The sequence below is a fragment of the Coccinella septempunctata genome, chromosome 4, assembly GCF_907165205.1.
Source record: "Coccinella septempunctata chromosome 4, icCocSept1.1, whole genome shotgun sequence".
Taxonomy (NCBI): domain Eukaryota; kingdom Metazoa; phylum Arthropoda; class Insecta; order Coleoptera; family Coccinellidae; genus Coccinella; species Coccinella septempunctata.
The window spans coordinates 28,166,375-28,454,732 of record NC_058192.1 but is presented as its reverse complement, the minus strand read 5'-3'; the positions used below and the strand labels follow the sequence as shown (position 1 = coordinate 28,454,732).

General features: G+C 36.2%; 4 protein-coding genes across 7 annotated transcripts; 2 read left to right on the top strand and 2 right to left on the bottom strand.

Annotated features, from left to right (window-relative positions):
* The first annotated feature begins 59,408 nt into the window (after nt 1-59,408).
* LOC123311185 (protein vein) lies at nt 59,409-173,112 on the top strand. 3 transcript variants are annotated; one of them, XM_044894998.1, is made up of 7 exons: nt 59,409-60,588; nt 136,700-136,877; nt 142,947-143,107; nt 146,294-146,384; nt 171,072-171,127; nt 172,561-172,616; nt 172,917-173,112. In XM_044894998.1, the coding sequence occupies exons 1-6, from the start codon at nt 59,895-59,897 to the stop codon at nt 172,593-172,595; spliced, it is 1,215 nt and encodes a 404-aa protein (XP_044750933.1). In that variant the 5' UTR covers nt 59,409-59,894; the 3' UTR covers nt 172,596-172,616; nt 172,917-173,112. The 3 variants fall into 3 exon arrangements, with proteins under 3 accessions (XP_044750933.1, XP_044750931.1, XP_044750932.1); XM_044894996.1 differs by lacking the exons at nt 172,561-172,616; nt 172,917-173,112 and having other exon boundaries at nt 171,072-171,916; XM_044894997.1 differs by lacking the exons at nt 172,561-172,616; nt 172,917-173,112 and having other exon boundaries at nt 59,410-60,588; nt 142,947-143,077; nt 171,072-171,916.
* A 36,048-nt stretch (nt 173,113-209,160) lies between these two features.
* LOC123311556 lies at nt 209,161-213,462 on the bottom strand. Of its 2 annotated transcripts, XR_006537497.1 has the most exons (5): nt 213,383-213,462; nt 213,233-213,298; nt 212,528-212,602; nt 211,873-212,413; nt 209,161-211,784 (listed from the first exon to the last, which is right to left on the bottom strand). XR_006537497.1 is itself a non-coding variant. In XM_044895594.1 (4 exons), the coding sequence occupies exons 1-4, from the start codon at nt 213,420-213,422 to the stop codon at nt 212,145-212,147; spliced, it is 450 nt and encodes a 149-aa protein (XP_044751529.1). In that variant the 5' UTR covers nt 213,423-213,462; the 3' UTR covers nt 209,161-212,144. The 2 variants fall into 2 exon arrangements, 1 of the variants encoding a protein (XP_044751529.1); XM_044895594.1 differs by having other exon boundaries at nt 209,161-212,413.
* A 21,382-nt stretch (nt 213,463-234,844) lies between these two features.
* On the bottom strand, nt 234,845-236,005 carry LOC123311631 (piggyBac transposable element-derived protein 3-like). The gene has a single exon (XM_044895695.1). It carries the CDS (start codon nt 236,003-236,005, stop codon nt 234,845-234,847), a length of 1,161 nt encoding a protein of 386 aa, XP_044751630.1.
* A 4,185-nt stretch (nt 236,006-240,190) lies between these two features.
* LOC123311630 (craniofacial development protein 2-like) lies at nt 240,191-241,024 on the top strand. Its single transcript, XM_044895694.1, has one exon. It carries the CDS (start codon nt 240,191-240,193, stop codon nt 241,022-241,024), a length of 834 nt encoding a protein of 277 aa, XP_044751629.1.
* Nucleotides 241,025-288,358: the final 47,334 nt, after the last annotated feature.

Here is a 288,358-nt window from a genome sequence, read left to right as displayed (position 1 = left end):
TCGACTAATTCTAGTTTGAAACTCTTTATTATTTACATAAACCGTATCACTCATATCGGTGAGATAACCGATTGAATGGATTGGGGAAATTTGAGGCAACTATTTGAATACATCAATGCGTGAAAGAAACAGAGTCTTTTAAAAATTCGGAATACAGGGTGATTAGTAACTATTAGGATATATGGGTTCCTAATAGCTTTTCAAGGCACCTTTGTTCCTATCAATAGTTATGAATCCCCCTGCATATAATCATTGAATGCTAACTAAAAATGTTTGGTCCAAAATAATGAGAATTACAAACTGTACCTAGGAAATTGTCAACAAGTAAAGAATGCCGACAAAGGGTTTTGCTGCAAAACAAGCACCAGCTGCATCACTTCACAATCTATTCAGTTTTTCAGAGTGAAAGTAGAGATGAACGGAATATTTATGAAATATATCAAAGACCACCGGTTCGTGTTTTACGTACCCTGAAAGTTTTAACCAATAAGAGTGCGTTCGTCTTGGGAAGTTTATTGCAATGAAATGAACATTACACTGCGCAATTTTTTTCTCAAAAAAAAAATTATTTTGATATGTATCTTCTTGAGTAGAATGGAAAAAAAATCATAAGAAAATTCAGAACAGTAAATTGATTGAAATATATCAAAAAAATCAAATGTATCATTTCTGCTACATCGTGTCATAATGCATAAACTTACAAAATGTTTCTAATTTGTATGAAATTTTACAAAACATTTATTGTTTTTGCTTAGACAAAAATGTAATTCACATTTCGAACATTTTATGAAGGAGAATGATGAACATCGTGGTAATTTGCATCTTTGTCTTTTTTGTCATGAAGTGGCCAGTGATTATAGGCATCTTGGCGAACGTCCTTTGAATGTAGGTATATATGTTTCAGATTGCAGAATGCTTTAGTCAAATTATTGGTATGGTGTGAGAATAATCGTCTAAAGTTGAATATTTCTAAGTGTAATATCATTTCATTTACAAGAAAGGTGGAACCCCTTTTGTTTGATTATTCTTTGGGAAATGTTAAGTTGTTGAGATTGAACGTTGTTCGGGACCTGAGAGTTCTGTTTGATGGTCAGATGTCATTTGCTTCTCACATAAATGATTTGCTGAGTGCTGCTTCTAGGTTGTATGGCTTCATAATTCGCAACGCAAATCATTTTCAGAATTCCAGAACACTTATTCTCCTATTTAACACCATGTTGAGAACTAAACTCGAGTATGCTTCGTTCATTTGGCAGCCCATTTACTCCTGTCATACTCAGCGGTTGGAGGCAATTCAACGCAGATTTTATAAATTCCTAGCATATAGGGAGGATGGCGTCTATCCACCTAGGGGTACTGACCATGATGCTCTCTTGCAGAGATTCGGTGCTGTCTCTCTGGCTGATCGACGGGGTCTTGCAGGTTGTACAAACTTATTCACGGTAGTGTTGATTGTCCCTACTTACTGGAGAGGCTCAACTTCTATGTTCCAAGGCCCAACATGCGATCTAGGCCTGTGTTTTACTTGGTCCCTCGTAGGAATAATTGTATGGTTCGAACGCCCATTCAGCATATGTGTAGCCTTATGAACAACCTTTGTGAAATGTGTGACATTTTCTTTGACAATTTGACCATTGTCAGGCAGGGATATCTCAATTTTATAAAGTAATGATAATTTTTTAATTAGCATTTGTTAATTTTTCTGTAATTGGGTTTTTTCACCTGTAGAAAAATAAAGCTGTTTATTTACTTATTTATTATTATCAGGAATGATGAGACAGAAAAGACCAAGGGTGTGAGAATACCAATATCTATCATTTATATAAATTACAAAAACATGTAAATATGTTCCCATCATCTGAAATTTGAACGTAATATTCGTATTTTCAGATGTGAAATGTTTCAATAAATTCTACTACAGTCGGTTGATGGTTTTGAATTTCAATCAACCAGTCTCGATTTCGATTTGCTTGTTAATAAAGCTTCTGCACCCGAAATGATTCCAAAGTTTTCAAATTCGGAAGCAATACTCCTCTGAGTCTTCTATCGTCCGAATTATTCACGAGACTACGAGGCTACTGCGAGACTCTCGTGCGAGACTCGAGACGAGACCGAAAAAAGTCTCGTCTCGTCTCGTACATGGAATATCAGGTCTCGTCTCGAGTCTCGTGGGCATCACTACTTGCCTTATACATGGGCCTGCCTTACAAACTGAGGACCACAATTCAAACTTTGTTGTAGGTTTTTTCAAAATAACGCCCTTCAAAATAACGCCCTAAATATTTTTTTGGGTCTTTCAATAGAAGGAAATTTTTTGTCATTCTTCATATTGTTATGTTATATGTTTTCGTGAAGCCAGTATTTCTTCAGTTGTTTCATTTTATTGTTATAGAGTCATTCGGGGTAACTGGGCGCAAAGGGTTAGTGTGCGCAGTGCGTATATCTCGTCTATGCAATGTATGAAAGAGGGGTTCATTTGGGTGAAGCAAGGGCACAGAATCGCCAAATTAGTTTTTCATAGGAGTGCGCCGTGCGACGTTTCATTAACTTTTTATTTGCAATTAATCAAATTCACTAGTTTTATTGTTAATTTTTAGCATCTCTGCAAATTCTGCCAGGTCCAAGTTCCCAGTCCGACAGTGATAAGCAATATTTTATTCGATAGGTGTGAAATGATGTATTCCAAGTATTTAGTCAATTATTTAATATTAGGTAGAGCGCTTTCGGCTTATGACAGCCATCTTCAGTACCTCTACAAAAATTAACAAGTCGATAAAATATCATGATGTGTTGATAGAACTTTGTACTCACTTGTCAAATCAAAATAAAAAGGAAATGGACAGTCATTCGACCAAATCGACAAATAACAAATGCCACGGCAAATTTCACTTTCAAACAACAATAAAATATCAATAATATCATTAATATAAAAGTACTAAGGTGTTAATAAATACGTGACTGAAACTGATCAAAAATATCAGGTTAGATCATAGAACACAACAAACAGAATAATAAATCATGACATAGAGAACAATCAATAAAAGAATAACATAAACATCAAAAGCAGATACAACCATATGCATCCTTATACATCTGTTCATCGAATAAAAACAAGGTTAAAGATCAGCTCACAAGGAAACTTGCTTATAACAAACAAACAAATAAATACGTAAATAACCAAATTAAATTACAAATAAAATGTGAGCAACCATTCACGTCTCATAGTCTCTTAAACAAAGGTGTATATGATTTATTCAAACATAGGTTTGTCTGAATGTTCAAACAATTACAGTTCTTAGTAATTTCATCCTCGATATGAACACTCTCAAGAAAATCTAACCTAGTATAATTTCTACTGTTGGTCTGTAGTATAATCTTTGAATTATCCTGAGGGCTGAATGAATAATTGTTAAAACTAATGTGATGACCAAAGACTGACTTATATGGGTACCTCAAATGCTCGAAAATTCTCACTTTCAATTGTCTGCACGTTCTTCCTATGTATGTGGCGTCACAATCGATACAATTCAACTTATATACGCCACTTTTGTCCAAGTGATTAATTTTGTCCTTTGAATTAATGAAAAACATTCAGACAAACCTATGTTTGAATAAATCATACACACCTTTGTTTAAGAGACTATGAGACGTGAATGGTTGCTCACATTTTATTTGTAATTTAATTTGGTTATTTACGTATTTATTTGTTTGTTTGTTATAAGCAAGTTTCCTTGTGAGCTGATCTTTAACCTTGTTTTTATTCGATGAACAGATGTATAAGGATGCATATGGTTGTATCTGCTTTTGATGTTTATGTTATTCTTTTATTGATTGTTCTCTATGTCATGATTTATTATTCTGTTTGTTGTGTTCTATGATCTAACCTGATATTTTTGATCAGTTTCAGTCACGTACTTATTACCACCTTAGTACTTTTATATTAATGATATCATTGATATTTTATTGTTGTTTGAGAGTGAAATTTTCCTTGGCATTTGCTATTTGTCGATTTGGTCGAATGACTGTCCATTTCCTTTTTATTTTGATTTGACAAGTGAGTACAAAGTTCTATCAACACATCATGATATTTTATCGACTTGTTAATTTTTGTAGTGGTACTGAAGATGGCTGTCATAAGCCGAAAGCGCTCTACCTAATATTGAATAATTGACTAAATACTTGGAATAGGTACATCATTTCACACCTATCGATATCTTTACCAAGTACAAGCTAACGATTCAACGAATATTTTATTCGATCATGCGCATATTAATCTAAATATATAATAAAAAAATTTAGGTACTCTTAGCTGCTCAACTCTATAAGAACATCAATTCAAATTTTGGCTTACTGGAGAAAGTGTGCGCGGGTAAGTGTGCGCATAGATTCATTATATGGGCATTAGTTCAGTGAGGAATAAAGTAGAACATTGTTGATTTTCTTGGTTAAGACTCGATCAATATTGTCCTATTTATTCAGAAAATATGAAGTATCACCAACAGGGGAATGTATAAAGTGTTGTGTTGTGGCACGAACAATAAAGCACTGCTTGTAAAAAGGCGCTTCTGTATTGACAATAAACAGCATTTCTCTAATACTGTAACATTTTGGTGACATTATTTTGTAATTTTTTTTTATTGTGTGGTTCATTAAGCACTGCGTTCACTTAACCCCGCAATACGGGGCATATGAACGTACTTCGATTTCCACTATTGAATTTTTTTTTGCGGAAAAAAACGTTTTTGTTTGTTTGCTTTTTGATGTTTATTTATAGATTAGAAAATTCTCTATCTTATGAATATGTTTTTATTTTTCTAGTTTCAACATTTGAAACAGGGTATGGCTTGAAACGCAAAAGTGCGCACAGTTGCCCCGAATGACTCTCTATGATTAATTAACAAAAATACAGAACGATAATCAGAATACTGCATCAGATATCTTTTCTTCAGAATTTTGCAATTCAAACATCATCGACCCGTTGCTGAAGCATATTTTGTACAACAGTCAAGGTCCTAACACATAAATTGTAATATACAGGGTGTTCCAAATTCGATGCACTCTGAAAGCATCCTGAAAACTAGAGACCTAGAGAAAATATCTTCAAAGATTCCCGATCTCTTTTTCGAAATAATAAGATTTCAGAAAGCAGTTTATTATTGATTCGTCCTTGATTAACAGGACATTTCTGAAAATGACAGTTTCGCATATGTATTTCGCTATATCTTGTTTTATATTAGAGATACTTGAAAAATTCCAAAATAATTTTATGTGATACTCATATTGGATCATAAAAATTGATAACCATTTCGGAAATTTAGAGGAGGGTTGGTATTTTTTAAATTGGACACCTTATACCTTATATTTTTAAACGTAGTTTTTTAGTCTCAGATTGGTCAAAGAGCATTCTGTGACCGGTTATTCTGAAATGTCATCCGTTTCAAAAATATTTGATTTTTAACTTCATTCTGGAAATGGACAGCTTACATACTATACGAATATTTTTCATTTTGTGGCTTATTATATAATTGTAACCGACTAATCTTCTTCAAATGGGATAATATCATATTGGAAGGAAACATTATCTCAAAGTTTTAATTTTATATTGAAAATACACATGAATTGAAACTAAACTTCGATAGATGCGCAACATAGGACAAACTCGAGATATTACTAAAGTGAATAAAATATCTCTAAGAGAAACCAAGATATAGCGACATTTGAAACATTTTGCAAGAACGCCCTGTAACAGAACATTTCTCAAAAATAAAAATTCACAATCCAAGTGATTTTTAACTGCTTTGTATTTTCTATTGCTCAATTCATGCTAATGTCAATATTCCCACGATTTCGAACTGCTTGGTACTTCTTTCAAGGGGCACACAAGATGACAGGATGAAAATATAAACGTTTTGAGCTATGCCGAAGAAGTAGCGGAACTCTATAACTCTCGGCCCTTCTAATACCACAAACAAATATTATCTCTGTCGTTGAAACGTGACAATCTGCCAATAGGTCTACTATTTGCCCTTACAGGTATTACCAGGGTTAATTGCTGTGGGAATTTCAGGTGAATTTTTTTGAATCGTTGAAAGTTGTCACGTACTTACCGAAGATAATCCAACGGGTGACAACAAAGAAAGTTGAACAGCTTGAAAGAGAACTGATGTTGCAATTTTTGAATTCGATGCGACCGAGTTGATGGAAATATCTATATGGAATATCTATTCGGTGTTTGATACTCACGATAATTGAAAATCCATAACTGGACTTACAAGACATGATATAAGTCTGAAAAACCGCTGCATGTGTTCCGCTACAACCATCTTAAGGTGGGTAAAGATTAAAAAATTTTACTATCTATACTTCATTCAGAATTATTGACATCTCGAGTGGATGTGCAAAATAACATGATATTTTGAGTTGCTGAATTCAAGTTGGTATTGAGAATAAACAGTGACCCAATTACATATAAATCATGAGTTTGACCGATGATAATTTGAATTCTGTACTGACTTATGTTATGTTCTTAATTTAATCGAACAAATTGGAAACATAATTGTACCAATTTTGAATGCTGATGTATAGTGGGGAACATCTATGACAAAAATTGATTTCTGCGGCAAATTAATTTTTGTACTTTTTTTGACAAAGTTTGCCCAAAAATAATTGTTGCTTAGTATTATTCATTGAAGTCGAAATAACCCAAAGAAGTAGTTAGGGAGATTGAATTTGAGCAAAAATGTATTGAAAAGTTATTTTATGAAAGCAATAGGTACATAGTTTTCGAGTTATTTGCGATTGAAACTTAAGATTTTTTCAGACAAAAACTATCATCACACTTAAGATTTTTCACCTAAACAAGTAACGTTTCTGAACGGGTTTTCTGGTTTCCACGAATAACTAAAAACTATAGGCTTTATTGAGAAACTTGTTATGATTAAAGTTATAGCTTATTAAAAATCAAAACAAAATAACTTTTCACGAACTATCTGAATGCAATTTGAATCGAGATATGACCCATTTCTCTTGAGTAGGAATTCGCAAACTAAGGTACTGAGTTTTAAACGTTTACATCAAACAGAAGAAAAACAAAGAAAAATTGGCGAAAAAAATAAAGGACCTTTTTGAAGTACTTGAAATGAGCTTCCGAATTAGCTTTATCAAAAATGAATTGACGGAGCTATGACATTCAAAACTTCAATATCGTTATTTTTCAGCGTAACCACCATTACCACCAGAATGAAAAATGAACGTAACTCTCTTTGACTTCTTAGCATTTGAGTAGTGTTGAAGTTATCCAGGAGTTTGGACCGTTTGTGGTGAATGAAATCAAGTGGAAAGAAATTTTTATAATTTCACGAAAAATGAAATTATTTTCCAAATTACTCAAAAAATAAAGCATATTCTATTATAGAACAAAGCAAGAATTCAAAAATTAAGTATTTTACATTTACTAGAAATGGTTTTTTTCTGTTCAATGTGGCATCAAAAATTATTGAGTTATGAACCTTTGAAGTTTGCATGTTACTGTGAAAGTTCGCTCTCCTCATCCATTTGAACATAATGATTTTGAAAGTAAAAGGCTTTTAAAAACTTTTCATTCACGGTAGCTTATAGCAATAAAAATTCTCTACAAAATAGTCCACAAACCGATTGCAAAATAGCGATTATTGGCAAAAAAGCAAAAAGAATTCCGGAGTAATTTCTGAAATATAATTTTTTTATACTAATAAAGGAAATTCCACCCACTTCTTCAATTGCTGTCAATTCTGCCGAGAAAACACCTTTTTTTCATCTTATATATACTATTATTATTGAAATTGAGATCGTGAGTTCTTTCTCTTTCAAGGACGAAGAAAAATCCCTGCACAGTAAATATTAATTCGTGTTAGTATCTTCTGATTCATCATAGATGTCCTACGAAAAGTGTTTTTCAATAGAACAACCATGCTTTATTTCTTCTTCTTCTTTTAACTTCTAGATTGGGCCTTAGGCCTGTTCTTCCATCGAATGAATGTCATCACTCCATCTCTTTCTAGGATGGCCAACACTTCGCCTCCCACTTGGTGACTTATCTCTTGCAATTCTCACCAATGTATCCTCCGTCATTCGTCCAATGTGCCGGTTCCATTCCATTTTCCTTCCTTTCACCCACTCGTTAATATTTTACGTCTCACATTATCTTCTGATGTTTTCCCTCCGTTCTTTATCTCTCAATGTTTTGCCTGTTATCCGTCTTAGAACTCGCATTTCTGTAGTCTCCAAGAGTTGTCTAGTTTTGGATGCGTCTGGTCTCGTCTCCGCGGTGTATGTCATGATTAGCCTGATGGTCGTCTTGTAAATATGGGTCTTTGTTTCCATTCGGAGATTTCTGTTCTTCCAGATCGTGTTGTTCAAACATCCTGCCACTTTATTGGCCCTAGCGACTTGCTGCCTTACTTCCTCTTCCAAGTTCCCTTAGTTCGTTAAACTCACACCCAGGCATCTAAATGATGATTCCTGCTTGATAACCTTACCATCTACCTCCAGTTTGCATCGTAAAGGTTCCCTTGACGTAGTCATATACTTTTTTTCTCGACTGAGATCAGCATGTTGAATTTTTTTGACGTGGTATTGAAAACATGCAGGAGTCTCTGAAGGTCATCTTCCCTTTCGGTTATTATCACTGCATCATCTGCGTAGCAGAGTATTTGTATTCTCTGCGCACTCTTCTGGAAAATTCATCCATTATGATGTTAAATAGTAGGGGAGACTGTGGAGGGTTGATACGTTTTTTGGAATTTTTATTTTGGAAACTGAATTATATGAAGAAACAGGACTTTTCTTATATTATATAATTCTTCAATTAATCGTTCAACAAAATAAATATAGAACTCTCAAAACATAAACATCTTATTCTGTACAGAACGTTGAACACAAAAACATGCAAACTGTCTCAAGCCTCCCCACATATGGGAGGATTGATACGATGTACTGGGAGGTATGAGACACAAATTGAAAATATAAGTTCCATTGGCATCACTTGCAAATGTCACATATACACATTTTTGTGCCTTTTCTAACACCGGCAAATTCTTCGGCACGCCATTGCGAGCACACCTGACACCTGATCCAGAATTCGTTTGATCTAGAGGATGAAAATGAACCATTGCAATATATAGGCTACATCTTCGCCCTCTCCGTCATATTCCTCAACTGTGTCATTCTCATTGTCCGAAATACCCCGGTCTACATACTCTTTCTTTCGTATACCTCTTTTGTTTGATTTTCTTGGTTCTTGTTCTGCCTCGGCTATGTATGCTGCTGGATGTACTAGAATTATTTAGCTCAGTAGGTAGATCAGCAATGATACTGGCTTGCTTTGGACCCATAGGTTTAGAAAAATCAGGAAATTGTTGGTTAGTCACTTCCGCACAAGAAAAGTCGGCCGCGTTAAGTACATGGGGATTGTCCTGATGAATTCCAGTTGTTAAAAATCCCCTTGTTATGTTGGATGGTGGAAAAGCCTTCATGTAGGCCTATCCAACTAGCTACGAAATATTTTTTGAAGATGTCTCAAACCTCCCTGAAAGCAATTTTTAAAGTGATTTATATTTTCATCTTATACTCATATATTTTGAAAACCGAATAAAACTGTAAATTGAGTAGTTTTATGCATATTTCCTAGTGAAATGTTTGTTTATGCCGAAGAATTAATGCATGATCATAAAACCCTTAGGTACCTTGAGTAAAAACTTACAATTTCTCACCTCGAAACACTCTTTGTTGAATATTTCACAAACAAACTACTGTTAGCCTCACAGATTAACGTCACGCAATGCCCTCTGCCAAAGAATAGTGTTCACTAGTATAATACTTTTGAAAACGGCTACAGATCGCGGATATAAGCCTGTATCAAGCCTCCCCATGTATCAATGCTCCCTAGTCTCCCCTAATGGGCTCAAAGAGTCTCCTTGTCTGATGCCACTACTTATTGGGATTTCTTTTATTAATTGGCAGTTGATTCGCTCTTTCCCTATATTGTTTCGATATATTCCCTCTATTGTTTCGATGATATTTGGATGTATGTTTCTGTTATATAATAGGTGTATTATATCCTCCAGTTTTATGCGATCAAAAGCTTTTGTTAAGTCTATGAAACACATATAAGCTGGCTTGTTATATTCTATAGATTTTTCCATCACTTGTCGTAACACAAATACACCGTCAACGCAGGACCTTCCAGATCTACACCCCTGTTGCTCGTCTGACAGAGAAGTGCTCGAACTAATCCTGTTCGTTATTATTTTTGTGACGTGTTTCAGGGTAGTAGCGAGCAGGTATATACTCCTGTAATTATTTGATTCGCGCTTGTCTCTCTTCTTGAACATCGGTACAATTATGCTGGTTTTCCATTGTTGTGGTATTCTGCATTGACTGGATAAGATTTTTTAGTTCCATTGTGAGTGTTTCCCTACCACATTTCAACAGATCATTCTGTATTCCGTCCGGTCCAGGGGTCTTTCTGTTTTTTAAAGATTTGATGGCCTTGTTCACCTCTTCCGTGGTCACCTCGATGTTTTGTCTAATATATGTTGTGTTAGTGCTGTTCCTTTCGCTCTCCCTTCCGTCGCACTGGTATAGTTCAGTCGGATATTTCTCCCATGACTCTAATGTTATTTTATTTATTTCAGAGAGTTCATTTATTTCTCTGCGTTGTTGCCTTATGAATCGCCACATCTGCTTCTGTACACCGTAAAAGTAATCTTCCAGTCTTCTAGAAAACCTTTCCCAATGCTCGCTTTTCAATCTCCTCATAAGTATACTTGTTTCATTGCGAATTCTTTTATAATGTTGATAGGATTCTCGGGTCTTCTTGTCTATGTACCTACTGTAAGTATGCGTTCTGCTTTTCTCTGCATTTTCTTTCACTTCTTGGCGAAACCAAGGCGTTTTTGAATAGGGTGTTTTATTGACTGTGACCATACGAACTCCCAAGACTTGCTCTTGCTTTCTTTCAAGAAGATTGATTAAAGAATAAAATTTTAAAGCATCATAAGGTCCCTAAATATTGAGACGAGACCTATTGAAACTCGTATTTGTAAATTGTATCTGTAATTGAAAACTACCTACAGGAAGGTTTAAATACAAGGACCATTGAAGTTAAGAAGTTGGAAACGAAGGGAAATAATTCCTCATTTACAGTAGGTGTTGAAAATGAAGAACAATATAGGGCAGTCATGGAAAAGAGTTTTTGGCCCGATGGAGTCTTAATCAGAGACTTCAACTTTCGAAACTTTTTTCGGAAAAGAATCAATGGAACAAACACTATTTAATCCGACAACGAATAAAGTCTTTTCATCAAAAGGTATTAAAATATTTCATATTAATATACAATGTTTGAATACAGCTTATAATGGACTTCTTAACTTCGTCAATGAAAATGAACCGGACTTCTTCGCAATAACGGAACACTGGCAGAGCAGAGAACAACTTGAGAACTTCTGTATCGCAGGCTATAAGATTGCGGCCAGTCACTGCAGAGAGGAAGGAAAACATGGTGGAATTGCGATTTATTCTAGAATAGGATATAAGTGTAAGGATAAGTTAGACATTGCAAGGTTCACTGTTCTGGGTATTATTGAATGTTGTGCGATTGAATGCTACATAAAAGATAACCTTAAACTGGTTCTTATATGTGTCTATAGACCAAACACAGCACCTCTTGCTGATCCTGACATCTTTTTTGAAAAACTCCATGAACTTTTGATATTGATTAATGCCGCTAAGAGTGATATACTTGTTCTCACTGGTGATTCTAACTTTGATTTTCTCCAGCTACATAATAAGAACACCAACATCATGTTGACAATAACTGAAAGTTTTAATTTGAAAATGTTAGTTAAGGAACCGACTAGAGGAACTGCCTGTCTTGATAATGTTTTTGCTGATGTTGATGGCTGTAATGTTGAGGCTGTCCAGCCACATCTATCTGATCATTCTGCACAGATAGTGTCTTTTGATATAAAAGGCAGTTACCATAGAAATGCAAGTAAGAGGGTTATCAGGAAGTTTAATGATGTAAATTTGAATGATTTTGTTGATGAGTTGTCAGCCTTTGACTGGTCAGATCTGTATAAGTTCAAACAGTCTGAGGTAAATGAAATGTGGAATTTCTTTTTTAGTAATTTCATTCTAATGTTTCAATCTTCATTTCCTCTAGTGAAGGTGAAATCATCTAGTAGTAATCCGATTAATAATGACTACAGGATTATGTGTAGATCTGATCCTCATATAGTTGCCCTAAGGCAAAGGCTTGATGTTTTATATGTGATCTCACAGCATAGACCTGAGTTGAAGAAAGAATATAAAGTATGTAAAAAGCAATACGATTTTGAAATCACAAAATTGAAGCAGAAGATAATCAGAGACAGAATCCTAACCTCCGGAAATAAAACCAAGACAACTTGGGGAATAATAAAGTCACTAACAGGTAGAAATCAGCCTAGGCAAAGCATATTTCCAACTGGTTGCCCGCAAATGGTAGTACGAGACTTTAATGAACATTTTGTAAACGCCTCTAGATGTACGGCTTCTTTTTCACATCGTGATGTTGGAGGCGGGTTGAGACGTCTAGACAAGACATTCTTTGTTTTTGATATTGAAGCTAATGAAATTCTTAGCATAGTGCAACAATTGAAAAACTCATTTTCATCAGGCTATGATCAAATTCCTAGCATTGTAATAAAGAAGGCTATTCACTTTATTGTTCAGCCAATCAGGTATATTATGAATTGTGCATTTGTATCTGGTATTTCTCCATCTGCTTTGAAGCTATCAATAAAAACACCACTATATAAATCTGGCTGTAAAGATGATTTTAACAACTACCGACCTATTAATATTATTTATATATGTGCTATGTGCATAACAACTTTTGCAAAAATCTTTGAGAAAGTTCTTTCTGATCGCCTTATTAAATTTTTCAAGAAATATGGCATCTTTTGCTCATCTCAACACGGTTTTATGAACAACAAGAATACAATGACAGCAATTTTTGAATTGACTCAAACTGTTATTACAGCAATTGAAAAGGGTGAGGTTCCAGTTGGCCTATTTCTGGATATTTCCAAAGCTTTCGATACAGTAGACCATAGTAGACTATTAAGTAAACTTGAAGCATATGGTATAAGGGATAACCAACTAAAACTTATACAAAGCTACCTACAAGGGCGAAAACAAAAAGTATCTATTACTATCGATGATAAAAGCTTTATTTCTGAAGATGAGGATATCATTAATGGAGTAATTCAGGGTAGCATTTTAGGCCCTTTATTGTTCATTATATATATAAACGACTTACCTCGCAATATTGACCAATTGTTGAATGCAATCATCTATGTTGATGACACAAATATTATCAAGATCTTATGTAACGCCTCTCAATTGAATGAAGAACTGAATAATGCCTTTTTAAGTGTTGAAAATTGGTGCACATCAAACAAGCTTAAATTAAATGCACAAAAAACAGAATGTGTAGTTTTTCACTCTTCAAGGTCAAAATTTCAATTCCCAAATGAAATTTTTCTGGATGGAAGTCAAGTGAAGATCTCGGAATCTACCAGGTTCCTTGGTGTTCATGTAGATTGTGAGTTGAGATGGGATGTACATATACATCACTTAAATAAAAAATTGAACTCGGCTTTATATGCCATTAATGTTCTCAAGAAGTCTGTTGATCTGCCTACCTTGAAGATTTTTTACTATGCTGCTTTTCAATCTAATTTGTCATATGGTATCGTTTGCTGGGGAAACAGTTTCTTCACTGACAGCCTTTTTGTAAAACAAAAGTATGCTTTAAGATCTTTTATGAACATGAAATACAGGCAGTCGTGTAGGGGTGTTTTTCGGGCTGGCAATATTCATACTTTAACAGGATTGTACGTGTACAGTTCCCTCAAGTTTTTAATTCAGCATCGGGAGATTTTTGAGCCATACCGAAATAAAAATGTAAAGACAAGGCGAATAGACTGTTATCTCTATCCAGCTCATAAGTTCACTTTGACACAGCATAATGCTATGTACATGTGCATGAAAATGTTTAATGCATTGCCAAGGCGATTTCGTGATATAAATACAGAGAAACTACTGCTGTGTAAACTGAATTCTTTTATTTTGAGGTGTGAACCCTATAATATTAAGGAATACTTTGATTTTTGTAAGGCTGAAAAGTCGATTTCTCTTTAATGTATCTTTGTTTGACGTTTTTTCTTGTACATTTTGTTGTGTACTTCGAACAAAATAAATATATATATATCTATCTATCTATATCTATCTATCTATCTATCTATATCTATCTATCTAAATCACGTTATTATATATTATTGCCTCAATTAACATGTAGACCAGGCGACAGGTATTCGAAGTTGCGAAAAAATTGGTTTTGGTAAGTTGTTGGGATTTGTTTGAGTAGTATTTTACCAATTTTGTAAGTTCAAAATCTCTTGAGAAAATTTTTTTTGCCAAAAAATCTCGGAAATTTTCGGCTTGTACCTACCAGTTTTCAGCATATAACTTATGAAAAGTTGTTTTCTCAGAACAGGTCATGCCACAATTGAGAACTAATTGGAGTTCTGTATATCTGGTAGATCCGGAAAAATTGAACTTCGCAAATTTTTCAAAAAGAAGGAAATTCTCGTTGTGGCTACAATATTGGTACTAATACTCATCCCACGAAGGAAGTTATAGGAAAAAAAGTTGTATTTAGCTTGAATTTGACTATAACCGTGATATACAGTTATTTCAAACAGAAAAAAAGTGGGAAAAATCAGATTTTTCAATAAATTGGCCCGGACGTTTCGCAGTCCTCTATTTACTCATGAAAGAGAGGAATACTCATTGAAGCTGATATTATACTGCAGATTGTATTTATTGCATGTTCGTTCAAGTGAATGACAATAGTAGGTAAATGTGATATAGGAGATTAGTGTATATTTTAAAAGTAAGGAAACGTCCCATAAAATTAATGAAGGATTAAAGTTTCAATGGACCATTGAATTATAATTTGCAACTTGCAACTTGCAACTGGGCTTGAGCCTCTTCGTTCTTATACATCCTAATATTCCTAGTATTCAGATTACAAAAATTTAAAGGCGAATATAGGCAATGCCATGAAAAAGAAGAGAACTGTGAAAATGCAATCGCCCAGTGCTAGAATAATTTCATTACAGGTAATGAATTATTTAACATGCAATTGGATCGCTCCGTATTTGATTTGCCCGACTTATTTTCAAGTGAGCTGCTCCTATCTCTCCGGCTTCGAGCATCGAGTTGCATTTGTACAGTTCTCTTCTTCCTCGTGGGCAATCCCTATGTTCGAAGTAGAATTTCAGCAATCTGTATACTTAGACGAACAAAGTATGCATAACTGTTTTCAGCTTTGGCCATTGTAAAAATAAGATCTATATTTGAATAGTAGGTAGGTATGTCAATTTTGCCACCAATTTTGAATAGCCGAAAATCCTTGAAATTTCCAGATTTGTTTCAGTTTTGAAGTTGAAATATTTTAACTTTTGTCCGATATCGGATGAGACATAACCTCAAATCAATGTTTATTTTTCATTATGTTGGAATGGTCCTGTTAAAGATGAAAGGTTTTCTACTGTAAATTCCATAATTTCAGCAAACCTAGTCAGCGACAGAAGACAGTACGTTTGATGTCGATATGAACCAAATATTGAGGTTATCTTCGATATGTAGAAATTTCCGCCGTACTCGGAAGCATGTGACATACCGTTCATATTCCCGAAATTCAATGTCAATTCGTATGAATTTTTTTCGCAAAACTGTAAACTTTCGAAAGATTGATTCTTTCAGCAACATCAGGAATATCGCTGGAACATTAAAGAATATTTCCACTACCTTCTATTTTCTCCCCAATTTGGAAGAAGGATTCAATAATAAATGCTTCTTGCACGTCCGTAAAAACCATCTTTATAATTTCCTGATGATTTTAATTCAACAACAATCCAAAATGCTAACTTCTAACTTGACAGTTCACCTGGAAAATAATACAGCAAAAGCTAAGAATTACGTTATATATGTATATATATATATATATTTTTTGAGGGCTGTTTGAAAACAGAAAATTTATGCAGAGAAAATACACAATAGATAACATCTAATTTAAAGAATACAACAAAGTTTTAATGTGTTAAGAAATGAACCCATTATAATCAGAAAAGCTGTCAATCAATTACTTCTCAAAGAAAAATATTTATTTAGAAGAGGTGAGATCTTCAGAATCAAAATCCAACCCCCTTTTTTGGTCATAAGAATATTCGAAAATTTTTCAATGCATTTTTTTAATATTGTTAGTAGTTTTTAGGAGGAAGTGGTGAGAACCTCACTCTGCTCTTCAATGAACTCGTACATATTAATTAAATAATGGACTTCACTTTTGTCTGATTGGTTGATGCCAGGTGTGTGTACATTTTTGTGTCTGTAAAATCCATTCAGAATTTGTTTATAAATTAATCAAAATCTATTAGGATTTAGGGTTACGTTTATGGATGCCGAAATTGAGGGCCTGAACCCTTCGACTTACAAGCGGCAATGTGCTGACTGCTGACTGTCTGTGTGCGCCCAAGAGTGTTTCAAGAAATCCTCTATGATGTGCACATCAATATAGAACAACATGGAACCTGCTGAACATGAACCCTTCTGTATTCTTGGAAAATACCACTTTAGGACAGCTATCCAGCAATGGCAATTGCAAAACAGGACACTCCTCTGGAGACTGGAGAAGAGATTGTGTGCATTTATTTGGAGAATTATCTGCTTGTGGAGTTTAATTTGATTATCCGGTGATGAAATGGGGTAATGCCTCGAGCTGAAGACTGCTTAGGAAGACGCTGGATCAGAATATTTCTTGAAATGTGAAGAGGAATCGCATATAGTTTTTCACAGTTTTTCATGCATAACGAAAGTAAATTTTAACAAATGGGAATGCTAGTGGAATTTTTTCATAGATATATAGATATATGAAAAATTCCTTATAACTTAGTTTCATCAATTTATTCGAGAGGAAATCCGTGATTTCACAAATATCAGTCCAAAAATAGTTTCGTTTGAAATTTATTCAGCGAAAATGAATGGGAAATAACCTCCGACAGCACTACTTCATCAGAACTCATTTCGGGGATTATTGTTTATTCATATGTCTCACGGAACTGCAAATTCCTAGTAGAGAATGAATTCAGTTGGTCGATACTCCAAATTATTTCGCTGAAATGTACCTCACAATGTAAGGGAATAAATAATACAAGTGGAGCAGACTTTTTTTTGAATATCCTACTATAGGAAAGAATAGTATCAATTCACTGGCACTAATAAAATAAGTTCGTTTTTAGAGGTACAAAATTACTCCATATGACCAAAACTAACCTCTTGGTGCACCCAAGAGCCAGGGCCCTCGCTCGTATATACAGAGTGAGTCTCTGCCGGGTACGAATATTTCAAAAGTTCTCGAGGTGAAAATAAACCCTTTTTTCTTCTACCATTTTTCCGATTCGGCCCTGATAAAACTTTGGCCATTTCAAGTATTCATAATGAGCCACCCTTGGAAAAACAAAATTATAACTTCTGAGTAACCAGCTGAATCTGTCACACTACACATCTTTGGGATCTTTTAAAAAGAGTTGTATTCAGCCAAAGTACCTACGCAATTGTTAAAATTACACAGATACTTTTTTATTTTTGAACATCAAATTGCTCAAAAACGAGAAAATATGCAAAATATTTTTATTTCACAAAACGTTCAAATATTCATCAAATAGTGTGTTTTCAAGTGCAACATGTTTTCGAAATTCATAGAAAATTCTGAAAAACGATAGGCACATATTCAATATTTTTTATGCGTAATATATTTCAGAATTTAGGTTATTGTGTTGAAAGATTATCCATATTATTATCAATAAATTCCATCCAGTATCAAATATGATATTTTCGTATATTTACAATAAATGTTGCTCATTTTTATAGATGAATGAATATAGAAATGAAGCCCTGTTTTGCGTTCACATCTCATCACATAAAGAAGGCTGAACCGATTTCATTATTTTGTTTTTTCATTCCTTCCTGATACTTTGCAGAAGTTTATGCTGAGAATAAGGGAAAATCCAGAAAAGTAAACGAAAATCGAATTTCGAGCGCGAATGATTGTTGGGCAGTGATTGGCAAGTGAACAACATGCCAATACTGATTTAACATCCTCAATGTTCAGCCTTTTAGATATTAGTTTATTAATTATTTCGGGTAATTAGTGATCAGTATATTGATTATAGAGATGTGTATTATTAGGAACTGTATGTCCTATATTGCAAGTTTGGTTTCAACTTTTCTATTGGAAATGCAAAACTCGATAGAGTCATTGTCATTTTTGAAGGGGATTTTGAGATTTTCATCAAATGAGTCTTCTTCTCTTAGTTGTCAGTTGTTTTTTTTTTCAATTTTGAATCTTGGTTGCTGAAACTGGATTCAAGTGTGTTGAATATTATCAATTTTCAATCGTGATTACTCAAGCAAACGTGTTTATTGACTGCTGAGAAAGTTGATGTGAATTTCAGCATACATAAGCCTATTACTGATGAAGTCATGACTTACAAGTAAGTGGAGTCGCTAACAAACCAAGTCCTCAACTGTCCAACTGAAATCTTAAATTCATAGACACTACACTATCTGCTTTTAAGAGTTGGATCGGCAATTATTGAGTAACGAAGTTACTTTTCATGGGACTGACAAATCGGACGACAAGGTCAGAGCGGTCCTTTGAAAATGCAGAAAAAAATCCTTACTTGTACATACTCGAGCCTGTCAGATTTTCATACAGATGGTTAATCTACGAGTTGCATACGTGTTGACCCATTAATCTGACACTAATCAGGGGCGTTTTCTTAATCTGAGAGTTTGTAGGTGACAACAAGGCATTTTTTTCAAATATCTCTCTTCCTGTACCTATAATCGTTTCTGTTTTCATTATAAATAAAATTCTATACAACTTTTGTCTGAAGCAATTCTACATACTCTTAACCGTTTTCGAGTTAGAGAGCGATAAGGGCGAGGTCAATGTAGAAACCCAGTCTAATATCCTACATTCATAGCCATATATCTCAAAAACGTTCAAACGTAGAAAAAATTGCTTCGTAAAAAATTTGAAAAACATGTTATGCTCTTCAATTTTTATAATGAATGCGAAAACAATTTGAAGCCCAGGAGAGGAGATAATTAAGAAAAAACTGATTTTTGTGCCCTCTAGGGCCAATTTTATCGTTCCGGCTTGCTGAAACTGCCAGATTATATTTTTTCCACCCCGCTCGAGAATTTACATGTGACTTTTTTTGCAACTTCTGCGCCCTCCTACACATTTTCGTCAAGCTTAATTAAGCTTTTTTTTTAAATTGTCAGACTTAGACAATATATATTTTTCGACATCTAATTAATCACATATATCTAAACCTGACACGCTCGAGTATGTACCTACATTCAATGATCGTTTTTGTTACTATTTCGAAATTTGAAAGGCTGTCCTAGACATTTCCCCCTATATACAGGTCTAATTTTTGATAGAGGTACTCTACAGGGTCCAAAATAACTCCCCTTGTATCAATCTAACACGCTCGAGTAACTCCCAAATTTCCCTCTTGGGTTCCACAACTATACCGCAAAAGCAGAATTATCAGATAAAAATGGTACGACATCAGGTAATAAATCTGTTGAATATTATGAAGTGAAGACTTTTTAACTGTAAATCTTTCGTACCAGTGTAATAATTTCTATGCCCATTCGAGGTTGTTAAAATATTTTCCATTTGTTATTTTATTTATTCTGTCGAAAATATCTATTTAATTTTTTCATTCTTCCATCGGAAGCCTGATTCGCGCGATACCTAATTTTGAAAAACAGAGTACCTACATGTGACAAGTGGAAATGACTTCAAGAAAATCATGCGTAATTGTCCTTTACCAATCTTTTACCAACACAACAGAATTTTTAACATGAAGTTCATACAAACGCAATCATAAGACAAATACATTGATTATATTCACATTTGATCAATTATGCTTTATTCATTAACCCCATTTATCGCCAAGTACAGAGCAGTATGCTTGAAAATTCATGTTTTGTTGAAAAGAATTCTTTATGCGTGTACCGAATATAGGCTTTGTGAAAATTTATTATGTTTGGAGCTTTTGAAGGCATTGGATTTAACTCCCTCCTGAATCATGTTCAGAAAATTCAAAACCAACATTGTGTGTAATTTCTTTCACAAAAATGTATGAAAATAATTGAGTTCATTTTTTTATATCGACACATTGATATTTTCCTCTAGAACGAATACAACTTTATAAGTAAAATAAAAACCAACGAAGGAAGTTAAATACTTACTCTCCATGTACATATCATAATATACTTATATCAGAATAGGTACATATAGTAATTTGGTTTGGTTAAACTCATCGATGTCAATTTATGATTGTGTACGTTTTGTTCCATATGGTCTGGGTGAGTTCTTCGTCACTATTCACCTTAGAATCAATATTGAAAATGGTATTTTATTCCCAAGGCAGCAGCAACTCACTGTGAGAAATACGTAATGAAACTTTCGTAGACCTTCAAAATTGAGGGAGTAAACTAATTGATGCTTGATACCTACTTATGGCCATATGCACCGTTTCATTAAGCGAGATTAATTCCTTAAACATCCTTTTTTTCCATAGAGAGAATAGAGATAGAGATTCTATGCTTAAACGTCGTTTTGGAGCTTAAGCTTCGTTCAATCAAACGGTGCATACGGCCATTAGAAAGCCAAAACCAAAGTTCACTGGAGTTAACCTAACTTTTGGAGCAAAACAAAACGATTGAAATAAATCGATAATGCACCGGCAACGTAGCATAGTGCTGACAACATAACGTGTCAGAAATCGCTCGGTTTTGTGCGAATTCCGTAGCCTACTTGACAATGAATTTTTATAACGCACGTTATATTATTAAGTCTATCAAAGTAACGTAGAATGTTTGTGAGAGAATACTTCTGAAATCGAAATTTCCGTAAGTAAATACCGCAAAATGCAATATGAAAAAATGAAAAAATCTTTTCCGATATATTTGAGATATGCGGATTTCAATGATCCATTTTGATTAGCGAATCGTATATTTTGTGATAAAGGAACAAAACGAAAATTCTGTTATCCGTCGTGGTTTTGCACAATTTGATCCTATAGATTGAACCCGATTTATTTATAAACTTTCCACGAAGTTGAAATGGACGCAGTTACATACGTATACGTGAATCAATGGTAAACTTTAATTCACACCTAGGCAGTAAACAGTTTCGATTAATTCTGGCGTTGGATCGAGAAACATCAGATCAAAGTTAATTTTACTTTCAGGATCTTTATCGAATTCTTCCTCGATTGCACGCACTCATTTTTGATGTTGATATGATATTTGTGAGAAACGACGTCTGGTAGCCTCGGTCGGTATCAGTTTCCACAAATTCTGTGAATCAAAAAAAAGTTTATAACGAGCGCGCAGGGACTCATAGCAAATTATTCGCTTCTGAGTTGTACGCAAGCTTTATTGTTAATTAACTGTGTGCCTCCACCTCTACCTAGAAATACATTATTATTATAACAAATATATAAAGTGTGGAAACCACTTATGAAATAAAATTGCTGGACCTTGTGTTAAAAAATTATGAAAATACTGGGACAGATTTTAAATTCAATGGTACACGGGCCCTCTCCGTTAATTCAAATGAAATACCCTGTTCATTTTTTAATTTTCAAAGCACCTTAACAACCGGATTTCACAAACTATCAATGCATGGTCTATTAGGTATAACACCAGGTGAAATAACTGCAGAAATGCAGATTATTTCAACTTAAATTTGAACAAAGTTAGAAACGAGTTTTATTTTACACAGTATACTGTGTAATGGCCTAGAACGATGTGGAGGAAATTTTGGGTATTCATATAAATGTATTGAAAAATACATTATTTAGGTAGAAAAAGCCTAACATTCCTGGACCACTGTGAAGGAGCAAGCCGTGACTTAGCAACAAAGAATACAGTGGTAGGGAATGGGTACCTTTCGAAAGAATTAACGGAGAATTACAAGAATGTTAAGACCTATCATTGCGTAACTAATTATCTCCACAAGGTGTTCAGTAGATTGGAGGAAATTGCAACTTTCAGTTCTACCCTGTATTTCTATTTCAATTGAAATTCCTGCAGACTCGACATCAAGTGATAAACTAGATGAAATAAGCTACAAATAGACAACAAAAAGGTTGTCATGATCGATGCATACCTTTGAAGTTATGTTAAAATGAATTTGGTGAAGAAATTTTCTGTCCGTTTTTTTTGTCCAGGGGTGTATTACCCATTCCAAAAATCTGCTATCCTCCCCCATGCTGAAGAGTAAATTTTCGAAGCAGTCGGCAAATTTTTAAACCAGTTAGAAACATTGGGCTTCAGCCCATCCCTGGTTGTAGAAAAGAAACCTGCAATTCGGGCCCGCCTCCGTAAAATTTAAGACGTAATGAGGTCCATAAAATAGCACGTATATCGAAATTAATTAAAGTGAACTACTTATTTGACAGGACCCGGAAAAATTGGATAATAGGGTCAAATGTTATAAGTGCGAAATCCGTTTCAGAAGGTAATTCATGTAATGACATGAAATTGAGGACTATTTCTTGTTGCCTATTTGTCCGAATGGTTCGCATTAAAAAAAGTTATCCTATTAAACTGTAATAATAATAATAATAATAACACCACTTTATTTCAAATAATGTACATGTTCACATAACGTATATAAGCACAACAATAAATGAAATGACGTCAAAAAAAAAAGCAGGAAAGATTAAACTAAGTTTGCATCAGAATACTCTAATTTTTGCAGTGCGAGATGCCCTTCAATATGAAATATTTCAGCTTATTTCGTGAGCAATTACAATCCACTACACTCACGGGGAGAAAGGGTTTTTTACTGAGGTTTTTCCCTAAGCTCTTGTATCATACACCAATTGGTATGGTACCCTGTTACGCTAACCTCTGCTAAAACTGTATCTCATACACATGCTATAATTATTGTTTGCTGTTCAAGATTGTAATGCTCTATATCGAAAGAATATATATATATATATATATATAATTTTATTGAAGTAATAGTCGTGAAGGTATAATGAATTTCAAGGCTGTTCGACTAGGTTTTTTTTGGGCGAAATGAACGAGAACGAATTGACCTTCATTTCGCCCAAAAAAAAAACCTAGTCGAACAGCCTTGAAATTCATTATATATATATATATATATATATATATATATATCAAAATACTCTGCTAGGCTATATGGCTCTAAGTTTAACAATAGAGAATAAATTTCTCTCTTGAATTTTTTTATATTACAGATGGATTTTATTTTTTTTGGTAGTTTATTAAATATTCTAATACACATGTATGATGGGTTGTTTTCTGTTAATGTTAATCTGTGTATAGGAAAGTTTATGTCCAATGATCTTGATGAGTATTTTTCATAGTTATGAAGTTATTTTTATTCTTAAACAGAAAAAGCAAACAATCATTCAAATATAAGCCGCTCATTGTTAGAATACCTTTTTGTTTGAATACTTCTCTACAGCTTTCTCTGTATTTCATTTTATATATAACCCTAATTACCCTTTTTTGAATAACAAACACAGTTTCTAAATTTTCTCTAAGTCCCCAAAAAATTATGCCGTATCTTAATACTGACTTAAGGAATCAACTGAAAATAAAAATGATGTGCCGCGTTAGGTGGGTAATTTTTATATTTTTGACAATAATGCGTGGTCAATGTGGTCATTCATTCATTACTGTATCCCGTTACCGGAAATGAATCGACAAAAAATACATAAAAAAAAGAACAGACTAATAATTCCTTAGGGCTAATTGCGACTGTGTGCCCTCCTGTGACTGAAGAGACCCAACCGCGAGCTACAGATCCTTCCACACTCCGGACATGGATAGTCACCGACCAGATCTGGCCACAGCTGTATTCTTCTCGAGTCTCCATTATAACTGTGCACCATAGACCTCCACTGTGACCTGTCTGACTAGTGGTTCCCAGTTATGATTGGCATCAACAGATTTTAGGGATTGATGTAGTGTATCTTTAAACCGCTTATACTGGCCTCCTGGTTTCCGGGCTCCCTCTGTCAATTCGCCATACAGAGCTACTTTGGGGAGTCTTGTGTCTTGCATCCTCAGAATGTGCTCCATCTGAGTCGGGCCCTCGTTACTGTTACTTGAGTCTCAATTGTTGTACAACTCGCGCGTTGCAAGACTTTCTGCATTCGAAACTTTGTGGATTCATCTGATGTGCATTATCTGTCTTAGATGACGTTGTTGCGTTTGTTCAAGCTGTTGAATATGTCGCCTGTAGGGCGTCCAGCTTTCGCTTCCGTAAAGAAGCGTTGGGAGGACGACTGCTTTGTAAACAGCTGTCTTGATCGTCAGATTGAGGTCGTGATTTTGAAACACTCTGACCGCTAGCTTCCAGAATGCCCGTGATGCCGAATTGATACGGTTGTGTATTTCCGTGTCTAGGTTAACCTTAGTATTTATGAAGCTTTCCAAGTATTTGAATTGCTCGACCTGTTCCAGAGTTTCATTCTCCAGGATGATATTTGTTTGAAGGCTTTCTGGCGGACTTACCAGGATTTTGGTTTTGTAAATCCTCTGGATTGCTAGCGATAAGTGCGCAGTCGTCTGCATAATGAAGTTCCGTGATAAACTTTGAACGGGTTTTTGCCCTGAGGCGCTTCAGGTTAAATAGGCCTACATCAAATTTGAATCTTATACCACTATTCCTCTTACAGGTATACTCATGTCAGCAATTATCGAGTCATCTATGGCGAAAATATTGAACAGTAAAGGCCCTAACAGGCAGCCTTGTTTTATTCCAGAGTTGGTTAAGAAATGGTTGGTTGTAGAACCATTATGCTGTATTCTAGCGGTGTTGTTGGTATGAAGGCTTTTACACACTGCTAAGAATTTTTCGGGTACTTTAAGGCTTCCCATGATTTTCCATAGCTTTCTCCGATTCACTGAGACGAAGGCCTTACTTAAATCGATGTAGGCTGTATAGATCTTTGATTGTTGTTCAAGGGCCACCTCTTGCAGCTGCCGCAGTGTGAAAATTAGGTCTACCATATCTCGATTTGGTCGAAAGCCGCACTGAGATTCGGGTAAAAGCTTCTCTAAGAGTGGAATCAGACATAATCTTCAGGAGAAATTTTGCCGGCCACGCTAAGCAACCATAATGCCCTGTAATTGTTGCAATTTGACGTATCGCCTTTGTTTTTATAGAGGTTGATAACTAAAGCATCTCTGAAGTCTTGTGGCACATCTTCTTGTTCCCAGATCTTGCGGAATAGTGCTAGGAGACTGTTGACAATGTCTTCATCCAGAGCTTTGAATATCTCCGCTGGAACGCCGTCTAGACCAGGTGCCTTTTTTCATATTTTTTATCGCACTTAAGATTTCCGACCTTGAGATTTCGTCATCAAGCGATGTCATCGGACTTAATGCGAAGAGCAGGTCTACAATGGATAAATCCGAGTCGTTATTTTGATTCAAGACTTGAGAGTAATGCTCCTTCCATCTTTCGAGAATTTTTTAGTCGTCAGTTAGTATAGCTCCATGAGCATCTCTTATAGGAAAGTTAGTTTTTCTGCTTGGACCATAAACAGTTTTAATAGCTTCGAAAAAACGCCTGTAGTCATGGTTATCGGCGTAAGCTTGTATTTCCCTAGCTTTTTTTTTCCACCAGCTATCCTTGATTTTTTTTTATTTCTTGACGGACCTCGCGTTTTATGTTTCTAAGACTCTTTTGAGCTGCAACATCGCCAGGCTTGTTGATTGCCGTTTTCATCGCTTTGTGTTTTTCCTCCAAAGGAGGTGCGATATGAGTTTCGCTGTCGGCGAACCAGTCTGGGGATTTTCGGGACCGTTCTCTGCCCAGTATTTCTTTCGCTGTATTTGTAAGAGATGACTTAAAGCGGAGCCAATGACTCTCAATGTCGTCGTTATAATCCGGTGTTGTTAGGCTATCTTTGACGGCAGCTACGAACTTTTCTTTTGTAGAAGGGTTTTGTAGTTTGGAGATTTGAAGGAGCTCTCTTAGATGGTTTGGGTTGCGTTGGTATTTTGGGAGCATTGAGATTTTCATTCTCGAGATTGCCTATGATCAGTTCAGCACTCCAGATCTGCTCTGGGTTAAGTGACCAACACCGCTTTCAAATCTTTTCTTCTCACGATTACATAGTCGAGAGTATGCCAATAAACTGAGCGCGAGTTGCGTGTTTCCCTATTATTCCTGGCCACAGTTCTGAGCCTTGACATCTACCCACTCTGGCGTTGAAGTCTCCAAGGAGAATAATTCGTTCCCGTTTTGGGATTTTACTTAATGTAGCAACAAGTGTTTCGTAGAAAGTGTCCTTTAATTTGTCAGAGGAGTTCAAAGTGGGTGCATATACTGCAATGATGTTCACAAACGTGTTATTCGCTGCGGGAAAGCGTAGGGTCATAACTTTCTGAGATGCCAACTGGATTTTCGGTTAGTTTGGCGGCTAGGTCATTTCTAATGGCAAAGCCTTCGCCATGTTGTCTGATTTCGCCTTCCGACAAGCCTTTCCAGAAAAAAGTATACGCTTGTTCTACCAAGATATCTTCGTCTGAAAAGCGTGTCTCGCTTAAGGCAACTATTGCAATGGATGTTCGTTGCAGTTCCTTATCGATTAGGGCAATACGCCTCTCTGGTCGGTCGGCCTTGGGGTTGTCTAGCAAGGTTCTGTTTTTTTTTTAGTGTAGCAAGGGGGTTGTGGGGGTTTCTCTCTCTCTTGAGCTCGAGCACTAAAAACCCTTAACTGCTTCTTCATAGGTTCCGGGCATTTTGCCTATCAACCAGTTGACTTTTATGGTTTCTGGACCCTCACACGATCATAGTCGTGTTGATAGTTGTATGCTGCCTATAGCTTTTATAGGTTAAGCTCTTTTTTGGTAACATTTAAATCCTTAACTGATCTCTCGGTCTTCGGTGGTGGGTTCTTGACCTTCTAGCTTCTTCCGTGGGATGTTGTTTGGCTTTGTCGAATATCCTTTCCGCCTTTCTCTTCATAAATTCTGTAACTGGTTCCCATTCCAAGTCCTTGTAGATTTGTTTGTTCCTAACAAACCAGGGTACATCCATCGCCATTCTTAGGAGTTTATTCTCAGTGGCCTGTATTCTCTTGATGTGGGTCTTGGCTGCGAAGCCTCATGCCGCCGATCCATAAGTGAGTTGTGGTCGCGCGATAGTTTTAATCATCGTTAACTTGATGTTCTTATTCATATGCCTATGAGTGGATAAAGTCTACTCATTGCGGCTTTTGTTTTATCAACTGCACATTTGATGGGGTTTTTCCATGAGAGTCCTCTGTCAAGCTTCACTCCTAGGTATGTTGCTTCATTTTTCCATTCAACCTCTTCTCCATCAACTTCAAGGTTTTCTTCTATCCTCAATCTGCTCTTTTGCAGTAATATTGCTTGAGCCTTTCTTCCATTGATTTGGATTTTCCATTTGATGCACCATTTGAGTAATTCATCTATGGCTTCCTCAGTCTCTGGTGTATGATCTCTGGGCGTCGATGTCTGAACGCTATTCCCGTGTCATCTGCGTACAAGGTGAGCATATTTCTAGCATTCTTCGGGATATCATAAACGTATATTACGTAAAGCAGAGGTCCAAGTACCGATCCCTGAGGCACTTCCGCTTCCAATTGTCTGGTTTGAGAGGTTGCTCCATCTATCTTCACATAAAAGTTTCTATTCCTCAGATAGATCCTTATAATCTGGCATAGCTTGGTCGAATATCCTGCTTTTTTCATCTTGTAGATTAGACCTTCGTGCCATACTCTATCAAAAGCTCTCTCGATATCCATCAGAACTAATCCTGTGGCCTGTTTGGTCTGCATTCCTTCGGTGACGTATTCTATGAGCCGTAGCAATTGGAGTTCAGTCGAATGTTCTCGTCGAAATCCAAATTGTTCGAGTGGAATTATCTTCAACATTTCTGTTTCCTCATTCAGCCTTTTAGCGATAACCCTCTCGACGATTTTTCCTAGTGCTGATAGTAAGCTGATTGGTCTATAATTTTGAGGAAATTTCCGTTCTTTTCCAGGCTTGTTGAAAACTATCATTTGTGCAGTTTTCCATCTCTTTGGGTAGTATTTGGTCCTCATCACTCCGTTTGTAATATTCGTCAAGGCTGCTATTCCTTTTCTAGGCAATTTCTTCAACATATAATTCGTAATCCTATGTTCTACCGGCGCTTTCCTGTTTTTCAATTTAATTATGATCTCTTTGAGCTATGTTGGTGAAGCCAGTTTTGGAATGATTTCGGTTTCCGGTGGTTCCATCATCAGTTCTTCGTTTGCCTCCACTTCTTCTTCTAGATCTTCATTGTCACCATCATTTCTGTAGTTCATTCTGGCTTCTCTCTCAATTGAGTCGGCAAGTGCTTCGGCTTTTTCAAGTCTCGTATATACCATTCCGTTTGCTCCATGCAGTGGAGGTATAACTGTCCGTTCTCGTCGTAAGCGTTTTAGCATTTTCCAAGCTGAGTGATCTATTGTATTCAGTTCACTTAATCTCTGGTGCCATCTCTTATTACGCAGTTCAGTTAAAGCATTTTTCAATATCTGACTATGCTTATTCAGTTTCTTCTTGTCTTCTTATCTTTTTGTTGTTCTGTAGATTTTTCTGAGTCTTCTGTTTTTTTTATAAGTTCCTTTACATCCCTTGGCGTATCTCCATGTGAATGTTTCGGAATTGGTTTCCTTATTCTCTTGGTGCTTTCTTCATAGGCTTCTTTTATTTGATTTTCCAATTTTTCAACTGCTTCATCTGATTCATCCCGGGTGTTTATTTGGGGAATTTCCGTGATTTTCTCCTGAAGTAAATTCTTATATTTCTCCTAGTCTGTGCGATCCTTGGTTTGTGTCTCTTCTCCGTTTCTTGGGCCATGTCCCACTATGAATTCTATGGGATTGTGGTCTGAAGTTCCGTCTTCTATTGTATCAATGCTGATTTCTTCTGTCTCATTACGACAATGTCCAGTACATCAGGTAGTCCATTTACTCTTGGTATGTAGGTCGGTATATCAGGTCCTATCACAACTGCATTAAATTTTTCAGCATAAATCTTCAGTCTTCTCCCGTTGGTATTTTCCACCCCACTGTTCCATTCCTGCGATTCGCAGTTAAGATCACCAATCATGATTTTCGGGTGTCTTCCTTCTAGTAGCATTTTTAGATATTCTTCCAGCATGTCCTTATCCGGTGATTTATAAGTCGAAATAATCTTCACTTGTCCTCGATTGGTATTCACAATTATCGATATTGCTTCTACTTCTTGACTATTGAATATTTGGTCGAAATGGTGATCCATATTTCTTCTAGCCAGTATAGCAACGCCTTCTGTGCTGTTAGGTCTATCATTTCTGTAGATATCGTAATTGGGAAATGCTATCCGAACGTTGGGGTTAAGTCTTGTTTCTTGAAGAGTTATGACATCCGGTCTCTTCTCTTCAATCAGTTCTTCGAATTCGGGTCTGCGGGCTCTCTCCTTCAACGTTCCAAGACACGATTATGAGATTGTTCTTTATCGTACTATCAGCCATTGAATATTCTTAATAATTTGCTGCATCTTCTTCTCAATCTCTTTCTCCAGATTCTGCATCATCGTGCTGGGTTTTTCGTGAACTTATCCAGTTCCTCAGTGATTCCGAAATTCCTTTCCTGATTTCTACTTTTTTGAAGGTTTTTGCCTTTTCCGTCTTTTTCTCTGGTTTCTTCGTCTCTTTGACTGCTTTGGTTTCAGTTTCCTGGGGTTTCTTCACTTCCGAAAAGTTTTGGGCTGGCTTCAGAGTATTTTGTGTTGGCCTCGAGCTGGTTTGGTTCGATCTTGGCGATCTCTAGGTCTTTTAAGTGACCAATTTCCATTCGCTACATCCCTTGTAGCTGGCTGGACGTCCTTGCTCTCCACAGAGAACACAAGGAGCATTTCGCTACTCGTTGTCCCTGGTGAGCGTGCACTCCTTAGTGCTGTGATTTGCCGAGCATTTCACGCACCTCCGTGGAAAAGTGCACTTAATTTTAGCATGTTCATATCGCTGACGTGATAACATTGTCCAGGCCCGGTCGTCTTTCTCTTAGGTTCAACAACACGGTTCATGTTGTAGAGCCTTCTCACCTCGAAGATACCCTTATTCTGGGTTTTAACCAGCAATAAGGACATCGGCCTCTTTGTTATATTTGAGGTCATCCTTATGACCTCAGCATCGACGATTCCTTGATCCTTGAGGTCGTCAAATATCGTCGGGATATCTGCATCCAGCGGTAGGTATCTACACTACCGCGTAAATTTTCTTCTCCTCCTCTCGTTGGAGAGTGTAAAACTCTCTGTTGATTTTGTGGAGGAATTCAGTCATCCTACGGTGATCTTGTGGGTTTTGTGAGACGACCCTAATTCCGTCCTTCACAGTTGTCGCTCTGCTATAGTTAATGCCGTTTCGCATTAACGCGTTCGAAATGGACGTCCATTCTGACGTACCTCTCAGGGTGACTGGGGGGATTCTTTCTCGTCTCTCCTCCACTGAAGTGGTTTTCTGTGGGGCTGGGTTTTCCAAGGCTCTTTTTTTGTTCGAGTCTTCATTGGACGAGGAGCTATCCTTTCTCACTCTTTTGGCGGGTGGGGAAATTTTGTTTTGAGGGGTTTTGACCACCTACATCTTCTGTTTTTGAACCGGTTAGGTCACTTCTTGGACATTTTTCGAATTTTGAAGTGAGGACTTTCCTTATCTCCCTCCTGCAACTCGAGCCTCTCTCTGAGATTTTTAATCTCAGCCACTAAGCTAGATACGCATCTATCTAGCTGATTCACCCTCGCTTTTAAACTTGCGTTCTCCTCTCTCAAAATATCGTGTTCGGACACGACATTAGCGATTCCTGGCACGTCTTTTTCCATTACGGAATCGCAGTCCGAATGGTCAGACATTTTGAAATCTAATTTACAATTAGTATACTACTCAAAGCAATCTGAAATGAAATTTTTTCAAGAACAAGAAAAAAAATATATCTCATGCACAAAAACAAAACGACTCATCAAAAATTTTCTGCACTATGAGAAAAATCAGGAAAAAGATACGAAAAATAAGCTCACCAGATGCTTTCTGCAGAACCATCGATCGAAACCTGGACTCCACAGATGAACACCAACTTTTTCAACGAAATAAAATTTCGATAACACATACAAGTATACAACCTACACAAACTTCACAGACGAAATCGTTCCATGCTGCAAAAGCTATGTGCTTTTCATTGGTGGTTGTACGATGATTCACTCGCTCAGGCACCCTCCCCCGGAGATCCGAATGGGAGGGTATTTTACCTCCGGATACAAATTTTGTACTGTCCGAGTGATCCATCTTCTTGTAGGAGCTGCGTTAGAAGGTGTTCAAAAGCTGCACCGGCAACGCTGTCAGTGCAACTTTGGTTCCTGTTTCGGCTAGATTATCTTGTGGTGCAGGTATCCTGAGACGACAAGGTCTAAGACGTAACTTAAGCAACGCAGAGAGCCATTTCCTGCTCAAGCCAATGTTATGGCTAGGTGATTGTGGGAAACAGAGTTATACCGCTGGTGTTCGGTCGCCAGAGCCTCGTTCGTAAAAACAGGGTGCACCGCGAGTAGGTAAGGTTGGCATTTGAGAAGAGAGGCTATGAAACGCATCCCCTTACACCTCAAAGGGTGGTATCACAAAAAGAGAGAACATTATAGTTATGGATCAAAATATTAAAACAAATTAGAAAGCTATCACAAAAAAATTCACTTACCTCACTTTTATCATCTTTTTCCCAATTGTGAATACCGTATTTTGTTCCCGGTGATATCTTCAGTGATGAAGTTTCATTATCGGCATGACTATAAATGCAAAGATTATAGAGTAGAAAGATAGGAAACGCCCTCATATCGCTAGTACTAAAAACCGACTACATTTTGGCCAGTGAAAACACGCGTGACAATGAGATGGCGCTAAAAACGCACTGTCAATACAGGAAAACTTTTTGATAACAGTTTTCTGTTTTTTCATTGAGGGAGGGGCGCGAAATTGGAATTCTATTCCTCGTATTGCATTCCAATATTGACTTTGTTTCTATCAGAAAACAAACATCCTGAGCAACAAAACAGAAGTATGGTTTTGTTTTGTGATCAGGATGTTAGTTTTCATCTTATTATTGTTTGGAATCAATTGATATCAACGAAAAACGCTGTTGGATGTGCAACTATCGAAGGAATGTGACCATAGACTAGTTTCACTCTTATTTGAGCTCCCCAGTACTGCATAACTGAAGGAACTATACTTCATTCAACTTTATTTTAGCAGTCGGTTGGCCATGGAAATTTGACACATTTCACTCTGTATAGTACGAAAATGTGGGGTTATGAAGCTTGTCAAAACATTTTTGGGTTTTAAATCAACGCTATGTTGCCCGTTCTACGTAAAAGTTTCTGTTATTACGTATTTTATCACAATGTCGAATCTCTTCGGAAAATATGTGACGAACATAATTGAACTTTATACAAACTGATTGAAGGCATACCGAATCCAGTTATTTGCATGGAAAATACAAGAGATCAGTATAATATCATAATATGCACTCGCTTGAGGAGAGTTAATGTTCGTTATCTTCTTTGGCTTACATCATTTGTAGATTTCAAAAATATTAACCCGAAGATGAAATGCATATGATGCAGTGGTTGGGAATGGGTATCTCCCGAAGGAATTAACAGATAATTATAAGAATGTTAAATTCTTCAACAAAAATCATCTTGCATCAATATAAGTAAAAGGAGTTGAAGGAAGTTTCAAGTTAAGATGCAACTTCACCGTTGAACAAAAATTTCACATGAATAAACAAGGAACAGGGCAACTTGTGCGTATTTGTGGCTATTCATAATACATTGATGTAATTATAATAATTAGGTATTTATTAGTACCTTAAGACATTTACATTGTATAGGACAAGTCAAATGAAAAATAGAAAAATCCATTTTAGGGAACTTATTCTCCGATGACATTTATCGAAAATCCTGTAGTAAACTTTTCGCATTAATTCACTCAAAAATAAAATTCTCAAATACCACCACTTTTTTGGGTCTTCCAATAGAAGGAAATTCTTTGTTACACTCTTCATTCACAATCTTTCTGATTGTGGAAATATTCAGCTGAAATATAAGTCTTTTAGATTCAGATGAAACATTATATAAATTCTTTTACATTGAATATGTTCGCTATCGTCTGACGTATTGTGGATTTTAGAATATCAGGGTATAACTATTTGAATGAGCGGACCTGAATTCTAAATAGCACTTCCTGAAACCCTGTCCCTTTTTTCAATCACTTTCGGTATTTTCGAATTTTCGTAATAAAAATTGATATTAGTTGTGGCAACGGCGTTATGACATTAACGACATTTCATGAGTGCCAACCTAACTTCGTTCTGGTTACAAAAACTTGAGAAAATTATTTCATGGCCAACCGACTGCTAAAATAAATTTGAATGAAGTATATGTCGACTTTTTTTTGAAAGCCTATAGCTGCATCGAAGTAATAAATGTATCTATGTGACACATAGGTACATGGTTCATAATATTTTGTGATAGTTTTCTTGCAAGTTTCAAGATTTATTTTAATAATTTCAAGAACTGTGCTCTCTTTACATGATACTAAGAAACTATTTTGGCGAATATTCAAAAAAAAGTACATACATAAAATTGGCCCTGCATTTTCATTTCCAGTGACTTCTCAACCTACATTATCCTGAGTCAACCATAATGTTTTCAAGGTGTACCAATCGAAAGTTCGGACATAGAAGTACCAAAAATATCATCTTCAATTTCATTTCACTCCATATTCCACATCGAACCTAAATCTAAAGTATCCTCTGAAATTGAATGAGCAGTTATGAATTTTTTCTCCCCTTTTCAAAAAACTAGATTACTATCATGAATTCCGATATAGAAGTTGTTTTGTGGATCTCTTTGCAGCTTAAGAAATTTGACGAAGCCGGGCCTGTATTCCAGGTTTCATTTTTATAAAACCGATGTATATGTGCAGGTAATGCATTTCTATGGATTATGGTTCCAAACTTTCCGAAAGTATATACCAGAAGAATAAAACGGTCTGTATCTTCTAGAACAGGCACTGTAAAATTAAAGAGCATGCAACCAAATGATTTGCAATCATATGAGGTTCCTCTTCTAGCAGTTGAGCCATGAAACAACCTGTATATGATGTTACCTGCACTGGTCATTAGTTAAGTCATCTGGAAAACAAAATGATGAGTTATACGTTAGTCTAAAATGTGCGTAGGAATTGTTAGAGATGTGAAATCTTCTATTCTCAACGACGACTAATAATCGGTTGTGATGATTCTCACGATGTGGCAGGTTTCTAGAGTAAATATAGTCAATCTCTCAATAAAAATGAAATGAATCTATTTAAAGAATCAGCAAACTGTATACATAAAACAAACCAAAAAATTACAATATATTTCAACCTATTATTGTTTTTCCAACATTAGTCATTTCTGATCAATTGTTAATTCCTCGTGTAGGTATTTTGATTATATAAGCAATTTCACAAAGCTTGATCGGAGACAAAGCTTGATTGACGGATAAAAGTTGATTTGTTTTCAATCGGACATTCAGTCCTTAGCAATCAGAATATCATGCTCTTATCAAATTCAGAGCGAGTCTTCGACACGTACAAATATTTCAAGAGTTGATTCTTGAGGTCAACAGAAACATTTTTTTCTTCACTTCCGGACAAATGTTTCCGGAATCGGTTCGGTTCAAAAGATACAGGCTGTTGAAAAACGATTGAAAAATGTTATTATATTTTTAGTTCTCACAAACAGTTTTTTCGTCGACCTGAACAAAAAATTACATTTACTTCCAGACGAAAAGTTGACTATTTTTGAAGGCTAAGCAATATATCAAATCCAGGGGTGATTGAATTAATTTTGTAAATACAGAATTCGATGAAAAATTTGAAAATTACATGTGTCAATAACTATCATTTGATGTTGTCAAATTAATTCTTTACGAAATCGGCTAGATTTTACGAATGAATTAGGTACGTGGTCTGAATGTTAGTGTTCAGTATAATCAAGAATGGATAGTGATAGCGATATGGATAACAGTAACACTTCAGCAGAGCTCAGAGAATTGGCAATTGCAGACACCTAAATGAGGCCATTAAACTAGAAATTTCTTACTTTGATAAAGGTATGTGAAGTCGACGAAAAAATGTAATATGCACTTCGGGAAAAACTGTCTATATTGTCTCGCCTGCTTGCTATCCTCTGCTGCGCCTCGGCTATCAATTTGCAGGCTCGACTGTAACAGACAGTTTTTGTCCTTGGTACATAATTGACTATTATGTGAATATGAATATGAATTTCGGATTATAGTGTTTCGTTTATTTGATTGATCTTTTCCGAACACAAGATATCACCCACGTCTTTCAGTTTTTCTGGTTTAATTTGATTTAAAATGTTATACAGATTGTACCCAACTACAACTACAGAACGAGGAGTATAAGAAAAAAAATACAGTTCACAGAGATAAATATAAAAAATGAAATTGATTTGATGTAAGTTAACATAGTACGACTTGATATTTGAAACAGTGCAATTAAAAATATCTGGGTGAGGACACACAGAGTTATAGGTATGACACAAATTATAAAGTGATGAATACTTTAGTGAATTGGTTCGTGGTGTTGGCATATAACATAAGTTTTTGACTCTAGAGGCTGGCTGGTCTAGGTACTGCAAAGTTGAACTTTTTGAGTATGGAAAAGTTTTTTACTATACCATTCAGTAATTTGTGTGCTAACACAACGCAATGACATTCACGTCAGCATTCCAAACTATTCATGCCATGTCTGCGTCTACTCAAAAGTAAATCTAAATCATGAAGAAAACCAATGAGAGAATACACATTACACTCTCTATACGACAAGAGCTTGAGAAAACGTCGCTGCACTGATTCCATTGAACTCTAAAAGAGTTCAATAACTGATTCACCTCTACCAATATGTATTTGGTGGTGGAAGAACACAATTGAAGCTGCATATTTTAATTTTGATCTGACGTATGCGTAAAAAAGACTCTTTAATGGGGTTGTATCCGAAAAATCGCGAGAAATTCGTGCGATGAATCCGTACGTCCCTCTTGCAGCAGATACACTAGCATCAATATCGGGAAAAAAAGAAAGTTTGGAATCAAAAATCACTCCCAAATCAGTCAAAACCACCGGACGCGGGAGCCAGTTACCGTCAAATGTGTAATCGAAAAGAATCGTGTCCTTGTTTTGCTTAACACATAATATTACACATCTTATCATTGATTTTTTACGCCACTTAACAACGCGCTGCAAATTCAAGAAAAGTCGCGAGCAGTCCAAAGTATTATTCACTTCCAGGTACATTTTCAAAACATCCGCAAACAGTAAACAGTATAAATCCACCACCTCTGCCACATCATTTATATAAAATATGAAGAGAAGGGGCCCAAGGTTACTTCCTTGCTGGAATACTCCAGATTTGACAACGTTGAACTCGACATTCTGCCGGCGGTTGGATAAGTAAGACTTTAAAAGTTTAATGACACAGGGCAAGGGCAAAACCGGGACAGCTTCCTCAACAACAATCCATGTTGAAGCAGATCAAATGACTTTGAAAAATCAGTATATACCACATCAGCTTGGGATTTTCTCTCAATGATCTCAGAAATAAACTGGGTTATGTTGAAGAGATTGGTAACTGTCGAAAGACCTTTGACAAAACCATGCTGAAATTATTCGATTGAAAATATGAGAATATAACCTATTATAAAGTAGAATTTGAAAGATCTTGCTGCAATTACAGATTATTGATATCGGTCAGATTATGACCATTACGTACCATAAAAATACCAAAAATTCCAGGAACCTAGAACCTCTTGAAACTAAGTTTGACGCTATCTAATGAATATTCGAACGTTTTGTAAAGTAAAGGTATTCTTCATATTTTCTTGTATAATACGCCCTTATCGAGTAATTTGATGTGAAAGTGTTTCTTTTGATCTGAGGAATCCACCGTTGAAATAGTTGTACGTGTCGAAGACTCACTTTGTATACGCCCGTTCAATGAATCTCAAATGCTAGATACTTCTTCAATATACAGTACAATCGCGATAATGTGAACAGAATAAAACCCGGGTTGTTCACAAAATAGAGGTTGTTCATGTTACCGGAGGTCACTGAAATACAAACTCTACAACATATTGCTATACAGATTTATTATCTTATAAAACTAAAATACATTTTAATCGACGATTCACAATGGTTGAGAAAGTTGTGAGATCTTAGTTTGCACTTTTTTGGCAGAAACAATGTTGTTCACGCTATTGAGCCGTTCGAACAAGCGAGTGTCCACAGTATCGCGATTGTACTGTACTCAGAACAGAAATGAAGAGGCTCCAGTGATTTCGTTCTGGAAATCGAACAATCAAAGTTTTGAGAAATACGCTGTTATGCCATCTTTTGAACTGCTGACGTCTTATCTTGTATCTATGTGGTGGAAAAGATATGGAAAGAATATTTGGGGTAGTATATTTTCTGCATCGATTATGTTTTGCACCCCATATTAAGTTAATCCAAATGTATAATATCGAGTTTCTAAACACCACCTCAAAGTTATCTTGGTCCTGATGTTTTCATTTGCTCTGAGGAATTTATTATAATTTTAAAAATCTGAATTTATGGTTAGGCAGATAAACTTATTATAATCTGTATCTGTTTTGTATATTTAAAATCTTCTATCTCCTTCAGATTCAATAGTCTTTCCATCGGAATTATCGTAACCATAACTACATCACTTGTTTTAGAATAAAAACTAACATAAAAATTTAAAAGATGTGAAAAATAAAGAGAAAACTGCCCTGTGTTCTCATTTCTTTAACATGAACCATCGCATTAATTTTGAAAATGTGAAAATTTTAGATAAAGAAAAAAAATTACAAAAAAAGGAACATTTTAGAGATGATTTACATCAATTTATATAACAGTATCAATTTCAGAACAGATATTAAACATCTCAGCAAATTATATAATAGTATTTCAATTAAATACAAACACTTGAAAAGAATGGAAGAATAAAATAATTAAAATATTAATTCAACAATAACATTGTAAGTATTCGGTTCATTAATATAGGCCAATTGTAGGAAGAAGAATAACCCAAATCTGTCAATATTATAAAATTGTTTGTAGTTATGTTTAATTGTTTGTCTGGTTTGTTCTCTTTAATTGGAAATTTCTATAAGGTCTACACGTTGTTGATCAAGTGCCGATTTGCTCTAATGAGATTTATTTAGATGATTGTGGTAGAATACGTTATTTTAAATGACTTAAGGATGTTATATTTTATAGATGTATGTAATTTGTTTTACCCTGAATAACATATAGGGTGGAAAGAATTCGCATAACCAATTAGATTGTTTGCGACTGTAACCTAACCTAACCTAACCTAACCTAACCAATTAGATTGTTTGCGACTGTAACAGGTTGTTTTTGTAGGCCTAAAGAAGCAGTTGAAATAATACTACGAAACGTCGCCGAATATAGATTAAAAGAATCCAGCTGTTGTTTTTGTCCTCTACTCTACAACACACTTAGACTTAGTTATTGTGGAGGACATTATTGCTTCAAAGTTACTCTTATAAATTTTCCGTCATAATTATTTAGCACACTTTAATTTTTCTATTTACGATGTCTTGTGACGTCAGAAGTCCATGCCAAATCATCGGTGTGTTTCTTTCTAACGTCCCAAAAGACCAAGCGAATAATGTGAAACAATTCGAATCGAATATCTACATTCCTGTTCCCTATCAATGATGCAATCAGATTGTTATACAGAAATAGAGAATTGCATAATGAAGAATTCATATCCTATAAATTAGTCACTTGATCTCGTGAGTCAAAATTTACGGAGGAAACATAGGAAATGGGCACAATGATTTACCATAATATTATGAATCAATGAACTTTGTGTCGAATCATTACAAGGAAAGAAGTTACAATAAGGAAAGCTGAACGAGCTTCCTGTGTAACAAGCGCAAACCCGTAATGACTCAACTCTACGCTGATCAAGCCTGACGCACGTGCTTTCTGGAGTTGCGGTAATATTAGCGCCCCCAAAAGATGATTTATGGGACTGGAAAAAAATGTTTTTATAACAGGTGTCACATTTGCATATGAAAAGGCGGGCTGTCAGCAAACTTGTCAAACATCGACAGGCTGTAAATGAGTTTTTATGCAAGATTTCTCGCAGTCAATGAAACTGACAAATCACCTTTTGTAGAGTGGTATTTGTAGGTATATCTAAAGGAAGCGGAAGAGATAAATGAAAAAGGACTTATGGTTCCCAATATTGCACTAAACATAAACCTTTCTTATTTAGGAAAGTCTTAAAGTTGACGGACCATTTTTGTTTCGTTTCTTTGGAATTCATAAATCCCAGAATATGAATTACGAAAATCCCAAAAAGTCAAAGTCAATTTGAAATTTAATTATATTTATAAGCTGCGATGACAAAGATTACTTGAGGGCTGAAGTTGTAATGAAGAAACTATATACCACTTGGTAAAGAGTAGCAGAAAATATAAATTTCGTTGTGGTTTCGAAGGCATTCGTTCGGTGACCGATTCTTTTTTGAGATATGATGGTACTCCGTTGACACTTTCCCTCTGCTTACACTGAGAACTGTAACGCCATTTCTTTACACCCGCTTCATTGTTTTTGGATTGTGAAAGTTTGTAACACTCTATTTTGAAAGAATATACAGGGTGTATTTCAAGTTTTTTTTCAATAGAAGGTAGAACTGGTCAAAATTAAGCGTTTCACCAAAAGTCACCTATACACAACTTTCAAAATGACAAAGTTGAGAAAAATAAATTAAATGATTACTGAAAAAGATGTTAATACGACCCTTTTAGCTGAATTATCGCAAAGCAGTGGAAAAACTTATCTACTCATGCGACCATGTGGTTGCGTTTAGGATACTGGCTCGTTCGATTTTAATTTACGTGGTAATGAAAATGGAAACTTATGATTGCCAAATTGTTCTCATTATCTTTTAGTAGCTTACACGAATTTATGGAATGACTCATTTCGATACCAACTGACAGAAAAGACTAAGGGCACAAGTGTTAAAAATAGAATAAAACTTCAAAATCTCACCAATAAGATTCGTCTAAATTATTCACTAATTTTTTCACAATGGGCATCACAATCTTCTTGTTCGAACTCCAACAATCGTCGTAAAAATGGGATGAAATGGGGAAACATCATAGCACTTTTTCAACATAACTAACATAAGCCCTTCGAAAAAGTACTTCGATTTTCTACATTTTTTACACCCTACATTGCACGACACAATTATGATTCTCTCAAAAGTGACCTGATGAATCTAATCCGATGAACTTGGTATTGAACCATTCATTGTTCAGCCATATGTTTATGTTTTGTTTCGGTTTTGCGATGCTGGAGTCACCTTCCACAGTCCCGTACTTGAAATTCAATGAAATTTTGTCGAACTTCTAGGGGTTGTATCTCGACCATCTCGAATATTTTTTTAGACAATTTTTGATTAAACGACTTATTTTGATGAGTTCCACCTACTGTCAAAAAAGCCTTACTTTTGAAAACACCATCTATATGTTACGGGCAATGTAATTATTTAGGTCAGTATTCATAATGCTTGGTTATTATGAATAATGACCATTAAAATCGGGCAATTTAATAAATTTGAATTACTTTACAATAATTTCTCACATTGCCCGGTCATTATAAGTACCGCTATTATTTCTTTGGGCACTTTGATTAATTGACACCAAAGGGACAACCTATGTGAAAAGAATGGCGAAGATATTCCACAGATAGAGATTTAACTAAGAGAATGTGCAAGATTGTCATCCAAGACAGGCTATAGTCGATGTGTCTGTAAAGGTAGCTGTAAATCCGACGAGCGCAAGTGTCGTAAAGAAAAAAAGCTATGTAACTCGAAATGTCACCAAAGTGGAAGCTGCTCTAATGAATAGAGCCTGTATTGGCCTGTATTGCTACGTATTGACATTTTGTGTGAATATAAATTTGAAAGTACGTACATATCTAATACTTTAGTTTAATTTGGACTTACGTTTTGTTTGTACTTATTTCATCCCACCGGTTTGTTTGTCAGCATGTGAAATTTTATTTGTTATGTTTTGTTTGTTACTTTGTCAGTCAGGTATGCAAAAATTTGTTATTCTTTATAAGAAATATGAATAATATATATTGTCATATCTTTTTGGGCAGTTTTTAAATTGCCCGGGCATTATAAACAATGCCCAATTATTTACATTGCCCGTAACATATATAATGAATATTGGAATGGCAGAAGCTTACAGAAAGAAAAACAGAGTTGACATTTTTTCGATTTGAAAATGTTATAGATATAGATTGAAGACATAACTACTGGTGATATTGAAAATATGAATTTTGTTGAACTTTCAAAGGTTTCAAAAAAAATTAATCAAGTAGGAGTCCTCAGAACCTCAAATACAACAGATATTTTGTTAAATATGTAAATGGAAAATGTACCAGAAATCCTGTGGGTATTAATACGTTTCGCAGACTGCCAAAAGTTATTGCACAATTTCTGGGACTCTCAAACCCTGCTCTATATACTGGATACTGCTTCAGAAGAAGCTCTGGAGCTAATATTTTAAATTTAAAGAAGTACGTTTGTTGGAAATAAAACAGTGTTGCGGAGGGATGTGTTGAGTGTGCTCCACATCCAAAATAACAGCCAGTGCGAGTCATAAAACAAGTTTGTCATTGGGAATTAATTTAAAAAATTACAATAATTGTATCATAAATATTTTTTCAATGATTAATATATAATTTTTGTTTTTATCTAGGGTTATAACAGTTAATTACATATATGGAATTTCTTTCGTCGCTAATTGTGAAATCCATTCAACGTCCCCAGTTGCATAATATTTTACTTTGTACAACTAGTTACACAAAGTAAGACGTACCATAACGTCGATCAGTTCTGAAAAGTGTCACTGTATATGTCAAATTCTGAAAACAAAGTAATTGTTCACAATTTTAATTCTCTTAGCTTAATCTTAATATACTTGAAAATTTTTATTTATATTTTCTGAATTCCCAATTTATTCCATACTAGAATATTGGGTTAATTTCATATTTATTTCAGCATTTTCATCCAAAATTACTTTAAAGAAATATAAAAGCGACATTCGTTGAATATAAAACGAAGGAAAATGAGGAAATAGTTTGAACAACTATGGAGAAATTCAGCGGACGTAATCCTCTGAGAAATATTAACCGCAAATGTGCGGCTTGCTTTTGTTTGTTTACTCCGTTGACCGTTATATCATTTTCGACCAAGTTTTGTTAATCTTTGCACTTCTTCACCGTACTGATGATTATCAAAAGCCCGAAACATTTATCTGCAATTTATTTCTCAGAGGGTCAAGGCGGAAACACATTATTGAAACGATACGTGAGCTGACTCGTCTGAAACGGGTGAATTGTACGCGCATGGCGTCGCGTCGGGTGTTCATAGCATGATTCTGGTCTATAGAAAATAATACATTTGATTCGACTCAAAACGCATCACGTTTCATCGGGTCGCCTCGCGTTTTAATAATGCGTTTCCGTCTTAAGATTTCAAAATCTGAGACATGTATTGATTGAACCTCAGATAGCATATTGTAGGTATGGGTTCAGTATGTACTTCTAGTAGACTATGGAATTGTGAAGATGTATATCCTTTATTTTGGATTCAGCATATTTTGTGGCACATTGTGATCTTAAAAATTTGATAAAACATCAAGTTGGTGTTTCGAATTTTAGCGATAATCAGCTAGGAGTTTCCCCAGAAAGTTTTTATATCAAAAATCATTGCAGAAGTTCATTTCATCAGAATATTGACATATTTTCACCGTGTGTCTAATTTGGTCGTACACACTAGGCGCTATAGCCACTATATGTACTCCATGCAGTTTTATTTTAGCATTCGGTTGGACATGGAAATTTGGCACATTCCACTCTGTATAGTACGAAAATGTGGGGTTATGACGCTAGTCAAAATATTTTTGGGTTTTAAATCAGCGCTATAATATGAAGTCGAAAATATGTGACGATCATAATTGACGTTTATACAAGCTGATTGAAGGACACAATCGGAAATCGGAAAATACAAGAGATAAGTATTTGAATATATATCTCTTTTTGCCATGGAAAAAAAAATAAAAAAATTGAATTATTGACACATAATATGCAGTAGCTTGAGGAGAGTAAATGTTGGTTATCTTCTTTGGCTAAGGGTTGAATACGTTACATCAGTTGAGGATTTCAAAAAAATCTACCCGAGGATGGAATGCATATGATACATTGGTTGGGAATGGGAATATCTGGAGGGGATTAACGGATAATTACAAGAATGTTAAATTTTTCAACAAAATCATCATACTTTGATATAATAATAATAATTATATATTCATCGATCGCTTAAGACATTTACAATGTATAGGACAAGTCAAATGAAAAATAGAATTAATTTTCTCCCAATAGAAGTCATCATCTTCATTCACAATCTTTCTGATTGTGGATACATTCAGCTTGAATCTAAGTCGTTTAGATTCAGACGAAACATTAAGTATATAAATTCATATACATTGAATATATTCGCTACCTGATATATTGTAGACATTAGAATATCAGAGTTACCTCTACTTTTTGAAGGAGCGGACCTGAATTCTAAATAGTACTTCCTGAAACCCTGTATTCTCTCTTATTCAGTCATTTTCGGCATTTGTGATATATTAATTGATATTAGTTGTGGCAATGGCGTTATGACATTAACGACATTTCATGAGTGCTAACCTTACTCTGTTATAGTTACAGAAACTTGAGAATATTATTTCATGGCCAACCGAGTGCTAAAATGAAAGTGAATGGAGTATACATTCAAACACAGAATATCAAGCATAATCATTCCAAATCTTCATGACGAAAAATGTTCTTAACGCATGTTATATTTCGGATTTCGATTTTAAATTTCCTCTAGCGAATTATGTATGAAATTACGAAGGCGTAGAAGGGCCACATAATATTTCAAAAATATTTTTCCTTAAATTCCGACTTTGAAGTCGGAATTTAGTTAAATTCCGAGTTCAAAGTCGGAATTTAACAAAATTCCGAGTTCAAAGTCGGAATTTAACTAAATTCCGAGTTCAAAGTCGGAATTTTGTTAAATTCCGAGTTCAAAGTCGGAATTTACTAAATTCCGACTTCAAACTCGGAATTTTATTCAGTTCCGAACTTCTACAGGGTGTTCTACGACGACGTAGATTTGTTCCTGAATTACAGTTTGCTTTTCTACAAATATTCAAATTCATATAATACAAGGTGTTCCCACATTTATGATGAATGAATAATTATGTACACAGGGTGTACATTATTATTTGAGTTTTCTTCTATGAGAGGTCATAACAATGATATGACAACCTTTTACAGACATGACATGACATAAATATCTTTTTAGACATAACTGTTTTTAGATATATTCCGGATATTTTATGAAAAAATTTCCTTCTCATATGTACTCGTGAGGCTCAATGGACAAGAAATCAGTACACCCCGAGGTACACGCGGTGTGCTTTGATGTTTCTTACATGAAGAGGTCATTACAACGATGAGAAAACCTCATATAGGCAGCTCTATGACGAATTGGTTCATTTCCAAATATGCTGAGATATTCATGAGAGGATTCAGATTTCACAAAATAAACACGTTGTTCTTTAATAAATATTGAACTTGATGTATTTTATTGGAGAAAATTGTCATGAGGTCCATGTTTTTGAATAATTATGAAATTATGATCATAGACAGGTAGAGGTAAGGTTGGGCACAATCTCCCCCCACCCCAGTACTGAAATAGTAACCATAAAATAACATTGAGCTCCTAGGCCCCCCCTCTTTATATATGGAAAAATAATCTATATGTCGTCGTAGAACAACACCCTGTGCATCTAGCCTGTATCGGTTTCGAAGTAAACAAAATTCCGACTTCAAAGTCGGAATTTACTAAATTCCGACTTTGAACTCGGAATTTAGTTAAATTCCGACTTTGAACTCGGAATTTTGTTAAATTCCGACTTTGAACTCGGAATTTAACTAAATTCCGACTTCAAAGTCGGAATTTAAGGAAAAATATTTTTAAAATATTATGTGGCCCTTCTTCGCCTTCGTATGAAATTGATGAAATGAATATGAATTGTGTATGGTATTATATTTATATAAAGGTCACCTATTGTAAGAGAATTACTGAAGTAGCTCAATGATGAGAACTAAGGTTCTTGTACATTTCAAATGCTATAAGCACAGGATACATATGTCCTTGAACATTGCCTAAACGTTCATTTCATCCTGGAAAATCATGAAAACTGACACCTTCACAAGGAAATCTTATCAGAAGATTTGCTTGAAGGATCCAAAATATGAAAACTTCACTGAGCTTTCCTTATTATCACGAGATACTTGAAGATATATTCAATAGTTTGAAATTAATTTTTATCAAAACTCTTATTAAAATACCTCGATGTGAATGGACAAAATTCTACTAAATGTAGCGTATCGCTCATTTGGAATTCCTAAAATAATCCAATATTGAATTTAGAATGGAATGAAGATAATAAGTGATTAACCTGTACGCTCTGTGCTTTTCTTTAGCTGCTACTTGCCAGGTTGAAGTTAGCTTTGGATAGAGCATCGTCAAAGAGTTGCAGCCGAATATTTTTCAGTCTTTTTTTTTGCACCTGAAGATACAGCAGCAATGAACTGAGGTTTAGTTGGTATGGACATCTGAAGAGAATGCCAAAAAAAAGACCATCATCTAAGATCTGGAATTGAACACCTGCAGAAAGACGCAGAAAGAGAGGGAGGTCAAGTAGGACGTTGGAATGCAAGGGGGGAGCAGACAAGTAACAACCGTAGGAATAAAATATACAGAACCGCTGAAAATGGCTTATTGGTTGAGGGACACAGCGCACGCTCTAAAATAAATATTCGATATTCATTCAGACTCGTATATCGTTTCAGAAAAATAACAAAAACCTTGTGGTTCTCTTTTTATTTTAGGTATTTATTCAACCTAGAGACTTAAATTATTAAATTTATTGGATCATTCCTGAATATCGGAATCATGATCAGTTATGACATGTTATTTTGCCTTCTGCTAATGACAATATTTTTATAAATTGCAGCATTGAGTATCAACCCAATACTCAACGATTTCCAGTGAAGTCCTTCACGATTTCTGAATGAAACCTTAAGTACACCTCATCAAAGGGTATTAAAAACTGTGGCGCCAAGTCTGATATCTTATCTGGAAAAACACCTCCCAAACAAGCTAATCAGCCTTTGAAGGAATTGTTTCGATTACGTTCATAAATAAATAGACATTATAATATGTGCATGTAAGGTATTGGATCGAATTTGGAAGCTCATTAGCTCATTCCATAATTATTCTGAACTTAGGTCATTCTGATCGATTAAATTATAAATGATACGGAACAAATATCACTTGTACCCAGAAAATAACGTGCGTTCAATGAAATTCGTCGTCAAGTGAGCTATCGAATGATGAGGGTTGATATTCAGTGTATAAACGTTGCCTTTTGCTCACCACATTATAAGAAGAGGGAAAATATGTAGATATACCGAAATTTTTTTACATGTTCCAGGAAAGTTAAAGGCCCCTCTTCTTCTTGATGTTCTTATCCGTCGTCACACTCATCAGAAAGAATCAACAGAAAAAATTCAACCGAAGAGTATCCGAGTTCTTCCATACTTATATGTATCGTATCCAGTATCTACAAAGATGATTCGAATTTATTGTTTTAAGTGGGTCTCTTCAAATTGTGCGATTAAAATCAGAATAGCGATATACTAATCGAATAGAACTATCATGCAAAGGTGTGTACCACTAATATCTAAATGGGTCAAGTGTGGCGTCGTTAGCGGATTTCCAAAAACATCAAGACATTATCGAGAGAATATTGAAGGAAATAGGGCAAATTCTAAATACTAGTCCATAAAGAAGTTCTCCCAGTATTTCATTTTCTATCTTCTTTTCTCTATTACTTCTGTATAATTCGTAGGCCCAATATTAATTTTTTTCAATTTACGATTTCTTCAACCGATGTTAAGTGATCTCAGATCGTGAATATTTTGCCTATACACAAGCTCTATTCACGAGAATCGTACATGTTTGTCTACAAGATCACCAATAATCTCTTGAAGAACGGCCTAACAGTGGAGAGACACATCATCCATCAATATAATAAAAGAAATAGAGACAGATTCAAGCTGGATAAAAACACAAAAAAAAAACTATGGTAGAAGAAGACCTAGCTATGCCGCTGTAGAACTTTATAACAAATTGCCCCTTGCCATCAGATCTTCCAAATCGCTGGGGACATTTCGAACTGGTATACGAGAACATTTAGTTGTGTGATTTTATTGTTAATATTCAATATTTCTAACTTGTGATAAGAAATTTATGTAGCAGATGAACTTATACCTTGTTAATATTTCTGTGAGAACAACTGTATGTTGATTAACAGAATAAACTTTATTATGTCTCAAAGACTATAATGCCAAAAAAGTACCTGGAATCGGCCAATAAAACATAGAATATGTATATTATGTTACAGCCAAATATTATGTATAATAAGCAAACCGATTATTTAGGCATTATTCATCATCATTTTATACAGCCATGTACTTCACATACTTGGTGACTGACCAATGTGATTAATGAAACACTAGTATGTTTTTCAATCATCCACTATACTTAACATTAAACAGTGTCCTTTTCTGTCAACCTCACATAGAAATATACGAAGAAGTACTCATTTCTCAGTATGGTATTCGGGAATTCGGGATGCAGGGAGAATCCAAAATATACTCATGTTTTTCTCATTTTCGGAAAGAGCTTCAACTTCGATTTTCCAATAAATCGTGGATTGACATACTGCTCAAGAAATCTTTTTTGTCCTGAATAGCTTACTCTTCAATAGGTCTGAAAAATATTGTAACTTACTCATTTGTTGCAATAGTTCCCAATGGCTGGTCTCCCCTTCCAACGAATATTTTCAATAAGTTTTGTATCAGGATACAAAATAATATTAGCAATAACGCATTGAATTTTTCTTCATAATTTTCCGGTTTAGATCTCCATTGATTGTAAGTTTTATATTTCGTAAAACTTTTTCCCCATTTATTTCGATATTGGCCAACAAGTTTATTTTACATTTTTCGATGCGATAAAATAGCGTTGAACAAGATATCTAAAACCATCGTGAAAAATTACAGTTGCAGAAGAAATTTGGTCGTTAAAATATGGAAAAACAAAATCAAAATTTCTCGGAAATGTATAGGCATTGAACTTTTTGCAATGACGTATTCTTGAAAACAATTCTTCCCAAGAATTTCAAACACTCGGCACCCGTATTTACCACTAATCCGGTTTTAAATCGGCGAAAAAGCTTGTGGGTATTGAAATCAATGCTGTTTTTCACAAAATGGAATTCAATTTCACGAAATTCTTCAATTTAACCATTTTTTTTCACCAACAATATTTGTACTGGAGTTTTTTATACTTTGTACGGCTCACGCAACGTACGTTGATATTTTTTTTTCGGAAATCCTTACTTTTAGCAAGAAATTACAACTGACCTTAATTGTTCGAAATGAGATAACAAAAGTAAATTTTTCAATATGATATACCTAATATATATAATTTGTTAGCTGTGTAGATTTTTATTCTTCTGCGTCAGAGTCCCTACTTAGGCAAAAAAATTTTCCTTTGAGTGGTTCATGAACAAATGCAGCATGTGAGATATTGAATATGATCTATAGATATTATTTAATATGATAAAACTTTTCTGGGTGAATATGGCGACGTTGTATTTTCGAAATCTATCCCAAGTGGAAATCTTCAATCGTTAGGTTAATGTTACTCACTCGATATATTCAGGTGTGTTCTTGATCAACTTACAAGATAGAATTAATTTGGAAAGCTATTCATATATTCCATCAAATAAAAGTGCAAAAACTTTACATAATGACTCAATAGTCATGAGTTTTCAAGAAGAACTAAGGTGAAGGACAAATTATTTTTCTTCAATTCGCAGTGAATTAGTTCACTGTCATTACTCAGATGACCTATTCGAAAATGCAAAGGTCCCACATCCCTGTGGCCTAATAGACAATTGAAAACAAATAGCTGGTCAACCAATCACTGAGAACAATTAGGTTTTTCTCCGTTTCAATTAGAGATAGGTACTACTTTTACGAATGAGAAAGTTCGTCAAGAATTGACACTTTTTTTATTAACTGATTAGAATGGGATTACCTCTCACACTTTACCCACTATGGCTTCACCTCGACAAACGTTTCTTTTTGAGTTTATTGCAGGCTGTAGAAGATTTCTATCCATTCCTGGAATTCCTGACTTTATCCTCATAATGAGGTACATAAATCGATTTGTTATAATTATCTTCTAAACTCTGTAGTGACTTCAAACATCCACATGTCAAACTTCGCATTTTCTTGATGAGGCCAAAAGAGCACGAGTTTAGATTGTAAGTATAGCATCTTTTGTTGATGGAGTTTTATTCCTTTTTCATCATCTTATGCATTCGCCTTCTTTGGAAATATATTGATATGGGGTTTTTGTGGGGTTTTCAGAATCGAATCGGTGAAGTTTTTCGAGTACCTACATATACAGGGTGGCCATTTGAAAACGAAACAGACGAGATTACAGACGAAATAAATTTTTTCGATAGAAATGCTCGGACAGGTCGATTTCTGTTTCGAGGGGGACAACTTAAGATGTAGGCTACGGACGCATAGCGCTTCAACCCTTGCTACTACAACCCTCACCCCCAATTTTTGACTAGGGAAGATGGGGTGAGTGATACCTCATTTGAAAGGTATATACTGATTCCAGCACAGTAATTGTTTTTTCATTTTATGCATTAGTTCTCGAAATATTCTCAACTAAGTATTTGAAAATGAAGTGGTGTTTTCATGGCACTTGTAGTGTTTTTTTGTGAAAAATCGACATTTTGAGCTTCAAAACATACTTCCTTTTAACATGTTTATCTAAATGTCGTTGATTGAAGAATTCTGCGGTTCTATTCGCACATTGATTGTTTGCAAAAAAAGTGAAATTATTTCCACCCGCTCTGCAATTGAATAAACCATGTCGAACAATGAATTAGAACACATACAAGTCTCGATTCAAAATTAAGAATAATTCACATGTCAAAAAACCAGTAAGCCAACTTAATGATCTGTTCGTAATAAATAAAAAATTATCGATTCTCACTTTTTTGAAAAAAAAATGAATTCAATAATCAACAAAATGAAAACATTATTGAAGCCAACTGAGGAAACACTTCATAATTAAGTCGGAAATCGTTTCACGAATTGGGACTGGAATATTTCTGTGGCATCATTAATGATTTGATTTTCTTACCTGGTAATCTGATTAGAGATATGTACGTATTTGGACTTTTTGGAGATTTCTATCGATCAAGTGTTACCGCATGTTATTGGAAATACTGCAATTATATCGAAGATAATTTAGATTGAGTTTCAGCAAGATTGAGCTCCTTCGCAATACGCTTTGTTTGTTCGACATCTTGATTGAAGATTTCTATGTCAGTGGATTGGAGGAAGGAAGCCACAGTCATAGTTGTTTTGAAGTTCAAAATGTCGATTTTTCACAAAAAAACACTACAAGTGCCATGAAAACACCACTTCATTTTCAAATACTTAGTTGAGAATATTTCGAGAACTAATGCATAAAATGCAAAAACAATTACTGTGCTGAAATCAGTATAAAAATACCTTTCAAATGAGTTATCACTCACCCCATCTTCCCTTTTCAAAAATTGGGGGTGAGGGTTGTATTATAGTAGCAGGGGTTGAAGCGCTATGCGTCCGTAACCTACATCATAAGTTGTCCCCCTCGAAACAGTAATCGACCTGTCCGAGCATTTCTATCGAAAAAAATTATTTCGTCTGTAATCTCGTCTGTTTCGTTTTCAAATGGCCACCCTGTATGGTCTGTCTACCTGTGTTGCTTTGTTTTCGTTTTGAAATTTGAATTTTTTTTTTTGTATCTCCCATTTGTTCGGAGATTCTTGTTGTAAAATGTCTTCCCTTCTGGCCGATGTAAAGTGCACTATAATCTAGGCAAGATAGGATATAAATGATATCAGACAATTGACCTATGGGTGTAGGTGATTTGAGTTTAAAAATTGTACTTTCTAGTAGCATTGCGATAGATTTGTTATTTTTGTCTTTTTAAACTTGACTCACTTTTCTGGAACATAATCAATATAGGCAATCTTATGAAAGCGTCTTTCCCCACTACCTAGTAGATGTATTCCTTTTTTGTGGGTTTCTGTCAGAAGTATCAGGTATTTTATTCTCTTCCCTTGGTTTCGGATAGTTATGATCATGAAAAAGTTGGAGAGCCCTATTTTTCATATTCTATTATTTTCCTTTCATGATATTAATATATTTTTCTATTCTTTTATTCATATATTATTTATTATGTTGATTTTGTGGGAGAAAGAGTGGGGAGAATGAAAATTGAATGCTCGTTTGGAAAGAGTCGTTTCCAGACACCTGAGATATCTGATTTCTAACGAATCCTAGTAGAAATATCGATAATCCATTGATCACGAAAGATCGAGTTTTGGTATCCCGAACATTCATTCAAAAAAAGTCTTCATTGTGTGAAACGTCCCTGCACTCTAGCTGGCACAGCTCCAGGACTCGCAATTAACCTGCGATACCCATGATAAGCGCCACCTGTAAAATGTCAGTTTTTAGTAAGTTACAATAAAACTTAGTAGAGAAATTGCACTAATCCGATCAGTAGCCAATAATACAGAATGACTGACAAAAAATCAAATTAGAATCCTACCATTTTAGCTGAAACATTTTCATCTATGGGGCACATACCAAGAATTCTCTATTGTTATCAGAATCCAATATCTTAAACTTTTTGGTTCACACCAGTCATTCTGTATACCTACAGTTGTGTACACATTAGTTTTTGTAGCTATTGAAGCCTTGAGCATTGAAAACTGGCTCCATAAAGCACCTTTTCGTCAGTGAAATCTTCCACATTTCGTATTTTCGTACATTTTAAATTGGATCCCATGTTTTTCACTATATCATTTGACAGACAAAAAATTGACTTATTCCACACCTTGGTTTGTTAGCATTTTTTCTCAAATATCATAGCAGCGCCTTCAACACATATCATTTTTTGATAAAAATAAGCATACAGTACATGCATACACAGGATTATCCATTTTAAATCCATAATCCATTATAAATTGGTCAAGTAAACAATATTCTATTCTATTCTATTCTAAATGATTCACTGATATATAACTCTTTAGGAAAAGCGTGGATCAAAAAATGTTTCAAATTTTCTTTAGTCCTCAAGGCGACGAATCACTCTGATTGTGGAGTTAGATTCAAAGCTCAAGTAGAGTTTTTGAATAGGGAATATACATTTTTATTTGTAGAATCTTAGTGAACACTACGAACATCTTGTCTCTTACGCAACCGCATAAAATGGTTTCCATTTGTAAACTGATGACCAAAGGTTATAGTGTTAGGTTAACTATATAATCTTTGCTGATGACGTGAACAGGGCTAAATGTAGAATGTCAATAGATGGTGATATTATATATGTATACTATAAATTTATTCCTTTGATAAAGAGCATTACAATCTTTAACAGCAATCAATAATTAGTTATAGCATGTGTATGAGATACATTTTTAGCAGAGAGCGTAAACGGGATACCATACAATTTGGTGTATGATACAAGAGCTTAGGGAAAAACCTCAGTAAAAAATCTTTCTTTCTGAGTGAGTGTAGTGGATTGTAAGAAATGAAATTGTTCACGAAATAAGCTGAGATGTTTTAAATTGAATGGAACTGCAAAAATTGATCCTTCCTTCGACAAAAACGAAAATCCAGAAAGTCTTCTCCAAGATACCAGAAACTTTTATCTGAAATAGAGAAAAAACAGAAACAAAAAAAAAGTAAAACAATAAAATTATATTCAATATGTCTAGACCAACGTCTCACCTGGAAAAAACATATTCAAGCAAAGACACAACAGATCAATTTCAAAATTCGAAACATGTACTTGCTCATACGCAAAATTATCCATTGAAAATAAAGTTCTGATATATATATAAGGCAATAATCAAACCAATATAGACCTACGGCATTCAATTTTGGGGATGTGCAAAACCATCAAATACCGGAATTATTCGGAGAACCCAATCAAAAATACTCCGCTTTATAACAGACGGCCCTTGGTACCTACTTCTCCAATCTTACAATTCATAACGATCTAGGACTACCATTTATTACAGAAGACATCAGAAATCGTTCCAACTAATATCAGCAGAACCTGCAAGGTCACGAAAACAACCTCATTAATGAATTAACTGAAAACCCATTCAACATAAGAAGATTGAAGAGAACTTGGTCAGTTGACTTGAATTGAAAATATAATAAGAATAATATCAATAAGTTAATATCTTCAACATGTCTGTGACTTTCATGACTTTCATCACGTTTGCTCAATACTTATAGAAGTAGATTTTAAACCTCAATGAAGGAGCTATAATGAAAAACTATGTCAGATTGACCTAAAATTGACAACCCAATTCAAAAAAGATTCGGAAACTGCATGTATAGTCCAGAAACCATCTGGAAATTTATAAATCGGAGAATGATTAACCAGATGGTTTATGGTTTCTTCTGGTTCCCCCGAGGGTTCTCCGCAGTTACAACTGAATTCCACTTCAAGAGCATACTATCGCAACGTTCTTATACGATTCAGAATACACCATATTTTCCTGGGAAGATCAAAACCAGGAACTCTTTTCGGTGGATCAGTAACTAATTCTTTGTTGAAAATAGTGCACGTATTCCATTCAGACTGCCTAAGGTCTTTGTTTTATATTCGAATTAAGGAAAGAGTTGGACAATGAAGGTTCACGCGTCTTTTGTCTTGGAATCGTATTTTCTGGAATGTAGTCGGGAAAAGATTGAAATTTATTCCAGGAATTCATAATCGCATTCTGTCTACGAATATGAGGTGATAGTAAGTCAAAGAAGGGAAAGGCAGCCGCCAATGATCACCGAGCTAATGCTATCTTTGGGGGGTTTGAGGAATGAAACAAACGTATCGAACCCACAATTTCAACCCACAAAAATAACTGGAAAATTGAGAACCAAGGACAACTAACGGCCCTGGCTCTTAATGCTATACATATTTAGGTTACGAAACAGGAAACACTAGCTATATTTCTGCTGTATAGCTTCTAAGTAATCTAATGTAGTCACCCCTGATCGCATGATATCTACGAAACTATTGATTCCAGTTTAAAAAAAATTTGAAATTGAATGGGCAATCGACATAAGTGATACTAAAGGGGACATTCTATTTAAAAAAAGATAACTTTAATTCTGCCAACTTTGTGGTCGATCCGGTATATGTTTAACTGCCCTAATGCTCTTAAGTGGGACAGTTCTTATACTCCCCGTATATTTTGTAATACTGTCAAAATTTTACTAATTTTTCAGAATAGAGGAATATTCGTTTCAACACCAGTTTTTGAAATATCTTATCCGAAAACAACCTATTTATGTTGAACGTGATGTCTATAAAAGTTGTTATTAAATTCTGCGTCGAAATTCATCTACAGGGGATTTTCGGTACCACCAATTTCAGAACAATTAAATTTCGATCATCGTTATTTGACAGTACAATTATTGAAAATTGGAGGAGCATTATCATAGAATTATGAGAAACATTTTGTGTGGTAAAAGGGTTATTTTGTTGCTTATTTTGTACTCGGAAATTTTTATTTTCCACCTCAACCTTTTTGCTGAGCGATTCTCCGATTTATTCTTTCAATCTTTGAAGATTTCCATGCGTCATGCCTCTTTTGTTATGTCGGCATCAGAGTAAACTAATATTTTTGCAGAAGACCGATGAAAGCAGTATATTCTGTCGGATTTTCCAAATTCAAAAAATAAGCAACTATTTTATTCATTTTTCTAAATTGATATATTCCTACTAATTGTCTACAACCCTTTCTGCCTTTGATATTTGAAGAAAAATCTGTCACTATCCATATTTTCTGGTCTTCGCGAAACAGAGTTTCGATAAAAATTCAAGTACCTACCTCTGATTAACTATAAATAATAAACTTGGTTTGTTGGTCTTCGAATCAGGAATGCTAATTGAAAGCTTCGATTCTAGGTCTTCTATATCGTGTAGTCATTCGAAATAACTCATCCCCGAGACTCATCCAGTCTACAGGCCTCAGAACTACGAAATAATAACAATAGAGCAACCTAAAAAATGAATAAATGTGATATTTGAATAGAAATTGAAACCTTGTAAATTACCTTAATCATTAAATCTTTTTTATCTGTAGGTTTCCATTTAAATTCTTCGATTTCTTTGCCCTATATTCGTGAGCTTGCTGTTCCAATGAAGAACGAAGTTTTGAATATGTAGGTATATCTACATTGTGCAACAATTGCATTACGATTTTCAAAGCACTATCCATTTATGAATGAAATAATTTGCGATTTTTTCAAAATTAATTAATATCTGTCGAATTTAGAACGATTTTCGGAAAAATATTAAACTCCTAGGAAAAACCAGATTTCTTGACTCTGTTGTGATAAGTCCCGGTTGCGCCTCGACTTGACCACCTTCACAGTCGTCTAGGAATGTAAGGCTTTTCCTACCTGGTAAACAATGTAAAGGGTGTCCGAGTTAAAGTGTGCTTATACCTTATTGTGGAAACTAAAGTAGCTAGAAGAAAAAGTTAAATACAACACTTGTCTGTAATCGATTGAACTTTTCTTTTCTAAAACTCACCTTAATACAGGGTGCTCCGTTTTTTCCCTGTTGGTATCATCTTTCTTATTTTAAATTTAACACCCTATATATTATTGCATTTTTGAATTCCTTGTCAAATTTTAAGGTAACTTTGGCATGGCAACTATGGTCCTATATAGCACCGATTCTGGGATATTCGTCTGTCTGTTTCCTAAAATTTTGACAGATGTAGCTGCTGACTAAAAAAGCTGATACTAGTTTTCTGATGAATGTATCAAAACCAAATTTTGCCCCGCTCTTGTCAACATATTGGATCATACGTTATATCTCTATTCTCAGCAATCTGATATACAGGGCCTTCAAAACTTGAAGTTAAAAATTCTAATAGAAGTTCAATCAAAACTTAATTTTTTCAAAAGACAACCTATATTTTTTTCGTATTCATCATGTAGAACAGGTTAAAATGAGTCAAAAATGTATTCAAACTTTTTCTGTAAAGTGAAGAGTTTCAGAAATGTGGATGAAACAGTGCATTTTTCCGTAAGAATAATTAATTAATTAAGCTGATAGAATATGGTAACTAGCACTTATCGTATTGTGTATTCTTGAGTTTTTTTTTGTGTTGTCAGACAACTACTTGAATATTTCATGAAAAATGAATCTGTATGTTGAGTCTCCTTTTGAAATTGAAATAATTTAATTTTATTGTAAGCGAGTACTGATTAAGAGTAAAAGAGTGTTTTTGCCTTTCATTAGTCAATCTAGTGAATTAAATTTATCAAAAAAACAAAAACATCAAATATAACTATACCGGGTGTCCCAGAGCTTTTAGGCCAGCAGATATCTCAGTTACCTGCGGAAAAAAAAATTGAAAAAAATACTTGTCGTAGGAGACCATACGCTCTTTCATGCAGCATAGCAAAATCCACCCCCTGACAAACAACCCCTGAGGAACAACCTCTAACTTTTGTTTTTCAAATGGCACCCCCATGTTTGTTTGGCTTCAACTGACAGCTCTTTTTAATTCTCAATCAATGATATATCATAATATGTAGTTGTAAAGATAGTCACTCGATAAAATTGAATTCGTTAGTGGGTACTGTTAATTGGACTGATCGAATTAGTCCACATTGTAGAGACAAGAAAAAACGGATGTTGAAAAAAAAAGAGTCAATAAAATGATTCGGCGACTTGAAGCATGTGTGGCAAGTGCTGGCCAACATTTTGAACATTTTCTTTAGTATAATGTTGCAGTAACAATACAGCTGAGCGTATAAATTCGTATTTCATTTGTATTTTTATTTTCCATAATTCTGCATGCCATTCTAGCTACCATGATATATCATTGAATGAGAAATGAAAAAAACTGTAAGTTGAAGCACAAAAAACATGGGGGTGCCATTTGAAAAACAAAAGTTAGGGGTGGTTTCTCGGGGGTTGTTTGTCAGGGGGTGGATTTTGCTATGCTGCATGAAAGAGCGTATGGTCTCCTACGACAAGTATTTTTTTCAATTTTTTTTTCCGCAGGTAACTGAGATATTTGCTGGCCTAAAAGCTCTGGGACACCCGGTATAGTTGGCTTTGAGTTGCAGCTATGTAGGTGCATTACTAATTAATAATTATAGTTGGTTCTATACGGAGAAATGCACTTTATCGTCCATTTTTCTGAAACTATTCAATTAACAGAAAAAGTTTAGAAACAACTTTTGCTCATTTCAACCTGCTCTATATGATAAACAAGAAAAAAATAGGTTTCCATTTGAAAAAATCAAGTTTTGATTGAACATCTATTTGAATTTTTAACTTTAATTTTTGAAGACCCTCTATATCAGATTGCTAAAAATAGAGATGTAACGTATGATCCAATATATTGACAAATTTGGTTTTGATATATTCATTAGAAAACTAGTATCAGCTATTTTAGTGAGCACCTACAGCTGTCAAAATTTTAGGAAAACGACGAATATCTCAGAATCTGTGCTATATAGGACCATGGTGGTCATACCAAAATTACCTTAGAATTTGACAAGGAATTCAAAAATGCAATAATTTACAGGGTGTTCCATTTGAAATAAGAAAGTTGATACCCACAGTGAAAAAACGGAGTACCCTATATCAAGGTGGGATATAAAAAATAAAAGTTCAATCGATTACAGTTTTGTATATAAATTTTTCTTCTAGCTCCTTTAGTTTCCACACTAAGGTATAGGGACACTTTAACTCGGAGACCCTGTAACATACGTTGACTTTTCATCTCTTCTGATCTATTGCTGACATTAATTCAGTGAAAATAGTAAATTATTGTGGGTATAAAATCTGGTACTTTTTTTTCATGATTAGTTTGGAACGGTTTTGACCTTGGCGAGGGGTACGTGAGTTTTATGGTTTTAATTAACACTTTGCACAGCCCAACTTTGAAATTTAATTTTGTTTTATCGGTGCATTAAAGCAAACGCTTTCAATAATATTCCTCGCGGAATTCTATATTCTGTGCTCATAACTTTTTAGATTCCGCTTTAATAGAATATGTTATCGAGTTTTGGGTGATATTCTCAAAAAACTGTTGTTAAAAAAAATATTTTTATTAATTCGGAGAAATTGGTCAAATTTTGACCAATTCCCTTTATAACGGGAAGTCCAAAATAATATATGAATTAAGTCTCGCTGAACGCAAAATTTAAGGCTCTATAATATTCATATAAAGCATTTTTTTTTATTTCCGGACCTACAGGAGATAGATTAGGACATATCTGTAGCTATTTCAGCGAAAAAATGATTGCTTTCGATTTTTACATTATTTGTCAATTTTAAAAATTAACGCTACTGGCCAAATATCGGATTAGAATTTTTTGTGGACTAAGGTTGCTCCGAGAAAGTAGGCATTCTTGAACGACCTCAGAAAAAGTAATTTTGCCAAAGCTAAACATCAAGCATTGCCAACTCAATTCAGAGTATTCGTAGACCAATAAATTATAACTGTAAATCATAGTACGTATTATAATACGGGTAGCTTCTAGCTTATCTGAGTATCCAAGAAGATTTATACCGTTGCACCTGCATAGCATCAGCTCGTCATCGTCTACTTAGCAAATCCTAAGATGAGGAGATAGAATAGCGCCGCGACGCGACCGAACTTCTACCGTCTGACGGCAGATGGTCGAGCTAAAGTGGGGGGCCAAGCGCCGATTACACAGGACCGAGTTCAGTTTTCAGTCCAACGCGAACCTTCTGACTCAGTCGGCCACGCTCCAGGCCACCACTCCACGACGACGACGGCGGCGTTCATACGAGGCGCGTTTTCATTTTTCCCCATCCAATTTTCTCCCTCCATTTAGCAACGAATGAAAAGGGCAGCTCCGTAGTTCGAAATAGAAAGTTCAGTGGAATCTCCAGTGATTTCGACAAAATCGTTATTTTCGAATAAAATTTTTTGTGAAGTGCTCTTCCATGTGAGCGGGCGTCAGTTTTGCGGCCGCGGACGTCTCCAATGCTGACATAACTCAGGGATGTCCAGTGCGCGTAAAGATGCGTCATCCCCGCCCGGCGGCCTTCGTGACGACGTTTCTTCGACGGCCAAGCCATCATCAGAGACCACGGGTGGATCGCCCTCAAGGTTTCGAATCGCCACCGCGCTGCATTTGTCAGTGAGAAATCACCACGCATTCCCGCACTAGACATGTATGGAATATCGTACGAAAAATGCATATGTTTTATATTTTTAGTGATCTTAGCTTTTTTAAGTTGTTGTTCTGGTTTCCGCATAGATAGCCTAACCATGACAGATATCAGCAGAAGAAACCTTTCTCTCGAATCATTGCCACCTGAAAACGACTTTATGAACAGAATATATGCGACTGCGCGGCTTAAAGATGACGATTTTTCTCACCGTCACCGCATCAGGCATCATCATAGATCCATCCGTGCGCAAAATAATGATGGTCCTCGAAAAATTCGTAGGAACCGTCCCAGGACTCCCTGTCCCAAGCAAGACATTTCCCAGAAGGCATTTCTTGCTAACACCGTCGTCGTGGCCCGAACTGAAGCTGTCAGTGTTCGTTCACGAACGCATAAATACTCGGTACTTTTCAAAGTGCAACGAAAACTCAAATCCCCTTCCGCTTTCCCTTTAATCGATGAATACATCCAACTCTACTTTTTGAATGACACCTCATCCCAACGAACGCAACTAAGATGCGTTTCTGAACGGAATCCTTCGAAGCTAGTCAGAGCCAACATTCAGCAGTCCCGAGAGTATCTGCTCTTCCTCAACTCCTATGGTGCACACAACTACACCGCTATAGGTCCGCCAGAACCTATCAGGAAGCACAAACTACCCAAAGTGGTGCAGAAGGTCATCAATCCGAATTTCAGTAAGTCTCAATGAAATGTCCTAGATTTTCTTCTTAATGCACTTTGTTGACATTACAAAAACTCCATTCTGAAAATAATATTGATAAACATTACGTAAAACACAGCTCTGATATTGATGCTTCCATAACTAAACAGATTTGTTACCAGTTCACGCACGCTTAAATCCAAAATCCTTCAAAACTTTTATTATCGGAAGTGAGAAATCAATTTTTCATTCTTTTATCGCATTCGAAAATATGTAAACAATTTGTCATTATATTTATTATCGACTTCTTTGGATCACTGCGGAAATAATCAATTTTGTTCTCATTTGATTAATTGGTAGCTATAATCTCTTATGTATGGGTAATGAAACCCTGATCTACCATAATATAAATTTGTTATAAAAACCTTTTCACCTTCCTCACATAAACAAAACCCATTAATCGATCAATAAAACGACATTAAAGTGTTACCATTGGATTCGAGATTGAATCTGTAACACATGAGGAAAACTCAATATAAGTAGTGTACATATGATTTTTCGAATATGTATACATTAAATATCAGATATAATGCAGAAGGTGATGGAAAGGTGACAATTTTTCTAATAATTCGTAACCATTAATGAACACTGATATAGATGAAATTATTATTTGAATTATATCAGAAGAACACGAGTGATAAATAAATTACGATAAATCAAGAAATGTTTACATGTAAATCTCCATTTATCAGAAAATTAGCAACTAGTTGAAAAATGCAATCCAAAAATTACTTCTCCCAACGATATGACGCTGATAATATTATTTTTCCATTCTGTGTGTTTGAAATATATCTCAAGATTTCGTAATCTCGTTATAACTTCATCTCATTCATAAAACTTGTAAGTTTTGATGTAGTGAAATACAAAACAGAATAAAAAACTGAATCATCAACATAATTCAAGTTAGAACTATTCGTGCTTAGTCTAATTAAAAATAATAACTCATTGTCTAAAATGTTGAATATTCCATCCTCGATTCTATCTTTTCCATCCAGTATGTGAAGAAACCGAGAAAGAAACCTATTTTGTAATTGTAACAGCAAAGCTACCAACGAGGCTACTATTAATTCTGAGACTCGATTGGACCATTCTAGATGCAAAATTTGTTCACAATGCCTTTCGTGAATAATCACTAATGATCTGATTGAGTTAATGAAAAAAACATCGGAAATGAAAAATTAACAAATCGCGCCATGAGATGAAACAAATTACGAAAACTCGAAATCCCATTTCTATTTGACGGAAATGAATCGCTGAAATTTGCTACGAAATTCGAGTACCTGTCAGGTCAGGAATGTTACTTCGATCGATTCATCTGTGAAAATTGAATAATTTGTGAATTCCGAGGTGAATTCTAACAGATATTAAGTAAACAATTTATTTGGGTATCAATACATACCTCGGAAATTATGGCATTTAGGTTAGGAAAACCCTCGGGGAAACGTCGTTACTTGAGAAATATTCAGTATTTCGTGAAGATTTCGAAAGGCAAAAATATACATATACATATACCAAAGTTTGTTATTATTCAAGAAACAGGATAGATCTGACAACAATGTAAATACCACCATAATAAAGGTCATATCACCTAATACTTGATTGTTCCATATTTGAAACTCACTCTGTATATACGTAATTTACAGGGTGGTGACAAATTCGATGCTCAACCGAGGCTCAACATTCTTATCTTCCGAACTGTACCTACTCTGGTATAGTTCGTTTTTTGCGAAAAAAAAGTTCTGCCTGTGTCATCCAACATGACATCTCCCAAATCTCAATACCCATCTTTTTTTTTCTACAATTATAATGAAAAATCGGAAATATTCGATATTCTCGGATATTCTCTTATACTAGCTGACCCGGCAAACATTGTTTTTCCATATAAATAATTTCCTAATGATTAAATTACTAAAATGGCTATTAAAAAATAAGGGTTGATCGTAGAAGGGTGAAAATTGAGGATTGTATGTATTTTTGTATGTTGTATCATAAAAAAAATAGAAATTAAAAATTTTGTCCAAAAAATTAAATTAAAAATTTAGGGGTGGACTACCCCTAACATTTAGGGGGATGAAAAATAGATGTTGGCCGATTCTCATAGATACCGGATAAGCACAAAAAATTTCATCAAAATCGGTCAAGCCGTTTCGGAGGAGTACGGTAACGAAAACTATGACACGAGAATTTTATATACACTCAGGGGCAAAATTAACCGGCCACCTACATTTTACGAATTCATTCGAAATTCTATGGTAATTCAATTAATTATGTGATGTTTTTACATTGGGCAAACCTTTATAGTAAAAAAAAAGACTTATGTTAAATGTAAAATAGTTTAATTGAAACATAAAATAAGGAAATATCGTTTTGCAGTCAACCTACAGAAAATAAAAATGATTAATTAAAAGAAAAAATCGCTCTGAATCATCGCATTAATATCGCGTATTTCCTCCTCTAGCCCTAATAACCTCCTGTAACCGATTCGGGAGCCCATCCATAATATTTTGAATATCCCATTGTGGAATATTTTCCCACACCTCAAATGCTGCAGCTTTTAGCTCACTCATGGTCGTAGGAAGTGGCACACGACTCCGGATCCGTCTTTTTAGATTGTTCCATACATGTTCTATAGGGTTTAAATCTGGACTTCGAGCTGGCCACGGTAATCGTCGAATATTGACGTCGTCCAAGTATTCGGTGACCACTCTGGAGGTGTGTGCACGAGCGTTGTCGTGCATTAAAATAAAATTATCGCCTATTAATAGCGCAAAAGGAATGACATGTTGTTCAAGGACTTCTGTCACGTACCTGTGAGCATCAACGCTGCCTCTATCAAAGACGACCAACTCTGTACGGGCGTCGTAAGCAATGCCAGCCCACACCATGATCGACCCACCTTCGAAACCTACTGTTTGCACCAAACAGCCTTCAGCAAACCTCTCACCACGGCGCCTATACACTCGCTGATGTCCATCAGGATGTCGTAAAGCAATTCTCGATTCATCCGTGAAGAGAACAGCTTTCCATTGTTCGGAAGTCCAATTTATGTGTTCTCGGGAAAATTCAAGTCTCGCTCTTCTATGAACTGTGGTCTGTTCTGGGACTCGAGCGGGTCTATATGCTCTGAAATCCCTCTCCGCCAACCTTCTTCTTATTGTTCGAAGACTCACACTAATATTCCGTACCTCAAACAAGCGGTTACGAGCCTCAGACGCTGTTGTGAACCGATTTCGCATAACGTTCGAGACGATGTAACGATCATCTCTCTCTGATGTACACCTTCTACGACCCTGTCCTGGCCTTCTTGTGTACAAACCAGTATCTCTGTAACGCCGAATAGCATCTTGTATCGTGGTTCTTGGATATCCAAGCAGTCTTCCAATCGTACGCTGGCTGAACCCAGCGTCTGCAAGTGCTACAGCCTTAGCTGCTCCGGCTGCGTCCAATGGCATTTTTTTTTAGTGTGGAGAAAATAACGGCTTTCCAACACCTCGGTTTTATTGGAAAAAATTTTTAAAAGAAATTTATCCTGTACATTAACGTTGCGACGAGAATGTCAACTTCCGACTGAACTCATTATTGTTGAATAAAAAGGAAAGAAGTTAACAAAACATATTTATGATTGTTTTATTGGTTGTCGATTTCCCCACTCATCACATTGCGCCAAGTTGTCGAAGAAAAAGTTATGAAAAACAAACCATATGCGATTCGAGATGGGTGGCCGGTTAATTTTGCCTCTGAGTGTATTAGATATTATATTCTTTCGAGTATTCTTCATTTTACCAACGTTTCTCCTGAAATTTCGAAATCCTTCAATAATATCGTCAATCAATAAAATTACATATACCCTCGCATATACCATTTTGATTGAAATCGACCTCCTAGATTTCAAGAAACCTTCTTCAACTTGTTTTTTCCTCTGGCAGCTTGAATTACTGCAATGAAAAATGAAGAATGATATTTGTATTTAATAAAAGAACTACAAAGTTTGTTCGACTTCGAATCGAGAAGGGGAATTTTGAAAATAAATCCACTCATAAAAACAAGAGCGTGAATTTTATTTTAGAATTTTTCTACGTATACACCAAAAACGAGAAAAACACAATATTTCTCAATAGTCTCAACAATTCTTCATTAAACAGTAGTAGGAAATTCATATCCGAGTTTATCGGGTCGTTATATTTTATACATTTTATTTGTTTGTATACACAAGTATACTTATGCTTATTTAAATACCTATGAGTATTATTTGTAGGATTAACTGATGTTATATGTAGAAGTGTTGACCTATCCCATACATCAATGTTATGTCTAAAGGGATCAATAAATTATTTTATTTTATTTTATATCTTAGAAATAACCTGCAGTTAATTGATCTCTCGGTTGATCTTCGTTGAGATACTGAAGGATAATTTTTATCCTTTTGCATTCTTCGTTCATTCATCAATACGTAATGAGAACACCAATTTGAAATCAAAATTTATGGCCTTCTTGGTATGAGTGCAGATATTTTCAAAAATATCGTGAAAATTCTTCTCTCTATTCGATTTCCAACAAACTAAGTCGAATTCTGAACACAAATATTATTATAGGTAAATAATGAAAGGGAAATAACGCTTTAACTGGAGGCAATGAATTTTCTTATGCGCATGTAGCCTGCAGTCTCGATTGCAGTCCAACGTACTGAATTAAAAGAAATATGAGACATGTGCCATTGTCTTCGTCTGGGTTCCGATTAGGGAAATTGAACTGGATCTCGTTGCTTACTAGATGGCGCTTAAGTACCTACTTTATAATATCTACTTAGGAGCTACTACAAGAAAGTCAATTCTAAGCGTTTTCCATCGGAGAAGGAGTTGTGTTGTTTTGACGAGGTCAAATGAGACCGAAACCAAAGAGTATCTACTCTTTGATACTCATTGCCGAAACCACGGTGAGCATTTATCCAGGCATTTACTCTTCTTCGATGGAAAGTACTCCCTTTCGTCGTCCTGATGATGACTAATTGGCTAGTTCTATGCCGATCGAACATTTGTTGATATTCATGTCAGCAGGTGGTATGCATCTGAATTGAATATTATTATTAATTTTTCAAATGAAAATTCAATATGGCTTCCATAATAAAAAAAAGTTGAGAGTCATATCCTGAAATCGCGGCGGAAATCGGCTTGCTTAGATTGAAAAAAAAATTGTATATTTTACCATTTTCATGGGAATCCTCCTTAAAAAAGAAGGGATAGACAATTTTCAAATATTATCTATATATTTTATATTATCAATTTAAAACAAAATTATTGACATTTGATGGTCTTCATGTTGGAGGACTTGCAAAGGCAGAACTTTTTCGTAAATAAACGAAATTTCTATCTGTTATAGTTTGGAAGATGATAGCGTCGAATTAGTCTCCATCCTGTATAAAACTTCAAACTTCGACATATCATTGAAGTGTGGACGTCTTTATTACTAACATTATTCTAATTCTAATACTCACTGATGAGCCGAATAAGAAACAATTTTCGGACTTTGTGACTTTTCCACTTGCTGCGAAGTGTTATCAATTTCTGTTTCAGCGATTTTTATTCACATCATATCACAATTTTGAATTTTCGTTTTATTTCAGGGGACATTGGACCCTGAACCGGTATTTTATTTTGATATCTTCATTAAGCTAGTTGAGTAATGAAAAAGTTTATCTCGATTGGTCAAAGATCGTGAAATGAACGTATTATTCATCTACCTAAAGCGCTTTTTTTGCAAAAACGTATTTAACAGGTAGAAATTTATAGCACTAGGACCTCGACTAGGACTTATTGTTTGCTCCTGATTGAAAATCCAAGATTTTGACCATCACTCGGACCATCATCATGCATGATCTTCAGGCAAGACAGGATTATCGAACGACTGAAACAGTTATCAGACTTCTTACCCTTACCTCTTATATTTCTACTGATAACCTAATTCGTTACTTCCAATTAATGTGCCTGCTCCAGGGAAATCGGCTACGAAGTTTTCACGTATTCGTTTGTTTTTTCGAATATCTTGTGTAGTTTTTCAGATAATGAACTTTTTCAGAGAATTGCATCTTGGAAATCACGAACAATCGCGTTATGCACAATTTGAGGGCTTATCTCGTGAAATTTGAGGACTTTTGGAAAATGGTAATATTCAACATGTAAACAGCATTTCCCACCTGTAAAACCATGAAAAACCAAAACCTAGAAATCATGAACATTGATGTCTTATTCATGCAGTTTGCATAATAAGGAAACTTACATAGATTTCTTTCAAATAGGTGCTTTTCAATTATTTCTGAAGCTATTATGCATGAAGTACCTAATTCTCGAAGTGATTCAATGAATAATTGCGACTTTTTTATATTCAATTTTCGACAGAAATCACTTTACGTTCAACAGGAAGAGTTCAAATATGTTTTTTGTATGACAAAAATTCAAGGTGACTGCCGAAGATATTTTTCCGAATATTCAGCCAAGCATTCATTCCTCGATTAATTCTCTACAATCTCAACATTGGTTCATGATATAAGCATAATAAACCCGAGAATAAACCTTAATTAGTTTTACATAAAACTTGAATGCCAGCTTGAATATGAAATCAAACATTGAAAAAAAAAATTAGGTAATAGATTGATTTATTGGATGTGACCAGTGGTTTTTTTCGATTACTTCATGTACAGGGTGGGGAAAATTCGTTGCCTACTGAGGGGATCTGAGAATTATAAGAGCTAGAAGAAAACGGATGACACATTCTCGAGACCAAATCCAAATCTGAAAAGAGGATTGGCCTGTCATTTCCTCGCTCATTTCTGGATTTTCAGTTATGAAAAAAAATCGGCATTCGGTACCTATCCCCACACGCCATGAAACACAAGTGCGCATTGTCGTATCTATTAATAATTATAAATTATAAAATTGAGCAGCAATAATTTAAATAATTCAGTTCTCATTCACTCGTGAAAGCCTCTCAAGCACTTACAGTGACTTAGTCGTTAAATAAACAACGTTTTGGCACAAAAGTTAGATTTATTTTGAATTTTCTTCTTTATAATTTTAGCATTATCCGAGGCATTATCCCTGCTACGTAACTGCTAAAGGACCAAATTATGTCTATTGAACTTGACTTCGCCACCTTTTACGTCATCACCCTTCCAATCGGCTGTGAATAAAATTGCAACTTCTTTATATATTATAATTCGAGTAGTAATTATTATGATTATTACGAAGAGGTAGTCTTATTTTACCATACCACCCTCGCCCTCAGTAAAGAGTAGGTACGTCTGCTGAGCCCCCCGTTGAGCTATTTGACTCAGGATTAAAGTTTCCTTGAAGACATACCTACCCGGAATCGCTACGTTGAAGAGTTACGTTGCTTCAAAGATGACTGATTATTATTGATTATGAATTTTTTTTTAAGTGGGACAGAGATGAATAAATTCAACATTGCAGGCATTTTTCGAATAAGCATTTAAAACTTCATAGCATCGAAGTTCCCAAATAAAATCGTCTTTCAAATGCACACTTTTTAATGATGATATTCGAAGCCTGAATGAAAGTTTATAATTTATGCTTGAAAATTAAAAAGGGTTGTCGATTTCACCTCTCTGTAGCTATGAAAGTTATGTGAAAAAATTGGTGTTATTTTGTGCAAAAACTGTAGTTTGTGCAAAACCTGTAGGTTCATACAAATTTGAATCCATGCATACATTTGTGCAACAAAACTACCCACTTTCCCTATTCCTCATGGGGTTACAACCCTCTCCAGGGGGTTGCTAGTAGAAACAAGCTTTGTATCTCAGATCATGTCTCCCTGTCATCAATAATCGACCAGGGGTGCGTGTTTTCACAAATTCGGATTCGTTGTTGAGTTATTGAGGGTGGACACTTTTAAATGAGACACCTTGTAGAGAGGAAACAAAAATGGCACCTTTAGCGAGACCTTTAGTAACTCATTTCGACCATCCTATTGCTCTGTACTTACCCCGAAACAAGAAATTCAAATGGCAACCCTCTACTTTCAATATCCCCAATTGTTTTCTTAGGAAGAATGGATGTCTGATGTCTGACAATGAAAAAATGGAAATTATTGATTACTGACCATTACAATTCCTTTTTTCTGAATGTAAAAGTACAGTTTGGCTGTTACTACGACGTACTGATTTCGCTAGTACGAAATGATGTAACCTCAGATGTAACTTTCTATAATGACAATATTCCATCACCGTGAATTTTGAGGATCATCAGGAAGTCAGAAAACTGTTTTATCTACTGGCAGAAATTGCCAGGAAATATATAGAACAATGGACTTCAATAGCATTATCGATATGAAGATAAGAAAAATAAACCTCATTTCAATTTATGGAGTCGACGCTAATTTAGTACACACATAGTGAGTGTGAGTATGCGGTTCTTTATAGATTTATGTACTCGTATGAATTCCAATTTTGAGAACCCTATATCGGAAGTGTCATAAGTCGAGTAGAATACATATTTGAAATTCCGATTTTATCTTTAGTTGATATTTTTGTCGATATTAGAATATTAAAGCAATTGTCATACATAACTTAGATATATGCTTAGATCTATTATTATGATTACCAATGTTGCTGCCTAATTTTACATGATGAGTTTTAGCCATTGGGAATTCAAATGTAGATTGCAGTGATGACAGTTCGAACTAAATTGTTAGTATAGTCCGAGCTCGAGTCCGAGGTATAGTCATTGACATTTTTGAAGGGGATTTCGAAAGTTTCGACAAATAAATCCTTTTTTCTCAACTTGAAACATTATACCGCATTATACGATTTTCACAATATGAGTTTTTAAACCACGACACGAATTTCGCCATCACAATAGCATCTTCAGATAGGTGAAGGTCTCGGTGAAGGTGAACTTCACCCATTTGAAGATACCTAATAGATATTTTAAAACGCGAAACACGTGTCGTGGATCAATCCCTAATTTCTGAAAATCATGTCAAAGTCTTTAGTTACACACCATCAACCTCAAAAACTTCATAACCTACTTGACGTAATCACAAGCGTGATCAAAATGGCCTGATAGTCCATACTAGCCACCTAAATAGTGGGACATAATGTCCGCAGGGTACGTTCTTGATCTTGAAGAATACAACCTAAGAATTTGAGAACAATTCGTTCATAAACTGCTTCTACAATATAGGCTAACATATTACCCACATAACTGTCCAACAGCAATATAAAAAAATATATAAGCGAGAGAGAATTAGTTGAATTCACTTAAAAATGAGATTTCCTAGGATAATTTTTTATCTCCGCACAAACGTCACACCTGCGCATTCGGTGCAACACAGGTATCAGCTGAGACGGTAAAAGGGTTTCTTATACTCTCCTGATTTCTGACAGGTACTGGAGTATCAATGTGCCTTGTACACTTGTATTGAAAAATAATTATTGACACTGAATGACCTCGAAATTATTGATCCTTCAACTCGGATTTTGATCGATATTTTGAAATATGCAGATGAAAGCTTTCCCAGCAACTTATATCGAGTAAGTAAGAAATTTTGGCTCAACGACAGAAGCGTTTCATTGCTTAGACTTCTTTACTGAATTGTGACTGAAGAATAATGATCGCAATTCACCGTTAGTACTTCACCAAATGGCGAATGCGCTATGTATTATGCGTATTAACCTAGGTATCAAGGTGGTACTTCGCTTCATCTCATCGATAAAATTCGTCTATATTATTCACACATTTCACAATGGTCATAAAAATCTTCTTCTTGTTCAAACCCTTCAACAATCGCCGTAAATATGGGGTGAAATAGAGTAACAATAATAGCCCTTATTCAACATAATAAACTTCCAATAAACTGTCTCAATATCCTTCACTACTTTTACCCCAAATCGCACGATAAAACAGTTTTTTCAAGTGACCTGATGCAACTTATCAGATAGATTCTGATGTGCTGAACCATTCATTATTCAGCCATATGCTTTTCTTTTTCCGATCACCTTCCAGGGTTCTGTACTTGAAACTTGATGAAATTTTGTCGAAATTCTAGGAGTTTCAGCCACCTCGAATATTTTATTTTTGACAATTTGTGGAGAAATGACTTCTACCTTCTGTCAAAAAAAAATTTTGAAAACACCTGTATGTATTCGGAGCTATTCTTCACTCGCTTCTTCATAATTTATGCCCCAAATTGGTGCGAAAAATATATCATACTATTCGGTGAACTTTGTTTTCCGTCAGTTGAAGAAATTTAAAATTGTTTCATCATAGCAAATATTCGCACACAATTGCTGAATATTCAGTTATGTTCTATAAAACACATCCCGTTGCAAATGAGATGGTGAACCGATTTCGTTTATGCAATTCATATCCCAGGTTTTGTTTTAACTGAAACCAAAAGCGTGAATTTCCATTATAGAGAATTTTAAATTCATCCACACTCATCTCACTTCCTTCCAAACGAAATTCATTCATTGACAACTTCCAACTCTAATTAAACTACAATCACTGGCCTTGTTCCGTTCAATGGTCCGCCAAAACGCTGGTTATGCAAGTGTTTAAAATCGACCAAACGGACTCACTGACTCTCACAGACAAATTTAACAGAATAATGTCAATTACCTATTATTTCTGCGACTTTTAGTTGCAGGGCAATGGCACCGAACCAAGCGTTAAGGCGTTCCCTGAAGTGGAACAACTTGACAACTGCGCTTCATCGTTGATTTTCACAACGTTTTAGAACGATCTTTCATCTTTCACTTTATATCATAATACTCATCGTATTGAATGTTTGAGCTTTCTTTCATTATTCAGAGATTAGCCTGTAGTATAAATCGAAAAAATCATCTAAATCCATGAAAATTTGAACAGTACATGATCTGGGAAGCTATAAATGTCCCCTCTCATTTGTATTAATAGTTACTCAGCTATTGTAGTCTCGGATGCAGTATAATATTCCCCCTCTAACTTGATCAGGAAATCAACATCTGAAAATCTATTAGAACGTATAATGAAAACTGAGGAAGCAGACTTCAGTCAGGAGCTTCTGCGCGTTTTCTCTTTACTAGTAGTTGGGGAACCGAAATTCGGGATTTACTCGAGCGTGTCAGATTAATATAAGGGGACATACCTTGGACCCTGTAGAGTACCTCTACCAAAAAAAAGACCTGTATATAGGGGGAATTGTCTAGGAAAGCCTATCAAAATAGTAGAAAAAAAGATCATTGTACATACTCGAGCGTGTCAGATTAAGATATATGTGGTTGATTACATGTTGAAAAGTTTATATTCTCTTAATCTGACAATTTGAGCGTGTCGAAAATGTATGGGAGGGCGCCAAAGTTGCAAAAAAATGTCATGTGTACATTCTCGAGCGCGGTGGCGTTTTTCCTTATTTTGAAGCTAATGATTCAAGATTAACGGAATATAATCTGACAGTTTTAGCAAGCCGGAACAATAAAAATTGGCCAGAATTAAAGGTCACAAAAATCAGTTTTTTTGAATTATCTCCCTCCCTGGGCTTCAAATCTATTTTGCATTCATTATAAAAGTTGTAGAGCATAACATCTTCTACAAATTTTATCCCAAGCAATTTTTTTTACGTTCAAACGTTTTTGAGATATTTGGCGATTAATGCGAGGTGTTTAGCGATACATGCGAGGGGTCTCTCACTGATGAAAATTTGTACACTAAATTGCCTCTTGGTGAAAAAATTTCCTCAGTTCCCTAAAATTTCCCTTATTTTCCTAATATTGCCTTACTCTAATTTCCTCTCATTTCCTCTAATTTATCTTCATTTCAGAGTAAATTCGTGTCATTTTTCCTTCATATTATATATCTACATATATTTTCATGAATTAACTAGTAATTCTCGAGAATCTACCAGGAATTTTTTTTTCAAGTTTCGTTTCGGAGAACACGCTTGAAATGTATTTCAGGCAGGGGACATTTAGCCACCAAAATTCATAGTCTCTTCGGCACGTTACACCCATGTGAACACCAAAGTTCACTTTTGAATTTGTGTTTTGTTGGAACATATATTTATGCACAAAGTGCTTTCAGTTCATTTAAGACTTTGTTCGGCCTTAGCAAACATTCTCGAATGAGACAAATAGAATATTAGAAATTTTTCTGAATGCTCCTGAAATGTACTTCATGTTATAGTATTTGGGTGTTTGTTGACCAACTATCCTTCGAGTCGTTGATATCACTCTTATTCGAACTACTTCTCTAATAATTTTCGTTTTTTTCCCCTCATTGCCGACTAATTTTCTCTAATTTCCCCCTATTTCCTACCAATTTCCCTCAATTCCCCCACATTGCCTCTTATTTCCTCTCATTGCCCCTTATTTCCTCCAATTTCCCCCTCAGTTCCTCGCGAGTGTACACTAAATTTCCCCAGTGAGAGACCCCTCGGATACATGCTGAAGCGAAAATTCACTCGTTGGAAAATAGTACATTCTAAGGTTCAGTCACAGAGAATACTAATTTTCTTGACTAATATCGAAATTGGCAACATAGAAATACCTTGTCAGTTCGACAATTGTAGATTAGACTGGGATTCTACATTGACCTTGCCTCGGACCTTGCCCTTTCGCAAGTGTGGCTAAGCTTCTCGCCCTTATCGCCCTCTAACTCGAGAACGGTTGAGAGAATGTGAAATTGCTTCAGACAAAAGTTGTATAGAATTTTATTATCTACAACTTTCATAATGAATACAAACGATTAGAGGTACAGTGAGGGAAATATTCGAAAAAAAAAGATGTTTATCATCTTCAAAGTGTCTGATTAAGAAAACTCCCCCTGATTAGTGTCAGATTAATGGGTCAACACGTCTACAACACCCAGATTAACCATCTGTATGAAAATCTGACACGCTCGAGTATGTACAAGTAACGATTTTTTTTACATTTTCGAAGCACCGCTGTGACCTTGCGTCACGTCCCAATTGTCTGTCCCTTGAGAATTAGCTTCCTTTGGGTCCAATTAACATATCCTCAAAAAATCTGACACGTTCGAGAATTTTTATAATCATAGCATTTTCAACTCTTCCGTACGGCCAGCCCCACCTCGAAAACTGTCAGATAAGCGTGAATTCATTATCAGAGACACGTAGGGCATATACAATATCTTAATCTGTCACGCTCGAGTATGTACACCTGAAGATTTTTTTTACATCTTTTAGACTCTGCAGACGCTTTCCCCACCGCTGAAAGAGCATACATCATAGAACTTTTTTTCTTTCTACCATCTAATCTTCAAAATCAACTAGGTCTCCACGACGCTCGAGTTAATCCCGATATAGCATCGTCGGCTTGAGAATCATCTGCCGAATAGTTCAGGAGATGCAGAATTTGTGAAGTATGAAATTTTGAACCAAACCTTCTATCGGTAGTCCATAACTATTCATTGAATTGAAATTAAATATGATATGTATCTTTTGGAATATTGAGATCCGAAAATTGAAGATCTCTCCACTCCACCTCACTCCACTTCGCTCCAATCCAATCCAATCCAATCCACTCCACTCCACTCCACTCCACTCCACTCCACTCCACTCCACTCCACTCCACTCCACTCCACTCCACTCCACTCCACTCCACTCCACTCCACTCCACTTCTCTTCATTCCGCTCCGCTCCACTCCACTCCACTCCACTCCACTCCATTCCACTCCAGTCCACTCCATTCCACTCCAGTCCACTGCAGTCCACTCCACTCCACTCCACTCCACTCCACTCCACTCCACTCCACTCCACTCCACTCCACTCCACTCCACTCCACTCCACTCCACTCCACTCCACTCCACTCCACTCCACTCCACTCCACTCCACTCCACTCCACTCCACTCCACTCCACTCCACTCCACTCCACTCCACTCCACCCCACTCCACACCACACTTTCTGACATGTATTTGAAGATCAATGTTCCTTCTACACTTTTATTGAAAATTAATTATTGGCTCTGGATGACCTCGAAGTTATTGATCCTTCAACTCGGATTGTAATCAAGTTGTTAAATATGGAGATGAAAGGATATCTTGCTCTCATTTACCCTACTCTACTCTACCCTGCTCTATAAACTCCACTGGACTTGACTTTACCTTTTTCGAGACCTTTTTATTCCTCTAGAGCCTTCTCTAAGGAGTATCCTCTTAAACATTCTCTCTAATAACAATGTCCCGTGCAAATAGATTGGAGCAATCCGGGGATTACACTGATGGACAGCCTAAAATATAAAGAGTTGATTATGTTCGAATAACGTGTCCACCCAAACAACTCAAGATAACCTCAACGAACTCAAAAAATACCCCAATTTTATACCTTAGTAAAATTCCTTTTTTTGCTCATTATGCAGAAAATAATTCTGAAACGTATTTCGACTTTCGACGAAAGACACTTTCATTTAAGGTTTCTCACGAAATTCATCGGATTAAGAAACTAATATTTGCCAAATATGTTCACCGTACAAGAAAAAGAGCAGTGAGTTAATGCTGCGTAAATTCATCTTAGGAAGGTCAAATATTCATCTCCTTCGCAGACATACGGTCTAACAAACAGACTGTCGGGTGGCTCATGTTTAGCGATCTGGTATAATGATCTCAATTATCAGATTTGCACATAATGCAAACGCGACACAGATGAGCGACTATCGTCATGCCTCTTGCACTCTGCTCCGTTTCGTTATTTGAACTTATATAGGCCGTTAAGTTGTCTCTACCTAAGATGAGGTCTGTACAATATGTTTTCATATTCTACTCATCTTTTCGTTTATCTTTTTCAAATATAGTTAATTTCGTGTCGTATCGGGAATGTCAACCGCTTCTAGTAACAGGATATTACACAATATATTTCCATAGTTTTATTAGGTGTCATTAACATAAGTTCTTCTTCATCAAAAATTTGCTTTCAATCATTACTGAAAATGAATAAATTTCATGGTACATACACTTATACTATCTTTGTGAAGATCAAGTGTTGGTAGTTAATAGATTAGCATTGAACTCATATAAGGTTGCACAACTCGAAGTTTCTATTCCATTCACTTCCTAACTCATGTGGACTTGGCGCCGACTTCTTTCAAAAATACCATTTCTTTGGGGCTGGGAATATATTTGGAAAAGTCCAGCTTCACTCCAGTATTCGAATACATACGTGAAGCTAAGGGGACCTTGGGATCCTGGGTATTTTTCTGCTGATAATTCTTGGCTTATTTATTACCCTAGTGAAAATTTTTATCTATCCCACTGTTGAGGAAAATGCGGGTTTTTCCAGCTTATAGTTAAGCTAACAGAACCAAGCAGCCGATCAAATGTTTACCAGCCCTAATTTTATGCCCATTTTAAGGTTTAAGCAGAAATTGAAGGATTCTTCTGTACACTTATCGTTACGGTTTAGATATTGAAGCGAGACAGAAAAATATTCCTTGGCGTCAGAACTATGTTTGCAAGAATATTTTATGGATATATTATATAGAGATGAAAGGTAAAATATGGAAGATATAGTCTGCAGACTTCCATTCATTAACACTAAACAATATTTTATGTTGATAAAAGGGAGATGATATGGAATATACAGGGTGTTAGTGAATAAGTGCGACAATCTTAAGGAGGTGATTCTGCATGAAAAAATAATGACATTATTCTATATAACCTTCGTCCGCAGAAACTTCGTTTTCCAGGATACGGCGTGTTGAAATTTTACTGAAAAATTGGCTATTTATTCATTGCTCTGAAACCGGTCAAGATATGCGAATGAAATTTGGTGGGTTTCAAACGGTATTTATTGTGCATTTTCTGACATCCAATTGAAAACTTTATGTTCATAATTGGCGTATACGGGAAATGATCTCAATTTGTTTCAAGAAAAAAATGGTACGCCACTGAGATATTTCAAACTAAAAATCATTTTTTAATTCTTCGTTCAATTCGCGACAAAAAATCGGCGCCCCATACGAAAAAAAGGCAAAACATCGCAGTTGACCTCGAACTCGACCTCGAATTATCATGCGCTGCTATAATAACTACATATATAGTTTTTATTGAATATCATATAATATCAAAGTTGATGCCCACTATGATGTTTTACAATAATCAATAAAGAAAAGCTATCAATTGTGGCTAAAAGTTTCAAAAAGTTCAAACTCAAGAGAAATGGTCAATTGAGGGATTAGTGAAGAAGACACAGACGATATGTTTTGATAGGATTTTGTTGGGCATAATTGTTGTTATAAATACTCCTTTAGCAGCAGTCTATATTCAATTCAATAGGCGAAAATATCATTTTGCCGAAAGTGTGCACTGGCTCGCGACTTTCGTTCGAGAACTTTTGTGGCGCCATGTATGGGGGCGTTCTATTATGCAAGTATCGGTAAGTCATGGTCCTAGAATCCATGAAGGAGAAGGAAGACGGAAATATAGATGCTATCCAAGATAGCTTTGGAACTACATCAACTTTGTCAGAGCATAATGATGCATCAAAATTCTTGGCATCTTGCACGGGAATTTTGTCGAGAAATTCGTTATTGTGATTTTCTGCATCAAATTCTTGTCAGCAGTCTAACAGATATTCGTGTTACGAAGCACCAGATATTTTGATGATTGTTATTTTCATAGTGCATGGAATAATTATAATATCTTATTTTCGAAAAACTGAAGTTACATCATATAGGTATCATGAGCTCATCAACTTTATATATTATGGTTTTAACTCTCCGTATAACTCTCGTTCTAACTTTGTAAAAGTAGGTACCTAGATGTATAACCTTATTTCTCTTAGTTTTATTATTATACAGGGCGCATGGCGTAATCAATGGATAATATGGTACCTGCTCGTTAGAGGACGTTGTGGAGGTTCTGTAAATTATTTGGGGTAGCCTCCGTAAATCAACCAATGTTGATCGTCTTGATCTCGAATTGTATGTACTACCATTTTTGAGTGAATTTCGAGTAGTGGAAAAAGTTTTAGCACTTTCGTTATTGAGAAAAAAGCTGAAAATATCAAATGAGACGAGAGCTTTTTTGCTTTGTATATATACGAAAGTGCCTAAATTTGCATCATTACATGAAATTAAATTGAAAATGTCGATTTCACAATTGTGGGGTTTGATAATGAACGTAAACAAGAGAAAATAGCGATTTAAGAGAAAAGTATCGTGTTATGAAATTAAATTCCACAAAAGTTGTTCAAAGTGCTTCCCACTAGCTTGAACTTGCTCTACACATTCTAATGAATGATAAATTTATTCGGCTTGCATGTCTAATTTCAGTTACTCATTGTAATAGGAATTTATTTTACCTGAAATGCTGGAAATACAATGAATTGTAGAGTAAGTTTGGATAATATGGCACACCAGAAGCCTTTTTGGAAATTAAATTTGAAATTTATAAGATCCAACAATCTTTATTCGATGTATCTCTTCTTTGAACTTAAAAGTAAACAACAATGATAAATTAAAGCTAACATCGAAACATAACTCAAACAACCCTTCTTGTCAAAATTAAATATTCGTTAGATTTTAAACAAGGTAGGTCAATATAGCCCAGGCTTGGGCCCAGGCCATTTGTAAGGAGGGTTTTCTTCGTAATTTCGCAAAGTCGCTTTCTCGGCTGGTAGATCTTCTTCAGATGCCGAACGTCTCAAAGTTGATAGGGGTACATTGTACAGTTTGGTAGTTTTCACCCTTTCAATTAACCCATTTTCTTCTTTTCGCTTCTTCATGAAATCTTTGCACCAAGTTTGTCGTTTCCTTTCTGCAACGGGTTTTCTTGGAGCCATTGTCTTGGGAGAAAAAAAAATACCCATTTATTAAAACGAGATAACGTGTGGACCAAAGATTACCTCTCGTACTACTAATTTCGTAAGCACCGAGTGCGGGAGGTAAGAGGGAAAAATCAGCTGATTTAGAGGTTCGGGAATTATCTGTTTCCTCGAAAACCGCCGCACGTCCGTGTCCGCGAATGATGCAAAAAGAAAGACGAATAACCGGACCATAGGCGCGTCCTACTCCCGACTCGGAAAACACATGGAAAAAACTTGAAAAAAGCTTCAGAAATTCGAGATTTTTTCACGAATGTAAACGCATCCAGCTTCACCCGGCGCCTGTTGCCGTTTCTTATCACTCGAGTCGATAAGGTCTATTTTCGCACAACAGCCAAGGGAGATCAGCACATCAGCTGGCATTAACGTGTCCTATGTACCTAAGTTCAGTCATCAGCTGACCCAGATTTGTACTTTTATATTTCAGTTAGATCTAAAACTGCAATAATATCAACTTCGAATCTTTCTTATTTTCACTGCCCAACAATTTTTCCCCATGCCAGTTATGTACAGTAAGTTCAAGATTAGGATCTTTCAAAATTACTACATTGAGAGGTTATGCACAGTTTCGTAAACAATTGAATTGACTTAGTTTATGTAGAAAGATATAGAAACATCTTGAGTAAGTAAAGGGTTTATGCACTCTCAGGTGGGAGTTTTCAGGTATCTATCTAAGAAAAATCTGTTCAAGGAAAATCTATCTGAGAAAAATTATTCAATGTTATGATATATTCTTTATCCTGAAATCTAAAATGCATTGATGTTGAAAATCACAGTTCATTGAAGATGTAAACTGTAATGTTCTAACATTCCAAATCGATTCATGATTAAGATTATTATCCTGATGGCGAACCGAATAATTATAATTATAATTAAGTTTTAGGAAGAAAAAGACTCATTTCATACCAAGGATTATAGATCATGTTTTATAATCCCGGATTTCATTATTGATTTTCATATTACGATGACGCTCATATTGCTCCTATTTTTCAAGTTCAGAATGTCCGTCCAAGAAAACTGGTGTATAGAGGGATGTATCAGAATGTACTTATAAAAAATTTTGTTTCATTCTTTAAGCCCTAGAACCTCACCTCCAACGATCAAGAAGAACCGATATTCTGTTTTTTTTTCTATTCAGATTGTTTCAGGGATTCCTTCTGTAGAAAATAAATCAGTTCAAAATGATCGGCAGAAGAAATTGGTGGTTGAAGTACATAGAGGGATAACTTAAATATCCTAACATAAATTTTTTCTTCATACTACGAAGATGTAGAAGAACTATTCATTCTACGATTAGGCGCCTATTTCTCAGTATGGAAGGCCAAGAAAATTGGTGAATAGAGGAATGTATCAGAATTTACTCAAAAAAAATTTTGTTTCATTCTGACAGCCCTAGAACGCCACCTCCAACCATGAATCGATTTTTTTTTCTACTCATAATGTTTTAAGGACACCTTCTCCAGAAGATAAATCAATTAAAAACATCCGGCCAAGGAAATTGATGGCTAAAGTATATAGAGGGACAACTAAAATATCCCTAACATAATTTTTTTTGTTCATACCAGCGTTCGGAGGATCAAAATGAACTATTCAGTCTGCGATGAAATGCAGAGTCCTCATTTTTCAAGTTTAAAATGGCCGGCCAAGAAAATTGGTGGATAAAGGAATGTATCAGAATGTACTCAGAAAAACCACCTCCAACGATAAAAATGAATCAATATTCTTTTTACGGTGGGGCGTATGTTCCTCTTTTTTTCCAAAATTTAAAATGGCCATTCAACAAAAAACCTTAACCCATTTAAATGACAGAATTCAGATTACAAATCATACTTACTCAAAATGCTATGCTGGACCTTGAACCCATTTAAATGATCGTTTTCCAGAATAGAAAGATTGTACCTAAAATCTTACATCACGAAAATCTACATTATTTCGTTTCATTTACGATGATATTTATTGATTATATTGCAATATACTCAATACTCCAATAAATCCTTTCAACCCTCTGAGATCACCGAGGCGTGAGGCATGAACGGATTCAGTGAAAACGAACTTGCGTCCTTCGAATCCTTTTAAAGGATGTCCACCTCGAGAGCAATGTCAACCTGCTCGCGTTTTTGTCAAAAAACTTGTTCATTTTCTCCAAAAACACTTTTCTGATTATTTTCAGTTTGCCACATTCATGAACCTTTTTCACTAAAGTGAAAATTGTATGCGTAATCGAGAACGTAATAGTCTCCATCTCGGTCTCCGTTCAGAAATAAAAAAAAATTGCAGTCTGTGGGCCTGTAATTACTATATTTGGCGGTCGTTGTAATTCTATTAGTTTTATATATAGTCTTTTTTGGCTTCCCTCGTATAGACGGTGTCGATATCCCAGCGGACTGTTTTAAGTGTAGTTAAGTAAATATAGCCAAGGTGTGTGCGATGGTACAGCAGAGCAGACTGTTTGGTATTGCGATCGGCGGTAATGTGTTGCTATTTTGGGGTGTCTGGAATCGTTGCCAACAACTCGGCTAAGTCCTTCATACAGTGTTGTCAGTTTTCTATCATAAAAATTTTTGGTGATCCGAAGACATAATCGGAAGGATACAACTATACCTATAATATAGGCTGCTCCGTAACTATGTCACCGTATTTCGGAAAGTTTTTCATAAGTCAAATGAAACAAAAAAATAAGTAAATTTTTTATGGATAACTCAGCTATGCTAGAGATAATTGAAATGTGATTTTTTTTCACCTACTATGTGAACACAACCGAGGCAAGGGCTAAATCCTCGTTTAAACCACTGAAATTTTCGTAACCCAATAAAAAAAATTTTGTGAATATTTTCAGGTAGAGAAATAAATTCCGATAATTTCGACCAGTTAAGAAAAACATTATTAAATTTTTATGTTACAATTTGACTTACTGAATTTCATTCCGAGGTTTGGTCACATGGTTATTGAATACCCGGTTTAATGGTTAAGGAACAACAACAGTTGGTATCGACCTATAAAAATACATGTAGGTATCAATCTCCACATCAAAATCTTCGAATGTTGATGGAAAACTTTGGAATTTCATTCGAGGTTTTTCATATAGTAAAATTTTTGAACGCATTGTATTTGAGTCATCAATTGAAATTGAATGAAGAGTTGCAGTCATATTAAAATGAAATGTTCAATATATATATATATATATATATATATATATATTTTTTATTGTACTTCACCCATTTCTGAATAAGCTTTTGTCATACGCAATTTCTTCATGATACACGTTCCATTTTGTGATGCATTACCTACTATATCGGTTTTTATCCCTCTAAAATATTATTACATTATCAGTTGTTCAATGTGGTTGGTTTCGACTTCAACAATAACCCTCTTTTTCTTCCTTTTCAGTCATTTCAAATTTATACACGAAGTATTCAACTGAAATAATATCAAAAGAAATTTGGAAGAATATTTTTTGAAAATAGGATGAGCCCTTTGGTTGACTCTGTCGTAGACTACCAGAAACATGCTGAGAGTGAATCTCCTCGTCAAAGAAAACTGGCAACGTGAATAGCTTTTACAGTGTCTGGCTGAGTTTCACATCAGAACTGATGAACGAATAATCTGACCAGATAATTTATAAGTGTTTTTTACATGTATTCGATTTATCATGAAAAAAATAAATGTAAATAAATCCGTCTCTTGACTCCGAAATTCAGACTGAAAAATAAATTTGAATAATGGGTTGTCAGACTGCGAGTCGATATTTCGTTACAAATTTCGATTTTGTCACCCAATTTATACTTTCGTTTTCGGTACCTTTCAGTATTGAGTATATTCTAGTCTGATAATCGGAGCCAAGAAAAATAAAATATTGTCAAGTGAGTCACTCCACCTCCAAAATTACTTTTTCGAAGTCAAAGCATTAAATTATTATCTTTTCTTCCACAGAAAATTGATGTTTATGTATAAACAAATGTGTGGAAGTGAAACCGAAGACTTTCTCTCAGTCCCACGAATGTATATATGTATTCTGATAAAATTGGACTGTCTGTCTGCAGCTCGGTCTGAAGTTCTCGAATATCCGAAGTTTTTGAGTTCTTTGGGCGAGTCTTTGGGTTATTTGCACGTTATCTAAACCAAATCAACTCTTCGCCATAAAGGAAACGTTATAGAGGACGTATAGACGTCAAAAAGTTGTGTTCAAAAATTCATTATTTGGTGTTTTTCTCATCCGAGTTCTCATCCTAGATTTTACTTCACTAAAAATCCCACCGTTTGCGAGTTATAATGCGGAATTCTTTGAATTATGTCCTGAGCTCGTATTTTCGTGTTTGTTGTCTTCAAATACTGTAGTTTTGTATTATGGTATCAAAATTATCAGCAAATTAATGATGATGGAATAGAAAGCGAGTAAAAATATTCTTTTATAAAATAACAGAAAAATAAATGTTTCAGCGACTTCAAAATCCAGTATCCCTTTGATGCTGTAGATTGTCACTTTTTCTACAATATAGTTTCTCGACGTGTTATCGTTTTCTGTTAAATACGGAGTGATCGTCAACCAATGAAGAGAGCCCCAGAGTTAACAATCTTGAAAATGTGATGATAGAAGCTTCACGAATCTCTGTTAATGTTTTATGTCATCTGACTGGATTCTCCGTTGTTACATGTCACACGATTTTGAAAGTGAACATCAATTTGTTTTCATACACAGGGTGTCCCAGGATTAATAGGATATTTTCTGGATGAAGGTTCGGAAGCTCACATTAAGACGAAAAGTTCCCATGGAGGTATGGCTGGAAACGTCTCGTTGAAGAGTTACGTTTCTTTTGTAGAGGTATTTTTCGAATAAAGATGCACCTGAAACTGATTCTGTCTCTCATCCCTCGTAGATAGAGAGAGGACCCTTTTTTGGTTTTCTGGAATAACTCTTCACAGGCTTCGAATATCATCATTAAAAATTATGCATTAAAGTGACATTTTCATTTGAGTTTGCGATCTTTTTTATTTTCCGAGTTTTTGTCGTAAAACTGATAAATAAAATATGTTCCTTGCAATTGTTTTGAACAACCAATCAATGCCGCCATGATCTTTTCTTATTGTTTACGATCGTCTTTCTGTAATTTCGAATGTCAGTTCAACTACCAGCATAGTATTAAACGCGCATTACTCCAAAAGAACATTTCGTCTTATTTCGAGGTTCTGAACCTATATCCTGATCTTGATATATTCCCATTAATCCCGGAACGCCCTGTAAATTGACATTCCATCTGAAAATTGTTGATTACCTTTTATTTATTAATTTTTTTCCTATGACAGAATGACAAACGGCTGTTTAAACCCATTAAAAGTATTCACAAATTACAACAGAAAAAAAATTGAATTTCAATTTTCGTAGGATATGACCTTCTGCTAGTGGTTTCTCCAGCAATTTATTGATTTCCTGAATCGGTTTTTTTCTTCTGATGAAGCTGAAAGCCAGATAATTTTTTCATTGACACACCACTCCATTTTCGAAAAATTGGAGTTCGCTGTGCTATCAGCCAGAAGCAAATTCAGAGGTATCTATTTCAAATGGAACTTCAACAGCAGTAGTTAAAAAAAATATCATGCCTTTCATACCTGAATGAATTCTGATGAATGGTAGGTAAAATTAGTTTTTATTTTCAAGATGAAGCCAGAGCACACAATTAAAGAAACCTGAGCTTATGTAAGAAATGTTTTTCAGGGTCCTCTCAGAGCCTTGATAACGAACCAAAATAGTGACTGAAGACTTGAATCATTGAGAAAATTCATCAAATTGACGATCATTCTTTCATTTCAAATAACATTTTTGAATCTGTCAGAAGAAGATAAGAGAAGTGTTTTGATGAACTCGGTTTTGAGCAATTATGAAACCTGAAAGACATTGGAATGGAAATCTCGTGATTTGGTTTCTTTAGTTTAAGTAATAAATATATAAAGTTTGAAATACTTGACGAAGTATTGGCTTCTATTTTTATAGGTAATTAAACATATTGAGTTTGATTCATTGCTATTACTGAAATAGGTACGATCTGCGTACATAATTGTACAAAAAACATTATACGTAACTCGATTTATTCAAGATTTATGTCTTTTACGTATGAAAATTATGAGCTACAGTTAATAATTTTCCAATCGCCACAACAATTTTTTTTAACACACGTTATATTTTCACCTCTACTCATTCCTGTGTAGAATAAATGTTGTTCGTTGTCTCTTGTCAGGGTTGTCGCCACTAATTGTTCAGAAGGTTACATGACATTCAAGTTTTTTTTGTCGAGCTCGAAGGCAAATATCCAAAATTCGAAATTCCCGCATAAATGAGGATCAACAACTGAAAAAAATTGAATGTCGACGCACACAGTAGCAAAATGAGCCACCTTCGATATTTGTTTACAAACGATTTGTTTACAAAGATTTGTTGTTGGTCTCATAACAACGCAAGAGTAGTTATGTTAATTTACGCTTACGATAGCTGGTAAAGCAAATCAACTTTTTTGTAGAAATTATAAGAGATGACTTATTTATCAATATACCTTGTAGTTGTCGAGAAAATTTTATTATGATATTCTTAAAAAACTTCACTTTCTTCGGGAGAATTGTTCATCCACAAAAACCGGGAACCGTGGGATGAACTCGTATCGATCCATATGTGAACCCAGTCGAAATGATCCTGAATATTCCTAAATGTCTTTTCCGCCTCCTTAATACGATATTATGTCTGGGAATGGACCGATGCGCAATTAGCCATGGAGACAATAACATGAGTCAATGGTTGAGCACCAGCAGCGTTATGTCAAGTCGGCAAAAGTATAAATCTGTCAATAGCCCCTAAAACGCCTCAACAATGTAATCTTTTGTCGTTCAAAATAACAAACAGAGATCTCTCCCAAGTTGAGCATCACTATCACATCAACATGTGTGTTTGTCAGTTAATAAGGCCTATTAAATAGACACTACAAAGCTTAATCTCAACGCATCAGTTCGGAGTAGGAACTATCTTACAGAATGAAGGCGGCAAAATTGCTTACCTGAAGTTATTGATATAAAAGCTCCTCATCACAGACGATTAGTCGATTTCGTTGATTCTTTGTCTACTGAGGGGATCTCGAAAACTATAGCAGCTAGAAGACAGCGGATGACACATTGTCTCTTTTTTTCCTGAATAAAAAAATCTGGAAACAGAATCTTTCTATCATTTCTAGGTTTTAAGTTATGAATGAAAATTTCCATTTTCAATAATGCTGAATTACTTAACTCAATACCCTGCGATCGGATTTACCGATTGTCAAATCATTTCTTTCAGAGTTTTTCATGTGATTATAAGAAGAAAAATTTGATTCATTTCAACCATTTTCCCACTTATGAAAAGAACAAAGGAATTGATTATTATTTCACAAAAACATCGATAGCAATATCTTAAGATAGTTGAGTTCATAATAATAAACCCACTCAAATGTCACATAATAAAAAAAAAAAATTCAACGAATTCGAATTTTGCACGCCAAAGAGGTATTTTCACATATGGCGTCGGAATTCAAGTAAATTCCGACTTCAAGCTCGGAATTTGACTAAATTCTGACACGGGTGTGAAGGCAGCAACGGTTTTTTCATTTTCGCTTTTACCATACAGAATGTAAAAATACCCGTTGTTCGGGGTTTTTTGATACAAATGGGTTATTTAGAACATTATAAAAACCGTCTACAGGGTGATATAATTTGTGCATCGGAAACTACGGCCACCAACCCCCCGAAATTGAACTATCTTGATACACAGTGAAAAAACCCCGTTGCTCGGAGTTTTTCTATGAAAATGGGTCCTTACCCACATACTGAACACGATCTATAGGGTGAAATAATTTGTGCATCAAAAACTACCCCTCTCCAACCCTCTGATTTTGAACTATCTTGATGCAGTAACAAGTGAGAAAAAAACGTTTCTCGGAGTTTTTTGGTGAAAATGGGTTGCTACCAACCTACTGAACACGATCTATAGGGTGAAATAATTTGTGCATCAAAAAGTACCCCCTCCAACCCTCTGAAGTTGAACTCACTTGATACAGTAAAAAGTGTGAAAAACAAACCGTTGCTCGGGGTTTTTTGATGGAAATGAGTTGTTACCATTATACTGAACACGACTTATAGGGTAAAATAATTTGTGCATCGAAAACTACCCCTCCTCCAACCCTCTGATGTTGGACTATTTTGATGCAGTAACAAGTGTAAAAAAACCGTTTCTCGGAGTTGTTTTGATGGAAATGGGTTGTTACCAACATACGGAACAAGATCTATAGGGTGGAATAATTTGTGCATCAAAAACTACCCCTCGTCCAACCCTCTGAAGTTGAACTAACTTGATAGAGTAAAAAGTGTGAAAAAAAAACCGTTGCTCGGGGTTTTTTGATGGACCCAATATCCCGGAAAACGTATCTGCTGACCCAAGTTACTAGGGACCAAGGGATATATTGAAAAATTCTCAGCCTGCTATAGAACCAAACAAAATTTCAATGTCAAAATATTTTATTACTCAACATACTCTCCTCTTAATTGGATACATTTATCATAGCGAACCTGCAAAGTGTCTAGACCTTTGAAAAAAATTTTTCTTCTTGCTCTGGAAACCAGACCTCCACAGCTTTTATTACCTCCTTGTTGGAAGGAAATCTTTTTCAGTTTGGGAAAGAAATGATAGTCGGATGGAGCCAAATATGGTGAATAAGGGGGGTGTTCTAGTAATTCAAACCCTAAATCAAGAATTTTTTGCAAGGCAACATGAGATTTGTGAGAAGGAGCGTTGTCCTGCAAAAACTGAACACCTTTGGATAGCTTTCCGCGTCTTTTCTTTTTAATTTTTTCCCGTACAGTGGTCAGTAATGTTAAATAGTAGTCTCCGGTTATTGTTCTACCCTTATCCAAAAAATCAATCATGATAACTCCATGGCCATACCAAAAAACTGAAGCAAGAGCTTTTCCAGCAGATTTTTGGACACGAAACTCAGAGTTCTGGTGTGTCGGCACACCATCGAAAGTACCTTTGTTTCTGGATCGTAGAAATGTACCTAAGTCTCATCCATAGTAACAATTAGGTTTAAGAAGTCCACATCGTTTTCAAATCGAGCACACATCGAACGCCATGCTTCTACCCTCGCACGCTTTTGGTCAACATTCAAACATTTGGGGATCCATTTTGCAGCAATTTTTCTCATGTCCAAATTGACGTGAACTTTATGATTAACGGGTTCGTATGAAATATTCAGTGCTTTTGATATCCGTTTTAGCCCAATTCGACGGTCTGATAAAATCATGTCATTGATCACCAAGAGTATTAAGCATATCTTCGTAAATCTGCATAGCTCTTAACCCTTTTGAATACAGTTATTTGATGATGGCTCGATACTCCAATTTTTCGATTTTCACAATTTCGGTGGACATATTCTTTGTTTTCATTCATTGTGTAACTCTGGTTTACTTTTTTGACCTCAAACTTCACCCTGACACTTCTAATGAGTTATTGTTCGTTGCTATGGTAACGCAATTTTTTTTATGCATGGAACTGGTCTAGGCCAACAAGATATCAATACATCCTCGTATATACAGGGTCTTTCACGAGGAACCTCACCCATATCTATACGGGAAACTACTGAACGTATATTCATGAAATTCAGCACTTATAAGTATTTCACGATGCTGATGAAATCTAAAATATTTTCAAGGCATGAGCATCTCCGGTTTTTCCGGAAATGACGTCAACTACCGTTTTTCAAATTAGAACACCATTTTTTTATTGCAGAAATAGATTCCTTAGAAAATTTCAAGTTATTTTTATGTAACATTTTTCAGTTTTGGTTGGAAAATTCTCTCTGAGCGGGAAAATTCGAAAAAAAAATCGAAAAATTTCAGCTCCGCTGAAACAAGAATAACTTCGAGGTTTTTGGATGGAAAATTTTCATTTTGGGATTTTTCAAGATGTAAGATTGATGTATCCACTTTAAAAATCGAAATCGCGATTTATGATATAGGGGGTGAAAAAATCGCTTTCAAAGTTAGGGATGACAAAATCGTGAAAAATCAATTTTTTCAAATTAGAACCCCATTTTTTTATGGCAGATATTGAATCTACGTTAAAAAATAATGTGAGTGTATGCATCACACCCTTGCCCTAAAATGGATATTTTCTGAGTTATTCACAAAAAACTGTTTTTCGTCTTGAATTTTCAGCTATTTCTTTTTCCTTCACGCCAAAAAGATGAAATTTTCAGGAACTGTTACTTAAACCATGTTTTAGATTTTACTACCCTAATATGCAAGAAAAAAGTTACAGGTTGTTCCTAAATAGATGGCGAATTTTGATTCGAATTTGTATCGGAAACCTCTTTATTTCAACTTATCGGCCATCGGTTTTCTCTCCAGTGATAAATGAATAATTCCTTATGAACCAAATGCAAAACTCTTTTTTTTTAATGATAGATATCATTAAAAAAATGTAAAACATGGTAGGTTTTTGCATATGGTTCATAAGGAATTATTTATTTATCACTTGAGAGAAAACCGATGGCCGATTAGTTGAAATAAAGAGGTTTCCGATACAAATTCGAATCGAAATTCGCCATCTATTTAGGAACAACCTGTAACTTTTTTCTCTTGCATATTAGGGTAGTAAAATCTAAAACATGGTTTAAGTAACACTTCCTGAAAATTTCATCTTTTTGGCGTGAAGGGAAAAGAAATAGCTGAAAATTCAAGACGAAAAACAGTTTTTTGTGAATAACTCAGAAAATATCCACTTTAGGGCAAGGGTGTGATGCATACACTCACATTATTTTTTAACGTAGATTCAATATCTGCCATAAAAAAATGGGGTTCTAATTTGAAAAAATTGATTTTTCACGATTTTGTCATCCCTAACTTTGAAAGCGATTTTTTCACCCCCTGTATCATGAATCGCAATTTCGATTTTTAAAGTGGATACATCAATCTTACATCTTGAAAAATCCCAAAAATGAAAATTTTCCATCCAAAAACCTCGAAGTTATTCTTGTTTCAGCGGAGCTCTATTTTCGATTTTTTTTTCGAATTTTTCCGCTCAGAGAGAATTTTCCAACCAAAACTGAAAAATGTTACATCAAAATAACTCGAAATTTTCTAAGGATTCTATTTCTGCAATGAAAAAATGATGTTCTAATTTGAAAAACGGAAGTTGACGTCATTTCCGGAAAAACCGGAGGTGCTCATGCCTTGAAAATATTTTATTTTTCATCAGCATCGTGAAATACTTAGAAGTGCTGAATTTCATGAAAATACGTTCAGTAGTTTTCCGTATAAATATGGGTGAGGTTCCTCGTGAAAGACTCTGTATAGCAAACTGTGATCATTTTTTCGGGAGAACCACCCCTGAAGTTTGTTGCACTTGTTCAGTATCACCCTGTACAGGTAAATGGTGATTCATAAATACACAGATGTCTTAACTTCGTGATTCCTTAGCCAAAAATAAGGATTGTGTTCGTTGTTTTCCGAATACCCATCTTCTGTTAAGATAGATTTTTCACAGCTAGAAGAATTCGACAATTTTTTTTCCGTCTCGTGACCCCAAAACAGCATTGGGATGAAATTTGGCAGAAATGATAACCTTGTTCAAACATTCAGATTCGAGTTTTTCAAATTCCCTACTTTACCTATGAGGAATTGCAATTTTCAACGATTTCGATTGGAACAATGTCGATCAGTAGAGTCATTCGGGGCAACTGTGCGCACTTTTGCCTTTCAAGCGATACCCTGTTTGAAATGTTGAAGCTAGTTAAATTAAAACATATTCATTGGATAGAGAATTTTCTAATCTATGAAAAAAACATCAGAAAGCAAACAAACAAAAAGGTTTTTTTTTCTGCAAAAAAAATTTAATAGTGAAAGTCGGAGTGCGTTCACATGCCCTGTATATTGCGGGTAAGTGTGCACACCCTCACGGGGTAAGTGAACGCAGTGCTTAGTGAACCACACAATCAAAGCAAATTACAAAATAATGTCATCAAAATGTTACAATATTAGAGAAATGCTGTTTATTGTCAATACAGAAGCGCCTTTTTACTAGCAGTGCATTATTGTTCGTGCCACCGTTCCTGGTGAACACAACACTCGATACATTCCTCTGTTGGTGGCTCTTCATATTTTTCTGAACAAATAGGACAATATTGATCAAGTCTTAACCAAGAAAATCAACAATGTCATAATTTATTCCTCACTGAACAAATGCCCATATAATGAATCTATGCGCATACTTTCCCCAGTATACCAAAAGAGAAGCTAAGAGAACATGAAATTTTTTATTATATATTTAGATTAATATGCACATGATCGAATAAAATAGTGTTTAACACTGTCGGACTCTGAACTTGGACCTGGCAGAATTTGCAGAGATGCTAAGAAGAAAACTAGTGAATTTGATTGATTGCAAATAAAAAGTTAACGAAACGTTGCACGGCGCACTCCTATGAAAAACTAATTTGGCGATTCTGCGCCCTTGATTCATCCAAATCAACTCCTCTTTCATACATTGCGTAGTCGAGATATACGCACTGCGCACACTTACCTTCTGCGCTCAGATACCCCGAATGACTACATACCAGTGCACATCTCATTTTGCCTTACATTTTTAAGTAATCTTTTATTTTTGTTTCAAAAGCGAAAGAACGAACTAACAGAAATACTAGCCACTTTTTCGACCGATTAGAAATCAATAGATATCATGAATACCGAGGCCAAAGACACTAGTTTTCTCTTTCGATGAGTTAAATTCTTGGTTAAATCGGTACTAACTACCCCTGTCTGTGATAGGTTCTAACCTTGTTTATAATTGTGTTTGGTAAATGTCAAAAATTACGAATTCTTGAAGCATCTTTTATATCCTATCTGGCTCCCAGTTCGAGGGTGTTTGCTGGGTATGCTACGGTTATTCGTTTTTCGTTCAGATTCTTTCGCAGCCCCTAATATGCTCATTGATAGCGAATTCCCAACCCTCTAAAACAGCTGATTTTCCCCCCTTAGATTTCGTTGCTTACGAAATTAGTATCTATGTACCGGAAAACAAGGCTATCAAATGGTGATGATGAAGTTAGAGCACCGTCAATAAAATTTTGGAAATTTCTCAAACCAGACATAAAAATTTCCCATCACGGGTCTTCTCATTGAATCTTTCTCGTTCGATCAATTGTTCATTACAAAAAGAACTTTCCCAAGAACTTCAGAATTCAGTAGTCGATTTTATCATTCCAAATAGTAAACCGAAATGATGATGCCAAATTTGAGCGATACAGAAAATGCTGGGAGTAAAACTGATCGGAATTGACTCTTCAAGTATTTGGAGCTGTTATTTATTGCTCAGTCCGAGAAGTATCAAAGTGTTACGTGTATGGTTTTGGCAATGCCCATTCCTGTCTCGTGACGCCGGCCATCATGAGTGGCTTACAAAGTTGAATGCGTAATGCCGCGTTTACCTAGAGAGCACACATGGCGACTCTCCTGTGGGGTCCCCATCTTACGTTTGACACAAGAAAAGAACGGATAAGTTAAAGAAATGCGAATTTTGCCTCGTTGTTTTTATGATGATCTCGGAATTTCTCGGATAGTAGTGTATGTAGTAAAACGGGGCCCCTCAAGACATCCTCGCTGTGCGAATCTCACCGAGGTACAGCTATGGACGCGTTGTCTTACCCGATTTTCCATTTACAGTGATTCTTCCCATATATGATATACTTGATCTTTATTCTTTTATAGGACTGAGATCCAAATGTGCGAGCACTCGAACATACTGGAAAGCAGTTTTGTCCCAGGAACCTTGTAAGGTCGCATCTATATTACTTTCCACCAAGAGTAATCATCTAACCGGTGCACTATTCAACTTTGTTCGATTCTATGTCAATCGATGACTAAAATAATGATCATCGTAAATTTCTCCTCACTTCGAAACGCTAGCTACAAGGATTTTTCCACTAAATTCGATTCAATTTATCTGGCAACTCTTTTAACATCATCATCAGTGCACCTGGCAGACTTGATTGCTATCCTAGGAATGTTCCTTCCAACGTTCTTGATCTGTGAGAGAGGAGTAGCTCTTCTATTATGAATTTATTGAATTATCCGAGGACTATCTGAAATATTTCGGATCGCATTTCAACGATTTCTTATAGATATGTTTTTCTACGAGTTCAAGCTGAAGAAAGCAAAATTTCAGGAGAGTGAGTATGAATAATGAATATGTATAATAATTACAAAAACTGTACCGAATGGGTATTTCATACCGGGTGTTCGTAAATTGGAGGTACAAACGAAAAGTGGAGATTCCTTGAGCAATCTCAAGAAAAAAAATCTCTTATATGGAATCGTTAGTTCACAAGAGATTCAAATGAAATTTGGCAAAAATATCGAGAAAAATATTAAAATTATTGATAGTTCCTACCATGTGACATGCCAATTTCGAAAACAAATCTACAGGCTGATAATATTTTCTGAAACATTGTTCCCTGTCTTTCTCCAGAACTTTCTTTTTTGGCGAGCCACTGTTAATTGGAAGCAATGTATTTAAAAAAAAGCTTCGCTGTTATTCTAAGATTTATGGCCTCTCGTAGTTGTTTCGTATCTACTACCGATTTCGAGAAAAAATTTTGAACGATTCTCTCGAAACCCTAGGAAACATCCAAATTGTCAGAAAAATTCATTTACGGCCGATCTCAATAATCCTATCTATCCATTGTTTCAGTTACTGAAGATAGAAAATGCATGTGATTTCGTTTCTATGATCTATCTGTAGATATCTCTCAGAAAATTTTCTGAGTATTATTAACAGAAGTACTACTGTTGAAAGTCTAAAGTATTCAATTTGTAAATGCAACACAAAACTTTTTCGACAACGGAAAATTAGTGTACCCAAAATAGAGCATTTATGTTACTCTCAATGCCGGTTGTTAAAACGATGAAACAAGAACTATTGTGATAAATATATGATTTTCATTAAGGCTACAGATATTCTGATATTCAAGGTATTTCTTATCAATATGATAGAAAAATTCGATAAAAAGAACGAATTAATTTCCATTAATTCAATGCCTGTAATTTTGTGCAAATAACACAAACTATCTATAAAGAATAACCAATGAACTGTGATGTCTTCAATACATATTACCATTTCAACAATAATATTGTTATCCATTGTTATACTACTTTAACAGTATTGTTTGTTGGAATAAAACTCATTTACTGCTACAGTGATAATATTTTGGTTATGTTAATAGTAAACTGTTGTATCGAAAAACATTGTTCAACAGCAAACTTCGTACATAACACAATTCGCTGTTGATTTAACAGTTCTGCTGTAAGCGAATGCCTCGAGCTGATACGGATATACGCGAAGAACAAACGAACGGACCCTTTGGTTGTATGCGAACGTGTGTCGTGTATACCCAGTATACCTACTACTATCTACGCAGTCGCAAAGAGTGGTTAGGTACTCTTGAAGTCGGCGTCGTTAGGCATGGTAATTTTAAAGAGGAAAAGTGAAAAAAATACTTTTAAGAGAACACTGAAAGTGATTTTTACTAGAGCTGGTGTATACGAAGCTGAAAAGCTAGCGAAGAAGTGCATTGGTAAGTAATAAACTAAAAAATTAACTACTGACAATATATTGAACATAATTGCACATCATAAATATATAAATTATTAATGAAAATCGATTTATACTATTGACATACATTTAAGCTTTGTTATGTTATATCTTCTTGATTTCAAATTTTAGATGGAAGAAATGTGGTAATTTTGTTGCTTTTGCATGCAGCCATTGTGCCAACATCTAAGAAGACACAAAGAGTCGGCACTAAAAAAATCCTCATAAAATACACGATGAGTGACTCACAGGATGCTTTCATGGTCACAGGTGCCAGTGCAGCGGAAGTGGAAACAAAAATTTTAACTTTAAAAAATAAAAACATGCCCATACAACCACATCTAGTTGTCATTTATGATGATAATGTGCTGAATCTGAAGCAATATCTCGTGTGTTGTGACCAAATTAAGTACACTTTCTTTTCCCCAATTTCGCCATTAAATTGCTGTTTTCAAATTTTCCACACATTCAATTTGAATTACCCTCTAGAATGTTTAGCCGTATGGCAATTTTTACAAATTTATTTTTTTGACATTAAGACGAAGCACGATGTAGTGCTTCCCAATATTAATATGTTCATGGATGAATTGAAAAATAAAATCTTGGTTGAAAAACCACATTTCATAGATATAGAATGAAGTTTTCTTCTAAATGAGTTCGAATTCATTTAGAAGAGTGTTATAAGATGAAATATTTTTTTGTTATTTATTTTTGTTTTTAAAATAGAGAATGTTCCTTATATTTTTTATTCTTCGAATAAAGTTGTTTTCATTTCTAAGTATTATGTTCCACTTCAACTGTACCTACACCTTAAAAAACTGTTTTTCTCATAGTGCGAAAGAACTACTATTGACCATCATACATATAAAAAACCGTTTCCAATATTTCACACAATTTATTAGAAAATCGTCATAACATTGAATTTTGTCCATAGATACTCGTTGCTGATATCTTAGATATATCATAAATTCATGAAATTTTAACGAATACTATATTAGAGTAGTAATTGTTTTTTAACAATATAATAAAATAATCTCAATAATGCAAGGAAATACTATTGAGAAAAGCGTATGAATTTGTTAACTTAACAGTTAACTGTTATAATATGAATATTATATTCTCACAACGTAATACAAACACTTTTTAGCGTTAAAGAAATTACTATTGGCAAAAAGTATGAATTTTTATATTTCACAACTATACTATCCAAAGTATAACAAGGACTGTTGTAGAAATCATCGTTTCTTCCGAATATGATAGTAATAATGAATTATTTCGATCAATTTAGCAGCATATTTTTATAAATATGAAAGAACATATAGTTTATATTACACAAAAGTATTGTTAGAAACATCAATATTTCTGTAGTAGTTGATAACTAGGCTATTAGCAGAAGAACTATTTTATTATAATGGTAACAGAGAAATCTTAATATTTATCAAGTTTTCTTTCTACCGATAAGCTAACAAAAGCGCTTTTATTAATTCAACATAATTTTGGATTGACCAAATAGGGATCTTTATAATGTTGTCTCAACATAAAATTTTCGTTATATTTACTAATTATTTTCTGAGTATATTTTGAAATGGTTACCAATGGTTACTAATCGTCAGTAAGTGAAACGATGGATAGATAGGTTTATTGAAAACGGCCGTAAGACATATCAAACTGAACTCGGTATTTTTAATAATGATTGTGTTTTCACAACTTGTTTAGATACCAATCCAAAAATTGAAACACCCCGTTACAAGGAATCTGCTCTCTTCGTTTATACCTCCCATTTTGGAAGATCCTGTATATGTATAGGGTTTTTCAACAAGAACTTTGTTTTGTAAATCGAAATAAAACGATAAATTCAGATGACAATGATTCAAATTTTTATTTTATTCAGAAAAGGATGGTTTGGCGATTATGAATGGAAAATGATATCTTATAAATATCCACCACGACCACGGTTATGTTAAATGTCATGATCTAGCTAGCCCTTTAACGGCTGAATTTCGTGAAATTATGCGATAAGAAAATTATTTGGTTTGCAATAGATCCATTGTTTCGGTAGATGTGTGACTTGTGGCACCGTCTTGTTGAAACAACATATTTGTGATATCCATATCTTCAACAATAGGCTAAAATTTAGTTTAGTTTATTATTTTGAAAGGATTTTTGAGTGAAATAGAATTCATTATAACAAGTTTCTACTATAGATATGTCAAAACCCAAATGTCAAAACTTTCATGTAGTTCCAGTGGGGCCATAGTGAGAAACAAAGTTTTTGTTGAAAAACCCTATATAACGTTGCTGGCACTCGTAGTATGATCTCTCTGCTTCAGCTTGCTGAAACTTATGTCGCTTCTGAAAATCTTGAAATTTTTGCACAGATTATTCATACTGTTCTCAATTGGTTTGAACTATGGTAGTTTTGGCCACGCAATGGTTATAATGAGAAAAGTAGAAGATGTGGGTGGAAGAAATGATACATCAAGAAAAACTATATTCCGAAAATCATTCGTCAGATGTAACCGAAAACTAAATGTATCTGTGTATTTTGTACCAAAGATATCTCTTTAAAACATAAATTTATGCTTAATGTCTGACAGCTGTTATTCGATTTTTAGTTCTCGGCAAATTTCATGAATCGGATAGAAGAATCGGAAAATGTATTCCGTCCCACAATTCAGTAAGTACCTCTACATGTTTTCATTATCCTATCCAAAAAAAAAACATCAGGGTGATATAATATATGTATGTATATGAACTTCTAATGTCACAAAATGTATTTCAGGATATAAATTATTTTTATATTTGAAATAATATCCATATATATTTCTCATCGAGTGAAAATTCAATTATTATATACAGGGTGAGTCTTTGACTCCTACGAATATTTTAACAGTAGATTCTTGAGAACAAAAGAAACATTTTTTTTTCAAGACCATGTATGCCGATTCGACCTTTATAAAAAGATATAGGCATTTTTAGTTTTCATAATGAGCTATGCCACCCCTAGAAAAACAAAATACTTTCAGAATAACTAGCTGAATCTGTGGTGATACTACACATTTGTGGATATTCTAAAAAGAGTTGTATTCGGCCGAAGTACCAAATTTTTCAAATTTCACAGATTTAATTTTTGAACATGAAATTACCTACTTGAAAACAGCGCATTATACGCGAAAATATGAAGAATACTTTTATTTCACAAAAGATTCACATATTCATTATATTGCGTTCAACTTAGTTTCAAGAGTTGGGTTCTATGAATTTTTGATATTTTTGTGATAAGTAATGGTTATGATGAGAAAACTATAGAAGACGTGGGTGATCTTATGTTCGAAAAATATTCAATAAATGAAAAAATCTATTCTGAACTTAATTTCTTTCGATGAAACCGTTTGTTAAATAGAACTAAAAAAAACATTTATATGATTTTTCAACAGCCTGTATCTTTTAAACCGAGCCGATTCGGAAAAAATGGTGAAGAAAGAAAGTGTTTCTCTTGACCTCAAGAATCTACTGTTAAAATATTTGTACAAGAAAAGACTCACCATGTATAGAAAATTCTGAAACTTCGATCATTCTGAAATCGCAACATTCAACTTTATATACTTTATATATATTATTATATTACATGAAAACAGATCCACTCTCGAATATATTATACCTACCTACGAAATTTCTCCTTCGTTTGAATGATCTCTCTTCTGGTGATAAGCGATTCGTATTCTACGGACGCTTCATAAAAATGATGAATTGAGAGGTTTTCAGATGAATAACAGCATTGTGGCGCAAATGGTGTCCCTGATCTCGAATTAATTGTAAATTAATCGCCAGACAGATCATCATTTTTAAATCGTTCAATGTACGTGAGAAGCAACTTCGAATTAAAGACATTTCTGTCCTTTGGATCTTTGGAAGAAGGCGTAAGCACATATAACTTAGGACAAGGTTGTTTCATTATTATGTACACTTTATTTGATTTGTTATTCGAAATTCATTACATCCTTATTCTATTTCATGTATGTAGCGCACTCCTGAGATTTTTGAGAAATAATGACTGTCCATTAGGACATAATAGAATTAGATCGAAATATTCACTGAAATCTACATATACAACGATCTGAAAAATCCAAAAATATACCGACTCGAATAAGCAGCAAATGAAGTGGGGTGGGACACTTATAGATTGATTTGGACTGAAAATAACGCTATTATATGAAAAAGTTGTTCGTCTTTCTTAAAAAACAATACCACATAGTAAATGTGGATTGCATTAACGAATACCTACCTAGTATAATAAAATTGATAAAAAGCGGGTAAAGTACATATGATTTTTGTTGAACTGGAATTCGAAGGAAGCTACGAACGGAATGAGTAAGAGAAATCGTCTAAGAAATGCTATAGCTAGAATTTCAAGAAGAAAAATTAATGAATAAATTTACGATATTTCCATAGCAACTCATAGTATCCGAAAAGTGGTTAAGATGTCCCCAGGTATTGACCCAACAAACCAGTCAGCATAAACATCACCTTGCAAGGCCCTCTACTATTCTCAAATTCTTCATCAAAAAACGGAAATGTTTAGCTGTCTTGCATTCACACCCTGTATAACAAGAAGGGATTGACAAAAAATTCCTTGTGGCATTGGCATATAGATAAAGGAGTAAAGGACAATCATTTTCATATCAGAGTAAAAATATCCAATAATGTCGAAGTTATAGCTAGTCAACTTAGGCAATTCTTTAGGCGTCCCAATTCACTTGCTGCTTGGGTTATATTATAAAGAGGATATACTATTGGAAATTCAAATGTAGATTGTAGCGACATGGTGATGACAGTTCGAAGTAAAAAGTTAATGCAGTCATTGTCATTCTTGAAGGGGATTTTGAGATTTTCTTCAAATAAATCCTTTTTTCTCAGTTGATAGTTGTTTTTCTCCAATTTTGAAGATTGGTTGACGAAACTGGATTCAAGTGTGTTAATTATTATCAATTTTAGGTCAATAAATGTCATGAAGTATTAGTATTCATAAAAAAATTCGACTATGTTCTAAATCAGCTGGTAAAAGAGAGCAATATTTTTTCAATCCGAACTTCTTGTGGCTCTTTACACGATCATAAAAGAAGGAGATTGATTATATGGGGAGCCACAACTATAATGCCTTCTCCATTATATACAAGACTAAAATTGCAACATTGAGCCTAAGAAAATTTGTCCAAGTTGAATTGAAGATCAGAAATGATTTTCTAAATAAATCATGGGTGAATTTTATCGAAATTCATATGTATGTCAACTTACTAGGTGAAAAAATCCTCTCTGGGGGAAACAGTGTAGGAAAATCCTTTCATTTTGAGGTTATATAATATCCAGGTTAGTTAATTCACCTTCTTTTCTTCGTAACCAATTTGAAATGTTCTTTACCGTGCTATAAGGACGAGATACATTAGAAAATAGTAAGAACTGACATCTTCACAAGAAAGTCGTAATCGAAGATTTGCTCAAAGGATATAAATTATGAAAACCACTCTGAGCTTTTCCCCATTGTCAGGAGAAAGACTAAAATAACTTTAACATATTAAGATATATGTTATGAAAACTCCTCTCTGTTGCTCGATGTAAACAAACAAAAGTGCATCAACTTTTTATTTACAAGAATTGACACGAGGGGGCGTATCGCTTGTTTGGAATTCCCAATAGCCTGTCAGACCATCACTTCCAATATATCATCACTTTTTTGATTAATGGTAGTGTTACTTGAAAAATGCAACGTATACATATCTGTGAATGACTTTTGATGATGAAATAAAATGCCAGAAAAATGTGGTATGCTGTGTGGCTTAATGTTATTCCTTTAGGTGATTTTCTTTTGCTGTGACTTTAAAATCTATCGGCGTTCAACTTCAACACCCTGTATGTTTTTTCCACTTTAAAAGCTTTTCAACGCAAAATTGGTCCTACCGCTTTATTTCTATCATGAGGGGATTGCCCCAATATCCTATATCACCATGTGCCCATATTATCGTTGAATGCTAACTAACAATGTGTCCTCACAAATAATTAAAATAACAGTTTATAGGAAATAGGGTGGGACGATACTCTCGTGGGCATCACTACAAAAGATTAAGTGCAATAAGCGAAAACTTCCTAACTTTATTGTTGAAGCACTTTCTCCCTTTTGATCTCGTTTATCGAGTTGACCAATCATCACCCACTCAAGCGACACCGATCTAGGAAGTGAACCCTAGTTTAAAATTAAATATCTAACCGGAACATGTGTGGTAAATATCATCCTGCACTTGCACGAACAGCAGGTTCGTGATGGATGAACATGAAGGAAGTAAAAAGCAGAAGACCATAACACCAGGATACGACTGGTGCAGACTGCTTGGCTGGCGATATAACAGGAAGAACTCACTCGGACCCATCTGCCGTGCCTTGTGCATGTCTTCCACTTTCAACATCAGATGGTGTAAATTAGCGAATGCCCCACGTGCCTAGCAAAATCTGTACGTTATTTCGACGTGAACGCGGCATCGTTCGGTCCGAAAAAAGGGCCGCAAGAATTGCATGCTCCAAATTGCTCATGTTCATTCAGTTGCTCGCAATTTCATAACTGCCTCAATTTCATTCATTCCTCCATCGGGAGGTCGTTTGTATCGTGCGACTCACGGATTCCAATCATTTTATCACATTTATATCCGCATGAGTATCCTGACCAGATTAAAATCTCGTCGTAATATAATGATTTCTCTGCTCAGACTTGAAAACCCATATTTACCCAAGGAAGACATTTTATTTCATTCAATTCTACCTACTTCAAATTCGAAAAGTAGGGGAAAGGGATGAAAATCTCCAATTAGTTTTATAGAATAAGACGTTCATCTCTCAAAGAAATTATGAAAGCCTCGATATTCGAAGTTGGATCCTCACCCTTAATTGCAGAATTATAAGCATTAATAGTAATTATGTAACGAGTTCCGAAAGTGATATTTTGTGGAGCAACTAAGTATTCTGCGAGTTCCGTAAAATAACTTTTGGGCCGTGTTACGTACAACATTTTTTTCTGCAGCCTTGCTCTCTTTTCCATTTCTTGGATGTGAAAAGAAAAGAAATATCCGAGAAATACACACCAATGTTACAGGACAAGTGCTGTCATAATTAAATAGAAAGTTCAGGTCAAATACTATAGAGCGAAGATTATAGAGTAGAAAGATAGGAAACGAAGCGATTCAAGTGATGTGAGCTTCATCTGTGTTTCAAAAGTGTTTTGAAGGCCCAAAAAACTGGTTATATTAATTCGAGAGACATTTGCAGAAACATATGAAATTTGTGAGATTTCAGATGGCCATTTTGATCAAAGAGGTTTTGTATATTTTGATTTTCGTACCGCCTTTTGTTTAACAAACTCGTTCTAGTTCGTGATTATTGAAATTTTTGTCTAATTTCTTGGTGAAAACCTCAAAATATCGTTCGGAAATTATTGTATGGTGAAGAACTGTGGATCAAATAAAAAAAATGGGAATATAAGTATTAAAACTGGTAACAAGTGACTCGGTCATTCATTGGTTTTTATTTTCAGTGCTACGAAGTGGATAAAATTTTCAGGGCATAAAGGCCTGCAAACACTACTGACTACACCATGTGCAATGAATATTTTACTGCAAGTCAATTGAGAACTGTTCATCCACCTCAATTGTTGTATGCAGGAAGCATTCCTTGCCTGAAGGGCCTATTTAGGGAAAATTATGACTTTTATACGTCCATTCAAAGATTCTCAATTGCCACTCCTTCAATTATGCAGAAATGCAAAGGTTTTATTGATTTCGTTTTGGGCATCGAGTGAGTGTCAAATTGTTTGAAAAGTCAAAGTTTTATGAAACCTGCTGTGAGTGTTTTGTTCATTCATTAATCAATTTGTATAATGTGTCATAAAGAGACCATTTCATACAGAAAATATAAAGAAACTATACTGACGGGTTATAACATACAGACAGGTCTTTTATTATACTTCTGTAAGGTTTTTTTAATTGTGGTTCCGAAAATTGTGTGAATAATAGGTATTTTAGTAACTGAAATGTGTTTGCTATGATGCTATATTGAATATTGGTTCATATTGATTTTTGATACATTTTGTACAAATTCCACTAAGTTAATAATAATATCTAAAAAACGTATTGCGCAGAAATAAAACCTTTGATGAATAGCAGATCACAAGAGTTGTTTTAGTCAAAGCTCTATTCGTTGTCCATAATTCCAAATTTTTGTAAATGTTTATTGCAAATAAATATTTTTATCTGCAATATATGTGCTATATTTAGCACATCCGATAGAGTATTTCATCGATATCAATTGATTCCAATCAATGTTCAGCTGAAAACTAACATCCCAGTTACAGAACAAAACTATACTTTTGTTTTGTCGCTCAGGATGTTTGTTTTCTGGTCTCAACAAAGCCAATATTGAAATCTCATACAAGGAATAGAATTCGAATTTTGCGCCCTTCAATTATGAAACAGAAAAATGTTATCAAACAGTTTTTCTGTATGGACAGAACGTTTTCAGCGCTATCTCATTGTCAAATGTGTTTTCACTGACCAAAATGTGATTCGCGTCAATTCACAGAAATATTTCAATTCCGTAAATTATTGAAAATAATCTCTAATTTCAACTGCGATCATGAAGAGTTTTTAGGTTTGAAAACATCAGTCCTCAGCTGAAGTCATTACAAATATTCTGAAATAAATAAACAAATTATCGGACTCGAAAACTACAGATAGTTCAAATTCTTCTGCAAAAACAGCATACATCCATACCGGTGTCACATGGACCACTAATTCCGAGTATCCACTCAATATTGTGATCTTGTGCGAAGTTCATCCTTGGGAAAGAAGACAGACTGCATTGTCCTTCTGTGGATAACATGCTACTCCAGTATGCTTAGCACGAACAATTAATACAAGTATTCATGAGTCGCAATTCTCATATATTGAGGTCATGCGTAGCGAAGACATGCCGGAGACATGCCACCCGATGCAGACCTACATACCGGGTGTACACAAACAACAAATTATTGTCTACTTCTGATACCATTTGTGGTTGCTTGACCGATTATTGGTTTTGATCAAGTGTTAATGATATACCACCATCAGGTCAATATCAATTTCAAGAAAACTTTATATTGAGCATGAGGAAAATGATTTTGTTTGTACCTGCCAAAATAAAGAATTTATCTCATCCAATCCTTCAGTTCAGGCTCAACCAAACCATAAGGAATTTGGACCTATTGATATCAAATCGCCTTCGTTCATTTTCGGTTCAATTTTAGTGAATAATCAGTTATGCAATTATTCCGATCACAATGTATTCTTGAATATTTTCACGTGGATAAAAATATTGTTTGCTCATTTGTATATGTATAAAACATGATTCCTTTTGAGCTTGGTACTTGATGTTTTTCATTTTCGAGGTTGTAAATTATGGATTCTCATCGAAAATGTAATGAAATTGGGCAGCTTCAAAATGGCGGAATAGTAGTTTACTATCTTGTTCAAAATTTGCTCAGAATGTAAGTACCGTTATTACATATTCGAGATAGCAGAGGTCAAAATTTGTGAAAACGGTCCAATTTGATTCGAAATTTGTATTTTGTTATTCAGCCTTCCGTAAATATGAATATTCATGCAAACGGATGGATTTTCCAATGTTTTTCACATATTTCATGTATATGAATTTATCATTTCTGAATTACAAATGATGGTGGTGGAAATGGTGCACTAAGTTATCCTACCCTTCAGTATAGGTTCATTTTGTGAGTACAGGTGTTAATGTAAATCAGTTATATATTTGCGAAAAAAAGATGTAGATTATATATAAGCTAATTTGAAAACTATACAGAAATAAATTCAAAAAAGAAAAAAAAAACTTGGGCATTAGAGGGTTAACATTACACGCTATAAATGTATTCATGAATTGGGAGTACAAATGAAAACATGAGATTCCATGAATAATTTCAAGAAAAAAAAGTCTCATGAACATGGGACCGGAAACGATTCGTTGTCGAGATTCAGAAAAATCCAAATTCTCATGAAAATTCAGTTAGTAAGCTATGGTCACGGCTGTGGTGAATAATTTCATTGTTAGTTCTGACACATCAAATTGAACTTTTAATTATGTGTGTCACAACTTTTGATACAAAGCAAAAAATTCAAACTTGAACACCCTGTATCTCGAAAACGAAACGTTTTGCGATCCCATGTTTATAGCTGTTTTTTTTTAAATTCCTTAAGGAATATCTTCTCCAGTTCAGGATGTGAAATAATAACTTATTCGAAGATATCGCAGTTGTCGACAAAGAAGCATTATCAACCTCATATAGATGAATTTTTTTATTTGGTGTTATTACTAACTTTCAACGAAATCTGGAATTTTTAACCCCTTGTCTCACAAAACTTAATCAGAGAATCAACGCTTGATTGACAAATGAACGTCAATTTGTTTTCAATCGATAATGACTTGAACATTCAGAATACCATTCTCACATAATATAGTGCATCTAGTGTCTAAAAATTATTAATAAGTACTTGGAATCCTTGAAGAAGTTTGAATTGATTCGAGAACAATAATTTTTCGCTTTGTTCGGTCAAACTATTATAATTTTTTTCTCGAATATCTCCTTGCTTGACAGATTATATTTAAACCTGCAGACATTTTTTTATCCCTTCGAATATCAAATAGGCCGTGTCGAATATTGAGTGGGACTTTTCACATCGAACAATAAATTCATAACATTGCAATAATTTCTGATCGCGAATAATTCGCCGATGGCAAAAAACCTGTGACAATGAGGAATATCCCAAGCGGGTATCCGCAATCCTCATGCCATTTTTCGATGTAAATAAGACACCCTGTAAACGTACTCGAATTGCTATGACGGCCAGTTCGTAGTTTTAGGTAATGGCGGCAAAAACTGGCACATGCACCGAGTGCGGAATTATGCAGGACCGGTCGCTGGGTTTTTTGTATCACTATTCGAGGAATAAGTGCATATTCTCTTAGTCAATTTTATTTAAATGGGAATCGCTTATATGGGAGGCAATGGTTGCAAAATATCGCTTTCCGATTTGTCGGCACTCATTGTAAACCCTGGGAATATTTTTGATCGGAGAAGTAGAGGATGCTTCCGTGAAGTATAATGAAACGAAGACGGAATTAGTAACAAATGTTGGAAATTCCCTTTTTTCTTCTCAATCGATGAAAAAATATCTGATAACGAATATTCGATAATAACTAAAATACTATCAGGTGAGTGGATAACTTTTTATCCATGTTATTCTTCTACGCACAAATCTTCACCAACGTTTTGGCAATTGATGTCTTTATCAAGTCTGCAAATTAAAAATTATGAACATGATAAATTCACGAGGTTTATGAAACACGTACTCACGATAAATTTCTTATCATTTCAATACTGAAATTTTCTAAATAGAAAAAATACTCGAGGGACATAATCAGCACATTGAAATAGTAAAAATTGATGTTTTTCACAATCATTAGAAGTTACGCAATTTTCTGCTACTCTTCATTTGTTGTTTTTTCATTGTTTTTTCTGTGGCATATTCTCGTCTAAATACATTGAACATTACAAAAAGAACAAAGACAAAAGAAAAAACCCACCGAATTTGTTTTTAAGAAGTCGGAGAATAAATAGATTTTCAGCCTCGATAAGGGCACCAGTGCTGCCAAAACCTTGATGAAGATTTGTGTAAAGAAGAATAAGGAGAATAAAAAATAGTCGATAGGGTTTTTCATTATTTTAATCATGGATGAAACAGTTATGATTCGATTATAACCTTTACTTGTATAGAAATCCTTATATCCACGAAATAAATATCAATGAATGCTGTGATCGTCAGCGAACTTATGATACCTTTTTTATTTATTTAACTGGAACTCCGGAACTGCGATGGCGCAGTTGTGAGAACAGCTTCGATGGGGGGGCACAATAGACCTCAAGGTCTCAGTGAAATTTAACTCCCCCACCAAACTATAAACCACATAAACTATGCATTTCAAATACTGCAATTTTTGGTGAAAATTATTGATAAATCCGAAACGGAAAATCCGATATTCTCAAGTAACTCTATTGTTATTAAGTAACTTGATTTTACTACTATAATCTTCTGAAATACTCTTGATTTGTTGTTTTTTCATGACAGTTGATTCTTTTTAATCATGTCAGAATAATTTAATTCCTTAAACTATTCCAGATGACGATCAGCAACCGTAACATAAGAAAGTTATCTAAAGGGCCATCCTATAATGACGAAAATTTGGAGAAATGCCACGTAGAATATTTCATTCGGAAAAATTCCAGCCAAATTCCATGTTGCTCACTTTCAATAGTCGGCGAAATATAATATTAGGACGGACATATAAAACCTGTAGTATGAGTAGAGTAGTAAATAGTAGTAAAGATAAGACGTAAGTGATCGTCTAGCTTTCGATGGCCCACAGCCAAGTGACTCATACTTTGCCAACTACATCATTATTTTTCTATTCGAGCTTTCATGGGGAAAGTTAAAAAATATAACATCAATATAGTCTTCTGATGTAGGGTGACCTGTTGAGAAAAGATATTGTGATGATTGAAGGCTTTGCCGAGGTGTTGTTTCTTGAACATCCCGAAAATTTTTGCAATATGGTTGATGAGACATTTTTTCTTGGTTCAGGAGTAGACTCATGACTGAATGAAAAAAATATAGATTTCCATTTTCCATGAAAACTCGAATCAAAATTAATCCTTTTTTTGTAAATTCTCTCTCATTTTTTCATCCAATTACATAAAAAACGTAGGTACATCATGTCTTGGGCAATAGTTCCTAAAAATTCATACTTTCAGGTTTGAAGTACAAGTACCTAGCTGTGAACTTCTTTGTTCAAATATCTCTGGATAGCTTCGGACTTTTAGTGAGGTGCTGATCGAAATCACATCGATATTTGATGAGCAATATGAAATTGTGATAACTCGGTGATAATTTATTGGTTATAAGTTGAACACTTTTGGCATCAGCGGAAGTTCCAAAAAACTCTGAATTAGTTTAGTTTTTCTCGTCATTCCGGATACTGAAAATGAATTTTGAAAAAATATTTTCCTACTAGCGTTTCGAAAGTATTACTTTCCACACTCATTGACGTTTGGAAAGTAGTACTTTTCCGCACGCAAATATTAAAGAGTCGAATCAGTCATAAAATTTTGGCATGTCTTCATGCGCCAATCCTAAAAGGAAGCTTGACCAAACGACTGCAGTATCTTGCGGAAAAGTATCACTTTCCACACTTTTTAGGAAAACAACTATTTTTCTTCCGATTGTGACAAATGAACTGACACCTCGAGTGACGTTTTGAAACGTTTTGCTTTCCGTAACTCTAGTTACGTTCTTCATGAAATGATACTTGTTGTACGAGGATGTATTGATATCTAGTTCGCCTAGACCAGTTCCATGCATAAAAAAAATATTGAGTCACCAGAGCATCGAACAATAACTCATTAGTTGTCAGTGTGAAGTTTGAGGTCAAAAAAGTAAACCAGAGTTACGCAATAAATTAAAAGAAAGATGTCCACCGAAATTATGAAAATCCAAAAATTGGAGTTTCGAACCATCAACAAGTACCTGTATTTAAAAGGGTTAAGAGGTAAGCAGATTTACGAGTATATGCTAATACCCTTGGTGATGAATGTCCTTCGTATGCGACCGTGAAAAATTGGACCGCAAGCTTCAAAAGGGGTAAATTTTCCTTTGAAAATGATGACCGATCGGGAAGACCAGTTTCAGTGTCAGTTCCCGAAAATATCGATGCAGTTCATGACTTCATGATCATGATTTTATCCGACCGTCGAATTGGGCTAAAACGGATATCTGAATATTTCATACGAACGCGTTCATCATGTAGTCCACGTCAATTTGGACATGAGAAAAATTGCTGCAAAATGGATCCCCAAATGTTTGAATGTTGAACAAAAGCGTGCAAGGGTAGAAGCATCGCGTTCGATCTGTGCTCGATTTGAAAATGATGTAGACTTCTTAAACAGAATTGTTACTATGGATGAGACCTGGGTACATTTCTACGATCCAGAAACAAAGCAACAATCGATGGAATGGCGACACTCTAGTTCTCCAAGACCTAGGAAGTTTCGTGTCCAGGAATCTGCTGGAAAAGTTCTTGCTTCAGTTTTTTGGGATTGCCATGGAGTAATCATGATTGATTTTTTGGATGAGGGTAGAACAACAACCGGAGATTACTATTCGACAGTACTGAATACTTTACGGGAAATATTGAAGAGAAAAGACGCGGAAAGCTATCCAGAGGTGTTTTGTTTTTGCAGGACAACTCCCCTGCTCACAAATCTCATGTTGCCATAAAAAAATTTCGTCATTTAGGGTTTGAATTCCTAGAACATCGCCCTCATTCACCAAATTTGGCTCCGACTATCATCCCTTTCCTCAACTGAAAAAAAGTTTAAAAGGTCGTAAATTTTCTTCCAACGTGGACGTAATAAAAGCTGTGGAGGTCTGGTTTGCAGAGCAAGAAGAAACATTTTTTTGAAAGGTGTAGAGACGTTTTAGGTTCGCTGTAATAAATGCATCCAATTAAGAGGAGAATATGTTGAGTAATAAAATATTTTGACATTGGCAGTTTGTTTGGTTCTATAGTAGGCTAAGGATTTTTCAATATATCCACGTATATTATCAGAGACACGTAGCTCATATTTTCAAGATACAGTATTTATCTTAATCTGACAAGCTCGAGTATGTACACTTGACGATGTTATTTTACATCTTTGATGCTTCCTACCCCCCTCCCTTTCATGTAGAATCCATTACTAATGATATGGAATAATTGGTTATAGCACAGAACTGCGCCACGTTATATCTGTACGTCTCGTTTATTCTGCATACCCATGTGATATGTAGGTACACTTTTGTTTACAAACAAGCCAGCTCATAAACAGATGAACATGAAGAAATTTTCTCACAGTTCCATACAAAGAAGTCTCTTTATATGGGTGAAGAAAATGCCTATGTTTTCAATTCAGAATCAGACAAATCGAATTCAAGTGATATAACTTGCACTGTAGTCAATTCCTTTTCGTTTCTCAAATATGCGAGTTGCCTTCGGAATTCTTTTATATTGACACCACTTAGTCATATGATGAAATCACACGTGCTTCAATCTTACTTTACATTTTGTTTTCGTATATTATTCTCTGAAAAAGCAAATTTCTATTTAATGTGCTTATACTTTTCGGATACAATTTGACGACTTTCAATCATTTACAGATGAATATCAGGATCGATTCCAGAAACTATTAAAAAATTTCTCTTTTAAATCGTTGACAGTCTAGAAATTCGAAAATAATGACACTTAAAAAAGGCGAAGAACAAAAAACCGTGCTCGGTCTCTTTCAAAATAGTTTTTCTATTTTTTTTTCAGTAAGTAAAAAGTAACGCACAAAAGTCATGTCCTCCGTCTTAACTATTTTAGACAAAAAGGCGCGAGCAGGTCAATCCTTATTATTATTTTTACGAGATTCGCTGCAGAATAAAAATTAAATAAAAAAGGAAACAATGAAATAACTTACTTTTCCAGTCTTAGCGGCCTCTATAGGGTAGTTATTATCGTGGCAAACGTCAATTGTTCGCTTTTTATCGATTCAGCTTTGAAATTGAACCCAGTTGGAAGATGCCCCAGAAGATCCTGTAGGCCTGATACAATTTGAAACAATACATATTTACTTCGACTTTTATCTCTGAAGAATTAATTTCGCTTTTTTCCTTTAAGTATCTTCTGAGGTTGTTTGTCGACTGTAAAATGGGGTAATGCAGCCATGTAAAACTCAACCACTTATGGATCAGAATTGATCGATTAGGTGAGTCACAAAACCTTAATATTGAAGAAGACGAAACACCTCAACGAAGGACAAGGACATACAGGGTGTCCCAAAACTAGTGAATCAAACGTCACACCACGATAGAGTAGACCAAAGACTATCGAATGACACCAATATTAGTTCAAGGAAAATGTACCGTTTCCAAAATAATCAGAATTTTATTAAAATACCTAAAGTAGCCAATTTTCGAACTATTTTTCTTAATCACATGGCCAGTTTGTGAAAAAGGATATCAATTTTAAATTATATTTAAATAAGATTATTGGTTTATCTCCCCTCATCTAAATTATTTTAAGTAGTTAATCGATAACCTAAGTAAATGTAAATCAAAACAATTTTTTTTTAACATGATTTTTTTACTCAGAGAAATCCCCCTCTATAGGGATGATAATATGGGAGAAAAACGCTATCCTAGATTGGCCTTGTGATTTAAAAAATAGTTCGAAAATCGGCAACTTTAGGTTAGGTTTTTTCAGAAACAGTACATTTTCGTTCAACTAATGTTGGCGAGAATGTTGGTGTCATTCGATAGTACATATTTGATCTACTCTATCGTGGTGTGACGTTTGATTCACTAGTTTTTGGACACCCTGTATATTATGGAGACATTGCAGACTCATAGAACAATGCATGTGTATCGCGTAAATTATACTTTTCTCAAATAGTTTTCAGTGATATCTTCGGCAAAAATTACTTGAATTCGTTGCTTCCTTCAGACTCTCTGAGACAAATTGTCGTATGTTTTTATATACAGTCCATTCAAGAATGATTGACATCCCAGTAGGTCTTGAAAGTCCAGGCGCAGCTTAATATCTGATCACAAAAGATTTCTCAAAATTTCTGTACTTTCAATCACAGAACTGGAATATATCTATATAATCTAGAAGAATATATGAAAATGAGAAATATTCAAATTTGCAGCATACTTATCAGCATTCAAAATTGACAGCGCTATGTTTTCAATTTGTCCGATTAAATTAAGAACATAAACAGCTGTACAAAATTCAAATTACCTTCGGTAAGTGCATAGATTCACATATATAATAGGTCTACAGATCAATGTTTATTCACAATACCAACCTGAATCCCGCAACACAAAATCTCAACTTATGGGCTATTACCAACTTAAATTCGATTTTCCATGGCCACCCGAGATGTCAATCATTCTTGAATTATCATAGGATTATTTTTCTGAAAAGTTCTTACTAGGGTTCACGCTCCTGATTTTTCTATCAAATATTTTCAGTGTTGTGACGTTGCTGCTTATACGAAAAAATAGTAATACAATCTTCGTTATTTTAAATGGGACACCCTTTCCATTATAACGTTTTTCGTTTCTCTATTCCCGTCTGAGTATTTTTGTCTTGTTCTCTCCTATTCCTCTTCCTGATACTTTCGGAGATACTGTTTTCCAAAAAAAAAAAATTGCCAAAAACATGGATCCAATTAAAAGGCAAGGAAAGGACATTATATTGGTTTCGGAAATAAAGTTAAATTCCCAAATCGAGAAAAAACAATTCGAAATTCTTCATATTTGGACATTGATAACGGACACCCTGTATAAAGGAGGAGTTGATCATTTAGGAACGATGAGTAGGGAAATTCTTAAGTTTAAAGAAATCCCGATCAAATTCATGTTTCTATCGCTTCTGGAAATTGGTGAAGGGCTTTTAGCGAACTACTGTTTCGTCGAAATTTTGCAGTTTTTTCTGAGTAAGACCGTACCGTTGGAAAAATGTCCCTTATATCTTGCATCATGATAGAATTATTGAAGAGCATTGAAAATATGCAAAAATATAAGATGTGTCCCATTTAAAAAATCACTCATTTGTTGAATAATTTTATTCGGGAACAGCCTGTATATTAGAAAATAATTTCCTGAGATGCAGAATTGAAAGTACAAAAGGAATGCTTTTCAACTAAATCTCTAAGACGTCTGGTTTGGCAGCTATAGAAGCCTAACGCACTATTGCAGGACCCCGTATACTCCACAATACAACTATCCATACGTTTTTCGAAATCTGCCATCGAAAGTGAACTAACTCACTCTGGAAATTCCATTCCAGATTCCGAATACAAAATGCGAGAGGAATATTGAGCGAATATTAATGCTATCGACAGAATTTGAAGGAGCACGCCACTCGAATACAAAATAGGATTCAAAAAATCGCAAAAACTGAATCATTCGAACTCTGAGGAGTAGGTAAATGTACTAAGTTGACCTTCGTAACATATGTTTAAATGAATGCATTGCAAATAGTAATTATTGGTGCCAAGATGTGGGATCGCAATTATAATATGATGTCAGTATAAACTGTGATATTCTCATTTTATCTCTCAAAATTAAATGAAACATGACCGACTCAGTGGTGTGTCGAAATAAGTGAGAACGATGGCCTAAACATGCGTCTTGACCAAAAGTGGGAAATTGTGTGTTGTTCTAAATTTATTTGTCTATCGGGTGTGTTGAAATTATTACAATGGGGAATTTTCCAAATTTTCTGAGACTTCCATTGTATGGGCGGAGGAAAATGAAATTGGATAATTATTAGTATTATACAGGGTGTACATAAATAGTTACAAAAATATTTACGGGGTGATTCCTTGTCAAAAAATAAGGTGAGCCTTTCCAGCGAATGTTTCTTGTTTTAGCCCCTCTTGCTCAATTAGAGCCCTTAAAGATGGTGCTCGAAAATCAGTTTTCAATTTCCTTCCTGAAAATGAAAAACTGAGAAGAATGAAATCAAGCAGATATTTTATGCGAGTGTGAAGGCATCTACATTTTTGGTGGTGTTCCTCTGTGAATGCAAGTTGTAAAAAAAGCCACTCCAAAACCTTGTGTCGCAAGAAACTTCTTTCCATATTCATATTTTGCAATTAATAAAATCAATCTTCTACTGTAATGTCGTAGTAACGAAAACTCGCGGTTTTTAGAAAAAATAATTTTTCATCATTATAACGTCATTCGTAGAGGCTGGAATTATTTTCCAACTAGAATATATCTAGTAAGAGGCAGTCGTTTTGTTAGGACAACTTGATTCAGTTACAATTTTCTCTCTACTTGACTTATCATTTTGAGAAACTCAAAATACATACCTACTCATTAAGATGACGGTGTACCCAAACGCAGAAATGAGCGATATGCACGTTGTTTACGGGCTTACTGGTGGTAATTCTCGTCGTAATTCTCTAAAAGCATCCGGAAGATATGCAGAAATATTCCCTGAACGTTTAATATGATCACAAATAACAAGATAGAAATATTCATCGAAAGTAATCAACAAATTATGTGGTTACGATCGATTCATATTTCTTCTTTGTTATTTGTGATGTATTGCATTTGGCTTTTCGGCATGTACCTTCTACCTATTTGATATATTTAATTCGTGAAAAGTTTTAAATTGTTTGTTCTGTTACATATCTTCAATATTCGTACCAATACCCAATAAAAATGCCCACTCAACGTGAGCTTAATGAATAAATTTAAGATAAAAAATAATTCCAGTCTCTACGATTCATACAGGTGTCTTGTCTGCTGATAAATTATTTTTTTTCCCAAAAACCGTGGACTTTAGCAAGAAATTACAGGAGACCATATCTGTAAAGAAGGAAGAAGCTATCCAAAATTAATTTTTATTCTAAAATATGAATATGGAAATAAGTTTCTTGCGAAACAAGGTTCAGGGGTGGGCTTTTATATCCCTTGCAATCATTGAGGAACAACAACAAAAACTTTTTTGAGTGCCCTCTCGCTCGCGTAAAGTATCTACTTACTTGATTTTATTTTTGTCAGTTTTTTGTTTTCAAGGAAAAAATTTGCTTTTATACACCATCTTCAGACGCCTGTAACAAAACAAGAGGCTCAAAAAAAAAAAATTTATATGAACCCTACCCTATTTTTTGATAACGAAACAACCTCTGAATTTGTTCGCAACTATTCATATACACCCTGTGTAGTAGACAAAAGGATTGAGGACCAAGTTATATGTTATAGTGGGAAGGGGTAACAGTTCTCTGCGACCTTAAGGTCTATTGTGCCCCCTAACAGAGCTGTTTGAGGACCAAGGTGAAATGTAAAACTAATGTTTCGCCGACGTTTCTCGTGGCAGAATCTTGTAGCTTTTGGTCTATTCGCGCAAGCATCTAAACATGACTTTTTTTGTTCAGAGGTGATTTTTAATCGCTTCAACAAGTTTCTTCTTCTAAAAGCCAGTCCACAGATACAGAAAAGCGAGCAAAAAGGACAGCGCGTGAATCAAGGAGTATGCTTATGTCATTCATATATACCTAATTCGTAGAGCTCTGGACAATAATCTTGGAAAGAAACGATTAACAATGCGTCCATCAGTCAGTCAACTAGTGCTTGTTATTAATTTGATATAAGAGATAGACTTGTCAACTATTCAACAAGAAGTTGCAGGCTCATTCGCAATTGTACGGCGTTTCAATTCCACCTATAAACAAAAAATTATTCTATGTTTGCAGGTAACGCTGATTTGGCTCTTTGTTTACATTGTAAGAATTTGAAATGCCCTGATATAGGAACCAGCCTAGAATTGCGCCGAAAAAATATTTCATTCAAAGTTAATTTTTCACCAATGCTGTGTCAATTCAGAACAAAAAACCATTTCGAATTTTTTTCTTTATGGCTCCTCAATGTAGAAAATAAGGTCCAAATGTAAGATGTACGAGGACTGGGTAACCCTCGCAAAGACGTTTCCAATAAGTGTTAGCTTAGTGTTCAAAAAAAAAGATGACATCACCATGGCAAGAAATTTCCATAAAAAACGCAGCAATTTAACATAAAATTGATATCCAGCAGGATTTTCTTGAAAATAAATGTATTCGAAGAAAATGAGTCGACAGACTTTTAGTCTCAATTTTAAACAGAAGAGGGCACATGTTATGCTCCGATTACTCAATTCAAAAGTCGATCCCCAAGGCTTGTTTAGGCCATTCTTTTAATTCAAATGGAAAAAAAATTTAGTAGGTATAGTCCATCAGAAAAAAGTTTTTTCGTTTCCTCACCAGTTTTCAAATATTCATAATTCATTAATTTCATAAATACCGAGGACAAAAACACTATTCTCTGCTATCGATGAGTCGAATTCGGTGCTAACTCCACTTTTGACTGTCATGTCATCATGGATTTGTTTACATTTGCGTTTGGTAAACGTCAAAATCACAAATTTCCTAGGTTTTTTTTAAGATTTTTCGATCTTGCTCCTAGATCGAGAGTATTCGCTGCGTTCGCTGCTTCTGCTCCGGTTATTCGTCTTTCGTTTGGCAGTTTTCGCTGACATAGACGTCCATCGGTTTGGGAAGAGATAGAGAGTTCCCCGAGAGTTCCCAAACCTCTAAATCAGATGATTTTCTCTTCTTTCCTCTCCCACTCGGTTCGTAGAAATAAGTATAGTCCAATAATCCAAACTACCTCGAAGATCTATTTGATGTTCCAAAACGTACACGAGCACATTCATATTCTGTCACTCCTTAGATTAACATCCCACACATTCATAGGATTGGGCGAAAAGGTTCCAAAGAATAACTCAGGTGATTGTCAGATTTCTCTTGGTTTTTTTTCTGTATCAACAAAAAGAATATTTATAGCAACCCCTGTACTGGAAGCACATGGACAAATCAGACAATTCTGCAATTCTTCCAAATATCTGAAAACGTTTAATGTAGAATTCGATTTTTGTAAGTGGTTATTTTGGTCAAATTCGAACATTTTGGAATGCATTGAGTTTTCTGATCCTAACATATCGTTAATTAACTATATGATGAATCTGATAATAGCTTTCAGCGATTTATATTTACCGTTTTGAAGGATTTTAAGATCGTCTCGATATGAACCTAAAACATTGAAGTGAAATATTCATTTCATTGGAAAAGCAACGAAATGAATAACCCGCAAATATCTCATATCGTTCAAAATGACACGGATCGAGGAAAAATTGTTCGAAACATCTGGATAGGAGTCGAAGCCAGTCGGTATTATTTAGTCTGTTCTATAAATAAAACTATCAATTAATTTTATGATGTTCAAGTCTCAGAAATCTTAGGAAAATGAGGTTATTCAATAAGAGCATTCAACTCTGAGAGGAACCCGAAAGAGGAAAATATTTTTTGGGCATTCAGAAATATAAGGTTTTTCATCTGAGATATATGGAGTTCATGTCATGCATTAGCAAATTGTGATCACGTGGGAAAAACACCATTCACGAAACATATCGCCATCCCTCCGCTACAAAAAATAATCTGGATTATTCATAATTTCCCGGATATCTTCATTGCATCAGCTAAAGGAAGTTTTGGGGTAACAAGATTTGAGAAAACTTTGTTGACAATCAGATATGGACCTTGGTTAAAGATTTCAATCAATCTGAAATACTCAAATTACGGTAGATACTTGGTTGATGACCTGCAACTTGTGGATATTGTCTTGACTCTTGACACAAAAATTGGGCATAATACCCCAGAAATCAACATTAGATTATACAGTGTATTCCTAAAGTGGCAATATAAACGAAAAGGGAAGATCCTGTGATCTAAAAAAAAAAATTAAAATGATTCATTTTCGAAAAATTTCTCTCGAGTATTTGCACAAAACATAGACATATAGACATGGACTTAGCAATGTCAGCATGAAATTGGCTTTTTTTATAGAAATGATGGTCGGGCATTCACCTTCTCTTTTTTGTTCACATAGAGGTGAGTGTGGACCAATCAATATTCTAGAAAGAGACAACTGCATTCCCGACGTACGTTTCTCTCTGTCACTTTTTTTGACCGTATTTCATGCATAGATAGAAAGGGAAGGCACAGACCATGTCTATATGTCTATGGCACAAAATAATCGATAAAATTTGGCGTAGATATTACATGCCATTATTTCCAAATTCGATTGCCAATCTATAATATGATATTTTTTCCGGAACCGTGCACCTTTTCTAATTCAGAACAGTTTTTTGGTGGCCCACTGCTAGTTTAAAAAAGTGGAGCAAAGAGTTTAGCTCTACTACTGAACTTCTTGGTCCCTTATAGTTAGTCGTATCTGCTACCGATTTCGAGAAAATTATTTCGAATAATTCTCCTGGAATTTTCAGGAAAAATTCAATGCTATAAAAATCCATTCAGTGTCAGTGGAATCTATTATCAGTTTATTCATTTCGATACGTTTCACCTACTGACTTGAGATACCAGTGTTAAGTTCAAGAACCCACCAATGAAATTAATCTCAATTATCCTTGAAATTATTATCCGAAAGGTTTTTGATTAAAAGCCGTTTTCTATAAACCTATCTATCCATCTTTCAACTTACTGCCAATTGGAAACCATTCTGAAATATACCTACAGATAGATCATAGATACGAAATCAGATGGTTTTTCTATCTTCAGCAACTGAAACAATAGATAGATAGTTTTGTTGAAAACGGCCGTAAGTCACTGCAGTCTTCTTCTTGTTCAAAGTGGCAAAGTCTTATTCAATTTGAAAATAGGGTGAAAAATAATAATAGCCCTTTGTCAATAAGCAATTTCCCATTGTTTTACATCGTTACATACTTTTCCCTGCCTTTCCTTTCCCTACCTTTTTTTCTAAAATCATCTCATACAAATATTTGGATGGTCCAGAATGTCTAGTACATTCTGGGGACTGGACTATTGAAAACAATGACGGTTCAGTCATCTTTTCCATTTTCCCGCGGCTGACGTCGCTTTCCAGTCTTGTACTTGATATGTTATGAAAACGCTTTCAACTTGAGGGAATGATAACTCCGCCATCGCTAATATTTCATCTGAGGTATTTTTGGTGAAATGTTCCTCTACACGCCGATAGGATGCTCTTACTCTTGGCATCCTGAGTGATGGCGACTGGCTGGGATAATTGGATTTATATAAGCCAGTTTTATTATGAATTTCGAATTATGTATATTTCAATCTCAAGCTTCTTTCAGTTCTATTTAAAAAAGAAACTGAAGACACTTCAAAAATAAATAGATTTTCAAATTGAGTATAAAGACTCCATACGTATATACCTACAATGCCCTCTAATACCCAAGTCCGCCTTGAGACTGGTTGCATATAAGTGGATAGAAAATTATTCTGCCCATGTCCGCCTTCAGTATAGGTTCATTTTGTGAGTATACAGGTGTTAATGTAAATCAGTTAACTATTTGCGAAAAAAAGATGTAGATAACATAAGCTAATTTGAAACTAGACGGAAATAATTTCAAAAAAGAAAAAAAAACTTGGGCATTAGAGGGTTAACCTATGTTCAAATTCGTAGCTTATTTTGCTGCTTCAATTTTAAGTATGTTTTCATAAAATGTTACTATGCGACAATTGCCACTCATTCAAAGAGTCCGTCAATCATGATTCCATCTATAAGAGAAATATCTGAGTTTTCATATAAACAATTAACAAAATAAAAATATACATCAATAAATCAAAAATTATTCCCCTTGACATTTGAGTAACTTGACGCCCTGTAATTCTCTAAAGAGAGTATCAGTTCGGCATGCTGTGCCCGTCTAGTGATATTTCCAGAAATCTATAAATAGGGTGGTTCTATTGCAGCCGGCGCTCTAGCATTACTTTACTTCAAACTAGAAAATAATCGGCTTTACGGTATAAAGCATCCCTCAGATGTTAGGTTCTTAAATGAGTAAAAAACCCAGGCTCATTATAATATTTTGAGTTTCGAAATTTTTTTTAATCCGGTCAGCTTGGGATGTCTCAGTTCGTTAGGGGGAAGAAAAACGTCAAGAATCTCCATTTAGAAACGGCATTCACTAGTTTTTAATTTACGCTTTCAATTTTGTACGTAAAGCAGTTATTAGGTTAGTTAAGATGAAGGACGTCTTGATGTCTCCCCGTCCCTTTTTTTTTTCACAATCATTTTTCGAGGATTGTTCAACACATTTCGATAAAAATAGGGGCGAGGTGACATCGGCGATAAAACTCTTCATATATTGCAAAAATTTTCATAGTGATAGGTATACACTGTGTCCGTAAAGTATGGAACAAGGTCATTTTTAGCTGAACAGACCGTTTTAAAAAATAATCCTGAAACACGTCGGTTTTTCATTCTAATTCACCGTATTTTGAAATAATAATCTAATATACAGGGTGAATTACTTTCGAGAAATGACGTCACCGTCATTTTCTCTAAATGAAACACCCCCGTTTTGTCTCAATTTTCGGATTACTCTAGCTGAGCTGATTCCAAAAAGGTATCACATGTTGATAAAAATAATTTCTTTCATATTCTGTCTGCTAGACCACAAGTACCAGACATGTTTGGAAACAGATCATTTTTATTTATCTAAAAATGTAACAAACTACAGGGTGTTACATTTGAACCAATTGCCGCTAGACAATAAGTATTTTTGATAATATTGTTAATTTGACTAATAAAGAATATTACGCGTTACTTTATGAGCACACACAAAACTATTGTATTTTTGTCCACCCTGTACCAATTGGAATCAAAATATGATTCATTTTTGGAATCAGCTTAGCTAGAGTGATCCGAAAATTGAGACAAAATGGGGGTGTTCCATTTAAAAAAAATGACAGTGACGTCATTTCTCGAAAGTAATTCACCCTGTATATTAGATTATCATTTAAAAATACGGTAAATTAATATCAAAAATCGTCCTGTATCAGGATTATTTCTTAAAACGGTCTGTTCAGCTAAAAATGACTTTGTTCCATACTTTACTGACACAGTGTATACAGAAATTACGCTGAAATTGAGGAATAACAGTAAATGATTCAATATTCCTAATATTATCTCTTGCTTGGAAATTTCTATTTTTCCACTGTATCAGTTCGTAGTTCAGGCTATTGCTCAAATATCTGGCACATTTCTGTAGCATCCGCGTAAAGCAACCAATGTCGATTGTCTTGATCCCGAATCGTATCCACTACCTACTTCCCTTAAGAAATAGCTGTATGTACTTTGAAGTTGGAACATCAATTTCAAATCAAAATCAAAATTGGTTCACTTTCACTTTTCCACCTGGGAAGTTAAAAATGATGAATATTGAATTGAATATCTACCTACTTTCAGATTTTCTCCTGATGATCGCATTATGATTTTCCACCTCTATACAGTTTTCGAGACAAATAAAGAGCATACTTATCGACTGATAAGTATGTTGAAAATCAAAGTGTAATATTTTATAATGAAGTTTTATATTTTTTCACAAAAGTACACCCTCATCTTAGAGTAACTTGACTTGAGGATTTCGACATCGCTCAAAAACGTAAACATTCCTGACCGTTTTGAGGCCATTTTCAGTTCTGAAAAACGATAAAGCACCGCGAAAAACAGCCTCAATTGGGAGAAAACTGAGTTTTTGTTCGTTAGTACTGATGAGCCAGAGTCAAGACATTTTCTTCGACGCGAATTTCAATGTTTCGACACATAAGAGATTATTCTAATTAGTTCTGAATTCTCTATTGAGTGTCTAGGCCGTTATCAACGATAGGGTTTGCAATTTACCCGTTTTTACGCTTCGAGTCTCATTCTTGAAGTTAATTCTATCCAGAGTACGTTTAGAAATAGCCTTGTAGCCAAGAACAACTTCTGGATACAACTTGCACTCCGAACTTTCAACTTTTAACCTCGGCTTTCACCCTTTATTCTACATAGTTCTATCAATTCTGAGGGTACGATTTCCTGGATTTCGTGCAAACCCGTTGAAAGTAAAATCTAGAGTGGTGAACAAGTGCCTTTTTCTCTATCCTAATCAGTTCTCTCACTACAGCTTGGAGTACGATTTTCTGGCTGGCGTGCAAACCCGTTGGAAGCAGAAACCAGAGTGATGGCTTTTGGGATAAATATACCTCGAAAGCTAGAGCTACAAGGAAAAACAGTTTTCTTGTAACAGCTGATACCTTAATAATCCTACTTACATAACCAGCAAATAATACCTTAATATTTTGGTTAATTTTTCTTCTGTGAGTATTTTCTCCGTGAGGCGCTCCTTAAAACTTATATACCACCTGATTTTGTCCTGCACGAATTGAACCCCCACCACACTCTACCTAAGTTTCCGAAAAAGATATATAAACTCGAGTGAAATGAGAAAACTTTTATATATTTTGTTTCTATGAAGAAACTACAAAAATAATTGTTGATTCTGATCAACGCAGCATCTGTGCTGCGTTTGTACTTTCACGGCCTCTACTTCGATGTCAATAATTCTTGAATGGACTATAACATAACGGATGAACTAATAAAATGGCGCGACAGTGGAAACACAGCTTTAAAATTCACTTCCGAGTGTCCCGCATATCGACCCTTGTAGAGAATTCATGCTGGTGAAAATAAGGAAGAATGATTACCATTTTACGAATCCTTCAGTGGGTAACAACTATTCTGGTTTATATCTTGATGAAAATAAACACATACATGTTACTTATATCATTAGGGTTGCTATCTAAACATCCTGAAAGTGTCTGAACGTACAAGAACCCTCATGCAGAATACTTATCAAGAGACAGCTTCTTAATCTCATATTGAGGATGTACAAAATTGGAACGATGAGTAAATTTTTCGTAGTAGAGCAGATATTTTCGAAAAAAAACCGCCGCGAACACTAGGTCTTTTCAAGCACTGAAAAAGAAAAAGTGGTCCTCTGAAAATATCGGCGAAATTGCTTATCCATTCTTAGTGGCACAGTGGCTGCGGAAAAATTTGCCGCCTATATAAATTTGCTGCCGCAGTCTATAGCCCTACTAGAATTTTCAGAAATCTCCTTCTGGATAGCCCATTTATTCGATGCCAGTAGCTGGTACGATGTAGGAATACATTCTTGTGACATCTGAGATGAAGCGAGGACCAACTAAATTCGATCTCCTAACCATAGCTTAGAAAAATTTTTTCGCCAGATAAGATTATTCAACCCGCTTCATAAATCTCAGGGCAGCTCAATTTTAATAGACAGTCTACGGCTGTTTGACCTTGGTGACTTGTGTTCTGTTCTACCACCATCGATATATCGACGTATATACCCATGCTGTTCAGGAGGAAATTGATCACACTATAAGATACTTCTTGCCAAGACCTGAAAATGAGTGCACAACTTATCCGTTTATCAATTTTGAATTGTGATTGCCTGAATGCACGATGTTACTTCAGTTATTTGAACTGAAAATTCTATCCGCAATAAGTTGCAGAAAAAACCAAATTCGATCAACAAAATATTCTTATGATACAATAAATAAGATCAACCAGTGTTTTACACCTCGAAGCAGACTAACATAAAGGCTAAGAAAGTTTCACTTACCTAGCTCCACCTTTACGCTACAGTTTCCAAGGAGTTGTAATCAGATGAATCACAGAAGTCTCCTAAAATACAAATGAAACTGATAGTTCCTCAGCCAGCTAACCAATCTTCCAACGAGCCCCCACATGATAGGTTCATGTTTGTACCTAATCGAGAAACAAAAATTGGATAGAGTTGTGCTTGAGGGGTTCTAAAACAATAATCAATTTTTTTCCTAAAGGTGCATTTACACCAAACGAGCATTGTTTTCGAACGTTTCAAAACGTTTCGAAACGTTTTGAAATGTTTTCAAACGTTCGAGAACTCAGAATGGGAGGTGTTCACACAGCCCGCGCCTGTCCGAACGAGCAGTTCTTGATAATTCAACGAGGTCTCTCTAAAGTGCACCGACATGGAACCCTCATTATCTATAATGCAATTAGTAAAAATTGCAATAAATTGCAATTTCTACTGAATCTATAGTACTCAGAGTCTCTGACAGTAATAATCTCTCAAATGAACTCTACGCCAAAGGAGGAGACGAACAACCTGGGTGAATTCTTTTCTGAAAGGAAGAAATTATACCCAGCTGCTAGATGACTTGAGAGCGGACGAAACTGAACTTTTTAGAAATTTCTGCCGCATGTCATTATCGGACAAAATTGAGGAAAAAGTGTCAAGAAAGACACCAATCATCGAGAGAGCATTTCCAGCGTCGGTTAGACTGGCACTAACGATTTTTGACTACGGTAGGGTGACCAGACGTCCGTCATTGTGACGGACAGTCCGTCAATCGTCCAAGAAGTCCGTCACTGGAAAACGTCCGTCAAAATTTAATTCAGTATTTTTGTCAAGATTATTTGAGATGGATAGTAAAAAAAGAAAGTGCAAATTTATGGAAGATCTTTCGAAAAAATTTCCATTTTTTAAAACACAAAACTTGATTCTGAAGTCCAATGTACGAAGTGTTTGGGCCAATTCAGATTGCATTTGGAGGAAGAAGAGATAATGTACGGCATGTTTAAAGTTACGAACATAAAAAAAAATTTAATGCAGCAGCGTCTTCCTCCCTGACCAAATTTTTGAGGCATTCAAATTTTGGGGATGAAGAAGCTTCTCTAGAAACGCCTAAAGCACTCTTCTCATTCCACAGTGTAATGCACAACCATTATATTAATATTATTAAATTTTCGTTTTTGTGTTGTAATAGACTTTTATTATTTCTCTATTTTCAATAAATAGATTTTTTTTATCACCATACCTTGTAGGAAACTGAGTAGCTGGAATCATATACAGGGTGAGTCTTATAGACTCGTACAAATATTTCACAGTAGAATCTTGAGGTCAAAAGAAACACTTTTTTCCTATACCGTTTTTTTCCGAATCGGCTCGGTTTAAAAGATACAGGTTGTTAAAAAATATAAAAAAAATGTTATTTCTAGGCTTTATCGAATGAAATGAATTTGGAAATATAGTTTTCGAGTAATTTGAAGTTCAAAAATAAAAGATATCTGTGAAATTCGAAAAATTGGGTAATTTTGACCGAATGCAACTCTTTTTGAAAGATCCACAGACGTCACAGATTCATTTATTTATTTTGAAGGTAATTTGTTTTTCCAGGGATGGCACAGCTCATTATGAAAACCTAAAATGGCTATATCTTCTTATCAGGGCTGAATCGGAAAAAATGGTAAAAAAAATTTTTCTTTTGATCAGGTCCGTCTGTCATTGGATAATCTGGTCAGCCTAGGCTACGGGAGATTCTTATGGTATCATGTACCTTTACCGAATTTCAAAACCATCAATATCGAAAATTATTATCGTCCGTCTGTGAAGCCATCGTAAATGGACTCCATTTCAAATGGATTGATTAATTATGAAATCACGATTCAAGAGATCTCACCAAAATTCAAAATAAATTAAATACCAAGACCCAATAACTTATCACGGTCCACCGGTGATTTCGATGATATGACGCCAGATGTGCAAGGAAATCTGAATCCCTTTGATGATTCGTCGGTTTACCGACATGAGACGGAACGGGATCGAGCATTTTAAAACGTTTTGAAACAGGCTTCGTAAACTTTATTCGGCGTCGATGAGTGTTTACACCGCCTGTGCATATTGCGTGCATTGTTCGCAAACACTGCCTTATAATGAAACGTTACTTTACCGGCATGTGGCGAATGAGCTCGAGCTCTCTGAAACGTTCGAAAACAGGGTTTGCGAACTCTGTTCGACGCCGATGACTGTTTACACCGCCCGTACTACTGTTTGCAAACAGTGTTCGCGAATAATGCTCGTTTGGTATAAATGCGCCTTAAAAAAACGAGTGCAATCGGAACTCAATCAATGTGCTTCAGCGTCTTAATTTCGAGTTATTTGTTGAGAAGAATTTTGGGTTTTGGTGGTTTGAAAAAAAAATCGAAATAACGGTGGAATTCCATTTTCTGTTGGGTTGGAAAACTAGGAGGTTGGAAAAAATGATTTCGGCAAAAAAACAGATAGAATCGGAAATCGTGTGTTTTAGCGTGTTTATCAAGTTGTGCTGGAATCGGGAGATCGTAGGTTCGAATCCTGCTCTGGGTGGTACTTTTTTCAGAATTCAATTCCTGTCTGCATGCCGTTAAAAACTTTCATGATATTAAATTCCAGACATTAAACTATCTTCTCAATATTAATTTTATTTTTTTTCAAGAAACCTCTGTGTTTCTTTCGATAGCCACAAAATTCAAAACAATAAAGATTATAGTGTAATTCCGCTTTCAATGAGCTTTTTAACGAGCGCACACATGATTCCATCTGAAAGAAATGAATGGGGCTGAGGGGTTGAAGTAATTTAATGGCCCTAAGAATAAGGGTAATCTAAAATCAATTGACAGTTGAGTTATTGGTGGGAGTAAGATTTATTTTATTGCAGACTTATGTCCGAGTTGTGCTCAACTCTGTATATGATTATAAATTGCCAAAATATTCAAGAAGAGATTTCATGGGAAATGGTGGACCGAAATCGGGGAAGATGGCCCTCGGTTTGAACTCATCACTTTTATGTAGGTAGTTTTTTGTTTCAGTGTTTCCAATCAGGAGATACTACAATCAATAATAGTCGTATCACGTTTTTTTTTTTTTTGACATCATATGAAAGCTCTTTCACCAAAGTAGATACATACATATATTTCGCTTTAACAGCAATGCAGTCCCTCATAACTTGAGTATAGGTAAGGATGGCGTAGCTTGGGCCTAGAAATACTTACCGTATTCACAAATTTCTTTTAAATATTCTGACTATTAATGAGTGTTTCTTTCGATTATTACTCAGTATGTACCTCTTCAAGGATTTCAAATCGGGTATCCATGCATTACACAGTTTGTGCCAAAATTAAACTGAAGAATTTGGTGGTTACTCTGTGTCAAACAATGTGAAGGTAACTTCATATTAACCTAAATTTGAAAAGTCTCTGTTTTCTAAATATTGGTGACAGATATTTCAATTTTTTTTAAAACTGATGTTACAAAGTGGGCGAAAATTTGTATACCCCTGGGATGTCTGGAAAGCTAAGCATTTAATCAATTGACTCAGGTGAGGTCAAAGTAAAGCGTCAGCAAAATGCTCCACCTGTTACTTGGGACATTTTCGGTGACTCGAATACAGAACAAATTTCGTATTCGAACCTTCTGAAAATGGATAAAATATAACATCCGTAGGATGCATCAAGGAAGAAAATACATCTCAAGAAGAGAATTTGATTTTCGGAAGTAGAAATCATTTTCTGACAATAGATGAATCGTTCAATTCAAAATAAAATCTTTGCATTCCAAACAAACTAATTGTTTGGAATTCCTTCATAATTCCATGATCACCTCCTAGAAATTCAATTCACTTCAAATATATCGAAAATAGAATCTTTCTGGATATAGGTTCATATGAAGTTTTTTCTTATTTTCCGACATAGAATATACGGCTGAATTTTTTAAGTCAATTTCGGCAATTTGGCACACCTTGTGCCTCCAAACACTGTACATCCACGCTTACTTGACGACGTGAATTCCAAAATAGCCATTCAGAATCTTCAAACACGAAACGCTTTTTCTGCCGTCAACAATCCGTAAATAAATACAGAATTGTTAAGTTTCAGCACAGACTGGGTTGATCTTAACTTCACGAGCTAGATATGAATGAGAGAATCTATTTACTATCTTGCCAGTACACTGAGTGACGGACTGGTTAAGTGCGGTAATATTGGGAGTGACCCTATTTCGGAAAAACGTTGAAATACTTCCTAGGCGCATAAAGTGAGCAAGTACACAGTTCGGCCAAAGATACGATTCAAAAATAGATTGAAATAATATCCAGTCTTTAGTGAAGCACCATTCACGCTGAAAACACCTGAAAGTCCTTGACTACCTCTATTTATAAGTTAGATCCCGATGTTCTAAGCTTCTATTGCAGTTTGCTTTAAGATCGAACGTCTTCGTATTTTGACTCATTCCACTATAAGAGATTTGGTATGATGCTATTCGCAATAGATTTCAAGTGATGATGCACTGAATAATTCAGCTTTTCAAGGAAGGTAAATCATTCAATATTCATATAACTAGGTCTAATTTTGACATCAAATTCATCAGCAACGAGTTCAACCTCATTTTGAGACCAATTTCAGCTTACACTTCCAAGAATTCAGACATTTAGGCAAACTTTAGGCAAACTGTTCTTGCTCCTAGACACGAACGCGGAAAAATATTTCACGAATGGATGACGAATGAATTATTATTGGGGATGATTTGGTCCTTGGTGGTTTTTTTTTTCGTTATAGGGATGAAATGGTTAAAAGCATTCAAACACGCATCTTAATTTTTTTATGTATTTTAGGGTAACTGACATATACATTGGAGGTGATCAATGTTATCGAAAACATGCCTGTTTCGTAAGGAAGAAAATGATGAATTAGCTGAAATAACAAAAAAAATCTTTGATGGATTACTACCCTACAGAAAGGGTATGTCTTCGATACCGCTCCAAAAACATCAATACTACTGAATATCATTGACCTAATACATAAAAAAGAAAAAATTGGTTTTTTCAGCCCCATCATTGACTAATTCAATCTCAGCCACAGAAGCTACTTCTGGGTCAAAAAGCCATTTGAAAAACCTTTAATTACTCTCGTACGCTCGTAAAGGGTGCATGGAAAATGAAGAGAAGTAAAATGCAGTGATTTTCAAAATAATCGAATAGTATTATTTAGTAGAAGCCCATACTCATTATGAAACAAAACAAAAGCGATTCCGGCGCAGTTAGTATTTCAAGATGCATAAATGTCTGCATTTTAATCAACGGAGTAAAATTTTGACCGCATCATCATCTGGAAAACAATTTCGACTCATAATATTGGGAAAGAACAATTTTCAACGAAAATCTTGTTCCTCTAGTGTCTTTAATTGAGCTTTATTATACTTTTATAGATGAAAAGAAAACTTATTTTTTTAATGTAGCTAATTAGCTGGTGAGTTACATATTCTGATTTCTCACCTGAAAACCTTCGTAACCCAAGGATGTCAATTTTACATGGATACTACCAGAATTATTAGAATTATGGCAATTTTCCAATTTTTGTATCAGAATTTTTAAGGCAAATTTCGCCTGAATTATTTCTCTTTCGTTTTCAATCCACCTATTTATGTGCACATCAATTGAACGTTATTTTTTTCCTCATTAAATAGAACAATTCCTCCCATGTCCCAAGGCTTATCGAAACAAAATCACTGTGGTGAAACTAATCAAGTAAGCGCCAGATTTCTCTGGTGGATAATTTGTAAGTTATTTCCACTATTGTGAACTCTCGGAGAGCTTCGAAAGCTGAATTGAATTTTATAGCTCTGCTTGTTTCTCTAGTTCCCCCTATAATATCCAAATCTAGATGATCCTCAAAGAAACTCATAGTGTCTGGCTGAGCCCTTTAAAAACTGATACGGTGATTCCACCTGATTAAAATTTCCCAAAGATACTTATAATTTGAATTCATTTTTTCCGATAACATTGGAGAGAATCTTCATTGAAAACGAAGAGCGTTCGAAAGTCATTTCAATCCATGAAATGAGTTCGCCTTTAGCGAAGTTATTTTTTCTGCACCTGGACATCGAATCACGACCTGGCAACTTTCCCAAAAAGCGAGTGGCACAAGTTCCTTTTATTTGATGGTCATAACAAATAAAGTTTTTTTTTTGGTTGGGTTGTTCTGCCAATTCTGACAAGTTCACCAGCAGTGGAATCATGCCAGAAATATCCGAGCTCATCTACCTAATGTTATGTATGACTCTAGTAGATGATTCATTTCCGAATCATTGACACTAAAATAATTTCCCGAATAATTATTCGCATAGATTTCTGGGGAAAGCTGGACAAAGGTTTGCATTTATCTAGAAATAAATTTTGATATAGGGCACAAATATTAGTGGTACGGAAATTTGATGAAACGACTGTTCAATCAGGGTTCCTATGAAGCTGTCTGATCTAGTAATGATTAAGAAACAGAATAAATTAAAGACCGCTTCTGTTCTGGGAATCATAATAAAGTAATGTGATCGTGATTTGTTAATTTTTGGGTATTTTTGGCGCGAGGGTATTTTACTGGCGTCTACCCCCAGCGTGGTGTGGAGAATACAATATTGTTGAGGCCTTTCCATCTGCTTTCCCTCGAAGACAGGTGAATCTACAGGGCTGTTGTCTCAGCTGAACCTTCATGTTCCTAGAATCAATAGCAGATTTAGCCAGTGTTTCTGTTTGGCTACACCACGTATTAACGCTCTTCGTAGATCCCCACTTTTTTCGATGTGCAATAAATTCAATCTGTGCTGCCGAAATGTAGATGCCAATTCTGTTGGTATATCTCGATTCAGGAGGGAATTGAAGGCGTTGCTGTTTGAGGCCCAGTGGCAGTAGTTAAGCCTCAAAAACTTTCGTTGGAGAATTTTTTTTTCTTTTTGTTAAATTTTTTGTCACTTCTTATACCTATATCTGTAAGTGTGAATATTTTGTTTTTGATTTTTTAACTGTTTGTGTAAATTTAAAATATAACCAGGGTGCTGTAATTGGGCCTAGAGCCTGTTTGGACAATAAAGTATTATTATATGATGATGATACTACTCCGTTAAATCTGCAACACTATCACTTAAAAATCGTCGAACATTCTGCAGAAAGCAAATTGCACAAACTGATTGTCAATTCTTTACATGGGAAACACCAAATCTAGGTCAACCATGATTACGTGGACAAGTTGTTTCCCGAAACAGAGGGACTCATCATATATGTATATGAAATATATTGATAACTCAGTGGCGGATGATAGCTGTCGCATTCCGAAAGCAACGAGTACAAGAATAGACATGATGCTGTTGTCAGGATTTTACACCAAGAATGGGTTAGAAACTTCCAACTTCCAAGGTCTAAAAAGGTTCTCACCGACCGCAAAATTACACGCAATAGAATTGACCTTATATCATTGAATAGTGATGAGATATATCGACGTGGTGATCCCAAGTTTCGAATGCAGAAGTCTTGCAGCTCGCGAGTTTTATAACAATTTAGACTAAAGTAACCCGGGCCCTACTCAGATGGAGCGGCCACATTCTGAGGATGCAAGACACAAGACTTCCCAAAATAGTTATGTATGGCGAATTCACAGAAGGAGCTCGGAAACCAGGAGGCCAGGAAAAGCGGTACACTGCATCCCTAAAATCAGTTAATGCCAATCATAACTGGAAACAACTAGCGTTAGACAGATCACAGTGGAGGGCTTTGGTCCACAGTCCATAATGGAGATTCGAGAAGAATACAGCGGCGGCCATATCTGGTTGGTGACTATCTATGCCCGGAGTGTGGAAGGATCTGTAGCTCACGGTTGGGTCTCTTTAGTCACAGGAGGGCACACAGTCTTAAGTAGCCCTAAAAAATTATAAGTTTGACCGCAACGATAGTTTTGTTTTTGAGTCTTTTTGTAGATATATTATCTGTAACGGTACCTATACAGCAATGAATGAATCATGAATGAATAAATGATTCCAAATAACAAAATCTTACAGATAGGCACGTCGAAAATATTGCGAAATACAGGGACCTCGAAAAGCAAACCAGCAGACAATGAATGTTGAAAGACATCGAAGAAACTTGAACTAGGCGAAACTATCTATAGTTATGCAGAAAGCCGTACTATTAGGAACGGCGAGAACGGTACGCAAGTTCCTGGGAAATACGTAGGGAGCAGCATCCACTTCGACAAGGAGTGCGGGGTTATCAGGAACCCAACGGACCAAAAGGACAAGAGGAGAAAACAGGACACAATGGACATCAGGAAGCCGGGTAGCAGCCAGGACCCGACCACAACCATGAGCCCGAAAACTAGGCTGGGCTTCAACATAGCTTTGTTCTTTTATTAACCGATATAAGTGAATGTTCTTCTGGTGAGAAGTGTAAAAGCCGAAAGGCTAAAGTCATAAGCTGTTGATTGACTTGCTAGGAGCAATTTATGATCATAATCTATTGGAAGGTAAAAACCAGCCACCACATCAAATATTTATAAAATTTCTCTGAATTGACTGAATTCTTCTCCAATGAACTTCAAATATAGCTCTCCAAATTATGTAACAATAATCTAATCTAACTCCTGAACGAACTATTAAATAGAGCTAATAAAGTGCTAGAATTTAAAAAGTAATAAGTGTTTCTAACTGCATATGAAACCATATATTTCTAGCATGTCTACTACTGTCACATTCAAGCGCAAGATACCTTATTTCATTCACATGAGACAATACTGAACCATTGATGTTTTGATTATAAGTTATTACAATTTTCTTCCTTGTATATGTCATGGTGTGAATTTCCGATATCTTTAGATTCAATCTATTGTTGGTACACCATATTGAAAGCCCCTCAAGGGCTGCCTGAAGCCTAATACAATCATTGATCTTGATCTTGATCTGCGATAAATCTATGCCTATAACAGTTGGGTAACTCAAGAGGGAAATTCGGGATTAACTCGAGCCTGTCAGATTAATATAAGGGGAGATACCTTGGACCCTGTAGAATACCTCTACCAAAAATTAGACCTGTATATAGTGGGAATTGTCTGGACAAAGGACACCCTGTCAGAATAGTGAAAAACGATCATTGTACATACTTGAGCATGTCAGATTAAGATATATATGGTTGATTGTATATTAAACAATATATATTCCCTTAATCTAACAATTTAAACCTGACGAAAATGTGTGGGAGGGTGCCAAACTTGCAAAAAAAAAACAGAAAATACAGGAAACTTTTGTTCTATATGAAAGTGCAAAACATTAGAAAATCAAGTAAAATTCGGATTTGGTGAAGTAAATAACATTTTCAATAGTGATAAGTTCAAGGGAACTAAAACAGTTTATACTTATCAATACATTTACCCTCTACTTGTCAATCAAAATAATTGATAATCAACATTGTTTTTCTTTACAGTGAGAGCTCCATATACTGCAAAAGGTTTTGTCGGTGGAATCCATTATATTTGAAAATGATTTTTTCTCCTTTTGGAGGTTTTAACACTTGTTGTTATTATTAGTCGATGAGTTAAATTTTTGGGCGAATATACATGATAAGTCACTTTTTCATAGTATCTATTCAACAACTTCATTAAATCGTTTACAAATAGGTTCATAAAATAAGAGTTGTGGTGCAATAATTTTGGTGTCAAAATTCTTCATGTACTGAATAGATCCTACACCTCTTCCTACCTCAGCAAAAATTTCCTGTTAAACTCAAATTTCGCAAAATCTCCAATATCTATCAAGAATACAATTGTTGAAGGCCTTTAGTGAAAACGAACATGTATTTTATCACTCTTTAATGGAGCTTCCAATTTTATATAGGGGATAATTCGATTTCGGTTTCTCTAAAAGTTTCTTCTTCCTATAAAATCTGCCAAAAATCAAATAATCGATAGAATATAACCCAATTAGGAGCTAAGCCACAGATTATAGAACATGACATGTATATACAGCATTGTAATATGTGCTTCTAAGCCGCCATCTTATTGCAAAATTTCCCAATTGTCGCCAGTGTCTTGTTAGAGTCACTGCAATTTTCAGACGTCTATAAATCATACTGCAAATTCCATCATCATCATCAATTATTTCGCGTCCACAGCCTATCAATTTATGGCCACATCACAAAGTGAATCTTTTCTTGTGGCTCCTTCAGTCCAGTCCTTCAGAATGGCATTCGAGTTCGGACAAATATACGCTTATTCTCTCATCAAACATGATTCGTTCGAGATGAAAATCGATGTATTTTCCGAATAGACACTAGCGTCGTGTCGGTTTTTTGGAGGTTCCCACATTATGGTGATCTCGGTCGGCGTAGAAATACGAAAAATGGTCACATAGATTCCATCGAAATTAAAATACAATCGGTATGGCGGCTTTAGCCGTGCAGCGGCGACATTGTTACATATTTGGTCCTGGGACTATTAGCGAATTCCGTGGCATTGTTCTCTCATTCGCATTCAGCACGCGTTTTACGCTACAACGCCACGCCGGCCCGCCCGTTATTCTCTGACTGATGGAATTCCTCGTCTGCCGAACGAATAAAATCAACTGATTTTGACACATCCACTGGAATTTGGGGGATTTCTCTAGTGCGCCTACGAAAACGTTTATGATTTGACGGTACAAACCACGTTTCAATTTCGTTGTTACCTAATCGACGAATGGAATTTTTAGAAAATCGTGAGCAATATTTAGTCAGGTAGAATACGTAATCCACAAAATTCATAAAAATTTTAAGATATCAAAAAATTCAACAAGCTGTTATTCGGAGAAAACTAACCGTATAGAGAACAGCTGATTGTTCATAGGATTAGTTTTTAGAACTGGCCTTGAATTGTTTCTTGAGTAATCATGATGAAACCACTGAATTTTTTCAATTTGCCCTTCAATCAAAAAAGTCCACCATTGCATTGAAAATTGGAACAAAAAATCGTCTGTGAAATCTGAAAACTTCGAAATATTCCAAATAAAAAAAAAATCAATAACTTTTACTGAATTTATTTTCCAAGCGAAAATGCGGTCTGAACAAAAGTTAGAAATTCGCAAAATCAAAGGTATTCCAATAACAAGTACCTACTACTCTGGATTAAATGAATGAAAGATATCTACATAATTTTTCAACGTAATGCCCTAAAGAATGCTGTGGACTAGTACTGTATTTTTTTTCGAAGTGTCCAAAAGTTTGAAGGTTGTTTTTGCCGAAGTAAAAAACAAAAATAGCAACTTTTAAGTTTTTATTAATTTTTTCAAGAATAATTCTTCCCTCATCTAAAATATAAAATTGAACGAAATCATAAATTTTTCTTGCAAATGTATCATGAAAAAGAATTACTTAATATTTTACCACTGTCTATTATCGAAAACATGAGGATTATCATTTTGAGTTTAAAAAAATGATAAACACGAAAAATTGCTTATGGTAATTATTGGGGCAAATGGTGAATTTGAAGCTTCAGGACATAAAAAAATAGCAGCACATTGAAACTTTCAGGGTTTATCGAAGAACTTTGAAATTGAAAAATTACGTACGATATACTACTTGGTTCATTTATTACATCCGAAGTTGAAACAAGTTAATTCGAATATATTACTGTATATTTTATTTTTTTCATTGACAGAGAAGGCAGACTCGAGAGCAAACTGGTGGTTGCGAGGGTGGTTGTCATATCCAAAACAGTATTTACAGGAACAAATCAACATTAAAAGAAAAGTTTTATACCAAATTATCAGTAACGTACGTTATTATGATTTCACAACGAATTTAGAAACTAATTAAAAAATTGAACAAAGGAGAATGATAATTCTCTTCCCCATCTTGTGTAATGAAAAAAATATCGTCAGTAAAAAGAACGAAAGCAAAAAACATTTCGTAATTCATCAAAGAATCTCTTCAACATTTCATTACTCAATGAAATGTTGACGTTAAACTGTTGAAAAATATACAGGGTTATTCATAACTATTGGGACATAGGCTAATGGCAGATTGTTTAGACCAAAATATGGCGATAGGACCAAATATACCTCGATAAAATATTGCTGTGGAAAAAGATTGAGGGCGTTAAAGTTGAATTTTTTTTTCGTTTTTTGCTAATAATTTTTTCATTCGTTTTTAAGAAAAGCACAATTGAACAGTTCAGAGCATCAGAAGGGAATTTGAAGACAACGATTAATTTATTTAATTTATTTATTTCGACGATAAAGCATAATTAAAAACAATGTAACATAAAAAGAATTAATTAAATGTTCTACGTGCCTCCTCCGACTTCTATGCCTTTTCTTATTCTTTTAATAAAGGACTTTCGAACTTCGAAGAAAATATTATTCTGTCCCCTTATGAAAAATTAACGCCCTCTATCTTTTTCGACAGCAATATTTTATTCAGGTATTTTTGGTCATATCGCTATATTTTGGTCCAAACAATCTGCCCTTAGCCTATGTCCCAATAGTTATGAATCATCCTGTATATTCGATTCCCCCAACAAGAGCGGACAAATGATAGATTACAGTGGAGCCAGACGTTTGATGAATGGTCAAATACTTGGTTATTCTCTCGGTAATTCCCAACAAGATTGGGCTATAGCAGATACAGCTGCAAAAACCTTAGCTACTTTATGGAATATGTTTCAGCATCGACTCATTAGCGTCAATGCCGAACATGAATTTCTTAAAAAATTGTGCGATGGCCTCATTAAAAAATTCTATATTTCAAATACCAATTTGTGATTTGGACCAACTGTAGACATTGAAATAATTCATCAAATTAACGATGATCCTTTTATTTTGAATAATTTTTCTGAATATGACGGAAGAAGATGTGAGAAGTGTTTAGAGCAATGAGGAGAACATTTCTCGCAACTACCTCATTCATTTATTATACAGAAACCGCAAACTCATTGTAATGAAAATCATGCAATTCAGTTTCTTCAGTTTAATTACGCAGTTTTATCAAGTATTGACCACGTCCCATAGAGGATTAAACATATTGAGATCTTTACCATGATTCACTCATAGTACTTAAATAGGTATAAACTTTTTTTTCTAATTTTGACATTCAAAGTGACAATTTTTCAAACTCATTGACGTTTTGAAACGTTTTACTTTTTCACAACTAGTAAAATATTTCTAAACTGATGATGAAACGATACTTGCTTTCATAGTAACGGAGTGAAAAATTGAATAATTTCCGTCACCAGACGATTTTGAAGGAATCTTCGAGAGAAGCTTTCAAAAACGTTTTTGGTACTTTCAATTTGAATTCATAGCAACATCTTATTCAAAATTAGAGAAAGATATTGTGTCAAATACTATTTTTCGTATCTCTTTCGCGCAACTAGCGAAGCGATAAATACGCTCATTACGAAAAATAATGCTTTTCCCAACTGGTTGCGCAAATAACTATTACGTAATTGAAAGTACAGAATATTCGATTTATTTAAGATTCATGTTTTGAAAGTTTGAAAATTTATTCATTCATTCATTGCTGTATCCTGTTGCCGAGAATAAATCTACAAAAGGACCAAAAAAGGAAAAAGACAAAAAGAAGAAAAAGTGCGAACAGACTTTTAATTTTTCAGGGCTAATTGCGGCTGTGTGCTCTCCTGTGACTGAAAATTATCAACTTAAATTCTACCAAAAATTTTTACAATCGCCTCAGAATGTTTGAATCCTTGCAATCTTACTCAAGAAATGCTTTGCGCACGTGTAAAGAAATCATTATTGAATGTGCTGGTAGCTCTTCCTGAAAAATTGCTTTTTTATACAAACATACGATATATAGATTAATGTCATCAATGTTTACATTTTGGCAATAAGATATAGATATTACTATTTCGGGACGATTTTTCGTATACAGGGTCCTGCAATAGTGCGAGAGGCTTCCATAGCTGCCAAATGAGACGTTTTAGAAATTTAGCTGAAAAGCATTCCCTTTGTACTTTCAATTCTGCATCTCAGGAAATTATTTTCTGATATACAACGTGTTCCCAAATAAAATTATTCAACAAATGAGTGATGTTTCAAATGGAACACCCCTTATATTTTTACATATTTTCACTGCTCTTCAATACCTCTACCATGATGCAAAATATTAGGAATATTTTTCCAACGTTACTGATCTTATTCAGAAAAAACAGCAATATTTCGACGAAACAGTAGTTTCGCGCTCGCAAAGGTACATATCAATTCATTATTTCAGTACTGAGTTTTTGGTAATATTTGTACTGGAAAATGATTATAATCAAATATACCCTATACCTTTGAACAAAATTATTGAATGCATTTTTTTTTCGGTAGGGATACGACCGCCACGGGTGATGGAGATAGAGGATAAATCGATTTCAGCGAGTGCTGGTCGAAAACGACGCCTTAAATTGATCTGTAGAAGTAGAGGCTTGCCAATACCAACGCTGAGTTGGTCCCGCAACGGCACTGATATCCACCCTAACCATAGGATCAGAATAACGTACAAAAAGTAGGTAAAATCGATTTTTGTGACATTATTTTTAATTGCTTTTTATAACATATATACCTAGATATCTCACATTGGAACATACCTATTTTATTTCTTAAAATTGAGTATTCGGCTTTGAACTAATTTTTGCCATACATTTTTCGATATTATCCTGAATTGAAATTACCAAGCAGTTTACATAATGAATCACACGATAACAGTGTAAAATGTAGAAGCTTAAAGTTGGAAGGCATCTTGATATCGACTCACTAGGAGCACACAAGCCTCGACGCAAGCCTTTCGAAGTTCCTCGAAATTTTCGAGGTTCGAAACACAAGAGTAACTGATGAACTCGAGTTATTTCGAGCTGATGGTTATCCTTACAAATCATGATAGTACGTTCCTGACATTTTCATATCACGGCACATCACATGTGAGAAGAAATTAGAGTGTTTTATATAAATATCAAATGAGGCCCATCTACCTGATATTTTGAATATATCTACAAGAATTCTTTCAGCGCGCCCTTCTGAAGTAAATTGGGGACAAAAAATTCAATTCCGGTGAAGATTTGGCAACACTTTCGGGAAACATTCATCGAATACATTGATGTATTAATTCACACTCAAATTTCTTCAATCAAATGGGGATTTTTGATGACCATCTTCTCTTCCTCTACGTGCGGTGCCCCACTGGGCTGAACTGAGGACTCGTGACCCATTGTTCATCCGCTTGTAGTTGGACAGACTCAAACCCTGAGACACGCTGACAAATACTCCACAAGTCGACAGAGAGGAGTCCCTCTCACCACATAGAATTGTGGGTGTTGGGTTTCCTAGGTGTGTCATCCTTAACTCTTCAATGTTGCTGCAGATGAGCAGCATCAGTCTCATCAGTGCTCCTGCACCAGCGGCACAGGAAACAGCCAGTCAATCCCATTCTATTTAAGTGTTTGTTAAACAAATGGCCAGTCATTGCTCCAGTCACTAGACTCAATTGTTTCTTCTCAAGGGCCAAGAGTTTTTTGACCTCAGGTACAGAGGACGGTCTCTCAATGAGAACTATTGACTGCCTGAGACCACTTCTCATGCTCCGTTCAGAGGAAAGTTTCCTTTTTAGCCATCTATTAAAGAAGTTCTTGACAGATGTATGACAGACCAACAAAAGCTGAGCGGGCTCCCCGCTTGAGCCCGCAGAGCTTCATCTCTACTACCTTCCCTCAGAAAGGGCTTCCAGGGTGCCCTGACTGTCACAACAAATATAGATGTGTTTACCGGAGTACCCTCTGCGGATATTTTCCAGTGTGCAGGCCAGAACAGCATACAGTTTAGGCTGCACTATGGAACAATCCCTTCCTAGGGGGATGGACAGCTTGAAACGAGGTCCCACTATTCCCACTCCAGTCCCTGTGGGCATCACAGAGCCATGGGTGAACCAAGTGGGACCTTCAGGCACAAGAAGCCTGTTTTGTGTAGACCATAGGTCTCTGTTAGGAACAATTACCCAGTAGGGTTTAGCAAAGTAGAAGCAGGTGCCCGCGCGGTCCCCTCTATGGAGAAGGGATGCGTTGGCATCCTTCACCATATTGAGAGCCCTCGCGTGCCCCCTGAACAGTCCTCTATCGCGCCATTGTCCTTGTTCCCAAACTCTAACATAGCCACCTCTGTTACTACAAGGTGTAAAGGAGGTTAACCCATCAGACAATGCATGGCTGCCGTAGGGGTGGATCTCAGAGCGCCTGTGATGGTTAGGCATGCGTTCCTCTGACATCTAGTCATAATGGTGCGGCTGCAGTTCTTCCCGACCTTGTTGAATATCCCGAATGAGGTAACCAGATGAATTGGATTTCCTTCTCGTAATGTTCAAGTCAAAAACTGGAAAACTACCTTCAATTTTTCGCATCCCTTATATGACCCAACAATATATGACATAGCTCAAAATAAATGAAGGAAACTTAAGAATTTTAAACAATTCCATCAATAAAAAAAAAAGTCAAAACAAACAAGGGGGTTTTCCCAAAGTTTTCAATCTTATAGACTAGACCAGGTTGGTTAACCTCCCGGTTGACCTAGTTGAACTTTGGATCAAGGCATCTGTCTATAAAACGTTAGTCTCTTGATCCATTTATTTCTAAATGAAAAAAATCGTGCTGGGGTTTTTGTGTTTATTTTGGTCTCTTCTCAAATGGTCGGTTTCCTGTAAATTCTCATATAGTTCAAGAGCTAGCAACGTCGGAAGAAAACTAATTTTAGGAAGACTGATTCGTCAATATATGACTCCATGGACCACAGTATGAACACCAGTTGGTGTCTATACAGTGCTTGGACTCACTCGAAAAGAAAACGACTCCTTCATAGATCATAGGTAAAAATGATGAATTTGCAGTCATTTTAGATTTATTTTTGTTTCATATACTTTGGAACACAATTGAGAATATGAAGTTTTTTTGGCAGACGTTATGGCCGTTGCAAAATGCCCGGCAGCCGCCATTTTTTATGACGAAAAAAAAAAGTGAAATTTCGAACCATTTCAGGAAGGCTGAAATTTCGATATTATATCATTTGGATATTCAAGAGTAAAGCATGAAATAGTCACACGGTGATTCGGTTGCTTAAAGAAGGCAGACGTCCTCAAAGTTTCAAAATACTTCGTAATCGGACAGGGCACTTGCGATAGAGTGTAAAGAAACCATTTCAGGAAGGTGAAATGTCCATAGTATATCCTTTAGATACTCAAGAATGACACATGAATTCAATCCATTCGGTTGCTGAAAAAGGCAGACTCCCTCCTACTTTCACAATACAGTTTATTCGATACTGACAATTGCGAAGTGGAGATTTCCAAAAAGTAAAGTAACCATTTCGGAAAAGCTTAAATTTTGATATGACTTTATTAACATATTCAAAAGTAAAACAGTACTACAAACTTACGTTATCCGACAGGGCATTTGGGAAGTGAATGATCGCAAAAGAGTCAAGAAACCATTTCAGGAAGGCTGAAATTTGTTTTCTCAGCTGGCAGAGGTGTAGTGTAGGTACCGTAGTAGCCCTAAGAAGCTCTATGGCTTGTACGAGTTCGGAGAATCAGTTGTGTTCTGTGTAGGCTTTGTTACTGCGTCCTTACGCCACCTTAGGTACAGCATTGTTAATTTGAACCCAACAGTGAATGGTGGCCTGTACCCGTATGCACTAGAAAATTCCTTCTCTAGCTACTGTGAAAACGTTTTGTAAAACGGTACCTCTTGCTCCTTGATTCTGGAATTCTTCTATCATGCATGCTGTGGATCCCAGTAATTGCTGCTTTATTGAATGATTTCTTCTGCATCCGAATTGCTGTGCTGGTAGGAGGTTGGTCAGTTTCTTTTGTTAACCTCATTGAGCTAACTCTTCTGACTTCTTGTTTTAGGGCTGACAATAGGATTATAGGCCTGTAGTTTCGCACTATTGCTTCTGTAGTTCTTCACTTTTTTGGATGGTGCCCTGCCCTCATTACTCCTTCCTTCACAATATTTGTGAGAGTATTGAGAGTAACTGTCTCTTTTTGAATTGTTGGATTTTTTCAATATAACAATCTTTCGCTTGCTCTTTAACTATCTAACAGGGAAGTTGTCCAGTTATCCTTGATATCGGTTGGGGAAATTGCTTTTTCTGTTTTATCATAAACTGGTAATTCGTCCATTTCTTCGTTTTCCACAACTGGTTCGTCTATATCTTCATTTTAATCTTTTGGTCTGTAATTTAATCACGATTCTCTTTCGATTAAATCCGCTGATGCTTCTGCATTATCGATATTTGAATGAGCCATTTTTTTGTCCGTGCAGCTCAGAAATGATCTATAGTAAATCCTTGAAGGCCGCGCTCGGCAAAGCCGATGTTGTTTTGGAGTGTGGATGCAGCGTTTCCTTGTGCCAATATGCCGCCGTGTGCCAACCGACGGTGTATTTAATATATTCGCATCGGCTTTGCCGAGAGGCCTTGGCGTGATATGAACGCAGCTTTATGAAGTAATGAGCTGCATCCACATTATGCCGCTGTGCGCCAATCGGCAAGGCCGCTCGACAAAGCCGATGTGTATGTGGAATGTGGATGCACAATGGCTTTTGCCAATATGCCGCCGGTGTGTGCTAACGGTGCATCTCTACATACACATCAGCTTTGCCGATCGGCACACAGCTACATGATGTGGATGCAGCTAAAGGCCCCACCCAAATTGCACACCATCGAAGCGAGTATAATTCTGCGGACAAGAGTGTTGGAGAAGTTAACGCATATTGAACCAAAAGCAATGAAAGCTATATCGATAATTGCTGACATGAGTATGCCCGTAAGAGGTGTTGGGATAAGATTCAAATTTGATGGAGGCCTGTTTAACCTGAAGCGCCTCAGAGCAAAAACCAGTACCAAGTTTATCACTGAACTTCAATATGCAGACGACTGTTCACTTATCGCTAGCAGCTCAGAAGATCTACAGATAATGTTGGACATCTATAAACCTATATATGAACCTTTAGGCCTTAGACTCAATATTGTCAAAACCAAAATCCTAGAACAGGTCGAGCAGTTCAAATACTTGGGAAGTTTCATAAATACTAGGGCTAACCTAGACACGGAAATACAAAACCGTATCAATTCGGTATCACGGGCATTCTGGAAGCTGAAGGACAGAGTGTTTCGAAATCACGACCTCAATCTGAAGACCAAGACAGCTGTTTACAAAGCTGTGGTCCTCCCAACGCTTCTTTACGGAAGCGAAAGCTGGACGCCCTACAGGCGACATATTAAACAGCTTAAACAAACGCAACAACGTCATCTAAGACAGATATTGCACATCAGATGGTTCCACAAAGTTTCAAATGCAGAAGTCTTGCAACGCGCGAGTTGTACAACCATTGAGACTCATGTAACGAGGGCCCGACTCAGATGGAGCGGCCACATACTTAGGCTGCAAGACACAAGAATCCCCAAAATAGCTCTATATGGCGAATTCACTGAGGGAACCCGGAAACCAGGAGGCCAGTATAAGCGGTTCAAGGATACACTACATCAATCCCTAAAATCAGTTAATGCCAATCATAACTGGGAACAACTAGCATTAGACACAGTGGAGGTCTTTGGTACACAGTTATAATGGAGACTCGAGAAGGATACAGCGGCGACCAGATGTGGTTGGTGACAATCCATGCCCAGAGTGTGGTAGGATTTGTAGGTCACGGTTGGGTCTCTACAGTCACAGGAGAGCACACAGTCGCAATTAGCCCTGAAAAATTATAAGTCTGTTCGCACTTTTTCTTTTCTTTTTCTTTTTGTTTTTTCCCTTTTTTGGTCTTTTCGTGGATTCATTCCCGGCAACGGGATTCAGCAATGAATGAATGAAAAGCATACGATCATCTCATTTCCCTGCTATATACGAAGACCTAGGTATTGTGCGTGCTTTGGGTTCAACTTGCAGCGCGCCTAATGCTTGGTTTCACAAAGCACGGTTGGAGAATTAGCTCTTAATTGACGGATCTATATCGTTTGTTTATCATTCGATATTAATTCTGGCAATAAATTATGATGTAAGGAAGGTCTTAGCGGCATGCAGACAGGAATTGAATTCTGAAAAAAGTACCACCCAGAGCAGGATTCGAACCTACGACCCCCCGAATACCGGTCAGGTACTCTCCCAACTGAGCTACCCGGGCTGACGTGAGGATCCATCTGCATTGTCTGGAAACCACTATCTTCAGAATTCAATTCCTGTCTGCATGCCGCTAAAACCTTCCTTACATTATATTTCCAGACACTAAAACTATCATTATAAATTATGATCTTTATCTAGGCGAGTTGATATTTCCTAAGTGATACTATTTTAAAGCCTAATGACTAATAAATCGTTGATTGATTTATCAATATTTTGAAAAGGAATTCTGTTTCCAACTTCCAAGCCGTCACATTTGTAGAATGAGGAATAATGCACTAAAATCCGTCTGTACCAAGCTTTTCATGAAGATAACTTCACCCTCATATGAACCTGTATTAAAATAACCTATTCATTTATCATCTATTATTACATATTCATGTAATTAATGTTTTTTTACGTTTGTTTCAGGAGGAGTAGTACGTTACTTGTCACGGAACCTTCCGTAGGTGATCATGGGCGGTACGTGTGTACGGCGCGAGGTGTAAGTGGCAAGCCATCATCAGCACACTTCGACTTCCGTGAGAATTCTGAAGCAACTGGTACCTATACTCACTACTCTGCCATTCGTGGTCCGTGTGCTCTATACTCTTACAATTTGCTTCTTCCTTCTACTATAGAGAATTCTGACTTTCACAACTAAAATATAATGATCACTCTGAACTAGAGATTCTCAACGCTCCAACATCACGAAAAAATCAGTTTTAACATGAGTGACTAGATTGCAAGTATTCGATTGGGTTGAAATACGATCCTTTCTTCTTTAATTTAAATTGAAATTCAGAAATTAATTAAATTTGGGTATAGACGCCACAGATCCATTTATGTTTTAATGCTGATTGTTCTATAAATTTGATTTTCTTTATTATCTCAACGAAACTAGCTAGAATTGAAAACCATCTCTAGAAGATTATACGAGTATGAGGTGAAAATGTACTCATTTATGATAATTTTAGTCTCATCATCAGAAAAAAAGTCAACATTTTCATTTGATGTTCATTTAATGGAAAAGTTTCTGGTGAAACAAAACAATTCTTTGAATGAGACCGAAAAACTAATACCATCGATTATTCAATGCTTACACGTTATACCTAATAGGCCAAATTAATAGTCTTACTGCCGCGCCGTTTTCGAAAAGCTATTTGTTCATCTTCTCGTTTAGTGAGGATACAGTAAACCACTTAAAAACTACCAGATTCGTCCTCTATCGCTAGGGATATCCTAAACTATGGATATAGATATAGGTTAATCGAAAACGGTCTTTAGAAGATGCACCTGAGTATGTATGCATAGTATCAATAATGAAGGAACTTCTTTATCAGACGGTAAAACCCATCGAAATGGTCCATAAATACCTAACTAAGTTACTATATCGCAGTTGTTTCAGTATCACTGTCGACCATCCTATGCAATAGACAATTCAGAATACGGCTTCCTTATAGCTGACTTCTTGTATTCCAATATTATTTTTTCTTCATAACATTATATTAAGGAAAACGCCGACAAAATAACATACAGTTATTCGACATAAACGAAGAAACACTAAGAAATATTTCGATATCCAAAATTCAAGGGCCCGATGAAATAACAAAGGATAATTACTATAATGTTGAAGTATCACAGTCAATGATACACTCTCAAGGCGAAGTAGTACATACGATTCGACATCAAGACGATCGATATTGGTTGCTTTACGGATGCTTCCCCAAATACGGAAATGTACCACATCTTTCAACAATAACCTGAATTACGAGCTGAGTTAATTGAAAAGTAGAAATTACCACGCGAGAAGTAATATTACGAATATTATATATTTGGCATATATCACTATGAAAATTTTTGCAATATATAAAGAATTGAATGGCTCATGTTACCCCGTCGCTACTTTTATCGAAATATGTTGAAAAACAGTCGAGAAATGATTGTGAAGGCAAGTTTTATAGACACTGAAGTTCTGCATTTTTTCTCATAAAAAAACAACAAAATTATAATAAAACAGGCTAATTGACATTAAGACTTCCTTTAACTTCAATAAAAAAAAAATCAAAAGCATAAATTAAGAACTAGTGAATGCCTTTTTTGAATGGAGATTCTTGAGGTATTACTTGCCCATAAGACATTTGCTATAGATCCTCTCATGTTCAGTAAAATTTTCGTCGTAGTATAATATTTTTTTCCATTAAAATTTTTAAATCTCATACATAATTTTTCAACACTGAAATTTCATTTTTCTGAAAGAAATTACGGGAGCTATTCATCATGTATCTTTTAATACAACTGAAATATGGCGAATATTTTGTCACAATAGACCAGACCGATATCTTTAATTTAGAAGCCTGATATGAAGAAACATTTCAAGAAAACATTTCTTTCAGTATGCATTTTCATTCTTAGCGCCTTATATATCGACTATAAGAGGAGTTTACCGTTTATCATTATTCTTTCCTGGATTATATACATAGTTGGAATCAGTGCAAGTTGCCGAATGCGCAGGGTGCCTAAATAAAACGTCACCGTGGACGAGAACGTGGATATCTTTCATTTGATGTGAACCATGCAACATGCAAACAAAATTGGGGAAATATTTCATTAGTCTTCTGACCATGGAGGCCATTCAAGTGGAATAGAAGAAACGAAAAAATAAAGTAGGTGTTAGATACCAAACGTTATTCAAACGACATGTAGGTTTAAACTGTCCTTTTATTCATATGTCACCTGATCTGCTAATGCATGCACGCATGCTCATATCAGTGGCGTAGCACTGAACACATAGATACACGTATGTGCATAAATATATGACAGTAGGGACATCCGATACTTGCTAAAAATTCATAACTTTCAACTCAGGTCATTCCCTCTTGAAGAGAAATTAAAAAAAAAATGATACTGATACTGTTGATACCTATTGATCTAGATTTGAAATTGATTGATTTCTTCGTACTTTTATGACGGCATAATAGTCACAAAGTTGTGGTTCATATTCATTTGCCAATTCTATTAGTACATTTGAGATTCGTGCGATCTATCTGCACTATTTGGACATTCTGTAACAGAAAACTCCATACCACTATACACGGATTACTCTTTTTAATTCAGTCGGTTCTCAACTCCAGTCGGACTCAAACGGATTATCGTAGGCAGAAATTAAAAATTATTGTAGGCGGAGATTAAAAATTATCGTGCGTTACAATAGAGACAAGATAACTTTTGGGAATTTAGCAAAATTCATTTCACATATTCATGAAAATATTCAATCCTGTAATGTAAAGTATAGCTCTTTCAGAAAAAGTTTTATTCAAAATTTCTAAATGGTTTCGATTAATTATTATGTTATTACTTTTTAAATTACTCATTCATTAGTTACAATCAATTTACATAAAAACATTAAATTGGCAATCGCGAATTTCATTTTGTTTATTGTAAATTGGCTGCCAGTTTGAAATTGATTATTGTCAATTCGATTCTTATTAACACCCGTTTGAAATTGATGATGACAGTTTGATTTTGACTTAAGTTAGAGCCCCAAATTGTACTTGAGAAAGTATCATGCCTTTTCATTTATTTTGAAACCAAATATACACACAGTAACCAGTTATATACTTATTATTAGACAATAATGATTTAAAATGAGATAATCTGAAGAAATGAAAATTCCAAAATTTTTTTGCTTCCTACTGAATACTGACTTATCTTCTTGGATACTCACAACAATTAATCAATGTACGTAGTACAATTAATACTTTATTTTTTTCTTTCAGATCGTCCTTGCGAACCCGGAATGGCTAAGCATTACTGTTTCAATGGTGGTACTTGTCGGTACCTAATAAAAATGCAAGAATTGTATTGCTTGTAAGTATTCATTTTAGAATTCAAGAACAATCTAGATAGAGAAAGTAATCTGAAACCTTATAGTTATCAGCACATTGGAATTACTCAATGAGAGAAAGACAATCATTTCATGATTCTGATTTCCGTTGCTGAATTATAAATACATAACTACTTCAAAAATTTCCCTACATGAAAAAAAATATAATGAATTCTCAAGATACATTAGGCTTTGTTCACAATATTGAAATCACTTCGAAAGCTACATTATATTTATACAGGGTGGCCATTTGAAAACGAAACAGACGAGATTACAGACGAAATAAATTTTTCAATAGAAATGCTCGGACAGGTCGATTTCTGTTTCGAGGGGGACAACTTAAGATGTAGGTTACGGACGCATAGCGCTTCAACCCTTGCTACTACAATCCTCACCCCCAATTTTTGAATAGGGAAGATGGGGTGAGTGATACCTCATTTGAAAGGTATTTTTATACTGATTTCAGCACAGTAATTGTTTTTTCATTTTATGCATTAGTTCTCGAAATATTCATGCGTTAGTTAATTTTATCACTTAAATTAATTTTTTGCGAATAATTGACATTTCGTGCTTCCGAAACACCAAAATTTCTGTACTTGTATTTGAAATTGCAGAACATCTACCACTGGGCAAATGAAGTCATACCGTACGTGTTAATGCTACTAGGGTCAGATGTTCGACTAGCTGTTTTATTCACTGAAATCATTCTCTAACTTTACGGTATCAGAACGATTTGAAGTATTGATCTAAGAAATAAGACTTTTCAAAGTAAAGTAAATAATTCATCAAAAACTCACCTCAATTAATTAAATATTCAAATTGTTCACCATTAGCTTCCATACAATGAAATAAGTTTTGTTCGAAACGATGGCGCACATTTTGCAGCATTTCTGGAGTGATTTGACAACATTCGTTCACTATACGTCTTCTTAAATCTTCTATGGAATCGGGCTGTGTAGAGTAAATTTCACTCTTCAAGTGGCCCCAAAGAAAGAAATCTAGTGGTGACAGATCTGGCGATCTGGCTGGCCATTCAGTGGGACCCCTTCTTCCAATCCACCGATTTGGAAATCTTTGATCCAGATATTCTCGAACTGGTAAGGCGTAGTGTGGAGGAGCTCCATCCTGCTGAAACACAATCTACTCTTCCACATAATTTCCAGCATTGTTTTCAATAAGTTCCGTCAAAATTGGATCAATGTGATTTTCCAATAAGTCCAAATACATATCTCCAGTAAGATTACCAGGGAAAAAAAACGGGCCGACAATGTTGTCACCAAATTATCGAAGATAATTTAGATTGAGTTTCAGCAAGATTGAGCTCCTTCGCAATACGCTTTGTTTGTTCAACATCTTGATTAAAGATTTCTATGTCAGTGGATTGGAGGAAGGAAGACACAGTCATGGTTGTTTTGAAGCTCAAAATGTCGATTTTTCACAAAAATACAATACAAGTGCCATGAAAACTTCACTTCATTTTCAAATACTTAGTTACGAATATTTCGAGAACTAATGCATAAAATGAAAAAACAATTACTGTGCTGAAATCGGTATAAAAATACCTTTCAAATGAGGTATCACTCACCCCATCTTCCCTATGTTAGGAACAATATTTTTCCTACTACCGTGAATGAAAGACTTCCGCGGTAGACTTAAGCGGCTTTACACTAGCAGGGCACCTCAAAGAATTTTTACGATTTTCATTCCCCCGTTTTGCTCTCAATTTGCTTCGTTTTCCTCACCACTCAGTTTATTTTGCTCACCTATGTACAATGAGCTATAAACAATTCTTCGTGCTCTGGTGGTGTAATATTACACCAGCAGGGCATCTCAACGAATCTTTCCAATATTGGTATCATTCGAAAGCTCTCGTTTTGCTCCGTTTTGCTCACCAGTGCGTTCGTTTTGCTCATTTATACTTTACGAGTTTTTGGCGGAGAAAATAAATTTTTTTTCTCACCCTAGCTTGTGGGATATCTGCGTTTTGCTCTTTCCAAATCTGAAATTCGTTTTTCTCTACCTCTCATAATTACCGAGATAATAGATAAATAAAAGTGTCCTCCTTATGTAATAACACACTATAGGGGGTCTTAGGAAGTACCCAACAAAATATCTATTAAAATATTCACGTTACCTGCTTACACCTGGCTGCGAGGTAGTTGCGGCCGAGTGTGCAACGGCAGCTATGGATTTTAGTATTCTTTACATGCATTGCTATGATGTGGATGATATTTTATTTCAAAACGGAGTGAACGAAATTTCTCTTGGAATATTGATTAACATTAATTTAATTAAAATTACCTACTTGCGGCCACTTTTGACAGGCTGCGGTGTTATCAGTGTATTCTCCTATTCATAAACGTATGTAAAAATGTGTGTTTGTCTCTGTACGTAATGAACGTAGTGATTCTGCAGCGGGATCTCGTACTAATATTTGCCTGCGAAAAAAACGATTCTGAAAAAGTATTACTTTCCAGACGTCAATGCATGTGAAAATCAACACTTCCGAAACGCTAATGAAAAAAATTATTAATACGAAATTTTAATTTTTTTCACGAAAGCGACTTGATATCGCGCATAGATTTCTCCTAGTTCAAAATTTATTTCACCTCATACTGACTTCAATCTCATTATAATAATTTTGATATCATTTCGAAGTTTTTTTGTATGTTTTGTCTCTCCATTATGAGAAGCGTTTTCGTACACCTCTGTTTTATCTCTAGTATACGGACAAGATAATCTTATTATCATCGTCATCATGATGACGAAGGTTATACAGAATTCGAATATTTTGGGATCAATGACATACACAAGGTTTTTCTATAACACTTATATTATAAAAATAAAACTTCCAGTATATTTGCAGAAAAGAGAAAACTGAAGATATGGATGATATGTGTTATTACTTTATACCCACTACGTATAGTCCACTACTCATATTCAGAAATCATAGTTATGGTGGTATTCTGCTCTTATCTGTAAGCCAATCTGTAACTTTTCATAAGCTTACAGGACAGTTGCAATACTGCAAGTTTTTAGTGATCTGTAGCTTACAGGAACTATTTACGATAAGTAGATCAAACGTAAAGAAGATAGTTACAGGAACATGGAACATTTCTAGAATGGGCAAGTTTCCTAAAACTCCAAAACCGAATTTGAGATTATTCATGGAAAGCCTTTTCTACTAGTTATCCAACACGTAAAAGATTCGCTTCAAAATTCAGACATTTCAGAAATACACCCTTCGAAACTTCGACTATGTGAAAGCTTGTGACGTAGAATGCCTTCATTAAAGTATAGTAATTTTTGTTAATTCGACAACACTGGAACCGATCAAGAAGATATCCACAGATTACAAAAAATTGTTTCTGTAATCTGTGACTTTACCTTCTTAAAACCGATTACCTTAGTCATCGTGTGTTTTTCTTGTCAAATGTGATCATCAAACTTGATATTTATTGCATCTATGGTGATCAGAAAACTTTCATGACCATTACTGACACAAATAAGCGTTGCCGGATTGTGAAAATGACGTAGAATGTTCACAAGAGCTCTTCTGAAATAAGAATTTTCGTAATCGAATACAGACAAAATGAAATATGTTAAAATTCGAAAAAAATATATTTCGAGATATTTGAGTTAAAAGGATTTCTATGACATATATTTTGAAATTTAGGAAAATACCCCATTGTGTTATTTACTAATCTGTCAATCGGACGCTGATAGATCGATCGTACGCTACAGATTTGTAACTTATAGATGAAAAGTAGAATACAACCATAAATTTTCATAAATAATAACGATTCAAAGCGAACAACTGATATTTGGAAATTTGACTTCGACCTTATAAAGACACATACAGAGATGGATAAAAGCAATTCAAATGGGATAAAATTCATTTCAAAATAATGATATTAGTCATAATCATTGAAAAAAGCCTTTTATGTACCAATGACAAAAAACTGCCTATTATAGTCGACCCTGCAAATTGATAGCCGAAGCTAGCAAGCAGGTGAGGCATTAATAGACAGTTTTTGGTAGAGGTGTATATTTTATTTTTTCGTCGAATCCACATAGCTTAATGAAAGTAGGTACTCACCTGTTTGCTGGCCACGGCTACGTCGCATTAATTTTCAATTCTCCCAGCTCTGGAAGAGTGTTGCTGATATCCATATCGCTATCTGTATCCATTCTTGGTTATAATGAACACTAAAATGTAGCGGAATTTGAAAAGAATTAATTCGACAAAGGCAAATAACAGTTATTGTCACAGGAACTTATGTTTTTGTTAAATCGTGGATTCAAGAAATTGACTCGATAGCTCTAACGTAATTGTATCTAAAAAAATGTGAAAAAAATAAGTGATGAACGGTGGACGAAAAGTGTCGTGGTTGCAAAAATTCCATTCATACCTTGACGAATGTAACGTATTATGAATTGTCCATGTTTATTTCCTAATATTTATATTATGAGGCCGATTTGAGAAATTAATAGGAGGAATATTCGACAAAAAATTTGTCAATAGCTTGAACACTATGAAAGGCACTATTTAAAGATCTTCAAATTTTATGAGATAAGTTGGGTATAAATGAGAATCTGAAAAAAATTTCTTCTTTGCAAGGTGGGACCAAGAATGGAGTTTTTATAAATAAAATAATTATTCGGATGGGTTGAATACTTCTATGTTCGGTTGCTCATAACAATTATGCGTTCATAATCAATTATACATCACAAGAGATAGTTACATTAAAAGAGGTAGTTAATGGGTAACAGCTTTTATGTTAAACAGAGCTATTATTATAAGGTCGAAGGAAAAAGGTTGCAAACTCGTCTCCACAAATATAGTTTGGACAAACGAAAATAGTTGGGACATTTTTGGAACACTGATTCAGAATCATCAAAATGTCTTGATTCTGCACTGAAAGCCTATACAATTATACGTGAAACACCTCTAGATATTGAATCCCTAGAATTTAGAAACTCGTTTGATGTAGACCATTGATTTTATTGGCCCGGAACCAACTATCGGAATTTCTAATTCCTAAGTTAGGAAACGAAATATCAGCTGGATATAAGAAAGGTCCTAGATCATTGGTGCAGGCGTCCCGGTCTGGACTATCTCGTTTCCCAGCAAACAAGCCACCATTGGCTAAGATTTTGTAGAGTCAGTCTGAGATCTTAAGTGGCTGCCTTCACGGGCCCTGATGACTAAGATCTCACTTACCCAAACTCCATATCGCAGTGAAATAATCTGCAGGATTTGCCGAGAGGAACAGTCCATTTTGAATATCCCTTATAACCTCTGGTGGAAGACAGGGTCAGACTGGATCTAGAACTCATGAATTACTCTCCCTCTTATATAATTCCTTTTCTTAGGTGGCCACAATGACGTACTTTGCCATCGCCAACTCGATCGAAAGGCTCAGTTCAAGATCCATAGTAATGACGATAGAACATCTTCCTACAGACATTCGCTTTCTGAGCTGAAAAAGATCATTATCACGACACTCGTTTCGCTATCACAATAGCATCTTCCGGTGGGTGAAGGTAAACTTCACCGTGTCGTGTTCTTACCACTCATTTTTGTGGAAACCATAATATAATCTGTTTTTAGTTCAGTTATGGATTTTCATTAAGTATCATTTCAAAATTCGCTTTCGTTTTTTTTTGATATATATCGAGAGATGACAGTGAAACATATTTTCATTCGGATGTTCTTTCGATGTTTCGAATAACGGAATATCCTCTCTGCTCTCCTCTTCATGAATTTGATAGTTGTAGGTGATAGTTTTCCAATTCAAATTTCGATGAATCTGTTTGTGCCGAACGAACTATGCATCTATTTCACGTAGTAGCAGCTTGTTTTATGTTGCCTGAATTCTTCGGATATGGTTCTTTGCCGTGAATCCTCAAGCATCAGATCCATATATCAGTTGTGGTCTAGGGACGGGTTTGATTGTTTTCAATTTTGTCTCTTTCCATGTGGTTCCTTCTACGTATCAGAGGGTAGAGTCCTCGGTAGAGTCTATTAAGCTCTGCCTTGGTTTTGTGAATGGCTTGTTTGATATGACTTCTACAGATTAGTCCTTTGTCTAGGGTGATACCCAAATCCTTCGTTGCGCTTTTTCATTTCATTTCTTCTCCATCGACCTCCAAATTTGTTTTAGTTTTCAGTTTTCTCTTCTGTACTAATATCGTTCAGCTTTTCTCTTCGTTGATCTTTGTTCTCTACTTGATACACCAATCATTTATTTCGCCGACAGCTGCTTATAAGTTTCGTTCTATGAATTCAGACTTGCGATGTCTAATTGCGAGTCCAATGTCGTCAGCGTATAGTGTCAGCATAGTTCTTGGATTTTTTGGAATATCGTAAATGTGTATATCGTACGGTAGTGGCCAAGTACTGACACTTGAGGCACTACTGCTTACATATGTATATCTGGTTTCGGATATTTCTACTTCCACATTCACGTAGAATCTCCTATTCCTCAAATAATTTCTAATTAGCTTGTATGGTTTGATCGAATATCCAGCACATCTCATTTTAGAAATCAATCTTTCATGCCACACTCTGTCGAATGCTCTGGCGACATCTAGGAGAACAAGACATTTCGCTTGTTTTTTTCTGGAATCCTTCTGTTATACAGGGTATTTTCGAAGGAGTTTTTTTTAAAGAAGGTAGAAGTCATCAATATAAGTCATAGCAGCAAAAATTTTCTTTATAAAATATTCAAGATGGCTGAGATGCAACCCCTAGAAATCCGACAAAATTTCATTAAATTGCAATTACGGGACTGTGGAAGGTAAATCTGGCATCGGAAAGCAATATAAAATATAAATATATGGCTGAGGGTTCGGTTGAGTAGAGGGTTCTAACTCGTCGGATCTTTCTTTGAAATAGTGTTTCAGATCTCTTCTCACCAATAGCTACGTCTTCTCCAGGGTTTGCTATTCTGTCGCATCTGTATGTCTCATAATTCATCAATTGGGCTGGATTCTTGTTTTTTGTCAGGCTCTAATATCTAGTTTTCTATCTGATAAAATTTCTTCTACCTAGGAAGTTTTGACCTCGTTCATGTTGCAGGATACTATCTTGAGGAAATTTTTCCTAGTTGTAAGGTCAAGTTATTCAGTTTACTGAACAGTCCTTGCATGTATTTTTTCCTCCACTTCTGTCTCAATTTTCAATCTTTTTTTCTATGAAAGTGTCTAGATCGTCGGCGGATTCAGAGACTTTCTTATTTTATTTTTGGACGTTTGTCGTCGCTTTTGCTTGAGGCTCTTTCTGTTGCTCTTTAATCTGTGCGGGCCTTGACTACTTTTTTTCTTCTCATCTTCTTTGGGTATGGACTTTACTTTCTCCTGCAGTATTTTGGACGGTTTTCTTCTTTCTTGTCGCCAGTTTGAATACACTACATTCTTTTTAGCTTGGTGGCCTTCTTGTCCTCTAGAACGCATCTGACATTTCCATTTCCACATTTTCTGTTGAGTTTGTAGTCTTTGGTGCTATGATCACCCGAACATTTCACATATCTGAATGGAAAGGAGCATTTGTTTTGTGCTTGTCCGTACATCTGACATGTAAGGCATTGGCTTTGTGTTTTGACGAGGTATAAAGGCTTTCTCGTTTTATTAGCTGTCATTCTGGACACCTCAGCATCGAAGATTTCTTGGAACTTCAGGTCGTTTTTTGATCAATTCTAGATCATAACGCAGATGCGTTATGTCGGCTTATATCTTATTTTCCTTTTCTATCCGGTAGATTGAGTACTCTTTTCAAAGTTGGTCAAAAAATTTCGTTATTTTTCTATAGTCATCTACCTTTGAGACGATATATGAAGAGGTTCTGTATTCAAGCATTTACCACCATATTAAACAACGTTTATCATCAGCACAGCATGGTTTTGTCCGGGGGAGGTCGACTGTAACTAACCTAGCCACAATTTCGCAGGTCATAGCAGAGTCCCTTGATGATGGAGGTCAGGTCGATGTGATCTATACAGATTTCTCACGTGCCTTCGATACCGTTGACCATAATTTGCTTTTGAAAAAGCTAGCATCATTTGGTTTTACTCCTAATTTTGTGAAGTTGATTCATTCCTATTTAAGTGGAAGAACTAATTATGTATTCTACAATGGATTCAGATCTTTTGAATATGAGCTCAAGTTTGGTGTTCCTCAGGGATCTAACCTCGGACCATTGTTGTTTGTGATTTTCATTGATGACCTTTTATGCTCTCTCAATTGTGGGGCTCTAGCCTATGCTGATGATCTGAAGCTTTTCATGAGAATATTTGGAATTAATGACCAGTTACTTCTTCAGTCAAGTTTGCAGTTGGTTCACGGTTGGTGCTTCCGGAATGGACTTATTTTAAATTTGAAGAAGTGTTTTAAAGTTACTTTCACCAGGAGGGCGCACCCGCTAGCTTTCGCTTATCACATTGGGAATGATCTTATTGCGGTAGGTGATCGTTTTCGTGACCTGGGAGTTTGGTTTGACAGTGAGCTGAGTTTTGTTCCACATGTTGAAGATCTGTGTGCATCTGCTTGTAGATCTTTGGGTTTCCTGTTCAGGAGCTTCCGTGAGCTCGACGATCTGTCTGCTCTCAGAAGTGTTTACTTCTCACTTGTTCTCAGTAGGTTGGAATACGCTAACATAATTTGGTTCCCAATTTATGCCACGCATCTTACATCCATTGAGCGGATTCATAGGAAGTTCCTGAAATATGTCGAATATAGGAAGACAGGCATTTATCCTGAGCGTGGTGCTGATCTTTCAAGCATAGCGAGGGAGCTGAGGCTTTCAACCTTAATTGAACGTCAGGTTCAGCAGTGTGCGAGATTCGCCCTAAAACTTTTAAGTGGAAAGATTGACTGCCCATTCCTTCTCTCTCGGGTAAACATCTACGTCCCAAGAATGGCTGCCAGGGGTTCTCTGATGTTTAGTCTGCCCACGCCTCGGACCAACATTCTCCAGCGGGCACCAGTATATCGGCTTTGTGATTGTGCTAATAAAGTTGGAATTGGTCTATTATAGTTGTGTGTTTTTTTTTTCTCGGATTAATTATTGTATTGAGGTGCTTGCCATTTCATTTCGTTTTGCTTATGGGGAATTCACATGTATTTTTCTTTGAGTTTATGTAATTTGTTACCCTGTTACTGGGATTTTCCTGTTGGATAAATGAAGTTATTATTATTATTATTATTATTTTTTTTTTTTTCCTTCGTGTGAGGGGAAAACCCTTTATGGGCACCCAGAGGGTCCGCACTCTAGGTAGTGTGAGACTCCGAGATCTTGTTTGGCTACTCACTAAAAACCCCTCACACATTCCACGGAGAAGTTCTTCGTCCAGCCCTTGCAGCGTCCCTTAACAAAAGAGATGAGCTGCAAGTGGCATCTAGAGTTCATGGGATCTGATGATATGCAGTGACACAAGCAACACCGCCTTCTGCATTCTGTGCGCTAGTATCTCGGCCCAAGATCTGCAGGCCGGAATAATCTTCAATTCTTCCACGTAGTTGGCTCTCATTCCTCCGAGACATCCTATGATCAGTACAACCATCTTGACTTTATGACCCGGGTACATAGTTCCAAGCTCGAAAACAAGATCTTTGTATTTTTGTCTTTTCTGCTCTTCCTTCATCACCATGTTGGTTTCTGCAGGGGATGAGAATTCCACGACGAACAATTCCTTCAGCTCTTTGTTCAAAAGAAGTATGTCTGGCTTTATTGCATTGATCTGCCGTGTTGTTGGGACAGGATAGTTCCAGTATATTCGAGCTTTCTCGTTCTGGACCACCGCTTCAATCTCCAGAGGCACATATGGTAGCACCGGTTCTTTGTCTATCTCATATGCCGCCCTCAGATGGAAGTAGAGAACTCGGAGTGCCGCGTTGTGTCTCTCTATATACCCCGATGGAGCATGGACTCTGCAGGCGGAAAGAATGTGCATAATCGTTTCTTGTTGACTATGGCACGCTCTGCACGTTGTTGGGGTGTCCATTTTCATGATGTTCTTTTTATACCATCTGGTATTTATTACTCCATCCTGACAAGCCATCACAAATCCCTCCGTCTCTGACTTAAGGCTAGCCGACTTTAGAAAGGCGAAAGACAATTCCTCCGACAGATCTTGGTCTTTTAAACTCCTGAAAAATATGGAGTGCAGGCTCTTACTCATATGATGTTCGAGTAATGTATTCGACTGAGACTTCCGGATCAGTCTTGCTAGCCTTCTTTGGTCCGCTTGAGTGATCGGTGCTCCAGCACGCTCAGGATCGATCGACACGCCGGTTATACCGAGCTTCTCCAAGGCTCTCTGTCCAGCTCGGAATAGGAAGGCTCCGTGGTTCGCGAGTTCATGCTGAGCTACAAACTTCAGAAGCGGATCTTCACTTCTTAGGACCCTTACTGCTGTTTCCAATGTTTGTTGATAGTGTTGATATTCCAAACATTGCAATCCTCTACCCCCCTGGCTTCGGGGAAGGTATATCCTCTGAATCGAGCTATTTGGGTGAAGGCTACGATTCATGTTCATCGTTTTTCTTGTTGACCTATCAAGATCGAGGAGTTCGTTCACCGTCCAGTTTACCACCCCGAAAGAGTAGGTAAGTATCGGGATGGCTAGCATATTTGTAGCTGATACTTTGTTCTTTCCTGACAGCTGTGATTTCCAGATGTCTCTCAGCTTCTTCTTGTAGCTGGCTGATAAGGCGTCCTTTATCTGGGTTGTCTCCAGTACTCCCCTCTGTTTCATCCCGAGAAACTTGTAAGTTTCTCCCTCTTCCAGACGTCGAAAAGTCATTCCATCTTCCAGTTGGATATCTTCTCCTGGATCATCAACCCTGCCCCTGCGGAGATGAAAGACAGCACACTTGTCCAAACCAAACGACATTCCCATTGCAGAGGTGTAGTCGGAAACGATATTCAATAGTTGCTGTAGTGCGGTCCTGGAGGGAGCGTAGAGTTTCAAGTCGTCCACGTACATAAGGTGGGAGATCAGGTGGTTCCTTCTGCCTGGTGGACCGGCCTTGTATCCTATTTTGCTTGCCCTCAGCTCAATTGATAGTGGCATGAGTGTTATGCAGAATAATAACGGGCTTAGCGAATTTCCCTGGAACACTCCTCTTCTGTACCTCACCCATCCCGTACACACGGTTCGTCCCTCTGCTCGGATGGCAAACTTCGTTTTCCACAACGCAATGATGCTTTCTATCGCATGGATGATGTTAGGGTGGACTTTCAGCATTTTTAATAGTCGTATGATCAGGTCGTGCGGCGAGGTGTCAAATGCTTTCGCGTAGTCTAACCATGATGTATGTAGGTCGCGCTTGTAATGTCTGGCGTCTAGGCATACGCTCTTGTCGATCAGCAAGTTGTCCTTGCATCCTTGCACTCCTTTCTTTGCTCCCCTCTGTTCGTAGATACTGTCCCACACTGGTCCAATAACCCTCAGAATTCGATCTTGAATAACACTTGTGAATATCTTGTACAGTGTATTGAGGCAAGTGATTGGGCGATAGTTCTTGGGTTGCCCTAAGTCCCCTGATTTTGGTATCAGCACTGTCCTACCCTCCACCAACCATGAAGGAATGGGCTCACGGCGAATCAGCATTCCGCTGAATAATCTTGCCAGGTGTTTATGTGTAGCCGGAAAGCTCTTCCACCAGTAGTTCTGAATACCGTCTGGTCCGGGTGCTGTGAAATCATTCTTGTTCTTAAGGGCTTGTCTAATATCTTCGGGTGATATTTCAGAAAGTTCGTCGTTCTGCTGTAGGGTTTGATCACACATCTGCTGGAATCTGGGTAGTGCTGGAGTATCCCTGGTTTTTGCTGGTTGTTCGTACAGGCTTTTCCAAAACTCTTCGACGTCCTGAGGTGATGGTGGGTTTTGCACCTCTTGCTGTTGAGGTTGAAATAATTTCGATGGTTCCGCGGTGAAGGTGTTGTTATCTTCGATCCATCTTTTTCTCCTTATCAATTTCTTTCGTGCTGCTGCAAGTGATCTTATTTTATCTACAGCTTTCTGCTTCAGTAGATGGACTGTGGGCAAGTTAACGGTACCATGTATAGCACGAAGCTCCTCAATCATCTCCCTCATTCTCTTGCTCGGTTTAGTTTTTCCTTTCAGAACATCTATGACACATTGGTACCATGATGCCTGCTGCCTCATTGATTTTATTTTGATGTCAAGTCGATTTAGCCTTTTCCTATGCTTATTATTATTATTCGCAGCTGTACTTTTCGGTGGACATAGTAGATAAGCGGCTGCTCTCACTGCAGCCTCCACCTCTTCCATTGAGCAGGTCTCGTTAAGATGATCTTGAATGATGCTATTCAAAACGGCTAGATCTTCAGCCTTGTGTCTTGATTTTATCCGGGTGGGTTTGATCAGTGGGTCTCCAACGGCAGCCTCAAAAGCCTCTTTTGTATTGTCGATTAACTCTGATGAATCTCTCCTTGGCCTTTGTTGCTGTCGGTCTGGAGCATCTGTCACCTGCTCTTCAGCTAGTTCTATCTCTGGAACTTCTCTCACTTGTTCCGTTCTTGGCCTTGCTTCTAGGGCTACAGCTTCACTTCTGTGAGTCATCGCTTGGTGTTGTTGGTCTGGAGCATCTGTCACCTGCTCTTCAGCGCGTTCTATATCTGGAACATCTCTCACATGTTCCGTTATTGGCCTGTTGGAGCGTGTACCAGTCCTGGTTCGGCCCGCGATATCACTCAAAAGGGCTACAGCTTGTTCTTGAGTTATGTCAACCGTCAATTGCTGATGTTGGCTCAAAGCATCTGCCACCTGCTCCTCAGCTTGTTGTTCCGACCTTCCTTGCTCTCGAAGCCGCTGCAAGATTCCTCTTCTTTTGAGATGACTGATCTGATCTCTCAGGTTTTGCTGCGTCATGTAGTTGAGGTCTGGACAGTTTTCGCACCACAGACCATGCAGCCTATTCATGTATCCCCTTCTGTCGGGTCCTGATCTTCTGTATAGCGCAGACAGCAGGCTATGCTGCTCGGGCGTCCACTTGTGGCGTCCCCTTTGTGCTGTCCTGTTTCGGCTGCCGGTTCCGACTACGGGGTGCTCTTGCGAGCTTTGAATCCCTATGCGACCGACAACCTGAACTCTCTCCTCGTCGATGTCCTCCTCGTCTAGAGGCGTAGCTTTTTGTATGGCAGGCGCCCGCCTTCTTAGCGTTCTGCCGTTGGTGTCCCGCATGCTGTCACGTCCAGCACCGGTTTTCGGGCTCGTGGTGGTGGTCGGGTCCGGGTCGCTCCTCGCCTCCCTGCTGTAGGTTGGATTCCTGCTCCACCCGCACTTCCTGTCGGAGCAGACGGTGTTCCTCTGCATTCCCCATGTACTTGCGTACAGTTCTCGCCGTTCCGAGCAGTACCGCCTTCTGCATGACTCTATAGATATTTTCGTCCAACTGAAGTTTCCTCAAGTTCTCTAGTAGTTTCTTCGGTATCAGGCCTGTAGATGAAATGACAATAGGGATGGTCTTGATATCTTTCAGCTTCCACTGTCTTCTGGTTTGTTCCTCGAGATCTCTGTATTTTGAAATTTTTTCAGTGTGCCTATCTAGAAGATTGGTATTATTTGGAATTGCCACGTCTATGAATAGTGCTCTGTCCTCATCCTTATTGAGCAATATGAGGTCTGGTCTATTGTGGGTTATTTTTCGGTCTGTGAGAACCGTGCGATCCCAGTAGAGCTTGTGATGTTCGTTTTCCAGCACAGCATCCGGATGGTAATTGTAATAAGGAACCTTTTTCGAAGTTAGAAGTTGGTGTTTTAGTGCCAATTCTTGGTGAAGAATCTTGGCAACAGCATCATGTCTATTTTTGTACTCCGTGCCCGCGAACTTCTGACATCCGCCGGTGATGTGCTGGATAGTTTCATGTGTCGCACAGCCATAACGACAGCTATCGTCCGCCACTGAGGCATCCTTGGCGATGTACTTCATGTAATTTCTTGTTGGAATCACCTGATCCTGGATGGCGAGCATGAAGCCCTCTGTCTCAGGAAACAACCTTCCGGAAGTCAACCAGTAGTTCGACGCAGATATGTCGACGTAATCATGGTTGACCTCGTTCTGGTGCCTCCCATGCAAAGGTTTGCCAATCAGTTTCTGCATTTTACTTTCTGCAGAGTGTTCGACGGTTTCCAAGTGATCCTGTTGTAGCTTTAATGGTGTAGAACTATCAGCAACACAAACTACTCGATGGAGTTCTGACGAAGCTGCCTTGCTCAAGAAATATTTTCGAAGTCCTTCAATTTCCTGGGACATACGGTTGGACAAATCAACAATTCCTCTACCCCCAAGATGTCGTGGCAGCTCTGTCCGTTCTATTGAGCTTTTGGGGTGATGTTTATTGTGTTTAGTCAGCATCGTCCTTATTTTTCTCTGTAAAGCTGCTTAATCGGTGGTCGTCCAAGAGATAATACCAAATGAATAGCTCAGCGCCGAGCAAGCGTAGGTGTTAATCGCTTTTATCAGATTCTTGCTGTTAAGACCAGTTCTCATTATCCTCCTCAATCTTCGGGTGAACTCCTCCGTTAATTCTTTCTTCATCTGGGTCTGATTGATTTTTCTTGCCTGTTTTATGCCTAGATACTTGTATGTGTCTCCTTCCTTTAATGCTTCAATTTCTGCACCTTCCTTGAGTTTGAACGTACCATCTTCTATTTTCCCTCTCGTTATGTTGAGCAGTCGACATTTTTCTAGTCCAAACTTCATTTTGATGTCTTCCGAGAATCCTTCCACCATTTTCAGCATCAGTTGCATTTGTTTTTTGGTAGATGCGAAGAGTTTCAAGTCGTCCATGTAAAGGAGATGATTCAGTTTCATCATAGTTCTACTGCCGCTCTTGATGGAAAATCCGTAGTCGGTAGAATTCAATCTATGAGACAAGGGATTCAGGGCCATGCAGAACCACAGAGGGCTCAGCGAGTCTCCTTGGAAAATTCCGCGTCTTATTGGAATAGCTCCTGTTGTAATGGAGCAATCTGCTGCTTTCATTTGAAGACTAGTACGCCAGGTTGACATGGCGTTTTTCAGGAACTTAACAATATTGGGATCCACCTTGTAAATCTTCAAGATCGTCAAGAGCCATTCGTGAGGTATAGAATCGAATGCTTTTTTGTAGTCTATGTACGCAGCGTAAAGATTCCTTCGCTTGGAGAACGCTTGATTGCAGATAACTGAATCTATTATTAGTTGTTCTTTGCACCCTCGGCTGTCTTTGGTGCATCCTTTCTGTTGCATGGCGATGATGTTATTCCTTTCGCAATGGTTGTGAATTCGGTTTGAAATGCACGATGTGATTAATTTGTACATCGTTGGAAGACATGTAATTGGTCGGTACTTGGATGGGTCTTCTGTATTCCTTTGGTCTTTAGGTAACAAGTATGTTGTGCCATGTGTAAGAAATACTGGCATTCTTTCAGGATTTTCAATGACATCATTTATTGCGGAGGTCAATTTGTCATGCATGATCCAAAGTTTCTTGATCCAGAAGTTCTGTAATCCATCAGGCCCAGGTGCTTTCCAGTTGTGCAGTCCTCTGATAGCTGATTTCACTTCTTCAATTGTGATCATGTCATGCTGCATCGGCTCATATTTTATAGCTTCAGATTTTTCATCTTCAATCCATCCGGTATCTCCATTGAAGTGAGGTTTCGTTGATAATTGTTCGGTCCAGAATTGTTCAATGGCTTCCTTTGGTGGTAACTTTCCATTTTCTCCATCCGACGATGTGAGTGACCGGTAGAAAGATTCTTCCGACTTTTCGAATGAATTATTGTCTCTTTTCCGGCTATAATTGCTTTTATATCTCCTCAGGCGTTCTGCATACAGACTTAATTTTTGCTTCAGAGTGTCGAGGCAATGGTGAGCTGTAGCATTCTCCGTCTCTCGTTCTGTATGTGTCCTGTTTCTATCCATGATCTCTTTGGCAGCTTTCACAACCTTTCTTCCTCGATTCCCGTTCAAGTACTCCGTCAGTCGTCCAATGTCTCTTCTTAGCCTTTCTGTTTTGTGTTGAAGATGTTTCTGCCATGCTGGAGCGTGTAATTTGTGTAATTTTGGACCATTGTTGTTCGTTCCGCGAATTTTTGCCCCTATGGTTTTGGCTGTCGTCAGCGCTGCACAGTAAAAAACTAGATGCAGATATTCCAATGAACTTCCGTTCTGTAGGTATTCAGGTAAAACGTCCTTATTCAAGATGTCGATTATAAGTGACAGCTTCTTGGATGTATTGAGTCGGGGCGGTGTTATTCGATGAAGAGGGTCTGTCCCTTCCAGTTCGGCGAAGTATCTCCTCATGTCAGAGATAACTTGTCGGTGGAGCTCTTCCCTATCGTCCTTGAGTTCAGGCTCACTTGGGTTGCAAGATGGACTTTCAGTATCAATGTCTTCTAGGTGTTGTTGCCCAGGCATGTGAATTTCATCAGAGGTGTTGGTGTTATTCTCTATTGCTAGCGGACGCTGAAGTTCCCGTTTAATTGCGTCGATTCGGGCCGTTGGTATTAGTTTATTTCTCAGAATTACGCGGTACTGGTCTGCCACTCGTTGTTCAGTGACATTGAGATTTGGGTAGGCGTTGCAGAATTCCTCATGGAGCCTTTTCCTATAGTTGTTCGTGTTCTGCCCTAGTCCCTTGATGGAGTTATATATGCGCACAATAGTTTCATTCATGGACGTTGTCCACTTCATGCGCTTTCTAACTAACCCCGCTTGGGTGAGCACTGGCTGAATATCCTGCGCAGCACCTTCAGCGGTTCGAGTCGGCAATTGAATTGGACTCGTTGGTTGCCGTTGTTGCTTTGGAGCTGTAGCTTCTTTTGCAGCAGGAGCCCGCTTCCTCAACATCCTGCCACCGACGTCCCGCATGCTGTCATGTCCAGCGCCGGCTCCAGACATGCCCTGACGATCCCCAGGCAGCGACTTGTTTCCGAGGCTTCTCGTAATCACCATTTCCATGGGTTTGTGCTCCCCTTTCTCGGTTTGGGTGAGGGGTAGAGAAATGGGAGCAGAAAGAGCACCCCCATAAAGGATGTGAAAGAGAGAGGAAAAAGGGATGGGACTGCGGACAGCAGGCGTGGCTGGCTGCACCGTCTACGTCGTTACGATGGCTACCCGGCAGGCCATCTACCAGATAGCTGCCAGGCAGGCCAGACATTATTATTATTATTATTATTATTATAATGTTGATTCCATCTTTCACTTCAGTAGCTCGGTTATAGCCGACGTTTTTGGTATAGAGAGCTGTCGAGATCCCTTGCCGGTCAGGTTTATCATCGTTATTCGTGGGATTTTTTCTTTTTTAGGCAATTCCGTTGCCCTTTTGAAGGTATGTCTACTCTTCGGAAGAGGGGCTTTCTCTTCACGCGCGTTTTGTTTTTCTGTAACTAGCGTTTCTACATTCTTCTTGGCTGCGAGTGGTGAAACAAGAAGGGAATTTCGAAGTTTCATTTCCTCTCTGTAGAGGTGTATTCCACCGACCAACTGGGACACAGTTTTCAGCCAGTTTCACGATTTGAGCTTTCAACTACCTAACCATTTTCCTCTTTGAGCTTTATAAGGTGCTAGGGTATGTCGTCCCTGAACTCTTCAGCATTGGTCACGCCCATAAAAGAACCTTACATATCTGAGGTCAGACATGGTGTTATTATCAAAGTTCTGAAAATTTCAGAAAATTTGTGAATTAACTTTGTAGAAAATGATAAAATATTCGAAAAATATCACTTAAATATAGTAAAAAACCATATGACAAAGCTAATAATTTGCTACACCCTGGGAAAATTCAGGAAACCTCTACTTCAAATGAATTTTATCAATCAAAAGTATCAAATGCTGATAATTTTCTACAGCAAGTGAAAATAAATTAACTCACCAGGACCAGATGTCTTCTGCACAGCCAACGATCTTGAAAGGACCTGTGTTAAAGAAATATAGTTCATATTTCGACGCGCTGCAATCATTTTGTACATATGTCCGAAATATGTGAAGAAAAACTGACCATAAGAAACAGTTAAATTTTGGAGGTTGAACAGTGTGCTCGCTGATAAATCGGTTCGTGAAACTAATCAAGTGTCGCTAAAAACTTGCTAAAGTCAACTAACTATACCGCAAAGACGTAAATTAGTGTTAATCTAAACAGTGCCTAATATCTAGTGTTAGTTACCCAGACAGTCTGGTCGCTGCGTGAAAGTGCGATCGGGTGAGCTTCTCCCAGAAGGATTACCAAAGAAGAGGAAAACCGAATAGTGAAGACAGAAGATAGTAGTTTGCAGGAACATCTTCTGGAACGACCCTGTAAGTGCATTCATACGGTGGTTTCGTCTTTTTCGTGTCGGCTTAGATTGGTTCAACAACTCAGAAATAACGTGATTACAGCCCACTCAAGCTTTACCAAAAAAACTGAGCTATTTTACCGCAACAACCTGAACTTCACACACAAATAACATCAACTTCGAAAATTGAACTAACGAACTTCGAATGTCGTCGGCCTAGTCAGTGGGTTACTTGCACAAGCGCTATGAATGTAACGAGAAGCTGTCGCACTCCGCTTAGAGTATAAATGAGACATTATGCTTATCCAACGCTGTATTCATTGCAGAAGAAGTGAAAAAGTACAGGCACTTTGTATTTATTATGGTATAGTCCTTCTGTACAGTTGACAACTGTAGTGAAGAGCAGAATTCACTCATTTGCCATACTGATATGCATACTAAGAGGACGAGGTGGACAATATACTAAAACACTCCTCCTGATGTATCTTTCAGCTTCCTCTCATAATCAAGAAGGAGGAAAGAATGGACGACAGACTCTCGCTTGTGTGTGCGATGGCTCACTAGGCGGCTCACTCCAGAGCCTTTGGAAGTATGTGAAGTAGTGGAGGAGACAAAAGATCCAGCTTTCTGCCGAAAAGCGTTAAAAAGTGCCATTGTGAAACTGGAATTCCTTATTTCTGAAATGAAAATCATAGATGTCTATCGACGTACTAATATATCAATGAAACCATATAAAACCAGTACTTTTCACGTTGAAACACGGTACGTGAATGTCACCACGTATCGCCACAGGCGATAGAATCGTCGAAAGTGGTGAAACCATTTTGGAGTAGAAAATCAATTTTTCTTCCAATGCCCATTTCGTTTCGCTCAGATCTATCCAAGTTTTTCAGAAGCATTCCTGAAAATTGCTAAGAACTTTCCTTGCTAAGAACCTAAAAGCTTTCTTCGGTACATGCAAAGCAAGCTCTCAAAAACTATTCGAGACATGTCTAGTCTCGCCGATAGGACATGCATTCTCTTTTCGTGGGTCCTAGTCTCGTCTAGTCCCGAATAGCATGTGTTTTCTCTTCTTATGTAACGCAAAATTATGTTAACTTTTTGCTTATCAGATAATATGCCTTTCGAATCGAGCAGGTAGAATGATTAAATCACTTTAAATTTTCTTGAGTCGGATATTTCAAGACACGTAGAAACGAATAAAATGAAATGCGTCCTTCCATCGTCCACTTTCCAGGAAACAAGTGGTTCACGAAATTCGAATTTGGTAAACAAATCGAGTCCTTCCTAAAAAAAGTGTATATATATGCAGACGTTGAAAGAGCTTGGAGTTTCGAATTCGTACATACTGGGTTCAGTGTGAAAAATCTGTATACATGAGGAATTGGCGCACGTTAATCAACTTCATTTAAGTTTTTCACATTACCATGAGAAAACGTTCAGATTAAAAAATGGCTATTGTGTGTATACATAATTTTGCGCAATAGCACTTACCTGCAAAATTTCATAAATACTTTCCTTTTCGTTCAAAAGATATTTAAAGGTGAGGTTTTTTTTTAACAGAAGATAAAACAGGTGAGAATAATCTTGTCGAAATTTTCTCCTTTGAAAACATCTATTCACAAATAATCAAACTCTGAATATAGGATACAAAAGTACATATTGTACTATTATACAGTGTTAGAACTATTTAGAGGGGGACTCGAAAACCGTTAGAAATAAAGGGTGGCTTAAATTACAAAAAAGTTGCATTATTTGGGGATGAATGTGATGGTGTAAACAGATCCATAATGTCTCCAATGGTTCCCGCGATATCTCTTAAAAACAAAAAATCGTGATTTTCTTTTTTTCTTTATAACTCATTTCTTTCTGGGGATAACTTCACGAAACTCGGTTTGCAGTCATTATCAAATATGGAGATTCTAATTTTGTAGTCAGATTTCTTCTAATTTTCATTGTTTCAGAGATGCGATAGTCAACTTTTTTTTTCTTATGGACGCCATATTGATTCTCCTTATGGGGTGATGAAGAAAAAAATTACGAATTTGACAATGTATCACATTCAACAAAAATATGGAGCCTAGCTACGCAAATTTGAACTTTTTAAAATTTTCACTTGAGTTTTATGAAAATCTGAATCCTGTTTGATAAGTAACGTCCTATTATAAATACATAAATAATGAAATATTCGCATAATAACTTGGAAGTCAGCGAATTTTTAAATACTAGATTTGGTGAAGAGTGGATTGGGAGGAACGGACCCATTAACTGGCCGGCTAGATTTCCGGACATGAATCCAATGGATAACTTTTTTTGGGGATTCTTAAAGGACTATGCTTATCAAGTCCCCATACATAATACTGATGAAATTCGCAACAGAATTATAGAAGGAATGAGATCCATATCTGCCGAACAAATTCGAGCGGCTGACCAAGGCATTACTGAAAAAGCGAGGCTCTGCATTATTAACGATGGAAACCATTTTGAACATATTTGAAAATTAACTTTCTTATTATGAATTTTTTGCTTGAGTTTGAAGAAAATTTTGGTATTTGGATAAAAAAATTTATTTTTCGCATGATACGTAATAACACACAAGAATAATGTTTTACGTCTGAAGAAACGACGAGTAAATCATAAGCCTACTATTTATTCAATATATTGAATAAATTATTTTATATATAACATAAATGAGTAATTCATTCCATTATTTTTGTCATAGATATCTAGGATGACTTACCATCAGTATTTTTCGTAACACTTTCAATCATCTCTTCATAAACTTTTTAGGGTTTTCACTCCCAATCTCTGAAACAAAATCAATTAAAAATGAAATCAACGATTTGCTCCTGCGAAAATTCTTGCACTAATTTGTCAGGAGCAAATTAACTAGAAAAAATTGTTGCCTGACAATGAACTCAAAATGAATAACGTTGAAATTATAGTTCTTTTCGGAGTCTATATCAGACTCCTTCATCAGACGAAAAAATCTACTTTTGAAAATGTTCTGAATTGTCGACAATTCGGGTGAAAACCCTAAAAAGTTTATGAAGAGATGTAAAATCCTCCCAAAATAAATCTCAATCGATAACTTTCAATCATCTCGCTTTCCATCTTATATTGCCCCTCCATGAAATGAATGCTTCCTGCATACGAGAAAGATATGCATTCAATATATGATAAATGAGTAATGCACTCAGTAATGCATTACAGATATCTAGGAAGACTTACCATCAGTATTCGATGTATCAGTTTCAAACTGCTCGCCCTCCATCGTATGTGGTTCCTTTGGTGGCCCTTTCAAGCATGGGCTGTTTCCTGCATACAGCAACTTACGTAGATGAAAAGCTTCAAATTGACTTGAAGTAAACTGTTCACTGCACATAGTGTAGCTTTTACTCAAGTCAATGTCTTGACGCCCAGAAAATTCTATCCACTTCAGAGCAATCAAAATAAAAATCAATCAACATCCGAGTCACATGATACGAGTTTCAATACTTACGTTTCCATTTTATTTGGTTTCTTTGGTAAATAAATACAATATTTTCCATACCACATTTTGAGCCAAAGTCTTTGATTTTGAAGTTTTCACTAAATAAAATCCAGAGAACGGCATGCCTCATCATTTTGGCGTATTCCGCACTACTCCAACTGCGTCCATGGAGATGCTATTAGACCTCCCTCCCCTTCACATTTTTGTCCAGGGAGAGGCAAGACTAGCAACCCACAGGTTCCACCACCTTACCGTAAATAAACCTGACAAACTCATTTTCGTGCCCAATCGTCTTTCAGTCCAACTGGAGACAGACGAGGTGATGGGCATGAGAACTGATCAGATAATCACAAGAACCAGCACGGATGGAACCTTCAGTTCTCTGATTCCAAGCAGAGACGAATGGCTCCGCCACAAGGAATTCTATCTACAAGGATCTTGCTGGTTTACTGATGGCTCCAGAACCAGTCAGGGATCTGAAGCCTGAGTCTACAGTCGTAGACCGCTGACTGAACTCAGTGCCAGTCTGGGAAAGCCGGCGACAGCATTTCAGGCAGAAATCTCCGCCATTGATCCATGCGCCAGCCATTTGCTTGACATTGGTTGGGCGGGTAGGTCAATAAAAATCCTAACGGATAGTCAAGCTGCGAGTAAATCTCTCGCAGCTGACAAATGCAATTCGTCAAGGTATTTGAATGCAGATCTAAACTCGCCAAATTGAGAAGTTCAAACAGACTGCAATTGATTTGTGTACCTGGACACTCTGGCTTCAGAGGCAACGATGTATCCGATGCTCTAGCCAGAGAAGGCGCAACATCAGCGCTTATTGGCCCGGAACCTAGTTTAGGAATTTCCAATTCCTTAATCAGGAAACGGAACTACAGCTGGATAAGGCTAACCCCGGGTTTCATAAAGCTTGATCGGGGAATCAACGCTTGATTGACGAATAGACGTCAATTTGTTTTCAATCGATAATTCAGTCATGATCATTCAGAATATCATTATCGCATCAAATTAGGATGTTCATGCGTCCATTCAACTATTCTCGATTGCTACGTCTCCAATATATTCAGAAATGAAAAGGTTTCAGTATTTTGGTTCTAGAAATCGAGTAACTGTCAAATCGTTGATCGGACAATCAAAGTTTTATGAAACCTGCTGTTAGGGTCCTAGAGTACTGGCGCAACCGTCCTGGATTGCATCACTCGCACAGGGCTATTTCAGTGCTTCCCAGCCCATACACCAGTCGTTGGCTAGGAGTTTCTAGAACAAATCTAAGATCTATAATGGCGGCTTTCACAGGACATAGCCCATCTTAGAAAGCTTAGCATCGTCCAATGACCCGCTCTGCAGACTCTGCTTAGAGGAGGACGAAACGATTGAGCATATCCTCTGTGACTGTCCGGCGGCAGACAGGGTCAGACATGGAGTATTTGGTTCTCCGAAGATGATCCTAGAGGAACTCAAGAATCACTCCTCCGACATCATCTCCTTTTTGGGCAGGATGGGACTGGAGGGAGAGATCTAGCTCTACGAGCTTGCCTGTGTGCTAAAATAGACCGCTTGGTCGCACTGGCAGGTTTGGTTTATCTGTCCAACACATCCAGCGAAGTGAACAAAATACACAAATAACATCAATATAAATAAAATACTCAAAGAACATCAAAATAAATAAAATACAAATAACATTAAAATTAAGTGACTAGAACGCGCGAGGTAAACGAGCGGTACTAAAATCAAAACATGAACAAAACGGCCATGTGCAAATATCTCCTTGAAATGGCAGATGGCCCTCGTATAAATATTTTAACCAGTCTTGGTATTCAAATAACCAACTGAACTACGCTCACGCTCACGCAAGTGTAGTCGCTTCGTTTCCTATCTTCCTAACTCTATAATCTTTACGTGCACAAAAACTCATTCTCGCTACACTATTTATACACGAAGCGCAGTCCGCTTACTCAAACGACACACCGCGTCTTCTTTGATGCCCTGAGTGTCCTCTAGGGTGAGAGATTACATGGCGAGTAGAATGTTTACATTAGGCGAGGGAGCGTAAGTGAGGCAATTGCGCGAGTAAGCGCTCTCCGTTTAAACCTGGCTTAAGACACTCGTAAATATGTAAAAGTTTTTGAATACGAAGTTCGGCGGCATTATTCTGACTTATCCTATATGAATTATAATTGTCTTGTTAGACCGTGTCTTCCAATATATAATACTTCTTATATAATACGCTTCAAACAAACAGAAGATCATTATTTCTCGAATAAAGAAAATTTTCTTCTTCTTCTTTATATATAGGCATTTCTGCCTGTTTTTCTTTAATGCAATGTCGTCATAAGTCGTCGTTCCATCGTTTTCGCGGGCGTCCTACACTTCTTCGACCTCCCGGCGACTTATCTCGGGCTATCTTTACTATCCGCTGTTCCGTCATCCTGTTTATGTGTTGGTTCCATTCCCGTTTTCTGTTCTTTACCCAAGTGTTAACATTGTCAACCTCGCATATGCGTCTTATGCTTTCATTTGTTTCTCTGTCCCACAATGTTTTTCCTGCAATCTTTCTCAGTGTTTTCATCTCGCTTGTTTCCAGGTATCTTTGAGTTCTACTTGTTTGTGGTCTCGTCTCGGCGGTGTAGGTCATAACTGGTCTAACAACAGATTTGTATATTCTAGAAGAAAATTTTCAAATAATAAAAAAAGAAAAAATTCTAGACTCGACGGAACCTTGTTACCCGGTCAATTTGTACCAAAACGGATTATTTCATTGCCTCTCTATGAATTACTAATAAAGTAATGTAAACTTTCAAACTTCTTTATGCCCATTTCCTTGTTGGCAGTATTATACTTATATGTCGAAGAAATGACTTTCCAAACATTTTTATTTCCAGGTGTCCTGATGGTTATACGGGCCACAGATGTGACAGCAAACTGCCTAGCCAATCCAGTATGTATCCCTCAACGCCATCTTTGTACACGTGTAAAATGGGCCTCTCGACAAGATATTTCTGTTAGCGCCGGCCCTGTTACACTTGATGCGACTACAGGGCCGGTTCAGCTAATGGACCTCCCCGCGCGGATAATGTTAATCATTTATAATTTTCGTTACCGATGTAAATATGCATTCTACAACTAACGTGATCAAATTGTATATTTGTACACTATCCTAATTTATAAGACTGTTAATAGTTTTAATCGTTAAGGCAAAACAGTCATTTTACTAATTTTTTAGTATCCTTACCCGAATTCAATATTTTGTGATATCGATCTGGAATTGCATTTTATAATTGAATTCAATTTGGAGGTTTGAATTTGGAGGCAGCCGCTAGATCTTTTTCAATTTTGATTCCGAAAGTGTTGGGGAAATGATGCGATTATTCATTTGTTGACTTCATTATGGAAGTAACTGTCTATTTGTTTTAAAATAATGCCATTTGAAATCATTTCATTGATTGCTCTCCATTAGAAATATTTTCTAAATATTTCTCCAAAATTGAAATTATTAACATTACCTAATTTTTTTTTTTTGGTAATTCTTCATTGGAAAATTATTGAAATTGGATTCTGGTAAAAAATACCTATAACGTCAGGGACCGATTTTACTTGATTTTTGTATAAAGCTATGTAGATATATTTATTTATTATTACATCTATTACTCACAACAAATTCTGAATTGTTTATAACACAACATGAAAGAAAAGTTGTAAAACTTGAAAATAAATTATTACGAACAAATCATTTGAATTTGTTTTCTGTGTTTCTTTCATTCCAAACTATAAGGTGGAGAGGAGTATTAAAAGGATTTTGTGACTAGGTACGTAATCTATTTTGAATTATTCTTTTTAATAAAATATTAACACCCTTCCTTAATCTCAGTAGAATAAAGTAGACTATCTACTACTAATACATGTACAAAAACATTTCACGTTGTGTTTTCTCATGAACTTCAATTTGTTGTGAGTTTTGGGATGTTCAAATTTTTGTACTTTTTTGCTATCCACCTCATCTCTAACACTTATCATTTCGACTAACACCCATACTGAATAAAATCAACTGGAAATATTTCCAAGCAATATCGAAATAAAACGGGCATATAATAATTTGATTATCAGAAGTTTATCAGTTACAGTCTACGAAAAATGAGTAAAACGCACCTAACGAAAATTCTTCCGATTCTCAACTTGTAAATAATTGTATGTAACTTGAAAATATCTTTCTCTTCAATAGATTTCTTGTTTATCATGTCATACGGAACTCTTTATTTTGTTTTCCATAAAACTACTTCTTGAAATCCAATTAGGTTTTCTCGGAATTGCAACTTTTAAACTCACCTGTATATTTTTAGAGATTTTCTATTGATTCATTCTTTTTTGTTGAAGGTGAACTATATTCCGGAATAGATGGAGTGAATTGAAAGGAATGTTTCACTTACAGGGTAAGGAAATTCGAATATTTTTCAAATTATTTCTCTGTTACTCTGAGTTAAAGACATTTTTCTCACATGAATTTCGTACATCTTTTCGATGAATATGAATTAATATTCATCTTATTTTAGTATCATTATTGAATAATTAAACTGATAAGAATTGAAATTTTCATCTCGCAGCAGTAAAGCTCCTACCATTAGCGGACGAAGTTCGAAGTTTACTAGTCTATTAATCTTTTTCAATTTTGATTCGAAATGATAATGTTGAAATATTATTTGTTCTATTATAAAATGAAATATTTTTTACAGGTAACGAGGATTTCAGCAGCTTTGAGAAAACGATACCAAAGAGATATATAGTATAAGAGTGCTTAATTTATGAAGGAATGCTGCAGATAATATTCCCCTTGAATATTAAATATTCTGTTAGCTTCAAAAATGTACCTATGTCATAACTATTGCAATGGTAAATGAAGAGTATTATTTAAATATATTATATACAATCGAGGTTTTTTTTGTTACACACCCTGCTTTTTAATTTTTTATTGGAATGAATATAAAATATATAAAATTATTCATAAAAGTACTGCAATATTAGTGGAATTATCACATATTTGATGGCGATTCAGCTTCCTAACTATTACTGTCGTCTTGCATAAACCTGGAATATCCACCACAAAAAGATTAATTGAACAGTTATCTATGATCCACCACAACTGGTCCACAGACGACCATATGCTGCTTCTTAAACTGTCCCATCGGCAACAACCAACAACAACCCTGAAAATCATCCAATGAATGATATGATAGAACTTTATTATCACTACAAAATGGTGTTGCATAAACACACAAGAAGCCTTAACAACATAATGAAGTGAGGACAATGAGCAACATTTTCTCTTCATGAAAAAGGGCTGTGTAGTCGCTGGGTGGATTGAGTAGCTCAGTGGCTGCACTATGGTCCGAAGTCTGGATAAAGGAGGAGTACCATCAGATCAGGCTCGCTACCTGCATGGTGGGAATTGCAGATACTCACATACCGAAACATTCCTCGGAAACCTGACGAACGAATCTAGGCCAAGGAACAGGACAGAAAATAGAACATTGAAGCTGAAAAAGAGCAATTAGAGTTGGAACTTGAAATACTTCAAGAAATTATAAACGCATTGTGAAACAATAAAATGGGTATATGTTCCCTATTAGAGATAAAAAAGAAAGGAAAAGCAAAAATAGAAATCGATAAGATAAGATAATAAGTGAAGTTGGGAGAGACAAAAAGCAAATTCAGAGAGTGTAGGAGGAAGTATCTCCAATGATTCATGGTTGAAAAGAAATATATGCTGGAAATTCGATGACATCGAATTTTTTTAGAACAATTTTTCTTAATAATAATATGTTTTGAGACCATTCATCTTATACCTCTTAACTGTGTTTTTGGTAGATGTACCGTTTAACGATTTTGCAATTCTATTTGGTTTATGCTTTTTGGTATTCGATAGGTGCAGTACAAAATTGTAGTCGTCTATAGGATTTTCAGTTGAATCTCGGCCTCAAACTCGATGCTTTTCTCTCCTAAGCCTTCCCTCCCCTTCTTCTCTTTAAATATACGTGAACCTTAAAAGTGGTTCTTCTCTTTATTTTCTCCATGATGAGGTTCTTTTTTTTTTCTTCATCTAAATGACGACAGTCTATTAGGGAAATGCTTCTCTTTTCGTCAGGGTAAATATTGCCGAAAATATAAGTTGTATTGATACTGCTGCGCTGTCAAATCAGAATGAAATATTTTTTGTGTATTTTTCATTATCTTCTCTTCTAATGTACCATAGTTCCGTGAGATATTCGCCCTCTAGTTAATTTAGCTCCAGACATTTGACATTTAATACCGTCCTTAGGAGCCAGTAAGATCCCTCTGGTGTTTTAAATGACCTTAGGGTTTGTTTCTGTATATTGAATAACGCTGAAATACAACAATGGATGGCTCTGGTGGTCATGTTTTCTATTTCCCTGAATAGGTCTGGATATTTTTTCTCGGAAGGTGAATCTTTTTTCTCTTCTTAAATTCTCAATTAATTTGATAGATGGATTTTCAATAAATTTTCTTGTGAGGGCGATCACACGATGGCTTTCTTTGAGGTTTTCATGCTGTTTTTTTAATAGGGCAATTCTGTCTTCGAGAATTTCAGTACCTTCACCAAGGTACTGTCGAATTGACCCTGTTCTACTTGCCAATTTTCCTTGCATTGTCAGTTCGTTTTTGTTGATGGTTTATCTTTTCTTCGATTTTTATAGATTCTGAAGAACCCCTCATTCCACAGTTAATTTTCTACGTAGTATTTCTTTGCTGGTTGCTACAACTGGTTGCAAAATACTGGATACATCAATAATGGGTTGCAGTACTTACTCATTGTTGAATTTAAAGAAAAATTTATTTCTTTTCGGCTTTGTATCGCCTGCGCTGTTCGAGATTTTTCGAAATGTTTTGTCTATACATTTTGAGTGTATCTTCATCTATTTCTAAATTTCTAGGGTTGTTTGTGAGTAACCATCGTCTGATGAATGAGAAAGTGGGGGTGAATATGAATTGTTCCGGTCGCCTGATTCAAAACGTTCCGGTCTGGTAGTTGACTATGTAGTATCGGGATGTGATGTCTGGGTGCACTCGATACACTGGGAATGATATTGACGTTTATTATTGAAGTTTCGGACTAGTTTGCTCTATCTTGGTGGAAATGTTTTTTTTTTCGTTCTTCCTAGTATGTCAACGATGGTGTCGATGCGGGTAGTTATTTGGCCTTCATGCCTTGATGAGTACTCTCTCATTAGTCTGTTGATTTCCTCGCTATGCCATTTATCGAGTCGAGACACAAGGTCAGGGTAACGCTTAAGTTCCAGGCACTTGGTCCTTACCGACTATAAGCCGGTAAGGACCGACTAGGCACCCGCTTCTCTAATGTTTAGGGATATCATCCCCTGGAAACATGTTACATTTCCTACAGAAATTTGAGATTCTTTGTTCTTGATTTATAGAATGGGAACATACATGTTCCTTCACATTTGCCGGGCATGGCTGAAAATGTGAACGGTGTTGATTGTGTCCATAGTGTTACAGCAAATTACGTGCAATATTGGTTTCGTAGGTTCAGTTCAGGTATTTTGGATGATAAAGATGTACCTCACACAGGTAGGCCCAGAGACAACCTCTCTGGGTAGGCCCATCATCGAAAATATCGATAAATTCACGGAAATGGCTGACAGCCATGTTAACAGTCCTAGCATCCCCAAAGAGCTGAAGATCGACCATACACCACTTGCACAAAGCTGTATTCAAAAAGGAGTTCGATGTTTGGGGGCCATACCAATTGACGCAAAAATCATTATGGATCGAATTTCTATCTGCGTAGCTTTAGCCAAACAGAATGAAAAAGACCTGTTTCTTAAACGGATTGTGGATGAGAATTGGGTGACATACGACAACAATTTGCTGAAATCATCTTAGTCGAAGCGCGGTGCAGCAGCTAAAATGGTGGCCAACACAGGACTTACATCCATAAAGGTTCTGCTGCCCATTTGGTGAGACTGAAAAGAAATAACTCATTATCAGTGGCTTCCATATGGCCAAACACTGAATTCAGATCTTCTGTCTAAAAATTGACATTTTTAGAGTAGCGATTGACCTGAAACGGCCAGAATTGGCCAGCAAGACAGGTTTTACTTTCTATCAGGACAACGCCGGACCACACTCGTCTATAGTGACTTCACAGAAACTCCAAAAGCTTGCATGTGAAGTTTGCGCTATCCACCATATAGTCCAGGGCTGACAGAAAGCGATAACCATTTCGAAAGATTCTGCAAAACGATCACAAGAGTTTATTGTCAATAGGGACAGAGACTTCCATTGCATAGGTAACATGAAGTGACCTTCAAAATGGCAACATATTATAGAACGAAACGGTGCATCTATGACCCTAATCGTACAATCTAAAATATATAAATATATATATATATATATATATATATATATATATATATATATATATATATATATATATATATATATATATATATATATATATATATATATATATATATATATATATATATATATATATATATATATATATATATATATATATATATATATATATATATATATATATATATATATATATATATATATATATATATATATATATATATATATAATATATATATTTATAATAAAGACTTGAAGTTCACAAAAAATAACGGATTTCTTTTTCTCTAACATATTATAATTATATTTTAAAATACGGTGCAGTTATGATGTGTCTCAATAGAATGCTTGAAGTTGACGGTACTTGTTCCAATTCAATTTTTTTCAAATTCTCTGTATGTTTTTTCGGAATTATGCCTGTTGATGAAATGACAATAGGGATAGTCTTGATATCTTTCAACTTTCATTATCCCCTGCTTTGTTTCTCGAAATTTCGAAATATTGATGTGCCTACTCAATAGGTTGTTTTTATTTGGAATCGCCACGTCGATGAATAGTGCTCTATTCACATCTTTATTTGCAGATGTGAGATCACCTCAATAAAGCTGATTTCTTTAAAATAACACAATAGTGTGTCATTTTCTGGTCTGTGTGAACCGTGCGATTCCAATAGAGGTTCTGATAATAATTTTCTAATTCAGAATCTGAATCGTAATTATTCTATTTTGGAAACTTGTTTGACCTTCGAACTTGGTATTTTATAGCCAATTCTTGGTGTAGAATCTTGGCAACAGCATCATGCCTATTCTTGTGCTCAGTGCCCGCGAACTGCTGGCACCCTGCACTCATTTGCTGTTTCATGTGTCGCACAGCTATACCAACAGCTATCGTCCGCCACTGAGGATACCTTAGGGATATATTTCATGTTGTTCCTTGCTAGATTCACCTGATCCTGGATGCCAAGGATGAAGGCCCATGGCTCGGGCGGAAGTCAATCAGTAGTTCGACGTATAAATATGTCGATATAATCACGGTTGACCTCGTTCTGGTGTCTCCCATGTAAAGGTTTACCAATATGTGTCCGCATTTTTCTTTCTACAGAGAGTTTGACGATTTCTGTGATCCTGATGAAGCTGCCTTGTTGAGGAAATATTCTCGAAGTCCTTCAAATTCCTTAGACATACGGTTGCACAAATCAATAATTTCCCGAACCCCAAGATTTGGCCAAGTAGCCAAGTAGATCTACTTGGCTACATACAACATCAGAACAATGAGGGATCCCGAACATCTCGTCAAGCTGGAAGAATAAATAATATAAAATAATATAAAATGAGATATCGTCGGTCTCTGCGAGACTCGACTACCAGATGAGGAAACCACTGTCCTAAAATCAGGCCACTTACTTTATCAGAATAATGGCACTAGTCAAAAAGGTCAAGGAGGAGTGGCATTTCTCATAAATAGAAAGCTGAAACATTTGATAACCGAGATGAAATCAATCTCTGACAGAGTCATTTACATAGTGCTCAGACTCAACGAGCGGTACAGTGTACAGTTCATCCAAGGATATGCACCAACAAGTAAAGCAGACGATGAGGAAATGGAGACCTTTCTTGAGGACCTATCCAAAGCGATTGACGCATGCAAAACCCACTACAAGGTCATAAGTGGCGATTTCAACAGTGAGATCGGGCAAAAAAGCACAACTGACTCTGATAACATCGGAACTTTTTAAGATGCAAAACACAAAGCGATGAAAACAGCAATTAACAAGCCTGGCGATGCTGCAGCCCAAAAAAGTCTTATAAACTTAAAACGCGAGGTCCGTCAAGAAATATCAAAAATCAAGGATAGCTGGTGGAAAAAAAGCTAGGGAAATACAAGCTTAAGCCGATAACCAAGACTACAGGCGTTTTTTCGAAGCTATCAAAACTGTTTATGGTCCAAGCAGAAAAGCTAACTTTCCTATACGAGATGCTCATGGAGTTATTATAACTGATGATAGAAAAATTCTCGGAAGATGGAAGGAGCATTACTCTCAGGTCTTGAATCGAAATAACGACTGGGATTTATCCATTTTAGACCGGCTCCCCGCGTATAGTCTGTTGACATCGCTTGATGACGAAATCTCAATGTCGGAAATCATAAGTGCGATAGAAAATATGAAAAATAATGAGTTATCAGGTCTAGACGGCGTTCCAGCGGAGATATTCAAAGCCCTAGATGAGGACATTGTCAATAGTCTCCTAACACTATTCCGCAAGATCTTAGAACAAGGAGAGTGCCACAAGACTTCAAGTTATCAACCACTATAAGAACAAAGGCGATACGTCAAATTGCAACAGTTACAGGGGTATATCATTGGTTAGTGTGGCCGGTAAAATTCTCTCGAAAATTATATGGCTAATCGTCTGATTCCACTCTTAGAAAAGCTATTACCTGTATCACAGTGCGGCTTTCGGCTTTCGACCCAATGGTGGTACGGTGGACTTAAATTTTACACTGCGACAGCTGCAAAAAAAGACCCGTGAACAACCATCAAGGATCTATACAGCCTATATCAATTTAAGTAAGGCCTTCTACTCGGTGTATCGGAGAGCGCTATAGAAAATCATGAGACGCCTTGGAGTACCTACCCGAAATATTTTTGGCACTGTATAAAGCATCCATACCAACAACACCGCTAGAATATAGCTTAATAACTCTAGAACCGACCAACTCTGGAATAAAACAAGGCTGCGTATTAGCGCCTTTACTGTCGCCATAGTTGTCTCGATGACATGAGTATGTAGTGTTGGAATAAGATTCAGATTTAATGGAGGTCTCTTTAATCTGAAGTGCCTCAGAGCAAAAACCTGTACAAAGTTTATCACGGAACTTCGATATTATGCAGTCGACTGCGCACTTATCGCTAGCAGCTCAGAGGATCTACAGATAATGTTGGGCACCTATAAACATATATACGAAGCTTTAGGCCTTGTACTCAATATTGACAAAGCCAAAAGTCCACCAGAAAGCCTTCAAACAGATATCAGCCGGGAGAGTGAAACTCTAGAAAATTTCGAGCAGTTCGAATACTAGGGCACTCGAATACCAGGCACTTGGTCCTTACCGACTATAAGCCGGTAAGGACCGACTAGGCACCCGCTTCTCTAATGTTTAGGGATATCATCCCCTGGAAACATGTTACATTTCCTACAGAAATTTGAGATTCTTTGTTCTTGATTTATAGAATGGGAACATACATGTTCCTTCACATTTGCCGGGCATGGCTGAAAATGTGAACGGTGTTGATTGTGTCCATAGTGTTACAGCAAATTACGTGCAATATTGGTTTCGTAGGTTCAGTTCAGGTATTTTGGATGATAAAGATGTACCTCACACAGGTAGGCCCAGAGACAACCTCTCTGGGTAGGCCCATCATCGAAAATATCGATAAATTCACGGAAATGGCTGACAGCCATGTTAACAGTCCTAGCATCCCCAAAGAGCTGAAGATCGACCATACACCACTTGCACAAAGCTGTATTCAAAAAGGAGTTCGATGTTTGGGGGCCATACCAATTGACGCAAAAATCATTATGGATCGAATTTCTATCTGCGTAGCTTTAGCCAAACAGAATGAAAAAGACCTGTTTCTTAAACGGATTGTGGATGAGAATTGGGTGACATACGACAACAATTTGCTGAAATCATCTTAGTCGAAGCGCGGTGCAGCAGCTAAAATGGTGGCCAACACAGGACTTACATCCATAAAGGTTCTGCTGCCCATTTGGTGAGACTGAAAAGAAATAACTCATTATCAGTGGCTTCCATATGGCCAAACACTGAATTCAGATCTTCTGTCTAAAAATTGACATTTTTAGAGTAGCGATTGACCTGAAACGGCCAGAATTGGCCAGCAAGACAGGTTTTACTTTCTATCAGGACAACGCCGGACCACACTCGTCTATAGTGACTTCACAGAAACTCCAAAAGCTTGCATGTGAAGTTTGCGCTATCCACCATATAGTCCAGGGCTGACAGAAAGCGATAACCATTTCGAAAGATTCTGCAAAACGATCACAAGAGTTTATTGTCAATAGGGACAGAGACTTCCATTGCATAGGTAACATGAAGTGACCTTCAAAATGGCAACATATTATAGAACGAAACGGTGCATCTATGACCCTAATCGTACAATCTAAAATATATAAATATATATATATATATATATATATATATATATATATATATATATATATATATATAATATATATATTTATAATAAAGACTTGAAGTTCACAAAAAATAACGGATTTCTTTTTCTCTAACATATTATAATTATATTTTAAAATACGGTGCAGTTATGATGTGTCTCAATAGAATGCTTGAAGTTGACTGTACTTGTTCCAATTCAAGTTTTTTCAAATTCTCTGTATGTTTTTTCGGAATTATGCCTGTTGATGAAATGACAATAGGGATAGTCTTGATATCTTTCAACTTTCATTATCCCCTGCTTTGTTTCTCGAAATTTCGAAATATTGATGTGCCTACTCAATAGGTTGTTTTTATTTGGAATCGCCACGTCGATGAATAGTGCTCTATTCACATCTTTATTTGCAGATGTGAGATCACCTCAATAAAGCTGATCTCTTTAAAATAACACAATAGTGTGTCATTTTCTGGTCTGTGTGAACCGTGCGATTCCAATAGAGGTTCTGATAATAATTTTCTAATTCAGAATCTGAATCGTAATTATTCTATTTTGGAAACTTGTTTGACCTTCGAACTTGGTATTTTATAGCCAATTCTTGGTGTAGAATCTTGGCAACAGCATCATGCCTATTCTTGTGCTCAGTGCCCGCGAACTGCTGGCACCCTGCACTCATTTGCTGTTTCATGTGTCGCACAGCTATACCGACAGCTATCGTCCGCCACTGAGGATACCTTAGGGATATATTTCATGTTGTTCCTTGCTAGATTCACCTGATCCTGGATGCCAAGGATGAAGGCCCATGGCTCGGGCGGAAGTCAATCAGTAGTTCGACGTATAAATATGTCGATATAATCACGGTTGACCTCGTTCTGGTGTCTCCCATGTAAAGGTTTACCAATATGTGTCCGCATTTTTCTTTCTACAGAGAGTTTGACGATTTCTGTGATCCTGATGAAGCTGCCTTGTTGAGGAAATATTCTCGAAGTCCTTCAAATTCCTTAGACATACGGTTGCACAAATCAATAATTTCCCGAACCCCAAGATTTGGCCAAGTAGCCAAGTAGATCTACTTGGCTACATACAACATCAGAACAATGAGGGATCCCGAACATCTCGTCAAGCTGGAAGAAGAACTTGAACATATAAAATGAGATATCGTCGGTCTCTGCGAGACTCGACTACCAGATGAGGAAACCACTGTCCTAAAATCAGGCCACTTACTTTATCAGAATAATGGCACTAGTCAAAAAGGTCAAGGAGGAGTGGCATTTCTCATAAATAGAAAGCTGAAACATTTGATAACCGAGATGAAATCAATCTCTGACAGAGTCATTTACATAGTGCTCAGACTCAACGAGCGGTACAGTGTACAGTTCATCCAAGGATATGCACCAACAAGTAAAGCAGACGATGAGGAAATGGAGACCTTTCTTGAGGACCTATCCAAAGCGATTGACGCATGCAAAACCCACTACAAGGTCATAAGTGGCGATTTCAACAGTGAGATCGGGCAAAAAAGCACAACTGACTCTGATAACATCGGAACTTTTTTAGATGCAAAACACAAAGCGATGAAAACAGCAATTAACAAGCCTGGCGATGCTGCAGCCCAAAAAAGTCTTATAAACTTAAAACGCGAGGTCCGTCAAGAAATATCAAAAATCAAGGATAGCTGGTGGAAAAAAAGCTAGGGAAATACAAGCTTAAGCCGATAACCAAGACTACAGGCGTTTTTTCGAAGCTATTAAAACTGTTTATGGTCCAAGCAGAAAAGCTAACTTTCCTATACGAGATGCTCATGGAGTTATTATAACTGATGATAGAAAAATTCTCGGAAGATGGAAGGAGCATTACTCTCAGGTCTTGAATCAAAATAACGACTGGGATTTATCCATTTTAGACCGGCTCCCCGCGTATAGTCTGTTGACATCGCTTGATGACGAAATCTCAATGTCGGAAATCATAAGTGCGATAGAAAATATGAAAAATAATGAGTTATCAGGTCTAGACGGCGTTCCAGCGGAGATATTCAAAGCCCTAGATGAGGACATTGTCAATAGTCTCCTAACACTATTCCGCAAGATCTTAGAACAAGGAGAGTGCCACAAGACTTCAAGTTATCAACCACTATAAGAACAAAGGCGATACGTCAAATTGCAACAGTTACAGGGGTATATCATTGGTTAGTGTGGCCGGTAAAATTCTCTCGAAAATTATATGGCTAATCGTCTGATTCCACTCTTAGAAAAGCTATTACCTGTATCACAGTGCGGCTTTCGGCTTTCGACCCAATGGTGGTACGGTGGACTTAAATTTTACACTGCGACAGCTGCAAAAAAAGACCCGTGAACAACCATCAAGGATCTATACAGCCTATATCAATTTAAGTAAGGCCTTCTACTCGGTGTATCGGAGAGCGCTATAGAAAATCATGAGACGCCTTGGAGTACCTACCCGAAATATTTTTGGCACTGTATAAAGCATCCATACCAACAACACCGCTAGAATATAGCTTAATAACTCTAGAACCGACCAACTCTGGAATAAAACAAGGCTGCGTATTAGCGCCTTTACTGTCGCCATAGTTGTCTCGATGACATGAGTATGTAGTGTTGGAATAAGATTCAGATTTAATGGAGGTCTCTTTAATCTGAAGTGCCTCAGAGCAAAAACCTGTACAAAGTTTATCACGGAACTTCGATATTATGCAGTCGACTGCGCACTTATCGCTAGCAGCTCAGAGGATCTACAGATAATGTTGGGCACCTATAAACATATATACGAAGCTTTAGGCCTTGTACTCAATATTGACAAAGCCAAAAGTCCACCAGAAAGCCTTCAAACAGATATCAGCCGGGAGAGTGAAACTCTAGAAAATTTCGAGCAGTTCGAATACTAGGGCTAACCTGCACACGGAAATACACAACAGTATCAATTCGCCATCAAGGGTATTCTGGAAGCTAAAGGACAGAGTGTTTCAAAATTTTCAAACAACACAGCTGACACATAGACAGCTGTTTACAAAGCAGTGGTCCTCCCAACGCTTCTTTACGAAAGCGAATGCTGGAGCCCTACAGGCGACATATTAAACAGCTTGAACAAATGTCATCTATGACAAATAAAGCACATCCGATGGTTCCACAAAGTTTCAAATGCAGAAGTCTTGCAACGCGCGAGTTGTGTAACAATTGATACTCAAGTAAAGAGGGTCCGACTCAGTTGGAGCGGCCACATTCTGAGGATGCAAGACACAAGCAAAATAGCTCTGTATGGCGAATTCACAGTGAGAACTCGGAAATCAGGCCAGTATGAGCGGTTTACTACATCAATCCCTAAAATCAGTCAATGCCAATCATAACTGGAAGCAACTATCGTTAGACAGATCACACTGATCACAGTGGAGGTCTTTGGTCCACAGTTATGATGGAGACTCGAGAAAAATACAGCGGCGGCCAGATCTGGTCGACGCAGTGTGGAAGGATCTGTAGAGAAAAGGGAGAAAGAAGAAATTATAAGTTTGATCAAACCGCTAGTTTTGTTTTTGAGTCTTTTTATCGATTTATTTTCGGTAACAGGTTACAGCAATGAATTAATAAATGAATGTATGAATGAGTAGCTCAGTACTGAGCAAGCGTAGGTATTTATCGCTATGATCATATTTTCACTGTTTAGACCAGTTTTCATTATCCATTTCCCAAGTACCTATGTGTACTTGCACGTGTTTGTTTTGGAACCGCTGATGGGAGTGGCGGCGAGAGCTAGTTGGTAGTTCGCTTCGGTGTAGGCGTGTAGGCCTGATATAATATTCGTTTCTTAGTCCTTATGTACCTACCGCTTACTCATAACATCGACTAATCTGGCTGACCAGTTGATACAGATTTGATGTCATCCTCGATAACATCCATTAGAAATATTAGATTTCCATGAAATTTTCAACAAACAGTGGAGGACATTAATTATAACATCGGTAAGAGAATGGAATGGAGTCGGCGCAACGATTGAACAGCCGGCGCCACTAGGGCAGGGTGCGGGGTATGCGTCACCGAAGTGAGACGCGAGGTATGAAAGTTATGCAGAGCGCAGCTGCCAGCTAGAATCTCGCTGATTTCATTCGATTCGTACGGTTTCGTTCTAGTGCTCATTGTTTTGTGCTATTGCTTGGGTATTTACAGTTGAGAAGTTCGACAGCAAAGAACAAATATTCTTGTTTTACCTACGCAAATTGCAGAGTTCATAGTCATTAAACATAACGACGATATTTTGTGAAAAAGTACCTACTCCAGGCTCCAGGTTGAAACATAAGTGAACTAGATCTGTTTTCCGTTTTGTTTATGTCACACGTCACATCAAACTCAAGTAGTTATATTTATATGACTGAAATATTCCATTTAACATAAACTTCTTCATTTTATTTTAATACTCAAGCCTCATTCCTGATACGTAATGTCAAATGTGCTAGGAGCATTTTTAGTTGCTATCTACTTTGATCCCTAGATTTAGGGGTTTTCTATTCAAATTATAGGGACTTAAATCTCATACACATGTTACCGAAATTAGTTCACATTTATGATTTGAAATTTCACTCAATTCTTTTCTGACGACGTCCACAGAATTGTCATAAAATGTTGCTGTCTGGTTGAACCATAGACATATAGACATGGACTGTGCCTTCCCTTTATATCTATGCATGAAATACGGTCAAAAAAAGTGACAGAGAGAAACGCACGTCGGGAATGCAGTTGTCTTTTTCTAGAATTTTGATTGGTCCACATTCACCTCTATGTGAACAAAAAAGAGACAGGTAAATTCCCGACGATCATTTCTCTCTTTTTATAAAGAGGATATTTTCATGCTTACATTGCTCAGTCCATGTCTCTATGTCTATGGGTTGAACGAATTATGTTGATGGAGAATTCTGTAATATCTTATTGGGATGATGAAAGGAATATTACTACAGTTACATAGCTCTTCATGCTATTGAAAAAATTAATGTACATATGAACATACTTTATACCTCGGTAGATTTCGTGAATATTTCACGAAAACGCTGATAACAAAATATGTAGATTTGTAGACGAGTCGCCAGTTATGTCATTGATCTGAAGAGCGCATAAGCAGAATTGAATTCTTAGCGATATAGTTATGACCAAAGATCATAGAGTTAGGCAGATAGGAAACAGCCTCATATCGCTAGTACTAAAAAGCGACTACGTTTTGGCCTGTGTTTCACACAATTGACAATCAGGTGGCGCTGAAATCGTGCTGTCGAACTGTTGAATAACAGCTTTGTGCAAAGATTATAGAGTAGAAAGTTAGGAAACGCCCTCATATCGCTAGTACTAAAAACTGACTACATTTTGGCTAGTGAAAACACATTTGACAATGAGATGGCGCTGAAAACGTGTTATCAATACAGAAAAACTGTTTAATAACAGTTTTCTGTTTTATAATTGAGGGGCGCCGAATTCGAATTCTATTCCTTGTATTGAATTTCAATATTGACCTTCTTGAGAACAGAAAACAAACATCCTGAGCGACAAAACAAAGGGATGGTTTTGTTTTGCGACCTGGATGTTAGATTTCATCTGAACATTGTTTAGAATGGATGGGTATCAATGAAATACGCTGTTGGATGTGGTAAATTTTTATTCGCAATCTTTATATCAGAAATGCATAAGAATCAATATTCAATTTACCGTCATAGGATACACTTTTCCGTTACATACAAAATTTTCAGAACCACAATTGAAAAAAACCTTACAGAGGTATACAAGACCTGTATTCAAGCCCGTCAGTATAATTTCTTCATGCTTTTTTATTATTTTTTCATGGTATGGTCTCTTTATGACACAATATAAAAATTGATTGACGAATGAACAAAACACCTGTTTTATACTTGTTTGTCTGGATGAGGGCTCAATCGTTAAATAAAAATCAGAGGCACTGAGTTACATCAATTTTATTCATCGGTTAGTAATCCCTTCTACATGCTAAATTTCTACGTGACGTTTCTGTCGTAGTCACTTGTCACCGGACACCGTTGACACATATACCTTACTCTAACTTAAAATGGCCTCAGCCTAACATATACTATATATATGAAACATCCTTCCTTTTTAAGGATTAAACCTATCTGGTTTTTTAATAATTCGGCCATATCTAGATTTAGTCATTAAGTTTGATCCATTACAAATTTCAATGTCATGATTATTTTCAAGTGATTCTGAAACAGTTTGATCCAAAGCAGATCTTTGAAAAGTTTGATTTATATTTTGATCATAGTTATTTTCATATTCATTTTCTGATGGCTTTAGGTCAACTCTGTTTCTCCTCACTTCATTACCAGCACTATCTATTACATTATAAGATCGTGGGTTTTCATCCTGATTCAAAATTCTGGCCGATTCCCAAGTTTTCCTAACATGATTGTACATAGAAATATTCTGGTCTCTGTCTAATGGCTCTAAATCTTTAGCATTTTTATCATAATATTGTTTAGTTTGATATCGTTTTGCCTTGAGTTTATTAACTACATTTTTACAAATCTGCGGTTGCAGCAATTTAGTTGAAGTAGGAACCTTAGTCTTGCATACTCTAGAATTCAATAATTGAGATGGAGTGTAGTCCATGTGCTTGAGGGGTGAGTTTCTATAATTCATCAAAGCTGAATACACATCATTTCCTTCCTCTAAAGATTTTTTTAGCATACTTTTTGCAATCCCAACTGATCTCTCAGCCAATCCATTTGATCTTGGATAATTTGGACTTCTGAATGCAAGAGTAAAGTTCCATTGTTTGGAAAAATCAATGCATTTCTTACTGTTAAACGGTACATTATCTGCTATTACAATATCTGGAGTGCCCAAACGTGCAAATACTTCTTTCATTTTTGTTATAACTGATTCAGCACTCTTGTCTCTTAAGAATAAAAGTTCCAACCAATTAGAGTATGAGTCATACATAGTTAAATAAGACTTATCACCATAAGTAAAAACCCAGCGAGCACAAAAACATCTCAGAGATGTTAAAAGTAAGAGATTTCGAGACATTGAACATCCACTGCGATGTTCTGTTTATACATGAATAGAACTTTTATAGAACAGCCAATGTCCGCCGCAGGCGGCTATTATATGAATGTCCCTGGGATGTCACAAAAAGAACTACTCAGAAGTTTTTTTGATAGCCTTTTCATGTACACAATAGAACATTTCTAAAGCGCTTTGCGCACACGAAATCGCTGTTTGTAAGACTTTATATGAAATTCTTTTGTGAGGCCTTTTTTCTTTCATTTGAATGTTTGAGGATACTACATTCAATTTTAAATGAACTACAAAGTTTTTAAATGAAATACAGAATACTATATAAGAATAAAAATATTTTAATGATACTTCAACAGGTACAAAAGAAAAGAAATCACATTTCACATAAAAAATTGAACAACAAAAAACAATTGATAAATATTATACTACAGAAAGGGAGAATAGACAAAAAAATATATCACATATCACATTCAATAAAACAAACATTAAATAACCAAAAAGAAATATCACATTTAACATAAAAAAAAACAGAAATCATAGAAAACAAACTGATTATAATTTTAGATGTACCGAAAGGGAAAATGAAAAAAAATTTATGAAAAATTTATTTTCCCTTCATTTTATCGTCCCTCCTCCTCTGCCGAATATGCCTAAACCAATCTTTGGCATAGAGTTCGAATACTTTCCTAGTGATTTGGAATTTTTCATGGATCACATCTACAAAATAAAAACAATTCAACAATTAATTCACAAAATATATGAAGGTTGAGATGATTTTTTCCAATTAAAATAACAGAGAAAATAGCTGCATGAAAGGATCTGGAAGATTTGAGTTGTACAGCTCCTGACCAGGTTGATTTGCGAAATGATTTCATTTATTTAATTATTTGTACTGGTATTTAAAGATACAATACAACAATTTAAAGGAGTTTTCAAAAACAAAAACTTTTAAAGGGACAATTTGAATTATTTTGTGATTCACAAGTGATGAATGATTATTATCATCGTCGGAAGAGTAATCTTACAAAATATTCTGGGAATTATCAACGACAGAGATAGATGATAGATTATCGAAATATGTTGAAATCCTCGATGATATGGCTTTAAACTTTATAAAGTTATTTCTTGAATAATTATAATAACCTTCCATATACCATTCGATTATTCCTACCAAAATACAATGATCTCTTATACCTAGTCCCAAATACACAAATAATATTAACCACGCAGCGTGGATTCTTTTGAGGTTATATGTATGTTTCTGGACATTATACTATACATTTAATTCATGTAATACTTACTTATTAATTGTATTTGGTTACTATGAAGAGATCGATCCTAAATTCACAATCAAAACCAACACAGAAGTAGTTAATATTATACAAATCACCAATCAACTTTCAACTCCGAACAGTCCACAGTCCAAACTACGAAGAAAGTGGAAATGGCGGCAAAATGAAAAAGGTGAATTGTATATTGTTTATTTGGAATAAACCTCCCAAGGCAAACTATGCGTCGCCAAGAGAAGATATCCACACGTTTACATTATTTTCAACACGACAGTACCTCTGAGTAGGTAGACGAAGAAATGCCACAGATGGCACAGATCAGAACAAATAAAGATTTCCAATAGCCTTTGGAGACCTCTTTGGGAAGTTCATATTACGTTTCAAAGAAACATCCTCATGCCAACATTTTCGAAACATCTCAAAACATCCCAGGGATGTTTGTGCTCGCTGGGAATATCTGTACCAATTATTTCCCACGGTCGAGTAGTTAAGGGCCATTGTTTAAGTGATTCTTTACATTGTTTTCTTGAATATTTTTCACAAATTTTGCAGCATTTAATGAACGATTCTATATCAGCTGCTTGACCTGGCCAATAGAAAATTAATCTAGCCCTAGCTTTGGTTTTCTCTATGCCTAAGTGACCCTCATGAATAATTTTTAGCATTTTGTTTCTCATTACTAGTGGCACAATGAGTTTATGTTCTAAAAACAACAAACCATCACTATATAAAATTTTTTCTCTGAGTTTATAATAATTTTTTACAACTTCAGGAACTTTATGCCTTCTAGCTGGCCAACTTCCATTTATAAATTCAATGACCAGGCTGAGTTGTGGATCCCTTGAAGTTTCAATTCTAAATTCTGCTTTGCGTTCTTCTGACATAGGTATAGATCTATCAATTGAATGAACTACATAGTCTATTCCACAGTCAGTACTTTCATTTTGTTCCTCAAAAAACGCTCTTGACAAAGTGTCAGAAATGTACATTTTTTTACCCGGCTTGTATTGTACATTTAAGTCATAATTCAAAAGTTTTAAGCGCATTCTTTGTATTCTTGGCGACAGTGCTTGAAGTTCTTTAGTGAAAATTCGTTCCAACGGTTTATGATCACTGAATACTCTTATTTTTAAGCCATACACAAACAAATGGAATTTCTTTACTCCAAACAGTATCGCCAACATTTCCTTCTCAATTTGTGCGTAATTTTGTTCTGTAATTGTTAGACTGCGTGATGCAAAAGCAACAACACGACCTTCTTGCAATAGGCAAGCACCTAGGCCATCTTTTGATGCGTCAACTTCTAATGTGACCTCTTTTTCCGGATTAAAAAATTGAAGTACAGGAGGATTAGTAAGCAATGACTTTAACTGTTTCATGGCGGAATCATGATTTGAGTTCCAGTGCCACTGAACATCTTCTCGAGTCAAGTTTCTTAATGGCGCTGTGATCGCTGATAAATTTGGAATGAATTTACCCACAAATTTCACCATTCCTAAAAATCTCATTAACTGTTTTTTATCTACAGGATTTTTCATGTTCAATATTGACTTGATATAAATGTTATTCATACGTATTCCATCCCGCGAAAAGACTTGTCCTAAAAACCTAACAGATTGTTGTTTAAATTGTATTTTAGCTTTATTAAATTTAACATTATATTTAACAGCTCTACTCAGTACTATTCTCAAATTCCGATCATGCTCTTCTTCGGTTTCTCCCGTTACTATCAAGTCATCAAAATGAAGACCAACGCCGTTTATGTCTCCAAATAATTCGTAATTCTTTTTTTGAAATACTTCCGGAGCGGATGATATGCCAAAGGGCATCCTCAAAAACTGATATCTCCCAAAAGGAGTACCAAAACTACATAAATCAGCACTGTCTGAATCCAACTCAATTTGCCAATAGCCATCACGCATATCAAGAACTGTAAAATATTTTTTTCCCGATAATTTTGATGATATTTCCTCAACTGAAGGAATCAAAAAATGTTCCCTTTTGATCGCTTCATTAAGATGCTTAGGATCTAAACATAATCTAATATCACCATTACTTTTTTCAACAATAACCAGTGGACTCAGCCAATCTGTCGGCTTATCTAATTTTTTAATTATACCTTTATTTTCAAGTTCAGTGAGTTTTTCCTTTAACTTATTGTTCAGTATTTGTGGAATTCTTCTTATTGGCACAACTTTAGGTATAGCATTTGACTTTAATGAAATGTGATGACGAGAGGGAAACCTACCCAATCCTTCAAAGACTTGGGGAAATTCCCCCACCGCATCTTCTACACTTTTGAGCACTTTCTTTTGTGCCCCTTCAAACCTAACCTGATCAACTCGTTTAACTAAATTGAAGCGAATACAGTCCTGCAATCCTAGAAGAGGAACTTGATTTTTTGCTTCTACTATTACAAATAAAACTTTTTTCATTACATTCCCTATCTTACAAGTGAGTTCAACCTCACCAACTGTTTCTAATTTAAAGTTTGAACTGCCATAAGAAATCAATGATATGCTAGACCTGTCCAATTCTCTTATCGAGTCAATTGATTTCAGAATATTGTATGGAATTATTGATACTTCAGCGCCTGTTTCTAACTTAAAATCTATACAACTATTATTGATAATTACTGCCTTGGTCCAGCTTCTTTCTTGTCTTAGTTGATTTTTCTTCCTTACAGCGTTGATGAAGAATTCATCGTCACTTCCTTCAGTTTCTTGAACTACTTCATGTACCTTCTTGTCCTTCCTTGTGTCATACGCATCACTTTTGCACACTCGAGCAAAATGATTCTTTCCATGGCACTTTGCACACGTTTTTTTGAATGCCGGACACTTTTTCTTTTCATGTTTATAACCGCAATAGTCACAATTTTTCCTACTTGCTTTCACTGCACTGATTGGACTATTCTCACCTCGATTCTCACTTTGTAGCACCTTCAACTGTTGCTTGCTGACTTCCCTCGCCTTACATATATCGATGGCTTTGTTGAGAACTAAATCAGGTTCTCGTAATAACTTTTCTTGTATAACTTTGTCATATATTCCAAAGACAATTCTGTCTCTTATCATTTCCTCTGGTTTCGTGTATCCAGTAGTCTTCACTGCAGTTTTTAAATCTGTGAGAAAGCTATCAAAACTTTGCCCATCTTTTTGAACAATACTATTGAATAAGAACCTTTCATATATTTCATTCTTTTTCGGTTCACAATGTTCCTTGAACTGCTTAAGCACACCTTCCAGAGTTATATTATCTGAGAGCGGTGGAAAAGTGTTGAACAAATCGAGACCACCATCTCCTATCACATTCAAAAGAATTGCAATCTTTCTTTCTTCGGACTCCTCAATAAGACCACATGCATCCATAAAATACTTGAATTTCTGGTGGAACTTCCGCCAACTTTCTGCAATGTTTCGATCTAAATTGAGGGAGTCTGGAGGCTTGAAATAATTCTCCATTCTAAGTAGATTGTTAATATTTCCAATATTCTCTTTCCAAGGCACGTGGCACATGTAAACCCAACCTCACTGCGTCTTATCTGTATAATTATCGTAAAAATCTTCTACTAGCCAGATTTTACAGCTACACCTGACACCATGTTTTATACTTGTTTGTCTGGATGAGGGCTCAATCGTTAAATAAAAATCAGAGGCACTGATAAGATGTCTAAAACACTGGTGTGTGCACTTGTCACTTTTTGCAAGCATCAACAATTCGGAAAATCGGGGATATGGGATCAGTTTCGTGGCGGCGCCACCATGTCATTTGCTTCGTTCTGTCCTTGTTCTACCAAAGGAAGTCCAATGATACTCTCTCGTTTTATTTTGTTCTGCGTTTTGCGAATGTCGATCAACAAGTTCAAAATATGAACTGGCCCATTTTGTCAGCTGTTAAGGAATATTTGTGCTTTACAGTTCAATTTTCGTTGTAAAAACAAATCTGTCAATATTTCAACACTATGGAATAAGGGTTCGAAAAAGGATTTACTGTTCTTCTTCAAGATAATTTCCGTTTGACAACTTGAATTTGTGAGGGGGGTAATTCAATAGGGGCACAATAGATCTTAAGGTCGCAGTGAACTGTAACCCCTTCTCATTATACTAATTCAATATGATTTTAATAAAACACAATTGATTGGTCAAATATCCAATATATTCAGTTGATAGAAAGGTAATTTTCACTATATATATTCAGGAAGAATATTTGAAGAACAAACTCGAATAGATTTATCACTTTCTGATTCTCAATACATGCTCACAATTCACATTACGTATTTCCAATACAGTTTCTTTGAAATATTGCTGAAGTTGCCATAAAACTTAGCTATATCCTTCCCGAATGTTCGTTCATCTGATTTTTTCTGCCTCAAATTCCAACAACACCGAATTATTAGCTGTAGTTCTTGATTGTCCATACAGAAACCTGAACTTACTGAACGACATGTTGAATAAATGAATGTTCTACACCCCTTTCTCGAAACTAATACATTTTCACACACCAATAATCGCTTATAAATACAACATATTCGTTAGTCGTAGGAAAGTATTCAAATTATTTTCAAATATCAATTGACAATGCTCTGTCAAATTCTAAACAGCGCTACCTACAGTGGGAAAAACGAAACTGGTCCGATATCCCCATGAAATTAAAAACAATATCGAATCAGTGAATACACCAGAGTTTTAGACATCTTAGGCACTGAGTTACATCAATTTTATTCATCGGTTAGTAATCCCTTCTACATGCTAAATTTCTACGTGACGTTTCTGTCGTAGTCACTTGTCACCGGACACCGTTGACACATATACCTTACTCTAACTTAAAATGGCCTCAGCCTAACATATAACGTGCGTTCAAAAAAATTCGTCGTCAAGTAGGCTATGGAATTTTGAACGTCGATATTTCGTGTCTAAACGTAATTCTTAGCTCGTGCTTTACTATTTTCCAGGTGAACTGTCATTTTAGCATTTTGGGTTGTTGTTGAATTGAAATTATCAGCAAATTATAAAGATGGTTTTTACGGACGTGTGAAAGACTTTTACTATTGAATTCTACTTCAAAATTGGAAAGAAAATTGAAGGAAAATGGAAATTTTCTGTTCCGGCAACTTCATAGAAGCCTATGTTGCTGTTGATTATTAAGAATGAATTTTTCCATTGTACTGTTTTGCGATGTGTTGACGAAACAGGTATGTTCAAACAAAAAAGGAAGTGGTATACCAAAAAAGAAAACTCTAGAGTTCAGTAATAATGAAAACATGGTGACAGAAGCTCGACAAACCTCTCTTCAGATTTTATCTCAAGTGGAAGGAGTATCCGTTGGCATATGCCACCCGATTTTGAAAAAAAGATATCCATTTGTTTCCATAAAGATTGACATGTTATCAGAAAACTCAAAAGGTTGTGATTACCTAACCTTGTAGCATCCGAGAAAAATTGGAGTTCAGTATCATACTGAACTGATGCATACTGACAGTATGCATCAGTCAAAGGCAAAATGTGGACCTACTTTCTTTTATGGAACTTCAATAGCAGAACGTTATGAAGGAGAAAGCATCATGCCTTTTTATAGCTGAATTGAATTTTAATAAATTGTCCAATAGCTATTTTCATGTAATTCAGTTCTTTTAGTTTAGTCATGGATTTTCAGTAATGACTGAATCAATTCAATATTTATAGAGAATTAATAAACATATTATTGAGAATCTTACTGTGATCTATTCATATGACTGAAGTAACTAGAACCTTCTTACAAAAAAACATACTACCACGATCAATTCAAGATTCACGTCTCTTACGTATGAAAATAGTGGACGGTTAAAATTTTTACGAAGAACTTTTCTAACCGCCTCAGATTGTTTGGATTCTTGTCATCTTACTCAATGAAAGATATGCTTTCCGAACGTTGGGTGAAATTTACGGGTAACCTTTTCTGAAAAGTGCCTTTCCGTACAAAATTACGTTAGGTTAATGTCATCATTGTTTACATTTTGGGAAGATGAAGTAATTCAAGGAAAGACATACGTTCAGCCACCGAACATCAGCCTTCAAAATTTCATAGCCTACTTGACGACGAATTTTTTTGAACGCACGTTACTATATATATGAAACAACACTCACAGAAGGTTTCATAAAACTTTGAGTTTCCAAACAACAATTTGACAGTCACCCGATTCCCAATTCGAAATCCATAACACTTTTGCATTTCTGAATATATTGGGGCCAATTAAGAATCTTTGAATGGAGATATAAAAGTCATAATTTCCCCTAAATGAGCCCTTCATGTCGAGCTTCATGTGAGGGATGCTTCCTGCATACAACAATTCACGTGGATGAACAGTTCTCAATCGACTTGCAGTAGAATGTTCATTGCACATGGTGTAGTCAGTAGTGTTTGCAGGCCTTTACGCCCTGAAAATTATATCCACTTCGTAGCACTGAAAATAAAAATCAATGAATGACCGAGTCACATGTTACCAGTTTTAATACTTAAATTCCCATTTTCCTTAGCAAAATTCGTTTTATTTGATCCAGATCAAAACACAAAACCGACACATTCACATTATTAATTAATTCTAAATAGGAATAACCCAAATCCGAATATATCAAAACAGTCGAATACATACCTATCTGAATTGGAACAAATGGGATTTTTCGAGAACATCCACCGTAATTATGGCAGAAACAAAGTAGCGCAAATGAAAGAATTCATGAACAACCTAAAGAAATTAGCTAACCTAAGGAATCGCAAAATATTTTTATTGAGATGTCGGCAAGAAGGAATTCGACCAAAACACGTGGACAACGGACTAAAGAGGATATATCAACAACTTGGATATAAAGACGGAAGAACAGCACAACAAGTGAACAATTTCACGGCTAAATTAGAACATAAGGTAACGAATATGGAAATAGAGTTAACACATAAAAACGTTAAATACCTGGAGAACAGACAACAAACCCTGACCCAGTTAATTAGCACAGATCTCCCAGAACTACTATGGGAAGAATTTTTAAGAAGGAATTCCACATCATACAAAAGATCTTTCTTTAAAACACAAGCAAAGAATAAGAACAAGCTGCAAAGACTAATGCAAGACCAAATAATCCAAATTGTCACTCAAGAAAAGTGGATAAAAAACCTATCATCGACAGAATTACCAACAGATGTGAAGACAATCCTATCGTTAGGACCTAAACTCTGCATTCCACCAACAAAAAACGATGTACAAATCCCTAAACTCTTAGCTGAGATGGAAAAAACTACAAAAATTATCCACGGTTAAAATAAAAATATAACAACGGCTAAGATAACCAATATAATTACAAACTTTGTACACAAGGACAAATCAAAATATAACCCACTCCTTAAAAAGCTGAGAATAACTCAAAGATTTGTAAGAGAACATCCCGAATTGATTATAACACAATCTGATAAAGGAAATGTGACAACATTGATGAACAGAGAACAATACCACCAACTAGCAACAACTCAACTATCGGATGAAAAATTCTATGAGAGACTGGAAAGAGATCCTTCAAACTGCTACCAACAAAGAGGGAACAAAATGATTGGGGAAATAAAGAAACGAGGCATAATTATGAAGAACAAGCAAGACAACTCACATTTTACAAGGGAACCTGCCCAAAATACTATGGCTTACCAAAAAAACACAAATCAGAATGAAACCTCAGACCAATAATCTCTTCGATTGATTGCCCAAATACAGGAATAACCAAATTCTTAACAGGTATCCTAACTAATTCCTACAACCAAGAAAACCAGTATTATAGGAAAGACTCGTTCGAATTTGCAAATTTTATAAATGACTTAAAGCTCCCAAGTGGTTATGTGCTGGTGAGTTGGGATGCAATTTCATTATACACAAACACTACCTTAGATACAGCCAAATGGTGCATCAACAACAAGTGGGAAGACATTGAACCGAACAGCCCAATTAACCAAGATGAATTCTTGAGGCTGTTAGAATTTCTGTTCGACACCATCTCATTCTCATTTGAAGGATCTTACTACAAACAGAAAGAAGGAATCCCAATGGGATTACAAATCTCAGGGATAATAGCTGAATACGTGATAGATGAGGTGCTGAACTATACAAAACAAAAACTGACATGCCAATTACCGTTTATAAAAAAATATAGAGATGACATCATAACGGCCATGCCAGAGGAATTTATCCAGAAGTCCTTACAAATATTGAATTCCTTCGATACCAGCAAAACGCTTCAGTTCACCATAGAAGTAGAAAACAACAAATCCTTACCGTTCCTGGATATGACAGTGATCAGAGAAGAAACAGTAGAGGGTGGTACATTAATGACTGACTGGTACAAGAAGAAAATATCATCCAACAGGTACATCCACCACAAATCCTAGCATCCTTTTAACATGAATGTCAACATAATAAGAAACCTAAAAACGAGAATAACAAAAATATGCCATCCAAGATTTAAGCAACAAAAATTTAAAAATATTGTCAGGAATACTAAGAGAAAATGGCTACCCATATGGGTTGCTAAACAAAATCATTCACGGCACACCAAACACTATAGAAAGCCCACCAGTGGCGGATTTACATATTTGCCGCCTGTAGGCTATTCAAATTTTGCCGCCCTTACCATAATTATTTAGTTTAAGTTCAGCATAAATGCTGAATTAAAGTTCAGCAACTATAAAAACAAGTAGCAAAGAGAAAACAAACATCAAATATAATATATACATGGTGCATTGGATTAGTTGCGAAAAATTAAATTCTTTGTCAAAAAATAGGGTGCAGTTCTTGATTTTTTTTCTTGAGAATCGAAAAACTGACAAGAATGAAATTAAGCAGATATTTTATGCGGGGAAGATTTCGGTTCTGTTCCTCTATGATTGAAAGTGCTAGCTATTGAAAGACACCTCTAAACATTGTTCCGCAAGAAACTTTTTTCCATATTTCACAATGAAAAAATTGATTTTGGATAGCTTGATCCATCCTTAACAAATAGGGTCTTTTGTAGTATCTTGCGAATATTCACGGTTTTTCAGAAAAAAAGGGACACCTTAAACAAAGTGCATATCGAACATTTCTGCGTTTGCGCACACAATCATTTTAATGAGTATGTGACAAAATTCTCAAGATGATAACCAAATCAACAAATAATTGTAACTGAATCAAAGTTAATCAAAACTAGTCGTACCAAAATTACATCCGCTTACTAGATAAATTCTAGTTCAGAAATGATTCCAGCCTCTACGACTGACGCTATCATCATGATTATTTTTTTATACCGTGAATTTTAGCAAGAAATCACAAGAGACCTTATTTTTGAGAATAGATTTAGTTATCCAAAATTAATTTTTCATTGTAAAATATGAATATCGAAAAAGTTTCTTGCTAAACAAAGATCAGGGATGGCTCTTTCTACCCCTTTCTATCACAGACAAAGAGAACCTAACATTTTTTGTAATGCCTTCACGACCGTACAAAATGTCTGCTTGATTTAATACGTATCAGTTTATTGATTTTCAATAAAAAAATATGAAAACTGTTTTTCGGACGCCATCTTTAGGGGGCTGTAACAAAGCAGGGGTACAAAAAAGGAAAGACCTTCCCTATTTTTTAAAGCCCCCTAAATTTTCTGTAAATGTTCATATTATTATATGTAGGTATTATATGGCCACAAACTAACTGACGCTGACAATAAAATAGGAAGGTGAGTCATAAAAGTCTCACCTCGGGTTTCATAAAGCTTGATCAGGGAATCAACCAATACGTCAATTTGTTTTTATTTTCAAGTTATAATTCAGTCAAGATCGTTTAGAATATCATTCTCGCATCAAATTATGACGTTTATAGGTCCATTAAATTATTCTCAATTGCTACTTGTTCAATATATTCAAAAACGAAAAGGTTTCAGTGATTTCGTTTTAGAAATCAAGTGACTGTCAAATCGTTGATCGCAAAATCAAAGTTCTATGAAACCCGCTGTTAAAATATCTTTTTGCTATGTCGTCATATGAAATTTTGTTCATTAGTTCTGACTCAATACACAAAAAAACTAAAGCGTTCAGCTTTTCTTGCCCTAATGTGGTTCGTAGGTACCTAACTTTTCATCTTTTTCAAGCAAAAAAAGCTTCTCTAACCCGAAACATTTGTCGCTGGTGTATACATAGAGCCATAGGTACGAACTGCTATATCGAAGTTTGGACAAACATTTCTTGAATTGTGTTTTCCGAGAAACCGAAGAAACACATCCCAACGATTCAGAATCACCAAAAATTTTTCACCCTCACGGAGTTTCAGTAAAGAGTCCAAAGCGGCCGAAATAAGAGGGAAACAGGAAAATAATAATAATAATTATTATTATTAATAACCATGCAGGGCAAAATAATGATGCACTACTTGTTCAGTTTATTTATATTTCGGGAAAATCAGATGTAGATAGGTATTAAAATAGCTTCGAAATACAAGTATTTCAGTTTCTATAATGGGTTCACAAAAAATTGTCCCCAAATTTGCCGCCTCCTAAAATCTGCCGCCCTAGGCTTCAGCCTACTCAGCCTCTATGGTAAATCCGCCACTGAAGCCCACGACAAATAGAATCACTGCAGGCAACGAATGAAGAACAAACACGAAGATACATCACCCTGCCATATATTGAAGAGTTAACACCACCTCTAAAGAAACTGATTCCTAAAGAGAAATTCCAAGTTGCGACAAGAAACGTAAAACCACTTAGATCAATTTTTACAAATCTAAAAGATCCCACACCAACACTACAGCAAAATGGGGTGGTGTACAAGATCTCATGTAAAGATTGTGAAGGAGTATATGTGGGACAAACGTCGACCACATTAAAGCAACGTCTTTCAGGCCACAAAAGCGACATTAACAACAGCAGAAGAAGTTGTGCATTAGCGATACATATGATAGATGAAGAACACTAACCTAATTTCGAAGAAGTCAGCATGTTGGACAAGGAGAAAAACTTAGAGAAAAGACTGTTCCTGGAGATGGTACGAATTTCCCAGGAGCATTGCATCAATGCCAGGAAAGACATCCAGAATTTGAGCAGCATATATTCTTTGCTGATCGAGTGGGATAAAAGAAAAAAGACTAGAGTATCGACGGATATCCAAAGTGAAAGTTTGGTTTTGTGATGGTTTTCGGGAATCGGATGAATGTATGTGATGTGGTTTTGGAACAAGGGAAAAAAAAAAGGATTACAGGTGTTTGAGGACAGTTGAAGTAGAGGTGAACAGAAAGAGAATTAAAGACTCCTATTTAAAATTAATTAATAATGTGTATGTGTCGGTTTTGTGTTTTGATCTGAACCATTTTAAGATAGAAAATTAAAAAACTAAAACTAATTATGGTGAGAATCCGGTAGGGTGTTGTTTGGAAGAATTTTTACAAGTAATAGTAGATATAAGTACAAGAAGGTGACATGACGATAAATAAGAAGAAAAAGAATCTTGTATTCGATGACTAGTATCAGTTGAATAAGACATTTGACATACGTCACCAAAAATATGCAACATAACCGTAGAACTGATATAGATGTTGATGTTATATTAATTCAATTATTATCTGTACGATCCCGTTGAGAATTCATTATTACCTGCAAATTTGGAATAGTGGAAAATATCATAAACTACGTTTCAAGATATTACTTTTACTATATGTATGATTACATCTTACAAACTAACCTCAAATTGTAACTACTTTGAAACCGTGTGATGCATTTTGTTTTACTTATGCGATTTAAAATTATAGCTGCTCCTGATGAAGGACTAAAATAGTCCGAAAGCTCGAGCTAAGGAATAAAGAGTACTCTGTTTGATTTGACTGCAACCCAAATAACCCAAATCCGAATATATCAGAACAGTCGACTACATACCTATCTTCTTGAACAACGTTTAATTCCCTAATGCCCGTTTGCACCGTTTCGCTGGTAACCATAGTTAAACTAATCTATGTTTAATATTTAAACGTTGTTAGCGGTTGACGGTTTGCACCGTGGAATCATAATCGTTGTTTACTTTACTCTAGGAAAAGAAGCCTTCTTGTGAAAGGACTGTTGAATTTGCACTATATCCTCATCTTTGGTCATTTAATGAATTCGGAATATAATATACCAATTGCTAATGAAACTGCAGCAATAATTCTTGATCCTTTCGTACATCTACATTTATGAAATTATCAACAGAAGCCGAGGGGGTAATCACTCTGTGAAAAATGTACATCGATTTCGGAAATCAAGATGATTTCGGAAGATTTCGGATGATTTCGAATGGTTTCGGAGATTTCGGATGATTTCGGAGATTTCGGATGATTGCGAAAGATTTCGGGAGATTTCGAATGATTGCGAATGATTGCGAATGATTTCGGATGATTTCGAATGATTTCAAAAGACTGCGAATGATTTCGGCGAGAAATTTAGGATTAGTCCAAACGATTTGTTCTCACTTTGAATGCTTTTGGGGATGAGGAAAAGTATAATATCCTCGAAAGGGAAAACATCGACAAACAGCTCAATTTATTTGAGAAGTATTGCTTCTTCGAAAATATTGAAATACTGAAAAACGTTTTGAAATTTGAACATATAGATTTTCTGTGAAAATAGTTCCTTTTATTTTCCTATCCTAAAGTCCTTCAATCTTTTCAATTTTGTAGGTGTATATTTCGTCGTCCTCTAGACAATGTATCGTAACCGACATCTACAAATTTTATAATATCTTTTATATTACGAGAGTAAGGAAAAGTTCAACAAAATCTAAAATTTAATCAGAGAAACGTAACTCAATTTTTAAATTTGTGTCAGATACGGTAGATACAATCCTTCTGAATTATTTTGAAATATTTGTTTCCTTAAATCATTCAAGGGAGAGAAAATATGATATTATTATCAAAATGAGTGAACCCCTGACAAACAACTCAATTCATTCGAAAACAAAAATGTTGAAGAGGTAATAAAAAGTGAGCAGATAGTTTAATGTCTGAAATTAAATATTATGAAAATGTTGACGGCATGCAGACAGGAATTGAATTCTGAATAAAGTACTACCCAGAGCAGGATTCGAACCTACTACCCTCTGATTACCACGTCTGCCTGGGTAGCTCAGTTGGGAGAGTACCTATGCTCTGGGTGGTACTTTTTTCAGAATTCAATGACTGTCTGCATGCCGTCAAAACTTTCGTACTAATAAAAAGTATTAGAATTTGAAAATTTAAAAAACTAAAATGGATCTTCTGTGAAAAAAGACAGAGAGTCACGAGAAACATTACTATCTACCAAGTGCCTTTTACTCTTCATAAGTTTTATACAGGGTATTTTTCAGTTTTTACCAAAACCTTCGATCCTTCATAACTTCTGAACGATTATCATAACTCGAATGAATTTGGCAAAGATAAAACAACCTGGATTATCAAAATTCAAAATATGTTGGTTCCTAAAGGTATTAAAAAATAAATTTCCCAAAAAATTATAAGATAAGAGATAACCGTTCAAAAGTTAGACCGACAATCAGCCTGTGTAAAACGCTCGATAAAACGTATGAAGAGAAGGCCTTTTTAAATTGTGCACCTGAGTAGGAATATGTACAGTACCTCGTGACTCACCCTGTATAAAGCATACTTTACTTTAGGTATACTTCAGCATCTTGATTAGTCTTTTTGATTTTGCAGAAGAATTCTTTAAATTAATTATGTATTCTTTCCTTAAGTGGAATGTATCCTTACTATTAAAATTATTGTAAAGGTCCGTTGATGATTGCAGGATTTCGGTGATGATTTCGGGATTTCGGATGATGATTTCGGGATTTCGGATGATGATTTCGGGATTTCGGCGATGATTTCGGGATTTCGGATGATGATTTCGGGATTTCGATGATGATTTCGGGATTTCGGGCTAAAAAAGTACATCGATTTCGGAAGTGGTTACCCCCTCGACAGAAGCCAACTGACCAGCACTAGCATGAAACCTCAATGTAGCTAGCAATTGATTTATTGGGTCAACACTATTATTCCTGAAATATCTATATTTGTATATAACCAATTATTAAATTCCAAATCATTCTCCATATATGGCAAAAAAAATAACGCGTCTCCTTTCGTTAAACGAAATCTTCTGAAAAAAGTGAGGTCCATTCTTCCGAAATAATTTCTTCTACGGGAAATCCAAATTCTATATTGCCAAGTGCATCAAGATCATCATCAAGTAATATCTCATCTTTCAAATCATCCATTATCAATTCGAATTTTATATCAACACAAATAGAAAACACAGTTGTCAATCGAATTTGAAGTATTACTTCAATCAACGTTTCAATCGAGCATTAATCGAGCAAGTTTCTGCGTTTAGTTTAAACAACGTTTAAGGGCCTTATAATCAACGTTTAGGAACGGTGCAACCCGGTTAAGGCATTAAACGTTATTTAAGAATATAATCGTTGTTTAGACAAACCGTGCAAACGGCCATAACCGTGTTGCACCGTTCCTAAACGTTGATTAAACGTTGTTTAAACTAACCGCTCGATTAAAACGTTGATTGAAGTAAAACTTCAAATTCGATCGACAAATGTGTTTTCTATTTGTGTTGATATAAAATTCGAATTAATAATTACTTGATGATAATCTTGATGCACTTTTGGCAATATTGAATTTGGATTTCCCAGGCGTTTCCTCTGAGAAGAAATTATTTCGAAGAAATGGACAACCTCATTTTTTTCAGAAGATTTCGTTTAACGAAAGAAACCGTGTTATTTTTGCTGCCATGTATGGAGAATGATTTGGGATTTATATTAATTATATTATACAAATATAGATATTTCAGGAATAATAGTTTCGGAACAATAAATCAATTGATAGATCCATTGAAGTTTTATGATAGTGCTGGTCACTTGGCTTTTGTTGCCAATTTCATAAATGTAGATGTATCGACAGCATCAAGAATTATTGCTAAATTTTCATTAGCAATTGGTAAATTATATTCTGAATATCCGAATTCATTAAAATGCCAAAGATGAGGAAATACACTTCTCACAAAAATTAAAGGAACAAAAAAATTTTCGGAATTTTTTGGTGATTTTCAACAGGTTGTATTTCAGTGAAAAATGGTCGTACAGGAAATAAAAAAAAACGCTTTTGAAGCTTGAAGACTCTAGTTTTTGAATTCATTGGTCAAAAATTTTTCGGAGCACCGGTAGCCATGCAATCCTTAGATTAAGTACGAAGAAAAAATTTTCAAAATTTTTCACAATTTTTTTTTGCTCTATGGGCATGGAAAAATTTTTTCGAGCTAGACCAATGCATAGGTCGTATAGCCTCTTCATTCAGCTTCAATTTACTTTTTACGGGCTTCAGATACGACCATTTGTCTCTGATATATCAAATTTTGAATGCAAAAGGATCCTTTTTCACTCAAGTGCCAATATCTCTGGAACTACTGGTCGCCCAGCGAGCTGCCAGGCGGCGTCTTTTTCTGCAGAAAATTTCCCACGAAAATCTGCTATGGTTAATTTAAAAAAAAAAGTTTTTTTCACCTGTTACGTTAACGTGAAAAAAGAGCAAAAAAATGCCATTTTTCCTTTTTTTCGTTAATCGCCTATATCTTCGTCAATATTGGGGGAAAAGCTTAGGTTAGAAGAGAATTTTACAGTCTAATGTATCCCAAAGGCCCCCCTAAATCAGTAGATTGATCGGTTCAGCGGTTTTCCTGGACCGATTGATTGAAATTTTGAAAAAATTAAGGGAACAAGGTTTTTGTTCCTTAAACTGGACCTAATCTTTTTAAAAATCAATAATTTCATTTTTTTTAACTTTTTACTCAATTTTGTGTTTTTTAAAGATTAATTATCGAAAAAAAAATCCAAAAAAATTTTTTCAAAAATAACGAAAATTTCCAAAAAAAAATTTTTTGAAAATTTAAAAAAATCGAGAAGAATCAAGAAGCCATTTCTGACTCACCTCCACTGAAGCTATGGACACATTTAAACCTTTATTTTCCTCAAAAAAAAATTTATTGAATAAATTTAAAGTTGATACCCATAAGCTGCCCACGGTACTCGTTGTGCGAAATTCTGAGCGATAGAATTTTTTTTTGGACATTTTCAAAAATTTTTTTCTTGTAAATTTTCGAAATTTTTGAAAAATTTTTTTCTGATTTTTTTTCGATAATTAATCTTTAAAAAACACAAAATTGAGTAAAAAGTGAAAAAAAATGAAATTATTGATTTTTAAAAAGATTAGGTCAAGTTTAAGGAACAAAAACCTTGTTCCCCTAATTTTTTCAAAATTTCAATCAATCGGCCCAGAAAAACCGCTGAACAGATCAATCTACTGATTTAGGGGGGCCTTTGGGATACATTAGACTGTAAAATTCTCTTCTAACCTAAGCTTTCCCCCCAATATTGACGAAGATATAGGCGATTAATGAAAAAAAGGAAAAATGGCATTTTTTTGCTCTTTTTTCACGTTAACGTAACAGGTGAAAAAAAATTTTTTTTTAAATTAATCGTAGCAGATTTTGTGGGAAATTTTCTGCAGAAAAAGATCCGCCTGGCAGCTCGCTGGGCGACCAGTAGTTCCAGAGATATTGGCAGTTGAGTGAAAAAGGATCCTTTTGCATTCAAAATTTGATATCTCAAAGACAAATGGTCGTATCTGAAGCCCGTAAAAAGCAAATTGAAGCTGAATAAAGTGGCTATGCGACCTAGGCATTGGTCTAGCTCGAAAAAAATTTTCCATGCCCATAGAGCAAAAAAAAAATGTGAAAAATTTTGAAAATTTTTTCTTCGTACTTTAAGGATTGCATGGCTACCGGTGCTCCGAAAAATTTTTGACCAATGAATTCAAAAACTAGAGTCTTCAAGCTTCAAAAGCGTTTTTTTTATTTCCTGTACGACCATTTTTCACTGAAATACAGCCTGTTGAAAATCACCAAAAAATTCCGAAAATTTTTTTGTTCCTTTGATTTTTGTGAGAAGTTTAGTTTAAATTCAACAGTCCTTTCACAAGAAGGCTTCTTTTCCTAGACTAATAATAAAGTGTTTGGATGCGATCCACGTTCGCACTTCAAATTCGAAACACAACACCGAATCTCCAAAAGAAATTTCCCACCTTGACAACAGAACATAAAACCTTGAATTCTTTTTCTTTTCAATTTATCTTCTATGATGTGATGGTTGAAAGGACCCCGCACACTTAGGAAAAGCGGGTCCAGTGAATTTTCCCCATTTTTACATATTATATTTATATCAGCCTTAAGAACAATATATCAGATTTTCACGAAGGTCTTACATCCGGTTTGTTCTATAGGGCGTTCCAAAATTGCAGCTACGGAAAAATGAATCTTTAAATTTTGATGATAATTCTTCTAATTTTCAAAATTTCATCATGATGTCTTGGGTTCTGAATAACAAGATATCACAGATATCTAAACACCGCCCACCACGTTAAGTTTCGTTATACAGACTGTTTCATGAAGCTGTATAAGTAATTGACTGTAAGTTTGTTAGTGACTTTGGGACCACCCTGAGTTTTTCAAAATATGATACCATGATGTATGTCCACCTCTGTAGGAAGTTTCATCAATGTACAAAGAACAGTTGCAAAATTATTCAGGTTTATATTCGGATTTCTTAAAATTTTTCTTCAAAACTTATCTGTAGTTGAGATTGCTGTCAAGAAATATAGGTTTTCATTCATTATAATTATTATGATAGGTATTGACGGTCGGTCCAAAGGTGTTTTTATTCAGGAATGTACAGGATGGACATTATTCGGTGTCACTAATCTCCTCATTTCGCTATCTCAAAATCTGTTTATATAGAAAAACAGTAAACAGTAAGTGTGCGGGGTCCTTTTGAATTTTCCATGCTGTAAGTGGTGTTGCCAAACCTATCGATGATTAAAGTAAACTCCACGATGCTCCACGATGCAACCAGGCAACCGCTTAAGCAACGTTTAAATATTAAACATCGATTAGTTTTAACATGGTTACCAGCGATACGGTGCAAACGGGCATTAGGGTCTTAAAAACACATTTGAAACACAGATGGCGCTCACATCACTTTAGTCGCTTCGTTTCCTATCTTTCTACTCTATAATCTTTGGTTTTCTGTTGTATTAATGAATGGCGCGAAATTCGAATCATATTCTTAAATAAAGGGCGCGAAATTTGAATTCTATTCCTCAAAGAAAGGTCGCGAAATTCGAATTCTACTCTTCATACATCGACTTGTCGAAGACAGAAAAAAACATCCTGAACGACATACAAAAGTAGGGCTTTTGTTTTGGTATCAGGATGTTTTTTCATGTACCTTAACAATTTTTAAATGAAATACTCAGTTAGATTCGCTGAATGTTTCATTTGAAATCATTTGAAAATATGACAGAACTGAGGATGACATAGGATGTATTTAGGTGAGAATTGTTTTTAACAGTTAAGTTAAATCTAGTGAAAAGAAGTCACTTTTTAAAACTCCTGTATACAGATAAGAGAGCTTCGAATATAGGGCACAAGTATATGATAAACATATATATATATATATATATGCTTTAATCAATAACAATAGTTGAATTTGTGCAATTTTCATCAAAAATTATGTATTTAATGAACAATCATAACATACACATTTCAAGAATATTTTACATATTAGTTATAGAATTTTTCGAACCACAATTAAAAAAACTTTAACATTTGTACAAGACCTGTAAGCGAGCCTGTAAGTCAGTAAAGACATGTCATTAAGAATTTGATATAGGTACTATCATAACATACACATTTCAAGAATTTTTTACATATTAGTTATAAAATTTTTCGAACCACAACTAAAAAAACCTTTAGCAGTTGTACAAGACCTGTAAGTCAGTAAAGACATGTCATCAAGAATTCGATATAAAAAACATATTTCAAGATTTTTCACATATGAGTTAAAGAATTTTTCGAACCTTAATTAGAAAAACCTTAAACAGTTGTACAAGTCCTGTAACTCAGTAAAGACATGTCAAAATAAGGACAAGTCAATAATCTCCATAATGCGAAGAATTTCAGTAATATCCAGCCATTTTTCCCATACATTTTGATAAATTGAAATAAATATCTATAGCAATGAATAATATTATAGTGTCTGTAATATTGGAATATCCAAGTGTTAAAAGCGAAAAGGCAATTTATTGATTAATCAAAAAGTGTGCGAGAAATTAGCCTCAACTTTGGCAATCCAAATTGAAAATATAGGAGAGATTGCATTTCTCAATAAACCGTGTTTGTAAGCTAAGGAGTACAAGTGCATTTTATTTAGTTAAGGAAACTCAGAGTGGAAATTTGAAATCATTCCAAAATTCAACCTGTTGTATTTTCAGGTAGGTATTTCATTTTTGCCTTTCTGACTAGAAGATTTGGATTGATTTATTCATGCCATCCTCATTTCGTATGGAAATTGTTTGTTCCTATATGATTGAATTCCTACAAGTTCGAGAATCGAGCCCCTGTTATGTTGAATGAGTATGCTTCCAGCGAAGAGTTGAATATTGATAAATAAAATGAAAAAATTTATGGTTACGGAAAATTGAGAAGGGAGGACAGGTATGGTAGCAGGGGTGGAAATATGTAATTAGATTTGTTTTCTAGCTGTCAAGGCAACTTACGAATTCTCACATTCAATATCCCTTTATTACATCGATGTGTGTCGAAGAGAGTAGAAATTTCAACAGGAAACTGCTTCTTTCATAAGAAAAATGAAAAATGGCATCTCATATATAATCTTTTCCATCCCATGTAGATTCTTTAAGTAATTTGGCCAATTATGTCATATATCGATTGAAATTTATGCTGGGAGTATTCTGCATTTCTTAATAAACTTTTTAGGGTTTTCACCCCCAATCTCTGAAACAAAATCAATTAAAAATGAAATAAACGATTTGCTCCTGCGTAAATTCTTGCTCTAATTTGTCAGGAGCAAATTAACTAGAAAAAATTGTTGCCTGACAATGAGCTGACAAATTAGTGCAAGAATTCACGCAGGAGCAAATCGTTTATTTCATTTTTAATTGATTTTGTTTCAGAGATTGGGAGTGAAAACCCCAAAAAGTTTATTAAGATATGTTGTCATACCAAACAGTATTAAGACAGTATGTCATCACTCACAAAGCAATGAGAGTGCAGTTCAAATACTGAGTGAATCAGTTTTTGCTGAAATTGTTGGACTACTAGCGAAGTCCTGTGCGATTCATAAGTGGCTAAAGTAATTGACTGCAACAAGTATGTGAATTGGAACAAGACCAATACAAAATGAGTGAAGATTTCGTCAAACAGGCCTTTCTCTCTGAAGAAAGGGAAACAATTGTTCCAAATTAATGTCGAAAAAATATAAGCCACTGTCATTGTTATCTACAATACATTCTACTTCAATAACCTGATAATCTGAAAAATATTATCAATATTCCCAAACTGCTTAGTCACTTAAAGATTTCAGTTGAGAATTTCTTAGCTGAAAGACAATAAACATGTTTGCTATCAGAATATCAGTCCCCCATAGTTTGATTATGAGCGAGCTCCTTCATAATAGTATAACTTCCTGTAAGGTATGCATCCTCTCCAGAAGAAATAAAAGAAGTGATAATAGGCAAATGAATCGAAGAAGAGAAAAATATTTCAGTTATGAAAGATTAAAAGCAAGTACAGAAGAGACCTTAACATGAAGAATGCGGTATTTTATGTCTGGCCATGAAATTTATCAAGAATATTCCCTCCAGAGGTTTCTCGACCCAAAACAAGAATTTGGTAGAACAACATCAAATCTTTCAAGGAAGAATTATTTGATCCATGATTTATAATATGCTTCTGAAGAGCTTTTCAACACAACAACATTGCAAAACTGAAAACTGATTTATATGAATTGAATATCATATAATTTTGAATTCATGAGGAGGGGATTAGATGAAAATCCATATTGAAATAATCCTGAATGGAATTAAGTGAACAGCCGGATAATTAATTTTCTTAATTGAATGTGGATTTTCGTCTAATCTCCGCGAATTCAATTCAACATTTGACAACATTATACTATTCTTAGATATTTAAATGGGTTACAGTGTAGCAAGCAAAAGCTGAAATTGAAGGTCAGCATCAATGTTGAAGTCTGTTCTACAGACAAATTTTCACATTTATTTGTGACAGATGCTATTGAGATTTTCGATTCATAAATCAATGTAACATTAAAGTAGCAACAACGGTTCATTCGTGACAAATATTTTTCAATTTTTGATTTTTTGTTGCTACTTTCTTCTCCTTATCTTGATTTATGAATCGAACACCCCAGTGGCACCTGATAGTCATAAATAAGTGTAGAAATTTATGTAAAGATTCAGGGGCACAAAAAGCAAACTCAATGTAATGCTTCAACTTGACAATGTCCATCAATTCTTCAACTATTTGTTTACTACACAGCAACTCATTATGAATAATTGCCAGTTTTTCAATATAATTGAAAAATTCTTGAGAAATATACAGTAAACCTTTTTCAGGATTAATTGATTCCTCCTGCTTAAAATAAGTAAATAATTGATGTTGTCTTGTCAGAAGCTTATCTTTGTCGAGAATAATAGAACTGCAGATGTCACAAGGATGGAGTTTGAGAAATTTCCTTGCCATATATCCACTGACATAGAATACTGCATTTTTTCTTCTAGGTCCATTTGCACATCTTTAAGTTCCAGAATAGTTGTATCTTCTTTGTGTTCATAGCTAGTTATTTGACCTAATTTTTTCAATTTGTCTAGAGAGAATGTGAAGTCCTCCTCACAATTCGTGTTAGAACATAACTTTGTAATCGAAGTTATATCTTATAAGTCTTCGACATAATTGTCGAAGACCATTTTCAAATTGTTTGGGGCTTGGGTTTTGACAGCATCCGTGTTGTTGCCTAACTGTGGCAAATAAATTTTCAAGTGGATCTTGATTCAAATGACGAGTGAGCAGTTTGGGGACATCATATGTATTCCTCAGATCATCAGCTAGCTGGAGTATGCTATTGATTGTTGTGATAAAACCAGTTATACATGGTGGTACAGATCTCTTAGAAAAAAACTTAGAACTTCTTAAATTATCCCTAATTTTCAAGAGAAAATCTCTGTGTGGCGAATCCTCAGTAATGGCATATCTCATGGTCCTTCTCCAATTTAATACTATTTAGGCAGTCAAGTGCTTTGTCCATGTCACTAATGAACTCTGCAGTGAACATGCACTCTGCTGGAAGTTGCCCCAATTGCATGAGTACAACCATTGCGACACTCAGTGATTCACTAAGAATTTGTGCAGCATGCTTAACTCTCATTGCATTGAACGTGGTAAACTTCAAGTGTTCCTCTGTTGTTTTTGGCAACAACCCAACACGAATGGGATTACTTCAAGTGCATGTTTGTCTTATATAATTCCATGATACTGGTTTCCCGGAATAATCAAAATCATATTTCGCCAAATTATTCCTGATGCTTTTGAGAAGGTGAGGTACATCATAGATAAAATAAATTTCTTCATTATTTCTGAAAAAGATACTGTTCTGTTGAAATGTCCAATTTCTTAGCCACGCTTTGATTCACTGGACTCTGGTCACAAATAATGGTTTTGAACTTGAGTCCAGATTGTTGAGCTGCATCAATGGAGTCTGAGACAAAGGAATATAAGTATTAACTTGTTGCTGTATGACCTAAAAAACAATCTCCCAATACGTATTCCCAATTATATGCTCTTACCATACACACTAGAACTGTAGTTGCTCTGTATTTCCTTTTAACTGTTCCTATGTCTACAACTTCAACTACTTTTCCATTTGACTGATCAAAGTGCAACTCCTCACTTAAACCTATTTCATCAAACTTAGGACAGCAAATGTCTTTCTTCTGATCAGTATTTGAGAAATGCAACCTCAAACTATCTATTATATCTGGACTTAAACCAGGTGCAATTTTCAATTTAGACTGCCAGTTTTTCGAAGTTCTTGGAGTTGGCAAATTTTGACATTTAGCTACTGCCTTAAAGCCTTTGGGTGAGGCATAATACCAAAGTAAAGTTCTTTGGCTAGGAATTTTTTAGATTCGTTCATCAACTGAAAAATTGCAGCTTTTTTGCTGGATATAACTGGTTTAACAGGCTTACTTTTGCAGTAGCAAAATTGTGTTTTCTTTCTATATATTCTATATGTCCTCTCTATATCTCGCAAGTTTCTGTCTCTTCTTGAAGATTTTGACATCTTTTTCAAGTGTGAAGTTCTGACGGGTGCACGCAAAGGAATATCTGAAAAAGGAAAAGTTGCGGTAATCTAATTATATAATTAAAAAATCAATTCAATATGAGATAAATAAGTAATGCTCTTTATTATTTTTGTGGCAGATATGTAGGAAGACTTACCATCAGTATTTGAAATTACACTCTCAATCTGCTTGCTTTCCATCTCAGGTGGTCTCTCCATGAATGGAATGCTTACTGCATACAGAAAATGAAATATTGAATATAAAGGGTGTTTCAAACTGCGCGGTTTTTTTTGAGAATAAATAAAATATAGAATATAGAATCCGGACCTTTAAAAAGTATGATGTACGACATTTATTAAAATGGCTTCGTACACGATACAACAACGCGTTCAAATTGTTAAATTATTTCATGAAAATCAGCGTTCTGTGAAAAATGTTTTAAGAAAATTGCGTGAATTTTATTGTCAACATAATCGTCCATCTGAAAGCACTATTGGTCGCTGGACTATTTTCTTTGGGAGTTATGTGAAAAGCCAGGTCTATGAGAATTATCCACAATCGATTCCTCAACTAAAGGATGAAATGATTCGTGTCATTAGTGAGATAGAGCCTTGATTATGTCAAAATTTCAACAAAAGGGTAGACGTCTGTAGAGCTGCAAGAGGAGGCCATTTGGCCAATATTACTTTTCGTACATAAATGTCATAACTAATGTTTCCATTACTAATAAAAAGTTTTTGGAAACGAAAGCAAATTATGTGTTTTATTTATTTTGAAAAAAAAAACGCTTAATTTGAAACACCCTTTATGATTATTGAGTAATGCATTCAGTAATGCATTGCGGATAACAAGGAAGACTCACCATCAGTATTTGTAACAATATGCTCACTTTCCATCTCAAGTGGTCCCTCTGTCAATGGTATGTTTACTGCATACAGAAAATAAACTATTGAATATATGATTAAGGAATAATGCATTCAATAATGCATTGCAGATACGTAGAAAGACATACCATCAGTATTTGTAACAAACTCAATATGCTCGCTTTCCATATCAGGTCATGTTCTCTCCATCATTGGAATGCTTACTGCATACAGAAAAAAAAAACTAGTGAATATATAATTAATGAGTAATGCATTGCAGATATCTAGGAGGACTTACCTTCAGTACGCATTTTATCAGTTTCAAACTGCTTACTCTCCCACAAGGTTCTTTTGTTGACCATTTTATGCAAGTGATGCTTCCTGCAAATAGCAATCTACGTGGATAGAATGATTTGAATTGACTTGCACTAAAGTGTTCACTACACATGGTGTACCGTTTACTGAAGTCAATGTCTTCATGCCCTGAGAATTCTATCCACTTCAAAGCACTGAAAATATAAATTCAATCAATACCCCACTCACGTGGTACGAGTTCCAATACTTACGTTTCCATTTTCTTCGGCAAAGTTAAAAAACTGATATTCGGGAAACTCTTCTTCTGCAGTTCCCACAGTTCCGCAGCATACAATAATTGCCGAAAGACATTTTGAGCAAAGATTTCATATAACACTTCTGAAATCGTTTTCACTGAGAAAACACACAAATGACTTTAATACAACGAGCGAGAAATATGACGAACCGTACGAGTATGAAGTAGGGAGAAGGAGAACGATCGCCGTACTAAAAATGTGTCCTCGAAAACGGGGAAAATTGTGTCGCTGCGATTGCTGCTTTTATAGGGGTGGGGATTTAAGCGTCAAATTGAATATTTGAAATGAACAGCCTTCATTTTATTTTAGGTCATGTGTCGTCGTGGTTTTTCTGATGATTTTTCAAATACCTTTCTTCAAATCTATATTAAATATAAGTTGTCTGAATTATATGCAATAAAATACATCAAATACAAATCATATTATAGAAGGGGACTATGTTATGGGCTTTAGTCATGCATAATAAATGCGAAATCAATTAAATTCAAAAGAAATCACTGAGCAAAAAAATTTTACCTACTTTTGTTTACATTGTTTATTGAAAACAGGTATGTAAGTTGGTTTACCGTAATCTTCAAAATTATATAAATTTGCAGTGAGGAGTAGTACACATCAAGACAACAAGAGGTAGCAATCTCAGATTTATGACTTAGGTATTAGAGTAGGTTCTGTTTCCGATACTCAGCTGAGAACCGATATAAACCATATTTTATGATATGCCAACAAAATTCTTCAAGAATATCCACTTCTGAACCATGTTGTTTTATTGGTTAGATATTCTTATTCAGAAGAGTCAACTTCTCACGAGGGTCGACAATTTCGATTTCGTTTATAATGAATCCATCATGTTTTTGTTAACTTCATCGTAAAAGTGCTCTTGACACACAAGTTGATTCGGAGTCGATTCTTGAGTTAAGATTTTTTTCCAATTTTCTCTCGAAAATGCTCTTGGTAATTTAATCTCTTCTCTGTTTCTTTCCAATGCCAAAACACTCTTACACTAGCGCACGCTTCAACATTTCACTATGGTCATATGTTGTTCTCTGATCAAAAATCGAAAATAATAACATTCCCATCCAAAGATTATAGAGTAGAAAGATGGGAAACGAAGCGACTGAATACAGTGACTTCATATACCACAGTGGTGACAATAGGCGTCCGCTTTTTGATTGGTTGGACCGTTTTCGACCTTAAATGGCGGACAATGTTTACATTTGTGACACATTGTTGGGTGAGAAATCGACAAGAGCGGACGTGTTGTAAAAGAGAAAATGGAAGAGAAAGTCGAAGTGAAAGTGTACACTAGCGAAGCTACGGAATTTTTGATTCCGTCTATGAAACTTCCGAAGTTCTATAAGTGTATGTGTTATAAAGCGGAAATTCGTTCAAATTCAGTATATTCAGTGTCTGAGTCCAGATCATCTCCGAGATCGCTGGTTCCACGGATATCATTGGTGAGTCGATTTATTTTTCTGATAGTATAGAAAATATATAACTTAGCCACGTCGCTTAATAGTACCACAGTAGTGAGGATTTCTAATATTCATTATTATTCAGAAATACCTCATATAGTTCAATACGGACAAAAAGCCATTCGGAGGTCTCAGACAATGAGAGCTCTCCTACATGGAAGCTACGGACACTGAAGAATTCAGCGATGGAGAAGCAGAGGAGCTTGTAAGGCTCAAAGAAGAGAATGGGCAGTTGAAGGCTCAAATAAATAAACTAACTGAAACCGTTGCTCAGTGGGTCGGGGAGATACGCCTAATGAGAGAGGAAGTTAATAAGAATAAATCGCCTCAATCCCCTAGTTTTGCTGAAATTGCAAAACAGATTGCGGCACAGAAATCCCCCACATTTGCAGAAATTGCAAAGCCGGTAGCGGTCCCCCAAAAATTCCTCTAAACATGAAAAAGCTCCAGAACCGGCAAAGAAGAAAAATTTTGCAACTCAAGTTGCAAAAACCCAGAACGTGCCGCCCACAAAACGCGCGCGTAAAGAAAGTTCATCTTCAGACGAAGAGACAGCAAAAAAAGCAACGGAGTTACCTAAAAAAGATAAAATTCCACCCATCACGACGATGGGTACAGCCGATTGGGTAGAGATATCAAAAGCTCTCTACATGAAGAAATTCAGCTACAACAGAGCAACCGTCGTAAAAGACGGAATTAGGATCGTAGCCTCGACTGTGGGCGACTACAGAAACATCACGAAATATTATGACCAGATTGGTAAGGAGTACTTTACCTACCAGATGGAGGAAGAGAAAAAGATCTACGCAGTTATAAGACATCTCCCAATAGATGCTGACCTAGATATAATCGAAAATGATCTAAAAGTATACGACTTTATCATGCCGGTATGTAAATGAATCTGACAGGCAGGCACTACTCACTGCTGAGTGCAGCAGGGAGAATCGCCATCCATCCATCAACGGTGAGGTGTAGGCTGGGAGTGAGATGTTATTTTTCTCCTTGATGATGATTTTGCCGTAGTGCATATCTCTCGCTCACTCAGATTCCAGATCTTCGTAAAACGCCCTGTAAATATGCTCCTTAGCAATTCTACAGTTCTGCGTGATGGTCTCCGTACCGAAATTTGGGCAGCGGCACTTGTATTTTCTCATAACGAACTCATAGTCGCCAATAGGGTTCCTCCAGCCTGCCTTTTTCAGTTCTAGAAACTTCCTCTGAGTGTTCTTCATCTCAGGGTGTGAACTCAGGTATATGCGAACCATCTGAATCTCGGTCTCTAGCTCAATTGATTTCAAACCGACACCACCACGACGTACAGGCAAATAAACATGCGAGTTAGATGTAGTCTTTCCCTTGATGTTTTCCTGAACTTATATCTTCCTTATAGACTTGTCCAGGTCCTTGCATTTTTTCAGTGTTGTTGATCGTTTTTCGTCTGGATACATGTTGCCCAGTACGTATATGGCGCTTGGAATCACTTTGGTGTTGAATAGTTGCGATTTTTGTGGGACGATAAGTTGTGACTGCATGATCTTTTCCGTTAGTTGAAGCAGTTTTTCCGCTATCTGGTCACAATTCTCTACACCATCCCTCTCCAGCTGAACGAGACCCAAATACTTGTAGCCGTCTCGGATCTGCGAAAAAAAAGGCGCATTTTCAAACAATTATGCTCTGATATGAACTCTGAGCACGAGAATCTGCTGTTCCATACGTGCGGTGGCTTTCCAAGGGAAACATGCTCTCGAGGTTTTATGAGCTTAGAGAGGAAGTAAAAATGTTCTTCACTGACAAAAACAAAGAATTGCTTGATCAGTTCTGTGATTCCAAATTTCAGATTCATTTTGCATCTCTGGTCGATTTTTTTACTCAACTAAATGAATTGAATCTCCAACTTCAAGGATCAGGAAATTGCAAGTTGAAAGGCACGAGCAATATATTTACATATGAAGATAAAATCAGAGTATTTATTGCATAAATTGATCTATGGCTCAACAAAGTCGATAGACAAAACTTTTCTGCGTTTGATACGTTGAACCAAATTATTATTCCCACATCAATATGCTGAAACTAAAAAAGAAATACAAAAGATCATTTTCAACCATTTGACAAACTTGAAGAGTGAATTCGATCGCTATTTTCCCGACTGTGAGAACGAAGGTATTCGGAGACTGATCCGCAATCCTTTCATGGTCAATGTTTCTGTGGTACCTGATGAAATTCAACAAGATGTAATTGAAATGCAGCATGACAGTAGCTTGAAGGATACATTCGAGGCAGGAATTAATCTGGAAGACTTCTGGGACCAAAAAGAAGTTTCTTTCCCAAAGATTCGAGATATTGCTATGCGTTACCTTACTCTCTTTTCTTCGACATATATGTGCGAGCAGGGGTTTTCGGCTCTACTGATAATTAAAATCAAGCATCTAAATCGGTTGGATGCCAGTGCCGACATGCATTTGGCTTTAAGTAGCACTGAACTAAGGATTCAGAAATCGGTGAAAAGTATGCAGTCACAAAAATCGCAGTGAAATTATAGCTTTTGTATATTCATCTGTTAAAAATGCAAAAATAGTGTACTGTTGGCTCTGAATGATTGTATGCGTGTTTCATTCATTCAAATTTTTAAGTACAACAACCTTGTTTATTCATTCACAAAAATTCACATTTACGTAATATAACCTCCGAAGAGTTGGTGGTCCATGAAAAAACAACAATTTCGTCAAATGGTCCCTGATCACTAAAATATTAAGAACCACTGAATTCTAAGGCATAGAGAGCGCATTGGCGTAGCTCACATAAAATTAGGTGGGACCGTGGTGAGATCAACTGTTTTGGTTTTGGCGCGCCGGCGCGCTGGCTAGTGACTAGTCGTATGTGAGATAACCAAGCCGGAAGCCTAAAGAGTCTTCAAACCACTGAACTATACTCAAAATAGTAGTGTCGGGCCTCTTTGTCTGCCAGGGCCGTAGTAAGAGCGCCGTGCCCCTGAACTTATTCCGATTTTTCCATATAGTAAATATTTTTCAATGATAATGATTTTACCACCTTTTAATTGTATTGGAAAGTCCAAATTGAGTACCAGAATGATATTTATTCCTACTTATCATTCAACGCAATCACACCATTTTTTCTCCATTATTTCTCAACTAATATTTCCCCAGAAAAATATCAATACACAAAAAGAACTCAAGAAGAGTGACTGATTATTTTCATTCCAAAATATGTGCATCCTCATCTGTTGATGCCTCTTTCAGTTTATCATCTTCAAATCGATATGAATAACACAGATTATGGACATACATATATTTGAGCCTCTTTTCTCGTTAAGATGAAAAAAATATGCAAATTCATGAATGGATGAAAGGAATCAGAAAAATAAAAGTAAAAAGTAAAACAATTAATATCCCTCTCAATTCCACCATATCATCAAAAAGACATGCCAAAAATGCAAGAGCTCATCATATTAGCATATCGAATAATGACATAAGATAATTAATAGAAAATAATGCATGAAATTTTAATGGAATATTATACAAACAAGAAACAAGAGAAGCAAGATACAAACATACGTGAATAAAATACAACAAAAACGGTTTAATTTCAGCAAGTCATAAACTTATGTTATATGTTGTAAAAAAGAATAGAATTATGCAATTTCTGACGAACAGTTGCTCGTTGACCCAAATGATTCAGGGTCATTTTCTTTGCATTACTTTGAAGTCGTAAATTCGCATAAGAATTCGCCAACCACCGTAGTATTTGAATTTCATGAAAATCTTCTGTTGTGGTAATAATAGGGTGTCTAGGTTGGAACAGCGTAACCAGACGGGGGATAAATTGCTGTAGTACAGCAGAAACAATCCGTTTTTTGATATTATTTGATCCGGAAAATCCAACAGACATTTCTACTTTGAATGCTTTTTCAGTATATTTCACAATTTCGAATGCAGCTCGCGATGGGAAGGTGAGCCTGCCTCTATTGACAAAACTCGTAATCGCACAGTACTTCATATCGACACAATATACGTGGTCTCCTGAATCCCTTGTGGACAAAAGTAAATCTGAACAGTATGTACAGGAGTTTGATTGTAATAATCTGCTTATAATTCCTCCAGTTATATAATACAAGACGTTATCTTGAAAAGATGATAATGCGACACTATATATAAGGCCCATTAATTTAGAAAGATCATCCCTATCCGTTTCGGATGAATCTCGATCTATCATTGCACGACTTTTTTGCCGGAATTTGAAGATCGTTTCACCTTCGAATTCATTAATTTGGCAATTGGCGTTGATGCTTGGTTTTACACTATTCCTATAGAGATGCTTACGCATGCTTCACCTGAACCATAGAGTGCTAGGATTATTATTCCAGCCTCCGCACGATCGTATACATGAGAAAAATAGCTCGATATTATCTTGTGAACATTTATATATTAATAAATATTTAATTGGATTTGCAGTATTGTTGAAAAGATCCATTGCCAAACTTTTAAAACTTGTAACATTACCTCGGAGAAAACTTATCTCGAGCGCCAGCTATTCTTTTCACTAGGAAGAATAGCAAACCTACCAGAGTAGCTGCTAGTCGGAGACAGAGTTCGCTGTTATCTAGGGTGGTAGCGATAACGAAGTAGTCAAAATCAAATTATGTACTAGTTTATTCACACCTTCGGAAGCTGATTATATGTACAACCGAAATATGTGTAGGTATGAAATATGAGCGAATCTATCAGCAAACATACATTCGGGAAATTCTATCCGGTCACGAGCACTTTATAAAGTTTATACCGGGTACAGTGCAAAATCAGAGGTTGTTCAATAAAATGCGCCAACCAGAACTGACGAAATGAATACTAAGGATGACCTCGCGGAGTGAAATGACTTGCTATACGGTATCGGGATGTAATTAATCATATTTCTCCAATGAAAAGAAACACAACCAGGGCGGATCTATTCGAGACTTTTATTTGCTACCGCAAGGGCTAACGCTCCATGACCGATAGCGAAGAAAAGGTCTATTTTTAGCGCAACTACGGGATTTCACTGACGACGAGCGGTATCTCTTATTCTCAAGGGCTTACGCGCCATGACTGATAGAAAAGAAGATTCAACAATTATGACGCGGAACGCGGACAGGGGGGTTGACGGGACTTTCCCTTCAGTACCCCAAGGGCTTACGCGCCATGACTGATAGCGAAGAGAAAAGTCAGACTCGCGAAACAGAGTAAAGTACGATAAAATATAACAGAAAGCGATACAGTACAGCAGTGTCAAAGAAGTAACCGGTGTAGGTCCAATTAAGAAACTGAACGGTAAAGACGGGGACCTACCTCCTTTATTTCAGGCACTCGCGGAAAACAAACGAAAACTAAAAATTAATTTCTAAGAGCATTAATACTCGCAACACAAAATTATTTATAAATTGGTTGAACGGCTTGTCGTGCACACAATTAAAGTCGAATCGCAGAAACGTACGGAGCGTAAACTAACTGAAGAGACTGAAGTAAAAGAGCAGAAATCAAAAAGTAAAAGAGACCGTCGCGGAGGAAAATCTGCTTTTATAGGCAAATCCCCCCCACGTTAAAATCTGAAAATTCTAGAATGCGACAAGAGTGAAAAACGTCGTCAGCTCCGGTTTATCGCATATCAACATCAGAAAAACGTCGAAATCTTCAATGGCATGCAAGAAAATCAACGTTAAACACAGATAAACGGTTTTTTACATTTACTCTGCCTATCGGCATCTGAATGTACTGAATTTTTGAGAATTAAATATTTTTAAAGGCGGAAATATGAAATGAAAGGAATGCACTAAAATGAACTCCAATTTTTCTCAGAAAACTGGAGATCATTACAAACTATATATATTTATGATGAAACCCAGTGCGAACATTTTCTTGGAATCAGCTAAAATACTATGACTTTTGACTTTTAACGAACTTTTTTATATAGTTTTCAGTTTGACTGAATACATTAAGCCAAAACTGCTTGTTTGAAAGAGATAGAGAAGATTTCGAACCTCTTCCAAAAGCATTCCTGCTGTTTTGCAAATCAAAAATTTTGTCGAAGTGTCTTATAAATTCTGTTCTTGCTCCAGATCCGATAAAATCTTTTCCACCGCCAGCACGCAGAAAATCTATAGCGTCGGCTACTCCGCAGCTTATAGTTTGAGCAGCTAGATTGACTTTCATTTTTTTTTTGATAAAAATTAACATGGGCACTAGTAAATGGATTTGCCAATTTCAGGCCTTCTTCTTCTTGTAATGCGTTCAGTCTTTCAATATAACAGAAAGAAATGGCACCTTTATCAGACTGCAATTTTGCACTTGCAAGTGCATTACGCACAAGCTTCATCATATGGCATGAGTCCATGATGCAATAAATGTTGCTCTCAGTAGAAGGATGAGGAAAGGATGTTAAAAAGGTACTTTTATTGAATGAGCACCCCAAAAGCTCGATGGTTTTGAGATTAGTGCTACAGCCATCACACTGTAATTCCGATACTATACAGCTTCTTAATCGCCAAAACGAGAAGTTTCTTCTGGCGTGTAGTAGTGATACCTTTTATGAACAGGGCATTTGAATTTGTGGGTGTACGAAACTATTTGAAAAACTAATGCCCCTTTAGCTACTTCCCTTGGTTCATTGCAACCAACCTCAATTCCATAATCAGTATACCCCCAATATTTATCTGTTTGCTTGTCAAAAATAATTTGAGAGCGTATGGCCATAGCATCGAATGTTAAACTGACATCTTTTAAATAGGGACAATCATTAACTTTGCGCTACAGAAGCCATTTTCGGATTGTCGCAGCATGTGGTAAGTTGAGTTTCGATTTCACAAAAGCGTAGGCTCTTGGTGAATAAAAGTACAACGTCAAAGCGAAGTCCTTCATATCATCCGAATAGCGTTTGCGTCCTTTTGCTCTCTTGGCGTTTAGTGCTTCATTGGAAAAAAGTGAAGGTGAAAATCCTTCAAATCGATCCATTAAGACTTCTTCAAGATTCGATGAACAAACTCGTTTCCTCCTCAAAAAATCCAACATCTGTCCTACACTGCTCAATTTTTGTTCCCTACGTTTCAACCGTTGTTGCAAAATTTTAATTCTCCTTTGAAGTTCTTTTTCTCTTTTTGATGGTTTTAAGCGCTGTGGCGGAACCTGAACAGCTGCATCACAAACCCTTTTCGCAACGCTTGAAGGAATTGGAATCTGAAAGTGAAAATCGAAAAATATAGGTACTAGCTGAAAATTCGAAGTATTTTGTTTTTTTTTATTTAAGCTTAGCAAAGTCCTAACAGAACTATTAAAGCTATTCAATAGTGAAAATGGTATTTAGGTCAAAATCTCTGCAAAAATAACATAAATCCACTTATTTCAATGTTTCTTATTTAATTTATTTTTGTTTATAGGTACCTCTTATTCAGGAGATATCCTACGATTGCTATCGTTCCACTAACTTTCAATTCTAATAAAAAGAATTGCAACTGAAAGAAAGAAAATATTCAAACTGAAACTCACACTTACATGACTTTGATTTTCCTGTTCAAACGATCTTGGGTTGATGTCCATTTCCATATCCAGATCGGATTGTGTGTCGGCATTATACTTCACCGTATTTTGTGCCTTGAATAAATGCATTAGGAAGGATCGAGAGAATAATTTATGGAACCAATAAAACTCACATATCTGTTAGTCTCAACAACATCACTAAAGATGTTTGGTACAGCACCGTTTTTTAGACGCCTTCGTTTCGAAGTTAAATTATTAAATAACTCACGGGAGAAATGTTTGCTACAAATGTATTCATATTTTGTAGATGCTTCACGATCCCCAGGAATTGCCATCATCCACTTTTCCAAAAGTTCTAGTTTCTTCAGTGGAAAACTGAAATTTTCAAGAACTTACTCTTGTATTCTAGAATATAGACCTCGCAATATTACCTAAGGAAAGTAACAATTCCGTTAGGCCTCCATTCACACTTACACGATTCGATACAACACTTTCTTACCATTTTTATCAATATAATATAATACAGGGTCTTTCACGAGGAACCTCACCCATATTTATACGGGAAACTACTGAACGTATTTTCATGAAATTCAGCACTTATAAGTATTTCACGATGCTGATGAAATCTAAAATATTTTCAAGGCATGAGCACCTCCGGTTTTTCCGGAAATGACGTCAACATCCGTTTTTCAAATTAGAACACCATTTTTTTATTGCAGAAATAGATTCCCCAGAAAATTTCAAGTTATCTTGATGTAACATTTTTCAGTTTTGGTTGGAAAATTCTCTCTGAGCGGGAAAATTCGAAAAAAAAATCGAAAATAGAGCTCCGCTGAAACAAGAATAACTTCGAGGTTTTTGGATGGAAAATTTTCATTTTTGGGATTTGTTCAAGATGTAAGATTGATGTATCCACTTTAAAAATCGAAATCGCGATTCATGATACAGGGGGTAAAAAAATCGCTTTCAAAGTTAGGGATGACAAAATCGTGAAAAATAAATATTTTCAAATTAGAACCCCATTTTTTTATGGCAGATATTGAATCTACGTTAAAAAATAATGTGAGTGTATGCATCACACCCTTGCCCTAAAATGGATATTTTCTGAGTTATTCACAAAAAACTGTTTTTCGTCTTGAATTTTCAGCTATTTCTTTTCCCTTCACGACAAAAAGATGAAATTTTCAGGAATTGTTATTTGAACCCTGGTGTAGATTTTTCACCCCTTCTTGAAACCGACTTCAAGTTACTATTAGGAGAACCATGGCAAACTCTCGCAGTTATAACTAGAGAAGATGCTCAAAGTTTTGACCGTTAATTTCTGGACATTTGTTTATACGTCTCAGGAATGCTTCGTGCGTTGCTCTTCTTATTTCATCGGGAGGAAGAGATCTGCAAAAGTGTTTAAAAACCAAATTGAGTTTCAAAACTATGAATCTAAAAATCTAAACAAACCTGAACGCATTTCTGACTCGTTCTATGCAGTCCTCTTTATCAGTCAGGGGAGTTGAGTAGACAATATTTTTTATCCTACCCCAAACATAATAGTCTAAAGGAGTTAAATCGGGAGAACGTGGTGGCCAATGATGTGGACCATTGTTCGCCAACCATCGATCTTCAAATAGCCTGTAGAGGATATTTGACACATTGAGTGAATTGTGTGGAGGCGCGCCATCTTGTTGATACCATAAGTCATTATGGTTTTGTACTAGCGGCTCAATTATTTGAGTCAATATGTCAGAATATCTATCTCCTAAGGGAGAACATTCTTTAAATAATGCAAACATGTGTAGTGTTCTATCTTACCAGTTAAATACCCATCATAAATGTGAACATCAAGAATTGCATTATTTTTGATGGCGCAAAAAACATTGAAACTCCAGGTCTCTTGAAAGTTCCATTGGCTGAAGTGGTGGTTGTTCTCTTCATCCCAATAATGACTGTTATTGAAAGAACCATTCTTTGTGAATTTAGATTCATCTGTCCAAATTATACAGTCCAAAAAGTTTTCATTCTCTTGAAATCGAATCATCATAGCTTCGCAAAACTCTGTTCTCCTGACGAAATCAGTTTCCTTCAAATGCTGTACCCTATTGAATATATATGGATGCATTTTATGTTTTTTTAATATTCTCCAAACACTCGATTGAGATAATGCCAGATCAATCTCGGCATCTTTGAGAGAATTTTGAGGATTCACACGAAAATATGCAAGAACTGTAATTTCGTTGTTCTCATCTTCTACTACACATTTTTCTCTGCGTATAGTTTTCTTAACGAAAGATCCGACATTTCTCAAGTTTGTCATCCACACCGGGCTACACCTTCATGAATATTTTCCCATAGTGCATGTTCTCAGACCATTCTTTTTGGAGTTGTTCGTATAAGGTATTTTCAATGTGGTTCTTTAGGTATTTGCAGTTGTTTGCGATCTTTGCTTGTGTGTAATCGACCGCTGGGCAGTTGTATTTCGTGGCAACAAAATCGTGGTCGGTTATCGACCCTTTTTTATCATTTGGATCTGCGTTTCCACCTCAATCGATTCGATACTCAATGCTCCTCTTTTGATTGGGAGATACACATGAGCATTCGATGTTGTTTTCCCCTTTATGTTATCCTGTATTAGGACCTTTCGCACCTCCTCATCGACATCTCGACACTTCTTCAGAGTTGTTGCTCTCTTCTCATCTGGATACAAGTTCCCCATAATGTAGATGATGCTTGGTATTACAGAGGTGTTGTACAGTTAGGCCTTCTGTAGGGATGTCAAAGACGATCTCAAAATTTCTTGTGGTGTTCCTAATGTCTTTGTTCTGATAGTTTCAGAGTTTTTGTCTGTTTCCCTTTCTAGCTGTTCTACGCCCCCCAAGTACTTGTATCCATTTCTTACCTCCGGCAAGAATAAGGCCCCTTCCTCTAGCTGTTCTTCGATTCTGCTCTATGTTCCGCATTTTTCTGTATTCAACTTGAGCCCCAACTCCTTGGCGATGCGCTCTAGTTCACGGTTGATTGTTTGTAGCCCCTTCTTTGTTGCAGTATGTCATTTAATGTCGTCAATGAATGCCAGCAGGTGAAATTTCCCTGGAGGTGTCCCTTTGTACTTTTTTGTTGGTTTCGAGGTACATAATGATGCTGACGGTTAACAGGATAAATAGCAACGGACTTATTGGGTCACCCTATTACATACCTTTCCGGATGTAAATAGGCACGTTCTTTTCTTTCCCTACTCTCACTCGGATAGACCACTACTTCATGAGTGTTCTAAGCAGTTTTCTGATGTTAGGGTGTAACCTATCAGCCTCTTTAGTTGTTTGTGGCTGATTGAATCAAAAGCTTTATGGAAGTCATGCCATACCGTGTAATGTATATATTGTCTTGGTCTCATGCCCAGCCTTCTCATCTGCCTTGCTTCCCTAATCAGGCTTGAACCGAATTTCCCCGCTTTCCAGTTTAATATTTTTTTCAGCTGTGTTGTTGTGTTCTTTTAGCTTTGATATTTTCACTCTGTCAACTTATATTTCGGTTGTTGATTTCTTTCTTTGATTATTGATTCCCTGAGCAGAATCCCTGCACAGTAAATCGCTTTCTCGCACTTAGTAGTAGAATAGTGTCTTTATTCAAATCAGTTCCATACATTGCATGTTATATACATATAAAATGTTCCTTATGAAACCAATGCTCTATTATGTCGCCCATTCAGACATAATCAACCCTAAACCTAACTATCACAGATATAAATAAATAAATAAATATATAAATGTATGAATAAACAAACGAATACATAGATAGATGTAAAGGAAAAGAAGATGGAAATGCCTACTCATGAGAATTGGCGGAGGGGTCCATATGTCTGAGAAGGATGTTCGATGTAGATACAGCCACGCTGTAGCTACATTTATTAATAAGAGTCTGGATCTCAACCGCGCTCATTCCCAAGCTTTTAAGAAGATTCCTCCACCCGACATGTTCATTTGTATTGAGGATCTCACCATAGCATCCCACCACAAAAATCCCTAGATGGACTGGGCATCTGTAGGCTTCCCTTAATTCACCCACCAAATTCAGGTCTCTACCCACTTTTTCCACATTCTTGTGATCGATTTTATCTACACCATTGACTGCGTACCGAACCCTTTTTATTTTTTCCTGTAAGGTATAGTTTTGAAGATGAGCCACAGAGACCTCCATCAATATTATTTCAGGAGGGTTATCGAGTCTTATCATCAAGTCCGGTTTGTTATGATATATGTTTTTCTCGGCGAGGATCTTGCTTCCTGCTCGCACTGTTACACCTCGCTCACCCCATCTGTAACTGGCATTAAGTGTTGCTCTACCAAAAGGAAAATTCATAAGTATGATAGAATAGTGGTGAGTATTCCGGACTGTCAGGCGGGAGACCGAGGTCACGAGGTCGAAAAATTCACCGAAGCGGTTAAAACCACCAAACTCGAAAAACTCCCGGCGCACATTATCGAGTTAATTCGCTATAGAAGTAAAATAAGGAAACGTTGGCAAACACTTAGAATTATCACAGATGAAGACTTGATGAACTACTTAACGAGAGACATCAACCAACATATTGATTCATTAGAAATGAAAAATGGAGTGAAAAATTACGTAAATTGAACTCCAAAGATAATTCCTGTTGAAATACCGCACGAATGTTCAGAAAGAGAGAAAAAATGAAAAAGAAAATATTCCAGTTAGTAAATTACTCACTAACCAAACCGAACTCAAAACTATAATAAGAACCTTGCCAAATAATTAAGCCCCTGGAGTCGATGAAATTGATAAAAGACTGATCAGAAACCTCTCTCAGAAAGCGATAGTACTCACAACTAATATATACAGGGTGTTTCCTAATTGAATGTCAATATTAATGGGGGTGAATTTTGGGTCCATTTTAAGAAGAAAACTTTACATGAACATATGTCCTAAACGTCTTACCTTTTGAGATACAGAGTGGTATTCTTTAGACAGTCAGTGGCACGCCACTGACATGAGCAAATTTGTTCTCTTGAAGTTTTTTAGGCCGACTCACGGGTTTCACCTAAAAAATAAAATTTACGTATGTCTCTGCATGGTGATATTGTCATATGTATGTATTAAGGATATTGTAATGATCATGCAGAGAAACGGTTTTTATTTTTTTAAACGGAAACCGTGAATCGGATTAAAAAAAAGTCAGATGATCAATTTTGGTGATAAATGATTGGGAATTTCAGAAATAATTTTTATTCAATTAAAAATCTGTGGCGAACTATCAATGCCTGCCAAAATAGTCAAATTACGTACGATCGCCACTGGTGGAAATTAAGATAAAAGTGATACATTAAAAAATGCCTCTTGATTCATAGTATACATGTATGACAAATTCCATTGAAATATTTGTAGTGGTATTGTAGATATTGATAATAAATGATTCATTTTTGAAAACTTTACCACCATGTATCTCAAAAGACAAGACGTTTAGGACATATGTTTATATGAAGTTTTTTCTTAAAGTGGGCCCAAAAATCACCCCCATAAATATTGACATTTAATTAGAAAACACCCTGTATAATTAATAGTATTCTGATCCTTCAACACTGGCCAGACTCTTGTAAAACAGCTATTGTCATCCCAATTCCCAAACCAGATTAAAAGAAAACCGACCCAAATAGGTATAGACCGATCAGTCTGTTATCAACAATCAGTAAACTACAGTAGAAAAAGTCCTGATCAACAGAATTAAAAAAGCAATCAGAAAAGTAGGTATGCAAGACAACGATCAGTTTGGATTCAAGTAAAAGCACAGTTCAGCAAATATGTCGAATTGTCACGGACGTCATAGAAAATTTCAATAAACAAAATCACACCGTTATGATATTCTTATATCTCGAGAAAGTATTTGATAAGATATTGATTGATGGTCTAGAGCCCGTTTGCAACAGCCGAGAATTCTCTAGAGAATTTACTCAAAAATTCATGCGCCGTGAATTATATACCGTTGCATACGCACTTTCGGTAGAATTCTCTGTTCAGTTGCATACAAAATAATCTCTGCCGTTTTCTTGCGAGAATTTTGTAGAGAATTCTCCAGACAATTCTCGACTGTTGCAAACGGGCTTAATTTACAAAATGATCCAAAGCAACTTCCCCATTTTCATCATTAAAACTATACATTCATATCAAACAGCCCGCAAAATTAGGGTTAAATTCGGGAACACACTATCAGACCCTATTGATATAGAAGCCGGTGAGGTACAAGACTCCGTATTAGGGCCCACACTCTTCAATAGCTGGGCATACACGGACCTTCCATCCCTTGGAGAATCATGGCTCGTGGGGACGTGGCGGTTATCATGCGATAAAGGACGGCGTGACAAAAAAACTGTCGTCGCCCTTACACGTGATAAATTAATTCAGATGATTTAACAAATGATATAGTTCGTAGCGAATCATTCGAATGGAAAAAGAGTGTGTATATGGGCAAAAAACGTCATAAGAGTGTCATTTGGAAGGGCATGTAGGCATTTAGTAATTTTCAGAGGGATTTACGACGACTGGACTTTCAGTTTTCTTTGATTCTTTGCGAAAGAAGCCCATCATACATTGAATTTTTTTCGATGCGCTTTCAGCTGTGCGATACACCTCCACTAATTCATCGTTCCCTTTGTTTTTTGAATTCTTATTGATGTATTCTTTGGACTTTACTTTGCACAAAGCTGAATGCAATTTAAATATCTGAATAAATTCTGTTATGAATTCCATTGTAAATCGACCAAAATCAGCCATGTCCTGTAATCCAATTTCGTCTCAAAAATTCAAATAGATAAGCGTACCCTGCACTGCAATGGCACGAGGACAAATGGGTGGTAGCCTGGAACGGGGTTCGCCAAACTCCAGATAAAATCATCAATTCAATGCACACTACACCGGCCTCTTTGCGGAGCCTGTAAAAATGACCATTCTATGGCCGTTCCTGTACCGCAACGGGACGGCAGGTGGTGACGGTAGTGTACATCCTTCCATCTGATACTTTGTACCTCAGACCGCAAAAGCGGCCCGCAACGGCTCCGCAACTTAAAAAACCGGATGTGTACACCGGGCCTTAATCCGCTCCCGATTGGTCGTGGCGCGTAAAGCCAGTCATACACGCACTTTCCATCATGCCGTGAGGCGTATCATCTTCAAAATCATCTCAAAAATAACGTCCGTGTATGCCCAGCTATTGTGTATCTATATACACGACCTACCTACCTTGCCAGGTACGAACCGCGCATTATTCGCAGATAACACCGCAATATACGCGCACTCACGTTGGGCAACCGCGGCAAACTGTAAAATTCAAAATCACACTAACCTCCTGTTAGAATATTACAAGAAGTGGTAAATTTCAATAAACGAAACGAAAACAGAACAGGTAGTTTTCAGTAGAAGATACAACGATACAAGAATATAAAATGAATTAAAAATCAAACCTGAAAAACAAAACCCTGTTATACAAATCAATCATTAGATCCCTAAAATCCTTTGCAGCCCCTGTTTTTTGCCACCTTCGTCCTTGGCCCCATCACAAACTGCAAACATTCCAAACAATTGCCTCCGACTCATTACGAATAGAAACAGATATACCTGAATATCAGAATTGCATAAAATCAGCGAAATACCAACCATTTGCTAATACATAGATAGTTTTTCGAACAACGTCTTCCAACACCAGTGTCGCGCGAACGATCTCACAAAAAAACATTACAAAAACGAGGTTCCAGATCCTCACAGCAAACACCCTTTACCCTACCAATTCCTCCCTATTTCCTTCTACCCCTGACCATTTAAACCTTATTGAAAATAATGTAAATTTGTGAATGATTGTACATAGTAACCTAAATGACTAAATCAGGTTTTTTATTTTAAACTTTTCCTGAAAAATCGTTTTTGATAAACTAATTATACCATGCACCATACCCTATATTTCAAAAATCAAACAATTGTTGAAAGAATTAATGTATGTATATTTGATACTTATGAATTTTAGCGGATACTCTATGTAGGAACTAATACTCAATATTAAGTGAACAAATGTGCTCCCAGGAGCCATACCAATGTTGTACAAAAAATGAAATAAACTCTTATTGATTTGATTTTGACGTGAAAGACCGGGTTTGATTCCCCGCCGGGGAGGAACTTTTTGTGGTAAAAAAATTTTTTTCAATAATCTAAAACACTACTCCTTAACTGTTTCTGCCTGCTTAGCCAGACGAATTTTCTTTCGCGATTTTTTTCATTTCAATGAACTCCACAATATCTCACACTAATTATCTACCCCAAATTGCTGTTTTGTCCTCCACTTCACTCTACTCCACAACACCTCTCTCCCCTCCTCTCCACTCCACTCAACTCAACTCCACTCCGCTCCGCCATGCTCCACTACACTACACTCTCTTTCACCCCACACCACACTACAACCAAAGAGTAACTCTTTGCTGCAACGCTTCGAATCGATGCGATGCTACTCAACTCTAATCAGCTCTTCTCCACTCGAATCTTATATAATATCAGAGACTGTCTCTGATAATACATCTGGCAAGTTCATTTTCACCCACTTCTCTCCACTCCACCCATTCCAGGCTACGATTCACTACACTATGCGATTCTACTCTACTCCTTTTTACTCTACTCTACGCTTTTTAACTCTACACTATTCCTCTCCGCTCTAGACTTCCAAAGAGTCCTTTTTCCAAATGTTTGAGACTTGTGATTGTAAAAATTGGTTCGACCAATCAAAAATTACCTCGGACATATACATATTGAGAAAAATTTCAAAAACAATTGGTTATGCTCACATATCGTGCTAATACCCAAAGGCTCAAAGGGAGATCAGATATTCGATACACATCAGATTTAAAAAAATGGAGTTGACATTTTGTTAAAGACATATATTGCAGTATCTTTCGGAACAGCTATGGACTGATCCGAGAAACTGCAGAAAACTGCAGTTCAATTGAAAAAAACATATATTTATTTCGAACGGTTTACAATATAGCATTTCTAGTACATAAACCATCATAAGCATGAAATGTGTCGGGAAAAGACCAAAAAGAGGCCTACGTCAAAAAGGCACAGTTGACAAGTAGGTAGACAGTATTTCGAAATCAGAATTTTATTCAGTATCAGAATATGATATAAAATTGGACTCTCCTTTGAAAAAGCAGGGTGGTATCAGTTGTATTACTAGAATCATATTTCAACACTTTCGAACCACTCAATAAAGTGAAAAAAAAGTAAGCTTATGCGCTGATTAGAGTCGATTCCGACAAAGTTTGAATAATTCTCCTAGTCGAAAAATCAAAGTGTTATCGGTCGATCGAGGTATGTTGACTCACCTGTACATATACTTCATTCAAATTTATTTTAGCAGTCGGTTGGCCATGAGAAAATTTTCTCAAGTTTTTGTAACTAGAACGAAGTTAGGTTGGCACTCATGATATGTCGTTAATGTCATAACGCGGTTGCCACAACTAATATCAATTTTAATACGAAAATGCCGAAGGTGATTAAAAAAAGGGACAGGGTTTCAGGAAGTGCTATTTAGAATTCAGGTCCGCTCATTCAAATTAGTTATACCCTGATATTCTAAAATCCACAATACGTCAGACGGTAGCGAACATATTCAATGTAAGAGAATGTATATAATGTTTCATCTGAATCTTAACGACTTATATTTCAGCTGGATATTTCCACAATCAGAAAGATTGTGAATGAAGAGGATGACAAAGAATTTCCTTCTATTGGAAGACCCAAAAAAGTGGTGGCATTTGAGAATTTTATGTTTGAGTGAATTAATGCGAAAAGTTTACTACAGGATGTTCGATAAATGTCATCGAAGAATAAGTTCCCTAAAATGGATTTTTCTATTTTTAATTTGACTTGTCCTATACAATTTAAATGTGTTAAGGTACTAATGAATACCTAATTATTATTATTACATCAATGTATTGAGATGAATAGCCACAAATACGCGGAAGTTGCCCTGTTACTTGTTTATTCATGTGAAATTTTTGTTCAAAGGTGAAGTTCATCTTAACTTGAAACTTCAATTCCTTTTACTTATACTGATGCAAGATGATTTTTATTGAAGAATTCAACATTCTTGCAATTATCTGTTAATTCCTTCGTGAGATACCCATTCCCAACCACTGCATCAGATGCATTTCATCTTCGGGTTAATATTTTTGAAATCGATAAATGATGTTAGCCAAAGAAGATAACGAACATTAACTCTCCTCAAGCTAGTGCATATTCTGATATTATACTGATCTCTTGTATTTTCCATGCAAATAACTAGATTTTTGGTATGCCTTCAATCAGTTTGTATAAACTTTAATTATGATCGTCACATATTTTCCGAAGAGATTCGACATTGTGATAAAATACGTAATAACAGAAACTTTTACGTAGAACGGGCAACATAGCGTTGATTTAAAATCCAAAAATGTTTTGACAAGCTTCATAACCCCACATTTTCGTACTATACAGAGTGAAATGTGTCGAATTTCCATGGCCAACCGACTGCTAAAATAAAAGTGAATGAAGTATAGGTAACATGGGATGTTATCAGAGACCATCAATAATAGTCATGAGTCGTCATGAGTCATGAGTCGAAGAACACGGAGAAGAAATATAGTTTCTGCTTGTACAATTCGAATTTGATTTTATGAAAATTAACTTGGAAGACACAAGTTTTCTAAGTCCATAAATAATTGGAATACGATTTCGTTGAATTCATTGAAATAAATGTTCAAAAAATAACATTTTTGGATAAGTTTGGCAACATTGCAATTATGTGAACAACTTATGGAATTGTTACTACAAACAGAGTCTCTGCTACAAATACAGAGTGACAAGAAAAACCTCGGACAAACTTTTTGTCATTTAACTTTGTAAAACAAAATTAATTAAACAAAACAACAACGAATAATAATGACATAAACATTTGGAAATAATATATTCAAGCGGTTTCGCCGTGGCTTCCTTTGGCGGCGATATATAGCTTCAGACGCTTTTTGAAATTTTCGGCAATAAGCCGCAGGTCCTCAGGCGTTAATCGGTCCCATTCCCGGCGCAGGGATTACTTCAGCGACTGCAAACATTTGTGGTGTTTAGCACACACCATGAGTTCCAAAATCGACCACACGCTGTAGTCCAGTCGCGATCTGGCGAGTAGGGCGGCCATTCTGTAGATGTGATGAAACTCGGAAAATGGGTCTAACACCATTCTTGCGTCATTTTCGCTTTGTGAGCCGGAGCGGAATCCTGTTGAAAGGTCCATTGCGTGTTGCTGAAGTGATGCTGGGCCCACGAAAGTACCACGGCCTCGACTAGAGGCTAAGTAAACTTTTTGATTGCTTTTGATCCCTTGATCCACGAATACCAAGAGTGTTTTGTCGCTGGCGCAAATTCCGCCCCAGACCAATGACGGATTGCAGATTTTGATAGTGTTCTACGGAGGCCGAATTACCGGGAGCTTCTGCAGACCAGACTCTGTAGTTTTGGTTAATGTGGAATTGCTCTATGGTGAAAAGCTTCTCGTCTTTGAAGAGAATGCGTTCCCATTGCTTACCAGCGGCGAGACGAAGGAATTGGCGGCACCTTTGGAGTCGTAGGCGCTTGTTTTCATCCGAGAGGAGTTGAACTTTTTGTTTCACGGTTGATACCGCTATCACCGGCTATTTTCATCATGGAGACCCCCGGATTTCGATTGTCTAGCTTCTTGACGATTTTGCAATTGCTAGCATTGTATTGTATTGACCGTGCTTTTTCTCCAACTTCCTGGACGACGACCATCATGGCAAAGCTACTTAACCTTTTGATTACCGAATATGTAATTTGAAAATTAAAATTTCATTTCATGAAGCAATTCGATTTTCTTGTAAGACATAAATGGATCTTACATTTGGAACACATGGTACGTGATCGCCCAGCACAATTTTCATTTTTACATCTAGATGCGAAGCTTTTCTCATCTACCTCTTCTCATCTACCTCAGGTAGATGGTTCATTCCATCAAAACGAATATCGTCAAGGGTTCTTACTTCTGGTCTTGGTCTAGTGGAAGATCTAGCTGTTTGTGGCTCGCCATCAGTTACAACAGATGGTCGCCCCCTTTTCCTTGGTCCTGATTTTGATAATAATATCAATGCTTCCCCCACATAAGCTCTGAAATGCAGTAAATCCAAAATTTGTTTTTTCGGCAGACCTAGTGCAGTGGTCTTTGACCTATATTGAAGCCATGCGTTGACACATGCTAGATCAATTCCGTGCGTGAACATCCTTAGGGTCCACTTCTTGGTTCGTATGAATGACCTGTAAAGCGACACGAGGAAATCGAGCTTATCAACGCCACCCATGTTCAAATTATACTGCTGAACAACTTTCGGTCTTGTCACATACACATATTGCTTTTGTTTCTTGTCCCACCTTTTGCAGACATATGTTTCGCCAATTCCCATAAAATTGGAAGCCATATTCACAGCTTTGTTGTCATACCATCTGGTGAGAATAACTTCTCCGTCTCCACTGATGAGTTCCTCAGACGTCCCGCGACCTTTTGCTTGCAACACTTTATCTGATGAAAAAAGAGGTGCTTTGAAACGATCTAAGCGTGCTGTTCCGGATGCCCAAATTTGTTTTTGTCTCAAACATTGAAGAAGTTGGTAATTTGAGAAATAGTTATGGTAATAGAGCTGAATATTTTCTTCCGAAATTCTTTCTGCCAACTTCCATACCACTGCAGCGCCTAATCCCAAATGCTTCTTGAATGTTTCGTCTAATTCAGTAGTAGAGCCTTGGTACAATAAGAAATCGTACAACAGGCCGCTGGCACCGCAAAGTGCAAATATTTTAATTCCCCAAGGGCATGGCTTTCCCTTCACATATTGTTTTACATCCAGCTTACCTTTGAATGGTACAATCTGTTCACCTATGCTTAGACTGAGTTCTAGAGGAAGGGTCAGACATTTGTTCCGAATAGAATCGAAAAGTGGTCGAACCTTCCAAAAACGGTCATTATTATTAGGCTTTTCCAGATTGTCAACAAAATGGAGATGTTGCCTCAATTTATAGAATTGATTACGTTGCATACTATTAGCTATCAAAGGAACCTCCAATCTCGCCTCCCAATACATATTTTTGTACCCTTGGGTAGCGAATATTGCCCATCAATATGTGGATACCCACAAAAACCTTCATCTCCGCTGCATTTGTCGGATGAAAACGGGATCCTTGTTGCACTGCATACAGGTTGGTATTTTCAACCATACTTTCAATGAGTTGATTTGTGAAATATTGTTCGAAAAAATGTGTGGGGCTCTCCAAATCTACTACTTCTTCAATTGTAGGCGAATACCACATAATTGGGGGTGTTTGGTAGGTATTATTTTTTTTTCCATTTTATATCAGCTTTGGCGGTCAAACCGTAAGAAGCTAAAAAGTCTCCTGCATCAATTACTCTCGGCCCTCTGGCAGCACTCGATCCACTTTTAACTTTCGACGGACCCACTGTAGGAAGTAAAGGTTGAGCATCAATTCCTTCAGCATTTATGCTAATTTTCTCCCCTTCTTCTTGACTTTCGTCCTCTGATAGTGGATCAGCAACGGTCTCATTATTTTCCCATTCATCGTCCTCGAAATCACCCTGGATATCAATATCTTCGAGATCAGACAAATTATCCATGCATTCTAATAGTTCCTTTTCAGTGAGAGGCTTAAATTTTGACATTATGGAGCGCCAAACTGATGCATGAAATAAATATAAAAACCTCATCTAAAAATTGCTGTTATACGTATTTTACAACACTGTACTACTGCAGTGCACAATTGTGTACACAATTTCAAAGAAAATTACGAACGAAAATATCAATCAAATTGTATTTGTTCCACTTTCAATGCAAACTACGAACTTTCATGAACTATGAATAAAATTGACTACTACATAGGAGCTATCTGACATGCATAGTAAATTGTCCGTAGTGATCTATGTAACACGCCCTAACCTTCAACCGAAGATGTCTGTGAAGATTCAAGTTCAGTTCATGCATTGCCGGTTCAAACGGCACTATGGATTACCCCGTCATGCTGAATGCATACACAAATGTCTACGTTGGAAGCAGATAGATTAAATCATTCTTGGTTAGCGTTACAACAGCATTCAAAACGCTTAGTAGTAGCTGTACACATTTGTGTACGCAGGTAGCGAAAGGGTTAAAACGGCAAATTGCATCGGACACGGTTTGTCGAAGCACATTGGGCAAAAGAACAATTTCGCATTGACGCTTACCTTGATGAAACAGCTCCAAAATTGCACCACGTTTTTTTGACATTCTAAAACTCAGCAAAATGAAATAATACAGTCGATGTTGAGCATCTGTCGCGATCAGATATCAAATACGACGGTCTGCAAACGGTGTTGATAAATAGCGAAATTTTTCATCTCTGTTTATGATGAATTCTTCGAGTGATGGTGAATACACTGAAATGGAGATTGAAGACAATGGAGAATGGAGAAAACTGCGCCACAAAAGAAAGAGGAATAGAGATCCAAATTCGCCCACTCAGCTAAATCCAAACAAAAAACAATTTCCGCCTGTACAAGAAATTCCTAACACAATAATGTCACCTCCTATCATTTATCGGACCCATGTGAGGCCCACAAAAAATTATCAAACAACAGAAGGGAATTCCATTATTCACACACACGTTCAAAATAATTCTCCAGATACACTGCAAGCCACTAATGTTGAATCAACAAAAGTAATCCACAAAAGAAACTATTCCGCGAAAATGAAAGACATTACTAATAAACAATATAAGCACTTATTTTATATAAAAACTGCTGAATCCTTACTACGCAAAGATCTTTCCAACATATGGGAAGGAGAGTATCCAAACTCAGAAGATTCTATTCTATCAACAAAACAAGGATTTCTACTTAAAACCAATCAGAATAAAAACTTAATAGTGGTTACCCTCAATAAACTTGTCGCAGAAGAAAAAATTCAGAATTTTAAAAAAACACATCCATCCCAAAATAAAACCAACACAACAACCAGAGAATTTTATGCTTCATACAGTGTAGTGGTTGGTTCGGTTGAACTTGATATTTCAGAAATAGAAATCAGCGAATATCTCCATCGCATGCAGGTGGAACATCGATATTGTAAACGTATCATAGTATAGTAGTATAGTATAGTATAATTTATTGATCCTTCCAGACATAACAATTTTATGTATAGGACACGTCATAGATGAAATAATCAATTTTACAATGAATTTTCTAAACTATCATACATGTACTCATTTATCGTGTAATACCCTTTTTTTAATAACAATGTCTTGACAACTTTCTTATATTTACTAAGAGTTAAGGTTTGTACACTAAGTGGAAGATGATTGAAGAGCTTAATACTTTGATACATCGGGGACGTCTCAAACTTAGAAGTTTTGTGTTTCGGATAGGATATTATTTCCTTGTTTCTAGTGTTATGAGAGTGAAAACTAGAAAGTTTGTTAATACAACTCTCATTCTCCTTTATGTATATGAGACATTTCAAAATGAAAATGGAGGCCAAGGTGAGGATACCCTTCTCAACAAAAAGAAGTCTACAAGAGGACCGCGGAGCAGCACCGAACATCATTCGTAGTATTCTCTTCTGAATTATGAAGGCCCTGTTAACTTCCGAGGAATTTCCCCATAACAATATATTATAGCACAAATGACTGTACACCAAGCTATAATAGGCACTTATAAGGTGTCTCACAGGAAGCGTATCCTTAATTCTTGCTATTGCATAGTAGGAGCAATTAATTTTTTTGCACACTGCATCAACATGTGTGTTCCATTTCAGATGTTGATCAATATGAACACCGAGGAACTTGATGCTATCGTTCGAAGGAATACTGGTGTCTACAACACGTATTACAAATTTTTTAGAACCAACATTTGTCAGTGAGAAATGAACCAATTCAGTCTTGCTGACATTCAGCATAATAGCATTCAATTGGCACCATTCCACAAAGCTCTGGACCAGAAGTTCACACAAACGCTGTAACTCCTCCAATGTGTTCGCAGAAACAGCTATAGATGCATCGTCAGCGAACAAAATTATTCTTATCATCCTCAGCAAAGCCCGGTTTCCACGAGAATGTCTTAAAATTCTCCTTCTTAGATAAGTTGGTAGGTCATTGATAAATAACAGAAGCTAGAGCAACAAATAAACCAACCTTGATGATTCGAATTATAACACCCTGCTTAAAATCATCTTGAGAGAACTAAATGAAGGATTATTCTACAAGAACAGATATTACCTAGTATATCCTAGCAATCCACCTGCACCAATCCCACAACCTTGTTCCCGTTGCCAATCTTTTGAACACACTCGAGAAAATTGCACCAGTCCCATCAAATGCACCAAATGTGAAGGCTCTCATCATCACAGCAAGTGTAGCAGCCAACTTCCTCCAAAGTGCGTTTCATGTGGCTCAGAGGATCACGCAGCTTGGTCGCTAAAATGCCCCCGTAGACCAACGAAACCGATAGATGGCATACCCAATAGCCAAATAAAACCCCTCAACAAAAAGTCTATGGAAATCGATAAAGAAATAAAGAGAAACACAAAATTACATTCAGTCGTAACGATACATGACATGATAATCGACACATACATACACAAATTGAACAAAAATAAAAATACAAACAGGGAAGAACTAATTGCCAAACTTAGGAAAAGATTTGTTGACCAATACTCAATCGACACAGTGGCCCATTTTTCAGGAAACAGGCTTTATCTTCTAATGTTCGATCTGGAAAGTCCTTCATCTATTTCACCCACACAACCCATCGGAGGAGGTATAAACACGCAAGTTCATGTCGAAACTTAGGATTATGTACGCCAACCTCAACAGCTATACACCAAGAAAACACCTCATAAACAATATCCTTGAGAGGCACGAGATAAACTGCGCTCTTTTTGTTGAAACAAAAACAAAAGAAAATACCAACACGAATTATAGAAAATAGAATAGAAACTCCGCCGACCGCCAGCGATGGAAACTGGGCGGATTGAGTAGTTCAGTCGAAGTTGCTGCCGGTCCCAAGCCCGGATAAAGGAGGAGGGTTCTTGGGTAAGGTTAGTTCTCTGCCCAAGGTAAAATCACATACTGCTCACAGAAATGAAGGTATAGCCTCGGATATCGGACGGATTTTGGAAACGAAACAAGCGCGGAAAAGGAACAAACGAAAACGGAAAATCACTAGAATAGCCTGCTGGAATATTACGTCATGGAAGGGAAAGGATCAGGAGATCCTTTTAGAGATGAATAGACATAGGGTGGACATATGTGGACTTTCTGAAACAAAACGTAAAGGTCAGGGTACTATAAAATATGAAAATTATGTCTTATGCTATAGTGGAAAGCCAAAACACGATCGAGCCCACTCCGGAGTTGGTATACTTCTGCATGAAAAATGCGTTGATCTAATAGACACCATCGAATACGTAAGTGACAGAATACTAAGGGTAACACTTATCCTTCCCAGGGGACATCTACATCTTGTGAGCATCTACGCACCGGATATGTCGAAGACAAGAGAAGAATCAGATGTTTTCTATAGAGAGCTACAAAACACCATCGACAAAATTGACAATAGCGGAAGAATAATACTTTTTGGTGACTTCAATGCTAGGATAGGATCAGAGGAAATTGATGGAGTGAAACAACGATTTAATGAATCCGTGTTAAATGAAAATGGAGACTTACTGAATGATTTTTGTGCAAGGAACGAAATGAGAATAAACAACTCGTATTTTCCACACAGGGATCAACATAAGTACACCTTTTGCAACACTAGAGGACAAAAGTCTACAATTGACTATATAATAACTAATAGATCTTTCACACCAGATGAGATACAGGATGTAAGGGTCCTTACCTCTGCCAATACCGGAACATATCACAACCTAGTTCTCGGAAAATTCGTTTTGGAAAATCACCGTAAAATGAAGAAGAGACCAATTATAGTCGAAAAATATAACATGGAATCATTTGACGACGATACCACCAGAAACCTGTACGAATGTAGGCTAAATCAGAAACTTCAGGCAGAGGTTACCACAGGAGAGCGTGGAGGGTATATGGAATATTATTAGGAGATGCATACACGAAGCGGCCGAGGAAGCGGTAGGAAAGAGGAAAATTAATCTGAATTCAAGGAATAACACCAAGCCCTGGTTCAATCATCAAGTGAAAGTACTTGCGGAGGAAAAGAAGAGGAGTTATCTGCGCTATAAGAGTGTCTCAACCGAAGAGAATTACACCATATACAGAGAAACAAGGAATAGAGTAAATATGGAGATCAGGAAAATAAAAGGAGAACATTGGGAGAGGTTCACCGCCGATATGGAACGTGATATTTATGGAGCACAAAGAAAAGTCTGGAAGATGCTCAAGAACAGAAGAAAACCCGTAAACGAGTACATCCAAACCAAAAACATTCCTTTACATGAGTGGGAAACATATTTTAGAAAACTATACGGCAGCGATGACCAGGAATCTCAGGGGGATGCACTGGAGGTGGAGACGATGGATGAGGTGACGATTGCTCAGGAAGACGTTGAGATGAAGATGAGAAAGCTGAAAAACCGAAAGTCACCAGGAGTGGATGAGATACCTAACGAGCTTTTGAAATATGGCGGTCAAGAGCTAGCGAAAAAGCTAACCGAACTCTTAAACAAGATAATAGTTACATCTATCATACGGACAGAATGGAAAAAAAGCGTCACGATACCGATCTTCAAAAAGGGACAAAAAACCAACCCGGAGAATTACACAGGAATTAGCCTGCTTTGCACCTGCATGAAACTGTTCACCAGCATAATCAGAGATATCCTTCAGGGTGCCATAGAGAATAGAGATGAGCAACAGGGATTTAGGAAAAACAGATCGACGACTGACGCACTGTTCATTTTGAGACAAGTAAAGGAGAAGGCCATCGAGTACAGTTATCCCACATACGTGTGTTTCATTGACTTGACAAAGGCCTTTGACAGAATAAAAGTTCAGCATGTTATCGAAATACTGAGGCAAAAACGAATATCGGGCGCAATAATAAACGTCATCAGGAATCTGAATATGAACAATACAACAAGAATAAGAGTTGACGACCAAACAACTGAAGATGTACCAACACCAGCAGGTATTAGGCAAGGAGATAGCCTCAGCCCATTTCTCTTCAATCTTGTCATGGATGAAATCATACGAGAGGTAATATCTATGAAGATGGGATACAAATATCTAACATAACATAAACATAACATAACATAACATAAACATAACATAAATAGCGACATTGTATGCACGCGCTTATATCGATCTCCTGAAAGTTGAATTGATTTCTGGTATTCTCGCAGTAAAAAATTGTCTTTTGTGAGTGAGTTGTCCTTTGGATGTATGGTGACATAATTTTGTGAAAGATCTTACGTTTCCAGTGGATTAACGCAACAAAGAAAAGAATTTAATCAAGGTCAGTCCATCATTGTTTACATTTTTCCACCGATTCGTCAGTATTTGTTAAGATGAAGAACGCATGTCCGAATTGTCACGGTACCTGCAAGGATAAGGTTACCACTCAGTGCGACTGCTGCCAGGCAGACGTGCATGTCGCATGTGTTGGACTTGCGTCGGCTGACGACGTGAGAACTACGCGACATAAATCACGCAACATCAAGATCGTCTGCAATAACTGCTCCAACAACATGCAATCCCTCAGTAAGCTCAAGGACCTCATATCTTTTTTAAAATCAGAGTTCGCTCAAAAATTAGATGATCTTAATGCGAAATTTGAATCACTGCAAAATCAAAGCAGTGAAAACAACGTTTCTCCGGAATCTTTCGAGGAGATGGTTGTAGAAGCGAATGAGCGCATGAATAGATCCCGGAATATAATAATTGCCGGTGTCCCTGAGCCAACCGGAACCTTCGCAGAGCGTGTCGAGAAGGACAAAAACTTAGTTTCGGGTGTATTGAACATCGTTTTTGGAGGCGAGACCCACGAATGTCCTGCGTCCGTGGGACGTGTTGGTAAGGTGTTGGATTCTAAAACGAGGCTGCTCAAAGTATCGTTTGGTAGTGAAATAACTGCTAAGAATGTACTCAAACATAAAAATCGTCTCATAGGGTCCACCTACCGGAACTTGAAAATTAGAGATGACAAAACTCCCAAACAGCTTGAGTACCTGAATAATTTGAGGAAGAAACTCAGCGAGAGGTTGGAGAGCGGTGAGAGTGACTTAACTATCAAGTATCAGAAGGGTATCCCGGTCATTGTACAAATGCCATCAAAAAACAAGCCACCTTCAGTGGGGACTGGAAGTTCCTCTACACAAATTTAGATTCCCTTTCTGCAAAATTTAACGATTTCGTCAACTTGGTCAATTCTGTGCTTCCTGATTGTATTCTTGTTAGTGAAACCTGGCTCCACGACGCTATTCCTGATCAACTTGTTGATATTGTTGGTTATTCGTTGTATAGGTGTGATCGAGTGGGTAGAAAGGGGGGAGGAGTATGCATTTATCTTCTGGATGAAACCTTTAAGAATTTTACAGTGTCGTCCGTTGAGGAGGTCTCCCTTGGATTCGAGATGTTGTGCCTTCAGCTGAGTTGTTCCGGTCTTTCCTTGGCTGTTTGCGTTGTTTACAGGCCATCAGATTTGTGTCATGAGGATAACGTATCATTATTCGCTAAACTCACTGAACTATGCACTCGCTTCAGTAATTTGATAATCGTCGGTGATTTCAACCTTCCCGGTGTGACGTGGCCTCACTATAACTCGCAGGTTTCTTCGCCATCGGCCCAGCCTATGATAGATCTGTTGAACGACTCCCAACTCATACAACTTATCGATAAACCCACTCGTTATAGAAGCGGACAGCAGCCGTCTACTTTGGATCTGGTCTTCACATCTAGTCCGGATCTCTTGGCTGACATAGACTACCACCCACCAGTCGGCAAATCAGACCATGCAGTGTTGGAGTTTAATGTTCAATTTTCCCATACACCCGGGATCAAAAAAACTTTTGTCTCCAGGGAAATCGTAAACTACGATAACCTGGCGAGTGATCTGGAGGAAGTGGATTGGTGTGGGCTTCTCCTTCACGAGAAAGTTCAGGAGAACTGGGATGTGTTTTTGGCTACGCTACGTGAGCTAATTACTAAGAACACACAAACTCGTATACACACTTCCTTCCCATTAAAGCCTTGGATCAATTGTGGACTGCAAAGAATGGTGAAGCGAAAGAGAAAAATATGGCAGCGATTCAAACGATCGGGACGCCGGGTTGATTTTGAGAGGCATCGATCTTTTTCCAATTTGTTGAGAGGGGAAATAGCAGAGGCACGGCGAAGATACGAAGGAAGGATCGCGAGCTCCGGTAATCCCAAAAAGTTCTATAAATATGTAAGAACGAACCTTACTGGTAAAGTTAGGACACCGCAGCTCAGAAACGAGGATGGTAACATTACGGTGGAAGAAGAAGAAGTTGCCGAGATCTTGGCCAGTTCATTCTCTAGTTCATTTACTGATGATCAGGATAACTTTTTGCCAGGGGTCGATCGGCCACCTGTGGATGGGGATATATTGAGTCATGTCGAGTTTGAGGACCATATAATTCTTGAAAAACTACTGGCCCTGGATGTTTCCAAGTCACCGGGGATAGACGGTATCTCAGCTAAGTTGCTTAAAACCTGTGCAGAACAGCTTGTCGATCCGTTGCGGATTCTCATGAAACAATCCTTCATAACAGGAGAATTACCAGAGATGTGGAAAACGGCTTCTGTTAAACCTATCTTTAAGAAGGGAGATAGATACAATCCACGAAATTACAGACCTATAAGTCTGGTTCCTATTGTATCGAAAATTATGGAGTCGATTGTTGCTGATAAGATGCGTGATTATTTCTCCTCCAACAATACAATACCGCAGCAGCAACATGGGTTCACGCGAGGGAGATCGGTCGCATCAAATCTTTTGAGTTGCCTCTCACATTGGACTGCAATGGTTGATCGTGGGGGGTGTGTGGACGTTGTTTACTTGGATTTCTGCAGTGCTTTTGACAGGGTTCCCAGGGGACGACTTCTTCACAAGCTTCAACATATTGGTATCCGTGGTGACCTGCTGCGGTGGATTTCCTCCTTCTTATGTGGGCGTACGTTTAGCGGGAAGGTGGGTACAACATCTAGTGCCAGAAAACCAGTTCTAAGTGGAGTACCGCAGGGTTCCGTGCTTGGCCCAATATTATTTTTGGCTTACATCTCGGACATTCCATCCTGTATTAGATCCTTCTGCTCCTTCTTCGCGGACGATGCAAAGATCTACGACGATCCACTCCAGAATCCTCTAGGCATACAGGCAGATCTGAACAGCATATTCCGGTGGACACAGGATTGGCTTCTTCCTCTTAATTTGGAGAAGTGTGTGGTTCTTCATGTCGGTAGAAATAACCCGCGTTTAAATTACCATCTAGATGGAGTGAGTCTGCGCAAAGTCGACCGGCACAATGACCTCGGAGTGCTAGTGAACTCGAACCTATCGTGGAGTGACCATATCACCAATCAGGTGAAAAAAGCAAACACTAGTTTATACCTCATAGGTAAAACATTCCAAAGACCTGACCCGGCTACATTGTGTAGGCTGTACAAGTCGTTTGTTCGCCCCACTCTCGAGTTCGCGAGCAGTGTTTGGTATCCTGTTCTCATCAGAGACAGGAATCTACTGGAGTCCGTACAACGTAGAGCAACCCGGATCCCCTTCGGTCGTGTTCGCCCCAGTTACGAGGAGCGTCTTCGTTTGATGAAGATACCGACAGTTAGCCAAAGGCAGTTGAGAGGTGACCTTATCACAACCTATAAGGCACTCCATGGCATCTCAACTTCAACCAAGCACCTATTTTCCTTGGCTGGCGAGAATCGTCTTAGGGGACACGAACTGAAGCTGAAGAGAGAGTTGTTCAGAAGCACCTGCCGAGAGTTTTTCCTGCCAAATAGAGTGTTTCACCACTGGAACCAGTTACCCGGGGAGGTGGTCATGTCGGGGAATGTGAATATGTTCAAGGCCAGACTGGACATGGTTTTGCGAGAATGAACTTTATTTTTTTTTCCATTCAGTTATAGCTGATCATGTTTTTGTGTGTGTATATTTTTCTGTAAAATGAGCTTTATAGAGATTTTCTTTGCTCTTATCAATTAAATAATAATAATAATAATAATAAGAATTGAGTGGCAAACCAATCGGCATGGTATGCTTTGCGGATGACGCAGTTATTCTGGCAGAAACAGAGGACGACTTACAGAGACAGGTACAAAAGTTCTATCGGATCGGCAGAAGGTTCAACATGTCCATATCTATTGAAAAAACGAAGTGCATGACATTTTCGAAGGAACCATCACGATGTAAAATAGTTATAGATGACAAGATAGTGGAACAAACGATGAAGTTCCGCTACCTGGGAGTGGACATATCCAGTGAACATAATCCGATAGAGGACATCAAGTCACAGGTCAACAAGGCCTCGGTAATATCTGGCTGTCTAAGAGAGGTTGTGTGGGCAAACAAGCATATGCATGTCGATGGAAAGGTGCGGATATACAAATCCTGTGTTAGACCTATCCTAACCTATGGTATCGAGACCCGAGCTGACACTAATAAAACAAAGAGTATCCTAAGAACAGCAGAGATGAGAACTCTCAGAACTATTGCAGGAAAAACACTAAGAGACAGAGTTAAAAACAGCGATATAAGATCACTCTGTAAAGTGGAAGATATAGCGAGATGGGGCAGGAAGAGGAGGAGATATTGGCGAGACCACGTAGAGAGAATGGACCCTAACCGATTAGCATACATCGCTAAGGACGGGAAACCAGCAAGCAGAAGGCCATTAGGGAGACCGCCAAAACGGTGGAAGGATAGCTGGAGTTCAATCTCCCAGGAAGCCGCAACCCACTGAGGAGACCTTCATAATGAACAGATCTTAAGGTCTATAAGAATGAAGAAGAAGAAGAAGAAGAAGAATTATAGAAACTGGGATATAATACATAGAAATGGGATAGTCGTCAACAAGAATACTCGTGGTGGAAGTCTAATTCAGACACATCCTGGTTTAAGGATGACTAGAGAAAATCCCCCAAAAATGAACAACCCTTTGAACGAGGCAGCTCACTTTTCCATCCCCTTTCTTGAAGATAAGCTTCACATTTTTCTGGTGTATTGTCATCCAAATTCTACTATCGAACAAACCATCTTCAACAAAGTTTGCCTCTACAAATATTCCATGATAATTGGAGATCTTAATCTCAACCCCAGAAAAGCCAAGCAGATAACTGAATTTTTAAAGAAAGCTCCGTTCAAAATGGCTAATACACCTCCAACATTCAGAATGGCCAACAACCCAGATACTACCCCTGATCGTGTGATATACACCAGAAACATGGAGAATAATATACAGTCAATAATAACACACCCTGATCTCGGTACTGAACATGATGCCATCGAAATTTATATTGATTTGAACAAACCAATCCTTCAGGAGTACCCAGCAAGAAAGAATATAAGGAAATGTAACATGGAAAAACTTAATGACGATTTAGTAACTTACGTCAATGGAGTTTTAAAAGAACCTATAACACAGCAGAAAATTTTCCAATTCAGCTCTATTCTGACATCTCTAGTGCATGAAAACAGCCCTGACCTCCGAACCAAATATTATGTACATGAATTACCACCATACATCATCAAGTTAATAAAGAAAAAGAGGAAAATGCATAGAGATTATTTAAGAAGCCCCAGTACTGAAGTCAAAAAGGAGATCAATTACTTTAACAAAAACATCCAGACCCTGATACAACAATATAAAGAGCATAAGTGGATGGCAGTCTGCAATGAAATAAATGATAGTAGAGGAAGGGATTATTGGAAACAAATAAAGAAATTGACACGATATAAGGAAAATCGAAATGCTGGACCAATCGAAGAAAACAACACTTTATATTCAACAAATGAAGAAAAAGCAGAAATCTTTGCGAAATATTACAAGGACACTTTCAGTGAGAAAAGCACTCCACAATATGATAAACAAAAGTATGATGATGTAAACAAGTGGTATACTGACTATTTTCGAAGTGAGCCGGTAATGGAGTTGATGTGCTTGGAGGAGGAACTTTATTATGAAACAATGTACAAAGGAAAAAGCACAGCACCAGGACACGACAATATCACCAAAGAACTTTTACGCAAACTGAACCCAACTGTACACGAATATCTCATCAAAATCTACGAGTTTTGCATCAATACACACTACTTTCCTAATGAATGGAAACACGGAATAATCATCACGATTCCAAAATCCAATACTGCAGTTCGTGCATTGGGAAGTTATCGTCCAATTACGCTATTATCTGTTTTGGGAAAACATCTTGAACAAATACCTAATAAATAAACTTGTTCAATTGGAAATCAGCCACAAAATTCCAAACTATCAATTCGGATTTAAGGAAGGGAATTCAACCATTCATCCGTTAACTTTATTAACTTCGAATGTTCAGGTGAACCGTTTAATGGGAAATCACAGTGCTGCTTTATTCCTGGATATTACAAAAGCTTTTGATAGTATTTGGCATAAAGGTCTTCTATACAAACTTAAATTGTTGGAATGCCCAGCGTACTTAATCTGGCTCATAAGAGCCTACCTGATGAATCGCACCTTTCAGGTGAGAGTGAATGGCTGCTTATCAACATTATTTCACAGTGAACAGGGTGTTCCACAAGGCTCTCCACTTGCAACACTGCTTAGTAAGGTTTATTTGTTTGACATCTATAACCATAATCCCAAGCACTTTGACAAAAACCTGTATGTGCTGCAATTCGCTGACGACCACACACTCATTAGTCACAACAAAACTCTTGGAAAAACAATAGACAATCTACAGCTTCTACTAGATTCGACATTAACATGGTTCAACACATGGAGGCTACCTATAAACCCAGAAAAATCGCAGTTTGTCATATTTCATCACAACATTACTCCGAACTCGCCTAAACTGGTTCTGGCAAACTCCAACATCGCTTGCAAAAATAGTGCCAAATACCTAGGTGTTGAGCTGGACCACAAATTGTCTCTGATGAACCACACAATACACAACAAGAAGAAATGTATCAACAGGAGCAAGCATTTTAGATCCTTAACCTACAAGGACAAAGGAATAAGCACCAAAACAGCGGCTCATATTTATAAAACAATATGCCGCCCTCTGTTGGAATACTGTCATCCAATCTACATCACCAGTAATAAAACTGTCAGGAAGATCCTTAGTACCGCAGAGACCACATCGCTCAGGGGAATCACTAAAATGAGACACCCCAGGAACTCCTTGTATAACCCTCCCAACAGCATGTTATACCGGGTGACTAAGATAATACCAATTGAAGAAAGAATAAGAATTCTCTGGAAAAAATTCGCGGTAAAGCGGAGTAATACTGATATATTGAAAACCTACTGCATTGAAAGAGATCCAAACAGAAGACCCAACAGAAAGACACCGCCGAACACCATATGGGAAGAACTCCAAAAGTTGTCCGCAACACCATAGTTCATAGTTCACTATTCATAAAAAACTAAATTTTTTTTTTCCTATTTTACATTTGTATGCAATTAATTTTTTTCCATATTTTTCCATTTTTACCATATTTTATTTACAAAACTGGCTGAAGGAATTCGGTCGATGGCCTTTTGGATTGTTCCAATAAAGAACTGTTAATAATAATAATAATAATGAAATAATATCAAACTGGAAATTCACCTATGATTACATGAAAGTGTAAAGAATCTAATAGAATGAAAGTTATTTGGCTGCGCTCATATACTTTTGCTCCAAAAGACAGTAAAATTTGTCCGAAGTTTTTCTTGTCACCCTGTATATCCTCGGTAGTATATTTTCTTTATTGATTTCAGTCTCACACTTCGAAACATATAAATATATTCTGTCATTTATAAAACTAAACTATTCCTCCGTTTGTTTCGGGAAACTTCGCCTCGACGACGCTCCTCGCCCTCAGATGGGTGGGTCTGCTCGATATAACAGGTTGTCAGTATCAAGACATATAAAGTATAAACAGAACATTCAAGACTACATTGTTGGACAAAATATCACACTGAGCATCACATTAAGCATCACAGTAAGTTTCACAGTAAACATGTAAATTGTAAATTTTGTTTCCCCATCGGAAGTTCACGATCTTAAGTGCTTCAAAATTATGTTGCTCGTGGAGACAGACACTGTAGGAGCTTCTATTGAGAAATATTCTGATGTTCAAGTTGCTTAAGCCCATACTAGTCAACAATTTCCTTAAGTTCTTGTGTTCCTCAGTGGTCACTATCTCCCCAAAACAGCCGACAACAAATATGCCCAGGCGAACGGGGCAATGGTACATAGTTTGATCGGAGCGCTTCCACCAAATTTAGGCCTATCTCCTCCACATTTCTGTGGTCTGTGTGTGTGCACCCATTTACTGCATATCTCACCTTCTTGATTTTTTCTTGGAGCATATAGTTTTGTAGATGTGCAACTGAGATTTCCAGTATTATTATTTCTTCCGGACTTCCGGATCATGGAGATGTATGAAAATGTCCGGCTTGTTGTGGTGGATGCGCTTTTCTGTTAGAATCTTTCCTCCAGCTCTTATTTCCGCTCTACGTCCACCAAGGAGGTCCACACATAGGCAGGCCTCACCAAACTGCAGCCGGGTCTCCTCTGGGGCTCCTAGGCAGTTCAACAATGACTTGAGGTTCCAGAGAACTGCGAAGCCATGCCTGGCATTGTAGGCATCTTGTATGCAGGCGCTACTGACATGATATGCTGTTTCACATTTGTCGCACCCCCTTCTGCAATTCCGTCTCCTTTCCGGTATTGACCCCAATCCATGTGCCTGCTCTTCTGCTGTGGAGAAGGGAGAATCGCCAGCTATCCATGAGTGGAGAAGTATATGCTGGGACTTCCACGTTTGGCTGCTCTTGTATCAATATTTGCATGTAGTGCATGTTCTTTGCCCATTCCTTCTGTAGTTGTTCGTAGAAAGTATTTTCAATGTGTTTCTTAAGGATTTTACAGTTCTTCGTGATCTTTGTTCGCGTATTTTCTACATTGGGGCAGTTATATTTGGAAGCAACAAAATCGTGGTCTGTCAGTGGGTTTCTCCATCCACCTCTGTGCCGTTGGGAAAAGCTCTCCTGTACTTCTTGCAACTCTGGGTGTGATCTTATGTAAACTCCCTTCTTGACCATGTGAATTTCCGTCTCTACTTCGATCGACTTCATACCCAATCCTCCTCTACTGATCAGAAGGTAAACGTGGTCGTTTGAGGTCGTTTTCCCCTTGATGTCATTCTCCACTAGGACTTTTCGGACCTCCCCATCAATATCTCGACATTTCTTTAGAGTTGTGGCTCTTTTTTCATCGGGATACAGGTTACCCATATTGTACTTAATGCTGGGTATTACGGCGGTATTATACAGTTGGGCCGAGGGGGTAACCACTCTGTGAAAAATGTACATCGATTTCGGAAATCAAGATGATTTCGTATGATTTCGGTTGATTTCGGAGATTTCGGATGATTGCGAATAATTTCGGAAGATTTCGGATGATTTCGGATGATTTCGAATGATTTCGGCGAGAAATTTGGTATTAGGTCAGCTAATTTCTTCTCACTTCGAATGATTTTGAGGATGAGAAAAATATCGAATCAATTGAAATTGTTAAAAAGATGATTGCGGATGAATTCGAAGGCTTTCGGAGATTTCCTGGGAGCTTTAGGTTGACTGCGAGATAATTCGGATGATTTCAAAAGATTTTTCATTATTCAGAATAACTTTATGTATGAAAATCGATATTATATTGAAATTGAAAGGAAAAACAACGGCAGACAGATTAATTCATTTAAAAAATATTGTTGAATAATGTTGAACAGATAATGAAAATTTTGAAATTTGGAATTTTTATTCCTAAAAAATATATTTTCTGTAGAAAAATTTAAGGATACTCTTTGACTCTTACTCATGAAGTTTTCCGAATTTTGTAGGAATAGTTCGTCGGTCTCCAGACAAAGTATCGTACGCGATCGTTACAGACATGTACAAATTTTATAGTATCTTATGTTTCGTTAAGTTCCAGGTTGTGTTACATTTCATAAAAATTTGCCAATAAGTTGAAGTTAGAAGATGCGAAAATTCTTCAGGTTGAAAGACAACGAAAAATTTTAATTAAAGACTCAATTTTTGAATTTTTGTCAGATACGATAAATACGATGATTCATTTGATTGCAAAATGTGTCGGATTATTGCGAAAAATTTTTTTTCCATTGGATTATTCAAGGGAGAAGAGATACGATATCATTATCAAAATAAGACTTGTCGAACAGTAATGAAAAGTATTAGAATGTGATACTTTTATTCAAATAAAAAACAAATATAAATCTTCTGTAAAAAAATAATAGTATTGAAAAAAATAAAAAAATATATATATATATATATATAGCGTAGCAGCTAGAATTCAGCCTCTCAATTGTTTTTTTTTTATTTTTCTGAAAGTATTTTGTATATCTGTTAAATCTTCTCTTTTTAATTGGAATGGTCCCATACCTTGCAGCTGTAAGGGCCGTAAAAAATAATTTTTTTCTCTACGATTTGAATGTCATCAGTTTACGGCCAAATCAAATTATTCAATTCGTCTTTCAAAAATTTCATTTTATACTTTTGGTCTTCTACTTTTTCTATTACATACCATTGCAAATTGGAATATGTATCGTGAAATACACAATAGTATCTTTCTAACTCAATAGTTTCTCCTACTTTTCCTTCCTCACATTTTTTCAAAATGGTCCTATTAATATTACTGTCACAATCCAGATCACTTTTTTTTTCCTTTCTGTCATTCCTCTGCATCGTATGGTTCTATCGCTTGATAGGTGACCTTTTTTTCCTGAAACAGCCAACACAGAGTTGATTTTCTAAAAACTTTTTCTTTTCCGTTTACAAGGACCCTCAAAAATCTTGCATCCTCATGCGAATTTTTTGTCGTGTAATCCTTTATTTCTGAGGAACTGAAAGTACGGAATATATCCAGCTCCACTCCGATCTCATTTGCATCTTCTAAATTCAATGACCGCCCAGTTTCGAAATCTGAAACAGTTTCTTCCTCGGTATCTTCGTCAGAGCTCATTGAGATATAAAGATCCAAATTTTCCCTTTCCTCATATTTTCTTCTCAAAGAAACTGTGGCTAACGCTTCCTTCAAACTATGTTCTCTTAAAAGCATTCCCACAGCTGATGTATCCATTATAGCATCTTTTTCGGCCTGTTCTAAAATCATCCTTAGTTCAATTAGACTCGTGGTTCTATGAGTCGCCTCTGACCTTGATGAAGTTCCCATTTTCGAATTTTTTTCCCTCGGAAATACGAAACTATCATGTAAAAAATCATGATAACAAATATAATATGAATTGCATATAAACATTTCTATTCGATCGATATGTACATGCATTAAAACGGATGTGCAATGCAAATTACTTCTTTCAATTTGTATAAAAATGTAAAAAGTGAAAGAAGAAAGAGAAGGAAACGGCTAAGTAATTATGGCGTACAAAAGTTTAGGATTCCTATGGAATTCCTAGGGATTACTTTAGAATTTCTAGAGATTCCTATGAAATTTCTAGAGATTCCTATGGAATTCTAGTGTACAAATTTTCGTCAGCGATTTCTCCCTTCAAAAAGAAAGATTATTGATACAAATGATAACCAATTTTAACATTTTTCGTGAATGATCTGTTTCTCAAATATTTCTGTGATTACCTGAATCTGCAACTATATCATTAATGACTTGGATACGGTTTCTTCGGTAAAGTAGGTCCAACATGTCAAAATTAACAATGGTCGAGTTAGTTGTCGTCATTGATCGTGTTTGCCGAAAAAATTTCTCACAAGGTTGACTACTGTATAACCAGGGCAAAAACTGTTCATTTTTTTCATGACACTTTACCAGCAGGATCAACAAACCATGAGCATTCAATTCAATGCCTGTATAGGAATTAGAAGTCAACCAATTCTCTTTTAAAGAAAACTCTTTCTTCTCTTTTATAATCTCTTTGAGCCAATATCTCCAAATTCGAAGGAGAAAGACAACATACCATATATTGTAAATTCGATTTTCATTACTCAGAAATTTATTCAAAAAAGCATCTAAGATATATCTGGTGATTTTCAACAGATATCGAGTTCCTGTTGCATCTTCTCTATCTTTTAAAGGCTCAAGAACGCGATTATCGCTCAACTCATTTATGCTTTCAAAATTCATTTTATCTTTCCCTAGAAATAATATAAATTTTTTTAATTTTAAAAGATTGAAAAATATTATTTTTTTTTCTTAACAATCTTCTGATTGAACATTTTAAAGCGATACAACGATTTCCTCATTTACCTTCTAAATCATAAGCAGTCAAATGATGTTGGTCCTTAGTAACCTCTTGAATTAGAGCAGACAAATGCAGCTTAGAAACAAAATATTTTTCCATAGGTAATACAGAATCAGGTTTAAGAAGCCTAGTTTTAATTTTGGTAGCTATGTGAACAGTATCTTGAATCACGACTGGATCGTTGATAGAGTATTTGGCCTAAAATGAAAATTAATCACCTTTTGAGGAAGGACCGCTATGTATAGATATGTAGTGGTGAAAACGCACAGCTTTGCGATATATACCTTAAAAAGTTTCAGAATTGTGCTTTGTGAATCAGTTAAAATTTTTTACGAGTATTTTTTGCTACCTATACGAGAAATTAAAATTTCAATTTTTTTCTCACCTTGAAATATGGAAAGAGAGCTAACGAGAATTCATTATCTTCATCAGTTGGCAACTGAGCAATAATTTCCATTGGTTTGAGGCAACGCGTATCGCCGTCGCTCGAAAAGCCCATCACCACGATATCATTCTTTTTAGCTTCTTCCAGAAGGTGTTGCCATCTTTTCGTTACAGACTCGCTATTAAATTTATTGTTCGAACCAAAAATAGTTAAACAAAATGCAGGTGCTCCATCTACCAATGGTTGAGCCATGTCAACGTAGGCATTTGTTGACTTTGAATTGATTGTTTTTTGGGAATCCGTTTGACATATTGATATGTGGAACACATCCAACCAGTTGATTCGTCACAGAATCGTCACGAATTCTTTTCACGACTGCAGTTTGGTCCTCACTTATAAAAACATATGGAGGATAGTTTCTTTTTTGCAAACATTTTTTTAGATCCGTCATCGCTACTTCGCCTTCTAAAAATCTATTACATTGTGATAACACTCTTGTAACTGTGCTTATTGAGGGTAAGCTACCCGGCAAGTTTATATAGAGTGTTTCGTAAGCTAAACGTCCGCATATTAGAAATAGGTACAAGGAAAGTTGTTTCAGTTGCTCGGAATATCTATTTCCACTTTTTCCTGCAGTATTTTTATTATTCATAGCTGCATAACCATAGAAATTATAATATATATACTTACTCTAGAATGCTAATCCAGTAGTAAAAAATGCGGCGAAAAATTGACAGTTGTCGTTAAAGCGAATGCGCGACATTAGTTTATTTCAACTCGAACGTTGCCTAGACTTTCCTACGAATTGTTTATTTGGTATAAATGAGAAATAAACATATTTCATTCGGTGAAAAAACTTATTTTTCGATTCATACAGGACTTCTTGTCGGAATTGAACACATACATGGATGACTAATTGTGTTTATATATGCTTTGTTTCAGAAAATCAGTACAATGATGTTGCAGGTTTCAATGAAAATATATCGGGATCTCGGAGGTGACGTGTTATGAGTCCAAATCTAAATTTGTCGATAGAGGTATTATTGAGTATTCATTGATTGTTTGACCAAACCGTGAATTGACTGAAGATTGGAATTTTATAGCGAATTCCATGGTAACAACTGGTGCTTACTAAATATTTGAACCCTCGCAACAAAAATTTCAGAAGATCTAAACCTAATATCTGCGATATTATCGCAGATTCGATTAGATGAACAGGTAGCTAAGCATTGAGTGCATATTATAAACTCCGTGCAACAATTTTGAAATATCCTGATCTGGTGCAATACTACTATATATATATATATATATATATATATATATATATATATATATATATATATATATATATATATATATATATATATATAGTTATAAAGTGTTAATACCACCTCCAAAATAGTAACTCGTTTAACGCTCTCACCTCATATATATCGCTGTCACCTCCGAAATCGGAGGTGACAACGTTTTGCCTTGTTTTTTAGCTTGTTAGATTCAGGAGGCTTCAGGGACCAACATATCAAAAAATCGTTTTGAGGTCACAACGCACCCCGTTTATGTACTGAACAATCTTTTAGTTCGAGTGTATATCACTGGCGCTAGTGTGCTGAGCTGTATATCGAAGAATTGCTGTGGGGGACTCTTTGCTCGTTAGCACCTCCGAAAATGGCAACGTTGTATTTTCAAAGCAGATGTAGACAGGCGGAATATAAGTATACGGATGAATTAACTGTAGAGAGGCGCAGCGCGCTATCTCCTCCATAATTGCAATCCAGGCGGCATATCTCAACGATTTTTTATCGCATTTATCTGTAGGGGAAAGAATCACGTGAAAGAAAACCAATCTTGGCTCTCTGGAATGGAATTATGACTGTTTATAATTCATCGTGTGTATCTATGCATCCGTTGAACTTCTTTCATCTCAAGCTAAATATTCAGATGTAAATGGTGATGAATATTCAAGGACAATGAGCCATTCCGAAAATTTTCATTTCAGAATCAAGAGAAAAAATGCTACAAATTTTACAATATCACAGAAATGAACAACGTCGGCTAAACCGAATGATGGACATTGTTGTGTTATTTCAAATGGAACGCTCTATATATTTTTCTTAAATCGGATTGCTCAATGATTTTGAGGAATCCTTTGCTCAGAAACATCTGTTTTATTATCGATTATGTTTAATTATTGGATTTTCCCAAAAATTTGAATAGCTTGTACCATCTCTCTGGTTTAAAATACTGGAACTAGCAATCTGCACTCAACTAGTAGAATACCTTGTAAAAGAAAAGATCCTTTTACCCACACAACATGGTTATGTAAGAGGTAGATCAACTCAGACAGCAGTGTTTGAGTTCATTTCAGGAATCCTTAATGCCTTGGAGGATTCTAATATAACAGTGGGTCTAATGCTGGATCTATCAAAGGCATTCGATACTCTGTCCCACGACCTTATTCTCCATAAACTTTCTGCATATGGCATAAACAAGCTAGACTGGTTTCAATCATATTTAGCAAACCGCAGGCAGAGAGTGGTGATGTCTCAGAACGGAAAAACAACAGTTTCGGAAGAAGAACTCACAGAGTTCCGCAGGGTAGCATATTGGGCCCTATCATTTTCATCATTTTTCTAAATGACCTAAGTACCATATTCGATGAAACCATGGTTAGGACAGTGAATTATGCAGATGACCCAAACTTCACTGTATTGGCCAAGCACGATTTAGAGTTGAGTTTACCATTTCACACTCAACTCTAAGTCTAAATCGTGCTAGCCAGTGGTTTGAAGCAAACGGTTTGTGCATGAATTCTGAAAAAACAAGTGCCATCCTATTCAGGACAGCTCATTCCGGTCCCCAAGTGCCTACCAGCATTTCACTGTCTAACTCCACATTAGAACTGACTAAATCTTGTCGCTTCCTAGGCCTCACTATTGAGGTAACCCTTGATTGGGGAGAGCACATTTCCAACCTTTGCAATCAACTGGGTATCATAGCCAAACACTTTGGGAGTCCTCAATAAATATGTGGACATAACCTCACTGAGAACAATATACTAGGCAGTGTTTAGGTATGGCATCATGTTCTATGGTAGTTCATACAACCTACATAGAGTGCTGAAAATGAAGAAGAGAGCCTTCAGAATGATCTGGAGGATGAGGAAGACGGAATCATGCAGGGGAGTCTTCAGAAGGAATGGTCTTTTGACTGCTCCTGCTGTACACATCCAAGAAAGCCTGATATTTACATTCAAGAACTAGCACTACTTCGAAGAGAAAACAGTAAGTAATTACAATACGAGGACAACTGCACTAAAATATCCAAGACAGAGATTAAGCCTCACTGAAAAGGGACCTGAATATAGATATATTCGTTATTACAATAAGATAGCTCACAAACTAAGAGGAGAATGGACTCTACAACAGTTCAAGAAATTCATCTTCAAACTCCTACTTGAAATCGAACCCTACAGTGTGGAAGACTTTATGGAACACAGACTATAAAGCAGAAAATGACCCTGTTTCACTTCAAGTGTTCAATGTCATGTGTACACTTTACCTGAAATAAAGCACATTATTTATTTATTTATTTATTTATTTATTTAAATTTTTTAGTGATGTATCATAAAGAAAATTACAAATTATATCGAAACAAGTAAGATTTCATGAAGAATTATCCAAAACAGATTTGCATTTTTCGATAGATCATACAGGATGTAAGGGAAAAAATAAACAAAATTGAAGTCTTTTGAAGGCCTCGAGTCAACATATTTTGAAATTGCAACCATATTTTTGTCAAGACATGATGAATCTACAAAATGAAGGTAATAATATAGATACATACTCGGATACATATGATTGATTGGTAATTCCCAAAAGCTATGATGAACAGCGGACACTATGATGGACGCATGATGAAAGGAAAAAGACAAAAGTTAATTTAAGTATTTTCGCATGAAGTTTTATTATTCAAAATAAATGATGATTCTTATAATTAACAAATCAGGTGCAATTAAAATTTTTGTTTTGGTCTTCGAAAATAACACATATTGATTAAACTTCTACTATCCAAAATGAATAGGTACATAGATAAAATGTATCTATATACAGGATATCTGTAAACAAATGCGAAGGACTAAGGGAGATGATTCCTTAATGAAAATAAGCGGGGCTAGTTCCTATAAATTTTTTTCCATATAGACAGCTCTTCCAAGATGCAGCCTTGGAAGGCGATGACGAGTCTACAGTTTTTAATTTATTTTTACAGGTTCTGAAAAACACTGAATCATAAAACTATACATATTATGAAGCACTGAGTAGATTGGTACCAGTTTCAACTTCGCAGTTTAGGCGGTAACTTGCTATCGATTTTTTTAATGTGTCTCTCCCTTAAATTCAAAAATTTCTGTTAAAATGTTGAAATTTGAGTTATTATACTATTGTCATAGAAGTATACGAAACTATCAGGTCGGGGGATCCAAGGTTTCGGGCCGATTCACATGAAAAAAAAAAACATAATAAAATGAATTTCGTGAATACCGAGGCTGAAAACCACTATTCTCCGCTATAAAAATTTATTATTATTCCAATAATATACCGAGTTAATTAATGCTACGTTGCTATTACTATAAGGCCTGGTTGTTCAGTTCAGGATAAGGCCGAGATTTAAGATGATCCTAGATTAACCTGACAGAACTGAACTGAAATGTCAAAATCAATTTAGGATAAACTTTAATCCCGAACTGAACAACTGGGCCTATTCATGTAGAGTTTCGGATTTTGCGAGAATCTACTGCTTTTTCTTCAAAACAACAACTGCGCTGAAGGAAATGTGATTGACTGTTATCTACATATATCATTTACATCATTATTTGCCGAACTTCAAAGTTCTGAATGAATTAAAATCTAAACTTGAAAATATACGAGATAATTTTCGCAAGAATTTCAATGAAATCTGAAAATTTTCATCATTCTGGAGCATTCTGGACATCAACAATTCTCGAATCATCCATGCAATAAATTCAATTTTATCCAATATAACACGCAAAACGAAATGTTATTCGAACTCGGCATCTTGAGCAATTCGTTCCTAAAAAGCCCGAATCAGGTAGAAAATTTTGAACCCTTCATATCAGCGTTAACACGTGTTTTGCAGTAAACAGATGCCGATTTCGTTTTCAACGGGCCATGTAACTAGGATCGGCGTTGGGTGAAAGGATGAACGGTTCTTACAACAAGAAGAATTTGAATTTTCATATGACGGTGAGGGCATTCGTTTTAAAATTTTCAGAGTACAAGAAGTATACAGGGTGTTTCTCGAGTAAACAGACAAATGAAAACCGTGAATAGAGGGCATTGAGCTGAGTTCAGAATCATACCATATACAAGGTGTTCCAAAACTAGTGAATCAAACGTCACACCACGATAGAGTAAACCAAATATTATCGAATGACACCAACATTTGTTCGACGAAAATGTACCGTTTCCAAAATAATCAGAATTTTATTAAAATACATAAAGTTGCCGATTTTCGAACTATTTTTCTTAATCACAGGACCAGTTTGTGAAAAAGGATATCGATTTTAAATTATATTGAAGTAATATTATTGTTTCATCTCCCCTAATTGAAATTATTTTAAGTAGTTAATCGATAACCATAACCTAAGTAAATGTAAATTAAAACAATTGTTTTTTCTACATGATTTTTAATACTCAGAATAAACAGGGGTGATAATATTGGAGAAAAACGCTATCCTTAATAACAAATTGGCCTTGTGACTGAAAAAATAGTTCGAAAATCGGCAACTTTAGGTTAGGTTTTTTTAGAAACGGTACATTTTCGCTCAACTAATGTTGGTGTCATTCGATAGTATTTGATCTACTCTATCGTGGTGTGACGTTTGATTCAATAGTTTTGGGGCACCCTATATATAGGTTTCTTCGGGGTTTTTTGAAATTTCTCAAATTTCCGTTTGGCTATAACTCCTGAAATTCTGATCAAGTCGACTGAAAATTTATAATTAGCCTTGAGTTGTTAATTTCATTGAAACAGAGCATTAAAATTCGACAAAAATCTGGACCGGGCTCAGTGAGGCTTTACTTAACTTCAAACTCATAAAAACACCGTGTATGTAGTTTTTTAATCATAATTTCAACTTTTTTGTTATCTGCATTATTATTGTCTCAAAATGAATTGATTTTTGGGTTGCCCTACCTGTTGATCATGTTCTAGAAATAATTGTTTTGGTCAGAGGCCTCTAAGGAATAGAGCACTTCATGAAAATGTATTTAGAAATCCTTAATTGATTTTTTTTCGAAGAATATTCTGTTGAATGTGTTCAACAATTATACCATATTCGGTCTTCAAAATACTCTTTCACAAGGATAAAATGTTTCAAAATTGATAATATCCAAATATGGATGGAAAAACTACGCTATCTTGAAACTAAAATTTAAAACTTGATATTCAGAATGAATCTATTTTTCTATGGACAACTAGTTGTGTGAATAAAAACAAAGAAAGAAATCGCGGGGTGTCAGATCTGGAGATCTAGCAGTCCAATATTGTGGTCCTACCCTTCTAATAAAATGACCTGAAATACTGATAAATACTTTTGCTGGTGCATGAATATCATCAATGTTTCAATAACAAATTGTAATAAGACCAGAAAAATCCATAGATTTCCATAGATCCAATAATGACTATAACGGAATCAGTGAAGAATTCGAAAGTGCATTTATCACACTTATTCGAAGTGCCAATCATTACCTTCACTAAAAGACCAAATGAGGTGAAAATCAGTTCGGAAAATTACTTCAGTTCCACGTTGTCCATAAAAAGCGATTCATTCGGAAGATATCGAATTATAATTATTATTTTCATGATCATGATAGCGTAGTTTTTTCTATTTTTGTTCATTATCAATAATAAAGCTTATTATCACTGTTAATGACTTATCTGAATAAACAGATATGCTATAAATATCAAAAACAAATGCAAGACATATATTGAGAACGAAAAAATTCAGTTGAACATTTCCAATTCCATTTTTAGATATCCTCAGTTGATTGGCAATCATATTCATCCCATTAATTAATGTGAAGTAAAAGTCAATATGCAGCGCTGTTTTTTCCAGACATTTCACGATCAAACAATTATTCATTAGAAATAATCTGAAAAGGCATACCAAAGTTCCATTGATTTTGAGAAAATCAATGAAGATACCTGAAAAATTCGAAATTATGACGAGAAAAACTACAAACAGAGTGTTTTGCATGAGTTTAAATTTGAATATATCCTCAATGAGTCCGGTCCTGTGTTCGTCAACTTTTAATGTTCTGTTTTATTGAAACTTAGAAGTTTAAGCGGATAATGAATTTTTAGCCGAATCCAACTAAAATATTTGGAGTTATGGCCGAACAAAAATTAGGGAAATTTGAATAAACTCCTCTCTATATCGGAAACGGAATGCCTAAGACACACATATGAGGTGTTTTTGAACTAAGCTCAATGCCCTCTATTCACGGTTTTCGTTTGTCCGTTTACTTGTGAAACACCCTGTGTACTGAAAAATTTCAAAAGACTCCTCGAGCAATTAAGAAATGCCATTAAATCAAGGAGTTTCTTTTGAACCGCTATGATGAAAAATGTCAATATCCAGTTATTATTATTATTTGGGGTGATTCATCGAAAATCCCCAATATCTCGAAAAACAAGGCACTTTTGCCAAACGTAGAATATATTTATTTGAACCGCCATAGAGTACTCTACCCGCAGGCTCCATATTATCCATTCATTACGCCACACCCTGTATAATTATTATTATTATATCAATGTATTGAAAATAAACAGACATGAATACTAGGCAGTTGTTTTGTTTGAAGGTGAAGCTCCTGTTGCTTCAAACTTCTTTTAATTATAATATTTTGACTACCATTCACGCAAGATGATTTTTGTTGAGGAATTCAACATTCTCGTAATTATCCGTTCATTTCTTCAAGAGATACCCATTCCCTACCACCTATGAGTATTCAATTCAATGCTAACACTGCATCAAATGCATTTCATCTTCGGGTTGATTTTTATGAATTCTACAACTGATGTACCTAACGTCTTCAGCCTTCAGCCAAAAAAAATAAACAACAGTAACTCTCCTCAAGCTACTGATTACTTCTATTTTCCATGTAAATAAATAGATTTGGTATGTCTTCAATCAGTTTGTATAAATGTAAATTATGTTCGTTACATATTTTCGACGCAATATTTTCCGAAGTGATTTGACATTGTGATGAAATACGTAATTACTGAGAGTCTCACGTAGAACGGACTACGTAGCATTTATTTAAAACTCAAAAATGTTTTGACAAGCGTCTTAACCCAACATTTTCGTACCATACAGAGTGAAAGGTATTCAATTTCCATGGCCAATCCTGTGCTAAAATGAAAGTGAATGAAGTATAGAAGCTGAAAGTAAAACGTATATCTTTGTTGATTCATTCGGGAAAAATATTTCAATGGAGTTCCTCATGTCGTGAATATAATGCCCAAAATTTAGATAACTATTTCATACCAGAACAAATTCGGTAAAATTGTCTTTGGAATTAATCTCATATGTAACGAAAAATTTCATTGTCATGTATCATTCATTTTAGGACCTATACGGTATTAAACTCCCCTATCGGACGAAGTATCGTAGACATAGCATACTTATTCAAAACTGTTGATATTCATGAAGAAAAGATAATAATTTATGTCCAAATTCATTTACTCCGAATCCTTATCAATCAATTATTAGCGTATGAAGTTTATTAATATCAGTATCGTTCTCGAACTATTTACAGGTTTCAGTATGTGTGAATGAATCGGAAGAGCAGCTGTATATGAGTAGAATTCAAGCTGCCCTACTTTCTGTCCTCCTGAAATCTGACAACGTTGCGGGAGGTGAGAGCGCACTACTAATAAGAAATATATGCGGAGGTAGTAAGGTCTGATTCGTTCAAAGAAAAATTTTTTAATGAAAATCTTTTCCCCTCTTTAGGTACCCCTGTTATTTACCTTCCCCTCTACATATATAACCAAAAATTATTCCAATTATATAACTCCTTCAACCGGAGGTCAGGTCGCCCAATGAACTTAACGGAGGTCACAACGAACTACGAGTTCATATATATATATATATATATATATATATATATATATATATATATATAGTGCAATACTACTATATATATATATATATATATATATATATATATATATATATATATATATATATATGAACCCGTAGTTCGTTGTTACCTCCGTTAAGTTCATTGGGCGACCTGACCTCCGGGTGAAGGAGTTTTTTAATTGGAATAATTTTTGCTTATATATGTAGAGGGGAAGGTAAATAACAGGGGTACCTAAAGAGGGGAAAAGATTTTCATTGAAAAATTTTTCTTTAAACGAATCAGACCTTACTACCTCCGCATATATTTCTTATTAGTAGTGCGCTCTCACCTCCCGCAACGTTGTCAGATTTCAGGAGGACAGAAAGTAGGGCAGCTTGAATTCTACTCATATACAGCTGCTCTTCCGATTCATTCACACATACTGAAACCTGTAAATAGTTCGAGAACGATACTGATATTAATAAACTTCATACGCTAATAATTGATTGATAAGGATTCGGAGTAAATGAATTTGGACAGAAATTATTATCTTTTCTTCATGAATATCAACAGTTTTGAATAAGTATGCTATGTCTACGATACTTCGTCCGATAGGGGAGTTTAATACCGTATAGGTCCTAAAATGAATGATACATGACAATGAAATTTTTCGTTACATATGAGATTAATTCCAAAGACAATTTTACCGAATTTGTTCTGGTATGAAATAGTTATCTAAATTTTGGGCATTATATTCACGACATGAGGAACTCCATTGAAATGTTTTTCCCGAATGAATCAACAAAGATATACGTTTTACTTTCAGCTTCTATACTTCATTCACTTTCATTTTAGCACAGGATTGGCAATGGAAATTGAATACCTTTCACTCTGTATGGTACGAAAATGTTGGGTTAAGACGCTTGTCAAAACATTTTTGAGTTTTAAATCAGTGCTACGTAGTCCGTTCTACGTGAGACTCTCAGTAATTACGTATTTCATCACAATGTCAAATCACTTCCGAAAATATTGCGTCGAAAATATGTAACGAACATAATTGACATTTATACAAACTGATTGAAGACATACCAAATCTATTTATTTACATGGAAAATAGAAGTAATCAGTAGCTTGAGGAGAGTTACTGTTGTTTATTTTCTTTGGCTGAAGGCTGAAGACGTTACATCAGTTGTAGAATTCAAAAAAATCAACCCGAAGATGAAATGCATTTGATGCAGTGTTAGCATTGAATTGAATACTCATAGGTGGTAGGGAATGGGTATCTCTTGAAGAAATGAACGGATAATTACGAGAATGTTGAATTCCTCAACAAAAATCATCTTGCGTCAATGGTAGTCAAAATAATTAAAAGAAGTTTGAAGCAACAGGAGCTTCACCTTCAAACAAAACAACTGCCTAGTATTCATGTCTGTTTATTCTCAATACATTGATATAATAATAATAATTATACAGGGTGTGGCGTAATGAATGGATAATATGGGGCCTGCGGGTAGAGTACTCTATGGCGGTTCAAATAAATATATTTTACGTTTGGCAAAAGTGTCTTGGTTTTCGAGATATTGGGGATTTTCGATGAATCACCCCAAATAATAATAATAACTGGATATTGACATTTTTCATCATAGCGGTTCAAAAGAAACTCCTTGATTTAATGGCATTTCTTAATTGCTCGAGGAGTCTTTTGAAATTTTTCAGTTCACAGGGTGTTTCACAAGTAAACGGACAAACGAAAACCGTGAATAGAGGGCATTGAGCTTAGTTCAAAAACACCTCATATGTGTGTCTTAGGCATTCCGTTTCCGATATAGAGAGGAGTTTATTCAAATTTCCCTAATTTTTGTTCGGCTATAACTCCAAATATTTTAGTTGGATTCGGCTAAAAATTCATTATCCGCTTAAACTTCTAAGTTTCAATAAAACAGAACATTAAAAGTTGACGAACACAGGACCGGACTCATTGAGGATATATTCAAATTTAAACTCATGCAAAACACTCTGTTTGTAGTTTTTCTCGTCATAATTTTGAATTTTTCAGGTATCTTCATTGATTTTCTCAAAATCAGTGAAACTTTGGTATGCCTTTTCAGATTATTTCTAATGAATAATTGTTTGATCGTGAAATGTCTGGAAAAAACAGCGCTGCATATTGACTTTTACTTCACATTAATTAATGGGATGAATATGATCGCCAATCAACTGAGGAAATCTAAAAATGGAATTTTAAATGTTCAACTGAATTTTTTCGTTCTCAATATATGTCTTGCATTTGTTTTTGATATTTATAGCATATCTGGTTATTCAGATAAGTCATTAACAGTGATAATAAGCTTTATTATTGATAATGAACAAAAATAGAAAAAACTACGCTATCATGATCATGAAAATAATGATTATAATTCGATATCTTCCGAATGAATGTACCGTTTCTAAAAAAACCAAACCTAAAGTTGCCGATTTTCGAACTATTTTTTCAGTCACAAGGCCAATTTGTTATTAAGGATAGCGTTTTTCTCCCATATTATCATGTAGAAAAAACAATTGTTTTAATTTACATTTACTTAGGTTATGGTTATCGATTAACTACTTAAAATAATTTCAATTAGGGGAGATGAAACAATGATATTACTTCAATATAATTTAAAATCGATATCCTTTTTCACAAACTGGCCCTGTTATTAAGAAAAATAGTTCGAAAATCGTCAACTTTATGTATTTTAATAAAATTCTGATTATTTTGGAAACGGTACATTTTCGTCGAACTAATGTTGGTGTCATTCGATAATATTTGGTTTACTCTATCGTGGTGTGACGTTTGATTCACTAGTTTTGGAACACCTTGTATATGGTATGATTCTGAACTCAGCTCAATGCCCTCTATTCACGGTTTTCATTTGTCTGTTTACTCGTGAAACACCCTGTATACTTCTTGTACTCTAAAAATTTTAAAACGAATGCCCTCACCGTCATATGAAAATTCAAATTCTTCTTGTTGTAAGAACCGTTCATCCTTTCACCCAACGCCGACCCTAGTTACATGGCCCGTTGAAAACGAAATCGGCATCTGTTTACTGCAAAACACGTGTTAACGCTGATATGAAGGGTTCAAAATTTTCTACCTGATTCGGGCTTTTTAGGAACGAATTGCTCAAGATGCCGAGTTCGAATAACATTTCGTTTTGCTCGTTATATTGGATAAAATTGAATTTATTGCATGGATGATTCGAGAATTATTGATGTCCAGAATGCTCCAGAATGATGAAAATTTTCAGATTTCATTGAAATTCTTGCGAAAATTATCTCGTATATTTTCAAGTTTAGATTTTAATTCATTCAGAACTTTGAAGTTCGGCAAATAATGATGTAAATGATATAGATAACAGTCAATCACATTTCCTTCAGCGCAGTTGTTTTGAAGAAAAAGCAGTAGATTCTCGCAAAATCCGAAACTCTACATGAATAGGCCCAGTTGTTCAGTTCGGGATTAAAGTTTATCCTAAATTGATTTTGACATTTCAGTTCAGTTCTGTCAGGTTAATCTAGGATCATCTTAAATCTCGGCCTTATCCTGAACTGAACAACCGGGCCTTATAGTAATAGCAACGTAGCATTAAATTAACTCGGTATATTATTGGAATAATATTAAATTTTTATAGCGGAGAATAGTGGTTTTCAGCCTCGGTATTCACGAAATTCATTTTATTATGTTTTTTTTTTCATGTGAATCGACCCGAAACCTTGGATCCCCCGACCTGATAGTTTCGTATACTTCTATGACAATAGCATAATAACTCAAATTTCAACATTTTCACAGAAATTTTTGAATATAAGGGAGAGGCACATTAAAAAAATCGATAGCAAGTTACCGCCTAAACTGCGAGCTTGCCGAAGTTGAAACTGGTACCAATCTACTCAGTGCTTCATAATATGTATAGTTTTATGACTCAGTGTTTTTAAGAACCTGTAAAAAAAATTAAAAACTGTAGACTCGTCATCGCCTTCCAAGGCTGCATCTTGGAAGTGCTGTCTATATGGAAAAAAAATTATAGGAACTAGCCCCGCTTATTTTCATTAAGGAATCATCTCCCTTAGTCCTTCGCATTTGTTTACAGATATCCTGTATATAGATACATTTTATCTATGTACCTATTCATTTTGGATAGTAGAAGTTTAATCAATATGTGTTATTTTCGAAGACCAAAACAAAAATTTTAATTGCACCTGATTTGTTAATTATAAGAATCATCATTTATTTTGAATAATAAAACTTCATGCGAAAATACTTAAATTAACTTTTGTCTTTCTCCTTTCATCATGCGTCCATCATAGTGTCCGCTGTTCATCATAGCTTTTGGGAATTACCAATCAATCATATGTATCCGAGTATGTATCTATATTATTACCTTCATTTTGTAGATTCATCATGTCTTGACAAAAATATGGTTGCAATTTCAAAATATGTTGACTCGAGGCCTTCAAAAGACTTCAATTTTGTTTATTTTTTTCCTTACATCCTGTATGATCTATCGAAAAATGCAAATCTGTTTTGGATAATTCTTCATGAAACCTTACTTGTTTCGATATAATTTGTAATTTTCTTTATGATACATCACTAAAAAATTTAAATAAATAAATAAATAAATAAATAATGTGCTTTATTTCAGGTAAAGTGTACACATGACATTGAACACTTGAAGTGAAACAGGGTCATTTTCTGCTTTATAGTCTGTGTTCCATAAAGTCTTCCAAACTGTAGGGTTCGATTTCAAGTAGGAGTTTGAAGATGAATTTCTTGAACGGTTGTAGAGTCCATTCTCCTCTTAGTTTGTGAGCTATCTTATTGTAATAACGAATACATCTATATTCAGGTCCCTTTTCAGTGAGGCTTAATCTGTGTCTTGGATATTTTAATGCAGTTGTCCTCGTATTGTAATTACTTACTGTTTTCTCTTCGAAGTAGTGCTAGTTCTTGAATGTAAATATCAGGCTTTCTTGGATGTGTACAGCAGGAGCAGTCAAAAGACCATTCCTTCTGAAGACTCCCCTGCATGATTCCGTCCTCCTCATCCTCCAGATCATTCTGAAGGCTCTCTTCTTCATTTTCAGCACTCTATGTAGGTTGTATGAACTACCATAGAACATGATGCCATACCTAAACACTGCCTGGTATATTGTTCTTAGTGAGGTTATGTCCAGATATTTATTGAGGACTCCCAAAGTGTAGCAGATGATACCCAGTTGATTGCAAAGGTTGGAAATGTGCTCTCCCCAATCAAGGGTTACCTCAATAGTGAGGCCTAGGAAGCGACAAGATTTAGTCAGTTCTAATGTGGAGTTAGACAGTGAAATGCTGGTAGGCACTTGGGGACCGGAATGAGCTGTCCTGAATAGGATGGCACTTGTTTTTTCAGAATTCATGCACAAACCGTTTGCTTCAAACCACTGGCTAGCACGATTTAGAGTTAGAGTTGAGTGTGAAATGGTAAACTCAACTCTAAATCGTGCTTGGCCAATACAGTGAAGTTTGTGTCATCTGCATAATTCACTGTCCTAACCATGGTTTCATCGAATATGGTACTTAGGTCATTTAGAAAAATGATGAAAATGATAGGGCCCAATATGCTACCCTGCGGAACTCTGTGAGTTCTTCTTCCGAAACTGTTGTTTTTCCGTTCTGAGAGATCACCACTCTCTGCCTGCGGTTTGCTAAATATGATTGAAACCAGTCTAGCTTGTTTATGCCATATGCAGAAAGTTTATAAAGAATAAGGTCGTGGGACAGAGTATCGAATGCCTTTGATAGATCCAGCATTAGACCCACTGTTATATTAGAATCCTCCAAGGCATTAAGGATTCCTGAAATGAACTCAAACACTGCTGTCTGAGTTGATCTACCTCTTACATAACCATGTTGTGTGGGTAAAAGGATCTTTTCTTTTACAAGGTATTCTACTAGTTGAGTGCAGATTGCTAGTTCTAGTATTTTAAACCAGAGAGATGGTACAAGCTTTTCAAATTTTCGGGAAAATCCAATAATTAAACATAATCGATAAAAAAACAGATGTTTCTGAGCAAAGGATTCCTCAAAATCATTGAGCAATCCGATTTAAGAAAAATATATAGAGCGTTCCATTTGAAATAACACAACAATGTCCAACATTCGGTTTAGCCGACGTTGTTCATTTCTGTGATATTGTAAAATTTGTAGCATTTTTTCTCTTGATTCTGAAATGAAAATTTTCGGAATGGCTCATTGTCCTTGAATATTCATCACCATTTACATCTGAATATTTAGCTTGAGATGAAAGAAGTTCAACGGATGCATAGATACACACGATGAATTATAAACAGTCATAATTCCATTCGAGAGAGCCAAGATTGGTTTTCTTTCACGTGATTCTTTCCCCTACAGATAAATGCGATAAAAAATCGTTGAGATATGCCGCCTGGATTGCAATTATGGAGGAGATAGCGCGCTGCGCCTCTCTTTACTTAATTCCTCCGTATACTGATATTCCGCCTGTCTACATCTGCTTGCAAAGTACAACGTTGCCATTTTCGGAGGTGCTAACGAGCAAAGAGTCCCCCACAGCAATTCTTCGATATACAGCTCAGCACACTAGCGCCAGTGATATACACTCGAACTAAAAGATTGTTCAGTACATAAACGGGGTGCGTTGTGACCTCAAAACGATTTTTTGATATGTTGGTCCCTGAAGCCTCCTGAATCTAACAAACTGAAAAACAAGGCAAAACGTTGTCACCTCCGATTTCGGAGGTGACAGCGATATATATGAGGTGAGAGCGTTAAACGAGTCACTATTTTGGAGGTGATATTAACACTTTATAACTATATATATATATATATATATATATATATATATATATATATATATATATATATAGTAGTATTGCACCAGATCAGGATATTTCAAAATTGTTGCACGGAGTTTATAATATGCACTCAATACTTAGCTACCTGTTCATCTAATCGAAAATGTGACTTAAAACTTCTTACCTCTGAGCAGATCGTGCAACAGTGAAAAATCAAATGACTGAAAGAAAACGCGTTGTTGTCCGACATACCTTCGTTACATGAATTGCCCCCTCTTCATAAGATTCGATCGACAGAATATTCAGAAACTCGGCAACGTTCTACTAGAAAATAAACTAATGATGCGCATTCGTATTAACGACCACTGTCAATTTTTCGCCGCATTTCTTAAGCCGGGTCCAGACTATGTAACAAAACAGGTTATATAGCAAAGTTATATGACTTGTTAGAGAAATTCAATTGAAAAAGTTATATAACACAATGTTATACAACATTTTTCTTGCTATATAGCAAATTTTATGTTTTCCGTTGGGTGTCGGTAAAGATCAAAGAAACTAATATAACTTTGTTATAAAACATGCCGCAACTTGTCCACACTTTTGTTATTAAATATTTACTGCAGCGTCAATCTTTCTTTAACAGGTATTGCATCTTGTAGTGTCGTGTTTTTTTTGCCTATTTTCTGGCCGATTTGAGTTTTTAGGTATTCGAAATCAGTCATCCTTAGGAAATTTTTAAAACTACCATCACATTTAATGTCCCCTGTCAATGGGTCTATGTCATCCATTGCTAGATCCTTCGAAAGAGTTGTTCCACTATAATGTTCCTCTAGCTCTCAACGATGAGATTTCACTCGTCTACATAAAATCACGCAAGCTGTTGCTGCCAAAATGACATCCTCTACGTTCGAGGCCATTTTCAATACTACAGATGCCACTGCTTCCATATGAGCACTTTTGTTTAGTTTCATTTTGTTACATAGTCTGGATGTCTCTGCTATTTTATAACAAGTTATATAACAAAGTTGTATTACACATTTGTGGTATAACTTTGTTGACAAAATGTTTTGTTACATAGTCTGGACCCGGCTTCACTACTGGATTAACATTCTAGAGTAATAATATGTAATATGATTTCTATGTGCATAACTCAACATTTGAAAAAAGTTCTCTGGTTTCTCAGATTTCTTTGTCACACAATCATTAACGATATTTATGGCCGATAAAAAAAGGTTTCCAGTGGAACTTTCATTTTGGCTGAGATGTTCTTCAATTCTACTGCAAAGAGAATAAAATTCATGACGTTTAGTGATAACTCTCTCCGACTTAGATGGTACTTTGTTAGGATGAAATACAATGTTCTGGTGTATTTTAATTTTTTCAGTCAAATCCTCGGCCAGAGCTTTATTCCGGTGATTATTATCTTCGTGGAGTGAAGTTGCAGAACTATTCTCATTCACGTTTGTTTTTCTTAGAAAATCGAGGATTGTTCTTTCAGGTTTTGAATTATTAACAAGATTTTGTCCGATTAAAGAGCTTACTCCTTTTTTGTTTTTTGGAGGGGTAAAATGAGTTTTGAAATGTCGATTTACATTTGACAATACCCATTTTTTCGTTCCTCTGTCTGAAACGGAATATGCTCTACGAACAAATGGACACATGATGCAATGAATAAGAGCACAATTCATTTGAATCTCCACTTGTAAATTTTCCAATTTACGTAAACAGTCGTCTATTAGTTTTCGGTCAGTTATGGTACGTTGTTCCAACCATTGTTTTTCTTAGGCTGTTTTTTTCCCTGTAAATATTTTTTGCAATGCACTGATAAAATTTGTAAAAGTTTTTTATGTCCTGGTTGTATTCTAAACAGTTCCATGTTTCCTGAAAATATTCCGAAAATTTCTTTTTTTTCATCTTCCTTCAATATTTTGTCCAATGTATTTTTTGCAAATAGTTCTATTTCTTTGAAATCTTCTTCGGTTAATGACGCTAACGCAGGAACATTGTTGTAGCCGGCATAATTCAAAAGTTTTGAAACGCAAATTGGTAACTGAAATTCTTCTTGACCTATTCTTTCCAAAATTTTGCTCAGCTCTGTGTCTTCCATTTTTTATTTTCTGAAATAATTATGTAAGTTATCTTTTTTCAATCACCTCTTGTAAACATTATAATGAATTTCTTTGAAGGTCAATGTTTTTGTATCCGCAAATACTTCGTTGCGGATATACATATTGTTTCATTAAATATCAAGTATCGTTGGGTTTCTTATTTTTCAGGTTATATTTAAGAAATCTGGTTATTTAGATCACAGACCGAAATAATTAAATGAAATGTTATCTCCCTGTACATTTTCGAAATCACTCGGCAAACTAGATGACGCAAATCGACGCCTCGTAAAACGCATTCTGGGGATCTTAATATTTTCAAAATCATTCAAAACTGAATAACATTTTTAACTCTCAGTATATCGTTAACGAAGTATTGCGACTTATTTTGACATGAAAAATATAAGCCGAAAATCTTGTTCCTGAAGTTTTAGACACCCTGTATATAAGTATGGAAATACCTATATTACACTTATTTGAGTACAACATTTTTTTTTTCGCATTGATGATAATTCGTATTTGTTAATATCCATCACTCATTTTCAATACCGACAAAAAATTGATCCATTAGTTCTATTCAATAGAATGATTGGAAATACTAAATAGTAAATATGTACGTACTTCATAAATAGTGCACACCAGTTCACACTTTTCCTAATTATTATTTTCACTTGACCCACTCAAGAAATAGAGAAATCGCGGTAAAGTGTTACGTAACCTATGAATATACAACGCAAACGTAGAGCATGGACAGCATGCACGAGACTGAAAAGGTCAGTGCGCAGACTCTATTGATTGCGAGAAATGCGATTTCGGCGAGGATTTCGGTGATGATTGCGGGATTTCGGTGTGGATTGCGAGATTTAGGTGAGGATTTCGGGATTTCGACGATGATTTCGGGATTTCGGATGATGATTCCGGGATTTCGACGATGATTTCGGGATTTCGGCCTTCAGAAGTACATCGATTTCGGAAGTGATTACCCCGAGTTGGGCCTTCTGTGGGGTTGTGAAGCCCGTTTGCAACAGCCGAGAATTCTCTAGAAAATTTACTCGAGATTTCATGCGCCGTGAATTATTTACCGTTGCATACGCACTTTCCGTAGAATTCTCTGTTCAGTTGTACATACAAAATAATAATGCGGATAAATTCATTGCCTCCCTGTTTAGGCACGATATTTCTTCATTATACAAAATAATCTCTGCCGTTTTCTTGCGAGAATTTTGTAGAGAATTCTCCAGAGAATTCTCCGCTGTTGAAAACGGGCTTAAGTGATGATTTACAAATCTCCTTTGTTCTCTCTAACGCCTTTGTTTTGATGGTTTCATAGTTCCTGGCTGTATCTCTCTGGGGATGTTCTATCCCCAGGTATTTATAGCCATTCCTCACTTCTGGTAAGAATAACGCCCCTTCCTCATCTTGCTCATCCGTTCTGCTGTACATTTCGCATTTCTCCGTGTTCAGTTGGAGTCCCAATTCCTTTGCACTTCGTTCTAATTCGCGGGTGATTGTCTGTAGTCCTTTCTTGGTTGTAGTGTGGCATTTTATGTCGTCCATAGAGGCTACTACCTGGAATCTTCCCGCAGTGTTCCTCTGTACTCTCTAGTTGGTTTTCAGGTGCATGATTATACAAGCTGAGTCGCCCTGGTACAGTCTTCTTTTTATATAGATCGGCTTGGTCTTTTGTTACCCCACTCTTACTCTTATTGACCACTGCTTCATAAGTGTTCTCAGGAGATCCTTCATGTTCCGATGTAATGGGAGTTTGCCTATCACCTTTTTAAGCTGTCGGTGGCTGATGGAGTCGAAAGCTTTATGGAAATCATACCATGCAGAATAATGTACTGCTCGCTTCATGCGGGCCTTCTGGGTTATTGACTTATCCGTCAATAATCCTTGGATTGTTCCCCATATATTCTTTCTCGCCAATTGTTCTGCAGGCACAGCCCAGTCTGGTAGATTGGATCTGAGGATGGATGTTATTATGGCTGTCAGTATTTCATAATCTGTATTCAATAGAAAAATTGGTGTGTAATTTTATGGGTATTCTTGGTCCCCTTTCTTATAGAATAAGATGGCTTCACCTCGACTGCCTCTTTCTTGTAGTTGGTATCTGCAGTGTATCAGTCACGAATTTTGTTAGGTAGTTTCTTGCAGAGTCAAGTATCCTGTAAATATAGTTAGGGATACAGCCCTCTCCAGTGGCCTTTTAGGGTGAGCTGTTCTTGATGCTCTCTTCCACCATTCTTTTTATGTCTGCTTCATTCAATTGATCACTGTAGGTATTTCCTGCCGTCGCTTTTTGGTACTTTTTCAGCATTTCGTCCCAGCATGGTCTCGGTGAGGTTCGGCTTTCTCTGGCATACAAGTCTCCGCAGCATGTAGGCATGTAGGCTTTTCTCCCTGCCTTATAGTCTGGATTGATGGTGTCTCTTTGAACTTGGGGCGCACTTGACTAATTTCATGTCTTTTTTTCTGGCTCTCTAGCTGCTTTTCAATTAGCTTCATTTTCCCTGATATATTTTTGGCCTCATTCCCAATTCACGCATTAGCCTCGCTTCGTTGATAAGGCTCACACCAAATTTTCCCCCTCTCCAATTCAATATTTTATTGGCCTGTTGTTGTGTTCTTTCAATTTCATGATTTTGGATTCCGTCGATTTGTACTTGGGTTGGCTTTTTTTCCCCCCGGTTAGAGTACTCCTAAGTAGGATCCCTGCACAATATATTGCTTTCTTGCATTTTTTTCTCTGTTTTATTTGGTTGGAAGCTTCCTGCAAAATATGGCGGATGCGCTTTCCTTAAATATATACTCCATTCACTTTTTTTTTAGCGGTCGGTTGGCCATGGAAATTTGACACATTTCACTCTGCATAGTACGATAATGTGGGGTTAGAACGCTTGTCAAAACATTTTTTGGTTTTGAATCAATGCTATGTTGCCCGTTCTACGTAAAAGCTTCTGTTATTACGTATTTTATCACAATGTCGAATCTCTTCGGAAAATATGACGAACATAATTGAAGTTTATACAAACTGATTGAAGGCATATCAAATCCAGTTATTTGCATGGAAAATACAAGAGATCAGTATAATATCATAATATGCACTAGCTTGCGAGAGTTAATGTTCGTTACCTTCTTTGGCTATAGTTTGAATACGTTATATCAGTTGTAGATTTCAAAAATATTAACTCGAAGATGAAATGCATATGATGCAGTGGTTGGGAATGGGTATTTCCCGAAGAAATTAACAGATAATTACAATATTGTTAAATTCTTCAACAAGAATCGTCTTGCATCAATATGAGTAAAAGGAATTAAAGGAAGTTTCAGTCAAGATGAACTTCACCTTTGAACAAAAATTTCACATGAGTAAACAATTAGCAAAAAAACTGGCGCGTATTTGTGGCATATTAGTGCATTGATATAATAATAATAATTAGGTATTTATTGGTACCTTAAGACATTTACAATATATAGGACAAGTCAAATGAGAAATAGAAAAATCAATTTTCGCGAACTTATTCTACGATGACATTCATCGAAAATCCTGTAGTAAACTTTTCGCATTGATTCATGCAAACATAAAATTCTCAAATGCCTCCACTTTTTTGGGTCTTCCAATGGAAGGAAATTCTTTGTCATCCTAATCATTCCCAATCTTTCTGATTGTGGAAATATTCAGCTGAAATATGTCGTTCAGATTCAGATGAACCATTATATAAATTCTCTTACATTGAATATGTTCGCTACCTTCTGACGTATGTGGATTTTTAAATATCGGGGTATAACTATTTAAATGAGCGGACCTGAATTCTAAATAGCATTTCCTGAAACCCTTTCCCTTTTATCAACCACTTTCGGCATTTTCGTAATAAAAATTGATATTAGTTGTGGCAACGGCGATGACATTAACCACATTTCCTGAGTGCCAACCTTACTCCGTTCTAGTTACAAAAACTTATTTCATGGCCAACCGACTGCTAAAATAAATTATATTATAGTATATAATTTATAGTATAGTTTATCATTGAGACAGTTTTCTTCAATAGAATTTCTTTATTTTATGTCTTTTCTTTTCAATTACTTTCTCAAGTATTTTGTTGTATTCGGCTTCCGTCAGACTTAACTCCGGGTTGTTTTCTTTTATATTGGGTTGTTCTTCATTCCCTTGTTCCCTCTCCTCATCGTTCACTTCCGATGATATTTCCGAACTGGGACCCTCCGTACTGGTTCTGGGAGTCCTTCACTTGCAACTTCACCCGAACTCACTGTTGGTTGCTGGTTTTCTACATTGTTTGGGTGGCCAACCGCGTTATGTGTCCTCCTGTAGTAGACTTCCGGGTACGCCTCTGAGCTTTTTCTGTTCGACCTGGAAAAAGGAGTTTTATATATTGGATTTTTTTGTTAATTTGGCTTTCGCCTGGATTAGCGTATTCCGATCTCAATCTTTCAATCTCCTCCGGCGTCTATTTTGTTGTCCTCACTGTATGAACTTTGTTGTTTCTAGTTCCAGGCACTTTTTCTTGATTGCTGGCAAAGACTGATGGGGTAACTGTGTCTGGATACTCTTATGATCCTCAGTTTGTATTGGGCCTGTTTTCCTTGCCAGTATCGATAGAAGTACGTCGATTTCGGTTTGCTTCCATGTCGTCCGAGATGTCGCCATAACCTCACTTAGTTATGTCGCAACTGTTTTTCGTTGCTCCGACGGTTTCACAATTCCACTTTATAATATTCTTATACAGAATTTTCTTCGGAACTGTTTCAATCACTACCTCCGTGTTCACAGGCTGATTACCCAGCAACGCACATTGAAATCAGTTAGTAAATTCTTCATTTACATTAGTTCCATACATTCCAAAATTTGTAAACATACAGTGTCATATACAAAACTACAATGTCACCGAATCCGAATACCCCTTATATCCTCTACGTAACCGGAGTTTATAGCAGGCACGAACTACGCTGCTTCGGCGATTGTCGTAGGTAACTCCTAGGGTTCATTAACCTACTATCACCCTCAAGAGCAGGTCATTCCTCAAATAGCGTGAACTCACCCCTGCATTCACCGCCAAAATATAGAGTGAAATTGTAAATTTCCGATTTGCAGAATAGATTTTCTGTTTACAACTAGGAAACTTCTCTACATAAAGTATTGTTTCGTAATTGCAAGTTTCGATATAGTTTTTACACAGTGACAGCTACATTTAAAGTGCAGCTTACTGTACAGTTTGAGCACAGTGTCTATCGTATATAAAATACAGCTTGCTGAACAGTTTTTGCACAGTGACCAAACTGCATATAAAATACAGCTAGCTGTACAGTTTTTGCACTTAACTGCTGCATTTGAAGTGTAGCTTGCTGTACAGTTTTTGTACAGTGACCACTGCATTTAAAGTGCAGTTTACTGTACAGTCTTTGCATAGTGACTTCTGCATTTAAAGTACAACTTGCTGTACAGTTTTAGCACGTCACTGCTGCATTTGAAGTGCAGCTTGCTGTACAGTGATTGCAATACCATCGCTGTTTTTGAAGTGCAGCTGTGGCTGTATGTCAAATGCAGTTTGTACTGTATAGTAACTGCACAGTCCACCGGGACATATACGGTCTTTTTTGGTGCAGTTATTGCATTACCGTCACTGCAGTCAATTGAAGCAATGAAATACAGTTTTTGTACAGTGACTGGATTTCAGTGTTTGTTGGGAATGTATCAGAATGTACTCGGAAAAACCACCTCCAACGATGAAAATGAATCGATTTTTTTTTACGATGGAGCGCAAGTTCCTCTTTTTTTTCCAAAATTTAAAATGGCCATCCAACAAAATTAATGGAATGGGTGCATTAGGAAATACATTTTCTGGGTCTTTTCAAAACAAACAGGTACTCTCGATCGTAAAATGCTTGACCAGGAGCCCATTCAGGACAAGATTCCACACTAGGCGTGATAAAACACCTCCCTGCGGACATCCCCTTCCCGGTGAGCCCCAGATTGTCGAGCCGCCTAGTCGAGCAGTTATGCTGCGATCCCTCAGCAGAGACCTCTCCCAACGACAAAGTGTCGGTTCCACGCCATGTTTGGACAACGCAGATTGCATCGCGCCAAACGCATTGTTGTTGAATGCACCCTCTATATCCAGGAATAGAGGCAGTGTCCATTCTTTGTGATGTAGTCCGTCCTCAATGCAGTTATCCACCGAGTGAAAAGCAAAATCTACTGATTTGCCTATTTGGTAAGCATGCTGGCAGGGGTGTAATGGGTACGCCTGTAACGCACCATCCCTGATATATTATATCTTTCTACCAATCTCTCCAGCTTCTTGGTTAGAAACGAGGAAAGACTTATTGGAGGAAAGTCGTTCGCTCTTGTAACGTGACGTGGTTTCCTCTGGGAAAACTTATCTCGAGCGCCAGTTATTCTTTTCACTAGGAAGAATAGCAAGCCTACCAGAGTAGCTGCTAGGCGGAGACAGAGTTCGCTGTTATCTAGGGTGGTAGCGATAACGAAGTTGACAAAATCAAATTATGTACCAGTTTATTCACACCTTCGGAAATTGATTATATATATGTAAGGTCTCGAAATCAGAGACTTTGTAAAGTGAATATTAAGGTTATATTCAGATACAGGTGATGCAGTGAAAACTGTTATAAACAAAACATTATTCTAATTTACATACATATTTACAATAAATCAACAAACCTGATTCAACACAATTGTCGATAGCCTTAATATTACTTAATATTATATTGGATCACAATTATCGCAGCCGTTATTAAACTTAGCCTTTCCTCTTTTGTACTCTTGACAGTTCATACATCAACGGAAGCAAAAGTTTGGCGCGAGATTCAAACTTACATCCCCCCTTTTTGGGAAGTAATAAGTCATTCACCCTGTATATGGGACTTATTTACTAGCATGAAATAGGCTATCGCTCTTTCTAGATCTACTAGCAATACCATATATTACATCAGAAATTTTTGCTTTGATTCTGAATGGTCCTACTCTGATAGTATCCAGTTTATATCTGCTCAGTTTGTTTTTGTTCTGAACATACACTAAATCTCCTACTTTATATTCTATTTTTTTTCGTATTTTCATCGTAAATTTTTTTGTTTTGTAAATGTATTTCCTAAGAATTTTCAAATGCTATTCCCTTATTAATTTCCCAATTCTCTTTATTGTTTAATTCTAATGTCTCCGGTAGAATGGAACTTTCTTTTCCGGTTAACAAGTAATTCGGAGTATAACCGGTAGAACTGTGAATTGTGTTCTTATAATCTTTTATACACTCCTCGGCTACTACTGGCCATGATTTATTTTTATTTTCAAATATCTTGCATCTCATTCTATTAATTAATGTTAGATTTGTTCTTTCATTTAGACCATTAGAAAATGCACAGTCGCTTGCTGTAAATATCAAATTTATTTCTTGACCATTAACATAATTTTCAAACTGAGTCGAATTTATGCCAGAGTATTGGTCTGTTACTATTGTTTTAATTTTCCCATGTTGTTCTAACTTTTTAATTAAATTTATAAAATCCTTAGCAACTTCTGTTTTTGATGTGCTTATGAAAGCGAATCTCGTAAAATGGTCCACTATTAAATGCATATATATTTTAGTGCTTTTTCCTTTTAAACCTCCTATCCTATCCTAGTATCCAATGGGACAATTTCAAAAGGTTCCTTTGCCGGGCCTAATTGAGATAAAGGTGCTTTGAAACAGCCAATTCTGGTTTTATTTTTTTTACAAACTTCACAATAACGACATGTGAACTTGATATGTTCATACATGTTTTTAAAATAAAACTTATGACATATAACCAGAATTAATTGTTTGGTTTCAATATGTCCTTGATTTTTATGAACCTTTTGTACCAAAGATTTTCCAAAGTCTTCTGTTAACCATATTTTTTCTCTGTTATTTAGCGTTTTATATATGATATCATTTTTAATATTGCACTTGTTATCTACTTGTGAATTTCTTTGGTTATTTTTTATATCTTTTAATTGTTATAAATTTGCTATTTTTATTATTGAATTTTCTTCTTGGTTCTAGTACAGGATTTCTAGATAAGCAATCTGCTTCTAGATTCTCTGCTCCTGGATTATATACTATGTCAAATTCAAATTGTGATATATAATTAAGTAAGTGAATTAGTTCTGGATCTTTACTTTTCTTAACATTAAAATTTTCTAAGGGTTTGTGGTCTGTGAATATAACAAATTTTTTTCCTATTAAATAATATTGCCAATAAAAGATGGCTTCTTTGATAGCTAGACATTCAATATTATTATTATATTGCTGTTTTGTTTTTTGTGAGTTATTTAATTTTCTTGAGAAAAAACATACTGGTTTTAAATCCTCATTTTCTTGAGGTTGTTTCACCACTGCCCCAACTCCATCCATACTCGCATCAGTTAAAATATAGATTGGGTCTTCAGGATCAAATATAGTCAATGCTGGACCAGTCATTCATTCATTCATTCATTGCTGTATCCCGTTGCCAGGAATGAATCTACAAAAAGACGAAAAAGGGAAAAAACAAAAAGAAAAGAAAAAGAAAGGAAAAAAAAGGTGCTAACAGACTTATAATTTTTCAGGGCTAATTGCGACTCTGTGCTCTCCTGTGACTGTAGAGACACAACCGTGACCTACACATCCTACCACACTCCGGGCATGGATAGTCACCAACCAGATCTGGCCGCCGCTGTATCCTTCTCGAATCTCCATTACAACTGTGTATTAAAGACCTCCACTGTGACCTGTATAACGCTAGTTGTTCCCAGTTATGATTGGCATTAACTAATTTTAGGGATTGAGGTAGTGTATCCTTAAACCGCTTGTACTGGCCTCCTGGTTTCCGGGCTCCCTCAGTGAATTCGCCATATAGAGCTAGTTTGGGAGTCTTGTGTCTTGCATCCTCAGAATGTGGCCGCTCCATCTGAGTCGGGCTCTCGTTACTTGAGTCTCAATTATTGTACAACTCGCGCGTTGCAAGACTTCTGCATTCGAAACTTTGTGGAACCATCTCATGTGCATTATCTGTCTTAGATGACGTTGTTGCGTTTGTTCGAGCTGTTTAATATGTCGCCTGTAGGGCGTCCAGCTTTCGCTTCCGTAGAGGAGCGTTGGGAGGACCACTGCTTTGTAAACAGCTGTCTTGGTCTTCAGATTGAGGTCGTGATTTTGAAACACTCTCTCCTTTAGCTTCCAGAATGCCCGTGATGCCGAATTGATACGGTTGTGTATTTCCGTGTCAAGGTTAGCCCTAGTATTTATGAAGCTTCTCAAGTATTTGAACTGCCCGACCTGTTAAAAAGTTTCATTCTCCAGACTGATAGCTGTTTGAAGGCTTTCTGGCGGACTAACCAGGATTTTGGTTTTGTCGATATTGAATCTAAGGCCTAAAGCTTCGTATATATGTTTATAGGTGTCCAACATTATCTGTAGATCCTCCGAGCTGTTAGCGATAAGTGAACAGTCGTCTGCATATTGAAGTTCAGTGATAAACTTGGTACTAGTTTTTGCTCTGAGGCGCTTCAGGTTAAACAGGCCTCCATCAAATCTGAATCTTATCCCAACACCTCTTACGGGCATACTCATGTCAGCAATTATCGACACAGCTATGGCGAAAATATTGAACAGGAGAGGCGCTAATACGCAGCCTTGTTTTATTCCAGAGCTGGTTGAGAAATGGTCGGTTGTAGAACCATTATGCTGTATTCTAGCGGTGTTGTTGGTATGAAGGCTTTTACACACTGCTAAGAATTTTTCTGGTACTCCAAGACGTGCCATGATTTTCCAAAGCGCTCTCCGGTTCACCAAATCGAATGCCTTACTTAGATCTATGAAGGCTGTAAAGATCCTTGATTGTTGTTCACGGGCCTTCTCTTGCAGCTGTCGCAGTGTGAAAATTAGGTCCACCGTACCTCGATTTGGTAGAAAGCCGCACTGGGGTTCAGGCAATAGTTTTTCTAAGAGTGGAACCAGACGATTAGCCATAATCTTCGAGAGAATTAGTAGTTGTTGCAATTCGACGTATCGCCTTTGTTCTTATAGAGGTTGATAACTAAAGCGTCTCTGAAGTCTTGTGGCACATCTCCCTGTTCCCAGATCTTGCGGAATAGTGTTAGGAGACTATTGACAATGTCTTCATCCAAGGCTTTGAATATCTCCGCTGGAATGCCGATTAGACCAGGTGACATTTTTCATATTTCTAATCGCACTTCCGAGTCGTTATTTTGATTCAAGACCTGTGAGTAATGCTCCTTCCATCTTTCGAGAATTTTTCTATCATCAGTTAGAATAGCTCCATTAGCATCTCTTATAGGAAAGTTAGCTTTTCTGCTTGGACCATAAACAGTTTTAATAGCTTCGAAAAAACGCCTGTAATCATGGTTATCGGCGTGAGCTTGTATTTCCCTAGCTTTTTCTTTCCACCAGCTGTCCTTGATTTTTCTTATTTCTTGACGGACCTCGCGTTTTATGTTATTAAAACATTTTTGGGCTGCAAAATCGCCAGGCTTGTTAATTGCTGTTTTCATCGCTTTGTGTTTTGCCTCCAGAAGGGGTGCGATATGAGTTTCTTTGTCGGCGAACCAGTCTGGGGATTTTCGGGAGCGTTCTGTGCCCAGTATTTCTTTCGCTGAATTTGTTAGAGATGATTCGAAGCGAAGCCAATGACTCTCAATGTCGTCGTCATAATCCGGTGGTGTTAGGCTTTCTTTGACGGCAGCTGTGAAGCTTTCCTTTGTAGAAGGGTTTTGTAGTTTGGAGATTTGAAGGCGCTCTCTTAGTAATTTTGGCCTGCGTTGGTATTTTGGGAGCATTGAGATCTTCATTCTCGAGATAACCAGCCTATGATCAGTCCAGCACTCCAGATCTGCTCTGGGTTTAGTGACCAACACTTCTTTGAGATCTTGTCTTCTCACGATGACATAGTCAAGAGTATGCCAATGCCCTGAGCGCGGGTGGCGCCAGGTCCCCCTTGAATTGGGTCTCGTAATAAAGAAGGTGTTCGTTATACAAAGATTGTGTTCTGCACAAAGAGCCAGCAGACGTTCTCCGTTCGAATCAATGCTATCTGTGCCGTTTTTCCCTATTATTCCTGGCCATAGTTCTGAGTCTCGACATCTGCCCACTCTAGCGTTGAAGTCTCCAAGGAGGATAATTCGTTCCCGTTTTGGGATTCTACTTAATGTAGCAACGAGTGATTCGTAAAAAGTGTCCTTTGAGTTGTCAGAGGAGTTCAAAGTGGGTGCGTATACTGCAATGATGTTCACAAACGTGTTGTTTGCTGCAGGAAAGCGTAGGGTCATTAAACATTCTGAGATGCCAACTGGATTTTCGGTTAGTTTGGCGGCCAGGTCGTTTCTAATGGCAAAGCCTACACCATGTTGTCTGATTTGGCCTTCTGGCAAGCCCTTCCAGAAAAAAGTATAAGCATGTTCTACCAAGCTACCTTCGCCCGAGAAGCGTGTCTCGCTTAAGGCAACTATTGCAATGGATGTTCGTCGCAGTTCCTTATCGATTAGGGCAGTACGCCTCTCTGGTCGGTCGGCCTTGGGGTTGTCTAGCAAGGTTCTGACGTTCCATGCTGCAAAAGCTATGTACTTTTCATTGGTTGTTGTACGATGATTCACTCGCTCAGGCACCCTCCCCCGGAGATCCGAATGGGAGGGTATTTTACCTCCGGATACAAATTTTGTCCTGTTCGACTGATCCATCTTTTTGTAGGAGCTGCGTTAGAAGGTGTTATAAGGCTGCACTGGTAACGCTGTCAGTACAACTTTGGTTGCGGTTGCGACTAGATTATCTTGTGGCACAGGTAACCTGAGACGACAAGGTCTGAGACGTAACTTAAGCAACGCAAAGAGCCATTTCCTGCTCAAGCCAATTTTTAGGCTAGGTGATTGTGGGAAACAGAGTTCGGTCGCCAGAGCCTCGTTCGTAAGAACAGGGTGCACCGCGAGTAGGTGAGGTTGGCATTTGAGAGGAGAGGCTATAAAACGCATCCTTCCCCCTTACACCCCTGGACCAGTGCACAAATAATCTCTTACTTTTTGAAAACTACTCTGGCATTTTTCTGACCAGTTGAACTCTATGTTTTTTCCTTAATAAATTAGATAAAGGTTCTAGTAATATAGCATGGTTCGGTATATATTCCACATAAAAATTTATTTTCCCCAAAAATTGTCTGATATGTTTTCTGGTTTGTGGTACCGGAAACTCTTTTATGGCAATGAGGTTATCATTCATTGGTTTTATGTAGTTACCACTTATCTCATGACCTAGGTAAATCACTACTGGCAAATACACATTTTGCTGAATTTAATTCAAAACCTTGGTCTTGAAGTGCTTGCAGAGTTAATTCAACATGTTTCAAATGATCCTCATAGTTCTCTGAATGAATTAAAATAACATCTATATAGTTTACAGCAAATTCACTTAGGTTATTCTTTCTTAAAATACTAGATAATGTCCTTTGAAAAATTGCGGTGAGGTTTTCAGACCGAATGGTAAGCATTTCCATTGCCAGTGGCCTTGATGGGTTACAAAAGCCAATTTGTACCTGTCCTTTTCTCGTATAGGTATCGACCAAAACGCCGAATTAACATCTAGTTTTGTGAAATATTTACAATTTCTAGTACGGTTGACTTTCAGGAACAAGTATTTTGTTCAAATCTGAAAAGTCTATGCACAAACGAGATTTTTTCCATCTTCTTTTTTATAGACCATTGTCACTGGAGCTATTCCTGGTACTCCTTCTATATTTTTCTTCCCACACTTATCATATTTTCGAGCATATTAATTTTATTTAAAAATTTATAATTTATTAGTGAAATGTTAGACCCTGAGTCGTACAGGCCCACGGCCAGTTTATCATTCACCAATACATTTAATCTAATAAGTGGGGGATCCATTCGTTTTTTGCCTCCTCTGAGTTTGCTATAGCATTTTCAAAATCTACATTATTTACTACTTTAATATTATAATTTTTTTTGTAACTTGATTTTTGTTCTTTTAATCTGCACATATTTTCAGGGTGGAATCTGTTAGGAAATCCCAACTTTTCACAATTTGAACATTGTTTATGTGAAGGTATTGTTTTGTTGTTTTCTTTTTCCTATCTTTCAAGTGACCAAATTGTTTTAATTTTGACATTAAGTACTCTATTGTTCCTATTGTTTTTCTTTCTATTCTATTTTGTATATGATTCGGTAAACTGATAACAATTAAGTTTATTTGAGAATTTAGGGAGATCTCATCGTCCACTTCCATCAATAGATTTCTTTTCTTAAGTGCAAAATCTAATAGAGATCCATTTAAATACCGTAAAACGGGGTTACTCTGAACCACGTGGCTACTTTGAACAAAAAATAAATTTCGTTATATTGACTCATATTGAAATAATCATTAGGTTTAGCGACATCTAGTTTTCACCACTCAATTCGTCACACATTTAAGAATGGTATGTCAACACTGGTATGAAACTTATTTCTATGAAGTAGGCAATCTCGGCATTTCATTTCTAATCTAAAAAAGTAACGTTCGAAAAGGTGTGCAAACTTCTGTTGCTGCAGCCGTAAGTATTCACACTAAATGTTCACAAAATATATTTGCTACAACAATACATTTTCATAGCAGAGCTATATTGAAACAATTTGAAATATTTCAACTTACTTTTTTTGTATGAATTTTTTATTACAACAATGAGGTTAGACATCATTTTCGGGGTTACTTTGAACCGTGTTCAATGAAGCCCTAGCACGTGATCAATGAAGCCCCAGCTCTATTATTATCTTGCTGAAAATGGTCCGCTCTTATAAAAGAACAATTGGAGCAAGAAAATAAGCCAACTTTACACCAGAAGCCTTAGAGAAAGCTCTAAGTGAAATAAAATCAAAACAGAAGTCTTTGCGTGAAGCGTCCTCGTTTTATGTAAATTGTGTATTTCTGTTGAATAAATTTTTTTTTCTTTCGAAAACAAGAAGTTTCTAGTTTTGAAGTGTTCAAAGAAACCTTATCTGTGGAGTTACATTGAAATTGCATGGTTTCATTATATGCTTTCAAAGTAACCCCGACTGCGGGGTTACTTTGAACAGCCACAAATTAATTAAAAAAAAAAATGTTATTGATCGTTTTGAGATCTCATTTTTTTGTCATTAGAAAGGACGAACTGACGCCCGTAACATATATTTTTTTGGAATTTTTCATTCACTGCCTTACTGGAGATATATAGATTCAAAACAAAAAACCGTTCAAAGTAACCCCATTTTACGGTACTTAAAATTATATGCGTATGCTATATCTGCCCACGACTGTATTGAGAAAGTTTCTATGAAAGTATTATTCCATAATTCCGAATTGTTCAAACTATTTTGTTTCATAAAAACATTAAACTAGTTTACAGCAGAATCTGTCAAAAATAACCTCAAAGTTTCTGCATATTTATCTTGTGTGATTCCCACTCTAATACATTCCTGAACAAATAATCTAATCCAAGTACTCGCTTTGAAATTTTGTCCATTAAAATTTTCTATGACCAGATCTTTCGCTAAAGATCTAGTAGATTTTCCTTGCATACCTGTTTTAGTTGGGTTTTCTAATATTCATCGTTGAATGCGACATTTCCCTCTTCGTCCATGTAAATACCTTGTAATTCCGCATCCAGAGTGATCATCACATTTCGAAATTTATTTCTAATTTTCTAACTTTTTGCAACATTTTTGACCACATTAGTATCAAAAAGTTGCTTATGGTGCAAGCTGCTCTGTTTATCGTTTGGGAATCGAAAAACTTCTGGTTGATCCATGAGCTGTATAGTTTTTACCCTATAGTGCTCTTGGCATCAGGACCCGCCTCAGATGCAAAATGGAATTTAGCTTTGTTGAATTGTATGGTCTCGAAATCAGAGACTTTGTAAAGTGAACATTTAAGGTTATATTCAGACACAGTTGAAACTGTAATAAACAAAACATTATTCTAATGTACATACATATTTACAATAAATCAACAAACCTGATTCAACGCAATTCTCGATAGCCTTAATCTTACCTAATATTATATTGGATCACAATTATCGCAGCCGTTATTGAACTTAGCCTTTCCTCTTTTGTCCCCTTGACAGTTCATACATCAACGGAAGCAGAAGTTTGGCGCGAGATTCAAACTTACATATACAACGGAAATATGTGTAGGTATGAAATATGAGCGAATCGATCAGCAAACATACATTCGGGAAATTCGGTCCGGTCACGAGCACTTTATAAAGTTTACACCGGGTACAGTGAAAAATCAAACCTTGTTCAATAAAATGCGCCAACGAGAACTGACGAGATGGATACTAAGGATGACCTCGCGAAGTGAAATGACTTGCTATACGGTATCGGGATATAATCAACAGTATTTCTCCAGAAATGAAAAGAAACACAACCAGGGAGGATCTATTCGAGACTTTTATTCGCTACCCCAAGG

Excerpts from the sequence above, each read along its gene's own strand:
- LOC123311556 (XM_044895594.1), bottom strand. The coding sequence starts at position 213,422 with ATGGAAAGCGAGCATATTGAGTTTGTTACAAATACTGATG. Across the intron at positions 212,603-213,232 it reads TATTGTTACAAATACTGATG|TAAGCATTCCATTCATGGAG; the intron begins GTGAGTCTTCCT and ends TTCTGTATGCAG. Across the intron at positions 212,414-212,527 it reads TGTAATTTCAAATACTGATG|ATATTCCTTTGCGTGCACCC; the intron begins GTAAGTCTTCCT and ends TTCCTTTTTCAG.
- LOC123311630 (XM_044895694.1), top strand. The coding sequence starts at position 240,191 with ATGAATAGACATAGGGTGGACATATGTGGACTTTCTGAAACAAAACGT.
- LOC123311631 (XM_044895695.1), bottom strand. The coding sequence starts at position 236,005 with ATGTATTGGGAGGCGAGATTGGAGGTTCCTTTGATAGCTAATAGTATG.
- LOC123311185 (XM_044894996.1), top strand. The coding sequence starts at position 59,895 with ATGTATGGAATATCGTACGAAAAATGCATATGTTTTATATTTTTAGTG. Across the intron at positions 60,589-136,699 it reads GGTCATCAATCCGAATTTCA|GGATACGACCGCCACGGGTG; the intron begins GTAAGTCTCAAT and ends TTTTTTCGGTAG. Across the intron at positions 146,385-171,071 it reads ATGCAAGAATTGTATTGCTT|GTGTCCTGATGGTTATACGG; the intron begins GTAAGTATTCAT and ends TTTTATTTCCAG.